We start from the raw sequence: 288358 nt of genomic DNA on the forward strand, positions 1-288358 counted from the left end.
GAGCTGAAAACACACACTCATTGCCCTCCCCACCACCACCACCAAGTAAAGGGAGAAGAAAGTGGCTGCTTCCCAAATCTGCCATGCACCAAATGCTTTCTTGACTATGTCTGTTAGAAGTCTGTTCCAATACAGGCAGAGTAGAGAGTATTAGCACAATCTGGTTTATTGTGATGAAGCCTCCAATTATTATATACACTGTCCCAAAAGATACTACTTCTAACAGTACCCATCTGGGTTCCGGCACTTACAAGGAGTCCAGATCTACTGTATGCACCAGCCACCAACTGGTTTGGTCTCTAACCCTGTGACCACATAGACCCTGACCCCTTTCATCTGACAGCCATTATTTGAAAAGCAATTATCATAGAATCCCTGAGTCGTTTCTTTTTCAGACTAAATATCAGCATTTTAACCTTTTTTCCCTCATAGACTATAATTGGAAACATCTTGCTGCTGAGTTCACTCCAGGTGTTTCCTTCCAGGGCAGAGATGAGTGGAATCACTGTTCGCTTTGTGATGGATAATAGGTATGTAAAATTGCAGCCTAGAATCTTATTAACTGGAGTACTCCAGGTCCATCCCACCTGGGATGTTCTGTCCTAGGTCTTCAACTGTGTGTTCATTTGCTGAGTGGAGGGCTTTGGTCACTAATGAAAGATCACGGTGGGCTGGGAACAGCAGGTGGGGAGAGGTGTGCACTACTGGGAGCCCTTTGCACAGTGGAGAAGTCAGGGATGGCTCAGATCATTATCAGAACTAAGGCAGAAGAAGGGAGGCGCACTCTCTAGTCTATGCAGTATGGCAGAGTTCTTACCCAGTCCTCCAACTGATTTCTTGTATAAGCTGAGAACTGATCAAGTAGGTTAGTGTAGGTGCTGGCCATTTTACACACACACACACACACACACACACACACACACACGTATATTATATATTTCTTATATATTGGAAAAATGTGGTCATAATAAAGAATATTATCAAGTTGAGGGAACTAAGGCAATTAGGAATACTGGTTTCTTCCTTCCTCCCTTTGTTCCTTCCTTCCCCCCCTTTCTTTCTTTCCTCATTCTTTTTGAGACAGGGTCTCACTATGTGGCCCTGGCTGGCATGGAATTTGCTCTGTAGATCAGGCTGCCCTTGAACTCACAGAGATCCACCTGCCTCTGCCTCCTTAGTGCTGAGATTAAAGGCATGTGCCACTACACCTGGCCTCCTCCTCCTCTTCCTCCTTCTTCTTTCATTTTTCGAGATAGGGTTTCTCTGTGTGTAGCTTTGGAGCCTGTCCTGGAACTCACTCTGTAGCCCAGGCTGGCCTCGAACTCACAGAAATCCGCCTGCCTCTGCCTCCCGAGTGCTGGGATGAAAGTGTGTCACCGCCGCCGCCGCCAGCACTCTTCTTTCATTTTTAAGAACAGCTAGTTTATTATGTATACAGTGTTCTGTCTACATGCATGCTTGCAGGCCAGAAGAGGGCACCAGATCTCATTGTGGATGGTTGTGAGCCACCATGTGGGTGCTGGGACTTGAACTCAGGACCTCTGGAAGAACAGCCAGTGCTCTTAACCACTGAGCCATCTCCCAGCCCCAAGAACAGCTAGTTTATTGAAGCAAAATTGAAAATAATTTGCATGTATTTATGTGATTTGATATGTTTAAAAGAGGTATACACCCATGAAACCACTGCCACAATCAAGATTACATGTTTAAGCCACATAGGTGTGGAAGCACAGGCCTTAGTCTCAGGACTCAGGAGACTGAGGGAAAAAGGTTAACAGTTCCAGGCCAGTCTGGGCCACATAGTGAGTTCTATGCTGGAGTACATTACACAAAACATTTGTGGGGATCTCTGCAAGCATCAGAACTGGCAGGGAAACAATCTGCATGAGGCAAAAATGAAACTCAGATCAGTACCACTTAGCCAGTGCCGGGGCAAAAACTTCTGGAGTCTCTTCAAGCACTTTATTTTTCTTACACATTTAAATACAGTAAACCTTTGGGGGAAAGTTTCCATATGACAGTTATCACAACAAAACTTTAGGTAAGGCTACATCAAAACTCTCTTATAAAGCACGTCTCTTTAGCAAAGCACCTGTGACCTTTACCACAGCCAAACAGTGCTTAGGATAAGGGCCTATGTAGGAAGGTTTTTTAATGAGCATAGAGATAGGTTCTATTGACTGAGAGACAATACTCAGAATCTGGGGGACTTGATCAAGACTGGCTTTACAGGATAGCAGATGTCACCAGGTACTAGCACTTTCGTTCACAGCCTTCTGGATGGAAAACAGGCATCCCTTCCATTGAAGATAACTCTTACAAAAGAAAACATTTAACTGGGCCCCTGCTTAAAGTTTTAGAGGTTTAGTCCATTATTATCATGGTGAGGAACATGGCAGCAGGCAGGCAAGTGTGGGGTGGAGAGCTTTAGATCCTGATCCATAGGCAGCAGGCAGAGGGAGAGAGAGAAAGAGAGAAGGAGGAAGGGGAGGGAGGGAGGGAGGGAGGGAGGGAGAGAGAGAGAGAGAGAGAGAGAGAGAGAGAGAGAGAGAGAGACTGGGCTTGGCATGGCATGGGTTTTTGGAACCTTAAAGTCCACTGCCCAGTGACACACCTCCTCCAACAAGGCCACACTTCCTAATCCTCCAAACAGTTTCACTTCCTGGTGACCAGGTATTCAAACATAAGTGCCTGTGGGGATCATTCTCATCCAAGCCACCACACACTTTTCCCCAAACCTCTCTCCTGTGCTGTAGTACAGCTTACGCCCCTAACCCCCAGGTGACAACTAATGACTCTCTGTCGCCATGGATTATGTAATTTGTGTTTTAGTCCTTTTTAAGGGGAATTACAAAGTTACTTGTTTTCTCCCTGTTTTATTTCTCTTAGCGTAGTTATGCTGAGGCGCCATCATGCTGGCTGTACCGGCAGTTTGTTCTAGGAAGTGGTTCCACTGTGTGAACGTAGCCCAGTCACTTGGTGAGCATGTGGGACAATCTCAAACACCGCAGCTCTGAATACTCATGTACCAGTCTCTGCATGGGCATATGCTTTTTCTTGGCTAAATGTCTAGACAAAGAATGACAAGATTATATGGTAGGTGGAGTGTTTAACTTTTTATGAAACTGCCAAACTGTTTCCCAGAATGTTGGCACCACTTCCATCCCTTCTAAGGAATGATTTGTTTCAACGTCGTATTTCAAATTTCAATAAATCTTCCTCATTCTTAGAGTCCTTTTCTTTCAGTAAGCCCCTCCATGCACACTTTGCCACAATGTGCCCCCTTGCTGCAGGCTATCCATGAGTGTTGGCTCACATTTACAAACCCTACACACACACACACACACACACACACACACACACACACACACACACAGGCCTGTAATAGCAGTATCTATTGCTTTGTTTGTTACCTTTTCTATTAAAAGCTAAACCAAATATGTATTTTTGGAGAAAATGGGGTTACTTGAGTAATCACTAGAAAATGACTTTTATGATTTCTCAAAATGTGTGTGTGTGTGTGTGTGTGTGTGTGTGTGTGTGTGTGTGTGGTCTGTATGTCTGTGTCTGTGCGTTCCTGTGTATGAATGCAGTCATACATATACCACAGTGCGTGTGGAGGTTATAGGGCAAACTCTGGTGTCAAACTTGACTTTGACTTGAGACAGGGTCTCTTATTATTTGCCACTGAGTATGTCAGGCTAGCCCACCCCAAAGCATCTGGTGACTCTCCTGTCTGTACCTCCCATTTCACTGTGGGGGCACTGGGATAGGTGCTACTGTATCTGACTTTTTGTGGATTCTGGAGATTTGAACTCAGGTCCATACCTTACATAGCAATCATTTTACCCACTGAACTATCTCCCTAGCCCCCAACTGTCATTTTTAAAATAAGATTCTGCAGCACTTCTTAAATTTAGTGAGCATTTTCATGAAGTGAAAGCTTACCACAGTTATTAAAAATAAATTTTGCTTAAGTGTCTCACAATTCACTTCCAAGTCATAGCACATAATTTAAAATTCTGAAATTGCATGTCTGTGTTTTATTTCCATAACACTGTGACAAAAATGTCACATGGCCAACTAGGAAGGAGAGGGAGTTGAGAGGGGGAAGGAGAGAGAAGAGAAGGAAAGGAGGGAGGAGAAAGAGAGAGAGGTGGGCACGGATATACACAGCCAAGAATCATGCCCTGGTAACTGACAGCTTGGTTCCCCTTTTCCAAGTTTCCACAAAGTACCCCTATCTGGGTACCAAATATTCAAATCCTGATTTATAGAGGCTACTCCAACCATAAGACTGTGTAAATTGAGTCTTTGAGGCCTTAGGAAGTGCCACAGTCCTGTAATAGGTTGTTTTCCCTTGAAATAAAAGGCATTAGTTTACATGTCAGGAGAGCAGAGTGTGGGCACATCAGCCACACTCCAGGGCAGGGTCCATGCCCAGGAGGAGAAGCTGGCCAGCACATGAACAAACTTCATGTTTTTTCTGTGATTCCACTTTCCCTCTGGGTTTTGTTTTATCTTACTTTTGTTTTATTTTGATTCCTTTCTTTTCTTCCTTCCTTCCTTTTTTCTTTTCTTTTTCTTTCTTTTTTTGCAAGAGAGGCAGAGCAAGAACATGAAGTTTGGGGTTGGGGATTTAGCTCAGTGGTAAAGCACTTGCCTAGCAAGCTCAAGGTCCTGGGTTCGGTCCTCAGCTCCAGAAAAAAAAAAAAAAAAAAAAAGAACATGTCTTTGGTGAGCAGGAAAGAGGGGGAGGATATGTGCACTGATGTTTTGCCTACATGTATATGTGAGGGTGCCAGATCCCCTGGAACGGGAGTTACAGATAGTTGTAAGCTGCCATGAGAATTGAACCTGGATCCTCTGGAAGATCAGCCAGTGCTCTTAACTGATGTGCCATCTCTCCAGGCCCTTCTTTATTACAATTTCAACAACTATTTTATCTGATTGTTGTACAGTATCCACATTAAAGCTTAATAAATACTAATGTGAAGGGTCCATGGTATCCTGGGCTTTTATAATTCATTCAGTCTTTTAGCAAAACTATATTGAGGGTTGGAGAGATTCAAGACTTGCCATTCAAGCCTGACAACCTGAGTCTGGATCCCTGGAAGTCATGTAAAAGCCAGATGATGTGGCACATGTCTATAATCCAGCAAACAGCAAGAGAGACACTGCCTCCGACAAGGTAGAAATTGAGGACCATCACTCCAGGTTGTTCTCTGAACACACACACACAGGCATGTATGTGCTGCGTGATACAAACATGTATGCCTATGTAGGCACAAAAACAAATATTAAAAGACACTGAGCATGTAATTGTTAATGACTTAAAAATTATGAGTGTGTGTGTGTGTGTGTGTGTGTGTGTGTGTGTGCCTGGAAGTTTATACATGTGTGAGGACAGGTCCCTGTGGAGTCCAGAAGAGGGCATTAGATCCCCTCCAGCTAGAATTACAGGAGGTTGTGAGTTGCTTGATGTAGGTGCTGGGAACTAATCTCCAGTCTTTTCACAAGAGCAGTAAATGTTCTTAACTGCTGAGCCAGCTCTCCAATCCCCAAATATCTATTTTCATATAAAGAATAATGGTTCACATTTGTGTTGGATACAAACAATAAGTGCTTCTTGCTTTCTATGACCTTCATGAAGAGAGACCCACACATGGTAGTTACATAAACCAAAGAGAATGAATGACTGTTCCATAATAACAGATAATTTTTTCTCATCTAACAATTTATTTTAGGCAAAGAATTCAATTTCCTTTCTATACATATGCTCTTGGGGGCTTCTAAAAGTTGCTTCTTGCATACTGTGTGATAGATGGCTACTTTTACTGTGGGTGACATATTTATATTATTTTTAAAGGTTGATGGTACATTTTTTTTGGCCTTTCAGTGAAAATCATTATATAAATGTCACTTGTCATTATCATAGAAACATTCAGCTGTGGGAAAAATCTTTAAATATCCTGCTTAGAACAAGATAATGTACTTTGTTATGAATAAGAACATTTAGCTGCTGGATCCTATATCCTACTAAGCATGTGTTTCTTGATCACTTTGTGTTAAATTGGTCTAGAAGTTCTGTTCATGCTTCCATGCTCACAGGATAGACCATGCTGGGCTATTATTCTCTCAGAAAGCTGCAGTGTAGAGGCCATGGTTGTGGCTTAGTGTCACACTAGCAAACCAAAGGACAGACAGACAGACAAACCAACCTGCAGTGTTCTGCTCTTCAGTTATCCAACAGCAATCACTTCCTTGAACCATGAGAACATTGTAACCAAGATTATACAGGAATAACACTATGTTTACAGCGGAACAGGAGGAGCAGTGTGGGTGGTCCTTCTGTCTGCATGAATGGCTTGGAAGGCAGAACGGAAGGAGTGGAGGGTAGCAAGTAACTTTCTGAGCTAGCTCATCTTTCTTTGGTAGAGCCTGTGTGATGCCATTACAACTATACTGGGCTGGAAGAGAGACTATCACTTTAAACTGCGTGTGATGTCCAAATCCATCATCCCGTCATTCAGGAAGCTGAGGCAGGAGGATTGAGCATTTGAGACCAGCCTGGGTTGATGAGTGGGTTCTAGGCTGCTTTTAAATACACAGCTCAACCCTACTTCAAAACAAAACAGAAAACTAACTGAAAAAAAAAAACCTTACCATTTAATCTAAATTAATAAAATAATTCTAGAATGTCCCATGCTTGGTTTTGGTTATTACTGCGCTGTCCATAGAAGAAGACAATTCTTGGCAAAAACCCTTCCTAGAAGGGAAGAAGTAATTATTCTAATTTAATTTTTCTGTTTTCTTTTCCTGATCTTTACCTCCACACAGCATTAATTCTTGGGTACTAGGTTACCAGGCAGCACTGCCACACATGAGAAATTATTACTGCTCTCTTTCTACCAGTTCCACCTGAATAACCTTTAGAAGCATGTCTGAATACTACAATGGCATTTATGTTGTTTGTGTACTGTAGAATAAAGTGTACATTAATTGTGGTGGCTAGTCTTGATTGCCAACCTGACTGGGTCAGGAATCAACTAAGAGAAGAGAAACACTTTTGGATGTGTCTGTGAGGGCGTTTCCAAAAAGAATAATCCAGTGGGGAAAGACATTCCTTTAGAAGATGCAGCCCCTTTGAAAAGATGATCCAGATATGAAGAGGTCTAAGAACAAAGTGTTGTTTGTCTGCTTGCCCATCTTCCTGACTGAGTGCGCCTGTCTCTACTGTGACCACCCTCAGCATCAGCCTCCAGTGTCTCTGGGCTTTCAGTGTGGACTAAATACCAGTGACTCTCTAGGAACTTTTCAGGCTTTTGGCAGCAGGGTGGGACTGCCGAGGCCTCTAGCTTTGTGAGCTGAGCAGCTACTAGCTTCTCAGCTTCTACAGTGCATAGGCAGCAGTTGTTGGACTATCCAGCTCCTATCATAGTGAATCCTCTGTAGCTCAAATGTTAAATAGTCTTTTAATAATAAAAAAAACCCACAGACCAGATATTGGGGTGAATGCTGAAAGATCAGAGAGACCAAGTTAAGACCTCTTAACTCTAGGACTCCTCAGCCTTATATACTTTTCTCTGCCCAGCCATATCATTTCCTGTCAATCTCATGTAGTCCTGGGTGGCTTTGAACTCAAAGAGATCTAGACAAATCTCTGCCTCCAGAGTGCTAAGATTAAAGGTGTGTGCCACTACTGCCTGGCCTCTACGTTTAATCTAGTGGCTTGTTCTGGTCTCTGATATTCAGACAAATTTTATTAAAGTACACAATATATCACCACAATTCTCTTTAATTATCTCTCTGTCTGTCTATATACGTACCTATTTTCTATCTATCTATCTATCTATCTATCTATCTATCTATCAATCATCTATCTGTCCATCGATCCACAGATAGATATATACATATGCATCAATCTGTTCTGCTGTTCTAGAGAACCTTGACTAACATACTATTTATATGTGGCTTTTTCATTTAATAAAATTAAATAAAACTAAGTTCCTTTTTTTTTTTTTCATTTGTTCCAGCTACATTTCAAGTGTTCATTCACCAATGGCTCCTGGCTACTATGTGGCTACAAGTACAGACTATTTTCATTGTTGTAGATAATTCTTTTGGTTGTCTCTGCTCAAAGGAAACCCCTATGAAGTATGCTGAGAGGAAAAGTTCTTGGAAGAATTTGAAGGTTGTGCGTGTTGGGATGGATGTCTAAAGAGTTCCTTGTAAGTCACCATTTAAACCTTTTCTATCCAGCAGCTTCTTTCTGGCTGCTCTCTTCTTTCTTAGAGTTCAGCAAGACGGGTCACACGGATCTTATACAGAGTGAATATGAAATGTCTCCCACAGGCTTGTATGTTACATGTTTAGTGCCCAGCTGGGTGGGACTATCCTGGGATGTTCTGAGAACTTCAGGTAGTGAAAACTAGTTGGAGGAAGTAGGTAACTGGAGACAGGTCCTTAATGGTATTTTGTCCTTGGTCCCTTCTTGTTTGTGTGTCTGCTTCTTGTGTGTCACAAGTGGAGAACCTCTTCAGCATGAAGTTTTGTGACCAAGTAACTACTGGTTGAAACCTCTGAATTCTTGAGCCAAACTAAAACTATATTCTCTTGTTTCTATCAGATATTTTGGTCATGATGATTTTAAAAAGTGCCTAATACAGGTATAACATCTTCTGCCCTCACCCTTCCATGACCATGGGGGACTGCTCTGGAACATGAAATATTTAATAGGGCAGCCCACTTAAGTTGAAATAATGACTCCCCCCTTACTTAGAGGAATTTATGGTCTTGGGACTCAGAAAGTTGGCTAAACTTACTTGTGGTAAATCTTTCAATACCTCTTTTTCAGCCACAGAGAAGCAGTTAGTGTGGTGATCAATCAACATGAGGCCGACATGTAGACAGAAATCAAGATTAGAGGTGTGAAGTCCTAATAATAATATCATCCAGGCTTCCAAGTCTAGCTAATATGAGGCTCAGCCATATTTATGTACTTACATATTTAAAGTTAACTTTCTATTTTCTTTAAGCTTGTTAAAGTAGAGCTATTCTCATTTACAACCAACACAATAGCACATATTCCAGAATTAATTCATGACAGAGCATTCTGTTAAAGCATATGATTTCAGAGTGGCAAATAAATGTCAAGTTTGTAACATAAATATAATCAAAATAATCTGGACATATTGATAAAGCTCTGATAATTATTTTCATTTATAAGAATGGATTTTAAAATTAATATAAAGTGGTAACATTACTTTGTAAAGGTGAGTTTGCTGTTTTTTTACCTTATGAAGCATTGGAAAAAAAGACAATGTTATTAGGATTAGTAACCAGAATTGTAACTGTTTCCATGGTATTGTGATCCAAGAAGCAAAGGAGTTAGTTTTTACTTGGCTTTACATTAGGCTCTTCCACAACAGACAGCTGCAACTAAAAAAGCTCAGTTTAAAAATGTCTCCCTCGCTGGTTGTGGTGGCACACACCAGTAGGATTTGCTGAAGGAGGCAGAGGCAGGAGGATCTCTGTGAGTTTGAGGCCAGCATGGTCTACAGAGCTAGTCCAGGACAGGCTCCAAAGCTTCAGAGAAACCCTGTTTCGAAAAACCAAAAAAAAAAAAAAAGTCTCCTTCAGGGATGGAGAGAAGGCTTAGCTGCTAAGAGCACTTGCTGCCCTTCCAGAGGATCAGAGTTTGGTTCCCAGCACCCATATCAGGTGGCTCATAACTGCCTGTTACTCCAGCTCCAGAGGCTCATGGTGTCTCTGGCCTCAGAGGCCACCTGCATTCACATGCACAAACTCACACACAGACACACATACCTAGGCAAGATTAAAAATAAAATTAAATCTTTAAAAAGTCTCCCTCATGCAAATGTAGCCTCAAAAGCACTGAATAGTGACAGGAATTACATCCTTCCAAATATGTCTGTATGTTATTACATGTAGCCTCTATATGTGTTATTTACAATTTTTTACTTCAGTTAAATAATTTATATAAACAAAGATTCCAGGAGTTGTTTTTTAAAAGTTTGTGGGGAACTTTGTATTTGGAGTATATTTTTCCACCAAGGTTATATACTGCTGTGAACAGTGGTTATTTAGTTGAGCACATGGAACTTCCTTTAATATTGGTTGGGTCGTTTTTTACTTCCATTTGATTTGGCCTTCCCACATGTTTCATCTTTAATGTTTAATTTTTCCACCAATATTTCAGTCACACTGCTGAGTGATGAAGCTTTATGGTGTTACTGGAAACTTAAACTATTATCTTAAATATTTTTATGGAAAGACTGTTTAAAAATTATAATACCAAAACATCTCTGCTTTAGAGTAATAAGAAAAGAAATTGCTTTGGCTTCTTTTAATTTTCTTTTTGATCTTAGTTTCTATTTCCACAGCACGTGATGAAAAACTGCTTGAGTGATATGTTATAAACTATTTTACAAATAATTCATTATAGAAGCAAAGAATTAAAAATAAAGAATTGAGCCAGCCAGTGGTAGTACACACCTTTAATCCCAGGATTGCCATGCAGAGGCAGGTGGACATCAGAATTTCAGGCCAGACTGATCTATAGAGACAGTTTCAGGACAGCCAGGGCTAAGAGAAACCCAGTCTTGAAAAGCAAAGAAAAACAAAAACAAAAATAAAAATAGTAAACATTATAATAAAAGTAAAGAAGCTCATGAGAAGCCCAGGTGTATTAAAGTGGATAGTCTAAATATTTTGGAGGTACACAGTCAAGATTAAAAATAACTATTGTCTTTAGGCAAGATCTATAATAAAATGTAAAACTTTTAATTAAAAAAAGATACTTCTTGAAATTAGAACTGTTGATCCATCACATACTTTATATATATAAAGTGTATAAAGAAGCTAAATTAAGCCACTAATCCTAAGTGGTTGTGTCTTAGTTCATAGTCTGTGCTATAGTCAAACACTTGAGACTGAGTAATTTATAAGGAAAGTGGTTTAATTTGGCTCATGGGTTCTGAGGATTGGGGTGTGTAAGCTTTAGTAGTCACATCTGGCAAGGACCTTATGTTCTGTCACATGGTGGGACAGTGTATGAGAGCAGTCAGCTGGTGCATTGGAACAGAATAAAGGAACAAACGAATCAACTCAATTTGTAAGAGCATGTCCTTAAGAATAACTGATGACTAACCAGAGTCCAGAAGAACTATACTGATCCCATTATGGAGGCTCCACCCTTCTGGTCATACACCTTTGAAAGTCTCAGCCTCACAATAACATTATGTTGGTAATTACATTTTCAATTATGTTTGGTGGGGACAAAGCACTTCCAAACAATCACGACTCTTAACTCAGAAGCTAATGAAACATTCATTGGGCAGAAATTGAGGTAATACTTCTTATTTTAAGATTTAAAGATTCCTTTCTTTTCTTTTTCTTTTTTTTTATTTTATTTTATTTTTTTATTTTAGACAGGCTTTCTTTTTGTAGCCCCGGCTGTCCTGGAACTCATTCTGTAGACCAGGCTGGCCTCAAACTTGGAAATCAGCCTGCCTCTTTTTCCCAAGTGCTGGGATTAAAGGCATGCATCACCGCTGCCCGGCTAGTATTTTCTATTATCTATCTCAGAAAGTTATTTTTTTAGAAAGGGTCTTTTTAAAAATTAATTTTTAAAAGTTTTATGTGTGTTGGTGTTTTGCCTCCATGTATGAATGAGGGTGTCAGATCTTGGAATTACAGATAGTTGTGAGCTGCCCTGTGGGTGCTGGGAACTGAACCTTGGTCCTTTGAGCCATCTCTTCAGGCCCCTATCTCAGAAGTTTTGCAACAAGTGTCTGGAGAACATAGTGGTTTTAAAAAAAATCAAAAGGTAATGTTGGTAGAGGGAATTATTAATTTTGTTTGTTTGTTTGTTTATATTTCAAGACAGGATTTCTCTATGTAACAGCCCTGGCTGTCTTGAAACTCACTTTGTAGACCAGGCTGGCCTCAAACTCATAGACATTCACCTGCCTCTGCCTCCTGAGTTCTAGATTTAAAGGCATGCGCCACCATGCCTGTCTTGGGAATTATGAATTTTAACTGAGGGAAAAATGTTAGTAATAAGTGGCTTTGGTCAAGTTTAACACACACACACACACACACACACACACACACACACACATCCATACAACACACACTTTCTGAGAAAACTATGGTGAGATAATGTGATTTATGCAGATTCACAAAACATGGTTATATATGCCGATACCTGTGTAATTGGTGATAAAGTGATGACTAAAATTTTTGACTTTTAACATGAAATTCTTGAAAAGGCTAAACAATTAGAGCCAGCCAGAAACCACAAACCAAGAGCTGTGGTCTCAAGTTTAATGTACTGAAGTCCAAGTCTGTTTTAAGTACGGTTTCCTGGAGAAAATATCATTAATTAAAGCTATTTTATTTGGACCCCAAGGAAATTTATGGTTCACTTCTGAGAGAGAGAGAGAGAGAGAGAGAGAGAGAGAGAAAGAGGAGAGAGCTCCTAGATTAACCTATAGGTATTTTAGCAGAACAGTTTTTTAGTTTAATACTTCAATAACAATTCTTGTTTATAGACAGATACTTTTGGTGTGCGTGTGTGTGTTTCTGTGCATGTGTCCTCATGCATGTGTAGGAGCATGTATAGATGTATGTAAGATAGACACGTTGAGTGTTTTCTTCAATTACTCTCCACCTTACTTACCTATTTATTTTATGTATATGAATGTTTTGCTCAAATGTGTCAATACACACACACACACACACACACACACACACACACACACACACACACATAATGTACTGCATGCATGCCTGGTGTCTATGGAGGCTGGAAGAGGACATCAGATCCTCTGGAACTAGAATTACAGACAGTTGTAAGCTTCCACCCATCTTAGTTTTTGAAATAGGCTCTCCAATGGAACTTGGAGCTCATCAACTAGTCTACACTGGCTTGCCAATGAACTCTAAGGATCAAGAGCTAAAATAACAGGCATATTACTTTGAGTGTGTGTGTGTGTGTGTGTGTGTGTGTGTGTGTGTGTGTGTGTTTTGGGGATTGAATTCAAGTTCTCTTGCTTCTAACGAACCCTTAACCAATGGATCCATCTGTCCAACCCTTGCAGCCAGTTCCCAGCACAATGCCTAGATCAGTATTCACTGAACTAGTCAAAACACTAAAAAATTGGGCCAGGGAAATGTCTCAGAGGATAAAGGTGTTTGCCACCAATCCTGCCTGACAATCTGAGTTTGATCCCTGGAGCCTGTATGGTGGTGAGAACACATTTCTGCAAGCTGTCCTCTGGCCTTTGCATGCTTGTCCTGCCCCAGTAAATAAGCAATGTAAAAAATGTTAAAGGATGATGTCTATTGAGCATAAACTGACTGAGGGAGAGGTTATATAAAAGCAGTGAAAGACAGTTTCTGCTCTAGATTACAGTCCAACCTCACTTACATAATAAGCGGGAAATATCTTCTTCTTTGTGTCAGTCCTTAATATAGCCACCTGCTCCAGAGTGAACATTTTCTCCACAAGGGAGAACCACCGAGCCCCGATCCCTTATTGTGGCTTTGTTGTCCGTGCCTTTAAAGTACCAGATAAGTGGGAAGTCCTGCAAAGAAGAGGGGCTGAAGTGAAAATTGGGTAGCTAGCTATGGTTGTTCGGGCTTGGCCTTTGCCTGTTCACATGCTCATGGGCTTGCAAACTTAAAATGTGTGTGTGACAAGTTTATCAGGCCCTTTGTCACGATGTCTGTCCAACACCTACATTTGTGTGGCTTCAAATGTGTGCTTGCCATGTATGGACAAATGCCAACCTGTACTTCCAAGGGGGCACCAAGGAATGAGGCTAGAGAGAGGAAGGAAGGGAGAGACAGAGGCCGACTTCAGGACCCTCTTTCCGTTTTTTTGTGCTAAGAAGTCGTCTCTACTCCAGAGCGGAGATCAGAGGTGAGTTTTCAGGCAAAACAAAACAAAATCCAATAGACTTTCACTGGGCGGGAATCCCGCGCATCTCCCATGCCGAGACCTGTCCGTGGTCCTGACCGCCTGTTCTGCGGCTCTCGCCAAGCGATGCTGGGTGGAGGTTGGTTGCAGAGGTGGCCGGCCGCTCTTCGAAGCTCAGCTCCTGCACCTATTTGGAATCCCGGCGGAGACCCTGCTAGGTTGGGGGCGGGCCAGGGCCAGGGCTGGAGGCGTGGCCTGTGCGAGGTGGGAGGGGTCGGGTAAGGGAAGTGGGCGGGGTTGTGGGGGGTACCTCGGGGGCGGGGCCTGAGGAGGTAGGTGGTAGTGGGTAAAGTCCCGGCTGTGGGCCAAGCTAAGGTTATCGAGAGGGGCGGGGCCTGGAGTGCCCGGGGGCGGGGCGGTGTCACGTGCTGACGGTGCGCCTCTGTGGAAGGTTCCGCTTCCTGCGCTGCCTGCTCCGGAGCTCCGACCCCACCCCGCTGCCCCGCCCCGGCTCCCCGAGGCCCAGCAGCCTGGCCCCGGGGCGGTCCCGCCCCTCTCGGCCGAGGCCTAGGCGCCTCCTCCCGCACCCCTCACTCCCCCGTGCTCTCCGTGCTGTTGGTGCGGTCCATGGCGAGCGCATCATGGCGATCGAAGGTAAGTGGCGGCCAAGCGACGCGCGGAGAAGACGCCCGGCGGGCGAGCGCAGGGCCTGGGAGGCCGAGGCGCGGGTTGTGGGTCCGGACCGTGAGGTAGGCGGCGGATGCGGGACACCGGCCTAGGCGCGGCGCGCGGTCCCCGCGGGCACTGGCCTACGCGATAGAGGCTCTGAGGTGCTGAGGAGACCCAGGTGCTACGGCGCTGAGGTGCTGAGGTACTGAGGTACTGAGGGAGACTCAGGTACTGAGGTGCTGAGGTACTGAGGTGCTGAGGAGACCCAGGTGCTACGGCGCTGAGGTGCTGAGGTACTGAGGTACTGAGGGAGACTCAGGTACTGAGGTGCTGAGATGCTGAGGTGCTGAGGAGACCCAGGTGCTACGGCGCTGAGGTGCTGAGGTACTGAGGTACTGAGGTGCTGAGGTACTGAGGTGCTGAGGTACTGAGGCGCTGAGGTGCTGAGGTACTGAGGTACTGAGGTGCTGAGGTGCTGAGGTGCTGAGGTACTGAGGTGCTGAGGTGCTGAGGTACTGAGGCGCTGAGGTGCTGAGGTACTGAGGCGCTGAGGTGCTGAGGTACTCAGGTACTGAGGCGCTGAGGTACTGAGATGCTGAGGTACTGAGGCGCTGAGGTACTGAGACGCTGAGGTACTGAGGTACTGAGGCGCTGAGGTACTGAGGTGCTGAGGTGCTGAGGCGCTGAGGTACTGAGGTGCTGAGGTACTGAGGTGCTGAGGTGCTGAGGCGCTGAGGCGGCGTTGGGACCCACCGGAGGCTGCCATTGACAGTGGGACAGGCGGACCCGCTCAGGGTGCTGCTCTCGCCTGTACGGAGCGGGCGTTCTGGGCTGGTGATATCCGCGCTATCCTCTTCTGTTGAGGATGTAGGGGAGCAGGACATCTGCGGGAGGTTAACCCTCTCATCTGACCCTCAAAATTGCTCGTCTCTGGGGAGAAGTAAATGCCTCTTTATGACAGACGCACTCAGAAGACGCCAACAGAAATATTTCACAAGTAGCTTGATTCCAATTAAGTTCCTGGATAAAGTAGGTGGTACTAATGTGTGCTTTCCCTTTCTTCTGAGAACATGGGGCTGGAGTGGCGTGTAATTTGCCTTGCTTTTAAAGAGAATATTGTGCAATTAGTATCATACAGAGCACCCACAGAATTTTGTTTCCCATGTAAGATGAACTCAGTGCAGAAAGATTTCCAGAACTTGCCTCTGGGACGTGTACATTCATGTGCAGGGTACCAATAGCCTAATCATCACTTGTCAACATTTCATGTGTTCCTCCTGGGTAAAACTTGGCACAGTAATTCCAATAGGTGACTGGTCCCTGTTAGTATACATACCTGGGACACAGCCATTAAACTATAGAATTGATTTAGCTGTGTGTTGCATGTTTTCTTCATTTTAGAGATTAAGTGCAGGACACATTGACATTATCTCAAGTACCTGCATTTGCTAAGATGATGGAGAATAAAATCTATTTGTAATCTTTGCTATTCCTGTTATTCAGGACAGCATATTCAACCCATTTTCTTCCCAGTACAGTTTACTAGAGCTGGAAAGCCAGGGAGCAGAATACACTGATTGATGTAGAATGCTTTGTTTTTCCAACAACTTTGTGGAAGAATTTCTTGTCAAGTCATAAAAATAAAATTTTATGCAGAAAATGAAGTATTGACCCAGACAGGATTCTAATATGATCTCATAACTTGTAACTTCATATTCTCCAGTTTTTCTTCAATCATGCATACCTTCCTCTGGCAGTTAAATGTTACAGCATTTTGCTCTGTCTTTTGTATCTTTAAATAATAAGATTTTCTAAAGATTCTCTATGTTTTTTGGTGCTGGGCTATACTCCCAGCCTATTTTTATACCTATGCATTTGTTTAACGTTTCCATGATATAAATATCAACACTTAGGCCTTCTCTAATTTGGCAAGGAAACTGTAGTTAATACATTTCAAGTAAAGGTGTCAGGTTAAGCCAGTCTTACTATGCTTTCTAGTACTTACTAAAATAGGTTCTATTTATACATACCATCCTTAATTTTTTTCACCTCTAAGTAGAATCTTATTTGCTTTGTATGATAATACCATAAGCCAGTGTTTCTTTTAAAGACCTGCTTGGTAGTCATACCTCTAAATGATAAAAGGATGACATAGTTACTTAGAAATTTACTGTAAGATAAAAGTTTTATACAAAGGAGGAAATCAGTAATTTAGTATTAGACTCAGAGGTAGTGAAACCGCTGAACACAGCTACTAAGAGCATGCCTAAGTACTACAAACACCAGTTCTTCAGAGCACAACAAGGCTTAGCAAAGGAATGCAGACAAAGCTAGAGATAAAGACTGTATTGTGGTTGTATTAGAAGTTTAGGAGTCCCGAGAGTATTTCATTCAACAATCTTCCTCATGAAATGGTTCTTAAAACATCCATTTCATTCACCTGTGAATTCAATGAACTTTTATTGAATACCAGGTATTCACAATGTTCTGAAGTTGACTTTGTGGGATCTTCCCTGTTACAATTTATGTTCTGATGGGACAGATAATTTTAAGCATATGGTTACAAAATAGTGTGTATACTAAGAGACTATGCATGCTTCCTTTGTATAAAAACATTCAATGGTGATAACTTCAAAACTGATTTTGAGGTAATAAATGTCATATTTTTAAGGTCTTTTATATTTGGCCTGAAGTTTTGTATTGCCAAGTCTGCTATTCAGCAACTTTGGTCTAACCCACCCTAGTTTTGCTTTCTTAAGCAATACTTAGAATACACTCTTTTGTGTGTGTGTGTGTGTGTGTGTGTGTGTGTGTGTGTGTGTGACCTCTTCCATTTGCAGACAACTGTATGCTCCTTGTTTCAAAATTTGAAATGTAGTGATGGAAAATTCCATTCCTCTTGTGTATTGAAGCTATTATAACTTTACTTTGCTTGTACTTAATTCCATGAATGTAGCTTAATATTAGAATAACCTTTTGTGAAACTTCTTGTTGGCTCAAATGAGATTGTATTCAACCAAAACTATAGACTGTTTTACTTGGATTACTCACTCTATTTGTGTATTCAGTCCTTTGTATAACCAAATTGTGTTGTGAATTGACAATAGGTGTTGTAGCAGTTAGGCATGCTTTTAGTAGCTCTATTCAGTGGTTTAACCTTGTGTTTAGTACCAACAGTTATTTTGATTTTTTTCTTCTGTACAAAACTCTTTACCTTATAATCCCAAATTATTTCTAGTAACCATCTCCTCCTTTACCAGTCAGAGGTATGACTACTAAGCAGGTCTTCATAGAAAGTTAGGTTGATGGTAATACTGTACTGAGCAAAGAAAATTCTACTGGGAGGTGAAGAAGTTCCCTCTAAGTGGAAGTACACTTAAAGGTATTTTCTTTAGTATTATTTTATGTGTATAGGTGTTTTGCCTGCATGTGTGTTTGCATACCATATGAGAGGGGCTGGTGCCCATAAAGTCAGAAGTGGGCATCAGATTCCCTGGAACTAAAGTTATAGATGATCATTAGTAATCATGTAGCTTCTGGGAATCACACCTGGGTTTTTTGGAAGAGAGGCCGATGCTCTTAATTGCTGAGCTTCAGTCCTACAAGTACACTTTCTAAAAGGCATTTCCAAAAATGGGCAGCTTATAAGTCCTAGCTATCTAGTGGTTCCAGATTGGAATCATTGTTTTACTTAAGCTGTCTTGACATGCCATTGGCTATCCAGGACATAGACTTCTTTATCAATCCAACTTTGTCGACTATTCTCTCTCTCTCTCTCTCTCTCTCTCTCTCTCTCTCTCTCTCTCTCTCTCTCCTTCCCAGTCTCTCTCTTCCTCTCTCCCTTTCTCCTCTCCTTTCTTTCAAATTATTTATTTTTATTTTATGTGAATTGGTGTTTTGCCTGCATGTATGTCTGTGTGAAGATGTCAGATCCTCTGAAGATAGAGTTATAGGCAATTGTAAGTTGCCATGTGGGTACTGGAAATTGAACCCAGGTCCTCTGGAAGAACAGCCAGTATTAACTGCTGAGCCATCTCTTGTTGACTATTTTCTAATTTTGAAGTTTTCTCCTGACTGCTTAGTTTTCTCTACTTATCTAAACCAATGTTCTTTGTGTTTCTGTTTTCAACTCTGTTGCTATTATCTAGTCTATTCATACTTCTCATATTGAACAGTTTTCTAACACTTGTAGTCCAACTATAAATTCATAGAGGATGAAGTCTTTTTCAAGTAGCACCTGAGCATTTTATACCCTCAATCCACATTTCTTGAATTATTTCATGGAATTCTGTACATAGTCTTCATAGATTACACCCATTGTCTTGATGCCTGTCTCTAGCAGAATTTTTCTGTAGTGGATAGATAGCTTCACTTACATTTTAAAGTAGTAGCTAGAGATCCTCACTTGGATGTACCAAAGCAATCCAAAATGTCCACCTTACAACATTCAGAATGGCCTTAAGTTGTCACCTGTCCCTCAGATCTATCCTTCATACTTCCCACACCTCCTTATTTTGTGCAGATTCACTGGCTGAGTGGCATTTAACATTAGCTGGACATTCAGGTTAGAAACCTGGATATCAATTCCATCATATAGTTCCCTAAATCCTTTAATGTCTGCATCTTAAACAAATTTATTTTGCTTAGTGTTTACACTTCTGCTCATACACTTATTAAAAAAATGATTTGTCAGCACTTGGGAGGCAGAGGCAGGTGGATCTCTGTGAGTTCAAGGCCAGCCTGGTCTATAGAGCTAGTTCCAGAACAGCCAGGACTGTTACACAGTGAAATCCTGTCTCAACAACAACAACAACACACATCCAAAACCACAAAAAACTAACCCCTCCCCTCCAAAAGGAATGATTTGTTTAGTTTCTTAACAGTTTTACCTCCCTAGTTCACATTTTTGAGATTATATGCACCCCCCCACACCCTTAGTAATACCTTACTTGAATCTAATAAGTTATAACCTTTGATTTATTATTTTTTAAGAAGGAAGAAGTAATGATAATTTAGCAAGGTGTTATTCATTAACAAACTCCTAAGAGCCATACATATATTCAGAACAATTCCTTATTTTCATGCTTTTAGGACCATGGTAGACTTAATCTTCAAAATAGTATTTTTAGCTCATCATGAAATAGAGATTAATAGAATGTTAAATTATTTTCATTGTACCTTACTATACAGTAATGCATATTTATAGTTTTAAAAATTTTTGATCTGGTGTAGTCAACTCAGAAGGATTTTGTTTTGTTTTCAGTTAACTAGAAAATTCATTTACTAGACCATACTTTTTGTGCACACACACTTATTAGGGATTTCCTGTTTTGTGTTAGTAGCTTTCTAATAGTCGAAAACACTAAAAACTAAAATTTAAAGAGTAGTTCAGTGGCTGGAAAATTAGATTGATTTGTCAGTAAATTTAATTTTATAAGGAAAATTTATATTTAGAAAAATTATTAATTAAATGCAGAAGGATTTATGTGGGTCAAATGAGATACTATGTTGAACAAACGTTTGCTTCTCCATTTTTTAAATTTAGCATGTGGGTATTCGGGAGAGAGGAAAGGAGGGAGAGGGAGAGCAGACGAACACACCTGTGGGGCAAAGGACACGTGGGTATAGTTCATCCCTGCTACCGTAGGCTCTGGTGACTAGACTCAGCTAGTCAGGCTTGTACTGCAAGTGCTTTTGTTCACTGAGCTGTCATGTTGGCCTGACAAGCTATTGCTATAAAAGTAGACTTGGCTATTCTGTGTGATGCTCTGGTAGTGGTTGGTATGCTTCCCAAAGTTTAGGCTAGGAGTTAAGTGTAGAAAGGACTTGACTTGTTCAGATTGTCTTAATTCTACTGTAATTATATAGCAGCAATGCCAATTTAGGAGGGTAATTTTTAGAAGTTTGGAGACCTAATGGTTTTACTTTTTTTCATTAAGAAAAAAATGTAAAGAACAGCATGTGTGAGGAGGCTACCATTTATTTTGGAATATTTACACAAGCAGGTTTTTGAAATTCAGTGAAAACAGGTGCTGAAACCATTCAGGAGTCTTCTCTGTTTCCTAGGCCTAAACTCTGACATCCTTTTTGAACTTCATGTTTCTGGTATTCACTGTGGACAGCTCATCATAATATTAAACTTCTGTCATAGATACCCACTTCTCCCTCTTATGACTGTCACAGACAAACCTGCTGTGCTATGGTGTCATTTTTCCTATTAGTTGTGGATTTGGTTTTGGAAATTTTTAGAATTGCCATTGATCTACCTCCAGCAGCTATTCCAACTTAGCAGAGTGCGTATGCAACATGAAAGCTAATTTTTTTTTTTTGTTTTGGGATGATTATTATTACCACTTTACAATAACTACATTTTCTCACCTACTCTTCCATATAAACAAACACAGGCGTGTAAAGACAGTACTAGATAGATGATACTGACTTAGAATGATTCTTTATAACACTGTGCTTTTAAGATCAGAGACCCAAACTAGTATGAGTGGATGGCTTAAATTGGGGACTAGTCTAAAAATACATCTCAAAGTCAGAGGTCTAAATAGGTTAAGGTAATTTGGGGCAGTTGGCAGCATAAACTGGAAAAGTTTAAAGTTTTTCCTTATGTACAGGAAGTAGAAGAACTTACAGAACTTAATGGTTGTGACTACTTTCTTGGATGAATTTAGGAAAAAATCTTTAGATAAGATGTAATGTAAAAGACACTAAGTTTTCAGTGTCTGACCATGAAAAGAAATCAGTGAAGCTTGTAGGTGGAGGTGATTTAGGCTAGTGATCAGAACCCAATAAAGTGAATTTTAAAGAGAACTCTTACAAGAAATAAATTTCAGGTTAGTTCCATCCTTGACACCTGCATGTACTTGATGGTGCATTTTCCCTTCTGTAAACATGTAGGAAAATAAGTAGGTAACCTGTAATGATTTTCACCCGCCTCTCAAAAATAACCTAGTTACCTACTAGGCACATTCACAGTTGTATGCCCATTCATATACAAACATATGAAAGTACACAATCAACACATATGTGCCCCTGACACACCTGTTCTCTTATCTCCCTTATCTTTGCCACTGTAGAGGACTGTACCCTATTTTTCTTGTTCCTACTTGGATTTGCCTGAGGACTGAAGTGTCATCCAGTGTGTCTTAATTTCATGTTGCTAAGATGATTATTTCAAGACCAGTGTTCTGTTCATATTACCTCCAAAGACAATTTTCATGAAATACACTTTACTTAAATTACCTTGCAGCACTCAAAAGCAATTCCATAATTTCCTATTTTTGTACAAATGAAAAAAGTTCATTTTAACTTTTCTTTTTTTTTTTTTCCTTTTTTTGTTTTTTGGTTTTTTGAGACAGGGTTTCTTCTCTGTGTAGCCTTGGAGCCTGTCCTGGAACTCACTCTGTAGTCCAGGCTGGCCTTGAACTCACAGAGATCCACTTGCCTCTGCCTCCTGAGTGCTGGGGTTAAAGGCATGCACCACCACCACCCAGCCATTTTAACTTCTTAATTAACTTCATTCATTATTAACTACAATATTTGAATTTTTTAAAACACTAATTAGCACTCTTGGAAACTTTAGCCATTAGAGTTTGTACTATAAAATAATGAGCTAGCTAAGTTTATTTCCAAATTCCAGTCTCTTATGTTAGTTGTGTGATTTTTTAAAAATAAGTATTTTGACAGATTTGACAGTTGTCAGTTAACTAAGGCTTTCACGTGTGTCCTGTGGTAAAAATGCATGCTTATGGGTACACATACACACACAATAAATAAATGTAAAAAAGATATATATGTAAAGGTAGTTTTTCATGTCATTCCACAGGGTTTTTGTTTTGTTGTTATTATTAATACTAAGCATTGTAAAAACTACTGTTTTATACTTAGGACTAGGTGCATGAAATAAAATAACCAATTTATATTAAGTATGTGGAGAGTTTAGTTTTAAGGATTTATTTTTACTTATTTATTTTGAAATAAAATGTAGAATGTGTGGGTGCGTGTGCGTGTGTGTGTGTGTGAAAGAGAGAGAGAGAGAGAGAGAGAGAGAGAGAGAGAGAGAGAGAGAGAGTGTGTGTGTGTGTGTGTGTGTGTGTGTGTGTGTGTGTGTGTGTGTGTGTGAATTTGAATGTAGATGCCCACAAAGGCCAGAAGAGGGCATCAGATCCCTGGAACTGTTAAAGGTAATTATGAGATACCAGACATGAGTACCAGGAACTAAATTTTGGTCCTCTGCAAGAGCAGTATGTATTTTTACCTGCTGAGCCATCTCTTCAGCCCAAGAGAATCTTGCTTTAATAATAGATGTTAAAAAGGTGCAATCTGGTTCCATGAGTAAAGTATGTAACTCAAATTTAAGTTACAAATGTTGACATTTAGAGGATGTGACTTAATTATTGTATAGAAGAAATACTTCAAGTAACCTGTGAAAACATCATAGACCTCAATATAAATTATGGTTCTTGTTATCATGTGGTTTTTCTAGTATCTTGAAAACAACCCATTAAAATTGAGTGAATACCTACTTGTTTGACTAATGTCAGTTTTAAAAAATGCATTCATAGGTATATTTCATTCTAGCTCTTCAGCAAGTTTTCTGTTGTAGTTCATTGATAATATTACAAGTAATACTGTATTTGACAATGGAGTTTTATTGCATAATAATAATTCTTCTTTAGTTTTAGCTTTGTGCTTAGTGTTTCTTCCTTGCTAAGACTGTGTTCCTGATGCTTAGTATTATTGTTATTGATCAAGGAAGAAGGAACATTTTTACAACCAAATTAGACTATAGATTTAACCTACTTTGGTGATAGAAATACTGTTTTCTAGTTTTTTTTTTTTTTTGCTTGTTTCTTAGATGACCCACTTTTTTTTTTTTTAAATCAATAATCACTTTTTATTTCTCACATAATTGCTGTAGGAATTCTGTCTCTTGTAACTGAACTGTTCATAATAAGCTTCTATAATGAACTAAAATGATTACACAATTTAATATTATTATGTAAAATTTAGGTAATTCATACCATAGCTGATAAGGTTAAACATATTGAGCTTACATTAGAGTAGTGGCATTATGTTTTTGAGTGAAATAAATACATACTTATAGTGATTAATAAAATTACTCTTAAGTAAGAGTAATCAGTATATTTATGAGCTATAATGTTGTGTTTTTATATATACACATATTGTACCAAGACGTATCTGCCACTTTTCCTCCTTTTTTTTTTTTTTTTTTGGTGGAGCTGAGGATCGAACCCAGGGCCTTGCGCTTGCTAGGCAAGCACTCTACCACTGAGCTAAATCCCCAACCTCCTACTTATTTTTTTGTGGTGAGAACATTTAAAATCTGCTGTCTCATTAGTTTTTAAGACTGTAATAAATGATCATAAAACCATCATATATTGTGCAGGAGATCACTGAAACACATTCCTCCAGTTGGGTTTAATTTGTCTTCTGTGTCTGGTTTTTTTTTTTTTTTTTATCACTCAGATTAGTGTTTTTTCTACTTATTGATACTCGTCCAAATATCAAAGTAGTTTTTGTAGAGACTCTATAGCATTCCATTGTGTATGCATATCATAAAGTTCCATCACTTGCTATTATCTTACCAGATATACCCATCAATTCTTCTGGGTATATAACCAGGAGAAAGACATGCATATGCATAGACGAATTTCTAAACAGTCTTATTAAATAAGAAACAGAGCCAAATACAGGGGTAATAGCAAAAGAGATCAGAGAAATAGTGAATAGCCACAACTAGCCTTAACTTACCACCATGCCATAGCTTCCCTAGAGAGAGCTTCTTCCTGTCTAACCTGTGCTTTATTACCTTCCTGTTCTGCCTTCTCATTGGCTCAAAGCCCAGCCAATTCACTTCCTCGTCACTGCCTGTCTGTACAGACTTTCGGGTCTCTGTGGTTGTTGGTACTGGGATTAAAGGCATGTGTCACCATGCTTGGCTGTGTCCTTGACCACACGCTGCCTGTCATGTGATTGAATTAAGGGCATGTGCTACCACCACTTCTGTTTTATGGCTCACTATGACCTCTGATCTCCAGGCAAACTTTATTTTAAATAAAATATCACATTTCAGCACAAATAAAATATCACCACACATATGTGTATTAAAGAGACATACTTTAAAAGACTTATAGCAAAATTAATACATACTCAAACTCAAGCCAGTCCAAATGCTTATGAACTCAAGTTTATGTATATATAACTATATACAGGCTTGTATACATATTTATGTATATTTAAACACAGTGGAATTTTGTATAGCAATGAAAATGAATAAATCACAAGTAATACATTGGGTTGATTTCACAAATGTACTGAAAATAGTAAGACTAAAAAATGTCTACTCAGCAACCCCATTTGTATAAATTTTGTAAGCAGATGTAACAGCTTTTAAAAACTCAGGAGAGTAGTTCTTTGTGTAGATTTGTGAAGATGAGTAGACTTCGGAGTTGGTGGCTGCCTGCTGCGTCTGGCCTTAGTTTGCTGTAACTCAGGTGCATGCTTTGTGATAACTGTTTGCATGGGGCTTTATCAATGTTTGTAATTTCCTGTATTTGTGTTAGGAAAAAAAAATGTCTTCCAAAGAAGTAACAGGTTTTTTGTGAGTGTGGGGCTATATTATTATTATTTTTTTTTTATCATGTAATCTATTAAGTTTGTCTTCTTACAAATTTATAAGAGGGGGTAGCTGAGAATGGGGCAAGGGCCACACTTATAGCTTATGTGGTAATATAACTGGAGCTTCTATAGGGTTGACATTTAGAGTAACTGACCTGTGTGTGCTAGGGCTTGGGTACAAAGTGGGTCCTCCCCTGCTGTGCTTCTTTCCAGATGATAGGAAGGGGGCACATAGGAAATGGTGATATAGTCTCCCCCTTCCAGAAGCCTTTCAACTGGAATAGCCTACCAAATAAAGGAAGAGTCATCATTCCAAAAATTATAAAGCCCTAATTTCTGGATTATTTAGAAAAATTAAAGCTGTTATATTTAGTTTCATTAACCTTGAAGAAAATAATTAGGGAACTTTTTCCTAAGATCATTTTCAGGTGCTTATTTAGCATGATTTTTTTGTTTTGTTTTGTTTTTGTTTTTTTTTAGAGACAGGGTTTCTCTGTGTAGCTTTGCGCCTTTCCTGGAACTCATTTGATAGCCCAGGCTGGCCTTGAACTCACAGAGATCCGTCTGGCTCTGCCTCCGAGTGCTGGGACTAAAGGTGTGTGCCGCCACTGGCCGGCAATATGAGTCTTTGTAACAGTAAAATTTAGGCCATTGTCTGCATTTTTAGTTGCTAATAAACTTTTTTTTTTTTTTATAGGTGGAGAGAGAACCTGTGGAGTACATGAACTTATCTGTATTAGAAAAGGTAGGCCAACTCTCTGCATGGATATTTAAATACTAAATGAATACTTACTAGGATATAGTATGATAATTTAAATATATAAGACATATAATTTAATAGATTTTAGCACTTATTATCTATATTATGGACTCGAGCACACTGGAGTCCATGTTGTTTACTATGTGGCTACTGAGGGTTGCATATTTCATTTTGATGGATTAATAAAGTCAAGTCTGGTTTTTATCTTTTTTCTGTTCTTTTTCTTTTTCTTTTTTTTTTTTTTTTTTTTTTTTTGGTGTGAGTAGGCAGAGAACAGAGGGCTTGATTTTTGTCCTCTTCCGGAATCTGGGTGCATATTGGCCTCTAACTGGCTTCTGTTATGTTACTGTGCCCTATCAGAGTAATGTAAGCAGTTGGTTGAAATTCAGATTGGGAACATATACAAAGACCACACAACCACATGACACCAACAACTGCCTGTGCTTCCCTAGAAGGAGCCAGCTGGCAACTAGGTAGCTCAACAAAGTAGCCCAGGAAAGGTAATTCAGATATTAGGTGGAAGGCAAGGAACCTGGTATTCTCTAGGTTTTAAGAAACGTGGAGAGATTCCAGTTCATTAGGAGTGTTCATGGCTCTGAAGTGCTGTGAAGAAAGAAGCAGGGCCGGAGGGAGTGAGAAGAGAACCTTCATTCCCTGGTCACTCCTGCCTGTGTCTCAGCAAGGAGCCTTTCTTTCTTTTCTCTCTTCAGCTGAGCTGGCACTCCTGAGTTTGGCCAGAAACCCAAAACCTACCCTGACCTTTCACCTTGAGGAGGTTGGAGCAGTGTTTGTGACTTATGGTATGATTGACATGCCAGCAAAATGTCAGTTATTTTCAGTCTTGATAGCTCTGGAAAATTTTTAGCTGCTCTGGAATTGAAAAAAAAAGGTTTTTTAAACCTTCTTAGGTGAATTCATGTGACTATCACTGATGTGCTTATGCTAATTAGTTTATGGGTAACTGCCTGTAGTGCTGTCATTTAAAGACGATCTACTTTCTTCATTAACATGTAGGTTATTGTGTCTTTCCTTTGGTACTAGAAAGGGAGAAATTGAAGTCAGTTTTCTTGATTTGTATATCTTATCAAAAATAATGACTATCAAATTTGTATATTTTTATGTAAATATTTTCTCTTATTGTATTTTATTTATTTTTATGCATTACATTATTTTAATCCTATTGAGAGTTTTAAATAATTGTATAGTTATCTTGTCTCACTAAAATTTTTGAAAAATTTTTACTTGATGAGACAGCAGAAATTGCTATACAGATCATTTGGAATCACACTTCATCATAGCTCAAAGGCTGAGAAGCAATTCAGTTGGAATCAAAAGCAACTGAAGCAGTACTCCGGTGAAGAAGGATTCAAGACAAGACTAGAGACAGCTAGAAGGAAACTGAGTGGGAACACTGGGGAAAGGCAATCAGGATAGCTGGTGATCTTAATAGACCACTTAATTTGGCTGAATGGTTTTCTTCTTAGCTAGAGTCCTGTGCAGAGTCTTGCTCACATTACTTTGTATTTAACTAGCCTTTCCACTTTTTTTTTTTTGTGCTGTGGAATCTTCATTCTGTGATTATTTATTTACTTTTCAGATAAGGTCTTAGATGGCTCAGGGTTGCCTTGAATTTTCTGTGTAGCAGAGAAAGATTTTTGAACTCCTGATCTTTTACCTCTACTGGCCAAGTGTTAGGATTACAGGTGTGTGCTGGTGCCATGCCTGCATGCCTGCTTTTACGCATTGCTGAGGATTGAGCCTAGGACTTCCTGTGTGTGCTAATCAAATACTCAACTACTGAGCCTATTCACACTATAGTCACTTCACGAAAAAAAAAATATTTAGATCTCTATTTCCTCAGCATTTAATAGTATCCTATTCTAAATGTTTCATAAATGTTTAAACATTTAAGACTGAAGGCTAACATTTCTACATTTTAAGCTAGACTCACATAGACCAGAACATATGAAGGTTATATAAACTAGAATCATGGTAATTAGTGTCAGTTATTCTGATAAAATGATACCAAGTCAACCCCCCCCCCCCACACACACACACACTTTTAAAGGTAGGCTTTCCTATATCCCATGCTGGCATTCAACTTACTAGGTGTCTGCGGCTGGCATTAAATTTCTGAAATTTCTACCTCCACCTCCCAGTGCTGGGATTTCAAGAGTGTCTACCATGCCCTGCTTAATGGTGAATTTCTTTTTACTTGTGTATTCTGTCTTTTGCTGGCTGTTCTATCTGTAACACAGAATATATGAGAGAGTAGCACCTGACTAATTTCACTTACCATTTTTCCTTTATATTGGTTTTTATTTAGTTTTGCATGTTCCTTGGTTAAAGCTCATGTGGATGGCCTTTAAGTCCTTGCTCTTTTATCGAACTTCTTGATATTTTTATTTGGATGTCAATAGAATAGCAGATGGACTCATCTAAAAGACATGTCTTAATTTCCTAAGTGAGCCTTCACCTTCTAATGAGCCCTTCTCATCTCAGCTAATAAGTAGCACTACCTTCTTGCATAGGTCCTAACTTAAGACTCTTCTATATTTCAGTCTTTTGTCTCCCACTTATAATGTGTAGTTGTCAGATTCACTTGTGGTGTGTTTTGAATCCGTCTTCCCCTGCCCTGTTCTGTTGTTGGCATTGTAGTCTTGAACCACTAGAGTAGTTTTCTGGTTTTTTCTTACATGCTGTCCTTCTTATAGTAAGCATCAGTGATTTTTAAAATTGTAAATTAGACTATATCACTTTGATGGTTGGAATTGTTCTGTGGATTTCCATTGTACCTGGAATAAAATCAAAGTGCTTCACTTAATCCACAGAGCAGTAACTTTGAGTCCAGAATGTCATCTACATATCATCAGCTTTGAGGTATAAACCATTCTATAAAAATGTGTATGAGAACTTACTACTGGAGACCTGTGGGTAGGGAGACTCTGAAGAGGAATATTGCTTCTAAGATTAAAAGGTCATGATTATGTACCTGTTAGAAATAGTAAAATTACTTACCTTCTACATATTTGTCTTAGTTATTTTTTGTTATGGTGATAAAATACTCTTGGCAAAAGCAACTTAAGAGAAAAATGCTTTGTTCTGGTTCACAGTTCCATGTATAGTCCATCATGACTGGGCAGTCATGGTGGCAGGAGCTTGAAACAGCTGGTCACATTGCATCTTCAGTCAGAAACTAGATGAATGATGTAGCAGCTGGCTTGCTCCTTTTTATGCAGGTCAAGACCCAAGCTTAAGGAATGGTGTTGCCTATGACTAGGGTAGGCCTTCCTAAATCTGTTAACCCAGTCAAGATTATCTTTCACAGATCTGTCCAGAGGCTAACCCTGCCTCTGGGGTCCATTCCTGCTGTATAGGAGCTCTGCTTGCTTGCTTTCTCTTAAGATCCCACTTATTAACCTATAATAAATTATTTTCAACCTCAAAATAAACTAAAATAAATAATCTTCACAAGTGTGTATGTTTGGAGTCTTACATCCTAGCTGATTCTATATTCTGTCAAGTTGATAATGAACAATAGCTATATTGTTCTCAATACCCTTTTGCATTCCTACCAGAAATAAATGAACTCCCTGCTCTGTCAGCAGTGTCTTTTGGATATTTTTGTTGTTTTTGCATGTGTCTGAGCTGTTTGTAGAGTATACCAATGATCTGAAAGATACCTTAAGAACCTGCTGCTTCAGAAATGTCTGCCTACTCATCCTTTAATATTTGCTAAATTAGGGTCCATTTAATCTTTGAAATTCATGTCAGATATATTAAAATGAAAGAGAAAGATGTTCCAGCATTGTCATCTAAACATATCACTACAGTATATCAGATTATTTTGCTTCCATCATGGGAAACAAGAATTATGGACCTGAATTATGAGACTCAGGACGAAAGGTGTTTTGTAGACAAGGAAGGGAGGTTGGTGAAAAGCTGACATAGGACAATCTAGGACAGTGTCCAGAATAGGCAGATCTGAGTTGTCAAGGGCAGGCTATTTATAGAATACTGTATCTATTTTATAGTATAGCTGTGAGCTATGTGGTGTTCAGTTTTCTCCCAAGTATAGAGAAGACTCCATCCCCACCCTATTCTTCTTCTGAGGTGGGATAAACAAAGGAGGCTGAGATATGAAGAGAAAGGCTATTTAGTAATACAGTCTGCTGTATGTGCAGAATGTAAACCCTTCCATCTCTTAGTATAAGACCTTGTAATTGTAAGTTGGGTCTCTGTCTCTCTTTCTCTCGTGTGTGAGTGTGTGTGGTGTGTGTGTGTGTGTGTGTGTGTGTGTGCACGCGTGCGCGCATTATCAGTGTGTGTGTGTATATGTACTTGTGTGTGCAGGTGTATGTGAAGGACAGAAGTCCATGTTGGCTATCTTCTTGTGTTGCTCTATTTTTTGAGACAAGATCTCTCACTGAACATGGAGCTTGCTGATTTGTTCAAGATATCTGGACATCAAGCCCTGGAGATTTTGCCTGTCTCTACCTCCTTCCTACCATTTCTAGTTTCCACATGGGCACTGGGGATCTGAATCTATGTCCTTGTGCCTGACATGGTAGGAACTTTACTAGCTTAGCGATCTCCCCCACCCCCCCCCCCCTTTTTTTAAATTGGCTTGTATGTCCACTTTATTGTTTCGTCTTCATTCTGATAGCCATTTACTCTTTGGTGAAAGAGACAGTGGAATTGGATTCCAGTGCCCTATGAAAGGCAACAGTGGCAGACAGCCAGTTTTAGAAGCTTGCTGTATATATCCAGCAATTTCCTTCTGTAGTAGATAAAAACCAAGAGTGTGCTGAATGCCTGAAGGTTATGAAGTAGAGGATGGGTTTCTTGTGTTACTGGTCTTGAATGTGTTGATACATATTTAATATTTTAGCATTTGTCTAATTGTGGGCACTGTTCTAAGTGCTGGGAATTTTGTGGTTAATAAATGACAAATGAGGGCTAGAGAGGTGGCTCAGAGGTGAAGAGCACTGACTGCTCTTCAGAGGTCCTGAGTTCAATTCCCAGCGACCACATAGTGGCTCACAACCATCTCTAATGAGATCTGGTGCCCTCTTCTGTACACATAATAAATAAATAAATAAATCTTTAAAAAAATGATAAATGTTATGATCTCTTGTGGCTTATAATGTTTGGGATAACAGGATATAGACAATAAACAAATCAAATTATTCAAAATATCTGTAATTGCTGTAAAAACAGTAGAATACAATGGGGTGTGTGTGTGTGTGTGTGAGAGAGAGAGAGAGAGAGAGAGAGAGAGAGAGAGAGACCCTCTGACTTCAGATAGAACAGTTCAGTCAGGTGATTATAATTTTATTTTATAAGAAAATGTTTTGCTGTGTATATGTTGTATACAGTGTGCATGTCTGGTGCCCATGATGTCAGTAGAAGACATCAGTTCCTTTGGAAATGGAGTTAGAGGTGGTTGTTAGTCACCACATGAATGCTGTGAATCACACCCAGGTTCTCTACAAGATCAACAAGTGCTCTTACTCCCTGAGCCATTTCTCCAGCCCCTGAGAAGATAACATTTAAGCTGAGGAACAGGTCTGCCTGCTGAGGAAGAAACACACAGACAGGAGAAAGTCACAGTTCCTGAGCAGGAAAGTACAAATGCTCTGAGGCAAGAACTGGGCTGTGACTCTTTAAGGGCCTGAAAGAAGTATGGTTAATGGCTAAGTAGTGAGTGAGCACAGGAAGGTTATTGAAATAAAGTGGGGGAGGTCTGTGATGGCTGTATTGTGTAAGACTTTTTGACCTATGCTAAAGATTTGATAAGATAAAAAGGTAGATTATTCAATCTACATTTAAAAGGCAACTACTAATAGTAAATACTTTACATTGAATTGGATTTTTGTATAATGTATACAAATTATGTATATTGCTACAAATTTGAGATTGATTTATATAGATATGATAAGATAAAAAGGTTAATGAATCTACTTTTAGAAGGCAACTACTAGTTTTAAATATTTTACATTGGATTGGATTTTTGTGTATTGTATACAAATTTTGTATATTGATACAAATTTGGGATTGATTTTGTTTGAAAATAATGTACATATATTTCTAATCTTGTTCAAGGCATTGTACCTATACAGTTCATTTAACAATGTAATGCAATTTGCTAATCCTTAAGTTATTACCAGCTATTTAGGATATAAAGAAATGTAAGTTAATAGTTAGCCATTACAATCGAACTTGTATTAGGTATGTTTTCAAGGTCAAGCAGAAATATATTTTAGATAGACAGGTCATCTTGAAACACTTCAGAGACCTGCAGAATATGGCATTTAAGATGTTTTAATAACGGATTTTTTTTCTTTTCTTTTTTTTTATGACAATGAGACATGTCTGTTCCTAGCAGCACCAATCTACTTCAGAGAAGATGATGAGCATTGAAGAAACTCCATATGGAGTTTACTTTCACTGTGGCAAAAGTTAGCCACTGGGCAAGAAATTGTCCTTGCCTTGACTGCTGACAGTATGCTGTCCAAAATGGACAAGCAGGACACAAAACAAAGACAAGATAGGAAGGCTCTTTAGAAATTCCTGCTTCACAGATGCTTCTGTCAGATATGCTAGGCCTGTAGGCCAAAGAACGGATGCTCCAATGTTGCAAAGAAACATTGGGTGACTGTCCAGGCAGCTGGCTGTTTCTGTCATAACTCACTTTGTTTTGGAAGTTGCTTCTTTGCACTTCCTGTTTTACTAGGTAATATTATTTCCTTCTCTGGTCTCTGAGGAGGTTGAAGATTAGATAGCTATAGTTATTGTTTTCCTTGTTACAAAATGCAGAAAAGAAACTCACTTAGAGGTGTAAAGTGAGTAAGTTTGAAAGACCTCAAAAGATAGTTATTGGTTGGTAATACAAGTTAGAATAGAAAGTGAATTGGGTACATTTTGGATTCACCAAAATAGGATAAATAATGGAATATTTTCACTGAACTTGTCAAATGCAAATGGACTAGACATTGTTGATGTATTTATTGCCTGTATATATTATATATAGTTATTGTACTTATTATATATAGTTTTTCTTATACTAGTTACAATTTTAGACAAAAAAGGGAAATGTGGTAATATTTTATTTGTGCACCCTAGTGACGTTTATCTGAGGATCAGAGGAAAAAACCAGCTCCTATATTAAACATAGAGTTCAGGCAGTGGTAGCACAGGCCTTTAATCCTAGCATTCGGGAGGCAGAGATTTATCTGCAGCTCTGTGAGTTCAAGGCTGCACTGGGAACACAGCCAGGCCTGGTGGCACATGCCTTTAATCCCAGCACATGCCTTTAATCCCAGTAGTAGTTAACCATGGAGGTCTGGAGGTCTGTACAGACAGACAGGAAGTGACAGAGCTGGTCAGAAAGAGGAAGTGATGTAGCTGAGTGGAGAGAGGAAGTGAGATACAGAACAGAAAGGCATATAGACATGGGTATATGGGAAGTAGTTCTCTCTTTGGCTGAGGATTTCAAAGTGGTAAGAACATGGCTGGCTTCTTTCTGCTTCTCTGATCTCTCAGTTTTTACCCCAATATCTGGCTCCAGGTTTTTAAAAATTTTTTTTAATTTTTATTTTTTATTCATAAGACCATTTAGCAATTTGTCTTACAAAGGTTTGTATTTAACTGCACACAGTGAGGTGCAAAATGGGGAATTAGGCAGGGAATTGAAGTGATTTACTCTAGATAGTTATTTTTTTAATTGTGTGTGTGTGTGCACGTGTGTGCGTGCACGCTGCAAACATATACCACAATCAGTTTCTGTAGAGGCCAGAGGCTTTGACCTAGAGTTACAAGAGGTTATGAACTGCCCCACATGGATCCTCTACAAGAGCAGTATCTGCTGTTAACTACTAAGCCATTCTTCCAGTACCATGATTTACTCTTAATACATGGCCAGTAAGGGGATGAAAGTCAATATTGGAAGACCATTGGGAAGCTCTTGATTCCAGGCAAGAAATGATGAGGCTTGGATTCCTATGGTAACTGTACAGGTGCTGAGAAATGCTTGGTTCAGGGTGGGTTTTAAAGGTAGAATCCACAAAACTTGAACATGGATTCATGTTGGAATATGTAAGAAGTGACTAAGACCTGTGTTTTGGGAGCACTCTGAATAGTGATGCTGCTGACTAAAATGGGGCAGGCTGAGGGAAGAAGAAGTGGGCTACATGGGCTACACAGAAGTCACTTGTTCCATTTTGGACATGTTGAGTTCTAGGTGCTCACTAAACATTGATTGATGATGTCTCAAGAAAGCATTTGGATATCAAAATCTGGAAATTAGAATAGGAAATGGGAAATTGGGGGGGATATGGTATTGAGAGCCAGTTGAGGTCATGCTGAAATTGAGTTATGTAGAAAGGTGAAGATCAAGTGCATACATGACTATTGATTTATCTAAAAAGGAAAACACATTATTGTGTAGTCCAACTCTGAAGACAATAGTTAATTGTCTTAGTGAACCTAATTTAAAAAGACAATTAATGGTTGCATTAGGGATAATTATTAGAGGTAGTTATTTGGTTTTTCTTTTTCTTTCTTTCTTTCTTTTTTTTTTTTTTTTTTTCTGAGACAGGGTCTGTCTCTCTGTGTAGCTTTGCGCCTTTCCTGGAACTCACTTGGTAGACCAGGCTGGCCTTGAACTCACAGAGATCCACCTGGCTCTGCCTCTCGAGTGCTGGGACTAAAGGCGTGTACCACGACCCGCCTGGCCAATTATTTGGTTTTTCAATGACTTAACCAAAAGTATATTTTCTTTTCTTTTCTTCCTTCCTTCCTTCCTTCCTTCCTTCCTTCCTTCCTTTTTTAACTTTTGTTGATTTTATGGATTGTGGATTTTATGTCATGCATTTTGATCCTATTTATCTCCCAGTCTCCTCGAATCTGCCCTCTGCCCTTACAACTACCCCCTGAAATCAAAACTAAATTTAAAAGAAAAACCAAACCAAACAAAAAAACAAAAACAAAAAGAGAAGAATTTTGTAGAAGCTATAGTGTGGCCTGTTGAGACACAGTTTACCCTTTAGTCCATTCATTTTTATTTGCAACTGTTCATTGCCATGAGTCATTTGGTCTGGCTCAAGGCCTCTGGTTTCTGATACACCACCAATAATGTGCTCTCACTGGGCCTCCTCTTGGATATCCTGTTATCCTGTGTCATGGAGATCCTGCTGCTTTGGATCTGTAGGTTCATCCCCTTCACATGGTTCATAGATTGGTGGATTTTGGGGTGGGCCAATTCATAGCCCTAGTTCTGGGCCTTGGTGGTAGCTTGGTTGATCAGCTTGCACTGCCTTGGCTAGATAACCCAATGCAGCCTACAGTAAGGAGCAGGGGCCAGTTCTTCTGCTCTTGGACCCTCAGACCCTCTGATCCGGTTTCCCCCTCACTCTTACTGCCAGGGCTAGCTCTACTGTTTTGCCCAGGCAAGGTGTAGAGGTGTAGGGACCTTTCTCCTGATTGCTCTGTGTGTGTGTGTGTGTGTGTGTGTGTGTGTGTGTGTGTGTGTTTGTGTGTGTGTGTGTGGGCATTCAAGGGTGGGGTCAGCTCTCCTGCTCCCACACCCTATGGGCTGGCTCACCTGCTCCCCCATTCCCACAACAGGCCAGCCCTAGTGTACGACACAGGCAGGATGCATGTAGCAAAGGGTAGAGGGGGGGAAAGGCATCTTTCCCTAATCCATGCTACTGCATAGCGAATGAGGGAGTGGGGTGGGAGATCAGCTCTGTTGCTTTTACTACCTCAGGGCTGGCTCACCTGCATCTGGACAACAGAGTCAGCTCTAGTGTGCTGCCCAGACAAGATGCAGAGGCAGCTTTCTCACATGCTACAGCCGGTGAGGGTCAGAGCTAGCTTTCCTGTTTTTGTGATCTGAGAGCCAGCTCTCTCACTTGCTGCAGGTGGTAGTGGGTGAGGTGAGGAGGACATCTTTCCCTCACCTGTGCCACCATGTGGCAGACAGTGGTGGGACAGGGTCTGCTCACCTGTGCCCTGACCACAGGGTCAGCTCTAGTGTGCTTCCCAGGTGAGGTACATGCCTAGGGTAAGGGGTGAGGCCATCTTTCCAGGGTGTGTGTTTAGGGAGAGGGGCTGCTGCCGATGGCTGTCCCCTGAGGGGTTAGAGCCAGTTCTCCTGCTGCAGTATCCAGAGAAGGGCAGGACCAGCCATCCCAGAGACAATTAATGGTTGCATTAGGGATAATTATTTGATTTTTCAATGACTTAACCAAAAGGATATTTTCTTATAAAATATATCTTCTCAATTGTTTCTAATAAAAGGTGGTGTTTTTGTTGTTTTTTGTTTGTTTGTTTTGTTTTTTCTGGGTTGGGAGTTGAGGTTTCAACAGAGTAACCAAGGTATATTATGTACTCTGAGCTGTAGCAGAAGTGGTAGTTTCATTTCATCTGAAAGTGTTCTTTTAGTCAGGAGCCTTATGAGGGTTGGTTTGTGTTAGACACACTTTCAAATGAGAGCTAGACTGAGAAAATTAAGTCTGTTAGCTGTCTCTTTTTTTCTGCCTGCCTTTATATTCTAAGGTATATTCTAAGGTTTCTCTCCTGTTCCTTTGGTTTTTAAAATGTTTAGACATAATTTTCTTGGCTGCAGAAGGTGATTTCATGAGTGGCTTTGGAGGGGGTGCCCATCATGCTCCTTGCTGCTTCCTAGACTAGGTGACCTCACAAGGTTGCTTGGCCCTTTGTACCTCACAGTTTGCATCTGGTTGTAGAATGGATGACAATGTTGTCTTTCTCATCTGGTTTGTGAGTGTAAACTAGTTAATATATATGAATGCATAAATTAGCTAATGCCTATGCCTAAAAAAGTACAAATCAGAAAATTATTAACAAGGTTATAATAACAATTTAGTAACAATAAAATAATAAAGCATTGTTTTATCCTCCACAAATTTCTTTGTCCTAGTATACTTGCATCTAAGTTTTGGTTGAGTTTCAGAGATTACATTTTTGTGATTAATAGTTTTTGTAACAAAGCTGTTTACACTTCAATTATATTTTTGTATAACTTCACTTCTCTTAAGGTACTTTTTCTTTTCTATCCACATCCAGGTTCTAGCTCAAATCCGTTTTCACCAGAGCTTAGAATCCATGTTACTTTTTGTCATTCAGATTTTTTTTCTTCTCTTGCCACCCTACTCCTCTTCAGTAATATGTGTCCTTAGGCTGTTTCGCTTCCCTGGGTGTTTTGGTTGCTGTGATAAAATACTACTATGACCATAGGCACCTAAGGAAGAGTTTATTTTGGCTTATGGTTTCAGAGGGCAAGATGTCCATAATGGTGGGAAAGGCATGACCACAGGAACAGGAACTTAAGAGAGCACATCTCAGCTGTATACAAGAAGCAGAGAAAGGGAAACGGAAGTATGGTGTGTTATTTATTAAGTGGCGCAATGTTATTCATTAAGCAGCGCTGTTTACTGTGCTTAATGAAAAGCGAGGTATAACAAAACCCACTGTAAAAGTTTATTAAGGGAAGGGAACAGAAGGAATGTGCATAGATAGGCCTATGGAATGACTGTGTAGGAAGAGGGAGGAGGAATGGTGAAACTCACTTTTATAGGTTCCCCCCATACATGTGCATATGGGCTTACATAGCTACACCTCACATGCACATAGATTACATGATCATGCTGCGCACAAATTACATGATCACGCAGCACATGGATTAAGTAGGTCATAAGGCCCTTGGATAACTAAGCATCTTGCCAGCAAACGCTTGTGGTCATGTAGCTGGAGCGTGGCTAGGAATTCTAACAGGGTGGAGTTTTAAATTTTCAGGTCCTGTTCCCAGTGACTCACTTCCTCCAGCAAGGCTCCATGTCCCCTAAAAGTTCTATAACATCTCTAAACAGAGCTACCAAGTGGGGACCAAGTGTTCAACTCTGTGAGTCTTGGAAGAGACATTTCTCATTTAAACAAGAACACTAGGAACTAGTCAGCTTATTATATTATTTAATGTATAGTTAGCTGGTATACTTAGCAAACCCCAGAGACTCAAGCAGGAGAGAGGATTATTCTGAGAAAGTCAAGCCAGCTGTTTGTAGTGACTATAGGATACTGCTTTCATGGTAGTGCAGGTCTAGGTTCTTGGCATCTGTGGCTCTGGCATCTCCAGCATGTGGCTTTGAAGGCTACTGTGTTCCTCATCAAGCAGGGAATGTGAAGGAAAGAAAGGGAAAGAGTTGTTTCTCAGAGGCTTTTATGGACCCTGGAGGCAGTGTACATTCCTTAATATTCTTTTGTCCTCAGTAATTCAGTTGCATGGCTACAGGCTCCTTCATAGCAGGCTGAGAATGTTAGGAAGCCAGTAAGCCTGGGAAGTACACCAGGTTGTATTCTACTATTTACATCAGTCCACCTTAACATGAAAGTCCTATTGGTTATTGTCTTATGTGCTGTGTATCTGTTAATGATAACTCAATGGACAAGTTCTCCGTACTAGTAGTCAAATAATTTAAAGACATGACTTCAGCATAAATTTAAGGGCTTGTAAAAATACATAATAGGGATTTTGATATGTTTTGGTTTTGTGGGGGAGGGGTTGGAAATATTCTGACTTTTTTTATTCATACTGCAGGATTCTACCCCATTTTGTTTCTTTCTCTTTTTGCTACCTAAACTATGAACAATCTTGTTTTCCTCTTCACAAGCTATGATTTACAAAAACTGTCAATATTCTTGACAATCCAGTGATTCTCAACCTTCCTAATGCTGCAACTCTTTAATATAGTTCCTCATGTTGTGGTGACCCCCAAACATAAAATTATTTTTTGCTAGTTATGAATCATAATGTAAATGTCTTTGGAGATAGTGGGTTGTGACCCACAGGTTGAGAATCAGTACTTAAGCTATCTTTTAATTTCAAATTCTTTCCCTGTGCTTTGTGGCTTGATCAACTATTTTAAGTGTGTGTGTGTGTGTGTGTGTGTGTGTGTGTGTGTGTGTGTGTGTGTATGTATGGACTGATTTTTTTTCTTTGTTTGGATTGGTTTTTTTTGACAACAGTTTTAGATCTACCTGAGGACCCTTGGTATTGTTTTTTTTTCCCTTAGTTTCTTCTTTTGCTTATAGCAAAGCCTTTTCATCCAGGTGGGTGTAGGATTGAGTTATTTTATACCACATATCATAAGGGGAGAGGAAGTGTTTTCCTCCAGAGAAAAGAGTGGATTTTGGAATACAAAACAGGTCTTTTTCTCCCAGATGAGATCATTGATATTTTCTGAGGTGTGATCTCATACCAAAGATGTTCTTACATTCATTACAAGCATCTCTCCTGTGAGTTCCTTGACACTTGCTGAGGTTTGACTTCTGTTAAAGGCTTTCTAATAGTTATTACACACTCATAGAGTTTCTTTTCTGTGTGAATTATCTGATTTATAGCAGGGTGTCCTTAAGACAGATTTTAAACATTGGTAGGCTTTTCCCTTGTGCTAGTACTTTTGATAGGTAGTACAGCCTGACATACAGCTGAAAAATTCCTTATATTAGTTGTGTTCATAGTTATCCCCCACTTGTATGTATCATTTCATGTGTTATGAGTTCTGCACACATGTGCACATTCTAACATACACACATGCATTTTGAAAAATGCTTTTTATGTAGTATCATTTTTGTCTTGTAGGTTCCTCTCTTTATTCAAGAGTATCCCATCACCTTGAATTCTGTTTCTTTGATGTTTAGATATTTTGTGAACCCCAAATTAAAATAATAGACTTCAGGTAAGTTACTATAGGTTAATAAGTGTTAATACTTTTGAGTCTTACTCTAGTGTTTTTGTCATAGGATTCCTGCCCTGTTAGTTTCTTCTGTGTACCAAATCCATCTTTATGTAGTTCATCATTTACCTGGTGTATATGCATAGTAGCAGCATGTGTTTCAGTGTGAATGAGAATCCTTTAGAAACTCTAGAAGACAAAAGATCTTTGTAATAGTTAGAGAATAGAAGATATGGTGGTTTGAGTAAGAATGGTCTCCATGGACCCATATATTTAAATGACTAGCCATCAGGGAATGACATTATTTGAGAAGGATTAGGAGGTGTGACCTTGGTGGAGGAAGTATGTCACTGGGGGTGAGCTTTGAGGTTCCAAAAGCCTATGTCAGGCCTAGTCTCTCTTTGCCTGCTGCCGGTGGATCAGTGTGTAGCTCTCAGCTACTGCTCCAGCATCTGCCTTCATGTCCTCATGCTCCCCACCATGATGATAATGTGCTAAACCTCTGAAACTATAAGCAAACCTCCAACTAAATGCTTTCTTTTCTAAGAGTTGCTGTGGTCATGGTGTCTCTTCACATCAATAGAACAGTGACTAAGACAGAAGATATCAGTGGAGAACTTTGAAAAAATACTCTAAAAATAAAAATGGGAATTGAGCTAGGTATGGTAATACACACCTTTAGTCCTAGCACTTGGGAGGCTGAGGCAGGTAGAGCTCTTAAGTTTCAGACCAGCCTGTTCTACAGAGCAAGTTCCACGACAGCTAGGGCTATACAAAGAAACCCTATCTCAAAACATATTTCTCCCCACCCCACCCCCACAAAAAAATGGGGAGTGAGAGTTTAGCTCAGTGTTAGAGCATTTGTCTAGCATGAGTGAGGTCATGGCTTTGATTGCTATTACCACAAAAAGAAATGAATTAAAAAAAAAAAAAATGGAGCTCAGGGCGTGACTCAATGGAAAAAGCCAGCACTTATAGATATTTAAAAAAATTGATTCTACTTGCTGGTGTCATGGTTCATGCCTGTAATTTCTCCACTTGGAGGGCTAGAGCAGGAAGAGTTTTACAAATTTGAGGGCAGCCTAAGCTACACTGTGATACCCTGTCAAATACAAAAGAAAGAAAGCCCAAAGACTTAGCACTTTTCTGTTGCTGTGATAAAAATACCATGATGAGAGGCAACTTAAAGAAGAGAGAGAGAGAGAGAGAGAGAGAGAGAGAGAGAGAGAGAGAGAGAGTTTATTTTGTCTTACGGTTCCAGAGGGATAAGAGTCCAGGCTGGTGGAGTGGAGACGTAGTAGCAAGTAGCAGGCATGAAGGCAGGAACAGGAAGCTGAGAGCTTACATGCTTTGCTACCAATATAAAGAAGAGAGCAGACTGAGTGTAGGACAAGGCCTTGAACTTTCAAAGCTCTCCTCCAGTGACATACAACCTCTAGCAATGCTGAACCTCCTAAACCTCTTAAACAGTGCCACCAGTTGAGGATCAAGTGTTCAAACGTCTGAGATTGTGGGGGACATTTCTCATTCAAACCACTACACTGTCTTAATTAAAATCTATAGATTATCTGTTATAGTTTTTCTTCATTAGAGAGAAGTCATTTATTTAAGTCACTGAATATTATCTTTTGGGCATGCTTGGAAATGATGATACACTTCTATTTGGACCAAGATGTTATGGAACTTAGATTGATCACCTGGGTTTTTTTAATATATATTTTTTCATACGGATATTTGTGTTTTAATTTTACATATCAGCTATGGGTTCCCCTGTCCTCTCCTGTCCTGCCCCCGCGTTCCCCCCAGGCCCCCCTCCCCATTCCCATCTCAGCCAGGGCAAAGACTCCCCTGGGGATTCAGCTCAACCTGGTAGATTCAGTACAGGCAGGTCTAGTCCCCTCCTTCCAGACCGAGCAAAGTATCCCTGCATAAGCCCTAGGTTCCAAACAGCCAGCTCATGCACTAAGGGCAGGTCCGGGTCCCACTGCCTGGGTGCCTCCCAAACAATTCAAACTATTCAATTGTCTCACTTATCCAGAGGGCCTGATCCAGTTGGGTGCTCCACAGCTTTTGGTTCATAATTCATGTGTTTCCAATAGTTTGGCTATTTGTCCCTGTGCTTTTTCCAATCTTGGTCTCAACAATTCACACTCTTACAATCCCTCTTTCTCAACAATTGGACTGCTGGAGCTCCACTTGGGGCCTGGCCAAGGATCTCTGCATCCACTTCCATCAGTTATTGGATGAGAGTTCTAGCACAACAGTTAGGGTGTTTGACCATCCTATCACCAGACTAGGTCAGATCAGGCTTTCCTTCGACCATTGCCAGTAGTCTACAGTGGAGGTATCATTGTGGATTTCTGGGGACCTCTCTAGCACTTTGCTTCTTCCTGTTATCATGTGGTCTTCATTTATCATGGTCTGTTATTCCTTATTCTCCCTTTCTGTTCTTGATCCAGCTGGGATCTCCTGCTCCCCTTAGCTCACTTTCCCTTGAACCTTGCTCTTCATTACCCCCACTCACATCCAGGTTGTTCATGTAGATCTCATCCATTTCTCTGTCATTGGGCGATCCTTGTGTCTTTCTTAGGGTCTTGTTTTCTATGTAGCCTCCCTAGAGTTGTGAGTAGCAGTCTAGTCATCTTTATTTTACATCTAGTATCCTCCTATGAATGAGTACATACCATGTTTGTCCTTCTGAGTCTGGGTTACCTCACTCATGATGATTTTTTCTAGATCCGTCCATTTGCCTGCAAACCTCATGATGTCATTGTTTTTCTCTGCTGAGTAGTACTCCATTGTGTATATGTACCCCATTTTCTTAATCCATTCTTAAGTTGAAGGGCAACTAGGTTGTTTCCAGGTTCTGGCTATTATAAACAGTGCTGATATGAACATAGCTGAGCAAATGCCCTTGAGGTATGATTGAGTATTCCTTGGGTATATGCCCAAGAGTGCTACAGCTGGGTCTTGGGGGAGATGGATTCACAGTTTTCTAAGGAAGCGCCATATTGATTTCCAAAGTGGCTGTACAAACTTGCATTCCCACCAGCAGTGGAAGAGAGTTCCCCTTGCTCCACATCCTCTCCAGCATAATCTGTGTTCAGTATTTTTGATCTTAGACATTCTGACAGGTGAAAGGTGGTATCTCAGAGTCATTTTGATTTGCATTTCCAGGATAATCAGGGATGTTGAGCAATTCCTTAAATGTCTTTCATCCATTTGAGCTTCCTCTATTGAGAATTTTCTGCTTAGTTCTATACCCCACTTCTTAATTGGACTGTTGGGAATTTTGATGTCTAATTTCTTGAGTTCTTTATATATTCTGGATATCAGCCCTCTGTCAGATGTGGAGTTGGTGAAGACCCTTTCGATCACCTGGGTTTTTATCACTGTTGTTGTGTTATAGGGATAGAACAAGCTTTGTGTACTAGTCAAGTGCTCTGTACTTTATTACTTCACAGTACCATTTGTGGTGATTCTTTGCATGTGATTCTTAACTTCTCTAGGTGGTCTTTCTCAACAAATTTTTTCAATTTTGTTGAAACAGTATTTCTCTATATAGCACCGACTGGCCTAGAACTCACTATGTAAACCAGGCTGGCCTCAAACTTATGGCAGTCCTGCCTTAGTCTCTGAAATGTTGGGAATAGAAACATGAGCCACCATTCTTGTCTTACTCTTAAGTATAAGTAATATTTACAGTTTCTTTTAAATGTGCACATAAATAACTAAAAATCTCATCAGTTAACACTTTATTATGAGTATGTTGTCTACCCGAGAGCAACCATTGATAAAGAATTGAACATGGGAGTGGAAGGTTTTTAAGTTGTTTGTTGGATTAGATATTACATCCGTCCAGATCTTTTACATTTTATGCTTATACACAACTGTATTGGGATAAGCAGCTATAAGAGAGGAGTAGGCATAGAGGAGAAGAGAGTTTGGAGACAGTAGCTGGAATGGTTGTCCTTATTAGAGAGCTCCAGAAGAGGCTCAACCAAGTGTTGCTTGTCCAGGTTTATATCCACAAAAGACATTTCTGTGCATTGGCCTTTTTTTACAATAAGCTGATGGTTGCATGAATCTTAAAGAGTCTTATTAATAAAAGCAAACCTGGAGCCAGGTAGTAGAGTGAATGCTGGACGATCAGAGAAGCAGAACAAGCCATCGCTACCTCCCCTCGTCAATTCCTTAGCTGATCCTGTTTCCTCAGACTGGATGCCTCTCAGCTGAACTGTGCTGCTCAAAAGTCTAAAAGCTTGTCCTGGTCTTCACGCCTTAAATACCTTTCTGCCTCCTGCTATCACTTCCTGGGATTAAAGGTGTGAGTCACCATGCCTGGCTGTTTCCAGTGTGGCTTTAAACTCACGAGATCCAGATGGATTTCTGCCTCTGGAATGCTAGGATTAAAGGTGTGAGTGTCACCATTTTCTAGCCTCTGTATCTAGTTGCTGTTATGTTCTCTGATCCCAGATAAGTTTATTAGGGTGCACAATATTTGGGGGAACACAATACCACAACAGCTGATGGCTATTGCCTTATAAATAGTGTTTTAGTTAGGGTTTTCTATTGCTGTGAAGAGACATCATGACCACGGCAACCTTTATAAAGAAAACATTTAATTGGAGTGGCTTATTTAAAGTTTCAGACCATTCTCATCATGGCAGGGAGCATGGCAGCATGCAGGCAGATGTGTTGCTGGCTACATCTTGGCTTGCATGCAAGAGGAAGTCAACTCACTTACTGGGTAGTATCCTTAGCATATGAAACCTCAAAGCCTGTCCCCACAGTGACACACTTCCTCCAACAAGGCCATACCCACTCCAACAAAGCCACACCTCCTAATCGTGTCACTCCCTTTGGGGGCCATTTTCTTTCAAACCACCACAAATAGGAATCCAGTTTTCATGTTTTACCATCTCTATTTTGTTGAAAATGAAGTTTTCATCTTTTACCATCTCTATCCTCAGATTCTCTTCTCAGCTAAGTAGACAGATTCTGTCTTTCTTCTGCCCCTCAGGTGGATCCTGTGTCCTTTCTTCTTTTGGTGCTATTCTTAGCTGTCTCTTTTTTGGGGGGAATTAGGTAAGTATCTGAAAATATATAAATTTTCATAGCCAGTTTTAAAATTATACATTGATATTATTTTTTCAAAGCATTTTTTATTATTTTTGTGTGTGAGAAAGTAAGTATGAAAGAGTGTGTGTGTGCCATAGCATATGTGTGGAGGTCAGAAGACAACAGATGATTGGTTTTCTCTTGCCACTGTAGGTTCTGGAGATTAACCTCGGGTTGTCAGGCTTGCTGTACATGTGCTTTTTATCTGCTGAGCTACCTTGCTAGCCCTGTGCAGCTCTATTATAATTTTGTGCTTAGTGATTGAACTTGACTTTTGCTATTGTCTCAGTTATCCAGAGAAAAGAGTAAGAAACAGCTTTTCTTTCTTTCTATTATTTACTAGGAAGCAAATTATGGAAACTAGAATTCAGGGTATATGGATTAAGTGTCCAATGTGCTTCATCCAAGCTAGGCAACTGAACAAGCCAGTACTGGAATCATGTAGTTTTGGTGCCTGTCCTGGATCTCGATTTGTAGACCTGGCTGGCCTCAAACTCACAGAGATCTGTCTGGCTCTGCCTCCTGAGTGCTGGGATTAAAGGTGTGCACCACTACCACCTGGCTCAACTAATTTTCAAAGGCAAAAGCTTTAGCTAGTTCAGGAGGTTCAAAGTCCAGGGTCAGACTGACCCATTGGCCTTTGGCTAGAGAGTACTTTGCAGTGTGTGGTCACCCATCTAATAAGAGCAGAAAGAAAGAACAGACAGACAGGCCCCATAGTCCTATGTAAGGCAAGCTCCTCCCCAGTGATGTAAGGACCTCAAATTCAAAGTCTTTGACACTTTCCAGAGGGCTCTTCTAAGTATCAAATCTTTAACTCATAGGACTTTTGTAGATCGTTAGCATCCAAACCATAGTACTATTAATGCCATCTATACCAATTTCACAGACTTCTGTGACAACCAAATAAAATAAAGTAGCTGGTAGGTTAGTATGTATGTTTCTTTCTTCATTGTGAGTCCCTATAAAATCAGAAAAAGTTGCACCTTCCAACATTCAGTGGCCCAAAATAAACAATCCCATTTTAAGAGAGGAGAACAGTGGGATAGCAAGGAAAGACTGGACTAATGCAAGACTAAAACCCAGCATGGTAAACATTAACTCCTTTAGCACCATGTCTGGCATATATTGTATAAAATGGAGTGCTCTGACCTCCAACATACTAGGAAGCCCTGGCCTCTATGGCACTTCCATTTGTGGCACACCTGGCCCCTTTCTTGGGCCACCTGTACTTAGTGCCTGCAGCTTTTCTCAGCAAATGTGCCATACTTTTAGCATTATAAATATCTTGGCTCTATTACAACTTAGGTTTCACCTTCACAGCTTCATTCATTGCCCTGTCAACTACACTTTTTAGGTCTACTCATGTACCACACTGACTGGACTCAGACATTTCCCTGGATCCTTGGTGCATGCCTCAGTTGACCCTTTCATTCTTACATCTGCCTAACTGCAAAAGTGGACTATGCTACGTTCTGTTGGTAACTTGAAATGTAACAGGAACCTCTTTGACCATTGCTACAGCAATCTCTGAGAGCTTTTGCAGCTTAACCCTAGTTTCTTTGGATGGCTCTTTTTATGAAGGGAACCCCTTAGCTTTCTCAGGCAACTCTTCTTCGGAATAAAAGTTTTTTTTTTCAGATCACTCAATTTTTATGCCTTTGGAGTCTTTAGGGAGTAGCTGGGGGCTTTCCCTTGGGTCATCTTTCTTTTGTTCTAGAACAAAGTGTTTGGTTTCTCTAATGATGATAATCTCCTTAGTAACCACCACCTCTTTGTCCACAACTTTAAATGCTTTCTAGCTCTTTTGTTTACCAGAGTGCATATTTTTTCAAATTGCTGTTGTAGAATATTATTTTAAGGTGTGTTACTTTTGTTTATGTTGCATTTTTTTTAACTCTTTGAAGCTGTGTTACTGGGTGCCTTGTAAAACACCTGATATTCTAATAAAGAATTGAACAGTCAATAGCAAGTCAGGAGAAAGGATAGGCAGGGCTGGCAGGCAGAGAGAATAAATAGGAGAAATCTGGGTAGAGGGATTGAAAAAGGAGCAGCCAAAGGAGGAGGACTCTAGGGGCCAGGCACCTAGCTATACAGTAAGCCATGTAGTCAGAGTGAGATTTATGTAAGTAAGAGAATGGAAAAAGCCCCAGAGGAAAAAACTAGACGGGATAAGTTAAGGAAAGCTGGCAAGAAACTAAACCAAGCTGAGGCTAGGCATTTATAATTAAGAACAAGCCTCTGTGTGTGATTTATTTAGGAGCTGGGTGGTGGGCCCCCCCATAAGAGAGTAAAAACCTCTAACAACTGTGGTGATGTTGTGTTCCCCAAAATATTGTGTACCCTAATAAACTTATCTGGGGTCAGACAACAGGACAGCCACTAAATATAGAGGCCAGAAAATGGTGGCACACACACCTTTAATCCTATCACTTGGGAGGCAGAGATCCATTTGGATGTTTGTGAGTTTAAAGCCACACTGGAAACAGCCAGACATGGTGACTTCACCTTTAATCCCAGAAAGTGAGCCTTTAATCCCAGGAAGTGATGGCAGAAAGCAGAAAGATATATAAGGTGTGAGGACCAGGAACTAGAATCTGGTTAAGCTTTTAGACTTTTGAGCAGCACAGTTCAGCTGAGAGGCATCCAGTCTGAGGAAACAGGATCAACTGAGGAATTGACAGGTGATGTAGCTGCGGCTTGTTCTGCTTCTCTGATCTTCCAGCGTTCACCCAAATACCAGGCCCTGAGTTTTTTATTAATAAGACCAGTTAAGATTCGTGCTACATCTGGTGCCCAACGTTCATTTGTGGTACGAATTTGAGATAAAGCTACTTGCCTGTGGCCTTGCGGGGCCCCAGCTCAGACCCGAGCTCAGACCCGAGCTACGCATTGCCAGTTGTGGTGACGCACACTGGTAGGATTTGCTGAAGGAGGGAGAGGCAGGAAGATCCCGAGTTTGAGGCCAGCCTGGGAGGCTTGCTAAAAAGAAGGTGTGGCAGTGGCTGAGCCACAAACGGTGGCAGTGGGACCATTGAGGCATCGGCTGCTGCTTTGAATTGCTGGATCCTTCTCATTGTGTTGGTGACTGCGGTGATGCTGCTGCCTGGGACAAAGGGCTTACTGCTGCTTGTTCAGAGAAGAATTGCCAGGACCATCATGTTACAAGAAAGCATTGGCAAAGGTCAGTTTGGAAAAGTTTGGCAAGACAAATAGTGGGGAGAAATTGCTGAGATTTTCTCTTCTAGGGAAGAATGTTCATGGTCCAAGAGACAGACATTTATCAGACTGATTGCTCCAAACCACAGAGGAGGCACACAAAAAAAAAAAATTCTGCGAGGAACCATGACCACGCCTAACAGTAACTTTGAAATCTTCAAAAGGATGATGGGACCCCATAAAGATGATTCCACATGGACTATGGTAAAGCCATTAAGCTGGTTAACACCACAGAAAGATCGGTTTGGGACTACAAACTGCTCAGGACAATTTTGAGATGGCTAGCTGAGATGATCCAGCCTGACAGACTACTTGAACAAGGACTTGTGACAAGCCCTACACTTTCTCATTATGCAAAGACTGGACAAATGATACAGGACTTGACAACTAACCCAAAACTTTTCAGGATTCCCTAAAGATGTCTTCACCCCCAGAAAGCAGGAAGTAATTTTTAAAAAATGATGCCCACATTCCCAAGAGGTGGGGTGGGTGTTTTTTGGTCATTCAATGGTTTATGGATAATTGCCATTGTTTGTGATGGTTGGCTATAAGTTGTTAATTGTTAATGGTCAGGAAAAAAGCTGAACAAGGAGATTAGATTCAGAGTTTTTGTTAAAAAAAATAAAAGAAAGAAGAGAATATAGATTTGAGGTAGATCATTGAATCTACTCCGAGAAAAAAGATGAAGAGATAATAGGATAAATGGGTAGATTGAATCTATTCTGAAAACGAAAAGGGGGAAGATATAAAAATGACAAAAGGTAGATTATTGACTCTATTATGAAAAGAAAAAAGAGAGACTGGATATGATAAGATAAAAAGGGAGATTATTGAATCTACTTTTAAAAAGGAACTACTTGTTTTACATAGGATAAGTAATGAAAATTTTTTGTCTGAGTTTATCAAATGTTACTGGACTGGACATTGTTATGTATTAATGCAATTTTTGTCTGAATCTGTCAAATGTTAATGGACTAGACATCGTTAATGTAATTCTTGACTGTATATATTGTATATACTTATTGGATATAGTTTTTCTTGTATTATAAGTTTTTTTAAAAATTTTAGACAAAAAAGGGGAAATGTGATGATGTTGTATTCCCCAAAATATTGTGCACCCTAATAAACTTATCTAGGGTCAGAGAACAGAACAGCTACTAGATATAGAGGCCAGAAAATGGTGGCACACACGCCTTTAATCCTATCACTTGGGAGGCAGAGATCCATTCGGATGTCTGTGAGTTTAAAGCCACACTGGAAACAGCCAGACATGGTGACTCACACCTTTAATCCCAGAAAGTGAGCCCTTAATCCCAGCAAGTGATGGCAGAAAGCAGAAAGGTATTTAAGGCACAAGGACCAGGAACTAGATCTGGTTAAGCTTTTAGGCTTTTGAGAAGCAGTTCAGCTGAGATCCAGTCAGATGAGGACTCAGGGGCTTCCAGTCTGAGGAAACAGGATCAGCTGAGGAACTGGCGAGGTGAGGTAGCTGTGGCTTGTTCTGCTTCTCTGATCTTCCAGCATTCACCCCAATACCAGTCTCTGAGTTTGTTTTTATTAATAAGACCATTTAAGATTCATGCTACAAACAGCAAATTGCTTCTGCTCTACTTTTTGCTTTCTGCAGCTCTTCACATAAATCTAGCGAACAGCAGCCAACATTAACCATGCTTCAGACTGATACTAGGCTGTATTGAAATTTCCTCCATCAGCTATATTAGTTCATTATTTTAAAATTAAGTCTTACTCACAATTCCAGAACATGAGCCAAACAGAGCCACATTCTTTGCTGGACTGTGACATGAATGGCCTCTAGTCCCATTCCCGACAGATTTGTCCCCATTTGAAATCCCCTAAATATAGTTTTTGCTGTCCCTGTAACTATTGGCATTCTGAACTTCCAGATTCAGCAGAATCACCTACTAAACTCTGTAACAGCACTCTGGGGCTTGTCTAGCCAGCCTGTGTTCCAGAGGCATATAAATCACATGGCTAGGGTTAATCACAGTGACAACCCTACGTTAGCATCAGTTTTCTTTATTAGTAACTTTTCTCATTGCTATAAACAAAACATAACAGTTTGAGTGAGGAAAAATTCATTTTAGTTCATGGTTTCAGAGGCTTTCTTTTCCCATATTGGAGAAGGCTGAGCAGAGCTTCTTAGTCTGTGGTTGTGGGAACATTCATCAGCAGCTTGTTCATACAGCCATAGAGTAGTGAATGGGTGGAGATGATGGGTCTTAAACAGAAGAAAGATTAACTTTTAAAGGCTTACCCTCTGGGTCCCACTCCTTCGAATCAAGCCCATTTCTCCAGAGCTCCACAGCTTTCAGCAGTGCCACAAGCTAAAGAACAAGAACTTGAAGCATGTGCCTATGCGGGAAACTTCAAATCCAAGCATTCCAGTGCATCTTTCTTATGTTAGCATTCTTATGGGAGATGATAGGGAGTTACAGACTCCTAGACATGAGATGCATGCAGTCTATGTACACTAGTTCTAGAAGATATACTGATTGTTTCTATTATTCACCAGTAATGTGAGAGCTACAAGTTTGAATGTATGAGAACTAAGTTGGTAACATGAGCCTTCTAACCTGCAGTCATTCATTTAAGTGATAGTGTATGTTTATGGGAAGCCTCTTACAGACCTTTGAACAGATGACATCTAGTAGGAGAAAAATCTGATCATTAATCTTTGTATATTGGCAAAGAAATCAACCTCTATGTTCACTTTATGTGCAATCCAGTGAAAGCCTTCCATTTAAGATCAATATTTAATGTAAAATACTGTAGTCCTTTATTTTCAGCTTTGCTTTCTGCAGTTTCCATTAAAAGATCGGAAAATATTAAATGGCAAATTCTACAAGTAAACAGTTAATAAATGTATTTATAAGAAAATTATAAATTGTGCACCAATAAGAGTAGTGATATGAAACCTAATGTTTTCCCACTGAGCTCTATTTAAACATGACTATTGGTTTGACAAATACTTCAGCCAACCATTCAAATAAACTTTTGACCTTTTTTTTAAAGACTGTTTGAGCTTTCATATTAAAACTAGAATCTCTACTCAGAGGGCCCATATCAATAAACTCAGCCTGATCCAGTTTTATGTTCCTTCCACCATTATCCCGCAGTCTTAAAATCCATTCATACACATATTCCCCAGACTTCTGCTTGAATGAATTAGCAAACTCTTTAAGCTCTTTAGTAGTGTAGCACACATTGTCATGGACTTCACTTTCTACCTCCCCTTTAGGAGCCAGCTTTTCTTTAAGTCTGATTAGATGTCTAGAGGAAACTATTGTTGGGTCCTGAGGAACATCAATATTGTCTTGCCTGGCATTTCCTTCAGAGGTCACTGCTGGTTTAGTAGACAATGCAGGGTTAATTTCCTCCATCAAAGGTGAAAAAGAATATTTCAGGGGGTGGAGGTGTGAGTGCATTTTCTGCTGAAGGTGGCCAAGAGAATCTGAGTGTTCAAAGTTCTCAGCTTCTATAGGATCCTCCCACAGATCCACATCTCAGATTATAGGATCCCATTCTTTACCAATTAATGCCCTTTACTTTAACCACCAGCACCCTGAGGCATAGACTTGGATTTTCTCTGTAATTCAGCCAACTTTATAATGAGGGCTTCAGTTTGATTTTCCACAACTGTGGCTTCTGGAGAGATCTCTTCCAGGGCACCCTTAGAAACCTTTAGACTGTTTATGTGCATCTGGAGCTGGTCAGTTTTATCACTGAGTTCAAGATGCTAGAAGTTGGCTAATTTTATCATTGAGCCCATTCCTATCCTTTGTCAATCTATCCAGAGATGCTAAGAGCAACCAACTATCATCATCATTTCCCTATTTTTCCCAAACTGTCAAAAGTTTTATTACAGACTCACCAAATCCATTACCACCTACAGTTGGTGAATCAAACTACAGGGTAATCAAAAGCATTTATATCCTTAAGTTTGTAAAACAGTTCTAATCATGGGTTTTTAGTGTTCCCTGAGCTCGCAGGAGAGGCTTCAGTAACTGGAGAAAGTTTGGTATCGGTAGGTTCTGGTAAATTGGAAAACTTATTCCAGACACTTAGAAGATTATTCTTATGCTTCGGTTGCTCTAGAACCACTTCTGGTACCAAAATCTTTATTTGTCAGGGTCCTCTAGAGAAACAGAACTTATAGAATGAATATATCTCTCTCCCTCATAAGTATATATATGTATATATACATATATATATATATATATATATATATATACACACACACACTCATAGATATATTACTATTATATCTATATGAGTGTGTATACATATACATACACACACACACACACACACACACACACACATATATATATATACACATATATGTATATATATATAATTGGAATAACTTACAGGGTGTGATCCAGTTCAACAATAGCTGGCTATGAATAGAAAGTTTAAGAATCCAGAAGTTGCTCAGTTTGGATGTCCCAGTTGGTCTTCAGTAGATGCTGGATCTAGAAGTAGGCTCTAATGCCAGTGAAGGAATGGACTTGCTAGCAAGGCGAGAACAACCAGGCAAAGAGCAAAAGCTTCCTTCTTCTATGTTCTTATATAGGCTTCCAGCAGAAGGTGTGACCCAAATTAAATGTGTGTCTTTGTACCTCAGGGTCCAGATTAAAAGACCTGTGTCTTCCCACTTCAAGATCTGGATCAAAGGCTTGTGTCTTCCTCCCTCACAGGTCTAGACTAGAAGTGGATTCACCTACTTAAAACCAAGCTCCCCCTCCCCCCCAAAAATCTCATAAGTGTGCCCTCCATTTCTGGATTGTAGTTCATTCTGGATATAATCAAGTTGACAACCAAGAATAGCTGTCACATCCAAGGTGTCCGTGCTGTATGCTGTCCAGTCAGTAGTCTCGATTTCAGATTGGTTTCAGTTTTGCAGTGTCTGCCCTGTTCTACTCAACAGTGGCCCCAGTGTTCAAGAGAATGATGCTACAGTCTTACTATAATATACTATAGTTGTGTTTATTGCTAGATATTGCTCATCTCTTACTGTGCTTCCTCTTAGCATGTGTAGGAAAGAACATAGTATGTACAAGTTTGGGTATTGTCTGTGCTTCTAGGCATCCTTTGGGTCTTATAATATGTTCTTAAGTTTTACCAAAATTATGTAAAAGTTACTTTATTGTATTATCCTCCTTTCCTTCTTGTGGCTAAGCAGTATGTAATGAAGAAAGTGTTTACTTTTTAAAAATATTTAAGCCAGTAGTGGTGGTGTACACCTGTAGTTCTAGCTATGTGAGAGGCTGAAGTAAAACTATGGTTTAAGCCTGGAAAATTGAGGCAGTCTCAAGACAGATGCCTCCTGATTTCACTTGTGTGGGGAAATTTATAGAGCTAAATAGTGAGTACCAGAAGTGAGGGACAAAGAGTAGCATTTCCTAATAATCACAGTGACTTGGAGGACTGGTGTTGGAGGACTTCCATCTGTGACATGGAAGATGATTGTAGTTATAGCTACTGTGCTAGAGTCCAAAGTAGCAAGAAGAGGATTTTCTTGGAAAGAAATGACATGTTTTTGAGAAAGTTGATAATGTAAAGCTCCAGAGTCAATGAATATAGTGTGTCAATATGCCACTTCACACTGTCTCTGTGAAGAAGCCTGGCTTTCTGTCAAAATGCAAAATCTAGAGTTTTAGTATACCTTCCCTATTTATACTTCCCTATTTCGAAATTTCTGGGTCTTAGGGCTGATATCTTTCTGTCAGTATGTCTTGGTGACTTCTAGACAGAGCTAATAACAGATACTGAGTGACTAGCAGATTTTTTCTAACTGCTCTGTTAAAATGTAAATTTTTGTGGTTTTCCTTCCTTCCTTCCTTCCTCCCTCCCTCCCTCCCTCCCTCCCTCCCTTCTTTCTTTCTCCTTCCCCCCTCTCTCTTTTCCTTTCCCTCTTTTTCCCTCCCTTTACTTCCTCCCCCCTCCCCTTCTCTCTTTCTCTCTTTCTTTCTTTCTTTCAAGACAGAGTCTCATTGTGTAGCCCTGGCTCACTTGGCACTCACTATGTAAGCCAGGTTGATATCCGCCTGCTCTGCCTTCTGAGTGCTGGCATTAAAGGCATGCACCACCACTGCCCGGCCAAGCCAGGTTGATTTCTAATTCACAGAGCTCCACCTGCCTCTCAAATACTAGGAGTAAAGGCATGTACACAATGCCCAGCTGTTGAAATGTATTTTAAGCTTTTTTTTTTTTTTTTTTTTGTAAACCCCTGGTTCAAGGAATTTTGATTAGGTTGTGAATTTATAGAGATCTGATATTAGCAAAGAAAAAGGCTTTGCTCCTATAATTAAATTGGCACTTCCATTTACAGTATATATATGTGTGTGTGTGTGTGTGTGTGTGTGTGTGTGTGTATGTATATGTATATGTATATATGTATGTAATTTTGCATATTTTGGGTTTTGGGGGTCTTATTCTATGGGATAGACTGGCCTAGAAATTATGACCTTCACATCCCAGCCTTCCCTGGGCTGGGATTACAAGCATGCAGCACTACTCTTGGCTTTTATTGGAAAAAAATAATATATTTTTGAGACAGTGATTAGCATAAACCTCCTGAGTTGACAAATACAATGTGTAATGTGTCACAGTTTTTACAATCTCTCTGTGAAGAAGCTCAGTTTTCTGTCAGGATATAAAATCCGGAGTTACAATATAGCTTTCCTCATTTATACTGTTCAGATCTTCTGGTCTTAGGACTGATATCTTTCTAGGTGGCCTTTTTTCTAGACAACCTTTGCAATAATTCTGCCAAGCATCCCTTTGTGCAATTTATGTCCTCTTCCCTGACTCCAAGAGGATCTTGTCTGAATGAGTTAAATTGCCAAGTGTATTTGTTTCTCATTCAGAACATTAGTTCTTTGTTTTCTATTATGTGCTGATAACATTTCACAGCTTTACACATTTTTTTATTAAATATGTTTATTTATTAAATTTTTTTCCATTTTACATACAACCCCAAGTTCCCCCTCCCTCCCTTTCTCCCGCCTCCTCACCTCCCTCCCACTCTGCCCCTATCCACTCCTCAGAGTGAGTAAGGCCTCCCATGGTAGTCAACAAAGCCTGGCATACCAAGTTGAAGGAGAGCCTAGCCCCTCTCCATTGTATCAAGGCTGACCAAGGTATCCCACCACAGGGAATGGGCTCCAAAAAGCCAATTCATACACCTGGGATAAGTCCTGGTCCTGCTGCCAGGGACCCCACAAATAGATCGAGCCACATAGTTGTCACCCACATTCAGGGGGCCTAGTTCAGTCCCATGTGGGTTCCCGAGCTGTCAGTCTAGAGTCAGGGAGCTCCAACTAGTACCGGTCAGCTGTCTCTGTGGGTTTCCCCATCATGTTCTTGACCCCCTCTTCTTTTTTTTTTTTTTAATGTTGAATGCCATTTATTGAAGGAGGGAGGAGGTCTTAAATACAGCACAGTGGGGGAACCCCGGAGGGCAGAAGTTCGCTTCTGATGTTTTTTTGTTTGTTTGTTTATTTTTTGAGCTGAGGATCGAATCCCGGGCCTTGCGCTTGCTATGCAAGTGCTCTACCATTGAGCTAAATCCCCACCCCCGCTCCTGATGTTTTACAGTCTTTCATCTAAGCAGTTAATGCCCAATATGCTGGATACACAGACAAGGAGCTTCCCTTAAGCATTCAGGAGGGTAGAAACTCGCAGGGAATTAGCATAGGGAGGATATCAAGGTCAAGGTCAGCAAGCAATGCAACAGTTACCCAAAACGGGGGCCAGGGACCTACAGGTCCCCCCCTTTTACTAAAAAACGAGCTTCTGACTTAGGTTGCATGGGACGTCAGCAGGTCATCTTACCCGTCATGGAGACACCTGTCCAGGCCGCACAGGTGTTCTGTCTTAGGTTGGTGAGTACCCCCCAGGCATTCCCCTTCTCTGAATACTCATCATACAGGCTCAATTGAGCTTTACACATTTTTACTAAGTTATTCCCATTACATGTTATCATTGCTGTGGTGAATGGGGCTTTAAAATCCTATTATTTTTGCATATATAAAGTTCATCTTTAAACTTATTTTGAGTAATTTGGTACATGAATTACAGTCCACTTTTTTTGTCTATGGCTAGTGATGACTTCATTATCACTGTTGAAAAGGCTATCCTGACTATATTAAGATGTCTTTCTCTGTAAAAAACCAGCAGGTCATGTGCTTCATTGCAGGCTGTTTCTCACTAGACAGGTGTGATTGACATTTCAGATGATGGTACTGAACTTTTTCCTACTGCTTACAGTGCTGTACCATTTGAAACCTAGGAATTGTTTATTTCTTGGATGTTTCCTTTGATGCTGCAGATTGCTGACCATAGTTACTTGAAAGCATCGAAAGTGAAATATTCATACAGTCTGCTATAGTTTGATTGGAACTGTCCTTTAAGAGTTTCCATATTAAAGGCTTATTGCCCAGCCTGTAGGCCTATGGGTTGAGGCTGGTGGGAAAAAAGTTAGATCATCGTAAACATGCCCATAATGGAGACAGTGAAACCCTGATCCCTACCTGAGTCTGTGTTTGATCCCAGGCTGCCATGAGGTGAGCATAGCTCCGTTGCCATGTACTCTGGCATGCTGTGTTTGCCATTCAAGGCCTAGAGCAGCATGGTCAAGTAACTGTGGACTGAGGCCTCTGAAACAGAGCCAAAGTAAACCTGTCTTCCTTTTAATTGATTATTTCAGATAATTTGCCACATTGATGGGATGTTTACTAACACATAGCCTAACTTTCTGAGGCAGGATGCTTTTAAACACTGGTCATAAGATCTAGAGATTGCATACAATTCTGAATCAGGGGTGTAGTCACTGTTTCTTGTGTGCTAGATTTGGTTGGTAGTTCTTCTCTCTACTTAATCAGTTATTTTCCCAGCCTGTTTATGTTTCTTTATATAGTATGTACTAAGAGACACTGTACTATATATTATCTGTGACTCAGTTCACACATCTAGATAGCATTTTGTTTCTTTAAAAAAGAAGATTTATTTTTATTTATGTTATATGCATTTGCCTGTGTGAATATATAAAATATGTGTGGGTGTACATGGGTTCTAGAAAAATGATGTTGGACTCAATGGAGTTAGAGTTGCAGTCAGTGTAAGCTGCCTAACATGATTGTTGGAATTGAGTGAAGATCCTTGCTTTTAACTAATGAGCTGAATATCCACCCCCTTGTAATTTGCTGTTGTTGGTTTGGATTGGTTTTTGTTTGAGACAGGGTTTCATATTTCTCAGGCTGCTCTTCTTGCTTCATCTCCTTAGTTCTGGGTTTACAGGCATGAACCACTATGTCCAATTTATGTGGAAATGAACTCGGGGCTTTATGCACACTAGGCAAACACACTACTAACTGAATTATATCTTCATCTTGTTTTTGAGACAAGGCCTTGCTATGTAGTCTATGCTGGCATTGAATGTGTGATCTTCCTGCTTCTGCCTCCTGAGAGTTGGACTTACTGGCACCATGCCCTGTTGTGCAGAGTTTTGTGTCTGGGTTTTTTGTTTTGTTTTGTTTTTGTTTTTCAAGACAGGGTTTCCCTGTGTAGCTTTGTGCCTTTCCTGGAACTCACTTGGTAGCCTAGGTTGGCCTCTAACTCACAGAGATCCGCCTGGCTCTGCCTCCCGAGTGCTGGGATTAAAGGCATGTGCCACCACCACCTGGCTTTTTTTTTTTTGTTTTTTTTAAGGCAGGGTTTCTCTGTGTAGCTTTGTGCCTTTCCTGGAACTCACTTTGGAGACCAGGCTGGCCTCGAACTCACAGAGATCTGCCTGGCTCTGCCTCCCGAGTGCTGGTGTTAAAGGCATGTGCCACCACCACCTGGCTCTGATGTGCAGTTTTTTGCTGACCATTCTCAGATATGTGTACTTCAGCCTCCTTTGATCTCCTCAGCTCAGAAAAGTCAATGTGTTCTTGGGTTACTCCACTCTGTGCACTACAATACTGTCCTCGCTCCAGACAGGAAGCGTGCTGAATCACAGCATACTGTTCATCTCAGTTGAGTGGTCACTGCCCTTATTGCCTGTGTTGAGTGTTCTTAGGAGTGTCGTATTTTCTCTGCCGTTACAACATTATTGGGTACCAGGCTGCATCTTATCTTTAGGACTCTTAATTGGACATGGGGAAAGTAATGACCAGAATGGGGTCATCTGGAGCAGAAATTTTAGAATAGAGATTGGAAAACTATCCAGGAAATGACAGTCCTGCATTAAAGTAGGGGATTTGGTAAAATTTAGCTAAAGAGAAAAGACAGAGAAACCTGAGAATTAAAAATTAGAAGTCAGTGTAGGCTTATGAGTAATAAATGTATTCATATGGAAAGTTTTGCCTTAGGTTTACTTTAGGAAAGGTATCTGCTGGATAGGTGACATTTACCTTCTGAAATGATAATTGAAATGTAGTTACTTATATTTAAAACAAATCCTAACACTAATAAAAGATGTATATTATATTTACTTAAAGGTTAAACATACTATATATTTTATTTCATTCTAAGCATATGGGAAAATTAGCCAAGTCCTGTTGACTACAAGGTACATGGTGCCATCTAATGGCTAAGGTGAAGACTGTTCAGTGTTCTGCATACTGCTTTCCAAAATCTGCTGTTTTGAATGTCTGAAGTACAGCTTTTATTAAACACTAAGATTTGCTTATGTTTTCACTTTAATTTACAGTGTTTTTTCATATTCAGTGATACCAGTGTTTTTTGTCACATCTCAAAACATGTATATTTAGCTTGCTTACTTGGAGGCATATTTGATACAAATTTTGCTTATAAAGCAGTTTTAGTAAATGGGTCATTTTCCACATCTATTGTCTCTTTAAGTTTATGTTCCCCAATCCTAATCCCAATAAGTAGTCGTGAATGAGTATATCTGTAGACTCTCAGTTCTGTGTGTATGTGCAGATACAGGTGAGTGCCCATGCATGTGGAGGCCAGAAGTAAACCATGGATGTCATTCCTTAGAAGCCCTTTGCTTTGCTTTTAAAACAGTATCTCATTGGCCTGGAGCTGAACAAATAGGCTAATATGGGTAGCCAGCAAGTGTAAAAAGAAAATGCAAAGCAATGCCAAAGTGAGGCTTGAGGCATTTTCTTTTTGAGCACTGAGAAATTCTTAATTTTTTTGACCAAAAAAAAAAAAAAAATTGATAGCTAGGCCAGCAAGATAATTCAGCAGGTACTTGTTACCAGGCTTGATGAATTGAGGGTTGAAATGTCATTTTCCTCTTTATACTAGTATTGATGGCTGCAAGTGCTATCCTTATTCATCTGAGAGTCTACTATAATCTGCAGTAACTGTCACGATGCAAGTGACATCCCTGGCTGGTCCCCTCTGCCACTTCCATCTGTTGTGGTTCTTCATACCTAGATACCCTATCCTGAGTTAGCTCTGGCCAGATGCTTGCTTTATGGGAACCCCTCCTCTATTACATTGTTCCTTATCTTGGGTCAGCCTTGACCCTGTCCCTGGATCTGAATCTAGCTTCTGCCCTGAGGTTTGGAGCTCTCTAGGCCTCTGGGCCTTATCTTGGGTTGGCCATGATATCCTGAGTTAGATCCTTGTGGCACACATACAGTGGAAGGAGAAAATCAACTTCCTTCAGTTGTCCTCTGACCTCCACATGTCCACTGTAGTAGGTGTGCCTCATCCCCTGCCCCAAATAAACAAACAAACATACAACAAAATACAACAAAAAACCAAAACCCTTTAATGAATATAAAAATATTATTCTCAAAAGAAATGGCACATAATTCTATCTCCCATAGTTGATAGCTATTATATTTTAGATTATCAGTAGGTAGTCTCTTTGTGTGGGCAGAAAGGAGCTCACAATCTGTAGATAATTCCTTGTCTGAAATGTACATACCTAATATCTCCCTGTTGAGAGTATTTTGTTGTTATGAAGCATCCTTTAAAAAGTTATCTGATGATGTTAAGGATGCTTAATGACAGTGTGGTTTTTGAACTGTTTTATGTACTTAAAAAAAAAAAAAAAACTTCTTTAAATTGAATGGTTCATAGTTACCGTAAGCCCCTCAAGCCACAGGAGTGGCCAGGCCCCTCCTCCAAGGATCTCTAACTGCTAGGTTCCACCCACAGAATACTTTAATTGCACTAACTGCTGGACTCTGTCCCCACCCTACAGAGTAAAAAGCCCAATCTCTGGACATGGAATCTCACCAATCTCCACCCTGAAAAGTTCCACCCCTTCCCCCAGAAACTCTTTATAATCTCTCTGTCCTATTCAGTTTGCTGCTGTTTCTTGCCCAAGCAGAGGTAGCCACCCTCCTAGGTTTTTCCCTCCCAATAAATCTTTTGTGTGAAGTTTGTTGTGTGGTGTGACTTTGTGATATTCCATGGCTCCTGGCTGCCAGGATACCTTTCCAACCAAGGTGTAATGCTTACAGTTATAATCTTCTTAATATTTTTATTAATTAAAATTTTACCTTGGCCATTTCATACATGTATATAATACATTCTGATTACTCCTACCCTCTATTATCCCCCTTCTACCCCTGTCTTTAACCACAGTAAGTTATTTTACTACATTCATATCTTTTTGTTTCATTTTGTGACTCACTCATTTTGTTTTATTTTAAATAAATTTTAAAGCTGCAGTTTCCCCTCCCTCCTCTTCTCCCAGTCCCCAATCTGTTCCCTCCACCCAATATACTCCTGTTTCTGTTTAGCAAAGGGCAGGCCTCCCATGAGTATCAACAAAACATGGCATATCAAGTTGGAGTAAGACTAAGGACCTCCCCATATATTAAGGTGGGCAAGGTGACCCAGTATGAGAAGTAGTGTCCCAAAAGCCATTAAAAGAGTCAGAGATAGACCCTGTTCTCACTGTTAGGCGTCCCACAAGTAGACCAAGCTACACAACTTTAACATATTTGCAGAGTACTTAGTTCAGTCCCGTTGTTCAAATCTTAAACGGTCTTATAATAAAAAACCAAGAGCCAGATATCAGGTGAAAGCTGAAAGATCAGAGAAGCAGAGCAACTAGACACTGGTTCTTACCTCTAGGAAATCCTCAGCCTAAAGAAACTTCCTGTTTCCTCATGCCTTATAGACCTTTTTCCTCCCAGACATCACTTCCTGGGATTAAAGGTGTGTGTGCTTCCCAGCACTGGGGTTAAAGGTGTGTGCTACCACTTCCTGGCTGTTTCCAGTGTGGCCTTGAACTCATAGAGATCCAGACAGATCTCTGCCTCTCGAGTTATAGGATTAAGGGTATGTACCACCACTGCCTGACCTCTATGTCTAATCTAGCTCTGTCCTCTGATCCCCAGGCAAATTTATTAGGGTACACAATATATCACTACACAGTCCCAGTGACTCTGTGTGACATTGGTTTGGAATTGCCTTTATGTGAAATTTGGGAGTGTAGATTATAGTGTGTGTGTTTGTGTGTGTGTGCATGTGTGTGGTGCTTGTGCAGATATGTACATGAAGACCAGAGATAAATCTCAGATTGCTCCTCAGGAACCATCTACCTTGATTATTGAGATTGGGTCTCACCTATTAGGATAGGCTGTCTGCCAAACAAGCGGCAGGGATTTTCCTGCTTTTGCTTTCTTAGTACTGAACACTATGACAGCACATAGTGGAGAACCTTAAAATCCCAGAAGTCCACACCTGAGCAGTCTTCAAAGGTAAAGACTGTCAAGGTCAAGGACAGTGAAGGTTGGGGAGACAGCTTAGCGAGTAAAGTGCTTTTGTGTAAGCATGAGAACCTGAGTTTGGGTCTCCAGCAAAATTTAAAAACTAGCACCTGTAACCCTAGCACTGAGGGAGCAGAAATCGGCATATTCTTGGGGTCCTCTGGTCAGCCAGTCTAGTTCAAGTCACAAGCTTTAGGTTCAGTGAGAGAGCCTGTAAGTATTCTGACCCACCCCTTAGGGACCCGCCCTGTGTCCTGAAGTAAATCCTTTTAAAGGAAAAACCCCTCCCTCCCTTCTTCTCTGTCTTCCACCCTTCCTCCCTTCCCCACTATGAGGTGTGCACCCTGCCCCCTTTTCTTTCTGTTGCTCTTTTTCCTTATCTTTCTATTATAATAAACTCGTTTCCATGTGGATGCAGTGCCTGGGGTGTGAGTGACTTTCTACACACTGCAACTGGCCACCACATCTACACAGCATGTTTCAGTCACCCTCGGCCCAGCCAGGGCCTCCCTTGCTATATCATTACAAAAAATAAGATAAAGAACAATAGAGGAGGACTAATACACCTTACATCAACCTCTGGCCACCAACATGTACACATGAACAAGTACAACTACACACACACCGGATAGCAGGGAGGCAGAGAAAAGTGGGTCAGTGAAGCACATACCAAGACCTGGAGGGGTGCATGTTAGGGCTGTTTGTCCACTACATTTGTCACCCCATTGATCTTCTGTGGTAGTTCAGCTGATCTGACTAGCTAGGCAGTGTGCCCTTCCTGCCTCACCACTTCATGTATTTTTCTTCCAAAGCTGTCTGCCTTGCCTGGTAGCAGTGGACCATTTTTCCATCAAGGGTACATGAGTAGCTGCACTGCCCTCCTAGAACCTATAAATAGCTCTCAAGAAAACTTGAAGTGAATGAAGAGTTGAGACAGAAAGGGGTTAGCACTTGGTAGACATTATCACTCCTATATGTAGAGGATGTGTGTATCTTCTCTTGGACAGAAATGAAAGCCATTTCTAGTTAGTTATGAGTTTTAGGAGCACTGATTCCCTCCCTCTAATTGTAAAAGTCTTTGCATATTAAACTTCCCACAGAATTCCCATCCTATTGTGTTCTTCAATCTATCTCTCTGATAGCTCAATTCTAAAAAGTCTAGGGGGACAGTGTGGCCAACTCCATTAACAACTGCTTTAGTCACCTGTTGAAGTTAAACAAAAATAAAGCCAAATCTCCAGTAAAACAACTTCTATTGGGGGGGGGGGGGACGACAAGATTGCAACCAGAGCTGTGCATGTGGCATGTTTGTAGTGGCTTTACTGTCTCTGTAAAACACAGACATCATTGGGGAGTCATTAGGGCAGAATTTTAGTTGGTGAATAATATGAGTGCTAAGCTAAAGGAATTTTTCTAAGGGCCTACCCTGAGAAAATCCCTCCTAAGGTCCTGGGGAAGACACTACATCCAGCAGGGGAGTTATCTGAGGGAAAAGAATCTATGTACACTGTGCCCTTTCATCCATTAACTTTATTTATCTAAGACAAATTATGTCTATACAGCTTCAGTTCCATCCTGACACTCAGTTCCTCTTTGTCCCTTCTTTTTCTGTCTCTTCATAGCCCTAGTAATAATTAAGCTCCTATGCTTTTGATCTCATCTTTGTCCCCTATTCCTTCATCTTCCATCTTTCTTTCCTTGCTCCTTACTCCTGGCTCTGAGAAAACTCTACAAAAGATCTGCCTTACGATCTATAGAATCTCTACCTTTTTCTCTTCTCTTGGGCCATGTGGCTCTGTCTACCACATACAGAAACTGCCTTGTTCTTTCTCTCCAGGCCAAGCAACTGTGCTCTGGCCAGGAATCCCGCTCAGTCTTTACTGCACCTGGTTATGCAAAAAGCCCTATTGTCCTGAGTCAGTAGCTCTGCAATGCTACTAGGCCTGAAGGCAAGGGATGGTCTGAGCTTCATTTGCACAAGAAACAAAACTATGCATCTATAGCCTGTCTGTCTCCTAAGCCCTGCAGGAGTGTTACCTAGTGGATCAGCAACAGATCTGAGAAGCTTACACTGTTTGCCATATGGCCTAGTAGTATATAGCTGTGCAAAAATTTCATAGCAGAGGACAGTTGATATATATTAATAAGCTAAATAACACCAAATATTTCTTGATAGATGGCTTCCTCTTGAAGGGCTCCTTGGTCAGTCAAGGTATAGCTTATTATATACAGCTGAATCTCTATAATAAATTCTTGCGGCTCACTGCACAAAGCTGCATTAGAGTCATAACTTGCAGTTCTATTCACAGTTGCCTAGAAGAAAAAGTAGTTGTAACTATAAGACAGGCTATTTGTAACTATTCTTGCCTAACATTTCCTCCCCATGACATCTCAGCACTTTTGTTGTTTGTTTTAGAAGGTCGATGTAGCCCAATTTGTCTGTGAATTGTTTTGTAGTCAAGCATGACCTTGAACTCCAGATCATTCTTTCTCCATCTCTTAGTGCCAAGATTACAGGCTTTGTCACCACACTTGGCAGCGATTTCTGTGTTTTTGTTTTTTGAAATAGGGTCTCTTATAGCCCAGGCTGGCCTTGGATGTGCTATATATATATATACAACAAAGGCTGACTGAGTGAATGTTTTCATTTGTATGCTCAATCTCAGAAGGAAAAATTCGGCATATTCTCCCTCATAACTGAAATCTAGCTAACATATGTATATATGTAAGAAAATACACTTGTGAGTACAGTGTAACATAGAAAAGAGAGCAAGAAAGACTAAATATTAGGGGACAAGGAAGGACTGAATGCAAATAGTAACCATGAGTTATGAAAGAGAATATAAAGCTAATTGTTTTTCTAGCTGTATCTCTGTCATGGATGTTTCATTTTTGGTGGTGGGTAGGTACATAAAAATCTAGTCAGTAGTGTGAGTATAAGATCCAGTGTGAAGCTCCACAACTTTAGAATGGCTATTCCAACTATATAGAAATTCTTTGAGATATGTAGACTGTCAGTCTGGCTAATTTCTAGTACTTTTTTTTTTTTTTATCAACTCAGTCCATCAACAAGTGTCTTTTCTCTATGTCTTCTGCTGTCTGATTTGTTCCTCATTATATTATTCGCCTCTATCCCTTGTTTTTTAATTTTTGTAACTTACTGAGTCTAGAGGTTTTGTGTAGTTATGATTGTGTTTTCCAGTTTTAAAAATGCTCAAAATTTCTTTGTAAATTTGAATTTTTAATGTACTCATTACAATTATTTAGCTTTTGGGGATTTGCTTGAAATTGGATCTTCACCTTTCCCTTTTATGTTCATGTTTTACTTTTTGTGGTTGTTTTGAGACAGGGTTTCTCTGTGTAGCCCTGGCTGTCCTGGAACTCTGTAGACCAGGCTGTCCTTGAAGTCACAGAGATCTGCCTGCCTCTGCCTCCTAAGTGCTGCAGTTATGTGTGGACCACCACCGACTAGCCATGTTTTACTTTTTAATCACTACAGTTAAATATTGCTGTAATCAAGATTTTGGTGACAGATAATTTTCTGTCTTTTCTAATCTGAACATTTTACACTAAGAACCTTACTGATTGATACAAACTAAAATTGAATGCTTTCGCCATTTCTTCTTGAGTGTAAATTCATCTTTAGTTCGGTGCCTTTTGTGTGTGTTCTGATTGTTGCTCACTGGACATTTTTATTTTCTCAGTTTTATTTTGAAATATAATTCCATTAATGCTCTAATTTGAATTTTCATTACTTATTAGAAACAGAACACTTCTGATACCTATTTATTTTAAGGTTTGTTCAGATACATTTTATTGAGCCATTAATAAATTTCATTAATATTTACCAGTGTTTGGGTCCTGGTCAGGTAGTATAAACTCACAGTGATCACATTGATGGTTGTTTCGTTTTTGTGTATTATGTTTTTAATGCATTACAACTAGAGTATCTTTCTTTCAGTCAGTGAATTAGCTGTAGTGCCCAACCTGGTATTCATTTGACTTTCTACAGAATTAATGAGAACATTCTCAGTTCCTTTGTTCAGGTTCTTGGTATAGGTATTAAATAACGTAACTCTGTAGAGTTGCTTTCTTTAAACGTAAGTGGGAGCCATTGAATTTGGGGTACAACCTTACATTCTTTGTCTATTTTAACTCATTTAGGTATCCAACTATTGCTATTTCCTGACTTCAAGATGCAGAGCCAAAAGAACAGTATCTGCCTAGAGAAAGAGAATAATTCTATAGCTTCTGGCTTAGATCTGAGCATGTATCTAACATCTTATCTTAGATAAGAGCAAATATGATCCAGAGATGCTGGCACAAGGCGGAATGCACTGATGCTGGTACATGACATGCCAGGAGCCTTGAGTCATGAGTCCTGGTGCTATGCTTGGCTTCCAGGTCTTCATTTCCAACCTAGTTCCTACCTCCAACTTAACTGATGAAAGGGAAGTTTGAGGACATTGTAAACTTTATTTAAGACAGTTAGACATAGTATATGTTTTCTTGTTTAGATAACTGGTCATTTCAAAGAGAAAAATTTGTTATCTTTACTTTATGAGACATAAAGATTGTTCTTTGAAGGCAAATCTTTTTGTATATAGTTGGAAGGTGGTGTTTGATAACCTATACTAATATTTTCCCACACAGCTGCCATGCTTTTGTTTTGTATGTGGCTGTTTTGCCTGTGTGTATGTCTGTTCTACACATGTATGCCTGGTGCCTGAGGAGGGCAGAAGAGGTTGTTAGATACCTCAAAACTGGAGTTACATATGTTTGTTAGCTACCATTTGGGTGCTGGGACTTAAACTTAAGTCTTCTGGAAAAACAGCCAATGTTACTAACTGCTAAGTCATTTCTCCAGTGCCCCCCTACACATGCTTTTTTTAAAAAAGCATCTATGTAACATCTCACAGTTGATATTTCATTTACTTGCATGTCAGCATGACTCTGTGGGAAGATCATTTGGTAAAGTATTGCATACATGGCAGCCTTTTTATGTATTTATAGAATAAATAACATATGTTTTGTTAAATAATTGTGATAAAATGCCACTGATTGGAAGTTGTAGTTTTACCATTGGAAACAGAAGCACTAGTGAAACACATGAAGAAAGAGCATTTAAAGATCAGTGTGACAGTAATATGCCTGGCAGTGGAGGCGCACGCTTGTATCCAAGCACTCCGGAGGCAGAGGCAGGTGGATCTCTGTGAGTTCGAGGCCAGCCTGGACGGCAGAGCTAGTCCAGGACAGGCTCCAAAGCTACAGAGAAACCCTGTCTCGAAAAACTAGAAAAAAAAAATCAGTGTGGGCTGGGTTGTGGTGGCACATGCCTTTAATCCCAGCACTCAGAAGGCAGAGCCAGGCAGATCTCTGTGAGTTTGGGGCCAGCCTGGTCTACAGAGCGAGATCCAGGACAGGTTCCAAAACTACACAGACCAACCCTATCTCAAAAAACAAAAACAAAACAAAACAAAACAAAAAAAGATCAGTGTGGGACACTGTGCATTCAGCAGTTGATATGTGAAGGAGCCTGGAAGGTGGGCTCCCGAAAGAACCTCTTGCTTCCATCATCATTTCCTGCTCAGTTTCTGCAGTGGCTTTCACACTGCCTCTCAGCAGCTTCCATCCACTCCTGGTCTGTTCACACCACCGAGATCTTACCACTTCCATTTGTCCCCAGTGCCCTCTGCTTTGTCCTTTTTACTTCCCACTCTTTATTTATTCCTCCCTCTTAGTGAGTCACTATTACTTCTTTACTGTAAACATCTTTGCACTTTCTTGCTCTCTTACTCTTTCTTATTCTAAGTTCTTCATATTTTTAGATTCTATATCCTTCATAGTTTAGCAGTTACTTCTTCCAAGTAGTCAGGATTAGTTATCTAGTCCTTTATTAAATCTCTATTCAGGATCAAATCCATTGTCTCTAGTTTTCTATTGTTGTGGATATTTTGAATAAATTAGTATACAGTTAGCACTTCTCAGAGATTCAAATCAACAGAAAACACCTATCCCCATGGAAGCAGGAAGGTACCTACTCATAACATTAAAGTGCCTTATAATTCTTATGTTTCAAATTCAGTAGTTTCTCACTTAATTTTGATGTCAGGGATCCAACTCAGGGCCTTGTGCATACTAAACATGTGCTTCACCACTGGGCTATACCCCACCCCCATTTTATTTTAATTAAAAATACTTAAAAGCTCCCTTGATGATAGTTAAATTATGTAATGTTTCTCTGAATCACAGTTACACTGGTTACCAGTGAGATCTGTCATAGTGTTCTACCAAATTCTCTCTTTCTCAACTCCACTGAGTCATTGCTTGTCTTTTCTCCTTAGGCATGTGGTTAATGCTGATTTGGTTGCAGGTTATCCTGAATGTGCAGCATTGCTCTGGTAAAGCTCTTAGTGCTTTAGTGACATATTTGTAGCCTCTAGGACCAGGGCACAGTGCTTTGCACTGACCATTCATCTTAACATGCTTGTCAGTGTTTGCTGGGCAGCTGTCTGCTTCTGAATTGGAAGATTACATCTCTTTTGGAAAAACTTTTAGAGTAATATTTCTTTAAAATTAAATACTTTTGCCTTTAGTGTGTTTGGTATAGATATTATACCAATGGAAAAGGGATAAAGATATTTCCCAAACTGAGCACCACAGTTTCTATCCTGTGTGCCCTGGGAATACAAGGAAACAATGTTTACATTTAATTTGCTGCATTTAAGAGGAAGCATCGTGGAATGCTGAGCCTGTGTCTTAGCAAACTAAAGCTTACCAGGTTAGAAAGCTTGGTGTAATATCAGGTGTGTCTTGAATGAGAATGGCCCCATAGGCTCATATGCTTGAATACTTGGTCCACAGTTGGTGGAGATGTTTGGGAAGAATTAAGAGGTGTAGCATTGTTGGAGAAGGTGAGTCATTGGGGGTAAATCAATCAATCAAAAGCACACTCTCTCTCTTTCTCTCTTTTTCTCTCTTCCCCCTTCCCTCCCTGCTTCTCTCCCTCCTTCTCTCCATCCTTCTTGTGGATAAGGTGGTAAGCTCTCAGCTACTGTTCCAAAGGCAAGCCTATCTACCCTACTGCTTTCCTTCCTGCTATGATGGTCATGGATTTACCCTCTGAAACTGAAAGCCCCCAGTAAACTCATCCTTCTATCAGTTGCCTTGGTTATGGTGTCTTATTACAGCCATGGAAAAGTAACTAAGACAGCTGCCTTTCTTCAAAACACATCAACTTGTGGAAAATACACTTTCAGATAAGCAGAGATGCTTTGATCACTCGAGGAAGAGAACACTGGCATAGCATTCACTTTTAACAAGATGGCATTTCTCTATGAGACTTGAAAGAAACTACCTACTGTTTACCATAATTTAGTGGTTTTAAACTAAATCCTGAAATAAGCCTATCTGAAACTGTGAGTGACATTAGGAATTGTCTAAGTAGAAGATTCTCCTGCAATTGATATTGAATTTTCAAAACCGTATTTTAGAGGATCAGCTATGGAGATCTAATTGTAAACACTGAGCAACTACAGCAGGAAAAAAGAGAGGTGAGGCCTTAGCTGGTGCCCTGTCCTTTAGATAACCTATCACTAGACAGTGAAGAAAATTGGGACAGTTAGCCCTAATTTGTTCATAAGAGAGATGCAGTTGTTAGGAAGGTAGGTTGTTGTAGTATAAATTTGATTGGCATCACTTTTGATGATCCTTGGAAGAAATTTTTTTCCAAAGAATGTTGGACAGAGTTTGTATATTAATTGTTTTGCTTACATATGTTGTTATTAGTGCATTGTATAGTATTAAATCTGAATCTTAGGTATCTTGCCATAATTAATGTTTGAGTTTCTGTTTTTTTCCAAGATATTTGAGTATTTTGTTGTTATAAAATTTTAAAGATGAAATTGAGTAGTTTGTTGAATTGGAATTTCAATTTATTTTACTGTACTTGTAGGAAATATAGCTCAGTCTTCTGACAGTTCGACATATGAAATGTATTGAGTGGCTTCTGTTGATCTACTATCCAGGCAGCTGTTTTGGCAGAGGGCATTTTTGTTTCCCTGAAGTTTTAGAGTTCACAGGGATGCTCTCTGGATCTTTCTTGTCCTTAGTTGTTTACAATGGATTAAATAATTAATAATATTCTTTTTAGTGCTTACAGTTTTTGAAAAAAACAAAGTGCAGAGTTTTGCCTATATATTATATTCATTTTGTAGACTTATATACCACCGTTCCTGTCTGGCATCATTTATATCATAAGCATTTCAAGGGATGTATTATTTTTTGTAATTGAGATGTTACAAAGGTAATTTAAACACATTAATTTTTTTTCTAGCCCTAAATTATTTCTTGATGTTCCAGTAATTGTCTATTTTATGCCCAAAGTAGGAAGAAATGGTTAAAATATGGTAAAAGATTTTAGACTTAAATAAATAGAAAACAGTTATTTTTTTAAAGTGAAAATTGGCTTCTTAACCAGTTGACATTTTGGTCAGGAGATAGAATGGCATCTATGAAATGAATTATTAAAGCATACACGATGGTGCAGAGTTGAGCTCGGATTCCATGCTCAGTGGGTAACTCACCGAATACCCTGTCATGCAGATTGTAAGTTGTGCTCTTATCTCTTCTGTTTTTAATTTATTTAAGAATCATAAATCATAGTTACTGTTTGTCTAATTTTGTACTGCAAATACAATGAATAAGCAGAATAGTGTTGTAAAATGTGTAAAGTTAGAGTTTGTTGCTTTGATATAAACAAATTTTATTTAGAGCAGAGAATGATGGTGGTGACAGGTAAATGAAAACTGAAAACATTTGTGTAGCAGCTACTTTCCTCATACTTAATTATTTGTATGCCAATTTTAGTTTTTTTTTTTCTCAGAAACTACCTAGAAAATGTCCATTTGTGGCATAGTGTAGTACAGAAATTAAGTATTCTTAAATCGGAATAGATTTACCTTTGCTTTGTCTGTCATAGACAATCTTTATCTTTTTTGAATGACCAATTTATCTCTATAATTTACATGACTTTTGTTGTTGGTGGTGGTTTTTCGAGACAGGGTTTCTCTGTGTAGCTTTGGTGCTTTTCCTGGAACTCACTCTGTAGCCAAGGCTGGCCTCAAACTCATGGAGATCCTCCTGCCTCTGCCTCGCAAGTGCTGGGATTAAAGGCGTGTGCCACCACCGCCCGCCTAACATGACTTTTAATCACTATTATTGGAACTTAAAATGGGCAAAAGTGGCATCTATTTAAAGTTTGCTTTTTCTAAGTATATGTTTATTTCTAAATATAATAATAATTGTCCAAAGGAGTTTAGTACATGTAATGTAAACTTGGACGAAGCCAATTCTCTGGGTTTTCCTCATGCAGAATCAGTTTACTTTGTAATATTTATTTTGCATTGTGGGTTTTAGAAATTCATAGGGGCAAATAGCTCAGTGAGTTTAGTTATAGTCTTTGCTAAAGTGCCATGATGATAAGCTTCCTTTTTGATAGAATATTTTTAGTTTAAATTTTTTTAAATCAATCAATCAATTAATCATATATCAATCAGCCAATTTCAGGGTTTCACTCTGCAGGAAGGCTGCTTTGACCTCATGATCCTCTTGCCTCAGCCTGAAAGCTGAGATATGTGTCATCAATTCTTATTTATTTTATTAATGTGTGGTATATGACATAAACACACATGGTTGATAAGCATAGTCCTAAAGTTAATTTTTAAATATTTTAAAATGTATCTTAATTTTGGTTTTATAATTTGCATGTTTATTTTGAAAAAGCTGAGCTTCTTTCATATTTTTTAACCTTCATAAAAACTAAACTATACATATATGTAGTTAGCTTTGTAGTTTCAGGCAATAGCTTTCCCTTACTTTTATATGCAGATTGGCATTTAGGGAACAGTACTGTATGGTGCTTAAGATAAGAGATTCAAGTCAGAATGTCTGTGTTTAAACCCCAGTTCTACCACTTCATGGATTTTGTGACATTGGCAAGCCCTGTACCTCAGCTGTCTAATCTGAGACTAAAATGATTGTTTTGTAGTAAATTATCGTTAAAATTATTCTAATCATTTTAAAATGAAAGCGATTTTCATCATGTTTGGTAAATGTCAAGCAAAGAGACTTCTAGTTAATAGTAGTTCTCAACCTTCCTAATGCTGCGACCCTTTAATACAGTTCTTCATGCTGTGGTGACCACCAACTATAAAATTATTTTCATTGCTACTTCATAACTGTGATTTTGCTAGTTATGAATTGTAATGTAAATATCTGTGTTTTCTGATGGTCTCAGGCGACCTCTGTGAAAGGGGTCGTGACTCAAAGGTTGAGAACTGCTGGGTTAAGAGTTTAGATTCTCAGTGCCTGACCAAATTCAAACCCAGGTCTGTTACTGACCAATAATATTGAGACCTCAAAAACTTAAGATTATTTTGGGGTCCCAATAGTGATACCTATCAAATGTGTTGTTTATTGAACATCAAAGGAGATAATACTAGTGAAAGTCTCTACTAAAAGTGTTGAGTAATTGCTAACATTGTTCATCATGTATCTTGGGCTTATTGTTTGACATATTAAAATACTGAAAGTTTGAATTATGGGAAAACAGTGCGCTTATGAGTTTTTATTCATTGACTACAGTCAGTAAATTTATTTCCTTAAATATATAATACCAACGTGCATGAGTTGTTGACTATGTACTTTAGAGATTTTGAAGGTTTTCCTTATGAGAGAACAGTCAGCCTCTGGTGTCATTTGTTCTCTAGGAGCCATCCACCTGGTTCTTTGAGCAGGGTCTATCAATAAACCTGGGCCTCCCTGATTTGGTTAGGTGTAGCAACTAGCAAGTCCCAGGGATTCTCCTATCTCTACCTCACCAACACTGCGATTACAAATTTGTACCACATGTCTAGCCTTTTATGTGGTGTTGGGGATTGAACTCAGACCTTCATGCTTGCATAGCAGGCTTACTGACAACATTCTCTCCAGCGCTGCAGCAGGAATTTAAAATATTCGTATTTATGTGTTTTATGTTTATAGGAGTTTTACCTGTATGTGTGTCTGTGCACTATGTGCATGATTTTATCCATGCAGTGTTCATGGATGCCATAAAAAGGTATTGTGTCCTCTGGAACTGGAGTTACAAACAGTTGTGAGCCACTATATGGGTGCTAGGAACTGAACCTGGGTCTTCTGGAAGAGCAGCCTGTGCTTTTAACTGCTGAGCCATCTATCCAGCTCCCAACAGGCATTTTTAATAGGTTTACTTGCCTTTGATGGATGATCTAGAAGCCTTGAAAAGGATATATCTATACATACATTAATTAACCATATTCTCAGAAATATGCAGAATGTCTACATGCAGATTCATAAATAAGATTTTAGGGGGAAATTCCAGTTTTATATTAAATGAAAATATTATCATTAGCAAGATCTTCATTAGTGAGATCTAAGTATAATTTTTTATTGATTACCTACAATGTTCATGTTTGTAGTCTGATTTTAGTGCATCTTCTATTGCAGTTTTATGCTTAGGTGAGATTTAGCAAATGTTAATACATTCAGAGCTAGTATTTTTCATTTGAAATAATAAATATTTTGGCCTTGATATAATGACAAAAATAGGAATCAGGATATTTATAGTATTTGCTATTAGAAAATGTTACTTGTTTTTTCTACAACTACATTAATATTTAAAATTATAACTAAGTATTTTCTGTGTAGGAAAAAGGGCGTTTAATAAAGTAATGGATAAAATTAGAGTTGTATGAGTAGCATTATTTTTACTTTTCTCATTGGAGAAAAGTATTATTTTCTAATTTGTCCAAATTTATCAATAAATTTGTAATGAATAGATTAACTATTAAGAAAGCCTCACATCTGAGTTTGTTGGCTTAGTTTTTCTTTGTGATTGAAGGTTTTAGTATGGTATAAGAGGAACAAATGGGGGAATCCCAGGTCTTTTATAACTAACCTTACCTTCACAAAAATAGCATGCACATATTCTCCTCTGAAGTATTCTGCTGAGATTTCTATCATGTCAAAACAATACCCAGCATTTTCCTTAAAATTTCTTCTTCTACATGCCTCTTTACCCCATGTTGTTAAACCAAATGCCTTTCCTCATATTTTTCATTTTGGTTAATGGCACTACTGTCTACCTGACCATTCAGTTTGGAATTAGAATTATCCTCAGCTCTTCTTCATCTTCTATATTCTGTTGATTGGGTCATTACTTATTTTCTTCAAACAAAAATTAGAATTCATCTCTTTTCTCTGCCACCACTGCTCCTGCTTCATTAAGAGCTCATCGTAATCATGCAACTATTCAGTCCCTACTTTATCCCATTTTTTTTTCATTACCAGTGTAATTTTCCAAGGCATGCCTGTTATAACCCTGTTGCTCTCCAAGTTCAAAATCTTTAGGGTGATACCCAAGGCTCTTTGACGATCTAAATCTTGCTTTCTTCTTTACTTTTGATTCTCATAATATATTTCTGATCATTCCAAAGCACATATTCTCTTACTTGTTCATCCATCCATCCATTTACTCATTCATCCATTCTACATCCCTTCCCCCTTCTCTCTCCCTCTCTCTCCCTCTCTCTCCCTCTCTCTCTCTCTCTCTCTCTCTCTCTCTCTCTCTCTCTCTCTCTCTCGTACATGAGGACAGAGAGGTCAATACAACAGCCAAAACTGTTATTCTTCAGTGGTCATCTGCCATTTTCCATTTATAGAGTTTTTATTAGTCTTTTCATCAAATGCATCTTTTTTTCTCTGACTTTCACAGGTCTACCCCAGCAGTTTATATTCCTGTCTTTACGATAGAGCTCACTGCTTTTCATTATGCTTAGTTGTTTAGACTTGAATTTCCCACGAGGTTTAATTTCACAGAATGGAAGGAGGAAGATAAAAGAGCAATACAGGAGTAAGTTGGGGGCAGGGGATAGGAAAGGACTGAAGAGGAGTTGAGACAGGAGAGACAGTGTGGTAGAAAGCACAGTTTCTAGCACCTTTAAATTCTTGCTGCATGTGTGGTTCATGTCTCTACAGATCAGTTTATGCTGGGGATGGTCAATGGATCTTTGTGAAAAGTGAGTTAGTCACAAGATATATACTGTATGTACTTGCTGCCAGCCCCTCCATTTTCATTGCCCCTCCTTTACAATGTCATGTCTGCAACACTCTGACCCAGCTTTGAGTAGACTGTAATGTCATACTCTGTTCTACTTATGGTATGCCTGACTTTCATGAATAATGAAAAGCTAACAGATAAAAGCACTAATCACTCATCTGTCTGTGACCTCATTTTAAACAAATTAGCTCTGCTTAAAGAATCTTGGGGGAGATTGCATGGTAGATCCTACTTTGAGCAGTGGAGGGGAAGTAGGTCATTCTTCACAGGTAATGTTTGAGATTTAAGATCCATCTATTCATCCTTGTAAGATACTAGGCATGCAAACACATAGTTCTTGTTTAACTCCAGATGACTGGTTCTGTGCCAGGCAATGGAGATGTTTAAAGGACAGTGAGATTGCTGGAGGTGGGAGTCCAAGTCTCCATGGGTGGTGACGTATATTCTCTTGATACTAAATTCTGTTTAGTCTGACAGCTCATTGTAACAAAATCTCATGCTCCTTAACTTGTCTAAGTCCTCTTAGTTCATAAGATAGGGTCACAGAAGCCATACCTTCCAGAAAAGCACATTTGACCCTTCAGTGCTAGATATTGGTGTTGCTAAGTGGAGACCCTGTTCTTTTCCAGTCATAGTCTGTATGGTGTGGGTTCTAACTGTCTCCATCATATGTGTGAAAAAACAGGAGCTATGTGTAGAACAGTGCTTGGTGTATGGCATATGGTTCAGGAATTCCATTGTAAAGTGGAATGATATGAGAGACAGGATGGGCATTCCAGGCAAGAGGGAGAGGACAAGCCAAACCCCAAACTGTATGTTCAGCATGAGACAGCAGACTAGACCCATTTGACTGAGGTATGTATTGGAAGGAGAGTCTGGAATGTAAATGCCAGATAGGGAATCCAGTGTTTAATAAGAAAGGTTCAGCAAAGCTATGAGAAATAATAATCATCCATGCTCTCATGAATTTAATAATTTTTATACATGAGAAATATTTTTTAATTCGGTACTAAAATTTTTATAACATTCTTCATGGTCTTAAAATTTGTTAACTACCTATGTTTTAGACTTTTTTCTTTTAAAATTCTTTCAATATATTTATTTAGAAACATTTTAAAAATTTTTGAATGAATGCTGTTGAATATATTGAAAAATTATTTCTAAATTTTGTGGGCTTTCTTACAAACTATCTTAAACTATGACAGTTTAAAAGTAATTGGAATTAGATAGCAATCTGTTTAGTGTATATTGGGGATTTCCTTGTTTGAAGCTTAGAGAAAACAGATGCTGACGGCTGTGACTTTCTTTTCTCTAGTCTCTCCAGAGGCAGTTGGATTTTTGTCAGCGGTTGGGGTGTTTATTGTCTTGATGCTGCTCCTTTTTCTCTATATTAATAAGAAGTTCTGTTTTGAAAATGTTGGAGGGTTTCCAGATCTTGGTTCAGGATACAACACACAGAAGAATTCACAAGATAAAATGTGTAAGTATTACATTGTCGCTTCTTTATCTGTACTGTTTCTTGTTTTAATAGGTTCTGTGAGAAGGTTGACTTTGGTACATGATAAACATAACATTTGAACCTCTACTTTGTAAGAATGAAATATCTGTTAAGTAATTATGTTCAGGTCTTCTGTTGCCTACAGATTGTTAAGCTCCTATGTAAAGGTGGTTGTCTATTATGCAAAATAATATTTTTAGTTTTCATTGATAAGGCATGGTCTTGAGCTTATCCTTTGAGTAGATGATGCTTTCAGAAAAAAAAAAAAGAAAAGAAAAAAAAAAGCCTGGTCCTCAGGAGAGCTTTCACAATGTCCTCCTCAGGCTTTGGATGCCACAAACCCTTTCTTTGTCTTACCTGTCTGTACATTCTCAGCTGAGGAATGATGTTGTTACTAGGAGGAGGTATTTTTCCATACCATGCTCTGTCCCAGAACCACATAGGGATTGTGCTCTAGTGTTACTAGATCCTAGGAAACTTGAGGATTCTAATACTGTATTTTCCCATTTTAGAGAAGCTTTTAAAAATATTATTGTAAGAGCTTTTTATTTGTTGTTTCAAATATTGGCTGATATAAATGGAGGAAGTTGAGAATGATAAAACCAAGGTGTTAATTTTGGAGAGTTTTAAAGAATGAGAGCAGAGGAGCCAGGCTTTTCTATGCACAGGTGCCAGAGAATGCTTTCTTTTTCTGATAACTTAGATTACATTTTGGTTTCTGTGTTAGAAACTGTGGTGCCTTATATGGTTCTGACTTGGTTTTGTGTTTCTCACATTCCACTCTAGCACTGTATGTCACTCATTTGTGTGAATGAACTGCTTAAAAATCTCTCAATCTCTCTCTCTCTCTCTCTCTCTCTCTCTCTCTCTCTCTCTCTCTCTCTCTCTCTCTCTGTGTGTGTGTATGTGTGTTTCTGTCTGTCTGTCTGTCTCTGTCTGATTTTCTCTCATCTGCCTGCTATCTCTCTCTGTCTCTCCCTCATATTCTCCTTCTCTCCCTTTTTCCTCTGTTCCTTCCTCCCTCCCTCTCCACCAAGCCCCCATCAGCTTTCTGTAATTCTCTGGTTCAGCTCTCCTGGATTTTCTTTTATGTCTTCAAATTCCAAAGAGCTTTTTTTGGTATGAGTTACATCTATTAATACGTACCGGATTAGATAGTAAACTGAGAAAATTAAATTATCTATTACCAACTTACTTTTCTTTTTGTTTTGAGTGGAAAGGTTTTTGCTGAGGATTGAACCCAGGCCTTTACATATGTTATACATGTACTCTGTTGGTGAGCTACATTTTCAGACTCTATGAATTAAAAAAAAAAGTACTAGCAATAAGATTATTATTTGTGAATATAGGTAACATTTTAAAGTTTTTTAAAGAATTTTTCAAGCCAAAAGAAAAATTTGTAGAGAAGAGCGACATTGCCATATACACTTCATATAGGTGTGTTAGGACTGGCACAATAGGAAGAAACTTGATTCTGGTGTCTGCTTCCCTATTAGGTTTGTCTCTCACAAGGAGAGTAAAAATGTTAAACAACCCCTCACTGTCAATGTGTTTTCCTTGGGATCTCAGAAATATCCTATTATTTTTCTTTGACTTGTTAAAGTAAAGATAGCATTCATCTTATAAAGCTACCATACATTAAATAAGATTAAATATGTCCATTACAGTGTCTTGGAAATGCCGTTCAGCAGATGCTCTCACCTGTTCTCCCCCGTTTTTACCACCTTGCAAAACTGTTTAGTTATTGTCCTCTAAATACAGTTCTTAATTTGAAATATCGATAGTCTGTTAACAGGGTTATTCCCTTATGCTGACTCTTAGTAAGTAAACTAAAGTACATAATAAAAATCCTTTTTATACTTCTTCTTTCAGGTATAGACTAAATACCCAATAGTATTTGAGGGAAAAATAATGTCTTGCTGCTGTTTTGATAGCTATGGAGTGGGAAAAGATGTCATTACACTTAAGCCAAGTGATTTGATTTTTATTTTTTCCGGAGGAGTCTTTACTTCAACGTATTTCTTCCAATGCATATTGCATTTACAGAAAGATTAAAAGATGCAGTGTGAAATACTATCATGCTAATGATAGCAACATTTACATAAATGTTAAACTCACATTCCAAAGTAGTTGATATTTTAAGAAGAGAAAATTCCATTATTGCACCTTTTAGGAACAAGGAACTGGAAAATGGCATTTTTCAAAAGTTTTCAGCAGAATCTACCTTCAGTGTCCTCCCTGGTAGACACAATCAGTAGTGCTGTAGAAGATTTGAGCACTGCAGTTGGGGAAGTCAGCTATGCATTAACTGACTCAGTTGCTGGGCAGGTAGCCAGTATGATGCATGGCTTGTGCCCAGAGGAGGAAAGCTGCACAGCAGAAGAGACTGCAGGGTCTTCTAGAGCCAAAAGTGCAGTATTGTGGGATACCTCCAAAAACAGTGCTTGTCATAAAACACAGTCTGATATAGAGCACAAGGCAAAGCAAATATCCTGTTGTGACACTTCAGCTCCACCAAAGCAAGACCAAGAAATGCGTGAACAGGGATATTATGTGCGTGGTGGGCAGTGGACACCCTCAGAATACACAGATACTGGAGAGACTGGTGGCTCTGCTTTGCAAGGCTTCATGAATGATGGGATGTCAGCTGTCAAGCAGAAAGTGGGGGATGCACCCATAGGTCATGAACTGGAACATCCTGACAAAGGTGAGACAGCTGGCATAGGAAGCTCCAGGAATGATCAGAATGCTTTAAAGGAGGTAAGTTATCTAGAAGTGAAAGGACATCTGAACACCAGTGGACAAAATGTTGTGTCTGAGCAGAAGTACGTGGCTACAGGTGACTCTAAAGGCAGACTGCAGCACGTGCCTGTGGGAAGAGAGCAAGAGAAAATGGGGACTGTTACTAAAAGTAAACATCTTCCTAATGTCGAACATTCTGATCACTTACAAAAAGTGAAAAAACATAGTAAACATGATGGAGTCAAAGGGTATGAATGTTCAGGAAATGAATGTTCTCCAGAAGATAACACAAGAAGCCACAGACACAGGGCACAGAAATCCATTGTGAAGGAAAACACACGTTCAGCTCCATCAACAAATTGTAAAATTAAGTTTCCTGGGAAAATCAAAGAAAAAGTAAATCCAACCAAATTCTACAAAGTGAAAGGAGACATAAAAACAAAGAAAAATGAAGCTAATTCTGCTAAGAGAGGAACAGCCAAGAGTAAAGTTGGCAAATATTCTAAGATATTACCAGAAAAAGGTGAGGTCTCCTAATGTTGGTTTGAGTGATTAAATATTCTCTTGATTTTTTTTTTAACTAGAAAAACATTCAAATTTCTCAACTTTCCCTTTCATGTCTATATATCTAATTTAATTTTTTCCTTGATCTTCTTGCTTGGAGATATTTTTAGAGACATTTAGATTTTTCAGTCATTTTTAGATAATTCATGTTATTTTATACCACCAGATATTGCCTGTGATCCCTACACTATCTGAGCAATTTCCAGCAGTCCTGATGTTTCTGTTTTGTGTTCTTATGAGCAGAGTTTCACTGTGCAGCTCCAGGTGGCCTGAAACTCACTATATAACCCAGGCTGGCCTTGAGCCTGAGGTACTCCTGCCTGAGCCTCCACTTACTGAGATTACAGGTGTGAACTACCACACCCATTTCCTAATTTTAATTACAATTTATTTTAATACTAGAAAATTTATGCAGATTTTTATTAGAACTTATTTGATATGATACTCATATATTTAAAATTTTGTTTTACTTTTATAACCAAGTCTTGAGTTGGTTATATATCCCAATAAGGATCTATGTAAAATATTTTATATGTTTCTTGAAACTAGTAGCTCCTATATTGTTAAATAACATGCTTCTGAATATGTCTTTATTTATTTAGCTTTACCTTATAACTTTCATGAGACTTCTCTAGTTCATAATGACTGTACATGAGCAGTATATTATTATTCATGAGTTCTTTATATAGAATTAAGATTCTGAGTAAGTATTTACAGTGTTCAGCTACAATATTTGTGACAGTTTTCAAAACATCTTTGCGGTGCATACTTCTGATAATTGCTTCTAGCACTCCTTCATCACTTCTTTATTGCTGATCTGATCAGAAGCCCCACCCCCAAATACTGGCTTTTGTTTATAAAATGTTCACCTGTAGTTTTTCTATAAATTTAGATTCTCATAAGATAGCAAACCTGAGTAGCCAGGAAAATAATGGAAGACTTTTCAATTCTGCTATATGACTCATCTGTTAAGGGGTCTGCTGTATATTGAACAGTAGGTTTTAAATGGCATAGGAGAAGCTGATCCTAGACTCATAGGCTATTTAAAAAGAAATACAGTTTGTGAAGATGTGTTCATTGTAGAGTCCATTCTCACAGCAGCTGTGATTCATTGGGCTTTGGTGGCCTTGTTTAATTCTGGCAGCCTCATTCCTTAGGAAGAAATGAAGTAACAGGTGATTTAGAAAGTGACAATAGGATGGCTCCCAGGTATAAATATGTTACAATAGCACTAATCACTTTTCTGTTTCGATTGCTTTGTTTTTATTGAGGAGCACTCTGGCATCTTAAGAAACCAAAGGCTCCCAAATATCCCAAAGTAGAGTAAAATATTGACCTTAACTGTCCCTTGAATTGCAGGTGTTTGGGCCCGTAGGTTAACTTGTTGTATTCCTAGAAGCAGTGTAGTAGGCTCTCACATGGAAGATTCAGGCTAAGAAAGAAGAATTTTTCTTAGCTTCATGGAAGGCATTCTGGAATAGAGGAAGTTTGACTGCAAAGGGTTTGCATGAGGTTGCATCCATGAGGGGCTCACAGCACTCCTTTGCCTTTAGGCCTCACTCTGGCATTTCACAAGACATCATGCTGTGAGCTAGTGTCAGAAGGGCTTGGTCTAGTTATCATAGCACTGTCTAGTCAGATTCTTGATGATGGTGAAGTTGGAATGTCCAGCTATATATAGCTCTACACACTGTAAGTGTGTCTGGCAGATTAGAGAGGTTTGGTGATATCTATTCAGACATCATGAGTAATGAACTCTTAACTGCTCTACTGTTCGTTAGAGAATATAAATGTTATACCTCTTAAAATTTAGGTATGATTAAGTAAAATTGTCCTAGTAATTTAACTTTTCACTGGTATTATTATAAATTTGGTGTATCTCTCTGTCTCTCTCTCCTCTCTGTCTCTCTCTCTCTCTCTGTCTCTCTCTCTCTCTCTCTCTCTCTCTCTCTCTCTATATATATATATATATATATATACACTTATATATATAACATAGACTGCATGTTGAAGTATGTATAGTATCTATTAAATAAAAATATAACTGTATCTTCTTTCCTCGTGAACCATAAGCTTACCCACTTACATTAAAAGGGCTGCATAATCCTAGAATGTATGTTGAATAGATGTGTCATCACTTGTCTAATCAAGGCCCATTGATAGGCATGTTGATTATATATTTTGTTTTCTTTTGCTATAACATAACGTCACAAACATATATCTATGTTCACCTAATTAGAAATGGACTTGGCAAGTTCCTAGAAATGGAATTTTCAAAGCCCATAGAGTTTGACGTTGGATTTGTTTTGTGAGTTTGCTCTGTATAAAACTTGTACCAGTTGCAATTCCTATGTGTCTGTGTCTGCCCATTTCTCTGCTTCTTGTTAGCATGGAGCATTGCTAGTTCTAAAAAAATAGGCCAAATGAAAATCAGAAATTTGTCTTATGACATTATTTGTCTTACTCATTGACAGCACTTATAATTTCATTTATATATAATAGATCCTTTACAAAATTGTACAATATGGCAACTATACTTTGCTTTGTACTTAAAAAGGTTACAAACCCCTATGACTAAGATTATTTATATAATTAGAATATACAATGTGATATTTCCTATAAACACATAAAAATCTAACTGTTGGTATTCTTACGTGACAAATATATTTTCTAAAGCTGAAATTTTGTGTCATTTTATATATATATATATATATATATATATATATATATATATATATATAAACACACACATGAATGTTATAATATACTTTAAATTCAGTGTAAGGGATGATCAATCATTTCAGTAATTTTTAGGATTGTTCTAATTAGTTTCACCCTGTGTGTATGCCCATACAAACACACACATTTGCATTTGTGCTTGTGTTTGTGTGTCTATATGCATATATGTTTAAATAAATTTGCCATATATAAGTATATTAAAATTATAATTTCCTCTCACTGTTATCCAAATAGATAATTCCTACATGGACAGAGATGAGCCTGGTTCATCCTCTGAAAGTGAAGATGAAGCGCTGGGTAAATATCATGAGGCCTTATCCAGAACACACACTTCCAGGTGGCCATTGGTGGATTCTAGACAAAAGAACTATGCCTGGGAAACAAGGCAAAAATACAGCCCTTTGTCTGCAGAGTATGATGGGTACAGCAGTGAAGCATCCATAGAGGATGGTAAGAAAGTTAGTTTTTTTTTTTTAAATGAAACACTATTATGTTAGATGATATGTGCATGAAATTCTAGGCATCTGTGGTTGCACACTGAGAGATACAGTGTAGGGTTCTGTATCTGAGCGTAATCCAAATAGAAAATTGGACTGACCATTAAAACCAGCTCTAAAACACACAAAAGCAAAATGCCAAACAATCACCTTTTTTTCTGGATCGGTAACTGGTGTTCTTACCCACAGTGCACAATGCTGACACAAATGAGATTCGCGTGAGAACGTGCTGTTCCTCAGGTGCAGGCGGTTTTCATACACCTGTTTCAGAAACAAGGAGGGTCTGAGTGTGACTGTTGCTGTGACTCTGAGCTGGTCTCCAACAAAATCCTGGTGCTTTAGGGACACACAAGAATGATGTGGTGGTCTCTCTGTGCAATGTACTTTCGGAGAATGGCTATTATACTGTGTTTTAAAAGCAATTCAAAGGATTTTTCAAGGGTTTCAGTAATTTCAATATTTTGTTATTAATTGGTTTCGCTTTATCTGCTGATGTTGACTTCAGAACAAAATCTGGGCAGAAGTTATAAGTTCATTCATATCTTTCCATAACAGAAAGACAAAAGATTTTGCCATTACTTAAAACATATTTATTTTTACATTTAAACACATTGTTTATTTGCTTGATAGAATGGCTTCTCAGTAGGTCCTTATAGCCAGAAGAGAACTATCTTATAGACATCAGTTTCATTACCAATAAACATCCAACTATCTTTGATTTTGTAGTTGGGATTTGTCTTCTAGGGCCTTTTCCTATTGATGATTTAAATATTATCCCGATTTATAAGTAGCAAAGGAGAAAATGATGTATATTTGTGTTTGGCTTCATGCTAACTAAAGATCTCTGTCAATTTTTGTTAGTATACAGATGTAACAATGAATGAACCAAATACTGCTTTTTTTTTTTTTTTTTTACAATATAGAAGGCTCATTATAGGTATAAAGAGAGAAATATTAGATATGGACTCCACTCAAAAACAGTGCCTTTGTAGTAGTACACACAAGATATGTGCCTACAGAGGTAACTAAATAATGCAAACCAGTAAAGCCAGCCTGCAATTTATATGCACCTCTGGCACATGAACAAAGAGCCAAAGAAGAATGGTTGTGAATCTGATCCTGGCTGACATTCTCCCCACATCTTGTCATCTATTAGCCATGAAAACCTGAGGAGTATACTTCATTGTGTCTAAAATGTGGATAGTATCAACCTGGTCGAGTTGTCATAAATATCAGTTGATAGACAATACATGGCCAGTCAGCATTGCTGAAGGTGAGATGTCATGAAAATCATGATGGTTATGGGCATGAATAGCCTTGAGCAAGCCTGAGTTTGAGTCTGTGACCCTGGATACTTCCATTCTTCTGATGGAATTTAGGATCTGTTTCTTTATTTTCTTTTCCTTTCTTATACTTGATTGCCTTCTATGGTCTTTTTATTTTAGAATGCCCACTAGCCTCCTCCTAATGAGGAGCAAGGCTTTGGTTGCTCTTACACTTGCCATCACCTTAACAACTGCTATAAGTTTGGAGACAGGGCAATGATAGGGCAGACTTTGTAGTTATACACAAGCTGTAAGATACATAATGGAGGGAATATTTCAGGAACAAAGAGAAGGCTCTTTGTCTCAAATACTGGTGTGTGTGTAGTATATAAGGGAATAGGAGGCACCAGTGGGAAGGGAGATGAGGACTGAACCTGCCAAATTGGTAGCCAGAGAGAACTCACTGAAGGCTTTGCTTTGAGACAGCATCTCATCTGTAGAAAGATTAACAGCAGAGAGACTACAGGAAAAAGCAGTGAAGAGAGACTTGAGACTTAAGAGATGTCTGCAGAAAATGGAGAAAACCTGAATCACTGTAGTGGCAATAGGGATTTGGAGGACAGGAGCATAGAAGTGGGACTTTTCTGGATTTTGGACCACAGTATATTTTGAACATCAGGAAAAGAGAAGAAAGCATTAAAAAACACTGTGGTTTTTATCATATGAGAGAGAATAGTGGGGTCATTGCTGTGAATGTAGAATCCAGGGAGGGATCTACTTTTTGTTGGAAGTAGGGAGTAGGGATAGCAACGTCTGGTGTTTATACCTGTAACAAGGCAGGATGTTAGAGCAACTGAAAAAGGTTATTGAACTTGCAGTTGTGAGTAGATTTAGATCAAGAGGTTTTCAGAATATGTATGCTTAGAAATCCTGAGAGTGAATTAAGCTAATAGAGGCTGTATGGAGAGAAAAATGTCACATAAAGAGGCAGAGAAAAGATGGTAGAAAAGATGATAGAAATCAACATAGTGAGAATTCAAATAAACCCTTTGTCCAATACAAATTTCACTTTCAGTTGAAGTACTAATAGGCCTGCATAATAAGTCAGATGTGTGTTAGTAAGAGGAGGGTGCATAGTAGAAAGTCTGCATCTCTGCCTGCCTGTCATTACCACTCACTGGCTTGAAAGAGAAAAAGGTGGACGGTTTGTAGTGTACTGTGTACCTTCTCCCTCCAGTCCGTATCTGTCTAGTTCTCCTCTGTTGTATGTATTGGAAGGAAGAGCTTGTTGTAAAACACACTGCACTGCTCAAAGCACTCTTCAGGGTCTGGAGGTTCCATGGGACAGTGCTAGGGATGTACGCTGGAAACGATGCAGCTCACAAGGAAGGTATGAACAGTGGGTTGTTCTTGCCTGCTCTCAGCCCTGACCCTTTTATTCTGTATGTTGCTATTCCACACATTTATGAAGGCTGGGCTTTGACTAGTGTGGGTGGAAGTAATAACAAAAAAGAATGGCAAGGAAAAAGGGAAAAAATTTAACATACACATTTTTTGTGACATAGTATTATTATTCAATAGTGTTTAACATTTACCACAACTTAGTAGTAGTAGCTAAGATTATTCCAGTTTTATAGATGTAACTGATTTTTAACCTAAAATTAAACAGTAAGTTACTGAAAATTGATCCAGTTAGATCTACTTCCAAATTAATCTCTTGTTCTAGAGTTATGATCCCCTTCAAGATGGAAAAACTGCAAGACAGATACTGTAAAAAATACCAAATGAAATTCCAATGGTACATTTGTTGATCAAGCTTTTTTTCTCTAGATGGCTATATTAATCTTTTTTTTTTTTTTTTCCCCGTTGTTTGAGATAGGGTTTCACTGTGTAGCTTTGGTGTCTTTCCTGGATCTCACTCTGTAGACCAGGCTGTCTTCAAACTCACAGGGATCCGCCTGCCTCTGCCTCCTGAGTGCTGGGATTAAAGGTGTGCACCACCACCGCCTGACTAATCTTTTATTTTTAACAAAAGAGAAGTGATATCTTTAAGAAAATTTTCTAGGAAAAAAAATATTAAAATCATTTATCAAATTCCTTTTGTTCCCAATTTTACTTTTACTATGTTCTTCAAGCTAAAAGCATTTTGTAAGTATCTGGCTTATTTTTAAAAAGATCAGATTCAAATCCAGTTTTTGGATGTGTTATTTATTTAGTGATGTGAACCAACACCTGGAGTTCTACTCAAACTAAATTAATACTTTCCACTTTTATATTGAATAGTAGAATTCTATTTTAAAAGATTTATTTATGCTTTTCATTCTTATTTCACCATTGAGTTTACCAAGATATACCTATATAATATAAAAAGCTCTATTATTAAGTTCTATTATATTATCTTGGGGGCAGATTAACTTAAAACACTGTTAAAGACAATTCCCAGCCTGAGTGTGTGTTAGGTTTATAAACAAACACAGATTTGCCATTCTTTTCCTTTATTGCTATGTCAGAAGCTTCATGCAGTTAAATGTAATGTTTTAAAGTTAGGTACACTAAAGCACAGCTATTTTGTTCTTCTTAAACCTTTATTTCAGGGATTGGCAAGATGACTCAGTGGGTAGTGGTGCCTTGCTACCCTGAGTTCAACCCCTGGGCCCCTCATAGTAGAGAGAACTCACCCTTGCCACTTGTCCTCTGACCACCATGGGCATACTGCACACACACTCCACCACACTCAATAAATACAAATGTAATCATTTAGTAACATTTATGTTTGAAATAGTTTAAAACTTAAGTGAAATAACCTCATATTTTCTGCATGCATTTGAACAGTTTCTTAAAAATTATTTTATTAATTTTTGCAATTTCTTTGTGAAGAAGATAAGTAAAAAATATATATGTGTATTTTCAAGAAATCTTTAAAGTAAAATATTTTTAGAGGGATGGGGATATAGCTCAGTGGTAGAGTGCCCTGGTTAGTACCTAGCACTGTCCCCAGCAAAGTAAATGATTAAAAATAAATACATTTATAACTTAGAATAGTGAAAGGGGCATGTATTACAATGTTTTCTTAGATTTCTGGTAAAAAATTTGATTTCAAGTTTTTGTTCATGAATATTTTTCTTCTGAAGAATACTTTATTGTATCTATATATTTAAAAACATGACTAATTTAGCCAGACATGGTGGTACATGCGTTTAATTCCAGTTCTTGGTGGGCAGAGATAGGCAGATCTCTGAATTCTAAGTCAGCCTAGTCTACGTAGTGAGTTCTAGGACAGTCAAGATTATACAGGGAAACTCTGTCTCAGGGTGTGTGGAGGGAACCGACCAGTTTTAAAGTCTTTAAAAGTTTTTACTGCATTGTTACTGTTTTGGAGATCTTCTTATGTAATGAGATTGATTGTTCCCAATAGCGTAGGATTCTTTGTAAAGCTTTTCTTATGTGATAAACTTACATAATCTAAAACTTACACTTTAGCCTTTTGGGAAAGAAGATTTTATTTTATACAAATAAAATATTTGCCCACATGTATATACACCACATGTGTGCAGTGCCCTTGGAGGCCAGAAGAAAGTGTCAGATCTGTGGAACTGGAGTTTCAGATGGTTGTGAGCTGCTGGGGAAAAAACCCAGGTCCTCTTCCTAAGATAAATGTGCTTTTAACCACTGAGCAGTCTCTCCAGCTCTTTGTTTTCAAGTGTACAGTTCAACAACCATCATCTCTTTGCCTCTCCAGGACCTTTTCATCTTCAGAAAGTGAAAATCTGCATCATTAAAACATAGCTCTCCCTTCTCCTTTTCCAGCCCTGATGACCAATCAGTATTCCACTCTTTGTGTCTTGGAGTTTGAGTGCTATAGCTGGCATATTTCACTCAGGATGGTGTCTTCCCGGTTCATCCACGTTGTAGCATACATCAAAATTTCTTTCCTTCCCAATCTCCAATTTGTGTATTGTAGCATAAACTTTATTTTCCTAATCATCTTTGCTGTTCAGTCAGTTCAGTGGTTAAGTTCACACTGTTCTCATCAGCATTCCTCCCTAGAACTCTTGTTATGTAACATTTCAGCCACTCTCCATTGACCCTTTCCTTATTTCCTAGAAACCACCATTCTACTGTCCCAAGTGTCTCATACAAATGGAAATATACATAGTTTCATTTTTTGTGACTAGTTTATTTCCCTTGCAGAATTTTTCTGACTCAGTAACATTCTATTGTATGTGTGTACCACATTTTGCTGATCCCATTCATCTGTGGGTAGATACTTCAGTTGTGTCTACATTTAGTGGTTATGACTAACAGTGCTATGAAAATAAGAAAATAAATATCTATTAAGAGACTGGCTTTCCATTATTTTGAGTATACCCAAAACGGAAATTGGTAGATAATACAGTAGTTCTACTTTTTAAAATTTTGAGTAACTACTATGTTGTTTTCTATGGTGGCCTAGCCACTTTACATTTCCTCCAACAATGTGCAAAAGATTCCAGTTTCTCTATAACCTCACCAGTAATTTTCATTTCCATTTGTATGGTGTCTTAGTCAGGGTTCTATTGCTATGAAAAGACAGCATGACCACAGCAACTCTTATAAAGGAAACCATTTAATTGGAGTGGCTTGCTTATAGTTCAGAGGTTCATTCCATTATCATCATGGTGGGTCATGGCAATGTGCAGGCAGCTATGGTGCTGGAGAAGGAGCTGAGAATCCTACATCTTGCAGGCAGCGGGAAATGGTCTGAGTAGTTCACTGAGCGAAGCTTAAGCACATAAGAGACCTCAAAGCCTGCCTCCACAGTGGCATACTTCCTCCAACAAGGCCACACTTACTCCAACAAAGCCATACCTCCCAATAGTGCCACTCCCTTTAGGGGGCATTTTCTTTCAAACTACCACATATGTTAGTAGCTATCCTGGTGGGTGTGGGGTGGTATGTCATTGAGATTTGATTTGCATTTTCCTAAAGGTGAGTGAAGTTGAACATCTTTCCATATGCATATTGATTACTCATATGTCTTCTTTGGAGATATGTCTATTCATGTTCTTTACCCTTTTGAGTTATTAGGATGTCTCACTATATTCTGAGTATTGATTCTATAGTAAAAATGTGGAAATATATTATTGTAGCATGAATCTTAAATGGCCTTATTAATAAAATCAAACCTGAGGCCAGTTATTGGGGTGAATGCTTGAAGATCAGAGAAGCAGAACAAGCCACAGCTTCCTTACCTCACCAATTCCTCAGGTGATCCTGTTTCCTCAGTATTCCCTTGCAGAATTTCTTTCTGACCCAGTAACATTCTATTGTATGTGTGTGCCACATTTTGCTGATCCATTCATCTGTGGGTAGATACTTCAGTTACATCTACATTTAGTGGTTATTTCGGGGGTTGGTAAGATGGCACGTTGCTACCCTGAGTTCAACCCTGGGACCCTCATAGTAGAGAGAACTCACTGTTGCCACTGAGGTGCCTCTCAGCTGAACTGTGTTGCTCAAAGCCTAAAAGCTTAACTAGCTCTAGTTCCTGGTCCTCATGCCTTATATACCTTTCTGCTTTCTGACATCACTTCCTGCGATTAAAGGCATGAGTCACCATGCCTCCAGAAGGCTAGGATTAAAGGTGTGAGTGCCACCATTTTCTAGCCTCTGTATCTAGTGGCTGTTCTGTTCTTTGAACCCAGATAAGTTTATTAGGGTGCACAATATTTTGGGCAACACAATACCACCACATCTTATCCAGTAGGTTGCATTTCTAATTGGGCATCTTTTGATTTTGATGTTATCTGGTGTGTCTCTTTTTTCCCTTCTGTTGCCTTTGCCTTTGCTGTAATATGCTGTGGTATGTATTTATGTATGCTATGAATATGAGTTGCTCTGATTTGTCGATAATTAAAGCCATTTGGCCTATGGCAAGTCAGATTACAGCTAAATAGGAAATTGAAGAAATAGTCAGTAAGAAGAAAGGCAGGAAGAGGAGATGCCAGCCTGCCGCCCAAGGAACAACATGCCAGCAGACTGGTAAGCTATGGAACCTGTGGCAAAACATAGATTAATAGAAACGGGATAATTTAAGTTATAAGAGCTAGCTAGCAAGAAGCCTGCCATATGCCATGCAATTGTCAATTAATATAAGCCTCTGAGTAATTATTTTATAAGTGGCTGTGGGACTGCAGGTTGGGCAGGACCAGAGAAACCTTCTGACTACAGTAATATTTAAGAGACATGTCAAATCCAGAATTGTCAATGTTTACCCCTCTTTTTGTCTAATAATTTAATAGTTTTAGGTCTTACATTTAGGACATAATTTACTTTCAGTTAGTTTTTACATATAGTATTACATGACATGGTGTTCTAGCACCATGTGTTGAAAATACTCATTTCCCCATTAAATGATATTGGTACATGTGTCAAAAATCATTTGGCCGTATATATCAGGGCTGATTTCTGAACCCATCATTTTATTCCATTAGTATTTATGGTTGTCTTTACTCCAGCACCATACTATTTGATTTCTATAGCTTTGTAGTGTGTTTTGAAACCAGGAAGCAGAAATCCTTCAGTTTTGCTTTTATTTTTTCAGAAATGAAGGTCATTTGGAATTTGATGCAAAGTTTAGGATTGTGGGTATGTCTCTCTGTGTGTGTGTGTATGTCTCTTTGTGTGTGTGTGTGTGTGTGTGTGTGTGTGTGTGTGTGTGTGAATGAAAGCCATCATTTGCAGTTTGTGGAAATGGTATTATCTGCAGATTGCTTTGGGTTTATCAGCATCTTAACAATATTAAATCCTCTAAATATGGTGTGTCTTCCCATTTACTTATTTTCATTTGGGAAATTTTTATAGTTTTTACTATAAGATTTTTACCTCTTTACTTAAATTAATTCCTGAATATTTTATTCTTCCTTATACTATTGTAAATAGAATTGTTTTCTTAATTTCCTTTCCTAGGTGCTCATCATTAGTGTATAGAGTTGCAATTTTTTTGAGTGTTGGTCTTATACTCTGTTTTATTACTGAATTTATTCATTCTAATTGTATTTTCTAATGTGTGGAACCTACAGGGTTTTTACATAGACTATAGTACCATTTGCAAAGAAAGCATTTTACTTCTTCCTTTCCTTTGTAGATGTTCTGTACTTACTTTTTTCTTGCTTAATAGCTTTAGTTAGCCCTTCCAGATTGAGTAGATGCTTGGAGCTTATAGTCTCTGTTACTGAGTGTGATGTTTGGTGTGGGCATTTCCTGCTTGACTTTACTATGTTGAGATAGTTTTTACTGTTTCTAGTTTGTTGAGTGTTTTTATCATGAAAAGGTGCTGAATTTTGTCAAATGCTTTTTCTGAATCAATTGAGATAATCTTTTGTGAGATGTAGTTGTGTTATCCTTCCACTGCTGTAATAAAATACCTATAAAACAACTTTAAGAAGGGAAGATTCATTTTGCCTCTCACATCACTTGGCTGTATCTCTGGTTTTGTCTTGAGGTAGAGCAACATGAGGGAGAAGGCATGGCCTCATCACAACACTGGTGACAAGATACACCCTTCTAAGGCACACCCCAGTGACTCACTTCTAGTATTGAACCCCTACTATCTATATCTGGATCCATAGGCAGAAGAAAAGAGAGCCACTGGGTCTGGCTTGGGCTTTTGAAACTTTAAAACTCACCCCTAGTGGTACACTTACCCCAATAAGGCCACACCTCCTAATCCTTCTCATGATGGCCTCAAATTATAAACTGACTGATGAGGTTACAGCACTTATGAGCCAATCGCTGTCCCAAAGTCCATCATATGGCACCCAATCATAGTATCCCTTACACAAATCATAACTTCTGTTAGTGTTGTTCAAATCTTAGATGGTCTTTTAATAAAAAACCCAGAGCCAAGTATCAGGGTGAAAGCTGAAAGACCAGAGAAGCAGAACAGCCAGCTACTAGTTCTTACCTCTAGGAAATCCTCAGCCTAAAGAGAGAGACTTCCTGTTTCCTTTTTTTTTATATACCTTTCTCTGCCCTGCCATGTCACTTCCTGGGATTAAAGGTGTGTGTGCTTCCCAGTACTGGGATTAAAGGTGTGTGCCACCACTGCCTGGCTCTGTTTCTAATTTGGCCTTGAACTCATAGAGATCCAGATGGATCTCTGCCTCCTGAGTACTAGGATTAAAGGTGTGTGCCACCACTGTCTGGCCTCTATGTCTAATCTAGTGGCTGGCTCTGTACTCTGATCCACAGGCAAGTTTATTAGGGTACACAACATATCACTACATGTTAGTATGGATTATTAAATTAATTGAACTGTCTTTGCATTCTAAGAACTTGCTTGTTAAGTTAAATTTCTTTAATATATTGCTGAATTCCATTGGCTGGTTTTGATGAAGATTTTGATACCATTGTTCACAAAGGGTACTAGCCTACAAGGTTGTAGTGTATGTGTCCTTTTCTGGCTTGATCTAAAATAATGATTACATAACAGAATGATGGATTGTTCTTACCTCTTCAATTTTCTGGAAAAGTTTGACAATGATTAATGTTAAATCTTCTTTAAATGTCTGCCAGAAATTCATTAATGAAGGTTCTGTACAACAAGCAGAAAATGTCTGCCTAGAAGTCCACCCAGAGGGTGATGCTGGCCTAGGAGGAAGGGAGTGATCACCATGGCAGAGTAAAGTTTTGCCCACTCTGCTATACTTTCTGTAAATTCTTTGTGTTTGTATGTGGGAGTGGTACTATATGTGCATATGTTGGGGGAGTGCATGTCCCCTTGCACATTGTGGAGGTCAGAAGAGAACCTTTACTAAGACACCAAGGTATCTTGCTCTTATCACTCTCCACTATATTTCCTTGGGATAGGCTCTTTCACTGAATGGCAAGCCATGCTGATAGTCAGCATTCCCAAGCAATTCTCTCTGCCCTCAAAGCACTGGAGTTGCAAGTGCACATTTAACTACACCTATCCTTTTATGTGCATGATGGAAATTTGAACTTACTATCATATGTTAGCACATTTAAGTGCTCTTACCAAGCCATCTCTGCAACCCCATTTAAATATATTTATTCCTGTGTGTGTGAGAGAGAGAGAGAGTGTATGTGGGTATATATGAGTACATGTATGTATGAGTGAGTGCATGTGTGTATGTATGTGAGTGTATGTGTGCTCATGTGTGTGCATGAGTGTGTGTGTGTGTGTGTGTGTGTGTGTGTGTGTGTGTGTGTGTCATGAGGATGTATTTGGATAGATGTACAAGAGAAACACACAAATTGCCAAAATGAAAAGGAAGGGGAACTTGGCTCTGTTGTTATGTTGCCTGGGTCAGAGTCGAGCTCTGTTGCTTTAATGCTCAAGTTTTTTCACATGGTAAGTAGATACAATGATTATGTGATTCCCCAAGCACACTGATACTATTTTGCCAGTCATTGAAAAATGTTCAATAAAATCCCTCATTTTTATAAGTTAGATTAATATTCTTTTCTGGTGTTGGCTAAGCATTCAAAGAGTATGAAACTCAGAGCTTCAAATAGGAAGGAGTTCCCTGTTCAGGGCATGTTCCCAACACCCAATCTCTATGCTCCATGCATGATCTCCCTTTTTATGGGAGTACCTGCTGGTACCTGGCAGAGCTTTGGGAGCCTCCACCTCATCTTCTTTCTTTTACTTAGTTCTGTTCTGGCTGCAGTGGACCAAGGAGCTACTGGAGGGTTAGGGTTAGGAAGCAGCCAGTGACCACATCTGTGGGAGGCCTGAGCATGAAGGCAGCCCCTCCCCAAGGCACCTGCAGGAGCTAGTGAGAAGGCCAACTCTTGAGTCTTTGTAGTATAGAAGAATGGGATTTGTTGTAGCTCCTTGCTTAGCTCCCACTCAGCCCCAAAGAGGGTTTAGGTTTAGAAACAATGAAAGTAAAGCCATGCTTGCTGGCTCAGCCCCTTAGCTAATCACTGATTTTGGGTTGCTTGTTAGAAAAACAAGGGAGTCCTATAAATTATGTGGCAGTTTGAGTGAAAAAGTTCCCTGTCAACTCATATATTTCAACATTTGATCCCTAGTTGGTAGCAATATTTGGGGAGTTTAGAAGGTGTGGCCTGACTAGAGGAAGGACGTACCTAAAGGTGGAATTTGAGAGTTTAATGACACGAGCCACTTTTAGTTTGCTCCCTGTTTTGTGTTTGTGGTTCAGGATGTGAACTCTTAGTATCCTGTTCCAGCCCCATGCCTGCTGCTGCCTCCACTTTGCCATTATGGACTCCAATTCTATGTCTGTCAGCCTTCTATAAGTTGCCTTGATCATAGTGTTTTATCACAGCAACAGAAAGTAACTAACACAAATACAATCGTCTTTCCCTAGAGGGAATGTGAGTGTAGAACAGGAGGCGACAGTGTGTAGTACATGAATGATTTAATGACTACACTGCATTGAAAGTTGCCTGGTATATGTTAGGTGAGAAAATCAAGGTGTAGAATAGGTCTACTGTGTCACTCTTAATCAAGAAAGGAGAAGGAAGTGCATTTGTATTGCTCATATTGAGAAGCTACAAAATCTCTTTAGAAGATAGTGACCTGTGAGGGAGGGGAGAGGGTAGAAGCTATCCACAGCACTCTATCTCCAGCACTCTGTGCCTGCTAAGCTAGAGCACTGATCAGGGAGGTAGAGAAACTTACAAGTGGCTAAGTAAAAACTCTAGGGTCCAGTGGTCATCAAGCTTACAGGGTTCAGGTCTTTGCCTAGTGTAGAGACAGTCAGCTTAGCACTGTGGTACATTATACCTTAGCTAAGGTCTTCTAGGAAGCATACTCTCTAAGTTTTATACCGTTGTGCTAGAGGTATTACTGAATCAGAGCACTATAGATCACACTGTTTTAAAGCAATGATAACATAGCCCAGATTGTTCTCAACAGTTCTCTTTAGAGGGTGCAACATTCTGCTATGCATATTTTCTAGATAGTCGAGAGTCGTGGACTCGACATAATAGTACACACCTTTAATCCCAGGACTTGGGAGGCAAAGGCAGGCCAATCTCTGTTAGTTAAAGGCCAGCCTGCTCTATATAGTGAGTTCTAGGCCAAACAAGGCTATATAGTCAGACTCTGTCTCAAAATAAATAAATTGGAGAGATGGCTCAGTGGTTAAGAGCACATACTGCTCTTGAGGATCTCAGTTCAGTTCCCAGCACCCAACTGAACCTCTATAACTGGTGGTTCATAACCTCCATAACTCCAATTTCTGGTGATCTGATATCCTTGTCTGGCCACAGCATGCATATTGTGCACATACATATATACAAGCAAATACATGTACACATAAGAGTAAAACCCATAACAAATCAGGGATCTGTTCCCTTTTGTAGAGACTAGGATGGAAGCTGTACTTATGGTAAATCTTGTTTTATGTAATAATAAAACTGAAGTAAATGTTGAACATATGTTCCCTGAAACAGAAATATGCAGTAAAACAATTAAACTCTATCTAGGTACTGAGATCCGTAATCATTCAGAGATGTTTCATTTGAGAAAATGAAGTGGAAGTTAAGCTAGTCAGAAAATGCTGTTGAGTAATTGAAGGTATCAGTGTTTTGCCTGCATGTGTATATATATACTATGTTACACCTAGTGTCTGTGGAGGGCATTGGATATGCTGGAACTGGAGTTATGGATGATTATAAGCTACTATGTACTATGTCGGTACCTGGGTCCTCTGCAAGAGCAACAAGTGCTCTTAAGCACTGAGCCATCTCTCCAACCTGTCTTTTATAGTCATTATGAATGGGATAAGATGAAATCTCAAAGTAGTTTTAATTTGCATTCCCCAGGTGGCTAACAATAGGAGCATGTTTAAAAATAGTACTTAACCATTTGTATTTCTTCTTTTGAGAACTCTCTGTTGAATCCCATAGCCCACTTTTTAAATGGGTTGTTGGCCCCATATCCACAAGTATATGGATGTACAAATTGAAGTAAGTGGGCTGTTAAATTTAAAGACCTTTTAAAAAGAGGACACAAATTTAAAGACCTTTTAAAAAGAGTTGGGGAGTGGTAAGAAGGTGAGAGTGGATCCAGGAAGAGTTAAGGGGAGGGATTAGGGTAAATATGATAAAAAAAATATATTAAATCCTCTAAGAATTAATAAAATTTTTTAAAAGATAAAAACACATACAAATATCTATTATGGTGAAATTTTGGAATTTAATTTTGACAGTATAAATTAGTCAAGAGACTATGTTCCCTAATGAATTGTAAAGACCTTGTCAAACCAAAATTTGTTCAGAACAGTTGTAAATGCAAAGTAAATGCTTTATCTAAATTAATTAAATTTCTGTAAAAAATATGTATATATAAATAAAAAAGTATATATATGATACTTTGTAATTAATTGGGAATTCATTTATTTTGGTTCCTCTTTACTTTGAAGTTAACATATTACATTTTTATAAGTTTAGTGTACTTGAAAGAAAGACATATTTTTCCTTGTTCTTGTTTATTTCCATTCTCCCCCTTTCAGATTAAATGAAATTTAAAACCAGAGTAATACTACCAACACTCCTGAAGGAATGTTTTTTCCTGTGAAGTGAAGGCTTTGAAAAAACTTCCTTTTGATCATTGTCTGTCTGTGAAGTGGCAGTAAATTTACACTGACAAACAAGGAGTCTGAGCAACACCTATGTCAGCAGATCATACTGAACCTCATTAATGTGTACATCAATACATGTTCATTACAGTGAAATAATTTAAATTTTGTTTGTTTGTTTGTTTGTGTGTGTGTGTGTGTGTGTGTGTGTGTCTGTGTATGCCACAATATGTGTGTGGCATTTAGAGGGCAACTTTTGATAGTGAATTTTCTTCCTCTACTGTAGTTCCAAGTATCAAAGTCAAGTAAGAATTGCAAGGCCAAGTACTTTTGTCTGCTGAGCCACTTTACTGGTTTGTAAATACCAATAAGCGAAGATATATCCTAATGGAAAATGAAAAAAGGCATATCATATATCTACTCTTATAGTTAATTTATGAAGATACTTGTTTTCAAAAATAAAAATGTTTTTGTATTGCACATAAAAATCACATTAACTGGAACAAAAAAAAAGTTGAAATGAAATGCAGATTCTCATCTTTTAGTGTTGTGGTTAAAGTACCATTTGGAGTCCACTAACTACCTGGTTACCTGGAGGTAGTATTTGGATATAGAATGTGGAAGTCCATGCAGAGTTGCATGTGGAGTTATCCTATTTTTAATTCCTATTTGAGGTAGTCCATTTTCTATGTGACTTTAGAATTTCTAAATCTTTAGAACATTCTGTCTTCATTAATTATCACATATTTGGAAAATTTTATGTTTGTTTTTTCCTGATAAACTTATTTTATCTTTATTATAGTTGATAATTAAATTGTATACTACAAAGAAATTTATCTAGTTTGATTTAAAATTACTTAATTTATGTTTATTGGCCAAGGTACTCATGAATGCTAGGTAAATACTCTACCACTGATCTACCCCAGTCCCTTATTGCTAACTTGTCATAAACACATTTTTCACAAAGTATTTTTAAATACAACTTAACTGCTTTATATATATAAAGCATATAAAATGTGTCCATTTCAAGTGTATGATTCAGAATAACTTTACTGTGTTACAGCATCATTCTGGTTTTGCAGCATGTTACTAATCAGGACTCTCACACCCATGAATACTTATTTCCTGTTCTTATCTTTAACATTTGGAGCCATAAACCTACTGTTCATAAGTTTGCTAGTTGGAGACATTTCATGTAATGATAGCTATATGCTATGAATCCTGTCATGTCTGGCTACATTTACTTAGTATAATGTTTTTGAGAGCCAGCTTTTAATGTTATTTCTTATTCAATTAGTATTTCATTTAATGCAATTACATATTGTCTATCTATTCACCTGTTGGTACTTCTAGTTTTTTACTGTTACAAATGATGCCACGAACTCGTACATGAAAGTCTTTATGTATCCTAAGGTAAGTATTCTAATGAGATGTTTGTGTTTAGTGGGATATATATAATCCTCACACCCTTTTATGTCATGTCCATTCTTCACATGAGGAAACCAAAACAATATACCCAAGATTCAAACCAGGCAGTCTGATGTAAATAATTCCTGTTTCATATGAATGTGTCTTAATCATATGGATCTGCATATATAAGGGGTGATTCCCACTAATTTAGATCCACCTCCAATACTATATAATCTTCTACACCAAAATTTAGTACATGCTACTTTGTTATTGAGCTTATTGTGCTTAAAGTTTTTTTGCGAGAAGAATGAAGATGGCAGATACTTTGCCTTATTTATCTTTGTTTTCCTAGAGTTGATCCAAGAAAGTGGCACATGGAAAGGTATCCAGTAATTGTCTCTTGAATTAATAGAGCCAGTTTTCTTTTATTTTAATTTGGGTGGCTTAGGGAGAACCTGCTCCAAGACGACACCTAGAATATGCAAAAAAATCCACAAATGTGGTGAGAGCTAGACTTTTTCTATATGAGGGATATTAGGAAGAAAGTACACATATTCTGATGGTAACTTTTTTTTAAATTACTGCATCTTTAAGAAAAAAAAAATCAGTCTCCACACAGCTACATCTCTCTTCTATACAGGCCACACATCTACACAGCTACACATCTCTATACACAGTTATATCTCTTTTCCTACATAGCTACAAATTTTCTACACACATCTCTTTCACACATCTCTCTTCTACATATCTCTTCCTACACACATCTTTATACAGCTACTATTCCATCTCTCTACACATCTCTTCTACATAGCTACTCATCTTCTCTACACAACTCTCTCTGTACACATGTCTCTGCATGCATCTCCCTCAACAGCAAAACTCTGGACAAATAAGTTACATCTTCAGGGTCACATAGCATTTCTTGAGTAAACAATAAGTGACAATTAGAAGCACTGGCTGTTCTTCCAGAGTTATAAGTTTGATTACTAGCACCTGCATAGCAGCTAACAAACTCCAGTTCCAAGATACCTAACATCCTCTTTTGGTCTCCATGGGCACTGCACACATGTGGTCCACATTGTACATATAAGCAAAATACTCATCATATAAAGTAAAGATAAATCTTTTAAAAATGTAATTGCCTAAATTAGAGCCAAGTGTGCTGTTAAAATCTCAGCACTAAAGCAGCAGAAGCAGGAGGAACACAACTTCAAGGCCAGCCTGGGTTACCGACTTGAGATGGTTCCTCTTTTTCTTTCTTTTTTCCTTAAAAGCTACCTAAATAATGTTTTCTTTCATTGTGTTTTGTTGCATTTGATATAAATAGAGTTAAATTTATGCCTTTGTTATAGTCCTGTTGGGTTTGTTTTCTATCTTTATCAACAGTCCTGTATTTCAATATAAAACATTAGTATAGTTTAAAAATAAAAGCTAAGTAAAAAATACATAATTAGAAATGGCCCATGTTTTTGTTGTTGTTGTTTTAACTAATTCCACTAAATTTTATTCAGCAGTGCTGATGTCTACTTGTGTTAGTTTCTGGTTAATCCTTCCTTACAAAAGTCATGTGTGTGTTTTGTTACTTCCCTTCTCTATTACATATAAGATAGCAAAGTTATATATGGTGTTTATGTATATGTATGTACACATATGTGTTTTCTTGTGCATTTTGCTTTCCTTGTTTGTTATATCTTGGAACCCACTCCATGTCTAGAGATCTTCCTTCTTTTCTATGTTTACAGGGTTAACTCTTGAATAAGTACATAATTGCACTTTATTGTGAATTTCCAGTATCTTGCACATTGCTTTTCAATCCCAAATTTAATAAATTGGTAAATTTTACATTTAATTGAAACAATTATGCATCTGGTTTTTCTGATTAAAAACTCTCTGATTTCTTGTTTTAGAATTTCTTGAGTTTGAGTCTTTAATGTGCTTTGTGCATTCCTTAATTTTCTGTTCATCCTGATTTATCAACAAAAGGAATAATCAATTATCTCTACTTGACAGTTGTGTTCCTACTTCCCTGTAGCCTAAAACCAGAATCTGTCACACATGCCATTTGTGTGTGTGTGTGTGTGTGTGTGTGTGTGTGTGTGTGTGAGTGAGAGAGAGAGAGAGAGAGAGAGAGAGAGAGAGAGAGAGAGAGAGAGACTGTGAATATAGAATCATCCTTCAGAACATATAGAACACATAGATGTTCTGATATGTCTGTTTCTGTGTGGGCATTTGATTTGGAGTATTTATCAAGATCTGTACCTATAGCAGATTACAGTAATGTCTTGGGAAGATGAGTTATCCCTATATTACTGTATTTTTACTGAGATGTCAAATGGGAGTTTTTGGAGGCTTTTGTTATTCTGGATTTGGTGACTCTGGACTATGAAAGACATGCCTCTCCCTCTCCTCCTCTGTCTAAAATGTTGAGCTACCAGGCACAGTCTAGATCTAACCTATGTCTGGGTATATATTATGAGATAGCCTACTTGGTTTCTTTTCCTGTGGCTGTTAGAAAATACTCTGGCGGCAGGCGGTGGTGGCACACACCTTTAATCCCAGCGCCCGGGAGGCAGAGGCAGGTGGATCTTTGTGAGTTCAAGGCCAGCCTGGTCTACCAAGTGAGTTCCAGGAAAGGTGCAAAGCTACACAGAGAAACCCTGTCTCGAAAAACCAAACAAACAAACAAACAAACTCTGGCAAAAGTAACTTAATGGAGAAAGGTTTTATTTTGACTCACAGTTCCAAGGTGCAGGCCTCATAATGGGGAAGTCGCAGCAGTAGGAGCTTGAGAGAGCTAGTCACATTTATGCCCACAGTCAAGAATCAGAGCAGTGAAGGCATGCTTGCTATTGCTCAATTCTCTTTCTCTACTTACATAGTCTAGGATCTCTGCCTACCCACCTTGGGCTGGTCTTACCACTTCTGTTAGCCCAGCTATGATAATCTCCCAGAGGCATGTCTTGCAGGTGATTTTAGGTCTGTCAGGCAGACAGCACTAATCATCACAGATCCTGAACTGCTTCTAATGTTCTTAAGTATTCACTATACTGCCACCCATGTCCATAAAGCAAGGCAGGAGGCTGGAACCTTAGTTTACCCATCCTATTTCTTGGTAAGTGTTTGGAACTCCTGGAGGGCAGAAGAATGTTTCTGAGTCTCTTTCTAGAGGTACATTGTAGTGGATAGCCATCCCAGCATTGGCCTGGAAGTTCCATTGAGGCTTCAGTAATGATCACGCCCACAAGGCGGGGCAGAGGAGGGAGCGGAAGACCGAGGAGCAGGAGGAGGTGGCTCTCTTGGTTCCGGGACGCTGGACGCTGGAAGTAGACCGAGCAGAGTTCTCCAGAGAACACTGCCGGACTGCCCTATACCTTTGCCAGACCCTGCAACCTATCCCTTCATTTGTAAGTTACCCCACAAAATAAACCTCCCTTTTAACTACGTGGAGTGGCCTTAATAATTTCACCAATAGTACATACAAAGGTAGAGGCCTGGAAGCATGGGCTGCTGGCCATAGGATGAGAGGTCTTATTCTGAAAAGTTTGGTAACTAGAGAGCTTGAGATGACACTGATTTTAAGACATTTTAAAGATTTTAAGACATTCTAAAGAAACCACTATAAATAGTGGCAAAGGCTGCCAAAGCCAACCTGACTAGAGTATTTATAATTAATAAGGACCAGTGTGAAGTTCCATAGGCTTTGTACTGCTTATTGATTGTCAAAATGATATGGAATCCAAGAATTCATAAAATCACCCTTGCTAACCTAAGACAAATGAATATGCATGCTAGCAGTAAAGAATGTGCATATGTCTGATTGCGACCCATTTGGGGGGTCAAATGACCTTTTCACAGGGGTTATCTAAGACCATTGGAAAACACAGGTATTTACATTCTGACTCATAACAGCAACAAAATTACAGTTATGAAATAGCAGTGAAAATAATTTTATTATTGTTGGTCACCACAATACAAAGAATTGTGTTAAAGGGTCACAACATTAGGAAGATTGAGAACCACTGATCGAGAGAGAGAAAGAGAGAGAGAGAGAGAGAGAGAGAGAGAGAGAGAGAGAGACACACACACACACACACATACAACATAGATATTGCCATGTTTCTTCTTATGGACAAAAATAGAATCATGTAAATGTTGATTCCCAGTTTAAAAGTATCAGTAATTATTTAAATTTTTATTATTAAATTAAAGATATGTATGAGTACAGTATAATAATTTGATATATGAATACAGTGTTTGTGATGGTTTGAAAAAAATGTCCCCTGAAGTCTCAGGCATTTGAACTCTTGGTCCCAAGTTGGTGGGGCTGTTTGGGGAAACTTAGGAGATATGGCCTTGTTCTGGAGATGAGCTTTGAGAGTTTAGTTCAGAATGTGATCACTTAGCTTTCTGCTCCTGAAATGCTTGGCCTTGCTGTCATGTCCCCCTAACATAATGGACTGCTGTCCTTTGGAAGGGTGGTCCAAATAAATTCCTGCTGTAAGCTGTCTTGGTTGTGGTGCTTTATTACAGCAACAGAAAAGTAACTAATACAGAGTTCAAACCAAGGTAGTTGAAATTTCTATCTCCAAGATTTAAAATTTTTTGTTAATATGAAAAAATAGAGCATTTTGGAATGCACCATGATGTGTTAATACATGTGCCCAGTATGTATTGATGAGAGTAGTTAGCAGTCTTATTTCTCTGTTATTGTTTTAGGTTTGTAGCCTTTGATCTGCTCTTTGTACTTATTGAAAAAATAGAGTAGGTTATTATGAATATGGTCTCTGACAATGCCATGGAACATACAAATTACCCCTTTTCTCATGATCTTTGAGTGCCTGTTTCCAGGTAATCTTGATGGTGTAAATAATGCTCACATAGACTCTAGTCTGCCTTCCAGTCCTGTTGATGTCAAAGAGACTCAAGAATAACTAGTTTGTCTCTCCAATCAGGTCAGAGCACTGCTCTTTGTGAGGCTTTTGTTCCCAGTTGTTCTCTGTCTGGTTCTGCCAACCAGGTTGTGTTGTCAGCCTCCTTCTGAACTGTACTGATTGGCAGTTATTGCAGTGGCATAACACTTACTTCTGCAAGAGAAAGAACGAATTCTGGGTTTGTATCACACCTTGTTTGGGGATTCCTCTCAGAGTTTTAATCTCTGAAGTGTTGACAATTCTACGAGCATGTTCTTTCAACTCGTGTGCAGCATGGTTTTTGAGGAGGAGAAAATACCTTGCCAGCATAGTTTCTGGGATAGATTTTTTTTTTCCCATCTGCATGCACCAGTTTACCACTTTTCTCTGACCTCAACTCCTGTGCCCTGGAATGCCTTCCTTCTGTTGTAAAATTAGCGCTCAGATAGTTTTGCAAATGGTTTTAGCTTACAGTGCTTTCACTGGGGGCTTCTCACTCTACCATATATAGTAATGGGTACAAGTAGATCCAGTTCAGGATGGAGAAGAGGGAGTTGGTAACTGAGAGGTAGGAAGTAGAGTGATGGGGATGCTATCCAGTTACATGTGTGTCTTAGGGTTTTTATTGCTGTGAAAAGACACCATGACCATGGAAACTCCTACATAGAAAACAGTTCATTGAGGTGATGGCTTACAGTTTCAGAGGTTCAGTCCATTTATCATTATAACAGGGAACATGGCAGCATGCAGGCAGATGTGGTGCTGGCTACATCTGGACCAGAAGACAGCAGGAAGTTCACTGACTATCACACTGAGCTTAAGAAAATAGACCTCAAAGCCTGCCTCTATGGTGACACACTTCTTCTAACGAGGCCACACCTCCTAATAGTGCCACTCCCTTTAGGGGTCATTTCTTTTCAAGCCACCACAGTGTGGGAGATGGATCTGAAGCTCTGCTTGAGCCTAGCTTTGACTCCTGCTGTACTTGAATCACCATGGAAACTTTGTAAACATCTTCCTCTTTTTTTTTTTTTTTTAAACACAGGTGAGTGGCTAGACCTCCTGTGTACAGTTGTGCTGCTCTACACTGAGCAGTCTGTTTGGCAGACTTGACTTCTAATCTTAGCACCAACTGTTATTTTTAATGTGGCACAGGCTGTCTGTTATTTTTTGCAGGTCAGATTAGGCAGTGTGATCTAAGGTTCACTCCAGTTCTCATGTTCTGAGATGCTATGTTCCTAAGTAGAATGTTTAAAGTTTCATTTTATTGCTATTATAACTTCTGACATAATGTATGAAGTTAGTTGCACAAAATCTAGTTGGGACATAATGGAAAAAGTATGTGCTTAGCTTGTACAAGGTTTGATCCTTAGTACTACAAAAAAAAAAAAAAAAGCTCATATTTACTATGAGCATAGTAATACATACTTTTAATAACACATCCAAGGCTGGGACCAAGGTTATCACCAGTTCAAGACTAGAACGAGTTATAAAGTGAGCAAATCTCTGTCTAAAATAATTAAATAGACTAGGTGTGTAATTTATATTCTGTGATTTTTTTTTTTAGTTTTAATTTTTCTAAAACAAAATTTTTCTATCAAAATTGACTTGAAAATAACTATTCTTTTTTTAACTTTGGTGCTATACCACAAATATACATAAGCAAAATAAGACAACTTTTAGCTAATAATTATTTTTATAGAGTTTTAGAGTGTTATCTGTTTGTAATTGTAAGCAAGAAGTATGGAAATTTTGGGTTTGAGAAAATAGTTTAATGGATAAATTGCTTGAAAACTTACATTTGATTTTGGAATTACATTTAAGAAGTCAGGCATGGCGGCACATACTTGTAATTGTAGCACTGGGAGGCAGAAACAGGTGAATCCCTAGGGCTTGCTGGCTAGCCAGTCTAGCCTATTTGATGAGTCCCAGACCAGTGGGGGAACATGTTTTAGGAAGGGAGGGAGAGAGAAAGAGATGGAGGGAGGAAGAAGAGAGGGAGGGAGGCAGACAGGCAGGTAGACAGGCTGGCAGGCTGGCAGGCATGTAGACAGGCTGGCAGGCAGGCAGGCAGGCAAGCCAACCATACCTGAGGAATGACATCCAAGATTGTTCTCTGGTCTCCATTTGTGCACACATATACAGACAGTGTGGAAATTTAAACAAGTCATCTTAAGAAAGGGAAATATGCATTCTATGCAACTGAACGTGTTAGAGCCATTACCCTATAAGCCTGGCTTCTGGGCAGTTTTCATCTTGCTACTGCTAGCATGACTTTAAATGTCTCTGTGTTATTTTTTCTAACTTTATTTGGTGGTTGTTTCCCTGCTATTTTCTTATACAATACTTACTAACACTTTTGTCTAACAGTGCTTTTTATAAGTTCCTAGTTCAATAAAGGTCTCAGTTGATGAAGATATATATCGTTTATCTATTCTGCCATTTGAATATTTAAGTTTTCTTTTTCCTCAAAAGCCAGAAGGAATCTTTTCTGTGTCCCTGAATTCATTTCTTTCTTCACAAAATGGCCTTCATGTCTTCACATAATCTTCCAGAAACCTGCTAAATGAATCTTTTTCATTATCTCAGATACTGTTGAAACCTCTACCTCATTAATTTCTCCATTTATATTACTGCATCTTCATGTTAATGAATGTTCCTGTAATCATTGAAGATTTGGTGTGCCGAGCCATTCTGATACAGAAATTTCATGATTGAGTAGTTTGGCCATGTGAGCACTGACGTTGCTCATATCTAGAGTGTTTCATTAAGTAAGTGGTTCAAAACTTCTTCAGTGAAGAATAACAGAATATACAGTTAACCTTGCTTCTGAGAGTTTTAACCAGAGGCTCATCAATGTGTATCACGTTGCAAACCATTGATAAACATGTATGTTTTTAGTTGCCTCAGGATAGACCTTGATGGACTGACCCATTGTCTTCCTGATTTCTTTAAAAATAAACATCCACCTAAAGCAGACAGATATCTAGGTGGATTCACACCTTTATAAACCTGGGCCATTTTCTAGAATGAGTATCCGTTTTAGAAATTTAGCTGTATAAAACCATAATCTAAATTCAATCTTAAACAAACAAAAAAATCTCAGTTCTCAGTGTAACACACAGCTTGGATTTGTAATTTTATGTTCACTTGGTTGTTGGCAAAATGTCATAGAATCTAGTGTTATCTATGAACTTTGCTATTTGAACCTCATTCTGCTTTGTCTCTTTAACTGTTTAGAGTTTGTTTTCTCAGACTACTTTTGCCTCATTTGTTTCTTCCTTTTCAGCAGTATAAAGATCTGTACTATAATAGCTTTATATTTTTGGCAAAATGTGGCAGAAAATATCAACCTGTTACTTGGAAAGAAAAATGAGATATACTCTATTTGTGTTCAGGTCTCACCCTGGCATTTTAGTGGCAACTCTGACTTAGAGCTATAGCTTGAGGACACTGGTTTGAATGATACATGCCTATGTGTTTGTGCTGTGTTAGCCTGTGGGTAGGGAATTTGAGTGTTTTGAATGTTAATTATCTGTCAGTGTATGAGTAGCAGGTTAAAGACAGAAGCAATAACCAACTGCTTATAAGGAGATTTGATGTCTACAATGTGAAACAGCACAAGGGTGATCTCTGCACATGGTTGGCTGCCAGTGTAATAAGCTGTTTTGTACTCCATAAAACTAAAAGATGCTTTCTGGTAGGTGTACCAGGTCAATAATAGTTTTTCTCATTTTATGAACTTCTGGGAGAAAAACAAAAATGTAACAGTGTGCAAGTAGATAAGGACTGCCTTTCACAGGCTGTAGCTGATTGCTTAGGCATTTTCTAACCCATGTTTAAAATCACCTTTATTCTAGAATTGCAGTGTTTCAAATGATATTTGACATTCTGGTCTCATAAAATTCTGTATCTTTCTCATTTTAAGTGGGGAAAACCAAACAATTCTATGTACAGTTCTTATCTTTGAGATATTTTATATAATTCTAGCTATACATTGTCTTTAAAACTGTAATAGCTGTTTGATTGTGAAATAATAGCTAGTTCTAGAGTTTGGTACTGGGTGTTGTAGTTTTTATAGTTTATGGGCTGATAAGTAGTATGTGTATATTTATGTTTATTTGTGATTTAGCAAATTTGATCAATTTTTCTTTGAATTCATAGTAATTTTATTGATTCATAAGAGATCATGGATACTAAAAATATTAGTTTTTATTATGTATAATAGATATTTTATTTTGAATTTTTAAAGAAAGAGTCCCAGCATCTTTTGGAGAATGGCCTAGAAATTAAGTGTACATCTAGCCTAGCCTCGCCTGAAACTCATGCATCTCCTCCCTTCACCTCCCAAATACTAGGCTCACAGACTGTGCTACCACAGCTGACTTTAGCATTTTCATGATTCCAACTTTTGAAACTTTACTTAAATTTTTTTATTTTTCTTCCTTTTCTGCCACTTATACTTGGTTTTCTTTTTACTATACTTTATTTCATTGATTTTAAAAAATGTTTTTATTAATTCTTTGAGAATTTTAGACAATGTGTTTTGAGCAGATTACCCCCAACTTCAGCCCTTAATGCTTCCCAGATCCTCTACTACCTCCCTGCTGCCTCCAACTTCATGTTTTCTTTGTTTTAATAACCCATTGTCTCCATGGATTCCATTTTGTCTATGTGCTTCTAGAGGTGGGAACATCCTTTGGAGTGGGGTCAGCCTACAAAGAGCTAGAAAACTGACTCTCCCTCTCTTTCCACTAGAAGCCATCAACTATCCATAGCTCCTCAGATTGTGGGTGGGAAGCCATGAGCCCCTTCCCACTCCCTGCTAGAATGTTGACTGGCTTGAAAATGTGTAGGTCTTGTGCAAGTAACCACAGCTGCTGTGGATTCATGAATGTAGCAGTTCTGTAATATCCTGAAGAAACTGTTTTGCTCTGTCCTCTCTGACCTCTGTCTCTTAGACACTGTTTTGCTCTGTCCTCTCTGACCTCTGTCTCTTAGACACTGTTTTGCTCTGTCCTCTCTGACCTCTGTCTCTTAGACACTGTTTTGCTCTGTCCTCTCTGACCTCTGTCTCTTACAATCTGTCTGCCTCCTCTTCCAAGGTGGTCACTAAACTTTCTGAAGTGGGTGTGTTATAGATGTCAGATTTGTAGCTGAGTACTTTGTCATAACTTATTCTACGCACTTTGAGCAATTGTCAGTTTTTGCATTAACCACCATCATTTTCACACAAAGAAACTTTTCAATAAAATCTGAGAACTATACTAATTCATGGTAGGGAGATGACAGATAATGTGTTCATTTAGCAAAATAATAGTAGTAGGTATACCTCTAGGGGCTGTAAGCTCTCCCATTATGGGTTCTTGGCCAGATTAGAAATACCAGGAATGTGTTTCCTCCTATGAAGTGGACCTAAAATTGAACTAAAAAGTGGTTGGCTACCCACATAGCATTTGTCTCACTTTTGCTCCCACTGACATATATTGCCATATTGGTCCTTATTGCAGTTCATGGGATTCACAGCTGTTGATGACCACATAGTACCATCTAGTCCTATAAAAGCTAGCCAGAGAGAGGAATCTTCCTGGTCAGTACTAACTTGGTTTCTCCATGTCCTGTGATCAGTATATGTGATGCCATTGGCAATAGGGTCTTACCATAAATTTCTGATGAGCAAACAAGAACAATGGCAATAGTCTGGGTTGTTTAGAAGGTCTCCAAGATGCCTCTGATCAGCAACTAGAAGAGAGAGATACAATACTTTTCATTGTGCTTTTTATTTAGCAACTTAAACCTTCTGGGATGAACAACTCCAATTAAATGCTTGCTTGAATATGTGTATATGTGCACACACAGACAGATAGATAGACAGACAGACACACACACACACACACACACACACACACACACAGAGAGAGAGAGAGAGAGAGAGAGAGAGAGAGAGAGAGAGAGAGAGCTTCTAAAGTGGTAGAGTTCCATATAGCTTTTTCAAAATCTTTAGATTAGTTCTCCCCACTCTACCCTCCTCTGCCATACCCTTCCATTTCTCTTCCATTAGTCTACCTTTTCCCTTCATGCTATATCTGTGTTCTATTATCCCATCTCCCTCACAGTCTTTCTTTTCCCTCCCTACCAATGGCCATCTTCTAGTTTCCTGGATTCTACAGTACTCCAATTAAAAATACTAATCTAAAAATTTGACCTTAAGAATTTTAAACTTCCTGACAGTTCATCTTTGATCTAGCTCTGATTGGTTTCACATTCAGGATATACCTGGATATTTAGCTATATTTTCCAAATTGTTTGCCATTTGTACTATATTATTTGCTGAACATTCTCTCTCTCTCTCTCTCTCTCTCTCTCTCTCTCTCTCTCTCTCTCTCTCTCTCTCTTTTCCCGAGACAGGGTTTCTCTGTGTAGCTTTGCACCTTTCCTGGAACTCACTTTGGAGACCAGGCTGGCTTCGAACTCACAGAGATCTGCCTGCCTCTGCCTCCCAAGTGCTGGGATTTAAGGTGTGCGCCACCACCGCCCAGCTCCATTCTCATTTTTAAATGCTGATTTAAATACTATTTTTTGTATTTTGCTAAGTTCCCATTTGAGATTATTTCTATTTTTTAACTTGGTTCTAATTTATTTCCCAGTTGCACTGTCTAATATTGTAGAATTTTTCAGATTTGTGATGGTTCTTCCTTCTTTCTTCCTTCCTTCCTTCCTTCCTTCCTTCCTTTCTTCCTTCCTTTCTTTCTTCCTTTCTTTCTTTCTTTCTTTCTTTCTTTCTATGTGGTGTATTTTATTTGTACTGAAATGTGATTTTTTTTTTTTTTTTTTTTTTTTGCCTTGGGGTCAGAGCAAGCCATAGCAGAAGCTGGGCGGTGGTGGTGCATGCCTTTAATCCCAGCACTTGGGAGGCAGAGCTAGGCGGATCTCTGTGTGTTCAAGGATACACCAATCCTTAGAGATGAGTTTTAAAGAAGTGCTCATGCTATTTTTGTTGAGATCTCAGTAACCTTTCATGGACTGTTTCCTAACTACCTTTTAGTGCTGGATCTTGATCCAGGTGGTTTCACAGTACTTCTTCCCATTTCAGAACAGCTTTGGTTTTTATCCATCTCCTCTCCTTTGTGTCATGACAGTCCTGTAACTTTCCTGTATTTTTTGCTTGTTCATTTGACCTCAGCTGGTATTAGCCAGAGTGGCTATGTATGAAACCCACTTTCTGGGTTTTTGTTGTTGTTTTTTAAGGAAAAACATTTAATTGGGGTTGGCTTACAGTTTCAGAGCCTTAGTTCATTATCATCATGGTAGGAAGCATGGCAGTGCTCTGTCTTTCCTCTCCGCAAGAGACCTACTTCTGTGTGTTTTTTCTTTATTATTATTATTATTATTATTATTATTATTATTATTATTATGTGTTTTAAATTTTATACATCAGCCATGGGTTCCCCTGTCCTCCCCCTCCCACCCCCACCTCCACCTTCCCCCCAGCCCCTCCCCTCCATTCCCATCTCCTCCAGGATCAAGGCACCCCTGGGGATTCATTTAAACCTGGTGGATTCAGTACAGGCAGGTCCAGTCCCCTCCTTCCAGGCTGAGCATGTGTCCCTGTGTAAGCCCAAGGTTTCAAACAGCCAGCTCATGCACTAGACAGATCCTGGTCCCACAGACTGGGTGTCTCCCAAGCAGATCAAGCTATTCAATTGTCTCACTTATCCAGAGGGCCTGATCCAGCTGGGGGCTCCACAGCCTTTGGTTCATAATTCATGTGCTTCCATTTGTTTGGCTATTTGTCCCTGTGCTTTTTGCAATCTTATTTTTTCTTTTTTATAGATTTTTGGTTCTGCTTTCTCATTGGTTTTAAACCCAACCACATGACCTCCTCATCCCTGCCTGTCTGTACAGACCTCCAGGTCTTCTATGGTTGGTATTGAGATTAAAGGTGTGTGTCGCCACACTGCGTGTGGCTTGCGAGTATATGAGACCTCAAAGCTTGCCTCCATAGTGACACACTTCCTCCAATAAGACCACACCTGCTCCAACAAGACCACATCTCCACTCCCTTTGGAGGCCATTTTCTTTCAAACCACCATATTCCACTCCCTGGTCCCCAAAGGCTTGTAGCCATATCATAATGCAAAAATGCATTCAGTCCAACTTCAAAAGTCCCCATAGTCTGTAATGGTCTCAAACTTAATTAAGTCTAAAGTTCAAAGTCTCTTCTGGGATTCATATGGAATCTCTTAACTGTAATCCCCTGTAAAATTAAAATTAAAAAAGTAGATCACATTCTTCCAACATATAATGGCACAGGATATACATTACCATTCCAAAACATAGGAAAGGGAGCATAGTGAGGAAATGCTTGATCAAAGTCAAGACTGAAAACCAGCTGGGCTAACTCCAAACTCTGCATCTCCAAGTCAGATGTTAAAACACACTCTTCAGGTCTCCAACTCCTTTCACCTTTGTTGACTGCAACACACTTCTCTCTCTTGGGCTGGTTCCATTCCCTGTTAGTAGCTCTCCTCAGCAGGTATCCCATGACTCTGGAATCGCTACATCTTGGGGTCTCCAAAGCAATGCAGGCTTCAACTTCACAGCTTCACACAATGGCCTCTATGGGTCTCCATTCAGGGACACCCCTGACACAAGCTTGGTCTCAGCAGCTGTCTTTAGTCACAGAAGAAGGTTCCATAACCCCTTTCTCCTATCCTTGACTCTAAAGCCAGAACCACGTAGCCAAAGCTGCCAAGTTCTTCTGCTTACTGGGGCTGGAACATGGACCCCTGTTTAATTACATCTTCACCAGCTTTCTGTCCTTCACTGCCTAATCTTGGCTGTCCTGAAACTGGATCTGTAGGCCAGGCTGGCCTCAAACTCAGAGATCTGCCAGCCCCTACTTTGTGTTTTTATCATGCGACTTCATGTCTTCTTCTCTATGAGGAGGGAATTCCTTCTCCAAACAGTTCCCTCCATAAACAGTACCCTGCCTCTAATCCTCGACTTTTTAAAAAATATGTTTTTTTATTTCTACCTATTTGAGATATAATGTTTTCCTAATACTCAGTTTCTCTGAATTAGCATCTCCCTTCACTCCTGTACAAGTTCTGTTTAAAGGCTAGTTTGGCAGATGTCTCCATTTTCCTACCAAATCTCTTGAAAGCTGGATTTTAAGTCTTTCTAGTGAGAAGGTCTTATTTTGATTTTTCATCATGGTAAAATGCACGTAACATTTAATAGGCCCTCGTGGGAGTAGAATTATCTACTGTTTATCCTTTTGTGTCTTCGTATCTAAGTGAAATAGAATGGTTTTTCAAGGTTTACACAAGTTGCAGCATGTATGAGAATTGAATTATTTTCTAATTAGTTATTTGTTTCTTATAATTGTGGTATAGTATTCAAAATATAGAAATTTGTCATTGTAACCCTGAGTGCCTTTACATTGTTGTACAACTATTACCATCATCTATTTCCAGAACTTTCTAATAAATAAATTAATTAATTAATTAATAACTCCTTGTGTTCCCCTTGTCTCAGTTACTGGTAACTACTATGCTACTTTCTGTCTCAATGAATTTGCATAGAATAAAGAGTATATATAATATGTGTTCTATTGCATCTATTTTATTTCATTTAACATAATGTCTTCAAGGTTTACCCATGTTGTGGCATGTATCAGAACTTTATTTCCTTTTACACCTAGTTAATAGTTCATTGTACATACCACATTTTGCTTGTTATTCATTCCTCTACCTGAGCTGTGTTTCCCTCTTTGCTGTCATGAGCTGTGGACATTGGCCTACAATGATCTAGTTAAGTTTCTGCTTTCTCCCAAGGCATGGCTGGCCATGTGGTGAGTCTGTGTTTAATATTTTGTAGAACTTTCTACATTAGTTGAACAACTTTCCGCTCCTACTATCAGTGAGGGCCACATATTCTGCATGGCTCATTGTTTTCTGTTTTATGACATTGTCTTGTTTTTAGTAGTAGCTATTGTAATGGTATGAAGTAGAATCTTTCTGGGTTTGATTGTGTTTTTCTAACAATTAATATTAATGAGTATTTTTTGTAGCATGAATCTTAACAGGTCTTATTAATAAAAACAAACCTGGAGCTGGGTATTGGGGTGAATGCTGGAAGATCAGAGAAGCAGAACAAGCCACAGCTACCTCACCTTCCCAATTCTGATCCTGTTTCCTCAGACTGGAAGCTTCTGAGTCCTCATCCAGAATGAATCTCAGCTGAACTGTGCTGCTCAAAAGCCTAAAAGCTAAACCAGGCCAAAAACTTCTAGTTTCTGGTCTTCACACCTTATATACCTTTCTGCTTTCTGACATCACTTCCTGGGATTAAAGGCATGAGTCATCCTGCCTGGCTATTTCCAGTGTGGTCTTGAACTCACAGAGATCCATGCCTCCAGAAGGCTAGGATTAAAGGTGTGAGTGCCACCATTTTCTAGCCTCTGTATCTAGTGGCTGCTCTGTTCTCTGACCCCAGATAAGTTTATTAGGGTGTACAATATTTTGGGGAACATAATATCTCCACAATTTTTTCATGTGCTTATTGACCAGTTGGGTTCTTTTTGAGTTATTTGATATCCCCCCACACCCTTTTTTTGGTCTGATGCCTAAAATTGTTTAATTGTGATAAGTTCAGTTTTATCTCTTTTTCCTTCTGCTGTCTATGCTGTGTGTGTGTTAAACCCAACATGTAACACCCAAAATCAGGGTGTGAAGCTTTCCCTGTATTTTCTTTGTTTTGTAATTTAGGCTATTATGGTTAGGCCTTTGGTTTGTATTGTAATTTCCTCATGTGGTGTAAGAGTACTTAGTCTCCAGCTCCACTGTTTTCCAACACCACAGGTAGTGATTGCTGTTTCCTTGTTGGCATGTCTTGGCACCCTTGTCTACCAACTGGCTGCACACTCAGAGTCTTTTTCTGAACTTTCATTGGTCTGAATGTCTGCCATGCCAGTACCATACTGTCTTCATGAAAATTTGTGAAGTTGAGTCTTTCTATTTTTGTCTTCATTCTCATGTTTGTTTTAGCTTATCCTAGTTGTCACAAAAAAATAACATGTGGCTTTTAGGATCAGCTTGACAATTTTTCCAAAGAGTTCATGTTAAATTACTATGGCATTTATGTTCATTCTGTACATTGGCTTGGAGAAATACAGCCATTTTAATAGTGCTAAAACTGTTTGATCTATGAATACAAAATGTTTGTCCAGTCATTTAGATACTTAATTTCTTCCTAGCTGTGCCTTAGTTTTTAGATGTTTTAATTCATTTATTTTTTAATCATATGTCAAAATTTTCTTATTATGACATTGATCCATCCTATAGAAAATATTGCATTTCATTTATCTGTTGATGAACATTTAGGTGATTTCTACCATTTATTGTGGCTGATGCTTCTATGGATGTTGCTGTGGACCTTTTGATGCTCTTGCTTTCAGATCTTCTGGGTGTTCTTAGAAGAGAGGTTCCTCGATTATGGCTGTTTTTCTTTGTGACTCTTGATGCATTATCACTAGGTGCATGTATATGAATGTCATATCATTTCAAATGGAGTGGCCCTTTATGTTTGACAGCTCTTCTTATTATGCATGGTTCATTTTAAAAATTATTTATATGTATGTGTATATCTATATATGAGTGGCCATGGAGGCCAAAAGAGGACATCAGATCAGAGAGCTGAAATTACAGGTTGTAAGCTACCCAGTGTTGTGCTGAGAACCAAACTCCATTGCTCTGGAAGAGCAGCAAGCACTATTAACTCGAGCCATCTCTTCATACCTGTAGTTAATTTTTTAAATCCACTTTTCTGATACTGGTATAGTCACTCCTGTTTTCTTCTTGTTGCTATTTGATAAATCTGCCTTCTTGAACCTGTTACTTTCTGTTTTTAGGTACACTATGGATGTCTTATAGGTGTGGATCCAGGCCACTGAAGTAAAGCAAAGCAAACATTGCAATAAAGTAAATTAGAATACTTTCTCATTTTTTCCATTGAGAATAAAATTAACACCTAAAGTAGTATTGTCTAAATAACAAACAAAATAAACATAGTCCAACTACATCTGCTCACAGCAGATACATTTTAGATTATATGACAAATGCAGACAGACCATTTCCCTGTGCTTCACCTCACTACTCTTTAACAGTATTGCTCTTCCACCCACCCAAAGGTTTGTGGCAAGTCTGTGCTGAGAATGAGTGTGTGTATGTTGTGGTTTGAATGAGAAATGTGCTTCATAGGTGCATGTATTTGAACACTCAGTCCCAGCTGGTAATGTTCTTTGAGAAGGCTATGTTTAGTGTTAGGAGTTCATGGTAGTTAAAATTACTCAGTGTTTTGTCTTTTGTCTTTATTTTATAAACAAGGGCCCAGGATGCTTAAAGGTACATTTAGCTTCAGAGCTGACTGTGGGTGGGTTCCTTTGGGTTCTTCGTGTTGTTTTGTTTTTATGTTTTTTTGAGACAGGCTTTCTCTGTGTAGTTTTGGAGCCTATCCTGGAACTCACTCTATAGACCAGGCTGGCCTTGAACTCCCATAGATTTACCTGCCTCTACCTCCTGAGTGCTGGGATTAAAGGCATGCACCACCACCACCCGGTCTCCTCTGGGTTTTTTATTGGTTCTTATCACCCTAGAAAATCTTTACAAATGGTTTCTCTTCTGAAGTGGAGTTTGAATGACTTGTATAATGCCTAGTATAAAAGTAAATGCCTTTTTAAAGAAACAATAGGAGGAAAAGGCAGGGAACAATGAGATTGTTCAGTTTACATGGATTGTACAACTTAATATGGGGCACAGCCTAGGCCACTGAAGTCATGTGGGGCTGGTTAGCACAGGTCCCTTCACGGCCTTCCAAGTACTCTTCCCAGTGCCTGGTTTGTGTATGTGGCTGGGTCTCCAGGAGTAATCATGAGAGAACTGACTTTGCTAGATTGCCTCTGCTTGTCAGTTCAGTAAGAATAGTTGGATTTATTTATTTTTTCAGACTTGCTCTATACAGTTTTCTGTAATGGAAAGTAGTGCATATTAACCATTGTTTGTGGGTCCTGATAAGAATATAGGATATACATTATTTTTTGCTGAACTAATTCTCATTCAGGTTGGGTGATCTGATATCATTATTACAGTTTCTCTTTAGTAATGTGATAGATCCCTTGATGAAGATGTTCTCCCCATCAGAGAAACTGAGGCATTAATAGGCTTGACTTAGAACCTCTGTGGAATACATAGTGTCAGACTGAATCTTTGTATCCTTTTCTTGTGTATGTGAGTGTATAGTGTTTTTATGTGTGTGCATAGAGGGTAGTTGCATGCATGTGTGTATATATGTATGTGTTGAAGACAGAAATTAGTATTGGATGCCTTCCTCGATTGTTCTTCACCTTATTATTTGAGATAAGGTCTCTTCCTAAACCTGGAACTTCTTACAGATTGGGCTAGACTAGCTGGCCAGGAATCCTCAAGGATCCTCCTGACTTTGCCTTCCCTGCACATGGTTGCTATACTTAACTTTTAAGTGGGTGCTGAGGACCTGTACTCAGGACCTCAGGCTTTTATAGGCAAGCAAAACACTTTACCTTAGCCACTATTCCCTCCCAACTCTTGGATTTATGTATTCTTATGTACTGCTTATGAATGAAGAGCTCTCCTGTTCATACACAGGGTAGCAAGAACATTCCCGTCTACCCTGTCTGTATTACCGTTAGTCACATATCCTTGTATAGAGAATGATATATGTAATACTATGCTGATGGTTTTGTTTCTTTGTTATTTTGGTGACTCTTGATGTGTTGAAATTGTAAATGTTAGGTCACATGGGAGTTTAAACTATGACTTAAATGTGTTCATTTATCTTCAAAAGTAAATTTTTGCTTTTCACCTTACCTTTCCATGCCATCGTATTGACATTTTAAAAAGACTTTCAGACACATTTATTCCATTTTGCAGTGATATTTTGTTTGTTTTTGTTTTCTCAAGACAGGGTTTCTTTGTGTAACAGCCCTGGCTGTTCTGGAACTCATTTTGTAGACCAGGCTAGCCTCAAACTCACAGCGGTCTACCTGCCTCTGCCTCCAGAGTGCTGGAATTAAAAGTGTGAGCCACCATGCCCAGATGCAGTGAAATTTTTGTTGTAAGCCAGTTACCTAGCCCTGAGAAACTGTCCATTCATACGGGAGCTCTCTTGATGTGTGGCCTGGCCATGTCACTCTCCTGTGGGATGTTGACTTTAGCAGAGTTAGAAGTTTTCGCCACTGTAATTTATTGACTTTCAGATTTCATTTTGGATATAGAATGTTTTTTTTTTTTTAAGATTTATCTATTTATTTATTAGGTATACAGTATTTTATTTGCATGTGTCCTTGAAGGCCAGAAGAGAGCACCAGATCTCATTATAGGTGGTTGTGAGCCACCATGTGGTTGCTGGGAATTGAACTCAGGACCTCTGGAAGAACAGCCAGTGCTCTTAACCACTGAGCCATCTCTCCAGCCCATAGAATGTTGTTTTAATGCTTATATTTTAAAGCCTTACTAATGACAACTCATATTTCCTACTCTTATTTGATGCCTGTTCAGATTAAAAAATAATTTACTAGTGCTGATTTAGTTAATTTAAAAGATGTATATAGTATATTATTTTAAAGCATGAGTAGTGAGAGAATTAAAAATTCATGGTGGCTGGATGACTTAGTACCACGTCAGTTTCCTTGTGTCTGATGAGACACAGAAAGCAGTTGGGGAGAATGCTTGTCACTGGTATCCATGGTAACTTCCAATCTACTCTGGAATTCAGAGGCTGGAATAAGCCACAGTAATAGGTCTCATTAAAAGGGCAAAGGACATAAAAGGTTCAAGCATATATTTTTAATTAGTTGCCAAAGCCAGCTAGAACTAGAGAATGTACAATGAAATAATACTTAACACTGTTAGAAATAGGCTTTTGAACTCTCAAGATGGAGAGGAGAGGAGTAGGGAACACTCACAGAGGAGTAGTTTCTTAATCACACTTTGGACATAAGGGTGCCACTGACATAAGGGAGGCCTAGCCTCTTAATCTTGAAAATATAGAGTTTGCTTGCCATTTCTGATGTCTCCACAGTACCATTGTTTATTCACCTTTAGCCTTTCCTGGAAGGGATTGATTGTGGAGGAAATGCACCATCATAAGGTCCAGCAGTGGTTGCATGTGGTTTTGCTTTAAATGAGACAGTCGCCCAAATTATTAACTGTTGAGGTATATTATATTTTCAATCAATTTTGGAGCATATTAAATTTGAATGAGTTAAAACAATTTAGGAAAATAAACAGGAATGATTATTTTCTGTTAGAAAATTATGGTGAATAAAAGATTAATAACTTTTAAGACAAAATTCTTCAAAGCTTTTCTTTTGAGTTGCAATCTATAAAGAATCATCTTGTGTTTCATCACAATTCAACACATTATTTCTTCCTGTTGCTATAGAAACTAATTCTGGTGCAGCTGTGATTGCTAATCAAAATTCTAACATTATCCAACCTTTTCTCCCCTAGTGCTTCATTTTATTTTTATTTACAAAATAATAAATTTCAATGCTGAGTTCAGTGGTCAAAATATTAATGCAAAGATCTTCTAAAATTTGGTCCCTTTTATTTGAAAATACAGAAATATTCTTGTTGTATAGTTTTTCTTTGAGTAACAAGGAAACAAAGCATTTGCTGAATTTCAAAGATCTATAATTGCTATATTACATCAACATTGTGAGGCACTTAGCTGCTTCATAACCCTAAATTGCTATTTCAACATCTATTTTTGAGATGTCTGGTTATTTGGTGTTATAAAAATGAAGAAATAAAAGGTCCTCAGAATGTCTGAAGTTTTTTCATATAAAATGTAAATGGAACTTCATTGTTTTAATCCTCTCAGTATTGAGATTACATCCTTAGTTAATGTAGTGAGCAGAAGCTAATTTGTTGTTCTCATTCTTGTCTTTATTAAAGTGTACCCTTCAACAGGCCACACTGTTGATTTCATCCCATGTAAATCGAAGTGTATTTCACAGGGCAGAGCAATTATGTTTTTTGTCTAAGAACATTGTTTTTCATTTTATGTAATAACAAGCATAAAGTCTTATAACTAATTTATTTATAGCAAAAACATTCTGTCTTTGAACATACATTCACCCAAACACAGCTCAGTCAGGCTTAAGCTGATTCTATATTTAGTCTTTGGTATGTTTTATAATATCAGTTACAGTGTGAACTTGCATATTCTGTTATTTACTAAATTTTATTTTCTGATTTAGATCAAGTAAAATTGAACTTTATTATAGCAAAATATTGATTGACTTTATTGGGAACTCCGATATGAAAAAATAGTTTTATTTCAGTAAAAAAAAACACATGATAAAAGAAGTACATATAATTTAATAATAATATTATATTAATTCTTTTACCTTTCATTTATCTGTATGCCTCAAATGTACTGGGTATTCATTCCTTAAGCCTGAGAATAATAATATAATAATGATGATGATAATAATTACTATTACTAGTCCCATTATTATTATTATTATATAGAAATCTTTGTGATTTGCTATTTTATACTTAACCTTTAATGATAATCCTGAGTCATGATGAATATTGATTATGAAGTAGAGCCGTAGTAAAAGTTGCAATTTAAGATGCTCTGATAGATCCAGTGCGATGGCTCAGCAGATAAAAGTGCTGTCCAAGCAAGCCTGGCAACCCTAGTTCAATCCCCAGAACCCAGGGTTGAAGGAGAGAACTGACTCTCAAAAGTTATCCTCTGACCTTTACATGAGTGCCATGGCATGCACACATGCACAAGCACACACACACACACGCACACACAATAATAAATTTTAAAAAAACAGGTAGTGTGAGTGCATGGTTGACAACTTTTTATCAGCTTTTACCTTGTTTGGGTCCTATCTTACATTGTTGTTAATGTTGAACAAAATGTATGTCACAGTTTTAAAGATTTGAACTAGGTTGCTCATGGATGACTGTGGTCCAAGTTCTAGAAGATCTATCAGAAGAAATCACCCTCTAGGAAACAATCCATTTCTAACTCTCCTTGGTGCCTTCTTTATATAGACTTATGGTACCAAAGTTTGTTTTTCATGTTTATATGGGATTTGAATCTGTATGTAAGTAGTACCCACATGATGGATTTATTTTTCAATACTGTATAATGTCATGTTTTATATAATTTCCATTCAGTTGCCCCCCCCCCACCTTGGTTGAACAATTTTTCAGCTTTGTGATAGTAAGATTCTGTCTTACATTATATTGCCTGAAACTAGCACGTTTCATAATTTATCTGTTGAGACTCTATTGTGAGACTATTGCATTGTTTTCATTCTTCAGACCCTAATACAAATAGACATATATATTCTAAGAGATTTTTGAGGTGCAGTCTTCATGTCATGAGATTCACTCATTTACCTTAATATTCTTAGAGAATGGTACAATCTTCAGGACATTCTTAATGACCACTAGTAGTCATTCAAACAAAAGTACAATTCTAGCAAAAGCCATGTTTGGTGTCAGATCCACTACCCAGACCTGATAACCAGCAGTCTGCTTTCTGTCTTTGTATGAGTTCCCATTCCTCACCTTACATGTAGATGGAATAACACAGCAAGCAGCTTCTTGTGACACCTTCTGTCACTTAGCATAATGTACCAGCTCTTGCCTTCATTTTTCTGTTTTGCTGAGTGGGATTCTGTTGTGTAGATGCCCTGCCTTCTGTTGATTAGCTCATCATTTGGTAGACACTTCAGTTCCTTCTACTGTTTGGTCATGTTGAATAAGCTGCTGGAATATCTGTATATAGAACCTTATTCAGGTGTATATTTCCATATGTCATGAAAATGAAAGTGCTGGGTCATGTGTCTTTAAAATATTGACAAGTTGTGCCACTGTGCATTCTTATCAGTATGAGAGATTCTAGTTTATACACACCCTATCAACACTCTTGTATTTGTTATTATGGACAACCATGAGTGTGAATGGTGCCTTTCCAAAATTTGGAAAAATTGCTTTTAAAAATAATTACATAGTGTGCTAAGTACTAGGGAACTAGGTGCAAAATGTTGACACAAAGGAAGGAATTGTTAATAGACTAGAGAGGTTTTATGTTAGGGCTGGGGCAGTAGAAACAAAAGTATAATTCTAGTAAATACCATATATGGTGTCAGTGAGGTATTGAAAGTACACATCTATTTCAGAGAGCAATAAACTCTCTGAAAAGGATGGTATGGCAGTTCAGATGCATGTGATCATGGAATCAGTACCTGAGGCAGGAGGACTCCTTGGATATCAGCCTACCTGGGTTACATAGTAGGCTACAGTATGCGATTTTCATAAAGATTTCTTTCTACACTGGGCAGTGATGGCGCACACCTTTAATCCCAGCATTCAGGAGACAGAGGCAAGTGAATCTCTTGAGTTTGAGGCCAGCTTGGTCTGCAGAGTAAGTTCCAGGACATGCTCCACAGCTACACAGAGAAACCCTGTCTCAAACAAACAAACAAATTCTTCTTCCTAATCAGTAAGGAGAAGTCATCAACTTGTCTCTAAGATGTGCAGGATTCGAACAGATGCATCACCAGAGAAGACTTGTGAATGGACAGTCAGCACAGAGAAGATGCTCAAGCCATTAGTCACCCAGGGAAGTGTATAGTCAAGCACTGGGTTCCATTAAACAAGCTGGAAGGAGCAAAACTGAGCATATTGCCAGTGCCAGTATTAAAGAAGAAAGGAAATGGGTGGCCCTTTCACATGTGGCTGGTTTGAAGACAATAGTACAGCCACTTGGGAAATTTTTAAGTAGATGAACTGTGGTCTTCCTACAGTGGAATACTACTCAATTAAAATTTATAAACTGGACAAATGTAACAATGTAGTTGAATTACAGAAGCAGCGTTTATGAAAAGGAAAGAAGTCAGATACAGTTATTCAGAGTGGTTCTGATTCTGTGATATTCTAGAAACGGTGTAGAAATAGTGAAAAAAAAGCAGAAATTGGTCTGGGGATGGATTTGTTGGAGACAAAGGAATGAACAGGAGCAGTCAGGGACATGGGCTTATTCTTTTATCTCCAATGAGGTGGTTACCCAACTGAAGGCATTTATCAAAACTCACTGAAGGAAGTGGATTTTATTTCCCATAGGTTCTCAGGAAAACATATTGTCTTGGTGAAGATTTCTGTCACTCTGATTAAATATCATGACCAAAAGCAACTTGGGAAGGAAAGGGTTCATTTCAGCTCATAACTTTCAGGCCATACTCCTTCACCGAGGAAAGTCAGAGCAAGAACTCAAGGCAGAAACCTGGAAGCAGAATTTGAAACAGTGGCCATGAAGAAATGCTTCTTTCTGTCTTGCTCTCCATGACTCAGCCTGATTTCTTATACCATCCAGAACACCTGCCCAGGTGTAGCACCACCCACAGTGAGCTGGACCTTTCCACATCCAATCATCAATCAAGAAAATGCCCTACAGACTTGCCTATGGGCCAATTTTATGGAGGCATTTTTTCCAGTTGAGGTTCACTCTCTCTGATGACTCTAGCTTGTATCATTAACAAAAAACAAAACAACAACAACAACAACAAACTAGTCAGCATGCACATTTTAGACCCTAACTTATTGACATGCTTAGCTAGCAGTTACTGGAAGAAACTCTGAAGCCTGCAGGACTTATTGGCTCTTATTCTCTCTACATGTATAACACTCGCTCCTTAGTGAGCCTTGAGTGCTGCTTCATGTACATTCTGTGGTAGGGCATAGACTTTTGGTCATCCTCATAGATTGCTAAGGTCCGCTTAAGTGTCCTGCCCATTAGCTCCAGCCCTTCTCTGGCCCAGAGCCCTGTCTCCTGAGCACAGCAATACTGTTGCCCTCCGGATTTCATGTATTAGGATGCCCAAAACAAAGCTTTGGCTTATTCCCAGCTTGCTGCATGCTGTTTCTTGACTTAAAATAGTTGCGTTAGCCAGGCGGCAGTGGTGCACATGCCTTTAATCCCAGCACTCAGGAGGCAGAGCCAGGCAGATCTCTGTGAGTTCAAGGCCAGCCTGGTCTACAGATTGAGATCTAAGACAGGCACCAAAACTACACAGAGAAACCATGTCTCAAAAAAAAAAAAAAAAAAAAGTTGCTTTATACATTTTATCCAGTTTTTTATATTACATGCATGGGCGTTTTTGCCTGCATGTGTGCCTGTGCACTCACATGCCTGATGCCTGCAGAGGCCAGGAGAGAACATTGAATCATCTGGAAATGGAGTTAGAGACAGTTGTGAGCAACCATGTGAATGCTGAGACTCAAGGCTGGGTTCTCAGCTTTTTAACCACTGATCCATCTCCACAGTCCCCATTTAATCCAGTTTTGTGGTTGTATATAGCTGGAAGGTAAATCCAGTACCACTTTCTTCTTCTTGAACAAAACCAGAAATCCCTTGATGTTATTAATCATTTATTATATGTTCTTCCAGGATGAATTTGAGTTTTGAACATAAAGCTAAAATGATAAACAGATATATATTAGTGTATTGATAAAAATGGAATGAAATTCACAGATGTGATTTTCCAGCAGTCCTCCCTTAAATTTAAGGAAGAATTGTCAGTTTCATTCTAGTTGAATAAAATAGAGAAATGATTGCCACCATTGATACTGAGTTGTCTTTGTATTATTTGAAGACATTAAAATGTAGTTTTTAGTTTTACCCTAGATGTGTATGTATGTGTGCATGTTTATATGAGGGCAGGTGCATGTATGTGTTCCTGTGGACCCCTCAGGTGCAATCTACTTTGTTTTTTGAGACAAGGTTTCTCACTGGTTTGGTCTTGTCAGTTTGGCTGACCAACAAGGAACTCCAAGGTCTCCAGTTTCCATCTCTTCAACACTGGGATTATAAGCATGTATCATAATGCCAGACCTTTCTCATTGTGAATTTTAACAGTCAAACTCAGATCCTCATTGCTTGCACAGAAAACACTCTACTGACTGAGATGTCTCTTCAACCCATCCCTAGATTTTTTAGCTCAAAGATTTCTTTTAGCTTGATTTTGGGAAGGTTTCTGAGTGATTACAATGACCTCAATAAGATGAGACATCTTCCAGGCATATACTTAAGGATGTGTTTCTTAAAATGTCATAGAATGTAATAAATATATGGCCTTAGCCAAATATATTAACCTGCACTTAGTCACAGGATAACTTCTTCAAAATGCTTTTTATGGAACACAGTGAACAATCATTCTTATAAATACTATAATCATGATGCTGTAGCATATAGGGAGTTTGAATTAGATCCTGAGGGGTACATGATAATGATCCCTAGGAAATGCTCATGGCTGAGGAATAGCATGACCAGGTTATATATTGGAGTGGGAGAAGGGTCATGTTGAACTCAGATGTTAAAATCCTTAGATATTTCTATTTCTGAAATCAATAGAAAACTCAACAATAAAACATTTATTATAAATCAAAGCAGAGAAATAGAGGTGTTACAAAATTTAGAAACTTTCTATTTGTCTTGCTGTGTAAGGGTCAGTTTTAGAAGTGTTCCTATTTGGTGCACACTTCTGATGTGACTTGTTGAGTTTGTAATGTTTTCAGGAGATGGTCCAGTCTTAACCTTACCCTGTCCTAGTCCTTATGCTCAGTCAGATCCTTGGCAGATACTCAGGAAATGAAAACCATTCTTACTCTGATCAAAGTTGAAAATCACATGGATGGTTACAAATTCTACAACTAAGATTTAAATTTAAATTCCTCTGTTATCTTTGAGGATCACCTCTGAAAAGGGCTGTAATACCAGAGCATTCTACTTTCATTGATGTTGACATCATGTATAGATAGATAGATAGATAGATAGATAGATAGATAGATAGATAGATAGATAGATATATCTCATTACCTTTATTGATTTCTTACCTTCAGTTGGCTAGTCACAGTTATTCCTGCTGAGACTGTGAGTGCAAAAGTGTCACTCCAGCACCCACCTGTATCTGCTCTTAGTGAACAAGATCAGCTGACACTCCCATCTCATATGTGAGTGAGCACATGTTGTCTGCCTTGTACTAGACACATTAGGTCACTTTGCTGCCTGGTTGGCCTGTCTGATTCTAATTCTACAACCTGTGTTCTTCCTCAGTAAAAGAAGCATTTTCTATTGTACTTGCTGAGGGCAAGGACTATTTGTCTTGTTTCAAAGAAGTGAGGCAGCGAATTGAATCTTTTTTCCACTCAAAGAGATGTCTTGTTGAGTAAGGATAAATTAGCTGCTGCTGCTGCTGCTGCTACTACTACTTCCTCATCATCATCTTCCTCCTCCTCCTCCTCCTCCTCTTCCTCCTTCTCCTCTTCCTCCCTTCTCCCTTCTTCTCCTTTCTTTTTCTTTTCCAAGACATATTCTCACCATATATCCCTGGCTGGCCTGTAACTCACTATGTAGACCAGGCTGGCCTCAATTTCGTGGAAATCCACCTGCCTCTGACTCCAGAGTCCTGAGATTAAAGGTGTATGCCACCATGTCTGGTTATTAGCTTTTTTATGTATAGAGGATGGTCTGAGGGATTATAACAGACCATCAAGAAAATAAGCTAAACAAAGAATTAGAGTTTTAAGATGTAGTACAAAAATAATCCAAAATATATTCTAGTAAAATTTATTGAAAAAAGTAAAAAGATCATTTAAACCCATAGTTTTTACTGCAGTTTTGCCATCAGGGTTCTCTAGTGATACTTGCTGTACTGTGGCGTACTGGTTGTCTAGGTTGCAAAGGTCAAATATAGACTTATTCCACTCTTCCCTCAGCCATCTGGACAGATTTTCCTGCTTTGGACACAATTCAAAGCCAACAGCTTTTTAGTTTCTTTTATGACCATGCCAGAGTTGTATGTTCAAATATATATCACTCCACTTTCAAAATGGATGGTGACTGGATGCTTGGTTGTCCTCTGAAGAAACAGACAAGCTTGTGGAGGACCAGCCCCTACACTTATTTACGCCAGGGACTCTTGAGGAATGAGGGATAAGAGACTTAGTTAGAAATAGAGGGGAGAGAAACCAAGAAAAAAACACAGAATAGATTCCTTATTCAAAAGGGCCCAGAACTGTATTCCAAAGATCTATTTATAATAATGCCAAGAAGTGGGGCAAAAGACCTCTCCCTTATAGCTGGAGAGTTTCTCTCCAGCTCCTGCTAAGCCCTTGCAGTCCTGTAGCCCACTTATAAAATAAACACAGAGATGCTTATATTCTTTAAACTGATTGGCTTAATGGCTCAGGCTTCTAGCTATCTAGTTCTTACATCTTAAATTAACCCATTTCTATAAATCTACACCTTGCCACGTGGCTTGTGGCTTACCAGTATCTTACATGTTGGTATTCATGGCAGCGGCTGGCAGCATCTCCCTGCCTCAGCCTTCCACTTCCCAGAATTCTCCTCTCTCCTTGTCCTGCCTATACTTCCTGCCTGGCTACTGGCCAATCAGCATTTTATTTATACAAAGCGATATCCATAGTGCCACCTTGCTAATTACAGTCAAGTGTAGACCCTTACAAACAACTGGTACCCAGGCCCGTGGTCCAATCAACCTCTTATACAGTCCTACTGGGTACAGCCACTAGAAAAGCTAGTGGGCTACAACACAAGCTACAGTGAATCTTCTAAGACTGTGGGAGAAATACTCCATTGCATCACTTTGATCTTGTGAACTTAACTGGTAAGCCCATTGTTTCTTAAGATTTGGTGCTGAAGCCAAACTGGTGGAAACCCATGAACTGTGAACCAATAGCTGTGGAGCCCCCATGGAACTGAACTAGGCCCTCTGGATATGCGAGACAGTTGTTTAGCTTGAACTGTTTAGGGGCTCCCAGACAGGGGGATCGGGATCCATTCCTGGTGCATGAGTGGGCTTTGGGGAGCCTAGTACCTAAGGTGTGACACCTTATACAGCCTTGGTGCAGGGGGAGGGGCTTGGACCTGCCTCAACAGAATGTATCAGGCTCTGCTAACTCCCCATGAGAGATCTTGCCTTGAAGGAGGTGGGAATTGGGGAAGGCTTGTGGGGGGAGGCTATGGGGGAAAAAGGGAGGAGGAGGGATCTTGTGGCTGGTATATAAAATGAATAGAAAATTTCTTAATAATAAAAAAAAAAAAAATTTGGTGCTGAATTCTGCCAAGCACAGGCATTTAAGGCACTCCATTGGTGGCTCTTCTGCTTCTTATCTAATGCTTTGTTGTCTGTATGATGAGTGTTCATGCATTCAGAATCGCTGTGCAGTGGACGGTGCATGAAGTAAGAATATTCTAACTGAAGTGGGACAGTAGAGGTGTTGCTGGTCTTGCCAAGTGGAACAACCTGTTAATTTTTGTTATCTCTGTGTTGTTGTGAAAGAAAAGCACTTGCTAACTAGTGCAGCACATCAAATGCCAGGACTGTCTTAATTTTCTCAAGAAGGAGCTTCCATCTGGAGTGGCAACTGTAGTTGAAATCATCTTCTAATTAAGTTTATGATAATCTGCCATGGCTCTTCTTTCCTTTTTTATTTTATTTATTTATTTATTGCCATTTTCAAATCTATTAGTTTTTGCAGTGGCAAAACTAGTGAAAGCATTTACTAAACATGTAATTCTCAAGTCTCTGTTTTCTTTTGGGATGCCTTGCTGAAGAAATGAAGCTTTGCTTATTTGTAACTAGCCCCTCCTAAATCAGTTTAGCCTCTGCTGAGAGATTTGAAGCTTGGAGTCCACCAGTTGTTGAAAGAACACATTCTAATTATAAACTCAATGATTGGAAAAATAACACCAATGCAATTTCTTTGTTTTAGACAATTGATGTTTTCTGGTACTATTAAATATGGGATTGCTTTAAATTTTTACTTTCCAATTGTCCTTTGCATGTTTGTAGAAATCCAAATGCTTTCTCATTTACTGATCTCTTATTCTGAGACCTTGTTAAATTTACTTAGTAAAATAAATCCTCTCTTCCCCTGTCTTTTGTTTTGTTTTTTGTTTTATGTCATGATAGTTACCTGAAAGTACTGACAGTTTTATTTCTTTCTATTTTCTACCTGCCTTATTGCATTGGTTAGGAAGGACCTTCAGTGCATTGTTGAATAGAAGTAGTGATAACAAGTACCTTTGTGTCATTCCTGAGCTAGGAAGTAAAAGCCAAGATCTGGGTACTGAGTTCACTGACACTCTCAAACCTCAAGAGAAAACCTTAAAATGTTTATTGCATGGCTGTGCATGTAAGCATGTACACACACATACATCTATACTGTGTTAACTGAGTACATATCTTATTAGGCTTTCTAGTGCTGTGATAAAATACCATGTCCAGGCATGGAGAGATGATGGTTCAACACTTAAGAACACTGGCTGCTCTTCCAAAAGTCTTGAGTTCAATTTCCAGCAACCACATGGTGGCTAACAACCATCCATAATGAAATCTGGTGCCTTCTTCTGGCTTGCAGGCATACATGCAGGCAGAACACTGTATACATAATAAATAAATAAATCTTTTTTAAAAAAATACCATGTCCAAAAGCAGCTTGGGGAGGAAAGGGTTATTCCATCTTACAACTGGGTAATGTAGTCCATTATCCAGAGAAGTCAGGGCAGGAACTCAAGCCAGGCAGGAACCTGGACATGAACTGATGCAGAGGCCATGAAGGAGTTCTACTACCTGGCTTGCTCAGCCTGCTTTCTTATAGCACCCAGGACCACCAGCACATGTGTAGCTGGAAAGTTTCTCTTCAGGTCCCACCAAGCCCCAGTAGTTCTGCAGCCCACTTATAAAATAATTACTCAGAAGCTTAAATTAATTAAAACTGCTTGGCCATTAGCTTAGGCTAACTACTGACTAGCTCTTACACTTAAACTCGGCCTGTTTCTGTTAATTTATATGCTGCCACATGTTCCATGGTTTTACCTGTGTCCCATTACATGTTGCTCCTTTGGCAGCTCCCTGGCGGCTCTCCTGACTCAGCCTTCCTGTTCCCAGAATTCTCCTCTCTGCTTATCCCACCTCTATTTCCAGCCTGGTTACTGGCCAATCAGTGTTTTATTATCAACCAATCAGAGCAACACATTCACAGCATACAGAACATCCCACAGCACCTGCAGGACTGAGAAAACTTCTAGCTACAAGCATTTTTAATTAATATAAGCCTCTGTGTGTTTATTTGGGTCTGAGCAGGACTGTGGGGCAGGACCAGGAAAACCTCAGCTACACACATGTTTACTATGAACTGGGCCCTCCCACATCAATACTTAATAAAGAAAATACACAACAGGCTTGCCCACAGACCAGTCTAATTGGGATATTTTTCTCAATTGAAGCGTCCTTCTCTCAAATGACTCTAGCTTATGTCAAGTTAACATAAAACTAGCCAGCACAGTATCTATGCATTTTCTCTTTAATTCTTATCCAACTCATAAGAGTTATCTCTAGTCTTTTTCCTTTCCATATTGTAACTCCTTTATCTTACAGTACGAGATGTGACTACATTAACCTGGGCTGTACTCAGGCTTTCTCCTCTGGCTTCATGCATCTGTTTGTTTTACTTCCCCCTTAGAGGTGGACCCCAACATGGATTTCAGTGGATGCTAGCTTCCTTCTGCACTTCAGCACCACGGTCAGGGCTCTTTCTCAGCTAAGCTGCCTTGTGTGCACCACTCTCCTGGGCACTCTCCCCATAGTACTCTAGCCTCTGGTCATCTATCAGTGCAGTACACACTTTGTCCTGCTCATGTGATTGCCTGTAGAAATGGAAATTCTAGACTCTTTCATTCCTGACATTAATAGCTTACATTACCAGTTTTTCTAACTAGTCTGTTCTAACAATTTATCAATTTCATTTGTTTTTAATGAATCGTATTTTCATTTGCTAAAGCTTTCTGATCTATACATGTTTTTAAGTTTATTTTTGTTTTTTATTATTTTATCCCATCTATTTTTCAGTTTTTATTTTATTTTCTTGAAGTTCCCACACATTCTAGAATATGCACTTAAACCTGGGGAATTCTTGATCCACTACGTACCAGTGGGTATATAGTTACTATCTAATTTAACTCATTGGCAGATGAAGTACAATGAAGAGGAGAGAGGAAAGTTATTTAATGAATTAAACTATGTCAGTTGAGGTTGCATTTGCAGCTATATGCAGAAAATGAAGCTATCGTGTTTCCTTTGGTGTTTTAATTTGTCTTCCTTGATCATCAAAGTTGGGAATAATATTTCTGATATTCAGACTCTCTTGATGTTTTATTATTATTATTATTATTGTTGTTGTTGTTGTTGTTTGGTTTGGGGGTTTTTGCTGCCATTGTTTGTTTATTTTTGGTGTTTGCTTTGCTTCTCCATCCTCAGATTTCATTCTCATGCTTGTCACTTCTCAGACCCAAGCTGGCTACTGAACCTCAAGCAGAAAGAAGAAAGGAGGAGATGCTAATTGAGTATCCCTGCTTTTATCAGGAAAACCGAAGCGTTTCTGGCACCCTGGCTGAAACCTTCCACTTGAACCTGTTGGCAGGGGTAGCTGGGTCACTGCTGGGAGGTCAAGGCTCCCCTGTGTGGACTGTGCCATGCACTTGTCTTAGTTTCTTGGCTGCCACATGGCTGTTATTAATACATCCTCTCTAGCTTAACTTCAACTGCATTGTTTTGATGACTTTTTAAAGTTTGTACTAGACTCATAGGAAAGACACTATTTAAAATTAAGGTCTTTGATCAGCTTTGTAAATTCAAAATTAAGGCATTAATTTTTTTTATTTGAATGACGGATTTGATATTTTTTAAATGAGTGCTTTAATTTTTATGATTTTTTTTTTTCGAGACAGGGTTTCTCTGTGTAGTTTTGCACCTTTCCTGGAACTCACTTTGTAGCCCAGGCTGGCCTCGAACTCACAGAGATCCACCTGGCTCTGCCTCCCAAGTGCTGGGATTAAAGGCGTGCGCCACCACAGCCCAGCTTGCATTCTTATGTTTTATCCACCATGCTTTCATGCCCTTTTGAGAGGTTACAAGGGAATTGTATACATGGCACTGGGAATATTTGGGGAGAGAGGATCCAGTAAACAAAGTTTGGATCAGATGTGTTTGTATGGTTCATAACAATCAATGGCTTTTTTTTTTTTTTTTTTCATGATCTTACTGGGTCAGAGGAGAGTGGGGAGCTGGTGATTTTATTTCTGTGCCTGAACTGAGGAAAGAGGAAACTCATTTAGGAATTTTAACAGTTATGCTGTTGAGCTTTTATTTTACTTTTTAAAGTTATTTGCAGTTACTTTGGACTGATGCTGATTGGAAACAGTGACCACACTCTTCTCCTTGTCAGGAAACTGCATTCAGAGAATGAGAAGGACACCTCCATTGGATGAGCTGCAGCCACCACCTTACCAAGACGACAGTGGTTCTCCTCACCTCTCATGCACACCCTCTGAAATAGGGGATGGGAAGTGTGAGATTTCCCACTGCAGCAACAGCCCACGGTGTTCTTTCAACAAGTGCCCCAGTGAAGGAAGCACAGGACACGAGGCAGAGAGTTTTCACAATAAAGGATATGAAGATGATGTCCCTAGTGACAGCACCGCAGTCCTCAGCCCTGAAGTAAGCAGAAGCAGCCTGCGGTTGCCAGTAAGAGTTTTCTGTAGGTTACTTTCCTCTTGATGACATTGGTCTATGGTGTCTCAGCCCCTGTATCTTTTCATATGGAAACAAACTCACTGAGGCTGATGCATCCTATATCCCACACCCTTCCCACAACAAAGAGATGGAAGCTAAGGATGGTTGTTTCTTAAATACTTTATATAGAACCTTCTGCAATGATTTGCCTTTTTGCTCATGTTTCATGCTTTTTATTATCATTTTATTTTGGATTTTTTATTATCTAATTTTTTGTTATTTTTGTTATTTTATTTGTTAAGATTTTATTCAGTGTTTCACAAGCCTTTCACATCTTACTGTATTTTCATTTCACAGAGTATGAAAGGAACAAATGCTGGTTAGCTTTACTGGTGAAATTTCACAATTTCCTAAATTTAGTGTGGCTAGCTGCTTTTGTTTGTTACTTTTCTGATGTGAAAATGGCAGCAAAATAGTTGTAGTTTCAAAGCCTTTTTGTAATATAAGAATTTGTCTCATTCATTCTTAGGATGTAGACTAAGGTAACCCAAGCCTCACATGCAGCAACTATCTGTAGGATTTGCTTTCTTTACAAGTTTTACATTGCAAGCTTCTACAGCTTCCCCCTCCCTCCTCCCACCAATGCTATCACTCTGACATGGTCTGTGCAGATAGCTTTGTATCTGCTGTCTAAATAATGAAGGTAGTTTTCTGATACACAGTGTGATTAAGCTGTGGACAGAATTTCTCAGTTTGAGGTTTTCTCCTATAATTTAAAAAACACTATAACTACTTTTCTAGTAGTTTTAGTATCGTTGTATAGTATCTGACCTAGAAGAAAATGTTGAATTGATACTTTAAACCTAATGTGTCATGATGCCACCAGTTTTCTTGTGTGCTCTCACCTTGGCACATTTGAGAACTTGTGTGTTTGAAAATCATATAGGTAGCCACTGACTTAACAATGACTGTGGATTATAACAGTGACCACAATAGTATCTGTCACCTAGTCATCTTATTCATTGTTCACAGTTACTTCTTCAGGAAGTTTTTTAAAAAAGCTAGTTTCAGAGAGAAGCAGGTAGCTCTGTTCCAACCTAGGTCCCTGTGAGTGCAGAAAAGGAGTTAGTAACAGCCACATTACTCTGTACATTCTTGTTGAACTGAGTTGTTGTTTAAGGATTTCTTTGTTGTAGTAGTGCCATCTGGACATACTACAAGACAAACTGTCCCAGAAGCCTTAATCACCAAAGTAAAATGTTCATAAGACAACCAGATGCCTAAGTGTGTGTGTGTGTGTGTGTGTGTGTGTGTGTGTGTGTGTGTGTGTGTGTTTATCTACTTCAGATACAAAACAGAAGTTAAGCAAATTAAGATAAGGTAGATTAACACAACATGGCATAGGATGTCAGAACAGATAGGTGGCAAACCCACACTGATTTGTATGGACCTGTGCATCTTTCTCACAGTCTACTTATCAGCAGTTCTGTTTATCACCTGATAGCCAAGACCAGCATTGAGATTTGAAAAGTGGTACCCACAGCTGGCAGTAAACTCTTGTTTGTGGGAGAGATAAAGGGAAAATATACCTGTCCTCCACTGGAACTTGCCAATCAGAGAAACTTGCTACCAGAGAAACAATTAGGAATTTCCCCTGTATTTCCTAAGTAGAACCTGTAGATGATACGGGGCAGAGCATGGGCTTTCCATCTCTGTGAGCCTAGTACTCATTTACTCCATCACATAGTCTTTGTAGTCCATGGATCTTTGGCATATCTTATAGGTTGCTACCTTAGGACTCATGCCTGTATCTCTCAAGCTGCTTGCTTATCTGTAGGTAACCACAGCTGTGTGTATTTCAGAAGCTATGTACATGCTGTGTTAACACTATGCAGTTTTTTCCCCCTCTTGTGTCTTTAATAGCACCCTCAAATGCATTCATATAGTACATCAAGTATACGTTACATGAATGTTTTTAGTTGTGGAATTTTTGATAGCCTAGGCTACTATAAAATTTGTATTTTTCCAAGTTTGTTTCATATCCCTGTAATATCTATCATGCATCAGAGGATTCATATAACAGGTCATCAGCTAGCTCTATTGAAGGGTTCCTGCAACTAATAGAGCCCCAACACCCCAAAAGGGAAGGATTGTTTTCTTAGTGCCTCTTTGAAAAATGTGAATAGTAGCTGTATCCACCTGTGTTTCTAAGAATTCTTAGACTGTGTCAGAAAAAAATCCAGAAATAGCTGTTTAGGACAATATACAGTTTTTATTTTTCTAAAAACCCTTGTTACCATGATACTATTTTTAAAACATTAACTTGAAATACAAAAGATACATTGGTAATCTATAATTAACAATTATGAAATGGATTTATATTTCTAGCACCCATTTAAAGCTATATATGGCCACGTGTGCCTGCAACCACATTGCTGAGGACAGAGAAAGGAAGCTTGCTGAGGTTTGCTGGCCAGCAAGCCTAATCAAAAAGTGACAAGCTCTGGGCTTGGTGGAGGACCCTGTCTCAAAGGGATAAAGTAGAACAGGGATAATGGTAGAACAGGCCTCTATTTAACATTCTCCTCTGGCCTCTGTATTTGTGTGTACTGGAGGTCATCCCAGCATGCACGTGCATACACCAGATACATGTAACCTAAGACAAACATGTTTAGCATACAAAAAATTTATATAGCATACACCAAACACATACAGCAGTCATCAAACACATACAACATATACCAAACACATACAGGATTTAGCTCAGTGGTAGAGTGCTTGCCTAGCAAGCGCAAGGCCCTGGGTTCAATCCTCAGCTTAAAAAAAGAAGAAGAAGAGCCTTCTACCCCAAGCTAACAGGGGGCTTAGAACATAGTGCTAAGTGCCTGAAAAACTCAGAAGCTTCTTTCTCTTTCACTCAATCAGAGAAGCAAGGCTTTGCATAATGGCCTCATTCAGGGCCAGCTTCTTATGTGAATTTACCATTCCCTAAAGCCCTGTTCTTGTTCTTTTGGTTCAAACTGATTCCACAGAGTACCTGAGTGGCTGCTTGTGGAGAGAGAATGGAAAGCAAGCACTTCCATTTCAAGGTTGAGATAGATGTTCATAGGAGGTCTGTGTGCTTCCATCTGCCCACACTGTACCATAAGCACATCCAAGAGAGCTTCTGGGATGCAGCGTGCTTCTGGGAAGGGTGTCCTTTGAGCTAATAGGAGAAGGAAGACCAAGGTCAGCATTGTTCAGTGCCACAATAGTTCTGAATCCAAAGTCACTTATATCTTATTCAATACTTGAAGGGTCAAAGTGTGTGGCTCAAAAGTCAGAAACCTGGTTTAGGCATTGTCAGTAACTGGATAAGATCCTCAGACATCTCAGGTAGTTCGACTAGCAGGAATTTGAGACAGTTGCTGTTAAAATAGTCTCAGTTTCTGACCAGGTCATAAGTAACATGTGTAGTTTTAGCCTTTCTTCAATTTTTGAAATGTGTATTTAGCCATGTTATTGGCAATTAATGTGGAAAAAAGTATAGTTGTTTTGAATTCTGGTTGACAATTGAGATAAACATGGTCTATGGTATGGAGAGTGACTATTTGGATGCACAATGTCTTAAGCCCTTTGCATTTCTATTCAGGATTCCCATTTCTTTTCTTTTTTTTTAAAGATTTATTTATTTATTATGTATTCATTGTTCTGTCTGCACGTATCCCTGCAGGCCAAAAGAAGGCACCAGATCTCATTACAGATGGTTGTGAGCCACCATATGGTTGCTGGGAATTGAACTCAGGACCTTTGGAAGAGTAAGCAGTGCTCTTAACCTCTGAGCCGTCTCTCCAGCCCAAATTTTCCTGTTTCTACTGACTTAAGTTTTACTGTATATATTCTATTTTAGATGGAATCATTTTAGACATCCTTGAAAACAGAGCCACATTTTTCTGTAGCATTGAACTTCACTCTTCTCTAAAGACTCCTCCATCAGGAACAAAGACATTAATATGTACATTAAACTCTAGTTTGTACAAATATACATCCAATTTCCTCAAAACTGTGATAGTGACTATTCCACTCAAAAGATGTCTTCATTGTAAAGTCTTTTACCACTTAAATTATGCTGCCCAGTAAGGTAACTTTGGCCTGTAGTTGACTGATACTTATGCTTTCTCCATGACAGCAAATGAAAATTGTTTTTATATCATACTCTAAAAGAAATGGGCATTTATTTACATGCTAGTTTAAGTCATAGGGTTAAAAACTAAAAACATTTAAATTTCCTTTTCTTAGGACATGTCAGCTCAAGGATCCTCCTCACAGCTTCCTAAACCTTTTGATCCAGAGCCAGAAGCTAAATATGGCACACTGGATGTGACTTTTGACTATGACTCACAAAGACAGAAGCTTCTGGTAACAGTGACAGCTGTCACGGACATTCCAACATATAACAGGACAGGTGGCAACTCATGGCAGGTACATCTGGTTCTTCTACCTATAAAGAAACAGAGAGCCAAAACCAGCATCCAGAGAGGACCATGCCCTGTCTTCACAGAAACATTCAAATTTAACCACGTTGAATCGGAGATGATCGGAAACTATGCAGTTAGGTTTCGACTGTATGGTGTCCATCGTATGAAGAAAGAAAAGATTGTGGGGGAAAAGATTTTTTATTTAACTAAATTGAATCTTCAAGGGAAAATGTCATTACCGGTGATACTGGAACCTTCTTACAATCCTTCTGTGAGTATCTCATCAAATGACCTGGATATAGTTTCTGTTTATGGCATGTAGCACATGCCACAGGAGAAGTCTATAACCAACCCCATTGCTTCCATACTGTGTCATTTGCATAGCACCCAGACACATCTAGCTGAGCCCTTCTGTTTTGTGTCAATTTACTCTATGTGCTTCATTTTCTCCTTCTATGCTCTCATGCAGGTCTTTGCATTCATTCCTGTTGACTGCATTAAATGGTTGATTGTGCATTGTCCAGACTCACTACAGAAGTTACCCTTTTCCTTCCAGGTTAAACTAGATGGCACAGGAGGAGCTGCCTAGCCCATCTTAAAAAGAGTATATACTGCTGCCTAAGACAGAATTATTTTTCTAGAACTACCACAACTTATTTTAAAAGTAAAAAAAAAAAGTCCTTGTTACACTTTTCATCCTTTTTGAGAAAAGACTGAAGTATTTTTCAGTGAAAAATTATGACCTCAAGCTTTTTAATTTTTTGCAGCTTATATTCATACACTATATATATCTCTCTATATATTTTTAACAAAATTCCCTCAAGGCATTGCAGATTACAGGAGAGTAATGATTGCGTTGTTTATTTAAACCAGAGAGATGCATTATGTCACATAGTTATTTCAGTATGAGAAAATCTGTGACTTGGGTAAGTGTAAATTATAACTTATATTTATTCCTTTCTGTGTTATATTGGAAAAGAAACATTTTATAATGTAAATATGCAGACTTTAGAATATATTTAAATTTTAAATTAGAGGTCTGATGTTTCACGGTTGTTTCTAAGCTTTGACCATGTGAGCCAGAAGCCTGGGCTCTGGCCCGTTGCATCATACATACCAGGTAATATCTGAACCTGCCAGCTTCCATTCACCATGCAGCCAAGCTACTTCAACCAGATCCTTGCAAGATCTTTATAAGGCAAAGATTATGGTAGGTTTAATATTTCAGTTTTATTGACAGAATTAGCACATCATTTAAAATTTTAGAATAAGCAATTTGGGGGAAATGCCTTTTAAAACATTATTTGTTCTTGAGAATTCCATACATTTATACAATAAAGTATGATCATATTTCCCCAATTTCCTTCCTTGTCTCCCTCAACATATCCTCATCCCAACTGCATGTCTTCTTTTGAATAACCCACTAATTCCAGTTAGTGCTGCTCATATGTGCATATGGATGCGGGGCCATCAATGGAGCACAGGACTCCTACCAGTGGCCTGCATATTTAATAATTTCATTTTTCAATTTTCATTTACACAGTTGAGTTGTATTTCACTGTGTAAATGCCTTTTTAAATCAGAGTGCTTTATAAGAAGAAACAAAGGAGGACCATGCAGACAATATTTTAGGGGTATACATTTTTATAAACATGAAATATTCTGCTATTACTAATCCAGTTTTTAAAATTTTTTACTATGTAGTATGGATAAGTAGTAGTTTTCTATGGAGAACAGGCTCTTATATAATAATAACTGAGTTAAATTAGAATAAAAAGACTGGCACCAAAAACTATGTATTCATATTGCTTTGGTGACTTCATCTGTTCCCAGTTCTATATGAATTGTATTCTTTGCCATAAACAATAGTACAGTTTTATCTCTGCTCAAACTACATGTCTCCTTCATTGCATGTATTTACTCTGTAGTCATGGATTCTATAATATTTTTGGCCAGGCAATACAGTAAGTTCCTAAGGGCTACTTACAAGAAAGTGGTAGGTAAGTAGCTTCTAAAACATACAATGTACATCTATAGAAAGGTGTCTGTCTTCTGCTCTTAGAAATTCCCCCTAGGTACCAGTGTGCCTGTCACATTTAGTAGCTGCATCTCATTTCTCTTTAGCCTTGCTTTGCCCTTCCCACCCTTTCAAAATCTTAGAACTGGGCACATTTCAGGTTTTAGGCCAACTTATAACACTATTATACTGAATGTAAAAATATAGTATCAATAGAACTCAGGTATTTTCTGTATGTGCCATAGTACTAGTGTTCTCTTTCCTTACTTTTAATATAAGCTAAATGGAGAATTCTTGTTATTGTAATTTACTTGAGAGAGCTCTTTGACTCTGTAAGACATGTTTATGAGGTACATTTATGGGGAAAAAAGATTACTTCCATATTTAGTCATTCATTCTGGTAGCTTTTTAGTGATTGTTTATTGTTATTATTATAAGAATTTTAACCTTTCACCAAGGAAGTTTTAATCCAGCACCCGAAATTACAAATTACTTTTAAAATGTGCTTAAAGTTTACAGTTTATTTCATAGATTAACATAATGCAAACATAGTATTTAGTTTCATAAATAGTTTTTCAGAACTTGAGTCAGGACACACAAAAATGACTTTTTAATAACTCTGTGATAGTTTTTGCTACTGGAAAGATTAAAACAGCATTGAAATGTGGCTATAAGCTTGAGTTTGCCTCCTTGACCAGTGCACATAGAAAATATGTTGAAAGTTGAAAGATGTGACTTCCTTTTCAACCAGCTAAATAAGCTTTCTAAAGTATTTTGAACATCAAGTTTCTGATGACTAAAATGAAAGGATTTAGACCAGTGACCTTTAGGCTGTGTTTGTCTCTGATATTCTGATTCTACTAACATTATGAAAGAAGTTAGATAAGAACAGAAATGGGATAAACTTTATTACATTTGTTTATTTAATGGTGTGTATTTTCAAGTGAGTGGGTAGGTGAGGTGGATGCATATGTGCCACAATGCTTGTGTGGTAGTCAAGAGGACGGTTTCCAGGACTTGATTCTCTCCTTGAGAATCACCATTAACCTTGGTGGCAAGTGCCCTTATCCATTGAGTGAGAAATGGGATCAATTTTAAGTGTTTACACTATCATTTTTTGCAGTGGACATGTACAGTTTTCTAGCTTTTCCATACCTTTTCAACTTTCTGAAGCCTGAGGGGGTCCACCGCCTTTAGACACTCTGTAATACTCACTATCCCAGGCTTATTTGTGTTTAGAGCAAGGCATTGAGGTCTAGATTTACATTTGATGTTTGTTTTGTAATACAATATGAGCCAGAAGAGTACAAAGTGAATCTCATTTTTAAAGGTTAGAAGTAAAGAAAAAAATTTAGTAGATGTTCACTTTGTCGTCTTCATGCTATAGACTCCATTAGACTTGTAATAATCTGGGGAAATGCCTGTTGCCTATTCTAGGTAAAGAATAATCATGTTCATAAGAATATTGTAGATAATAAATTAGTCTTTACATTTCCTGTTTGTTTCAAGAAGATTTAAATTTCTATCACTTGGCATGCACATGTTCCTGCAAGTCCTCCCATGTCTTTATTCCATTCTTGGGTCTATTGAAGGAAAATGCACATTCACGGGTGTTAGTTGTGCAGTGTTCCTCCGGTGGAAAGGCTAGTCACCCTTGCCTCCTTGTTAGCAGTCAGGGTGGGCATGCTTGTAGTAGGAATCTTAAAAGTTCTTATTAATAAAAACAAACCTGGGACAGGTATTGGAGTGAATGCTGGAAGATCAGACACACAGAACAAGCCACAGCTACCTCACTTTGCAGTTCCTCAACTGATCCTGTTTCCTCAGATTGGAAGCTTCTGAATCCTTATCCAAATGACTCTCAGCTGAACTGCTGCTCAAAAGCCTGAATGCTTAACCAGCCAAATGCTTCTAGTTTCTGGTCTTCATGCCTTATATATCTTTCTGTTTTTGCCATCACTCCCTGGGATTAAAGGCTCACTTCTTGGGATTAAAGGTGTGTGTCACCATGCCTGGCTGTTTCCAATATGGCCTTGAATTCACAGAAATCCAGAGGGAATTTTGTCTCTGAAATGCTAGGATTAAAGGCATGAGTGCCACCATTTTCTAGCCTCTGTATCTAGTGGCTGTCTGTTCTCTGACCCCAGATAAATTTATTAGGGTGCACAATATTTTGGGCAACACAATACCACCACACACGCTACCCATTCTAGGTACTTTGTAAGGTTGTGATGATGCTGAGTGTGACAGACAGTGAGTGTGGAACCTTTGTAGTTACTGTAAATAGGAGTTGCTATCCTGTGATTAAACAGTATCCCTACTTAGTTTGAATAATTCTAACATTTTTATGCAGATATATTATACCTAATATTTTCTGGTGTTGCTAACCATTGCAGATATAATGGTTATTTTATTTTCTTTCTTAGGCCCAGAATTTTGGTTTTATTCTATTATAAAATTACCTGATATCATATAATCAAATATATAATTTGTTTAGGTAAGCTGTATCTTCATATTTCTATATTTGTTTACTTTACTTTAAATGATCAATGTTACCTATAGGTTAATGTTCCATGTCACTTGCTCATCAGGAGTTCTTAAGTAGATTTAGGCTTTTATAACATGAAAATTTACTCTCTTGGGACATTCTCTTTTAAATCTTATATAAATACTGTTTTATAACCAAGCCTTTCCTGAATAACCCAGCTCTAGCCTGTTATCACAGTTTGTGTGAATGTCAGTGAACTTGAGATGGTTAACATGAGAAGTCTTGATACAAATAAGGCAAGTTGACCAAAACAAGAATGAAAGTAATAGTTTGTTTACTATGACAGCTAAGTAGTGATATTTCTTCTTCCTTTACTTGTCATTGAAATGATAGTATCATGATTTACCAAAGTGTACACATATTCTCTTCATTTTTATACAATTAAGACCAAAGATATCTTGAAAGGGAGATTTCTACCAGGGCCTGAAGGTTAAAAAAAAAAAAAAATCCTAGAATCCTAGGTTGTTCATGTAGATCTCATCCATTTCTCTGTCATTGGGTGATCCCTGTGTCTTTCCTAGGGTCCCGTTTTCTAGGTAGCCTCCCTGGAGTTGTGTAGCAGTCTAGACATCTTTGTTTTACATCTAGTATCCTACTGAATGAGTACATACCATGTTCATCCTTCTGAGTCTGGGTTACCTCACTCAGGATGATTTTTTTTTCTAGATCCATCCATTTGCCTGCAAACCTCATGATGTCATTGTTTTTCTCTGCTGAGTAGTACTCCATTGTGTATATGTACCATATTTTCTTTATCCATTCTTCAGTTGAAGGGCATCTAGGTTGTTTCCAGGTTCTGGCTATTACAAACAATGCTGATATGAACATAGCTGAGCAAATGCCCTTGTGGTATGATTGAGCATTCCTTGGGTATATGCCCAAGAGTGCTACAGCTGGACGACAGTGGGAGTAATGAAGGTCAAGGTTCGAGGGAAAGAAAGCTTAGGGGAGCAGGAGATTCCAGCTGGATCAAGAACAGAAAGGGAGAACAAGGAATAACAGACCATGATAAATGATGACCACATGAGAACAGGAATAGGCAGAGCGCTGGAGAGGTTCCCAGAAATCCACAATGATAGACTGCTGGCAATGGTCAAGAGAAAGCCTGATCTGACCTAGTCTGATGATCAGATGGCCAAACACCCTAAGGTCGTGCTGGAACTCTCATCCAATAACTGATGGAAGTGGATGCAGAGATCCTCGGCCAGGCCCCAGGTGGAGCTCTAGGAGTCCAATTGGCGAGAAAGAGGAGGGACTGTAAGAGTGTGAATTGTTGAGACCAAGATTGGAAAAGCACAGGGACAAATAGCCAAACAAATGGAAGCACAGGAATTATGAACCAAAGGCTGTGGAGCCCCCAGCTGGAGCTGGCCCTCTGGATAAGTGAGACAATTGAATAGCTTTGAACTGTTTGGGAGGCACCCAGGCAGTGGGACCCGGACCTGTCCTTAGTGCATGAGCTGGCTGTTTAGAACCTTGGGCTTACACAGGGACACTTTGCTCAGCCTGGAAGGAGGGGACTGGAACTGCCTGTACTGAATCCACCAGGTTTAAATGAATCACCAGGGGAGTCTGGGCCCTGGAGGACATGGGAATGGAGGGGCGGGGCTGAGGGGAAGGTGGGGGCTGGGAGCGGAAGGAGGGAGGACAGGGGAACCCATGCTGATGTGTAAAATTAAAACACAAATATAATAAATTTTTTAAAAGGAGAGGAAAAAAAAGAACGTAAAAAAAAAAATCCTAAAAGATCACAGGTGGCAAAACAAATGAGGGCCAGAAGGGTATCAGACTTCCCATACTAAAACCAAGGCTTCAAAATTGCAAAGGAAACTTGTTTCTCTATTACGTCTTTTATATGTCCTCAGCACAACCCTTTGTTAGGTCTATTCCATTTCTTTTATGGTGACAGTGTCTGAGAAGACAACTGAAGAACTTATGTTGAATAATGGTTTCAGATATTTCAACCCAGAGTCATCTGGCTCCATTGAGGTATGAGGCAAGAGCATATTGCAGAGGTTGCTCACCTCAGCTTCCAGCGTGAAGAGGTAAAAGGTCAGGGAACATCTTTCCTTTGCCCACTTCCAGTGACCTGCTTCCTCCAACTAGAGCCTGCCGTCTTTTTTACCACCTCTCAGTAAAGCCATCATAAAAATCCATCAAGGAACTGATTCATTCATTAGGTCAGAGTCTTCATGATCCAGTTGCTTGCTTGCCCAAAGCCCCTAATACAAAGCCTATAAAGGACATTACATATTCAAAGCATTTATACCCATTTTGCAGATGGCAAAGTAGACAAGTATAACTGTGATTCTCCCAAAGTCACAGTCACATTAGATTGCTTGGCAGTGGGCAAATCTTCCTAGCTCTTTCTAGTTTATTTCCTACACTTGGGAGGAGGCTTATTGGTGAAATTAGTAAGGCCACTCCACGTAGTTAAAAGGGAGGTTTATTTTGTGGGGTAACTTACAAATGAAGGGATAGGTAGGTTGTAGGGTCTGGCAAAGGTATGGCGCAGTCCGGCAGTGTTCTCTGGAGAACTCTGCTTGGTCTACCTCCAGCGTCCAGGGGCCAGGCACCAAAGAGCTCCCTCACATCAAGATCCTGAGTCTTCAGCGTCCTCTCTCAGCCCTGCCTTGTAGGCCTGACAGTTACCTAAGCCTCAATGGGGGTTGGAACTTCCAGGCCAAGGCTGGAATGGCTACCCACTACAGTGGCTCATGTCTGAGATTCCCTAGAGTTCTCGATGCTAATCAGCTTCTGCAGCTAAACCATATATCTGTGCATGGTTGGCAAAGGAAAAGTAAGGCAGGTGCTCTCTTCTCACTCCTCCAGCAAATCCAAGGAAAGTTGTCTTCTTCCCATATATATACTAGTAGCTGGTCTTGAGCTTCAGTGGTAGCAGCAGGGGTGATGACTGCTCTAGTGTGTGTTCAGTTCATGGTAGCACCTACTTGGGAAGCAGAGCAACATGGTTCTGTTTCTCCATGTTCTGGGGCCATTCTTACAGGACCATCTAGAGCTAATCCCTCCACTTTTCCAATAATGCTGTAAGTTCCTGGTTTCTCTGTTAAATATATCTTTTTAAAATACTCAAACAGGTTGTTTCCCTCACTAAACCTTTTCAGCACAGTTCACAGTTCAAGGTAGAGGCATCTTAGGCAGTTCATGCTATACTAAGACATTGTCAGTCAAAACTAGGGTTTGGTTGTTGTAGATTTTTTTCTTAAATACCACTTCTGAAAATTATAGTAGTAGAAAAAGACTAAAAAAGGCAAATTCTTTAATTGTCTTTAACCCAAATAGTGTTCTACATGCTGGATACAATTTTAAGTATGTATATATTAGCTTATTTACTCTCTGATATGGATGCTGTGGTCTCAGTTTACCCAGAGTATGCACTTGCCTTGATAGTCTGTCTTCAGCATGTTGTGTATTGTCATTCTATCTAAATTTGGCCTAAAGGAGATTTGAGTTATCAAGAAATGTTAATGGAAACAACTTTGGTGTATGAACCTTTTTTTTTCCTCTCAAGTAATTTATTTCATGTAGTTAAAAATATTTCCCAAAATCCCTAAAATTCAAAATCATGAGCAGAATTTATAAACACATGAATGAAATTATAGAAAAGATGTGAAGATGTCTTTCATTTTTAGGAAAATCCTTCAGCATTAGTTGACATTACTCATGAAGAGCCAGAGGTTGTATGGAATGGCATTTACATCTGTTCAAAGTCTAATTTCAAGTGAATATTCAGCAAGGAACACCCTAAATGTAATGAAAGACCCACAGAGCATGCTTTTCTTCAGAAATAATATAATGTCAGCACAGTACTGCTTTCTCCTTCTGCTGCTCACCCTACCCTGCAGCCTTGAAACACCTGTCTCACTAGGCTTCTGGCCCTGTGCATAACCAGACGTTGTGGCTACAGAGACAATGATATTAATTCAGGCTCAGGAGCTGGGGGGGGGGGGTGGAGGGGGGGGTAGGGTCACCTCCCGGTCATATCAGGTAAGCATTGGAAAGGTAAATTTAAGATACCAGCACTAGAAAAAATAACACCCGGGAGCCCAGAAGACACCAGCTAATGGCATGATGTAGTATTTATTTAAATCTGTTGAAAATAAAGATAGTCAGGACCTCACACCAGTTGTGTCGGGACCTAAATGCCTGTCTTTTTAACACCCTGAGTCTAAAGGCTAGATAGCTATAGTTTGTTCTTGTTTCACAGGATCCACCTTTCCTCATATCACGGTTTTTCACTGTTATTTCTTGGTTATCCAAGACTACAGTGTGTCATACAAGTCCTAAAACATTGGTTGTATCTGATCATAATATTTAATATGAAACAAATGACATCATTAAGAAAACTTTAATGATTCACTAACAGAGTAAAGTATCTTTCCAGAATTACCTTCTCAAATTACAACCAATTAAACTATTAAAAATCACCTTTACTAAAAATAATTTTACCTAAAATACTTGTAGTAAAATTCACTCTTGACTATTTTGAGATGGGTATGAATGGAAAGTGGTTACATGTACTTTAAAAAAAGTGTAAACTGTTTCATTACCTTTGGCAACTTTTACATTTTTACATTTTAGATTTACTTTAAATATTAAAATTATGGCATTAGTTAGAAGCTGAGAATATTTTGAGAAGAGTAAAATAAAAACATGTTAAGAGGGGTTGATGTCATTGTGGCAATGAAAAAAATTTTTAACCAGTGTTCAGTAGATTAGGTTTTCTTTTGATTTGGTTTATTTAAACAGATTGTGACACCAAAGACATAAGAACTAAATTTTCACCAGGTGGTGGCGGCGCACACCTTTAATCCCAGCACTGGGGAGGCAGAGCCAGGCGGATGTTTGTGAGTTCAATGCCAGCCTGGTCTACAGAGTGAGATCCAGGAAAGGTGCAAAGCTACACAGAGAAACCCTGTCTCGGAAAAAACAAAAACAAAAACAAAAACAAAAAACAACAACAACAACAAAGAACTAAATTTTCAGAAACTGACAAATAATATCTCCAATTTCCTTGGTCCTTTAGGAACAGATATTTAGGAAAATATACCAAGTGGCTTATTACCTGTGTTCAAGGATGTGTTTATCTCATAGTCCCACTTGACTGTCCTGGAGCTTACACTGTGAAATGACATGAAGTGAGAAGAAATATTAACAGATTTGTCCAGAACAGCACTTCATGAACTAAAAAGCTTCTGTAGGTAGTTGCTTTTCATTTCCTTGCAGCTTCTTTTAGTGCTCTAGGAAGACTTGTTTAAATTACATCTTATGAAATAATTGAGGGAGCTGGAGGATTCCCTATGAAGCTTCATTAAGATTCTCAGAAATATCCTTCTTTATTCATGTTTTAATAGATGTATGAATCATATTTTGCCATTTTATTTGTCAGTAACATATATAACAAAATTTGAATCAGAACTAATTTTCAAATAGTCTGTTTTGTGCCTGTCTTGGTTAGAGTTTCTATTGCTGTGATAAAATACCATGACTAAAAGCAACTTAGGGAGGAAAGGGTTTATCTTAACACTTCCATGTAATGGTCCATAGTGAAAGGAACTCAGGGCAGGAACTCAAGACAAGAACCTGGAGGCAGGAACAGATGAGAAGGCCATGAAAGAATGCTGTGTATTGACTTGCTCCACCTGGCGTGTTTTGAAAGAGACAAGGGAAGGCCATGAAAGAATGCTGTGTATTGACTTGCTCCACCTGGCGTGTTTTGAAAGAGACAAGGGAAAGCCTCTTCACTCCCAGAGTTCCCTTTGAACAAGGTTAAACAGCACCTAAATTTATCAATATAATGTTTCTTATACTCCCCTTTTGAGATAGTCTTGAATAAAATAAGGTCTTCCATACTCTTTTAACAATTACCAGACTCTCTATTTTTTTTCATGGTGTCCCAAATTTCTTGGACGTTTTGTATTATGACTTTTTTGGCTTTACTGTTTTCTTTGACTGATGAATCTATTTTCTCTATTGTGTCTTCAACGTCAGAGATTCTCTGTTCCATCTCTTGCATTCAGTTGGTTATGCTTGCATCTGTAGTTCCTGTTTGTTTAATCAGAATTTCTATTTCCAGCATTCCCTCAGTTTGTGTCTTCTTTATTGTCTTAATTTCAATTTTCAAATCTTGAACTGCTTCATCTGTTTAATTACTTTTTCTTGGCTTTCCTTCATTTCTTCCAATTTTTGTTTGTTTTTTTCTTCCATTTCTTTAAGGGAATTTTTATCTCCTCTTTAAGGGAGTTTTTCATTTCCTCTTTAAGGGCCTCTATCATCTTCTTGAAGTCATTTTTAGGATTAATCTCTTCTGCTTCTTCTGCCTTGGTATGTTCAAGTCTTGCAGATGTAGAATCACTAGGTTCTGATGTTGTCATATAAGTCTTTATGTTGTTGCCTGTATTTTTGCACTGGTGTCGTATACTCATCGCTTCCTCTACTTGGTACAGGCAGTATCTGTGTCTGAAGGTGCTTCTCTTTTCTAATTGATAGTCTTGGTCCAGTAGGAGTTCTTGGTCAAATTGGTGCTATTGGACTCTGTTTCTCCGGAGCAGCTTAGTCCAGTCATTGTTATAGTGGGTTCTGTCTCAGGGAGCAGCTGTTCCCAATTGGTGCAGGGTGTGCTTATGGCTCCAGTGGTTGTTGGGTTCACAGGGGCTGGGTTGTTGTTGTTGTTTTGGTTTGGGTTGGGTTGGGTTGGGTTGGGTTGGGTTGGTTTGTTTGTGGGGGTGAGGGAGCAGGGAAAGGTAGCTGCCTGGTCCCTGGGGCTCTGATGGCTGGGGCCTAGGGGATAGAGACCTGATCTGCCAGTCTGGAGATGGAGCCTTACCTGTTCCCAATCGGTGTATGGTAGGCTTATGATTCTGGTGATCTGGTTCGGTGGCTCCTTCTCTTGCATTCTCAGGTCACGTTTTGTGCACTCGCCAACTTCTCAGCTGATCTTATTTCCTCAGACTGAAGGCTGCCAGTTTCTGAAACCTCTCCTGAATGGGTCTCAGCTAAACAGGTTGATCAGTAGAGCAATCTCACCAACCCTTCCAAGTTGTTGGGCTTCACAAGATTAGCAGCTGGGCCCCAAGTTGGCCTCGGACAGAATCTCTCTATTTTTTTTCTCAACCTTCTGTCTTCTTTTCATATTCAGTGCCTTGACTAGTCTTACAGTACAGTGCTAAATAGAAGTAGTAAAAGCAGATGTCCCTGTCTTGTTCCTGATCTTAGAGGGGAACCATTCACTTTTTAAGACTAAGAATATTAGCTGTGAGGTTTTCATATGTGCCCATTACGAGTTGAGGAAGGTCCCTTCGGTTCCTGATTGCTGTTGTTACAGCATTTTGTCATAAGCATTGTCTGTATCTATTGAGATACAGATTTTGTCCTTTGTTCTGATGTGGTGGTGTATTAAATCTACTGAGTGTTTGTATGGGGGAGTGCACATGTGAGTGTAGGTGCATGTGTATGTGATGATCATGTGGACAACTGGTGTTGGTACTCAAGTGCTACCCACTGTTTATTTGAAAGTTTGCTCTATAGCTGGATCTCAAGCTATGAGAGATTTGCCTATCTCCACCTATCTTACCATCACTGGGATCATAGGCACATACTACTATGACTGGCTTTTTATGTAGGTTCTGGTGATCAAAATGAGATCATAACATTTGTAAGGCAAGTACTTTACCAACTGAGCTGTCTCCCAGCCTATTGCTGTTTTCTATTTGTTAGCTTCACCTTATATTCCTGAATAAATCCTTTTTTGTCGTGACAGCTTGCTAGTATTTTAAGGATTTTTTGTGGTACTCATAAAAGATACAAGTGTTTAGTATGCTTTTCTTCTGATGCCTTTGCCATGTTCTGGTATTTTACTCTCAAGGAATGAACTAGAAAATGTTTTCTCCTCTTGTGTTTTGTTTTTTAATATTTTTAAGTGTTTGCTGATATATTAGTCCAGCTGTTACAGAAGACCAAAATGCAGTCAGCTTACAGCAACAACCTTTTTCTTTCTAGAAGTTTGAAATTGGTGCTGGTTCTGTCAGAAGTCAGCTGGCAATGGCTGCATCCCTGGTGTCCACTAGCCTGTAGACGTGTCATCGCAGTCTTTATTGTGTCTTCAAATGGCACTCTCCCTGTATGCCTTTGTATATGTTTTGTCTTCCAAAAAGAGTGCTAGTCATATTGGATCAGGATCCTAACTTCTCTAATGTTGATCTTTGGAAACACATCTTCATAAGTCTGCAAATACCTTATTTTTAGATAAGTTCACACCAGCTATAGCAGTGTTACAATTTGAATGTTTCTTTGTGGGAAATGCCTTTACTCTGCAATGGATAGAGCTATCTGTGATGTCATCTAGAATGGGAGTTTACTTCTTGGGAAATTTGAGTTTTCTCTGGTATGGTTTAGTAATTCAGTTTTGTTATTCATGTATTCAGATTTTTCCATTCCCTTTTAAGCCACTTCAGAAGTTTATGTACTTATAGGAATTTCTGCAATTTAAGTCGTCTAATTCATTGAATTTCAAGTAGTAGTGTCTTCCTGACCTTTTTACTTCTAGAGGGCCATAATTATGGCCCTTTTTTTCATAGTTGATTGTAGTAGTTGGAATTTTGTCTATTTTCTTGGCCACTCCAGTTAGATGTTTTCAGTTTTCTTGGCCTTTTCATAGAATCAGCTTTTATTTTGTTTTTTTTTTTTTTTTCTCTGTTGTTCCTATAAAGTTGTTCACTCCCATCTTTGTTTAAATCCCTGTCTTATGCTTTAGGCTTAGTGTGCTCATTTTCTAAGTTGTGTTTTGTGTTCTTAAAGAGTTTTGATGATTTGAGAACTGACTTTCTTAATAAAGGCACACATGGCTATAAACCTCTGAACTAGTTTTTGGAGCATCTCATATGACATGTTTTGTTTTCGTTTTCATTTGTCTCAAAATACGAATTTATTTTTTATTTCACCTTTGAACCATTATAGTTACTTATTTGCTAGTTAATTTACATGTTTGTGAATTTCTCAAGTTTCCTTCTGTTAATGATTTCTAAGTTAACTGTCTTAGAAAATTTAACTGAGACTTGTTTTGGGGCCTAACCGATTGTCTATCCTCATTTGCCCACAGAAAACATTCACTTGAAAAGAAGTCTCTCCAGTGTTCAGCAGATAGCTGTTAGCCACAGTTAGTACATAATGAATGCTCAGGTCTTCTCATACCTTATTGCTCTTCTTGTAAGGAAAGAGGAAGCATTGTTGGCTTCAACTGTTACTATAGAATTGGCTCCAATGTTTTTTTCAGTTTTTCAGTGGTTGCTTTTTTTGGAGGTTACATCATTGAGTGACATTTTTATCATTAATAATAATAAGATGTTTCATATTAAATTTTCTTAGTATATATTTGGGCTGATACTGACATAGCCACTTTAGTTCTCCTTTTTTGTTTATGCTTGCATGATATATCTTTCTTTTCAATCATTTTTTACTGTCACCTCATTTGTGTCCTTTAAATCTAATGAAGAGCTCTTATAGATATAATGTTATTGTGACTTGTTGTTTGAACTATATTCTGCCAATCCTTGATTTGGGCTTGGGATGTTTAGTTCATCTACAGTCAATGTGGTTACGTTGACCAAAGTGCCATATTACCATTTGTTTTCTGTGTCTTGCTCCTTGTCTCTCTGCTTCTCCATTACAGATTTATTTTGTATTAGGTATTTTCTAATATGCTGTCTTATTTACCTTTCTACTACTCTGTTTTTCAAGTTATTTTCTTAGTGAATTTTCTGGGAATTATAATTAACATCTTAATTTAAAATAATCTAATTCAAGTGAGCACCAACCTAATTTCAGTAGTATATAAAATGGCTTCATGTGTGCCCCATCAATTTTCCTTCTCCATTTTTGCTGTTATTATCACACAAATTACACCTGTATATATTAGAAGTTTATTAACAAATGTCTAGATTTATTGCTTTATTCAATGTCTTTTAAATTGGATAGTAAAGAGTTATATATTGTTTTCCCATTCCTACCTTAACAAATTATGAAAAACATAAAATTTCTTACCTTGTAAGTTTGAAGAACATTAGTCCCAAATTGTGAGCCAAGAAGAGATTCCTTCTGGAAATGGCAAGAAAGGACCTTACTTTGTGTTTCCTTTTCTGTCTTCTAAAAACCACCTGTTTCTTGGCTCATGCTCCCTTTCTCCATCTTCCAAGCCAATAGCGATGGCATTTTGACCTCACTCTCTCATTGCCTCTATTTCCTGACTCTCTCTTACAAAGGGGAAGGAAGAAAAGCAGTGTGCCTCATACAAAGATGCTATGATGACCCACTCTAATAGTGAAAACATTCTCCCATTGAAGATCTCTCATCAGGTCTATAAAATTGTTTTTCCATATAAGATAACATTTATAGGTTCTGAGACTTTTGAAGCCTCCAGGCCTGCCCCTGTGACACAACTCATCCAACAAGGCCACAGCTCCTAATCCTTCCCAAACAGTTCTGCCAACTGGGGACCAAATATTCAAATATGTGAGCCTATGGGGCCATTCTCATTCAAACCAACTCATCCCACTCCCTAGCCCCCATAGATTTGTAGCCATATCATAATGCAAAATACATTTAGTCAAACTTCTAAAGTCCCCATATTTTTTTCACAGTCTCAATACAATTTAAAAGTTTAAAGTCTCTTCAGAGGCTCAAGGTAATCTCTTAATTGTAACCCCCATAAAAGCAAATTACAGATTTCCAACATAAAATGACACAGAATATACGTTACCACTCCCAAAAGGGAGGAAAGGAGGCACAATGAGGAAATGCTGGACTAAAACAAGACCAGAACCCAGTAAAGCAAACTCCAAGTCCTGTAGTTCTATGTCCGATATTGAAGGGCTTAGATGGCTCCAACCTTCCAGATTTGCTGAATACAATTCACTTCTCTCTTGTGGGCTAGTTCTACTCTATATCTGCAGCTCTACTTGGCAGATATCTCAAGATTCTGGCACCTTTAACATCTTGGAGTCTCCAACACAAACCAGACTTTGCTTTCACAGCTTCATGCAGTGACCTCTTAGGACCTCCATTCAGGGACTCTTCTGCCACATGCCCAGCCTTAGCTGCTTTTCCTAACCACAGAGGAAGATCCCATAACCCCTTTCCTTTATCCTTTTTGAGTCTAAAGCCAGAACCACATGTCCAATGCTGCCAATTTGGGCTGACTGCTTGTAATAGAGGCTGGCCCCTCCTTAAATCACATTTATATAAACTTCAACTTGTTAGTATTTTTTAGTTGCAGAAAATTCCTCAGGCATTTCCTTTTTACAAATTGGAAGCTTAGCTTGGTGGAGTCTTGCCCTGAGGGTGCCACTCTCTTAATTCCATTTCACATCAGGCCTTGGCCCCATCATTAAATTTCTTGATGCTCCTTTTCCTTATCACTGTACATTTTTTATGTTCTTTTTGCCCTGCTTGTTCTTTTGCATTGTAGACCTGCATAAGAGTGACTTCTAATAACCATGCAACAGAGTCTATATAGACTATCTTGAAATCACCTCTACCAACAAATTAGTCCAAAATGCTTCATTTTAGCTTCAAGCATATGTATTCTTATGACAAGGGCAAAAAAAAAAGCAGCCACATTCTTTGCCAAAATATTGTAAGAATGGTAGCCCAGTTGCTAATATTGTTCCCTCTGAAACCTCTTAAGTTGGGCCTCCAGAGTCCACATTTCTCCTAACAGTAGTGACTTCCAAGTGCCTACTAGGATGTCCCATTAAGCCCCTGCTAACAGCATTCAACTACTTTTCTAGTCAAAATCCCAAAGTTGTCCATATTCCTCCAAAAACACCATTATCAGGCCTGTCGTAGTCCCCACTCCTGGCACCAACTTCTGTCTTAGTTACTTTTCTGTTGCTGTGATTAAGTCACCATGACCAAGGGAGAAAAAGTTTATTTTAAGCTTATAGTTTCAGGGTTAGAGTTCATGACCATAATGTTGGGGAGCATGGCAGCAGGCAGACAGGCTAGTGCTGGAGCTAAGAGCTTGATCCATAAGCATAAAGTAAAGAGATAGAGACACTGAGAATGGTAGGAATCTTTTGAAGCCCCCAAGCCTGCTCTGTGACACAGTCCTCCAACAAGGCCATAACTCCTAATCCTTCCCAAACAGTTCTGCCAACTAGGGTCCAAGTACTCAAATATATGAGGAGCCTATGAGACCATTATCATTCAAACCATCACAGATGTGTTTCATCAAATTGGGATGTTTTCAATCATATATTTTGAGATGTCTTCTGTACCTTCTTTTTCTTCCTTCCAGAATTCTGATATGTTATGCTTGATGATGTTTCTCACAGGCCTTTAAAGTAGTAGTCTCTTGTTTTTTCTCAGTCTTAGGCTGGAAATTCTCAATTACTTAACCTTCCAATCCAATGCTGTTGATCTCTTTATTGAATTCCTCATCTCAGTTACACTTTTCAAATCCAGAGTTTTCATTTGGCTCTTTTTTAAAGTCATTTACATCTCTTTATAAATGTTCTGTATTTATGTGGTTTCCGTTAGCTTTTTTTAAAAAAAAACATGATTTAAAGATCTGATTTAGGAGCTGGAGAGATGGCTTAGAAGATAAACGTGTGGGCTGTGCTTGTAGAGGATGCAATGCAAGTTCAGTTCCTAGCACCTACACAGGGTGGCTAACAATCACCTGTTACTAAAGCTCAAGGGGATCCTGTACCCTCCATGGGCACTGTACTCATGTACACAAACCCACAAATATGTACATAATTTAATTTTTTTATTTACAAAAGAAAAATAAAATTTCTGATGTATACTCCTCTCCTGAAGCCTATTTCTGGCCTTCCACAGTTTCTGCTGAGGTTTTGGTGTTTTGTTTTGTTTTTATGTCTTGTAACCTTTTTCTTGTTTAAAAAAGTGGAAATCTAAGTGTTATAAAAAGACTACATCTATAAATAAGCCCCATCTCCCAGTTTATTGTTGCTTTTTTCCACCCTCATTATTGCTACTTTTTGCTTGAAGACAGATTAATTCTGTAAAGTCATTTGTTTATCATGTGCAGTTGTTGGATTCTGGTTACATTGGTAGTCAGCTAATGATTGGACTGATATTTCCTAAGAGCCTTGAATCATTAATTCTCCCAGCATTTTATGGGGCTATGTATGTTTTAATATACCTTTAATGTTCCTAAGGCCAGTTTATAACTGCCTTAGCTTTCACTTCCTGAATGCACAGAGCCTCAGGTCAGCTGGAAGTGAGGATTAGGACCTTTCCTAGGTCTGGGCATGTGTACAGCCTTACCTGTATACATTGACTTCTGGATCCCTAAGAAGGTGTTGAAGATTTTAGAGCTTGTTAAAATAAAATAGTTCATTCCACAAATTTTCCTCTCATTTTCATTAGCTTCAGCTGGAAATACCCCTTTGGTAGTTAGAGCTTTAAACAGTCCCAGGAATTATAACCAGCCTTTGCCCTAAGGATACAGCTGTTGAATCATACAGCTCAAACTCAAACCAAGTAAGATGGAGACCAAACCTTGAGCACAGAACCTTTCTGGGAACTGTGAAGCAAGTTGAGTCAGGACAGTTGTCTGAGAAGGCTGCTGGTCATTCCAACCCATCTCTCCTGCTCAGTGTCTTCCCAGCTTGGGAGGCTCCCATTTTTAAGATGGCAAACTAGGGAACTAAATTTTAAGTGCTGTGAAGCTTATTGTTCTTATGATAATCAGTTATTTTCCTTGTGAAAACACTTCTCAGACTGCTAGTTTTTTGTTAGATTGCTGAAAAAGTTTATTTCACAGTTTTTTGCTGATGCTTAAGATGCTTGTGCAGAGCAGATTACTTTGAGAAGTGCTTACTTTACTGTTCTAGCATCAAGTATTTTGAGTAGAGATGTGTCACTATCAAGGCCAGTTTACTCATGTCTAGTCTTTTCACTTTGGCATGGGGATTGGCAAGTAGGATGTGATAATCTGATCCTCCCAGTTATCCAGTTAAGGAAGACCTGAGATGATCAAAGGAGCCAACCAAAGCAAAAAATTCAGAGAATCAGAAATAACAAATGGCATGGCCGTGGAAGAAGCCTGACTGAGCATAGAAGAAAGAATTCTGTCATGCCTGCTTTCTAAATACCTCCCCCTACTTCCTCCATACACACCCATGGGGAGGATGCAGAGTATGGTACACAATAAGCATAGAATGAGGCAAAGATAGCTATGATGCCAATATATTATGAAAATAAAATCATATAGTGATATATTTTGAAATCACAATATGTTACCTCATATAATCTCACAACTGGACAAGATAGGAACAAGGATTCCAAGTTAGGATGGCAGGCAGCTAGACCCTCAGTAGGCAAGTGCTTTCAGGACTCCCTAGTAGGCAAATGTTCAGTAGGACTTCATAACAGATAGAACTTCTATGAAGCTATTCTCATCTCTCACTAGCAGGTGAAGCCTGCCAAATATTTTGTGATACTTTCCCTCCTTTGTGTTTGCTTCTTGGGACAGTGTCACTGTGACCTCAACTACATAGTCTTGCTTCCTCAGCCTCCCAAATGCTGGGATTGCAGGTATATGTCATCACACCTGGCTTTAAAATACTTTCTAGACTCTTTCCACCTTCTTAGAGCATGTATAGGCCTGCTGAAAATAGAACTTCTAGAAAGTTGGTATGCCTAGAAGGCTGTGGTGCATGGCAGTGGAAACAAAGAAAGCACACAGCTCTTCTTAAAATGTAAAAGTTATGCTGGAGATGAAACCCAATTCTATGTGGGCAAAAATGTGCTGATGTAGATTTAAAAAAAAACAAAAACAAAAACAAAAACAGCACAGTGACCAAGGGTGGTAAAGCAGAAAAAGCCCAAGTGATATGGCCCCTGTAACAGATCGTGCCCAATTATGAAACAGTATTCCTACACAGACCTGTGGACACAGAATCTGTGTGATGTTGTACTCCTCATGGGTTTAACTAATGAAAAGTAAATAAATAAAAATGTGTTTGCTTTTCAAAAATGATTCCTAGAGGAAAATTTCCCCAGCTCTGGGCAGTTGGGTACAACTGAAAGAGGATGCCCAAGATTTGTGAGCTAATTCATAAAAAATACAATTTTAACACTGTCTTGGGATTTTATTGCTGTGAAAAGACACCGTGACCATGGCAACTCTTATAGAGGAAAACATTTCATTGGGGTTGGCTTACAGATTCAGCGGTTCAGTCCATTATCATCATGGTGGAACATGGTGGTGTGCAGGCAGACATGGTGCTGTAAAAAGCTGAGAGTCCTACATCTTGATCTGCAGGCAGCAGAAGTGGACTCTGTCTACACTCCCTGTAGCTTGAGCATAAGAGACCTTAAAGCCCACCCCCACAGTGACATACTTCCTCCAACAAAGCCACCCCTCCCAAAAGTGCCACTCCCTATGGGGGCCATTTTCTTTCAGACCACCACAAAGTCTTTGCAACACCAAAAATACAAATGTTCTTCTAATGTGGGGAGCTCAAGATCCATATGCCGTCAGTTACTGGAGGAATTGAGACTTGATCATTGCAGAGTTGAGCTTACCACCTGTTTTCCAGCAGGTGTCAGCATTACTTTAAACAGCGACCATGGGCTTCCATGGATGGGGCAGCTATGACTACGGCTCCTTTGTTCTCACCATCCTACTGTTTGCAGTAATACCATATGCTGTCTAGAGCTGTATTCAGGATTTTACCATCTACATTTCATTATGATGATCATCTATAGGGTTACTTACCTATAAAACTAAGGGACAAAAGTTCTTCATTCTCAGAAGACTCTACATATTTTAAAGAAACTGGGTCAACAGGGGGCAGCACAATCTTAGAATGTTTAAATTTTGATCACTTGACCATTCAGAAACAAGATATCAATTTCCTGTAGTAGGGGCATTTTCAGGTGTAAAATCCCTTTATGTCAAATGAGATATGATTTATAACCCAACTGTATAAAGCAAATAAAGTGATATTTTACTAAAAGAAATAGTATTTGATAGTATTTATGTATATTAAACACTGAAAATAATGGGCTTACTTTCAACAAACAAAAAAAATTAGAAGAAAATTTTCCAGAAAGTACTATGGCTGCCTTCCATTTACAGATGAGAAAATTGAACCTTAGTGAAATCTTACAACGTACCAAGGTCATCCAGGCACAGTGTTTTAGAGCTTGCACAAGAGCTTAGTCTCTGGGATCCACGCCTGGGAGCCTGCCATTGCACAACTATGAGTAGTGCACTTTAGTGTCATTGCACCACTGGTATTTAATCCTGTCCACTCCTTTGGTTTTCATTGTGCAACTTAGAGGAAATGCTGATTTACACTGGTGGACTAGACATGATAACTTTAACTCCTTATTCTGCAGCCTCCAAACATTTGTTAAGTCATGTCAGGAAAATGTTTATTCCATGGTATGAAGGGTAGCATATTGAATCTGATATAAATGTTCTGCTACGTTCTAATACGTTGGCAAGTATTGTAGAGACAAAGCAGTAGATACAGTTGTCCACACCTTTCAGGTGAACTGAAACATGAAGATGCTAATTACTCACCAGAGTCCCAGTGCGCAGACTTAGAAACCTGTGTCCCACATTTGCTTGTCTTACACTATGCTGCTTATCCTATTATTCACTCATGTTCCATATTGCTTGTATCTTCTATTTTAAATAACTAATGTCATATTTTAAAAATGAAATCCAGTAGAGTCCAGAAAGTACAGTTACAGGTAACAGTATCATCTAAAATATAAATAATGTTTGGGAGTAATCCAGAGACATCATAGTCTAATTGCCATTTGAATTCACTTTATAATATTAAAAACATATCACATGGATTCAGATAATCTCATTTGAAACATTCATTAATAGAAATACTCTGTGCATTTAAAATATACCACCTACAGTCTGGAGATGTGACTTAGCAACTCACAGCACACACTGCTCTTGCAGGGGACCAAAGTTTGGCTCCCAGCAACCATGTCAGGTGGCTCACAACCACCTATAGCTCCAGCTTGAGGCACTTACATTCATATATACAAACACACATAATTAAAAATAAAAATAAAATTTTTAAAAGAATATACCAACCTGTGGTATTGTGTTCCCAAAAATATTGTGCACCCTAATAAACTTATCTGGGGTCAGAGAACAGGACAGCCACAATATTAAACAAGAGGCTAGGCAGTGGTAGCACACGCCTTTAATCCTAGCATTCCAGAGACAGAAATACCTCTGGATCTCTGAGTTCAAGGCCACATTAGAAACAGCCAGACAAGATGACACACGCCTTTAATCCCAGGGAGTGATGGCAGAAAGTAGAAAGATATATAAGGTATGAAGACCAGAAACTAGAAGCATTTGGCTGGTTAAGCATTCAGGCTTTGGAGCAACACAGTTCAGCTGAGATTCATTTGGATGAGGACTCAGAAGCTTGCAGTCTGAGGAAACAAGACCAGCTGAGGAACTGGCGAGGTGAGGAAGCTGTGGCTTGTTCTGTGTCTCTGATCTTCCAGCATTCACCCCAATAACTGGCCTCGGGTTTGATTTTATTAATAAGACTTTTAAGATTCCTGCTACACCAACCTGTACAGGAATAACCAATTGTAGCCCACTGTATAAATCCAGTGCCCAGTTTAAATAAGTTCACCCTCCATTGTGTCCATGAAGTCATGTCTGGAGAACAGAGCTATACTAACTTAGTAGCCAGCCTGTGTTGCAAATCTCAGAAAGGAAGCTTTTTTCTTTAGGAATGTAATGGACTATATAGAACAGGAATTCAAGTCCAGTACCCTAACTTTAAAGCAAGACTCTTAGTTCCTGAATGTGCTAAAACTGCTAGTGACAGGAATCCTGTATGATTATTTCTGCTATACCATGTCCAGATCTTCAAGACTAATTGTAATACATTTTTTTTCTATTCTGTTTTGAGATGGGTCTCATGTAGCCCAGGGTATCCCTGAACTCAATGTGTAGCTGAAGATGACCCTGAGCTTCTGATCCTCTTACTGCCCCCTCACAAGTGCAAACCAAAGATTAAGTTTGGTTTACTACTGGATAAAAGTTGTAAGGTTTTTTTTTCCTTGAGGTGTAAAATGTATGTGAAGGTAGGCTTGGGAACCCTCTGTAGTGAAGGCATCTGTTAATAGCATAGCTAAGGACTTAGGAACCCTCTCTGGACACTCAGCCTTGCTGTGTGAACCTCCTGTTTCTCGTGACAGATCTGAGTGTTTCATGCCAAGTCAGAATGCTTCTCTTGCTCCTGCACATGCATACAGCTTTTCCTTCATGCTCTGTCCATCAGCATTCACACCCTCCAGTCTTCAGCTTAAGAAGTGCCTAGTGAGGTTCAGATGCTGTAAGTAACATGGGATCTGCCTGAGAGTCTTAGGGTGTGAAGAAGCAGTGAGAACAGCAGTTAGACTGCAGTACAGTGTCTGTCAGAAGTGCTCACCTACCTACTCTGAGGCTTAACTGTCCTTGTTTGGCATGCCTTTCTGGTGCCTTTTGATGTCCCTCTAAAGCCAACCTCAAATTCTCTGAGATATACTTTTGTAAGCCAGAGTTTCTCTCACACATTGATTTTTTTCCTGCATAAAACCTCCCACAGCATTTGGTCCTATTCTGCCTGGAAACTAGCCCATTTCCACTTTATTGTGTCATGCACAGAACAGGCTCTCCACAGGCTTCTGGCTGAGCATTTCCAAATGGCTATTTTGTTGTTACATTATTGTTTCAGCAACTTTGAGAATACAGTCACTGTTGTTGTTGGTTTTTACTCTTTTGGGGGGCCTGCTACCGAGCTCCCAAATAAATTCACACACGGAGGCTTATTCTTAATTATGAATGCCCGGCCTTAGCTTGGCTTGTTTCTAGCCTGGTTTTCTTAACTTATCCCCTCTACCTTTTGCCTCCGGGCTTTTCTGTTTCTATTCCTGTATACCTTTCTTTGTTTCTTACTCCATGGCTTGCTGTGTTGCTGAGTGGCTGGCCTCCTTCTCTGGCTTCTAGATCTCCCAGATTTCTCCCTCTATACTCTCTGCCTGCTGGCCTCACCTATCCTTTCTCTTGCCTCACTATTGGCCATTTCTTTATTAGACCATCAGGTGTTTTACACAGGCACAGTAACACAGCTTCACAGAGTTAAACAAATGCAACAAACGAAAGTAACACAGCTTAAAATAATATTCTACTACAAGTCACAAATAAAATTCATTCACAAATAAATTGGAATTATGGGATGTTTTTATTGAACAGCTGGGCATGATGGTGCACACCTCTAATCCCAGCACTGGGGAGGCAGAGAAAAGCTGGTCCTTGTGAGTTTGAGGAGCCTGACCTTTAATAGTGAGTTCCAGGCCAGCCTGAGCTATGTAGTCAAAGCAAAACAAAAACATTTACTGAACATCCTGAGAATATAAATATTGTATTAATTGCTGCAGTGTAATTGATGAATTGATTTTTATGGTGGGTACTGTCTCCGCTGCTTTTATTCCTGAGTAAAATTGTTTTTATTGCCATTAAAGAAGCCAAACCTATGATATACAAAATTCCCATAGAAGTAAGTCCATGAGAAGTGAATTTACACTTTGAAAAGTTTAAGCTTGAAGAAATGACCTACTGAATGACAGCAGCAACTCCAAAAATACAGTGTTTGGGCACTCTGTAGGTTTGGGCACCTAACTGGGGACATTTCTAGAAAACAGCAAGCCGTCAAGGAATAAAGAGATAAGAGAAGAAATGGAGAGAAGATGACAATATTGTGAAAAGAGACTCAACAAATGAGCAACTGGAACCTCTAGAATGAATAAGTCCTTAAAACCCAATCAGATGGCTCAGTGGGTAGAGTGCTGCCATGCAAGCGTGAGGACTTGAGTTCAGATCCTCAGTACTCCCACAGTGACATGGGAAGTAGAGAGGAAGAATGGCCTGGCATACAGAGCAATGAACAAGAGACCCTGACTTAAAGTGGAAGATCAGACTGACATCAGGGTTCTATGTACTCTAACCTCCATATATATACTATGGCTGTGCACTCACACAGGAACACACATGCACACATGTTAAATGAAAAGAGTACATTTTAAGGAATCTGAAGGCTTAAGAAATTTGAAGGGTAGAATAAAAATGCTGAGAAGAACTTCTGAATGAGAAATAAGATATGAAAATGGACAGATCATTAGATGGAGAAAACATGGCCCCAAGTGGGAATATTGAAATTGCTTCACATCCAGGAAAACTGCAGTCAAATAATAAAACTCCAAAGACAGAAGAGAAATAGTACAGGGAACATGTGAAGGAACAACAGTTACTACCACAGGCTTCTCAACAGCTCTGCAGAAGGCAAAGACCATGCAGGGGTGCAGAGTAACTAGAAACTCCCCTTCTCATCCATCTAAATCATCACTCAACATGGAGAGGAAAGTCCAGGTATTTCCAGGCAACTAAGAGACTTTCCACTTATAGATCATTTCTCAAATAATAACTATAGCATACGTTTGTAAGGAACACATTAAATTCAAATGAAGGAATGAATTAGAAGAGACAATGGTGAGCTAAGAGACTGTTAAATGTGTAGAAAAGTCTGTATAAGCAGAGGTGGGTTAGGCAGGAAAGCACTGGCAAGGACATATGATTTCAGCAACAGAATAGATTCAGCTTAATGTACACTTGTCCAACCTCTGTCAATAATCTAAAATATGTGTTTTCTTTAAATGACCACAGAACATTCATAAAAGCCAACCATATGCTACTCCACAGGGAATTCTCCACAAATATCATGAACCACTATCATAAAAACTTCACTCTTTGACAACATTGTAATGAAATTAGAAAATTGTTCAACAAAAACCTCTAAAGTGCCTAGCACATTTGCCAGATGTTCTAGGTTTTTGGTACACATTAATGAGAAAGGAATTTTATCCTATATGGAATGTATCTCCAGGAAAGGGAGAGGGCATGTAACAATATTGCAGTGGGTATGTGGTGTGCAAGCATTGGGAAGTACTGGGGACGGGGGGAGAGGCAATAGGAAAGGCATGTGGGACAAGGTACTGTTTAAATGGAAGGTCAAGATAAGGGTCAGGAGTGCGATTGTGCATAAAGTCCTAGAATAGGTAAAAGGGATTACCATGTTTAGCCTGGGAAGGAACACTCCATACAGCAGGAGCAGCCCACTCGGGCATGGAGCATGTGTGCTGAGTTCCAGATCAGAAAGCTAAAACACCGCAATTGCAGGGTAGAAATGAGGTTTAAAAAAAAAAAAGAAAGAGGCTGTTTCCCACCCAGACCTATGTTTCCCAACACACACAAATTAAAAGCATTTTGAGTTAACCCTGGTTCAGAAAATAAGACATGGCAGAAGTTCAGAATATTTATAATGAAAAGTAAAAGCATTGTTCATCTTGTGGAGTACTTATAACAATACTATACCCAAATGTTTGGTCTTAAATTTATTTATAGTATGTAGCATGAATCTTAAATGGTCTTATTAATAAAATCAAACCAGGTGCCAGGTATTGGGGTGAATGCTGGAAGATCAGAGAAGCAGAACAAGCTACAGCCACCTCACTTTGCCAGTTCCTCAGCTGATCCTGTTTCCTCAGACTAAAAGCCTCTGAGTCCTTATCCAAATGGATCTCAGCTGAACAGCTGCTCAAAGCCTAAAAGCTTAACCAGCCAAATGCTTCTAGTTTCTGGTCTTCATGCCTTATATATCTTTCTGCTTTCTGCCATCACTGCCTGGGATTAAAACCATGAGTCACCACGCCTGGATGTTTCCAGTATGGCCTTGAACTCACAGAGATCCAGAGGATTTCTGCCTCTGGAATGCTAGGATTAAAGGCATGAGTGCCACCATTTTCTAGCCTCTATATCTAGTGGCTGTTCTGTTCTCTGACCTTAGATAAGTTTATTAGGGTGCACAATATTTTGGGGAACACAATACCACCACATTTCCCCTTTTTGTCTAAAATTTTAAAAAAGCATAACTAATACAAGAAAAAGTGTATCTAATAAGTACAATAATTATATACAATATATACAAGCAATAAATCCCTAAACAATATCTAGTCCATTTGCAATAGTAACACTAGAAAACCAGACAAGGTGGTACACACTTTTAATCTCAGCACTGGTAAGGTAGGGGATAATGAATGCTGGGCATTAAAGGAGTGTGCCACCATTTTAGATGGGGTCTAAACTGCCCAAGCAAGCCTTGGCCCCACTTTAACTCAGGCAGTCCTTGAACTTGCTATCCCCCTCTTCAGCCTCCTGAGAAACTGGGATGACAGCCCTGAGCCACCAGGCTCTTTTCCATCTTTTCCTCTTGCTTGGCTAATAATACACACTGAGCCCAGCAAGGAGCCTAAAGTGGTCATCCCAACTGGGGCATCACCCTCCTCAGAGTATGGGTAATGGTCCCCACAAAGTGAGAGAGAAGCAGGGGCAGATGACTCAGTTGAACATGCTTTAGTGATCATGCATTCATATCTTTCTCTTATAGCCATAGTACCCAGATTTTAATTTGAGGTACCAATCTGCAACTGCATTGGTCCAGTTTTGTTACTATAATAAAATGCTCACGGCATTAGTATAGAAAAGAAATGTGTTTAGCTCATAATTTTGGAGATGGAAAGACCTATCAGCATGGTCCAAGCTCTGTGAGGGTCCCTCTTGGCTGCAGTACATCATGGTTTGAGTTTGTGTGTTTTGTGGGGAAGGGGGTGTCTTTTTCCTGTTCTTACAAAGACACTAGAATTTAGTCTTGAGGGTTTTACCAGAATGACCTATTATAATCACCCCTGAACACCACATTCGTATACCATTAATTTATAACATTGGAGTTTAAACTCCTGCATAAGTTGGGAGTGGGGATCATGTTCAACCCATAATTCATTTTCTTCCAAACTCTTGAAGTGACTTCCTGTCCATGACTATCCATCCAGTCCTGTAAGTCTCAAGCTCTCCAAAAGCTACTCACTTTTGACCAGAACTCACAGAACTGCCAGAAACCTTCTGACAACCAATAAGGAGAGTGCCTGAAAATGAAACCAAGTGTAGGGGACAAACCTGAGAAAGAGAGGAGGAGGGAAAACTGGGTCCTGTGATGGAAGTTGAAGCCTGGACCAGCTGAGTTTCTTGAGTCTAGGCATTTGGTCACTTAAAACCTGAATTACACCAATACAGCCCAGTTTTAGGCATACTGGCTTCCGGCCCCACTCAAGCTTAGACCATTTTCTGCTGCTCTCCTTTGCAGCTCCATTGGGTGTTTCCCCAGCAGGCCTGGCTGCTCAATCTTTCCTGAAATCGTCTCTGGTTGTCACAGGTGACTCTTGTCTTACTTGGCATTACCCTTGGTGCCCCCATCACCCATTTTCAGTGTAATGAAAACTTTTCATATATAAATAAAATTGGAATCTGAATGCTGTTTTCCAGCCATAGTGAGAATAAATTCAACAGAGATTATTCAGATTTACATTATTATACAGTTCAGTTTCAACTTTAAAATTTTGAGCATAAGTAGTTACAAGTAAGCTAGAATCTACTTATGTCAATGGGAAGCCCAGTATGTTTACTCTGTAGGAACTGTATTGTTCATCAAATGGCTATTCTAGATGTTTACTTGATTTAAACCTATATAAGCACCATTAAGGCCATGGGCATTGATTCTGGATAAAGTTAACACTTTATAGAGTTCACTCATCTGTCTGAAATTTTAAGATTTTTTTTTCCCTCCTCATGGAACTGATAATAATCCATCACCCTCTGGCAAAAAGACTCCAGGAAGAAAAGGAAATATTAAAAACAAAGTCTTATGCAAGATGGAGGATGTTTGGCTTTTGGGAGCCTATGGTACCATTCATGGTTTTTTGTTGTTTTGTTTTGTTTTCTTTTCTTTTTTTGGTTTGTTTTTTTGTTTTTGTTTTTGTTTTGTTTTGTTTTTGGTTTTGGTTTTTTTTTTTTGTTTTTGTGGGTTTTTTTGTTGTTTTTGTTTTAGCTGAGGATCAAACCCAGGGCCTTGTGCTTGCTAGGCAAGTGCCCTACCACCGAGCTAAATCCCCAACCTCCGGTACCATTCATTTACGCCAGCTTAGTATTGGTTAAAATTTGTGTGGCTCTGGGTTAATCACCTACAGTTACTGGCACCTAGGCAGGCCCTGTTCTAAATTCATGACAGGGTCTGTAGAGATTACCAAAAGTAGAATGAAAGAGGGGCAGTATGAAATCTGCTCTTTCCCCTCACTCTCTGTGCTGCTTCTCCATTTTTCAGTCTCAGTGGGCTCCTTGGAGACTCCCCATCTCAGATAGGCACTGACACAGAAGCCATCAACTTACCACTTTCTCTAAGGTGGAATGCAGAATGAACTCTTATAGAGTACAGCATTTTTTGTTATGTAAGTGCTGTTGTGTTACACTAAAGCTGACTCAAATAAAATGTGATCATTGGGATCTTAGCACTCATCCTGTTGGGCTCAGCAATAGGAACTTTCAAGGCAATAACATGGCCAGAGAGGTGTTTGTCTCCCTCAGAAGCATTCCTGGTGACATTGTGGTCAGGCTGACAGGCAGCTGTACTTTCACATTTCTTATTAGGTTCACATTTTGTTCTAACAGATGCTGCTGGTGTAACAGATGCAGCAAGTGTGTTCAAGCATGTTTTTTGACACCATTTTCAGAAGTGATGATATCTCCTGATTAAAACTAAAATTGTATTTTCTTCTCCAACTGTCAGAAAAACATATCCAACCATGGGGACTTTACCCATGATTTAGGAATATAAGGTATATATACCTTTTGGCTCCTACTCTGTAATTTTGAGGTATATTTTTAAAATATTATTTTATCTTCCTGAAGGCTAGACCAATTAGTTCAGATATGTGCTCATTCTTTTCTATTACTTACATAGCCAAGAGTAGATTTAAATTTGAAGATTTATCCAAAACATTAAAAAATTTAAGATTAAAAAATTTAGTGTGTGTGTGTGTGTGTGTGTGTGTGTGTGTACAGTTGTGTGTGTGTACAGTTGTGGGGGAGTGTACAGTTGTGTGTGGGTGTGTGTGTACAGTTGTGTGTGGGGGGGGTGCTGCAGTGCATGTTTGGTGACCAGTGGGCAACTGTTGTAAGTCATTCTCTCCTACCACCATATAGAATTCATGAGTCACACTCAGGTTACTGAGTTCCCATGCAGGAGTCTCTACCAGCTGAGGCATCTCTCTGGCTTAGAGAGAGATGGCTTGAAATTTAAAATTTCTGTAATGACATTGTTATATGGAGTAGCCTTCCTCTTTTCCTCCCTCTCCATCCCTTCCTTCTTTACTCCCTTCCTTCCTGTCTTCCTTTCTTTCATCTTTTTTATCCATTATTTCCTTTCTCTATTTCTGTTATTCTAACTCATGGGATTTCTTTGGGAATCTTCAAATAAAATTCTGAATATTTATTTTACCATTGTGTGTGTGTGTGTGTGTGTGTGTGTGTGTGTGTCTTTATATCAAGCAATCCTTTCTAAACCCTTTTTCTTATGAACTCAGTACACTTCAAAAAGGGTAAAAAACAGAAATGATACCACTCATTTATCACAAATATATACAGGTAAAATAAAAACAAAGCCATTGCCCTGGGATGGTCTATCACACCCCTCTAGAATTAACCACAATCTGCATGTATATTAATCACTTTCTTGCTTTTCTTTGTCCTACCACCCATTGTACTAATGAAGCACTAGGTTTAGTTTGCTAGCTGCCCTCCAGGTTGTTTGGTTTGGGCTTGTTTTTAATGCACACAAATGGAATTACGTTAACAGATGACCATCTAGGGCCCACATTTCAATTACACTTGTAACATTATAATGATTTTTACTGCTATGAAGTACACCACTGTATGAGCTTACCAAGAATCTGTCTGTTCTGCCATTTAGGTCTGGGGTGAGGAGTGTCTCTCTGGTCATTATTCCTTCTTGTCTCTTGGTGATACTGCATACATCTTCAGTGGAGATACATAATGTCATTTTCTAAGAATGTATCCATTTTATACAAATTTCAGATATATATGTATATATATATATATATATATATATATATATATATTAGGATTGCATATATATACTAGGATTGCAAAGCCAGGGGTATGTATATTTGGCATTTTTGAAAGTAGAATCTGCTTACACTCCCATCAAGGAAGGGATGGTTCCCCCTTCTCTATGTCCACACCACACTAGATATTCTTTTTGCTCATCTGTTTATTGTCATACCAGGATTTGAACTTCCATTGCCTTGATTGCTAATGAAGCCAATAAAATGCAAAGAAATCTGTTGAGATTTTCATTGGAATTACATTTAATCTATAGATGTTAAGGAGAGAATGTTGTAAAACATCCCTCTAACACATTTGCTGAGCTTACCTGGTAGACTATTTTTCATTTTCTCAGCAATGCTCATGTTTTCTGCAGATGCCTTGCAGGCTAGCATATCGTTTATTATATTTATTCTTGATATTTTATGTTTTATGCTGTAGCCAATGCTTTTGCTTGTAGTTTGTTTGTTTGTTTGTTGTCAAAAATCTCACAATGTCGCCTTGCCTAACTCACTGTGAAGACCAGGCTAATCTGAAGCTAGCAGTCTGCCTTCTTCAGTCTCCTCAGCAGTGCTGAGGTGCAGGCATGAGCCACCATACCCAAGTCTCTGCTTTTTATAAATTTCATTTTCAGGTGTGTTGCTGATATGTTTACAATGTGAATATTTTCAAAGTTTACTTTTATGCAACTGCAGTTCTGTGAATTTGTTCAAATTTCCTTTGTAGTTGATTATCTGGTGGACAGTCTTACCCACTCCTCTTCTAAATTATGATGGCTAAGTATTTTGTTGTGGTTTGCTGAGACTAGGGCTTTCGCTGGCTGTCATTTCCACCATGCTGGTGACAGTTTCAAAGGGGAAATAAGTTACAGGATTTTTTGAGGCCAGGTCTCATGTAAGCCAGGATGACCTGGAATTCACTGTGTAGCCAAGAGTAGCCTGTGTTTTGAGGTTGATAACTCTTTAGAAAATAATCTTTTAGCTTCAGGAAATACCTCATTACCATGCATAAGTTGAAGAAACTTGTTGTGATGGCTCAGTGGGTAAAGGCTCTTGCTGCCAACTCTAATGACTTGTTCAATCCCTGAACCCATATGATGGAAAGAGAGACCAGCCCTGGTAGCTGCTCTGTAACTTTCAATACATACTGGCCATGTGCATTTGTATGTGCATGTGCACAGGCACACAATAAATAGAGTTTTAAAAGAAGTGGCTCTGATTTGCCTACAAATATGCAATAATATGAAAATTTCTTCATCTATTACTTGACTAAAATATCTGCAGACTATTTTTAATTGAGTGTTTGGGAGTGTGGTGTGCACCTGAACCCTTGTCTTTTTCATGATGTGATTTCAATACATACAGCATTGCCATTTTCTTTCTTTTGTTTGTTGTAGTTATCGATGTGGTGTTTGAGACAGGGTCTCACTGAAGCTCTGGCTGGCCTGCAACTTGTGTAGAACAGAGAGATCCACCTGCCTCTGCATCCTGAGTGCTAGAAATAAAGGCACACACCACCACACCCAGCCAATGATACATTTTGTAATCTGTGTTTTGTAAAGTACTGTAACAATTTCACATTTGCTCTACAGGGCTGTGACTCACAGGTGAGCATGTCAGAGGTCTCCTGTGGTGAAAGCACATCCTCCTGTCAATCTCTGGAGCACGGCTCTGTTCCAGAGATCCTTATTGGGCTTCTTTACAATGCCACCACTGGAAGACTGTCCGCAGAAGTCATCAAAGGCAGCCACTTCAAAAACCTGGCAGCAAACAGACCACCCAGTGAGTGAAAGAAAGATTTTTATCCTAATGCTTTCTGCACTTAGGGGACTTGCATTATTTTAGTCTTAACCAATCACAATGAAACACTGAATCATCATCCAATCTACTTCATGTTTTCTGTTTCCAGTCATTTGGGAAGTACAAAATATGAAATTCAAAATATTAATTGTATGGTGACAGGAATTTTAAGTTTTCATAGTGTCTGCAGAATAATTTATCCCTATTATAGCCATTATCTTTTAATACCAGAAAAAGGTACAGGGTTTTAAAAATTAACTACTATTCACAGTATTAAAAAAAAGTATGTAGTTTTTGTTAGCTAAAGATTAATGTTGTGTTTTCTGTCTGTGTGCAGTACTCTGAACTAATGTATCTACTTCTGTATTTCCCTTCTTTTACTGTTAACACCTCATGAAGAAAGTGTTTTCTCCTTCTTTGAAATTATAGGTGTTAAGGATATAGTTGAGTGATACAGCATGTACTTAGCATGTATAGGCCTAGGTTTTGGCACTAGCACCACACAAAAACAAAAAATAAACACACACAAAAAACATCACTCTACACAGTCAGCAGGCCTTTTCCTTCCATGTACAAATGAAGTCAAGACAGTGCTTGCCCTAGGTGGACTAAGTGGGAGCAAAGGGCATCTGTCTGCTTTATGTCCTCTCCTCTGCCCTCTCTCCATCTACTGATGATAAGGGTAGGTTTGGGAATGCAAAGAAACTGTCCCTCCCCCACTCCAGAACTGTTGATGTCTGTGAGCCAGATCTAAATAGAGACAGAACAACTCCTCTAAATTTTTATATATTAAACTTGTTTGTGCCCTAGACTGAAACTCTGAAAGGAAATTGTGAACGATTAATAGCTTAAATTTGTTTACATATTTCCCACAGACATCCTTAATATACTCTAATCAGGATGCCAGGCAGAGGGGAACTTTTTAAATGCCATAAAAATTCATTGTTCAATGTAGGTGAGACATCATAAAAAGATAATTGTTTGTGCCAAGAAATGTTGGGAAACTTACTTCATATATCATAGAATACATCTGTCCCTAAATTGAGATGTCTGGAGGGCAAGGCTAAGGAGATGGCTCAGCAGTGAAGAGCCCTAGTTATTCTTCCAGAGAACTCAGGTTCAATTCCCAGTACCTGAAAGGTAGCTCACAACCATCTATAACTCTAGTTCCAGGGAATCCAGTTCATTTTTATGGCCTCTGCAGGTACCAGATTCACACATGGTACACAGACATACATGCAGGCTAAATACCCATACACATGAAATAGTAATTAAAAAATTTTAAAGAAAAATCTAAGGCGAAAAATTATAATCTCCATAGACAAATAGCCTGACGCTACAAGTCTGTTTCTTAATAGGTAAAGTTAAGTTTATGTCTCTTAACAGGATGATTGTGAGAATCAGCTCTGACAGAAGTACATAAAAGTAGAATTAGTACCATCTGCTTTCTCATTTCAAAGGGAAAACTGAGTGTGTGAAAGAACATGCTAAGAACAAGCAGGCTTGGGAGTTTGACTTGATTGTCTTCATGCAGACATACTAAGAATCTCCCCCACCAAGGGCTGGAGAGAACCTGAATGAGGTTTGCAGCTGGACATGTGAGCTTGTGAGACCATGACAACCACAGCTGTACTTATGTGACCACAAGACACAGACCCAAAGACAGTGTAACATTGCACCAGGAGACAGGCATTAGTCTGTGCCTCATGCTTAAGCTGGCAGTTCAATAAATTTTGACAAATACTTCATTGGACATGTCAAAAAGTAGCAGCATGAAATGATAGTGTGATATAGAAATAGAAAGTAAGGAGTCAGATTGAAAGGAGCGCAAGGCAAGGTGAGATAGTAAACATGTTAAGAATGCTGGGAACCTACAACATGGAGTCTGTCCTTGGGTCAAAAGGGTGACAGCAGTTGGCATTACTTTAGAATGAGATCTTCAGCCTCAGGTTGATTAGTGATGTTAGCTAAGAAGTCACTAGTAAGTAAATAAAGCCAACTTTTAAAAATAATGATATGAAGGTAAAGCATTTATAAAAGACGTGTAAATATTTGCAAAGCAAATTGAAGACAATTGCGTCATTATGTCCTAAACTGTAAGATTATAGCCCATCATTGATACTCAGGGTCTAAGCTGTGAACTGCTGTAAACCAGGTAACCTCAGATCCCCGCCCCCCAAGAAACAGGAGCAACCCACAAGAACAAGTATTCTGACAGTCATATTTCATTTTGCACAATTTAGTTCTTGACTATATTGGAAGTAATCAGACTATTTGAAATACTAAATATTGCATGGGTAAAATTAAAATGTAGCACAATAATAGTGATCCTACAATGATTATATTTGATCTTTTATAGCCTGATAATTTGCATGATTCTATATGTTCAATGTGCTTTAGACCAAGAAGATACCATTATAAATATGTCCCCCTCTTAAAACAGTGTAATTTTTGTTTAAGATTACACAATGATGTTAAATTTTTTTCATTCCATGAAATTTATAAAACAGCCCTTTGTTCAACCCTCTACTTGAATTAGAATGCTAAAGTTTTGTGTTTTTCCACTCAAGTGCAGTTTTCCTCTTTAATTCTGACCTATGACCCTCTTTCACCCAACGATTGACATCTGGTCATTATTTCTTTTACTGCTTTCCACCCCCTGTTGTCAGATGGACTGTTCTGTTGTCTAAAACACTTGATAGGTGGACAGGTTTATATAATCCGAGGTGAGTTCCTGTAGAGGCTAATTGGATGTTGTCTTTTCATGCAAAAACAAAATGCCCTAAAACTTGCCAGCAGTGAGACTGTCCACCATGTTGGTTTCCAAAACAATGCACATTTTTATCTGTGGTATTTTAAATAAAACTAACTCAGACTTTATCTCTGATTATGGATGGTGGTATTCAGAATATCAACAAATGAGCAAAACTTAAGATAAAAGTTTTTTTATTTCTTTGTATTTTGATTTATGATAGAAATAGATATCTCATGAGAACTTTGCAATTATCTTTGAAATTTTAATATGAAGTACACATGATGGATCAACATGCTGAGATCATTTGCATGAGTCTAACAGACTTGAAAAGTCTTTTAAAGAGAGACTATATCTCCCATATAAAAAGGCCTTGAAATGTTACATTTCACTTTGTACACTAAACATCATGCCAGTGTTTTTTTAATTGATGAAAACAATTAAAATATCATTCTTAAAATTTTACATTAAATTATGCCTGAAAGAAACCCAATCGTATTTAACTACCCCCCAGCCCCCCCCCCCAAAGCACATTAAATGTACTCTTGCATGAAACTGGAAGAAAGTTTTATTTGGTTTGCTAAACGTTGACCCCTTAAAGCATTTGGCTTCATTTGGGCCCATAAATGTTTTCAATATATATTTAAAACCACATCCATGCAGAGATTTTCTTGACATTTCATCTTAAGCTGTTTCGGTGTCACCTTTGCATTCTTGTCTTCCTCCTTCCTCCTCCATCTGCCTTCATTTCTATTTGTTTGTTTATTCCTACTCTCTGGAAACAGTGGAATGCTGTAGTGTTGTGGCTAATTGAGCTTGCTAAGTGTCTTTTAATGCTATGATGTCCTGCTTAGTGGAGTGAAATAGGGTGGTGATGGGCAGGGGAGGTTGTGGGAGGCCAGTGAGGGGTGGGAGGGTAAAGGAAGGATTATGAGGTATACCTTTAAATTCCATTCCTAGACATAGTGAGGCTAAGCCGTTACTACTATCCAAGTATTTTCAACCAACTTAGCATTCTCTATACTTGTTATATATTTAATAAGCATTTGCATCAAAATTGAGTTAGTTCAGTTTCCATCAAATATGGTATACACCATATCCTTATAAAGCGTAACTACCTAATGGTGGCATTTATCATAAGAAAATTGTCAGTTTATTTCAAATGATATTTGTGGTGTGTTGGTTTTCTTCCTTCAGATACATATGTTAAGTTAACACTGCTGAATTCCATGGGCCAAGAGATGTCCAAATGCAAGACATCCACCCGCAGAGGGCAGCCAAACCCGGTGTATAAGGAAACTTTTGTTTTTCAAGTGGCCTTGTTTCAACTTTCCGATGTGACTCTGATACTGTCTGTGTATAACAAGCGCAGCATGAAAAGAAAGGAGATGATAGGCTGGATTTCCTTAGGTCTGAACAGCTCTGGGGAAGAGGAGCTCAGACACTGGACTGCAATGAAGGAGTCCAAGGGACAACAAGTGTGCAGGTGGCATGCCCTGCTAGAGTCCTGAGGAAGGCAGCTGTAAGCCCGGCACTGCCGCTGTTTCCTGGTCACCATCAGAGGAGCCATCCCTGGAGAGTCCCGTCAGCACCCTGCCACAGTGCTTCCCCCTTGCAAAAGGAAGGACCATCCAGCGCTGCGCTGAGGGGAGAAGGAGGTGTCAGAAGTGCTCAGCAGTCCTCCAGAGAATGAACAACAGCTTTTGATTTGAAGTTTATTTAGTGAAAGAGCTAGGAATTTCATGGAGATTGTGATTTTAAAACCAGAATTTCCATTGCAGCAGTATGTATCATCACCCACATGCTATCCACAAAGCATTATGATGGCCAGTCCTTGGGCAGAACTCAGTGATCACAGTCATATCTCAAGGTCATTCACACTGACAACAGTTTCATTGCAGATATATTCTCTGTGCCTCAGCCTTTCTTTATAGTTCTAAACCCAAGTGCAAAATTCCCTGAAGGGAAGTGTAAGGCTGGTTTCTTTGAAGTTTATTTCTTTATTTCCTTTTTCTTTCTGATCCAAAGAGACCATGCCCCATTGGTCCCTTATAAACTTTTCTGACTGTACTGCAGAAACTTTATGTTCAAGCCCTTTGTACACTATGTGTTCTAGTGTAGAATATGGTAGAGCAAAGCTCTCATTTGGAATTGCTTTTAGTGGTCAGTCTTTACAGCTGTGTGAAGTAGCTGTTGAAAATGGAAGACATTCTAGTTAAAGGGAATTTTGACTATCTGTTCCAAGTGTCCAGTCTTCAACAGGAGTAAAGCAGGTAGCAACAAAACAGAAGCTCCTGGAGTCCTCACTCACTCCCATTTCTTTGTGGTTCGCAGCTTTAATCCAGTTAAGATCATTCTTGGATCCCTTATGCTCTAGTGATTTGTGCTGTGTTTTGTGATGTCACTCTGTGCCTTTTCATGCAAGTTGACCTTGCTTACACAGCTGGGAAGCTGTATTGGAAAATTTGGACTTCAGCACTCATAGATGTGAAGGTCCTTGGCAATGCCATGTCATTGCCCCACTCTGAAGCATGTGAGGCTGTGCACTGTGCTGGCCTACACGTGACTTGGCACTTTCCTGTCTTGTTTTCATATTTAGAAACCATAGGCCAATTGGATATAATATAAGCTATTTTCTTCTCTTTTTCTTCTAAAATTTTATGCATATACTGTACTAGAGTATGTTTGTGTACATAAAATTATTTTCTTTTTGCTCTCTCTCATTTCTAGTTAAACTAGACAAAAATGTATTATTTACCAATTAGTGAAAAGCTGTATCACAATTCCATCCCAGCTGAGCGCTCTGGACTGTTACTGTGAACTAGAACTCATCAGTACCCTACTAGCAGAGCCACACACTGATTTATTAAAATGTGGCAGTATGAAAGGCCTTAAACACACACACACACACAAGACCATGAACTTCTACATTTTTAAGCTTAAAAGAAGGCATCTCTATGCTTTCAAACACAGCATTTTAAGAGGGGAAAAAAAATACAAATAGGAAGCGTGGAGTTAGTTTAAAAGCAGAAATTTCAGAGCCCAGCATGGTGGCTCATCTCTGTAATCCTAGCACTTAGGAGGCTGAGGCGGAAGGATTGTTGTGAGTTTGAGGCTAGCCTGGGCTATGTAGTTCCAGACCATCCTGGACTACAGAGTGAAAAAGAAATGTTGCTTTCAAAAGAAAGTATCAGGGCTGGGGAGTTGACTCAGCCACTTAAAGCTAGGTTCACAACCAAAAATTTAAAAAAAAAAAAAAAGTACTTCTATCATTCTATTAGTTAGCTTCCCAGGATTGGTTTTTGGTTTAGTTGTTGTTGTTGTTGTTGTTGTTGTTGTTGTTGTTGTTGTTTCAAATAAAGTGAGTCAGGTTAGAAATTAAACCATGAACAAGAAGCAAAATAGTTCTTTTTTTAAGTTATTGAATGAAGAACATAGTAAGGCAAAATGTGAAGAAGGCTATAGGTTACACTGAAGATTGGGTATAGGCATTCCATGCTACAGGGAGCTTTTGCTGGCTTTGAAACAATCACCTGCATGGCTAACAACTGCTGTCTTCCTAATAAAGTCACTGGTATTCTTTGTAACAAAGTTCAGTTGGACACTATAAGACCAGCTTGGTGCTTTCACTGTGTGGAGAGGAAAACCTGTTATTTGTTAACCTCCTTTCTGGAGACTGCCCAGAACTGTGTGCGCTCCCAAAGATCCTCAGGGGCATTTGGTGTAAGTGTCATTTCATGTACAGTCTGGAAAGTGATTTCAGTCTTTTCTTAACATCAGGAACAGCCCTCCCTCCATCCCATTTTCCAAGTCCTCAATGATTATAAAGTGTGTGTGTGCACATAACTACACACACAACACAACATGCTGTGCACATGCAAAGGTGAAGATGCCTTGCCTTTTCACATAACTGAATAGAAAGGCATTTCTCCAGGTCATGGATTGCCTTTTTTTCTCCTCTGTAAAGTTTCTAAATGTGATAATAGGTTTGGAGCTAGATGCTGCCATTCTGCCACATATACACAAATATGCATCCTTTTTCTCCTGTGACTTAACACAAATACTTCCCCAAATTATCTGGGCCACAGTGTTGACTTGGGGACAGTCTACATTCTTACTGTTTTGCTAAAATCAAATGAAATGTCCAGACTCAACAGTTGACTGGAATATGGGGTATTCTCAGCCTCCTCAATGTGGCTGTTGATTGCTGTTCAGGAGTTCAGTATTGTCTGACCTCTCAGAAGCTTCTGTAATTTTGGAGCCTAAGTACCAGCCACCTTTGATTTGAAATACAATTTCATATTATCTCACTGCACATTGGTACTATGTGTTCACTAACAAAAGTAATTCATTAGACCATGTTTTAAGAGAAAGAAAAAAATACTGGATGACTATGCTACTGCTGTGAAGTTGGGTGTTGGTGGGGGGTCTGATCTGATCTGTGCAAAACACAGCTCTGTGTGTCACGTTACTGCTTCCTCCCTGAGCTGGGAGCATGACCAATGCTTGGGAGTCTGACTGCATAATAGGCAAGCAGAAACAGAGTCTAGGCTCTTCTTGACAATGAAGAATACAAATGATATCACAGCTTGTTGAGGGAACTAAGAAATAGGTGAGCTTTTGAAGTATAAATGGTAGAAGGCCAGTGGTCACCAACCGGTTTTCTCAAAATCCTTGTTCAAGTATCAATGAACAGGACACAAAGTTCATTTGCAGAAAGCTGCCATTTAGCTTCATAGACTGGAGAATTCATAGAAAAAAATTCTCATTGCTAGTTGTAATAAGTTTCTTTGTCTTACTTTCTTTATAATCCATTTCTTCCTCTTCATCTGGCAGTTGAAAGTGGCCATCTGTGTCATTGTCACCAGCCAGTCTGATACTGAAATAAGGTGAGGCATGCAGTAAAGCACCTAAAACATCACCTGTGCCCTCCAAAGCTGCAATACTGATGAGGGTTACAGCTGTAACTTAGTAAGGAACTGAGACAATAATTTATTGTTTTATTTGACTCTCACAACATGTAAGAGGCAAGTAACATCACCAGTGTTTTATCTGTGAAGAAGCTGCTGTCTGGAGAAGCCAAGCTGTCCCCCAAGGGTGCCCCTCTTTTAAGTAAACCACAGTGGAAATGGGATCACTACAAGCCCACTCATGCACATTGCATCTTCACCCTCTTTATCATGGGCGAAAAAAGCAGCATTGTACTGGGCAAGTCCTGCCCAGTTTATCTGAATGGCAGAGGTAAGAGTAGAGCTTAGAAAGCAAAAAGACAGTTGAGGAGGCTTGCCCTCTCAGAACACAAATGGTACTTTGGTATCATAATTGGGGTGATTTTTATTTTTAAGGACTTGAGATTTGTACAGTGTCTACATTGCACTTGATTCTGAAAATATATTAATTCAATTATTCTTCTTGACCAAGGTATTTTTATTATCTGTATACATCTTTCTACCTGTGAAATGACAGACTATCTTCTAACTCATCATATCAGAGGAGAGGAGAGACCGCTGCCTTCCTGTGCACATTCATGTTCTTTTGTTAAAGTTCGTTAATAATAGACAAAACTCACACCTAGCTTCCCTCCCCTTCGTTGTTAGTAATTGCTATGTTCTAGAGACTTTAAGAGCCCATTTGCTAATAGGAGGCACACAGCAAATGCTGGTGAATGAAATCTCTGGTAGAATCAGCACTACTGTTGTGAAAGTCTTCTTTTGTGAGCCTTGTTCACTGACTGGGTTTCCTTTTCTCTGTTTAATATATATATGTATAAGAATCCCAGCTGTGTGTCATGTGCTGTTGTAGGGGCTACAGGTTGGATGGACAAGTCTTCCTTCATGATCTTGTGTTCTCTTGAGACTGGCATTGGATGGTGTCTTTTTGTAGGATATGAGGTATAGAGAAAGGCATGTTCAGGGCACTGGGATTGAGTAGGAAAGTGAACTGTGAATTCAGCAGTACTACTAGAAGATGAGAAAACATGGGTTGGACTCCTAACAAACTCCCCAAAAACCACAGACAGTGGCTCCTAATTTGTAATGTACTTAAGATTTCTCTCTAGGTTCCTTCCGGAGATTCTGTTTCATTTGGTGTAGAGGAAAGCCCGAGAGTCTAGGTCTGAATGAGCTTCCTAGGAAATCCTACCTGGGCAGTACTGGGATATAATACTTTGTTTCTTATCTGTAATTGTTGGCAGCAGTTTCAGTACCCAGAGATTAAGTCTTAGTGTGGAAGTGGTAAGATTTGTAGTTTCCAGGCAATTGTAAGGAAGCCAGCTTCTTGGGAATGAAGAATCGTAGGCCATTGTGTCATATTCTCTCCTTCTGATCTCTCTCAAGTTGATTTCCAAAAATACAAAACTGAAGCTAATACCATAAAGTTAGAGGAAGGTCTTTTTAAAGGTGAGTATGACATTTTGGCAGTTTTGTTGGACAAATAACTGAGGATACTGATATGTCCTGTAATGCACTGACATCTTTGACAAGTATGCTGACATGGTATTGGAGTGTTATTTCAAGCACAGATAGAAATGTGTGGTGGTACTCCCAAAGAATTTGAGTTTACCAAGAGAAAAACTATAGTAGTAACATAGTGTAAAATTTTATTTATTGTGTTTCTACATAGTTTTATTACAATAACTTTCTGGTAAAAACAGTACAGCAATTCTGAGGCGCTTTAAAGCTGATACAGAAGGGACAGCTTTTGCCTTAGCTGGCAGTGACTGCCATGTCCCAGCAAGTTGGCTGGACTTGTATCTGACTTCTGAAATAAGATGGTGTATCAGAACTGTTCCCAGTGCTTGAGTTATGAATTTTAAGAGTCTGATAAGTGTCGGGACCTAGTCTTTTTTCTAAAACTCAAGAGGTTCATCACTGCTTGGTACTTCTGCCCTGGGACTTTGCTTCTCAAAATAATGTAATTTTTATAGAAAAAAACTCAATCAGTGGATCTTTTTACTCAATATCCCCTTCTCTTTCTTCCTTTCCCATCCTCTCTTCCTTTCTTTCTTTCAGTTTTTGAGGCAAGAAGCTTCCTTAGTAGTCTAGTTTCTATGGAGCTTTCTTACTTATTTTTCTAATAATAGGTGTAACTGAATGATGACCTTTAACTGCTCTGTGAGCAGAATTGTCTCAACCAACCCGAAGAAATGTGCTGCCTATTGGTGTTTCCTTTGGTCTCCACTGTCTTTGACATGTTTGCTAGTGACTCTCACCCATGAGTGAACTTTGCTCATGTACATAGTATGTCCATGTGGTCGGTCATCAACAGTGTTGTGTTGTTGTCACATATTTATATGCACTTGATCAAAAATAGAAGCTGATGACTGTGTGAGCCGTCGTTTTGTAGTGAATGGCTGAACCACCTCGTGTTGCTGGAGTTGCGCTGTGCGTCCGTTGCCTTTAACTCTCAGACCTTCTTTTGTACTCTCTACACCGACTATCGCGGTGCCTTTTTCCTTTTGTATAATTGTATTACATAAAGAAATTGCTGACTTGTGTGTAAAAATGTTAAAATTACACCAGTCCAAGGAGATTTTAATGGCAGTTCAATTTTCCAGAGAATAAATTTTTGTGTGCATTAAAAGTTACTTTTCTTCACATTTATGTAAAAAAAAAAAAGTGTTCCAGTTTTAGCACTCATGTGGAAGGATAAACATCCCACTTCTCTGATGATGATACATAAAACTCATTCCAAATTCTCACTCCCATCCAAGTGGTAACGTGACTGTTAGGCAGAATTGGCTAATGTCAGTTACATACACAAGTGGGTCTGTGTGTCCACAAGATCAGGTTTGAAAAGAATCACATATGCAATCAAATACTGTTGTCAAAATATTTGGATCATATTTTTTTCACTGTGAGTCAAATCTGACCTCCAAAGAAAAGAAGACTCCAGGCAAACATTTTAAAATGATTCCTTGAAAGTTGTTATAAATCAAGAAAGGAATAAGTGCTTTAACAGGCTGGACTCCTGAGTTGGAATGTGGCATGGATCCCATTACACAGCTTTGTCTTTCCTTGGCTGTGAGCCTGTCATTCCCTTGGATTCCTGTTAACAAGTCCTTTCTCTGAAAGCAGCAGTGTAAAGTATAATGTCTACCTTGAGTTTAGGTTCTTTTCATGTTACATTACCGTGTCTATTTTGTTTCCAGGAGGATAACAACCAGTTTAACTTACTCAATCATTTGGTGCTTCAGTCTGACAGAAATTCAAGTTGCTGCATCACCTCATTTCTGTTTGATGACCATTGAATCCTGAGTTCCATCAACTGACCAGCCTTTCCTTTTTTTTTTTCTTTTTTTTAAAGATTTATTAATTATGTATACAGCATTTATGACTACAGGCCAGAAGAGGGGATCAGATCTCATTACATGTGGTTGCTGGGAACTGAACTCAGGACCTCTGGAAGAGCAGTCAGTGCTCCAAACCTCTGAGCCATCTCTCCAGCCCCAGCCTTTCCTTTTTCTTTGGCATTCTGAGATAGTGGAACACCAATACTTACTAGGTCTGGTTTCTTTGTCTTTTCTTTTTCTTTTTTTTTTTTTGGTAAGGAGTTGTCTCTATTAAACACAATGGAAAATCATTTCTGTCCAAAACAAATGTATTCATAACATGCTCTTCAGCCACACAAAATACTTTGTATCTTTTCCTAGTATCTACTGATTAATTCTCCCACCCCAAAAATTTGCTTATCAATGTTCTCAAAAAAAAAAAAGTTTCTGAATTCTAAACAATGCCTCAATTAGGGATGATTTATTAGTTATTTGGTACTTGAAAAAATATGCATATGGGTCATGACTTCTTGTTTTCAGAGAATTACAATAGATAAAAGGTGAAATTCCAGCAAAAAATTGGCACTTCTGCAGTCTTGCTAGAAAGTCGGTAAGTTATCATTTTCTGCTATTAAAAGATACATTTATCATCATAACATGTAATTCTGAAGGTTACATTTTAATTGCAAGTTGCTTGTAACTTCTTTGACCTCCAGCATGCCACACAATATTTAAATCAACTCTTCATTCCCAAGATTATCCAAATATTCCATAATGTTTCTTATTTGAAAATAAAGTCATTGCTAACTTTAAATTATGAGACCTTAGTAAAAATGTGAAATATTTGTTTGGCTGGTATATGAGAATGAATTATAAAAAAGTATAAATCACTAAATGTGAAGTAATTAAATACCACACAATGGGGGAGAGATAACAGCCATGAATTGCTTTAACAGGTTGGGTGTCTGAGAAAGGCACTGTTGAGTGATTTTGTCATTGTGTGGAGAAATCTCCAAAGTCCTAAGAGTCTGTAGCTGTACACTCCTGGAAGCCATTGATTTTGCCAGTTTTTTTGGTTTTAGCCATTCTAATTGTTGAGTAGTAGCTCACTGTTGTTATCTGCAGTTCCTTGACAGGGAGACACAGGTGTGTGTGTGTGTGTGCACGCGCGCGCGTTCTCTGAGTGCTATGGTGCTGAATTGTAACTTCTCTGTGTACTTTGTACTCAGGACCTTCGCTAGGCACAGTACTCAGAAAGTGCCTTTGCTTGGGTGGTGGTATAGCTGCATATTCTCAACAGTGTCTTCACTAAGCAGAAGTGGTAACTTTAATCAAGTTCACTATACCCCTGTTTTTCTTTCACGAATTATACTTTTGATGCTGTATCTTAAAATTCACAGCCATATCACAGTCACATAGATTGTCTCCTGTCTTTCTGCTTTTTATGTTTATGTCTATCATCCACTTGGGAAGATAAAAGGTTTGACTGTCTCTGCCTGATTTTCTTTTTTTCAGATAGGTGTGCAGTTTTTTTCTGGTGCCATCTGTTGGAGACAGTGTCCCTCCTCCAAGAACTGCTTTCATTCCAGTGTCTTTTTGTGCTCTCCGCTGTTTCTGTGTCTGGATGCCTGTCCTCCCTGTACCTACCATGCCGTCTCCACAGTGGGCTCTCGGGAAACCTTGCTTTTCTGTCCTTTCAGAACTTTGTCCTTCAGTACTGTCTTCTCTGTTATATGGGGGGGGGGGGGTTTGTTTTGTTTTTGTTTTCCTCTTCCATATAAAATTTAGAAACAGTTTGGTGATCTCTATGAAGTAGTTTCTTGCAGTTTCCATTGGAGTTTATTGAACACGAAAGAAAATTGGTAACTTCTAGTACCAAGTTTTTGAAACTAGGAACATAAAATATATTCCCATTTATTTGTTTACAGGATTTCATTAATTGCAAGGTTATACATATGTAGAACATAATGTATCTTCCCATTCATTAAGTATTTACAGGATTCACTAGTTGCACAGTGACACATATGTGGTACCTGGCTTGCTGATGAGTTTCATTATGAATGGCTGTTGGGTTTTGACAAAGGCTGTTTCTATATCTGATGCTAATGGTCACATGGGGTTTTCTTCTTTAGCCCACAGAAGTAGTAGATTCTGTTGATAGATTTGCTGTGTTGACCTGGCCTTGCAGGCCTAGAGTAAATCTCATTTGGTTGTGGTCAACTGTTCTTGTTATACATTACCTTAGTCAGTACGCTAACATTGCTGAGGGTTTCACATCTGTGTTCTGCAGATGTGCCTGGTCGCTTTGTAATGTCTTTTTGTCTGGCTTCGGTGCTGGGCCTCAGAGACTGGATGGAGACAGCTTCCTCCACTTCTGAGAGGAAGAATGTGCGGGAGAGCTCACTGATAAGACAGCAATTTGTCTTTTTAATGTTTGGTAAAATTACCTGTGAAACCATTTTTGCTTGATGTTTTTTTCTTCTTGGAGGCTGTTACTCAGGTTTTAGTACATACAGGCCTGTTCCTGTTACCTTCCCCTTTTGTGCCAGTTTTAATCATGTGTGTCTGAAAGGAATTGATCCATTTCCTCCAAGTATCCAACTCTTGAAATCGTAACTGTTAATATTACATCATTGTTCTAACATCAGAGCCTGCTGCTTCTCTTCCATCCCCTCCTCTCCATCCTCCCTTGCCTGGCTACATATTTTTCATACAATAATTTTTTTCATTTTGTTGATTTTTACTACTGATGTCTTTATTTTAATGTCATTTATTTCAGCTTTATTTTTTCTTTCTTTGGTTTGCTGTAGACTTAAATTGTTCTTTCTCTCCCTTCCTGAGATGGGAATTTGTGACTGATGTTGGCTCTTCCCTCTCTCCTGATGCATGTGCAGCTGCAACTCTGCCTGTAAGCACTACTTCACTGCATCCCACAAACCTGCTGATTTTGATGTCTGTTTTAGTTTTCATTTAGTTCAAATACGTTTTTCCTGAGGCTTGTGTGACACATGTATTATTTATAAGTGTGTTGTTTAACTTCCAAATCAAGTAATGGTTTATTTCCATTTTGTTCAGCTTTTGTTATTGTTGTTGTTCTTTTGTGTGTATTTTTGTACATGCATGTGTGTACAGGTGCACATATACCTATGTACACATGTGTGCATATGTCTGTGGAGACCAGATGACAACCCTGGAAATTGCTCCTTTGGTGCTATCCACTCTCTTTCCTGTCCTTTGAGGGTCTCATGCCTGGAGCTAACCAAGCAGGTTAGGTGGCTGGCCAGCAGGCCCCAAGAATCTGCACATCTCCACGTAAGTCTCCATGCCTAGTTTGTTGTTCCTTTTTAAGCGTGAGTAAGAATATCCAGGTTCTGGCCATGTTGAAACAGAAGCCAGGGTGCTCGGTAAGGTTTTAAGCTTTGAGACCTGCTTTCCCCTGAGAATGCAACTGACTGAGCATGAAATTACGACACTAGCTGGGCACATTACCTAGCACTTTCCTAAAATGCATCTGTGTAGTTTTAATTCTGTCTTTTCCTGCTTGATGAACAGATGCTCATTTTCAGTGTATCCCCTTTGTATATCTACGCTGTACAGCACTAGTGCCTTCCACAAATCCTAGTGCCCAAGTTTCCCATCCTTTAGGTCCCTAAAGAAGTCTAATGTATTCAGTCTGTGATACTGGCACCTTTGCCCTCCCTCATTATGAATATTTTTCCTTTTGGTTTTTGACTGACAGGTTAAAACTTTTTGGTTCTAACCTTTGGAAGATTTTACTCATTTAAAATGTCAGTCTGTGCTGTCAATTTAAGGACATCAGCATTTTGTTTGGTTGGTTTGTGTTTATTTTTGTTTGATTGCTTGATGTTTGGTTTGTTTATTTCTATGATCTAACCCAGGGTCTTGCTTGTGCTAGACAAGTACTCTACTACTGAGCTATGTCCCTAGGTCCCTAGCCCTAGCTTTTTATCACTTCCATTTTCAATGAAATATTACTGTTTAAAACTATTTTTGTTTGAGCTTCAGTCTGTCCTACAAATAACTATTAAGCATATCCTGTGTGTAGTAACTGTTTGGGCTTGGGTATTTAAACAAAAATGAGATACATTTACTTCCAAATGAAGTGTGTGGTTTCATTTGTCTTGAAAACCAAACAAGGGAAAATATCAACAGTTCTGTGAATGGCACTCCATCCTCACAGATGTGGGGTTATTCTTTGGGAGGGGCACATGTGAGCTGTTTAGGCAAGGATCTGTAGTAAGAATGTTGCCTAGAGAGAGAGCTGTGTAATTTCTAGGGAATTTGGATGAGACAGTGTTTGAACACAGGCATGCAGATATGAGGTAGACTGACTAATGGGCACCAGAAGTCATTTATCAACCACTGAAAATGGTAGGGTGAGAAACTGTTGTAGAGATTGCCAAGAACAGCGTGTGCAGGGCTTTGTTTCACATGAGCAGTGGGCAAAGAAAAATTCCTCAAGAGTTTAGATAGCAGTGTGAGGAGACTTTTGCTGTAGTAGCTAGCCCTCCTTGTAGTTTGGAGGATGGGTCAGAGAAACACTGGAAGGGAGGAAACACTGGAAGGAAGACCTTTGAGTCACAGCATGCAAACTGTTGAGAGCTAGAACTAAGGGAGAAAGAGAAAGAATCAGAAAACCAAACTGGTGTGGGTAGCTAGTAGCATTTGAGGTACAAGGAGGGCAATATCTGAGCAAAATCTGTCCCAGGCTTGGGCAATTAGGTTCAGAGTGTCAGTTTCTCTTGATATAGTGGGCATCTTGGAGACCATGTCATCAGCTTTGGGAGACTTTGACATCTCAGGCATGATGGCAGATGGCAGACATTGAATGTCGGTCCAGAGCCCACAAGAAAAGGATAGGCCAGTGATAGGAATTTAGATTTCACCAAATTTCACATTTTCTAGAGTCTGAATGGGATTTGTTACATACCTGAAGCATATAGTTTAACTGATACATGTTACAAAAGTAGCTTTGAAAAACACATTTTAGGGATGAAGCTCAGTGGGAAAATGTCACAGTACATATCCAACTCCTATAAAATAATTAGAAGACACCAAGAGTGTGCCTCATTGTGGAGCACTTGCCTGGAATATATGAGCCCCTGAATTCAATCTCCAGTACCAAAGAAAGAATCAACTAAACTGACACCCCAGGAATTCTCTTCGAGTATAAAGACCTTCCATGATGAACACTGTGCTTATGCAAGCTGCCCCTCCCCACTGCCAACGGGATGGTTATAAGTAACTGCTTGCTATTTGTTGTCCTTATTCTTGTTTTATCCCTTTAATTTGTGCTGTTTGGTTTTTCTCTGGTGTTGAGTGTCTGGACAGTAACTAAATGTCACATACATTGGCAGGTACCAGTGTTACTTACCTGTGCTCCTTTGACAAATGAGCCCCTTGGTAATGCACAATCACACCACTCCACCTACAAGACAGTTCCTGTGTCCCTGGATTACCAGGAGGCAGCCTTGCTGTGCATGCTCACCTTGGACTGTTCTTACTTGTAGTGGAAACATATAGTCTGCGCTCTGTCTCCAGCTACTTCCACTAAACTAAGGCCTTGAAGATTCATCTTTTTTGTTGCATTTTGTCCTGCCTCACTCATTTTTGTGGCTAAGCAGTATTCTCTTGTGGCTATCATACTGTAATTTCTTTTCCATTCTCTTTTCTGGTTTTCTGTTGCTGCCTATCTAGCTGCCAGAAGCTAAGTGGCTCTAAGAGACTAACCAGTCTTCCATTTTGTGCATGGTGTAACAGGAACAGTTTCTCACTTCAGGTGGCATCACCTGGGGCTGCTCAAAGGCTGGAGGTACCTTGATGGCTAGACTGGCCTCATTTTAAGAGTATCCCATATGTCCAGTGGTTGGTGATGGCTGTAGCTGATCATATGGCTGCTTGGTCTACTCACATCTGGAAGTGGAGCTCTAGGAATAAGCATCCCAAGAGAACAAAGCAGGGGTGTGTGGCATTCCTACACCTTGTTTCAATGCAGTGTTCTCTTCATACTGTCAGCCACTACAGAGTCCTGTCCAGATCCAGAGGAACAGCACAGAGATTGCACAAGTCACCATGCTTAATGTGCTCTGCCTGTCTCCCTTGCAGCCACAACAGTTCATTTGTCCTCACAAAATGCACCTAAGCCCCTTTTCAGGACTGCTGGTCTTTGACCACAGTGGCATTTCCTGTCAGAACCAAGTATAGATAAGGCTCCATGAGAGGTGTTCTGAGGAGCTGTAATCTGGAGAGACAAATTACGTGTTTGTTGATGTACACCTCATATGCAAGAGTGGGGCAAGTAGAGAGTGACCTGGGTAAGCCTCCTCAAAAAGACTGGCTCCCAGCAAGTCCCTGCTTCCCATACCGTGCTGTCCACCTTTGTAGTGGCACAACGACATCAAGTCAGTTTCATGACTGTAGAAGTTGAGGGTTTGAGGGAGGCAGTGACCTCTTTCCATGTTATTCTGTGTTCTTCTTGGTCCAAGCTACAAACCATTTAAAGCCATGGGGAATTTGTGTGCTCGATTCCATCCTACTTTATCAGGCAAAAACCACATTCACAAATCACTCTGCAGCTTTCTGCCTGGGACTTTCAGGACACCTATGAGACATGGCTATCTGCAGGTCAAGGTGTCCTGCTATTTAATAGAAAGGGTCTTCCTTTGATCTGCTATGTCTGAAAAGGTTTAGAGTGTACCATGGTAAGACTGTGTGAGCTCTTAACAGATCTGCAGTCACACCCTCGGCCTTAGTGTGGCTGCTGCAGCCTCACAGCTCCATCTCAACTTCGTAGACCATCTGGAAAGACTATGAATGAAAAGAAGTGGAATGTTTGTGTCCAGTGAGTCTTGACCCTCATGTTTAACCAGTATGTCCCTTATTCCTAATTTTTGGTTTTGTTTTTGTTTTTTGTTTTGTTTTTGGTGGAGCTGAGGATCGAACCCTGGGCCTTGCGCTTGCTAGGCAAGGCCTCTACCATTGAGCTAAATCCCCAACCCCTTATTCCTCATCTTATGCAGAGCCATTCAGCATTCTGACTGCAGATCTCCTGGCCTGGGTTGTTGACTGCTTGAAACAATGTAATGTTGACTTTAGGGACAAATCTGCACTACTAACATGATGAAGATTTGCTGTCTCCAGTAACATGTTTCTTACCTTCTTTCCAGTTCTCACTCCTGGACTCTAAAAGGTCCTTGGGGTCCCACTAAGGCATTGCCTGCTCAGGGCCCTTCCAGCTTCTCCCAGGCCCAGTCCCAAAGTCAGAACTGTGGGCTTTAGGGTTTGTTTCAGCAGCACCCTATCTCCATATATCAAACTGCTCCAGCTCCATACTGCCGAGTACATACTCCCTAGTGCAGAGGCTTAGAAGTCCAACATTCCTCATTCTGCAGGCAGTCAATGGTAGTACTTCTGTGTGTAAACTCTTGGTGCCTGCAATTTCAAGAGAAGTTCACAGAAGAACTGCAGAAGTATGGGACATTCCTCAGCCCAGAGTTGTAAGCCTCCATATTTCTTCTGTTGTCTGCACATTGACATAGTCACAAATACAAGTTAAGGGAATATAGGTGTTCAAAACGGTGCTGTTAAGGGGAAAGTGAAGTCTCACACATTGAGTTGAGGGTTGTTATTTAGGTTTGGGGGTGTGGGGGGTTGTTGTTTGTTTGTTTGTTTTTGTTTTTGTTTTTGTTTTTCGAGACAGTTTCTCTGTGTAGCCCTGACTATCCTGGATCTTGCTCTGTAGACCAGGCTAGCCTTGAACTCATAGAGATCCCCCTGCCTCTGCCTCCCAAGTGCTGGGATCAAAGGCGTGTGCCACCGCCACCCGGCCTAATGCATGTCTTTTCACAAGCCTAGATTCCAAAAGAGATTTTTGTATTGACAATGATCTAAACCATTTCCAGGAACTGTGACTGAAATATTGGGAAAGAAGCAATAGAAACTTGCAAGTCCTTAAAGAGTTCTTCAGTGTCATTTATTTTAAATATATATGTGTGTGTGCCTACATAAGAGGGCATTGGTTCCCCAGGGCAACTGGAGTTACAAGCAGTCATAAGTTAGCTGATGTGGGTGCTGGGAACCAAACCCAGGTCCTCTGCAAGAGCAGAGAGTACTCTTAACTGCTGAGCCATCTCTCCATCCCCCTAAAGAGTTCTTTAGCAATATTTTGAACAAATCAGCTCATGAAATATTGTTTGAATCTGTATGTAATTCTAATCACCAGCCCCTTAAACATTATTATATATGTAACTGAATGCATTGTCTACTTTAAAACTATCAGTTACAATGCTTAGATTACCACAATCAAGAAGAAAATTAAAATTTGCTGGCAAGGGGTAGGAATCAGTGTTTCTCCAGCGCCCTAGCACCTGCCAGCAATCTTATAAGACCTTGGTGCTGTTAATTATTAATGCTAGCATGCTTGATTGAACATCACTGTGAAGAAAATCAACTCATACACTTCTCATGAATTAACCAGAGTATGACATTAATTATACACATGATTCTTACAAGAACTACTCTAGTAAGGATCTCTTTTGCCAAGCTCTGTATCCAAAGGTACAGACTTGATTTTTTCAAAGATTGTCTTTCTAATTTTACTTCATTGTATCTATATATGTGTGGGCATGTCCATGTGCACACATATATCCACTTGTCCGCATATGAACCATGTGTGTACAGGTGCCTGTAGAGGCCAGAAGAGCAAGACACCTGGAATGCGTGCTGGAAACTGCCCCCAGGTCTTCTGCATGTGCTCTTAACTACTTGAACCATCTCTCTAGTCTCTTGATTTTTTTTACAGAATCTCTCTGTGTAACCTAGATTGGCCTAACACTTGCAGTCCTTCAGCTGCAGCCTCCTTGGGAACTGGAATTACAGGTGTGTACTACCATGCCCAGCTTCAAATATAGACTTTTAAGAAACTGAGAAGTGCTTAATATACAATTCTATATTATTATTATTATTATTATTATTATTATTATTATTATTATTATGTCTACTTACTGAGTTTTTTCCCTTCTTGTCAGCTCCCTACCTCACAGTATAAAGGACATGAAACAATAGATAGAAATGTCAGCTAAAACCAATTTTATGGTTGAAAGCACACAGAAGAGCAGTCTCACTTGCTAAGGGAGTGAAAACCACATGAACACCAGGAGGTAAGTGGTCTGACAGCTTCAGACACCCTGGGGCATTGTACTCACTCCAAATTGGGCACTCCACTTCTAGGTAAAAGAAGAATGAGTTACAACAAAGTTGATTCATAAGCAATTACCTACATGTTACTGAAAAATTAGCATGCTTTGCTAGAATGTTTCTCCTTACATAGTTGCTATGTAGGTAAATTGCCAGTCACAGTTACAGGCTTAACTTTAAAAACATATTAAAAGAAAATTTCACATACTTACATGGCAAAGAAATACGCCTATTATGACTGCCTCCAGATGGGCCCAGAGGTTATAACCAGGGCTTCCTGTCCTCCCTGTCACCAAGTGTTTTCTCCCCTCATAACAGAAGAAAGGAAACAATCATTTGAGTGTCCAGCTTGCAAGTAGAAGCACAAGACAAAGTTCATGGGTGCATTTTAGAGGACAGGCAGGTGTCCCTTCTCTTATGCTATGTGCAATCCCTCAGCTCCTAAGCCTCCTCTCCTTGCTTTAGGCATTAACCCATTTTTCAAATTCTTATGAGATTTTGTGAATCTTTGATTGACTGTTCTGTTACTGAGAATATTGCCAAGACAAAAATCCTTTAACTTACCCCTGTTGTCAGTAGTCTGCAGGAAGCCTTACGAGGTAAAAGTGGATTTGGTCCTGCTTTACCCACAGTGTTCTGGTCTTCACTTGACTCCACATGGATGCTTCATTGTCTTCTCATTCTCACTATAAACACACTCATTTTCTTCCCAATAGAGTTATCCTGCTCCCTTGATTTTGATTTTGCTCTAAATGGGTTTCTCTTTGACAGCAACAGAGTGAAATGTCTTGAAAGGGAAATGTCTTTGTGTGATAGTTTTGAAATACAATGCCTGCCAGACTGGATTGATTGGAGCTCTGAATGCAGCAGTGTTGATATTAAGTGAAGGATTATATTCCAAAAACCTCTGAAATCATACATGACTCATAGTCTGTATTTTAGGATGTCAGGTAGGGGATCATGATAGGAAAATGAAATGCTAACCAAAATGAAAGTAACCCAGGAGGTGGTGCACACCCATAACCCAGCAATGGGCAGATGGAAGCAGGAAGACCGAGAGTTCTACTGCACGTGAGTTAAAGGCCAGCCTAGGGTACATGAGACCCTGCCTCAAAAAAAGCACCCTAAGAAGTGGAGCTATGCCTAGGGCTTAGAAGAAAAATCTTGTAGACAAACCAGTGGTTCTCAGTCTTCATTTCTCAAAGCCTATTGGTGGACAACTGTCATTGCCATTCAAGCACACTGTGTTCCTAGTAAAGTTTTTCTGATCTCTTCTTGATTTGGATTTTGCCCCTGGCAGCAGCAGAGTGTAGTGTCTTAAGCATCTGGGAGGTCAGGTGCTGAGGACCCAAGAAGACTGCAGCTTCTTGGTTCTGTGGGTGATCTCAGACTTTCATATACCTGGCAACTGCTTGGGAAAGGGCACATTGAAAACTACTATCTGTATACAGAGAGAGCAACAGGAATGTACAGTGTGGAAAGGAACCATCCCCTTCCGACTGAGAATGAGTGTGTAGGCCATGGAAGATTAGACTGTGAACTTGTCTCAAAAATCACTTCAAAATATATGCGCACAGACTTTTCAGGCCTTGGCCTCACAGATGCATCCCAAAACATTCCAAATGGCAGTTCTGATTGGATCTGTGCAAGGCTTATCTTCCACTTCTCCAGATCCCCTTGTTTAGGTCTAAAGACCCATTAAAAGCTTGCTTGCTAGTGCTACTGGGAGTTTTTGAAGCATTTAGGAAGTGGGACCTAGCAAAAAGAAGATAGGTCATTAGAGGCTGAGTTTGATATGGGACATTGGGATCCTCAGCCCTCCTTCTATCCTTATTACCTGGCTACCACCATGATGTTTTGCTTCCATGCACCCAAAGTAATGGACCTGACTGATGATGATCCAAAACCTCTGGAACTGTCCCTTCTTAAGTGGCTTCTCCCAGATGACTGTCGCAGAGATACAAATCTAGTCCTTTCCTGGCCTCTTTCAGAGGAAGAACTCCTGCTAAAATACCATGAACTGAAGGCCAGAGATGGATGTCACCAAGAAATGCATGGTAACAAATCCAGTCTAGTGTCCTCAGGCACTAAAGGACTATGTGACCTACACAGGCCTAAACATTGCCTAGCTTTCCTATTTACTGAAGATTGAAATGTTTATCAATACATTAAATATCCTCTAAAATCATTTCAATGTAAGTTTTGAGAGATGCCTTAGTCAGTAAATGCTTGCTACGTACCCACAATGGCCTGAGTTAGATCCTCAGCACTCAAACAGAAGCCAGATACAAGCACAGGCTGTAATTCCAGTGATGAGGAGGCAGAAAACAGGTGCATCCAAGGGACTTACTGCCCAGCCAGTCTAGCTAAATTGGAAAGCTCCAGATTCATTGAGGGACACTCCCAAAACATAAGGCTGACAGCAGTTAAGGAAGACATCCAACATTGGCCTCTACACAACTGAACATACTTACATCCCTTGTAGTATGTGCACACACGAACATTTAAATCCAATATTGATGTGTATTCACTGAACATAGTTGTTTATAATGGAATGTTTCGTTTGGGCAGAAGGTTCTCTTTATCACTGTTACTGCTAGAATCTTCTTCAGCTGAGCTGAAGTTCAGAGGTATGAAAGTATGGAGTTGGGCAGCTAATCTTCCATTCTGCCCCTTTGTCCCTGCTGCTCTACACGTGGGCAGAGGAGCCCCTTAGTGGGGGAAGAAGAGAGAATACACCTCTACAATCCAGTGAGGCTTAAGAATGAAGTAGCATTTCTGATGAACTTGTCTTGATCCCAGAAAACAGCACTGAGATCTCAACAGGAAAGGGGGCTGAATATTAATTATCTATTGATTAATAAACCCCAAGATGTATTGGCTTAAAAGAAAAACAACCATTTGTTTTGCTTATGTATCTGTGAGTCAGAAGTTGGGGCAGGATGAGAAAGAATAAGTTACCTGTGCTCCATGATGAAATGATCCCATTACTTCAACCATAACACCTGAGCCTTCTTTTCATCCCACTCTCCACACAAAGCTTCTCTTCACCTTAGAGAGTCTTGAGCCACCTTAGAACATGGCAGTTTTGCTGTTGTTAACAAGGCAACAGAGGGGCTCCAGGGGCAAGTGTCTCATACATTTGGTGAAAGCTGCAAAATTTGTCATGACCTAAACTCACAAGTCCAGAACATCACTTCTGCAGCATTGCAGCAGTCAGGTAAGTTAGACCAGCTCAGCTCAAACAGAAAACAAAAAACAAACAAACCAAAAAAAAAAAAAAACCAGACTCTAACTATATCAATGGGAAAGTAGCAAGAAATGTACAGCCATCTTCAACTTTCTACAGTTTGTCTTCTGCCCAAAAATTATCTACATATATTCCACATGCAAAACACATTTGCTTCCTCTCAGAGCTCCCAAAGTCTCCGCCCATTTCACCAGTGTGTGAAGCCTAGCAGCTCATCATGCAGGGCAGAGGGAGGCTCCTTGATGTAGTTCCTTGAAGACAGCTTGTCTGAAGACTGTGCTGTGAGGATAGCTCCCCACATCCAGTGGTGGCCCAGGAATAGGATTTGTATTGGACTGCTATTCCAAAGGGGGTCAGAGTCAGAGGCTCACTCTCCTCCCCAAAGTACCCTGAAAACAGTGTAGTTAATTGTTCTACCCATAAACTGGCTGCAGATCCATACAACTCCAGGAAAGCAAGTGGGCATTGTTTTAAGCCATGAAGTTTCTGGTATTTTGTCATGTAATATCTCATCTGACGAGGAGCTGTAACAAAATAGATTTGACTAAGGAACTTAGAAACAAAAGAAACAAGTGTAAGTCAGGCGGTGGTGGCACATCCCTTTAATCCCAGCACTCGGGAGGCAGAGGCAGGCGGATCTCTGTGAGTTCAAGGCCAGCCTGGTCTACAAAGTGAGTTCCAGAACAGACACCAAAACTACACAGAGAAATCCTGTCTTGAAAAACTAAAACAAAGAAAGGAAGGGAGGGAGGGAGGGAGGGAGGGAGAGAGAAAGGAAGGAAAGAAGGAAGGAAGGAAGGAAGGAAGGAAGGAAGGAAGGAAGGAAGGAAGAAAGAAAGAAACAAGTGTATCACATTCTAAATATTGAGGATCCCAAGACAATGTCACCAGAGATGTCTGTCAGGGGTAGGTCCCTAGCATAGTATATGGCAGCAGAAAGCTAATGTAGGTAGCTGATGGGTGATGTCATTCTATATGCTGTGAAAATGTGTTGCTCTGATTGGTTGATAAATAAAGCTGTTTGGCCAAATGGTGAGGCAGAATAAGGTTTGGTGGGACATTCTAAAGAGAAAGAAAGGAAGGAACAAGACAGAGCAGGGGAGACACTGCTAGCCGCCAGAAGAAGAAGCAAGATGTAAAGTTACCAGTAAGCCATGAGGCACATGGCAAAGTATAGATTTATAGAAATGGGTTAATTTAAGATATAAGAACTAGAGATAACAAGAATCCTGCCATGGCCATAGTTTAAAAATCATGGTTAATATATTATATATTAATATAATATATATTATCCTGTGTTTGTTTATTTGGGTCCATGCAGCTGCAGGACCAATGAGTGAGAGATATTTGTCCTGACTGTGGGCCAGGCAGGACAAAGGAAAACTTTCAGCTACAGGTAGCAGTGTGGTTTGTGGCATTGCACACTAAATCTTGAGCCAGAGGGTGCAATGAAGTCCCTAGTTCTTCATTTTGGTCATGACTCAGGCTGACCATGAGTTTCATAGTAATTTCTGAAGCAGAATGTTGTGCAATATTATTTTAACTGGGTGAAGATGTTTTACATTTGTTTATGCTGTGGACTATTACCTTAGCTGTGTAAAGGTGTATTATTTTTGTTTATGCTGCATTTGTTTAACGGTGTAAGATATGTATTTAGTTATGTAAAGATATGTTGCATCTGTTTCACCTTGCCTGCCTAAAGCACCTGATTGGTCTAATAAAGAGCTGAATGGTCAATAGCTAGATAGGAGAGGGATAGGTATGGCTAGCAGGCAGAGAGAATAAATAGGAAGAGAAATCTAGGTTCAGAAAGAGAAGAGAAGAGAGGAACAACAGAAGGAGGAGAGAATGACAGACATGTATGGCCAGGGCAAGAAGCCTGGCAGCTTCCATCCAGTCAGACACAGAAGCAGTGAAAGTAAGATATACAGAAAGAAAAGGTAAAAAGCCCCAAGTCAAAAGGTAAATAAATAGAAACAGGTTAATTCAAGTGTAAAGAGCTAGCCAGAAGCATGCCTAAGCTAGGCCAAGCATTCAAAACTAATAATAAGTCTCTATGTCGTGATTTGAGAGCTGGTTGGTGGCCCCAAAAGAAAAAGCCTGGTGCAGCTGAGATAGAGTCTCTTCTTTTTTCCAAGGATTCTATCTTAGTTAGGGTTTCTATGCTGGGAAGAAACACTGTGACCATGGCAACTCTTATAAAGGAAAACACTTAAATGGGGTGGCTTACAGTTCAGAGATTTAGTCCATTGTCATTGTGGTGGGACTTTGAGGCAGACATGGTACTAGAGAAGGAGCTGAGAGTTCTACATCTTGATCTGTAGTCAACAGGAAGTAAACTGTCTACCACACTGGGTGAGCTTGAGTATATATGAGACCTCAAAGCCCACCCCACAGTGACACACTTCCTCCAACAAGGCCACACCTCCTATAGGTACCACTCCCTATGGGCCAAGCATTCAAACACATGAGTCCATGGGAGCCATACCTATTCAAACCACCACATGTTCCAAAAGCAAAAATAAGTTCTGCCTTCAGCATTTGATGGGTGTGTGTGTGTGTGTGTGTGTGTGTACATATGTAAATGTAGTGTGGAAGCCAGAGGTCAATGTCAGGTGTCTCCTCTATTGATCCTACCTTTTTTTTTTTCCAGAAAGGCCTGCTTCTTTTTGAACGTGGAGCTAGACTGGCCTGTAAGCCCCATGGGACCTCCTGTCTCTACCTCCTCAGCACTGGGATGACAGGTGTGTATCACTATACCTGTGTTTTACTTGTGCTGAGATCAAACATAAGTCTTCATACTTTCAACAGCAGGCACTTTCCTGATTGAGCATCTCCTAAGCCCCACTTTTAATATTTTATGAATCTGCAAGCCATGCTGTCCACCAAGAACTATAAAGTCCAGGAGAAAGGTGGTTGGCTCCAACAGCTATAAAGGAATAATTCACCCCAACCCAATTGCCTTTGAACTTGAACCATTCTGTGGAAACTATGTATTTATGAATATGTATAAAAACATCCTTCAGAGTAGAGGCATCTTAGGTACAAGAAACAGCTGTAACATAACAAAGCAGAGCATTCTGCCACTTACCTCATGGACTACCAATGTCCCAGAGACAGTGGACATTGACAGAACTGTACTAAATTCTGCATAACCAGTGGCATCAAATGGGTCATAGATCCAAAGATAGAGGGTCCAAAAAGAGAAAGACTGACATTCTTTCTACACACAGATCAGTGAAACCAAGAGCAAATAGAAGATTATATATGCATGTGTGTGTACATGTGTATGTATGCATGTGTATATAAGTGTGTATGCATGTGTAATGTATTTATGTATGTATTCTGTTTTGTTTTATTTTGTTTTTGTTTTTAAGACAGGGTTTCTCTGTGTAGCCCTAGCTGTCCTAGAACTTACTCTGTAGACGAGGCTGGCCTCAAACTCAGAGATCTGCCTGCCTCTGCTTCCTAAGTGCTGGAATTAAAGGCATGCACCACCACTGCCCGGCAATGTATATGTTCTTAAATGTCCTCGAGAATATCTAGAAAACAGAACTCTTCTGCTTCACATACAATTTGAGTATTTCCCCGCAAAAGTTCATATATTGGATACGTGGTCCTTAGTAAGGCAATGTGGGAAGGTGGGTGGGACCTTTAAGAGTTGGAGGTTCTGGGCTGTTAAGATAGCTCAGCAGTTAAAGGCACTTGCCTGGCAACTTAAGTTCAATCTCCAGAATCTACAGTGGGAAGAGAGAACTAACTTCTGAAAGTTGTTCCCCACATGTATTGTGGCATGTGACATGCTGTGGCATGTACACACACACACACACACACACACACACACACACACACACACACTAATAAATAGAAAAGGAGCTGGAGGTCCTGCAGTCAGTGGAGGGAATCCTCGTGGGAGGGAGGGTTTGGGAAGCACAGCTTTACTGTGGCCTCACCCTCCTACATATACTCTTGCCATGACAGTGTTTCCTTCCTGAGGCCTTTACTAAAGCTCAGCTAATGCTAGTGTCCTTGAACCTCCAGAACTCTGGGCTAAATTAACCTGTTTTTTTCACAAGGAAACTTGCCTCTGTTATTTTATCACAGTAAGAGAAGCAACTAATGCAGGAACCCTTGTCAAAGACAGGGTAGTGTCAAAAATCTCAGACTGGTCAGGTGTGCTGAAATGTGATTTTATTTGTATGTTAATAGATAAAGTTTGCCTGGAGATCAGAGGTCACATAGCCATAAACAGGAATCAGGCCTTGGTAGCCCACGCCCTTAATCTGATCACATGGCAGGTAGAGTCCCTGGGTGGTCAAGAACACAGCCAAGCGTGGTGATATGAGCCTTTAATCCTAGTACCAGCTATAGAGACCTGGAGGTCTGTATGGACAGGCAGTGACAAGGAAGTCATGTGGCTGGGCTTAGAGCCAATGAAAAAGCAGAACAGCAAGGCAATAAAAACACAAGTTAGATGGGAAGAAACTCTCTGGGGAAGCTACAGAGGCAAGGTGGTAAGATAAGGCAGTCATGGCTCTTCGCTAGTTCTCTGGTCTCTTTGGCTATTACCTCTCTCTGTATTTGGCTCTGTGTTTCTTATTTAATAAGACTGTTTAGAAATTCGTCTACAGAATGTAAGTGTGGGGACCAGCATCCTCCTCACAGATGCATGTACTCACATACACCCCACTTACACACACAAAACTACCTTCAAATTGCTAAATTTTACACAGAATTCTAGTAAAAGGTGTGGTTCCTAGTCTCAGTTTCTAAATATTTAATGAGTCAAAGAGAAATGGAAAAAAGTGAAGCATTTTCACTCCTTTTGTTTTAAGATCTATGCAGTATGATCATAGGACTTGAAACATGGACATGTTTCATGTAGCAAAAGGGTGAGAGCCACTGAACAGTGTAATGGGAAACTGAAGACAACTAGAAAAAACTCAACCCCATAGAATGGTGAAGTTGATATGAATGCACACTAGACTTGAGGGATATAGATGATACATATTGGAGGTCAGTGTAGAGTCCTGTAATACAGATACGTGCTAGAGGTAGATGGAGATCTGTCCAATCCAAAAAGTCTCTCCATGCACTTAAACACAAGGTGTCAGTCAGCACAGCTCCTAGCTTAATTAACTCTCCAGAAAACCAATGAGGAAGAGCAGAAAGAGCAGAATAGCGGCAGGTCTCTGTTGTGTTAGGAATTCTGCCTGCTCCGAAGTGCTGAGGATTTTTAAGTGCTGTAATAGAAGCTCAAAGGGGTACTCAAAAATGATATTAAGACAAAGTGCAAAACCATAGGAAAGCTATAAAATTTGTCCAGTGGGATCATAGCAAATCATGGAGTTTACACAAACTATTTATATGGTAATAAACTGCTAATGCGATTATGAATAATGGGAAAGGTTTGTGTGTTTGTTTCAGGCCTAATTGGAGTCATGCATCTTAGACTATTAATAACAGAAAGCTCTTTCTTCAGCTACATGTCTGATCACTCACATGTACCACATACCTGCTCAGCCTCATAGAGAAGCCAAGCAACTTTTCAGTAGTGTGTGAATGAATAAATGAATAGTCTTCCAGTTTGCCACTTCCTAGAGCAGGTAGTTTATGTATTTGTCTCCTTTGACCAGCTGTCAGATGGTAATTCACCCTCACTGTTAGGGAGAAAGCAGGATTTTGCATAAAGACAAGAGTCATCTCACCAAACCAAAAGACCACAGTAATCCTGACAACCTAAGGCGTATGCACTAGGAGCTGAATCTGCCTCATACTCAGATGCTTTATCAGGATAAATTGGTTGGATCCAAGTGTGTAGCATTTGTTTGTTGTTTGTTTGTTTGGTTGGTTGGTTGGTTGTTTTCCTGCCATGCTGGGGGTGGAACTCAGGGCCTTGTCATGCTGGGTGATCACAGTATCCCTGCATACATTTTAAAGCTTTCTGATAAATCCTGATTCACCACCCTCCCAGTACACAGCTTGTGCCTGAAAACCTAGAACTTGAGGAGTCCCCAGGGGAGCCAGTCAGATCCTTGAAGTTCACTGGTGGACCAGCCTCACCAAATCGACAAGCTTCTGATTCAGTGAGAGATCCTGTCTCCACAACCAAAGGCAGAAACAATAGATGGAAGATATTCAACATCAGCCTCTGGCCTCCACTCACACAAACACATACACAATTGTAAACTAATGGTGGGTTAGATAACCAATCACATCACAAATCTGTCTCTAATAAAGAAACTGTTAATTGCCTAAGGTCTGACAACTTTTAAGTCAAATCTCATAATACGTTCATTAGCCTGAAATTGCTTGGTTTCTTTTGTTTGTTTGTTTGTTTGTTTGTTTTTATATCTCTGGCTTGGGCACTAGCTAGGCATCTGGTACCTTCTTGCTGCTCACAACAGTGAATGATGAGATACAACAGGAAATCTTCAGCCCATCTCACCCTAATGATCAGGTTGAGCATCTTTATCTCATTAACAGTTGACTGGAATCCCCTGACACAGAGACGACTGCTGATGTATTTGGAAGGTTATGAGATCTGACTGTGAAGCTTTCCGCTGGCAGAGACTTTTCAAAGATTTATCTTTCTCCTGGAGTAAATATCACATTTTTAATTATTCATAATGCTTCTCCTGTTTTACCAGAAGCTTCCTTGGAGGACAGAGTGCATTAGACTCTTCTGTTACTATAAGAGTTGGGGGAGTATGTGAATAGAATATACATGTATATTCAGCATTCTATTGTTATTCTGGGCAAACAAAATTTAACATGATTTGCAAAACGCTGCACTCAGGCACAACAAAAGGTGTAAAGTGAGGCAACAGAATTATATTGTATGCACACCAGAAAGCCTGAGTGAAAAGTGCTCATAGCTGAAGCAAAGACTAAGGACCTCATCTGCTTAACAGCTATATTAGAGAGGAAAAGAAATGTGAGCGTGCCTAGAAACATGGCCAAAAAGGCTGTATTTAGTTTTGTGCTGGAGGAATACAATTGTCTTCTAAGCAAGCTAAATTTGGTAAGCTGCCTTTTCTTATATTGAATACTTAATAATTAGCTAAAGAGAGATACTTTCTCCATATGTCAAGGTTACCGGAATGTGGGGTTGCTAACTGGTAAATGCTCCTACTGAGCAGAGTCCTGAGGTTATCCTTTCAGGCTATCACAGGGTGACTTAAAGGCAGTGTCCAGTTCTTTGAGGTCAGCCGATGCCCCGACTCCAGTCATTGTCCTCTGCAATCAAGATACAGGACAGCTTCTCTCAGTTTTTCCTTTGTGCCTTTTTCAACCTCTTTTCCAAGTTTCAACCCTCAGTGACCTCCAGTCTTGTATGTGTGTGTACATACATTTGTGTACATGTGCCTATGCATGTCTATACATAGACACATGAAGGCCAGAGGTTGACCTTAGATGTCATTCCTTAGGCACTGGCCTGGAGCACTCCAAGAAGGCTAGACTGGCAGGCCTGCAAGCTCCAGGGCTCTGTCTGCCTCTCCCTCTCCAGCACTCCACCAAACTTGACTCTTTTACATGGATTCTGGGTAACAAACTTGTAAATTTGTGTCCTCCTGTTTGCATAAGCTATCTCCCTAGCCCACTGGTCTTTTTTCTGTGATTTCCCTTCTTAAGAATGTCATATAGGGCTAGAAGAAGAGCCAGTGCTCTTAACTGCTGAGCCATCTCTCCAGCCCCCACCTGGCTGTTCTTCCAGAGGTTCTGAGTTCAATTCCCAGCAACCACACGTTGGCTCACAACCATCTGTAATGAGAGAGATCTGGTGCCCTCTTCTGGCCATGCAGACAAAGCCCTGTACAAATAATAATAATAATAATAATAATAATAATAATAATAATAATAATAGATAAATCTTTTTTTAAAAAAACTATTCTGAAGAATGCCATATCAATGGAATTAAACAACATATGACCTAAGTCTGGTTTCTTTTTTTTTCACATTGGGCATTTGAAATTCATCTGGGTCATACACAAAAGTTTGTTCCTTTTTGTTGTTGAGTAGTATTCACTGTAATAGGTGTACTAGAGTGTGCAGCCACTACCATTTGATAGACATTTGTTTCCTGCTTGAGAGAATTATAAATAAAATATCTATAAGCAATCACCTACAATTTTTTTTTGGGGGGGGGGGTTGAGACAGGGTTTCCCTGTGTAGCCTTGCACTTTCCTGGAACTCACTTGGTAGACCAGGCTGGCCTCAAACTCACAGAGATCCGCCTGGCTCTGCCTCCTGAGTGCTGGGATTAAAGGAGTGCACCACCACCGCCCGGCTACAGTTCTAAGGGGACATAAGTTTTCATTTCTCTTAGAGAAATAGGAATAGAATTGTTGGGTCATGTGCAAGTATATTTAACTTTATCACAAAGGCCAGATTTCCAAAGAGTATTAGTCATTTCTCCTCTGCTGTGACAAATGCTGACAAAAGCCTGGCAAGGAAGAAAGACTGTGTCTCGACTCACAGCTCTAAGTATCATGGCAGAAGGAGCATGGTGTGGCTGGTCACACTGCCTCCACAGGAAGCAGAGATGGATGCTAGTGATGATCTGCCTTCTCCTGTTCCTTTAGTCCTAGACCCTGCCAATGGAAGGAGTGCTGCCCACATTTAGGGTAGGTGTTCCCACCTCAGTTAACCCAGTCTAGGAAAGCCTTCACAGACATGCCTAGAAATTTGTTTCCCTGGTGATTCCAAGTCCCATCAAGTTGACAATCAAGATTAGCCATCAAAAGCTGTAACACTGTAAGGGGTGTCAAGTTCTTTGCCTTCCTGCAAGCACTTGATCTTGAAGGTTGTTCTCTGCTGGTTTTTAATGTTAGCCAGCCTAACATATCAGCAACACATTATGGATTTGATTTGCGTTTCTCTGATGACTTAACAGTGTTGAGCATGTTGATGTTTGGTGTACTGTATGTTCAGACCTTCTGCCCATTTTCTTTCTGGGTTATTTGTTTCCTTATAATTGTGATTTTAAGACAGTCTTTATGTATGTAATATGGTTGCTAGTCCTTTGGGGGAATGTGTGGCTTGCAAATACCTTCTTCCAGTCTGTGGCTCCTTTGTTTTCCCAACAGTGGTTTAAAGCTCTTGTTTAGAGTGGTTTAGAGAGCAGGGCTTTTCAGCTCTCTAGGGGGTGGGGGCGCTGGTGAATACAAGTGTCCAATTCTTCTAAAACCATTTCTTGAAAAGATTCCCATTAAGTTGCTTCTGCCAGAATCAAAAATTGAATGACTACATAAGAGAAGGTAGATTACTGGACTCTATTTTTCCCAGATGAGCTGCAAGCCTGCCAGATACTACACTTCCATAGTAGTAAGCCTTGAAATTACAGAGGGAGCCTTTAGCTTTGTTGACCAATGGGGAGTAACAGGAAAAGGGCCAGGTGCAAAATAATGCCTTCCTGAGTTTGTTGGCATGCAGCATCTTAAACAGGCAAATACATACACATAAACTGTAAGGATGGTCTAGGGCTGAGAGCAAGAACATGGCCACACTCACAGAGCATGTGGGAAGATGCTAAGGGTGGGTGGACCCTTCCACAAGTGGATACAGAGGTGAAGACAGAACTCATTACATTTACTAAAAGTCATCATCAAACCATATACTTCCATGGGTTGGCTCTTATATAAGTTATATTTTAATAACATTTTTCAAGTTCAGATGCCTAATTGAGGTAGGGAAATGGGCATTGAAAAGCTGCTTATGCTGAAAAGCACTGATTCCTCACTTGGACCTACAGGACCCAAAGCAGGAAGAAAGCCTGACATCTGCCTTCATTTTGTGTCTGCCTCCTTTACCCTGGCTGAAGGCAAAGAGGTAAGTCATTTTCATTCCTGAGTCACCTGGCATTCCCAGAACACCAGACCCTCCCAGGACAAACAGATAGACAGATACATGTGCGCGCACACACGTACCTGAGGTCAATTATCTGTGATTGTGAGGCTGAGCTCCTAAGTAGAGGTAATCATTGTGCAGAAACCAGAATGATCCCTGAGGAATGGCATGATTTTTTTAGACTATCTTGCAGAACCAGAGCTAAGGAACAGTCAACCAGCCCAACTTGACCAGGACTGCTTGATTCTGTAGCCCTCTGCCCCTGCCCTGATTCTTCTATTTAAAACCAAACTTCATATCAGTCCCCTGATAATTGAGTTGGCATCACTACATCCCTGTATTTGTTCCTCTTATTAATATGGCCACATTTGGTACATCTCACTCTGCATTTTGTTGTTATTGGCCTATTGGTCATGGTAGCTGAGCCCAGCCTGTTGGGTGCAGGGACCCAGGGTTTTACTCAGCACTCTGGTAACCATGATGCTATCAGCAGATGTTGGGGTTTATGAACATCTCCAGAGGTCCCCAGGCTCTTGTGTCATAGAGACAGACAACTAGATGACACCTAGAACTAGCAGAGACTGTTAGGAAGACACATGCAGGGAGAGGATGGGCTAGTGTAGTTTGGCAGTTCAAACAGCAGGTGCTATACAAAGGTTTGAGGCCTTTGGCTCATTCACATAACTTATGCTTTTCCATACATGTTCTGTTAAATGTAGTTCAACATACAACCTCATGTATCACCTATCTTTTTAGCATCTTAGGTCTCCACCCAAAGGTGTGTATTTTAGTATCAGAATGAGCCACAGGTCACCTTCAGACACACTGGAATGCCTCTGCACGTGTACAGATGGCTTCAGCTAGTCTGTCCAGGGGATTTCCAGTATTCCTTTTTGCCAACAGGTTTTTGGCATATACTAATTCTGTAGCCTTTGTGTGAAGCCTTCTCAGACCTCTGTCTCTCTCATTCCATTCTCTTGCTTTGGAAGCAGTTTAAAGTGAATGAGTTTCAAGTACACTGCAAATCTCTGAACTAGGGTAAATGGCTTGTACATAGTTTATTCTCTTCTGCTTAGGGAGCAGGTGAGGATAACAGAAAGATGGGAGAACAGAACAGAGACAACGCCTCAAGGGCGAGACAGCCTTGCAGAGGCAGAGATCTTAGCTGATCTCAACTCCTGTCCTCCTACACTCTGAACAGGTCATCAGGAGCAAGGCATTTATCTTCCTCAAATCTCCATTACCTCTCAGAAATAGTGTCTTTGCATAACACTAATGTGGAAACAGAACAAAAAGATAATCTAGGCAAGTACTTAGCATACTGCCAGGCCATAAAGAGTTTTTAAATAACCTATTATTATTTAAAACAGCAGTTTTTACATAGAAGACAAAACTGCAAGGTGCCGCTAATTTGCAAAATTTGCAAATGGGACTTCTGATTTACTGTCAGCTGGGAAGGGTTCATCTTTATCCTTCCTAACCTCAATGCAAGCCTGGATGCTAACAGAGTCTTCTTCAGCTCCTGGACTGACAGAGGAGTCCCTTTGGGGGGTCAAGTCTTGCTCCTCACTGGAATCTCCTGATACCTGCTCCATTCTAATCCAGAAGCACTATATACTTCCTCTCCAGGCAAGGGGTGTAGTTTTGTTGTGTATTAAGGCCTCCTGTCCAGAGCTCTGCATTCAGGTCACCAATGTTGGTATCACTGCTGTGATAAAACAACATGACCACAAACAATTTATGGAAGAAAGAATTTATTTTGGCTTTGGGATCTGGAAGGGATAAGAGTCCATCATGGCAGGAAGAAAGTGACAGGCACCGTGGCAGGAGGAGCAGGATGAACGCTCACATCTCAGCTACAAGCAGAAAGCAAATAGGAAGTAAGGTGAGACTGTGAACACTCAAATCCTAACCCTGGTGACATACTTCCTCCAGCAAGGCTGCACCTCCAGAAGATTCCCAGACGGTACCATCAACCAGAGACCAAGTACTCAATATTGGAGCCTACAGGAGACAGTTGTCAGTCACAGCGCCACACTTGGGTATTGGGGGAGAAGGGAATGGTAGAAAGATGACATGTTCTCTCTGGACTTTGAAGCCCACTTTTATTCAGCGTGAAAAAAAGAAAAACCATTTGGCAGAATTGAGTAGTGAGTGTTGTGTTACCTGGTATCTACATCTCTTCAAAGCAATAAAATACTGATTCAGGTGACAGAGCAGCACACTTTAATGTTGGTTTTAGTTTTCAAAATTGTTATATTTGTTGTAAGTACACAAAGAAAGGTGGGAAGGCAGCTCAGTGGTTAGCGTTCTTGCTCACAAACCTGAAAACCTGACTTAGGATCCCCAGAATTTATGTAAATGCTAGGTAGGTGAAGTGACCTTCCTGTAATTCCAGCCTTAAAAGGTGGGCATGAGATCCTGAGAGCAACCTAGCTGGTTTGATTAGGAGAGGCTGTCTCAATGAATAAAGCCAAAGAGTGATCACAGATAATTTCTGACATCAATGCCCCCCATGCATAAACATGTATACACACATGCACACATGAAAATAGGAATATGTGCAAAGAAAAAAAAAACATTGTAAATGAAAATAATGAGAGATTTAAAATTATTTTAGACTCTGGTGAGTAAGAAATTTACATACTGTAGATGGTTCAGAAACTAACTGAACAGCCAAACCTAACAGTTTAAATTGATGTCTGTTACAACCATAGTTTGTCTCTCTCCACACTTCTTTCCAGGCCTTTCTCTTTCTCTCTGAACACTACAGAAGTGACAGCTGGTGGGGATTCTCTAAACAGGGAAAGCACTGATGAATGACTTTCTCCTCCATAAATAATAGTGCATTGTAGTGGTATTGTGTTCCCCAAAATATTGTGCACCCTAATAAACTTATCTGGGGTCAGAGACAGAAAAGCCACAATATTTAACATAGAGATAGGCAGTGATAGCACACGTCTTTAATCCTAGCATTCCAGAGGCAGAAATCCATCCATTCAAGGATACAGCCAAGCATGGTGAGTCACGCCTTTAATCCCAGAAATAGAAAGATATATAAAGCGTGAAGACCAGAAACTAGAAGCATTTGGCTAGTTAAGCTTTTAGGCTTTGAGCAGAGCAGTTCAGCTGAGACCCATTCAGATGAGGACACATAAGCATCCAGTCTGAGGAAACAGGATCAGCTGAGGAACTGGCGAGGTGAGGTGGCTGTGGCTTGTTCTGCTTCTCTGATCTTCCAGCATTTACCCCAATACCTGGCCTCAGGTTTGAATTTATTAATAAGACATTTTAAGATTCATGCTACAGTGCATACTAGTATAAGTTCAATGCCCTGAGAGTCATCAAGGGCACACATAGCTTTTTCTTTCCAACTGTTACCTTTCAGGACACAGAATAATTCATCTATGTGCTCTCTTAATCCCTAAGCCACCTTGCAAGACCCCCAAAAAGATATTATAAAATATGTACATCTTTTACCTTTTGTTTTTGTTTGTCTGTTTTTTATCTATTAATTCAGTGAGTTTCTAGCTTACTACTGTTAGAATCCCATATCTTAAAAGGATATCTTGATTCAAATTTTCTGTTCTCCCAAGAGTAAGTTTTGCATATAGAAAACATTTCATTTCCATCTAGATCTACCCCACAAGCCAAGTGGGAGATTGTTTTTATCATTATTATTATTATTATTATTATTATTATTATTATTATTACATGATTCATAGGAGGAAACTTTAAGAAACAAAAGAAACTTCTGATCAAGCATGCCAGACTGAACTCATGTGTTTGCTTTCACTTTTTTGCTCATGAAAAAGTAGAGATTGCCTAAAAGACATAACCCTATAAGAGCAACAAGAAGGAGGGGAGCAGTGTAATAGAATTTATGATGTAGATACATAAGGAGAGGTTCTTACTAATAAAAGCCAAGACAACCCAGCAGTGAGGCGAAGGGACAGAAGCTTGGAGATCACTGGCATCATATCTGAGTGTGGTCCAGATGGAAGAATGGGATTAGTCTGTATAGGAGCAGTTAGGACCCCATACTCCCTTCTCCTCCATCAATAAAGAAAACCTTTCTGCAATTAGCAGAATCTCTCAGCATGTTTCAGCAACTGAGGTCAACACCAGGAAGCCAAGGATAGAGAGGCCATGATGAAAATGAAGGTCTGGGTCTGAAAGATTTATTAGTCCTTTGCATGTTCCTGGGACAGAGTACCTGAAGCAGACAAAGGAGAAAAGATTTGGGACCATGGTTTCAGAGGGCTTCCATCTGCCACGGTGTGGAAGGCAGGGCAGAGCAGTTCAGATCATGGCAGTAGGAACATGTGGAGGACACTGTGTTACCACCTGGAACTGGAATTAAGGATGGTTGTGAACCACTACATGTGTGCTGAGAACCAAACCCAGGTACTCTGCAAGAGCAACAAGTGCTCTTAACTGCTGAACCATCTCTCCAACCCCAAGTCATTGTTTTATACAATATGGAATAAGTAAAGTAGGAAATACCTTGATCTCAACATCAGTCCACCAGCTAATGCCCAACTGCTAAGCGTTTCATGGCTTCCAGAATATTTAACCAGCACATGAGAGTCAAATAACAAAGGTGAGGGCCTCACAATCCTTTTCTCTCTGGCTCCTGTGAGTGATGATGTTCTGTAGCACGAATTGTTAGAATGTCTTATTAATAAAAACAAACCCAGAGCCAGGTATTGGGGTGAATGCTGAAAGATCAGAGAAGCAGAACAAGCCACAGCCACCTCGCCTTGCCAATTCCTCAGCTGATCCTGTTTCCTCAGACTGGAAGCTTCTGTGTCCTCATCTAAATGGATCTCAGCTGAACTGCTGCTTCTAAAAAGCCTAAAAGTTTTAAAGCCTCTAGTTCCTGGTCCTCAGGACTTATATATCTTTTTGCTTCCTGTCATCACTTCCTAGGATGTAGGATGTGTGTATCTTTCCTGAGCAAGACATGAGATCTCAAATGCTGGGATTAAAGGCGTGTGCTACCACACCTGACTTTGTTCTCAGTGTGGCCTTGAACTCACAGAAATCCAGATGGATCTCTGCCTCCTGAATGCTAGGGTTAAAGGTGTATGTTACCATTGCCTAAACCTATATTTATCATAGTGGCTGTTCTGTTCTCTGACCCCTAGATAAGTTTATTGGGTTGCATAATATATCAACCACAATGTTCAGTCTGAAACCTTCCAGCAGAGTGGAAGATTCATCTCAGGAAACTGACCATTGTAGGAGAAAAGATACAGATACCTACTGTGGAGGGTACTAGGCCTGTCCTGCCCAGACTACCCTGAGATGAAGGCTACCCTCCCCAAAGCTTCACCATCTCTCAAAGGCTTTGTCTTTGTTAGGATTTATGTTGCTGTGAAGAAACACCATGACCACAGCAACTCTTATAAAGGAAAACATTTAATTGGGATGGCTTACGTTTTCAGAGATTTAGTCCGTTATCATCATGGTGAGACATGGTGGCATGCAGGCAGACATGATGCTAGCTACATCTTGATCAGAAGGCAACAGGAAGTGGACTGAGACACTGGATGTGGCTTGAGCATATATGAGACCTCGAAGCCTTTTTCCACAGTGACCCACTTACTCCAACAAGGCCACACCCACTTCAACACAAACTTACTCTAACAAAAACCACACCCCCTAATAGTGCCACTCCCTTTGGGGGCCATTTTCAATCCACCATAGATTCCAACCACCTTCTCAGTGCCTTCCTCTCCCTCACCCCCCCTCTGGTTTTTCCATGGCAGAGAGAGAGTGTGTGTGTGTGTGTGTGTGTGTGTGTGTGTGTGTGTAGCCTTGGCTGTCCTAGAACTAGCTGTGTATAGACCCCCCCGCCTCACTCTTACATACACAATAGCAAAGGATTGTGTAATAATATTAAGTTAATCTCTTAGGAGGAAAAAAAAGAAAGAGAGGAAATTTAGAAAATCAGACAACCAGTACTGGCAGCCTAATATCCATGTGCTAGGATTCCAGAAAGAGTAAGAGAGAAAATAAAAGGAGAGAGTTATTAAAGAAATGATTCAAGAGCATTCCCCCACCTTCAAGAGTGACACACATTTTTAGATGTTTCTAGGCTCAGAATCAAAGTCCTTTGGGTATGTGGTGAAATGTCAGCACCTTTGAAGAAGGGATCCAAAAGGCTTGCAGGAATTAAAAAAAAAAAAAAAAGGAATGCACAATGAATCAGAAATCAAAACAATATCAAATTTCTCAGTAACACAATGGAACTAGAAAAATGTAACAGTATTCAAATTTGGGGAGAAATTATTTTTACCCAAAAAATGTCTACCTAGCCAAGCATTCAAACAGGGAAAAGATGGAATAAGGACATTTTCAGATAGACAAAGTGTAGAAGCCAGAATGAGTATCCTGACTGACACAGAAAACACTGCCTCTCTTAGCAGAGATTCATCACTAATATGTATAAGGGAACCCTAAGGAGTATGGGAATGTTAGCTGTAGGGAGAAACTGCTTTCTCTGGAGAAGATCAAAGGAGGGAGGGAGAGAGGAGAGCAAAGGAGAGAAGAGGAGGGGAGAGAAAATGAAATCTATAAACAAGGAAGGAAGGAATTTGGAAGAGCCCCCAGCAAAGGCTGGCGTTCTGACTTCATTTCAGAGGATGTGATGCCACCGTGGACAGTAGAAGAGTTGACAAGCTGTGATGATTAGTCTAAGTGTCAACTTGACACACTAGAGTCACATGGGAAGAGAGCGTCCATGAGCAATTGTTTAAACCGCGATTGTCTGGGGAGTTTTCATGATTATGTTCATTGGAGTTGGAAGATCTTCCTACTGTGAGAGGCACCATTCCCTGGGCAGGGTGTCCCAAACGGTGTGAGAGTGGGGAACGCAAAGTGAACACAGGCAGACATTCTTTGATCTCGGTTCCTCAGTACAAATGTCATGTGACAACTCCTCAAGTTTCCCAACCTGCAACTGTGAGCTAAAATGAGCCCTTCCTCCCATGTATTCCTTTTGTCAGGGTGTTTGTCACAGCAACAGGAAAAGGAAACGGAGAAAATTGGGTACCTGGGGCCAGGGCAGGCCCACAGGAGACCACCCACTGGAGTGTGGTGATGTGGAGCCCCTCTGGATTGAGATGGAGGAACTGATGAGGAAAGTGTTACCCAGTCACCTATGAAGAGAAGCCCTTTTCCCTCCTATACTTTGCAGTGTCCTTTCAGAGCCCTTCCCTAACAAGCCTAACACTAAACCAGCTGGCAAAGGAGAATGTTCATAGGATTCAGCTCCAGTACACAAACCTGTTCTTAGAGAAGCTAGTGGAAATGGTGATCCACCAAAAGGAAGTAAACTAGGCAAGAAGAACAAACAAGATTCTAGAGATAGGATTGGAAAATAGCTCAATCCATAGGGGGCTTGCCTGGCATGGCCCTGACTTACATGTCCAGCATCACATCAAATGAATGTGGAGATAAACTCTGGTCATCTCAGTACTCAATGTGTAGAAGCAGGGGGAACAAAAGTTTAGGATCATCCTCTGCTATTTATGTAGCCTAGGCTACATAAGACTATCAAAAAAGAAAAGAAGGAAAAAAGGTAAGCTGGCTAGTTCGCTGTCAACTTGGCATATGCTAAAGTCATTTGGGAAGAGGGACCCACAATTGAGAAAATGCTCAACTAGATTAACATGTGGGCATGCCTGTGGTACATTTTCATCATTGATGATTGATTTGGAAGGGCCCAGATCACTGTGGGCAGCATCATCCCTGGGTTGGTGGTCCTGGATGCTATAAGAAAGTTGGCTGAGAAAGCCAAGAAGCAACACTCCTCCATGGTCCCTACTTCAGTTCTTGCCCTGATTTCCTTAGATGGTGGACTACAAGGTATAAGATGGAATAAACCCTTCCCTCCCCAATTTTTTTGGTCATGGTGCTTTATCACAGCAATACAAGCCCTAACTAAGACAAGAGAAAAAGTCAGAGAAGGAAAAGTAAGAGAGAAAGGAGACTAATGGCAGGAATGAGGTGAGGTGAACTCCAGAATGATGATAAAGGAAGATCCAGCAAAAGCGGGAGCAAGTAGGACTCTGGTTAGGGCAGGAACACAGAGGACTCCAGGAGGGTTCCTCAAAGTGAGGACAGCGGGACAGACAGACACTGAACCCTGTGAAGATGGAGGCAGAGGTGCCTCTATAACCCCAAGAGCACTAACAGTTGTCAGCCAGCCACCACAAGGAAGGGGTGGAGTAGCTTTTCTTCCTCACAGTCCTCGAAAGGACCCAACCTGCCTCCAGAGCCCTGAGATGACACACAGTCCTGGCACACTAACCCCGTGAAATGCATGGTTGTTATAAGTGACAAACCACTCCCCACAGAGCTTTCTTTGTTGCAAATATCCAGAGTCAAGATAGTTATAGTGCACCCCTACTGATGAAATTCTTTATAGCATCGTGCATGTGCATGCAGTTATTATGAAAAGTTATGTGGGAAGATAATATGAAGAAAATGTGTTTACTGGTTTATTTGGACTGAATACATTTGCTTATCTACTAGGGGTGAAAAGGATAAGACTCATTTAGATTGCCCAGTTGCATTCCTTGCTTAGTTTCTAACAAGCTCCAGTCTTTCCTCTTCAAATTTAGTTTGTGTGTTCATCCACGTTCTGTCACTACAACAAAATACCAAAGATGGGAAGTTTATAAAGAAAAAAGATGTAGTTAGAGTTTTCCTGCCTGGCCCACAGTCAGGACAAATCTCTCTCACCCGCCAGGCCCATAGATGCTCAGACCCAACCAAGTAAACACACAGAAACTTATATTGTTTACAAACTGTATGGCCATGGCAGGCTTCTTGTTATCTACTTCTTCTATCTTAAATTAACCCATTTTTATTAATCTATACTTTGCCACGTGGCTTGTGGCTTACCAGTGTCTTTACATGTTGCTTGTCATGGCGGTGGTTGGCGTTGTCTCCCGGCCTCAGCCTTCCTGGTCCTAGCATTCTCCTCTTCCCTGTCCCGCCTACCCTATCCTTCCTGCCTGGTTACTGACCAATCAACACTTTATTTATTTTAACCAATCAGAACAACACATTTGACATACAAAACATCCCACAGCAAAAAGATTTATCTCAGATCTGCTCACTCTGGTGAAGGCCTCCTGTGGTGGGGGAGGGCAGGTGACATAGTGGAGGAACAAATGTATATCCAAAGGAGAGACCAGATATATGGCAAGGAGTTTGAACATTTGGGAGTCCAATTTACTCTGGCCCTCACCAGAGTGAGCAGATACAGGCATCTTGCTCTAATATACAGAGCTATAAGATAAATCTTTCTTTATAAATCATCCAACTTTTCATAGGAACTAACTCCCTGCACAAGACTATCATTAATCCCTTCTTGGACAGACAGACAGAATGTATATGTGCAGACCATAGTCAAACTCAAATGTTATTCCTCAGAAGACAACTACCTTTCTTTATGAGATAGGGTCTCCTACTGGGACTGAGGCTTGCTCATTCAGCTAAGCTGACCAGTGAACTCTAGAGAGCCTCCTGGTCTCTGCCACCCCAGTGCTGGAATTCCAGCCATGCAGCACCAGACCTGGATTTACATGAGTTATAGGGGATTGAACTCAGGTCGTTATGCTGTCAGCAAACACTCTACAACTGAGGAATCTCCCCTGCTCCTCCTCCCACTTCTTAATGTTGCTATACTGAGACCAAGACAGTGCTATATGGACCCTGAAAAGAGAAAAAATAACCAAGCCATAGCAGTTTGTAAGTTTTCTTAAAAGCCCACAAAAGCCAGGCGGTGGTGGCACACGCCTTTAATCCCAGCACTCGGGAGGCAGAGCCAGGCAGATCTCTGTGAGTTCGAGGCCATCCTGGGCTACCAAGTGAGTTCCAGGAAAGGCACAAAGCTATACAGAGAAACCCTGTCTTGAAAAACAAACAAACAAACAAACAAGCCCACAAAATGCACACAACTGTGTATGGATTCCCTAGGCTCTCTGCTTCCAGGCAAAAGTAAGCCTGCCTTTGAGTCATATAAATAGTCCCTGCTGCTAGAGAGCCAGGGTTCTGAGCTAGGCAACACTGTCCTAAGACCTGTGGGTTGTGCAGAAGTACAATTGGTTTAGAGCTCAGTGGATACAAACAGAATTGAGAATATCTATGTAACACAGAAGAAATTTTAATCAGTTTGTATATCATGCACAGTAAACTAAATGTCACTCCATGATGAGTGTGTCATACACACAGTATACCACACATGTCAATCAGTAATGTGTCCTCATGCACAGTAAACCAGATGTCAATCAACAATGAGTGTGTCTCATGCACAGTAAACTACAGATATCAGTTGATGGTGTGTATGTGCTGTGCACATTAAACCACAGATGTCAATCAACAGTGACTGTGTCTTGCACTAAACAACAGATGTCAATCAATAGTGAGGTATGTCTCACCGTATGCTACACGTCTCTAGGATCTAGGGACCATTTCTGTGCACAATTGAAATGCCTACCCTGAAGACCTGAAAGAACCTCCTCCTCCTCCTCCTCCTCCTCCTCCTCCTCCTCCTCCTCCTCCTCCTCCTCCTCCTCCTTCTTCCCAGTGTTCAAAACAAAGTTGGGGATAGTGATACATCTAAACTGATAATTCAAGATGAAAGACAACTGTTCTTTGATAATCTTGGTGATGGAGGCAAAACAGGAATCTATGAGCATAAATTATTACCAATAAAATTGACTCAATTTTCCATTTCACTTTGCTCATATAAGCATGGTCAAAACCATGATAAAATAGATTTTTTAAAAAAACTCTTGCAATAAGCTGCATTTAAAAGTTTTATTAAAAGGTCATTTTTATCTAATGGCCATGCATAACATCACAACAGTGACTACATATGGAATTGGCACTGTTGGGAGAAGCCATGTGGTGGACAGCATATAGGTTAGGAGTAGGCTCAGTTCTTTCCTCAACCCCAGAGGCTTTCAGCCTGTCCTATGCTGTGAGCCTCCTCAGGAATCCACAGAAACTATGAAGTCCATATTTGAAAAGTTTTCAAATGTGTTAAAACAAAAGTATAGAAGGTTAAAGGAAGGAAGCCAATCAGATTAAAATGCAATTACTGAAATATTTTTAAATTTGTGATCCCATAGCATGTGTATCTCACTACTGACATATTAAATATCAATATGCAATGGTGAATACATCACTGTGATGTTTTGTCTCATCAACTAGACAGGATTTAGAATCACCATAGAAATAAGCCTCTGGGTATATTAGTGAGGGACTTTCTAGATTAGGTTAATTGAGGTGGGACATCCTGCCAGCCTGCAATGTCTGAATGTAGGCAGTACTGTTCAATGGGTTGGGGTCCCAAACTGCATTAGAAAAAGAGACTGAGCAAAGAGGCCAGACGATGGTGACTCAAGCTTTTAATCCCAGTATTCAGGAGGTGGAGGCAGGCAGATCTCTGTGAGTTCAAGGCCAGCCTGGTCTATAGAGCAAGTTCCAGGATAGCCTGTTCTAAACAGAGAAAGCCTATCTTGATAAAACATAAAAAGGAAAAAGAAAAAGAGACTGCAAGAAGAACGTGCGGTGTCCTCGTGCTCTTCTTCCTGACTGAGGATGCAATGCAACCAGATATCAAGCTTCTGCCACCATGGTGGACTGGAGTCAGAATTTCCTTTGGCTGCCAACCAGCTCCCAAATAAAGATATCGAGACTTATTATTAATTATGAATGCTCAGCTTTAGCTTAGGCTTGTCCCACTATCTCTTTTAACTTATTCATCTATGTTTTGCCTCAGAGCTTTTTACCTTTCTTTCCTTCTGTATGTCCTACTTTTCCTGCTTTCTCTGTGTCTGACTGGCCCCTGGTGTCTTCCTGGCTTCTCTTTTTCTTTTTCTCCACCCCCAGCCTAAATTCCTCCTCCTACCTTCTCTCCCTGCCTGAGAGAGCCACCTATACCTCCTCCCTCACTATTGGCTGATCAGCTTTTAAACACAATTAAACAAATGCAACACATCTTTACATAGTTAAACAAATATTCTGCAACAATGGACTGTCCCCTTAACTTTGTTCCATCCAAACCCTTACTTATATAATTGCTTTTGTTAAGTCTTTTGTCTCAACACAGAGAAAATTACTACAACTTCTATAATCTCAGAGTACTGATGCATGTAAACAAATCTCAAGATAATGGTGTTAGTTACTTTTCTTATTTCTGAGACAGAATACCTAACAAGAATTTATTTTGGGTTACAGTTTGAGGGTACAATCTGTCATGGCAGGGGAGGTGGGGAAGGGGTAGTGACAAGAGCAAGAAGACCAAAGCCCTGCTGTTTCAATGCCTGCCCCAGGTGCTTTATGCCCTCCGGTGAGGCTTTACCCTCCACATGGCACACCAGCTGGGGACCAGCCATTCAGTCAAACCCAGGAGCCTGTGGGAGACCTTTCGTATTCAAACTGCAGTGTCTACCAGGACATGCACCCACATGAGAGTTCTACTGGACATAGCCACTAGTGTTGCTGCACATAAAAAGTTAGGAGTGTCCCACAAATCCCAGTCCAGACAGGATGTGGCCATGAGCTAACCATTTGATCAGCTTCTAGAGCAATTCAGCACCTCTTGATGAGTTCTGAAGAATAGGACTCAGTCCTTGGCATGGCTTGAGTTTGGACTCCGGTAAAGGTGAAGGTCTGGAAGATCTGAAACCAAAGAATCCTTTGTGCATCCTAGGGCCAAGAAAGTGCTGAGTGTGCCTGATATACATTTATTCAACAAGAATTGTCTGTTGGGAATTACTTGATGCTTTCCCCTTGGTCCTGCCTCAGACTTAAAAAGCAGTCATAAAATCGCAGAGATCAACAGAAACAAAATGCTGTTGATTGAAGAAAAGCTACTGATTTTGATTGGATTGGCTTTTCATATGTTCTGTTTAGTCATACACATATGTATGTGTGTGTATGTGTGCGAGCATGTGCACACTTTTGCATGTTTTTGTGGCATCATATTTTTTAAATCTTTAACAGTTTGAGATTTACAGAAATACCAAAAAGAGAGTACAGGCAGTTTCTATTGTTGTTCACATCTTACGTTAGCATGACATATGTTCCCTGTTCCAGGGACACTGGCTGGCATTTACTCATCCTGTCTCCTTGGACTGCTCTTGACTGGCAGGCCTCCAACTCACCTGTTTTGAGGAGGACCTCCAAGTACTTTGTGGAAAGTCCTCAGCTGGGACTTGTCTAAATGGTCTTCTCAGGACTAGAATGAAGTCATGAGTTCAAGGGAGAAGGCCACAGGGATCAAAGCATGAAGCATCCATGCCGCAGTGGGAGTCACCACTGCTGACTTCGCCCATGGCCATCTCTCATGCAGCAGTCATGCTTCTCTTTGGTAAATTCATACTTTCCCCTGACAGCTCACTTCTTACACATCTTTGTATTGTGCACGAGAACCTGCTCCTTTACAGAGACACAGGTCTACCAGAGATTTAGAGAGAGTGTTTACTCCAGTCTCTTGTCCCAGTAGCCAAACCTCAGATGAGTTTCTGGCTGTCCCTTTAAAGGTCTAAAAAATAAAAAAAAAGCAAGTGGTTTGCACCATGAAAATACTCTGAACTCTTGACAACCAACGCTTTGTACTCAGTCAGCCAAGTAAAGCAAGGCAGGACACACACTAACCACTGGCATAGGTGTATAGCTCCATGGTACTGTCACATTTGAATCATTTCTGATGATGGCATACACGTAAGTAATCCACAAGGTGCAGTGAAATGCAAGGTAATGTAAGATCTAAGTTAACATTCCAGGTCCCTTGAATTAAAACATACAACTTTGGATAAGCCACTTAGTTTCCTGAACTGTAAAGGGGAAACAGCTATACCTACTGTTAAAAGTTATGCAAATCAAATAACCTAATAGGAGACTAGGGGTGTAGTTCAGTTGTTGAGTGCTTACCTAGTATACACAAAGCTCTGGATTTGATCCCTGGCACTGCATAAAGTGGGGTGGTGGCACATGCCTGTAAGCTTAGCACTCAGGGAGGGGAAACAGGAGGATAAGAAGTTTAAGGTCATCTTGAGTTATATAGCAAGTATAAAGCCAGCCTGAGCTACATGAGCCCCTGTGATAGTATCACTAGTACATAATAGGTCTTTGTACCTGGCAACTATGACTGTATACCATAGGTCTTTTGGTACATGATAGCTATCAGTTGCATACAGTAGGTCTCCAGCACACTGCAGATACTGATAGCACATAGTGGGCCTTTGGTACATGGTAGCTATTGGTGATATGCAGTAGATCTTGAGTACATAGTAATGATCAATGGCACATAGCAGATCTTCGGCTAACATTAACACATAGGGAATGGCTATGTAGTTGCACTTTCCAGTTACTGAATGGGTCTGACCAGAAGGGTCTTCCTCTGCTGACAGTTTCAGAACATGAATTTCCTAACTTTCCCACCTTCCTCCACTCCCCTTTCCCCCCATTTTTCTCCTAGATTTCATTGCTCCCTCCTGCTCTCTTAGACTGTCACCGTTGCCATGCGTTCCCTACACCAGCCCCCTGTAAGTCAGTGAGGGAGCTGCTGGGGGCTGGTGAGAACTACTCCCCAGGTAGCGGGAGAGAGGGAGCTGAGGGAGCAGAGAAAATGTGCCCCTTACATGCAGACTAGATGCCCACATTTGTTTGTTTTGTTTTAAGTGGTTGCTTTTCTGATCCTATTACTGTAAAGGGTAATGATATTTGGGAATAAAAGTCTATGAATAAGTAATGATAATAGAAGTAAAAGCCAGAACTGTGGGATAGAAAGCTTATGTTATAAATAGTCTGCCGCTTCCAACTCTGCCTACTAAGCCTTCTCCTTGACTGAGAGACACAGTCGGGGCTTCAGCGAGAGGAGCCAGCACAGGGCTGGATGGTCAGGGCACAAAGCCACCACACTTAAGTTCCTCCACTGTGTTTTTCTGATGGAGAACAACCTACTCCCATGCCAAGTAACCAGAGTCAGAATGCAATTAATAAAGAGTATTAGTTAAGAATGGAAACTGCAGCAAGGTCAATACAGAGTCCTCTGTGAGAACCTTTCCTCAGGTGCATACTCTTCCAACTGGTGCCTGTTGTTCCCCGCCTCCCCAGGCACTCACTGAGCAAGGCCAAACCCAAGGAAAGACACAAACACAAACCACAGCATCTGAGGCATCCTGACTAACCACAATGAAGCCCTGCCACCTCAGTACAGACAGCTGCCAAACCCTGAGTCTGGGAACCAAGGACTCAAGAGACAACTATGCAAGCAGGCAATAATAGCTGGTATAGGGAACACCCAGCCCTAGGCTGGGAGTCAGATCTCAGGCCTGCAAGCCAGGACCTTACAACCATGTGAGCAATGATCTGGGGTCAGCTGGGGCCTCGGATTTATTGTCTTAATGGCTAAGTTGACAGGCTCAGTCGGTCTCCAGATTCTGCTACTGAATGCAGACACCGCAGCCCCTCCTGCCCACCCCGCCACAAGCATGGAGAGTCTGTTAAGGCAGAACCGCACAAATGGGAAACACCCATCAAATGCAGCAGGATATTAACTTCTCTGGGAAGCCTTTATATGCCATTACTTCAGAAAGGATTCCTTGTTAGTCCTACCATTAAACAATTAAATTGTCAGAGATGAATCTGTGCATATGTGTGCAGAGCGCCTGTGTGTGCGGGATGTGTGATTTCCCACTCAGGTGATGTCTGCGCCAGGTTCTCTCTCCCCACCCCCGCCTTCCTCCCTCTCCATCTTTCTACCCTGATTTTATGCTTTTTTCCTTTTACATGGTGGAAATAAATATATCTTCCCAGTGGCATAAGCAGATTTTGTTTTGAACTTTGCCTGCACATTTTCGGCTCCTCATAAGCGAGGAGTACAAAGAAACTCCGAGATGAAGCTATCTCCAGGTACACCCCACCCCACCTCCACTCTCTCTCCAGTGCTAGTCGTTGGCACAGTTCAGCACATGTGTGTTATACACACACAATGTATCAAGAGCTCCAAGTCCAGGCTAATATCTGCATTGAAGAGGAAGGAGCATGAATTCGCAAGTTCCTGTATGCTTTTATTAAAATAATTTCTTTGTACATGCTTGTGAAAAGTTAGGTGTATTTCAATAAACCCCAGTAGTAATTATTTTAGTAAATAAATAACACACTACTTAAATTCAATAACAATATTTAATAAGTATAATTAGGCTCACACTTGTTTTCTGAACATTTTCATATAGCTGAAATTATTACTTCATTGGAACATATATTCTTTTAAACTACCAAAACTCTTTTCTGGGATTTTATCTCAAAAAAGAAAAAAAAAGAAAAAAACAAATATAAAGACTTCAACAATCACCTATGTTTAAGGTTATGAGTTCAAGAAAAATAGTGTTGGTATGTACAGGTCCTCTAGCTCCTGAAAGAATTGTTGGTGCAGGGTCATATAAACATACATAAACACATAAACACTGGAGCACACAGGTGCATACATATACACACAAACACACACACACACACACACACACACACACACACACACACACTCAAGCTCATGCACACACAATCTTTATCCCTGCCATTTGGGATAAGACTAAGGATTGAACACAGGGCCTCACCCACTCTGCAAAGATCTCTACACTGCTGCATTCCTAGCTACTACTGAGCTGATCTTGTTTGTTCTAAAACTAAGTCTCACTGTGTAGCCCTGGCTGGCTGGGAACTTCTTTTATAGACCAGAATGGTTTCTGTCTCACAGGTGCTGGGGATAAAGGGGTGCAAGGTTCCTTCCCATCTCCTTGGCCATCCAGCTCCCACCCAAATGACTGGTGTGGCTGATGACTCACCTTTCCCCTAAAGTCTTGGGGTGAACATTGGTGTTCCCAGTTACCACACTTAGTGTCATAGAGTATTTTTCACTAAAAAAGTTACTGAGTATGTTAGAAGAACAGCTCTCTGCAGCTAATCAGTGTATTTACTGTAAACCATTCCTGAGTAATCACTAATGTAGGTCTCCTAAAGCAACATCCTGAGCAAGGGACCATCTATGTTACAAGATTAGCATTCAGAAATAACACCTCACCAGCTTACATCTGAAATCATGTCATTAATTAATTATCAGTTGCTTTGATTAAAGTTTTTGTAATGTTATGACACTCCCATTAAAATACAAATATCCCTGAGGGAGATAACATGCAAAGCTCATTATCTACAGTTTCCATCTTTGTGGGGATTATTTCAGGATTATCTGATGAAATGAATCACTTTCTGCTTGTGAAGGTACATGAGTAAAGATGGCTTCTGAACAAGACAGTGCAGAATGACTTCTGTGTTGTGCTAACAGGACATGGAGGAGAGACTGCCGCTGCCCAGTTCTCCCACCTAACCTAAGCCAACGAGGTCTTTGTACACTTTGAGATACACATCCCTTAAGAGAGTTTACTCATTAAACTTGAATTGTCATTTTCAACTCTGAATAAATACATTTGCCAGATTCTTTAAAAAGCTGACCTAAGCCATTCTCCAATTCTCAGAAAATACCTTTAGTTGACTCATTATGTCCAATAGACAGAAAAGTGTTCATCATCCCTTTTTTGTTTGTTTTTGTTTTGTTTTTCGAGACAGGGTTTCTCTGTGTAACAGTCCTGGCTGTTCTGGAACTCACTCTGAAGACCAGGCTGGCTTTGAACTCACAGAGATCTGCCTGCCTCTGCCTCCTGAGTGCTGGGATTAAAGGCGTGTGCCACCACCACCCCACCTGGCACACATCATTCTTACCTCCTTCTCTCATAGTATCTCAGTTAGATGAACACCAGCTGTCCCTGTGTGCCTCCATCTGTCTGCTCCCTAGACAGCTCATGTCACATATCCTTTCCATCCAGTCTCTTGTCCTTCCTCGTGGCCTTGCTTTTAGCCATTGGTGACTTGACCAGTAACCTCAGCTATCTTCTGTATGTCTTGTCCTCACAATCAGTGGTGATAGACTGGGACCTCTCACACCCTTCTTCTCCTTCTGGGGCCACAGCTCTAATGCATGCCCAGTCTTCCTTGCTGTACTGTTCTAACATCACTATCCCCTGGACATAACACCTTAAGGCACTCACCGCCTGTTGAACTAACACCCACTCCATCCTCCAGTGCACAGTGTGATCTGGTTTCTGCTGCCCACTCTTATATACTCTCTAGCAAAACTTGAGCACTTTCAAGTCCTGTCACTGAACTCCCATGCATCTGCTATGCCTGAAGGACTAAATAGTTTCACCATTATATACTCCTCTTTGCTGCTGACCATACTGGCAACTCCATAAATCTGGGATGGTGTCCTGCTCATTTCTCCCACACCTCTGGCTGCTTCGAGGGCAGCTTTGCCAAGAAATGACAGAGTTCTTCAAAGCTATTTAACACACTTCTGAGGAGGAAATTTTGGACCAGCCTCTGAGCACTGGGAATCTGTGCTGGAAAGGGAAATGTGGCCCCAGCACCAGCATCTGTTGGGTGTTGTAGAAGGCAGGACACTCCCAGATTGATACTTTTACACTGAAAAACAACTACAGCTTTCAGTGACTTTGCAGCTCAAAGTATTTTAAGTTTTATACTCAAACATTTTTCTTGCAAGTTCACAGACATATGTATATGCACACATATCCCCAAATGATGACATCATAGTGCTCAGTTGACTGTTTACAAATCACATTCACTCATTCCAAACACTTCACTATTGATTTGTGGGTCTTAGACCATAGCCACAACTTACATTTTAAAAACATTTTTCACATTCCATAGAAACGACTGTCTTTTGCAGTGGTGTGTATGTTCATGCTGACAGCAGTTGGACACTGAGAGACATTAAACTTGGCATTAAAAGTGAGGCAAGAAAACTGGCAGTGAAATATGCTAACCCAGGGATCTGGACAGGACAGGATCAACTTCATGTGCAGATCCACAAGGGTGCAGGGTTTAAATGCAGGAGTTTGATTCTTAGACCAGTAAAGCCAAGAGTCTCTGCACCCCAGGGTGCTGTGGAGTTTCCCTGGAAGGCTTGTTTTTCAGAGCCAAAGCTCCAAAGAAGGAAGGGCAGCTCATGTTGGTTCCTAGTCTCATGTTATTTCTCAATTTTATGCTTAATTTGCCCCTTTTGGTTTTATGTATTTTGACACAGCTAAGTGTGTAAGTGGATTCCCCATAGTCCTTTAAATGCTATAAAACTTTAACATGGAGAGATAAAAACAATAATAAGCCATGCCTCCAAGCCCCACATTTAGTTCTTTATTTGAGCAACAGGATAAGCAGTTTTAGGTTCGTATTTAGATTCCCAAATGTTGCGTTGCTTTAAATGCAGTTCTGCCTTGCCTCCCTTCACTCAGATGGAAGGTAGGCTCTACCCTTAGCCTGGAGGTGGGACTCACACTGACTGAAGAAAAAAGTCATCTTTAAAATTCTGAAATCATCACCTAACTGTCTGTATTGGCATGAGCCAGGGCAATTTAACATGGTTTGGAATGAAGCCAAGATGGATACTCAATGCCCAGTTTCAGGTGTGCAAGCCTGGACTGTTTCAGAAAAACTGAAATAAGCCGGCCATAGCCTCCGGTTTTCAGAACTGTTCTCGGTGTCTCAGTGATGTAGTGGATAGCCATCCCAGCATTGGCCTGGAAGTTCCAACCCCCACTGAGGCTTCGGTAATGGTCACGCCCACAAGGTGGGAGGAGGATGAAGCGGAAGACCCAGGATCAAGAGGAGGGCTCTCTCTCTTGGTTCTGGGACGCTGGACACAGGAGGTAGACCGAGCAGAGTTCTCCAGAGAACACTGCCCGACTGCGCCATACCTTGCCAGACCCTGCAACCAATCCCTTCATTTGTAAGTTACCCCACAAAATAAACCTTCCTTTTAACTACGTGGGGTGGCCTTAATAATTTCACCAATATGGAGAGAAGCTCTCCAGCTACACAGTACCCTAGGAATCTTTGTGTCTGTGATGCACAAAGTTCAGTAGAAACACCTTCTAAATAGATCAGTCCTAATGGTGGTTAATATTTGCTGCTTTATTCAATAAAGCACATTTGCTTTAAAAAAAAAAAAAAAAGGAAATTTACTTAGCTGCATGTCAGTCACCCAAATTTTGAGTGTACAAATGAAATAGAAAACATTTATTACACAAATTTAATTACAATTCTAGGAAATAAACATGCAAATCAGATGGATCACAATCTGCAGGCGCTGATCCTCATCCTGGTTCCTGCCCTTCTTCCCCAGGCCTGCTGTCGGTGCACCTCCTGGATTGCAGCGACCAGGCAGTCAGAGGCCTGGCTCTTGCAGGCTAGAGGATCACGGTTTTAAAGAGGCGCATCTGGTCATACAGCAGTCTCCAGTCTTGTAACACTTCCGCAGGTGCCCTTCCAGCTTTGTTAAGTCTACCTCCTGTAAGCCTCTGTATTCCTCGCACCTCAAGTGACCTCTCCATCGTGGAGGGTCCTCAGACAGGATTTATGAATTAAATTGGTTTTGTGTTGTTGTTTTGTTTTGAAGAGAAAGGGGAGCCACTCATGGTGACGCATGTCTTTCATCTTAGCACTTGGGAGGCAGAGGCAAGCAGATCTCTATAAATTCAAGGCCAGCCTGGTCTACACAGTGAGATCCTGTTTCAAAAACAAAACAACAAAACCCCACACAAAAGCCAGCTCTAATTGAATCCAACATAAGAAGGGGGTGGGGGAATCACTATTTGCAAAATAAAGTGACTCCGGCTTCTGCCACAGCCTCTCCACCAAGGGCAAGCTTCTTTACTAGTTTTGTTTTGTTTTTCTTGGAGGTTTTCCCCGCGGGGATCCTCACCCAGGAGCTGCCAGTTCACGTGGAGGCAGGACGGAGCGCTGCCTTGTTACACCCGGGCTGCACGGGAAGGGACCTGGCGGGCGGGGGAGCGCAAAGGCTCAGTCCAGCTCCGACATCTGTTTCTCATCTCCAAGTGCTGTACGGAGGGGAAAAAAGTCTTTAGCAAAGGGTGGGAAAGGCACAGAATTTTTTTTTTAAATCACACGCAGATACAATAAGAAAACTAAACCAAAATTTAAAAAACAGACAAGACGTCTGGGCAGGTTGCAGTGAATGCTTCGCGCACTGTAGCCCCTGCCCCGGGCGGGCTGCGCGCGTGGGGTCCGGGCTGCTGGCGGCAGCAGCCCGCGCGGCCCCGAGGGCGGAGGCGGAGCGGGGGCGGAGGCAGGGCGGGCGGGGGCGCGGCGCCCTGCGAGCTGGCAGAACGGAGGGAGGCGGGGAGCGCGCTTGTCAGGTTCCCTCTCGCCCCGGGGGCATCCAGCAGAGCCGGGCTCGGAAATCCGCGGGGAAATGGCAAACAGGATTGACGGGTTTCTCGCGCTCCTCGCCAGACACAGCGGCTCATTTCCATAACCGTCTGCAGCGGCGGCGGCGGCGGGACCTGCGGGGACCTCGGCCGCCGCACACCGGGCCACGCCGACAGGGCCCGGGAGGCGCGTGGGCAGCGGCGGCCGCGTGGAGGACAGCGGCGGCTGGAGCGCGGGGCGCGCGGTAAGAGCCGCGACCCGAGGGCGCGCGAGGGCGGTGGGGGGGGGGGGCGCGTGGGGCCAGGGCGCTGCTGGACACAGCAGGGAGCGGGGGCGGCGCGCGCTCTCCAGGGCCGCGCGCCCTTCCCCGGAGCAGCGGCGTGCACGAGACGACCCGGGCGGTCGGCAGAGACCCCCATAGCGGCGAGTCGGGTGTCCCCGGGTGGCAGGAGGGTCGGCCCGGGGCCGGGAGGGTAGGGAGGAGGGCCTGCGGGTCTCAGGGGCACACGCTCCGCGGAACAAGGCGCCGCTGCTGAAGCTGACACCTTGTGTCCCCCGCCACCTCCGCGCCCGCCCCTGCTCTCGGCTGCGGGCGGCGCTGTCCTCGCCTCACCTTCCCGCGGGCTACGAGGCCCACGCCCCCGCCTCTGCCAGCCTCCTTGGCCCCGCAACTTTCCCGAGCGCCTGGCCGCAGGAGCGGGGTTCACCCTGGTCCCAGCGGCGCGCACGGCGCAGGCGGCCGCGGCTCGGCGAAGGACCCTGGCAGCTGCGGGCTGGAGTGCGGCCCCGCCAGCCGCCGTGAGTCATAGCCTTGGAATCCCACCTTGGCGAGTATTTCCCATAGAAGGAAACTTGGTTTTTAGAAGGAGAGCGAGTAATCATAGCCCTTATTCTTCAGGAGAGGCACTGGCCTCCAGTACCTTGGAAGACTACTTGCCTTTGTTCCCAGACACTTGGGCTGTTTACTTTTCCCTGCGGCCTGCGGCTGGCCGGACAGTGCCCTCTGCCCCGAAAGGGGCTTAAGGGCATGGCACCAGTCTCCAGGGTAAGACCCTGGGTAAGGGACTCGTCACACCCTAGCACCCCACCTTGGGCCTGCGCTGAGAGAGCTGACCCTAAGGCTCCCAGTGGGGAACCTCTGACCTCCCTAGTTCCCCACACCTGCATTCCCAACCCCAACACCGGACCTAGAGCTCTTAGCCTCCTGGGACCGCCGCTGGCCAGTGCACTTTCCGAATCACCACGGGGACCTGCGAAAAGCGGCACCTGTCGGGTTTGGAGCATTGAAGGGTTTTGTTCTAACCATCCAGCTCCTACATCCACCATTGGGTGAATCGGACAAACTGTTGAGATCCTGTCTGGGACGATTTGGAGTCAGTGGATGAGGAAGTCTCTTGGCTCCCCAAGACAGAGCTCTGCAGTTCTCTGGACGGCCCTGGATAGCTGCGGTACCTCCATGCTATCCAGGGTTGGACTCTGTCTTCAGCTGCCTAGGTGCTCCTTTATAAAACGGTCTGTAATTCCCAGTGTCAGGAGGAGGAGAGGTGATCCTTCTGCAGTGCCGTTTTGTTTCCCAGTAGCCTGTGAGGTGCTGGGAGGTTCCTGGCACCTCCGAACCACGGCAGCCACTCCTTTAGCGCCATAATGGCTTCTTCACCCGGAAAAACCAAACGGTGTAGAAATGCCTGTATGAGGAACATTTGATAGAAACACTGACACTTGGCTTCCAGCCTTGTGAGGGTGCTGGGGGCGGGAGGGGGGGTCATTCCACAGCTTCACCCCAGTGACTACAAACAGGGACACAGCAGCCTGAGGGCTACAAGTTAGCGCATTAACACTCAATTTTAATACTCTCATTTCTGATCTTAAAACACAATCTCTATCATATACATCATTCTGTCTGTATTTCATAGTAACAGCATGAACTTGTGAACTTGGGCTTCTGGATTCCATAGCACAAGACCCATGCTCAACTAGCACTGTACAGCCCAGTGTCTCATGCACACTACTCTTGCCTCCCTAATTGCTTAACATCAGCGTGAGTGCTAAATAGACCAGGAAGGCTCAATTGCAGACTCTCCTCCCCCCTCCCAAGTAGTCCCAGCTCATTCATGTTTTATTCCAGCTTAAATAAATCACTTGCAGAACCCAGCCTCTCCCATTTAGGATTTTGTGTATAACAGTTTCCAATTTGAAAAACAAAAACTTGCAGAAATTAGATGTTATAAACAAAAGAAACAGCCACGCCAAAAACTATTCTGCCACATTTCAAGTTCAAATGCATAAAGATGGAATTTCATATGTTGTGAACAATGCTAACAGATAGAAGCCCTGAGAGTCTTAACAAGAGAAAAGCTGCTCCCCAAGTCATTAGAATATAAACAAACTCTGACTACGGTAAAGCAGCCCAGGGCCCATTAATGTCCTATTAAGCAAAGGTAATTGCTGCCAGGAGCCTGGCAGGGCTTCTCTTTCTTTAGGGGCATGGATTTGTCAACCTGCTTTTGTTTATATATAATAAAAGTTCCACCATGGAAAGGCTTGGACCCACCCCGGGAATGAGTGTGAATTCCAAGTTGTCTGTCCCGGCTGTGGCTTCTCTGGATATAGGTGTCTTTTAGACTAGGTTAAGAAACTCGAGTGTTTTAGTGATTCTTTACTTGGCTGAAGAGTTTGAGGGGGAAGAAACCAAAGGGCTGAATTGTTTAAACTGATGAAGGCAAATTTCTTTGTTGATGACTAAAAGAATGAAATAAATGGTATCGCCCACCGTTTCTTGATAGTTATTTTACACACACACTCACATAATACAACACACGTCCTGTGCACACGTCCTCTTTCCCTAAAGTATTTCTGATCTCTCTTTGGGAAGAAAAATGGGAGGATAAAGTCCAAACCCCGAGTCAGCTATACCCTAATTCTGCCCATTGAGTAGAGACCCGGCCCTGTCTGATGATTCAGGGCTGAGGCCGAATTCGAAAACACGGGTGCCTGGTGAAAGACCTCTCCTGCCAGTAGTCGCTCTGGTAGCCAGAGGACTTGACCGTAAGACAAGGACAAGTTTACCCTTGCCCTAGCCTGAAGGCAGAGGAATGAACTGGGCTCTTGCTATAAAAGAAAATCCATCTTCAGCAAGCAAGCCTGACATCACATCAGTGGCAGATCCTTAGAACACAAGTGAGCCATGCAGGTCTGGAAGGCCTATAGCAGTGATTCTCAACCTGTGAGTCTAGATCTCTTACGTGGTAGTCAAACAGGCTTTTCATGGGGGTCACCTAGGACCATCAGAAAACATAGATATTTACATCACAATTCATAACAGTAGCAAAATTGCAGTTACGAAGTAGCAATGAAATAGTGTTATGGTTGGAGGTCACCACACCATGAGGAACTGTGTTAAAAGGTCACAGAGTGAGGAAGGTTGAAAACCACTACCCTAAAGGAATCAGAGGTGCTGGGTCTGCTCTCCTGCCTGTGGCCCCAGACTCTATTTCTCCCTGAAACATACTCTTGACCCTGTCTTGTGGGCCAACACTGAGTCCTGTGGAAGTGGCCCTGTAGCCTGGATTACACAGGGTCAGAGTCTGGGAGACTGCAGAGCATCCAAGGCTTAGGCTGGCTCCCTGCAGTTCTGAGGTCAGGGTGGGAACTAGAGAGTAGGGCGGTGATGTGTTGACTCTTGGAAAGTTCCTGCCTTGCATCTGGCTTTGCAGTTTAAAGAGTTGCTGGCTGCCTCTGCCCAGAGCCCTGGCTCCTGTTTAATATTCTGCTGCCTGGTTGATGTTGTGCTTGGCTCCTGTGGGACTGCAACTCACGGCTGGAAACTGGAGCCAATTTTCTGTCTTCATCTCGCTGTGTTTTGACTGGAGGCAGATCCAGTTCAGGCCGATCTGGGCTGTGGAAACAACTACCAGTGTCTGTCTGCTTCACCCCTGGAGGAGAAAGTGTGGCCTAGGAACTGGGAAGAGTGCTGGGAGGGCCCTAGGGACTTCTGCCCTGCCCCCACCCCCACTGATCAGCAGCTTTCATCAAAGGGGACTCCTAGGGACTTGAATAGAAAATTGATTTCACCTTATTAATAGAAGGGAGGCACGGGGGTCTGGCCCTTCCTCTTAGAGGTACATTTGCAAGGTTAGGAGGAAAATGCGTAAGGTCAGGAGGCAGAGCTGTCAGAGGGGCTGGGGGGATCTGAGAACAATAAGGAGTGGGCTCTAAAGATCCTCCCTGAGAGATGCAGGCTGCTGATTGCAGTGGCTAAGCTGATAGCAGCCAGAGTTTGCTAAGGTATCCTTGGAAAATAATCTGCTGGTTTGGGGTGAAGGGGAGGGATGGAAAGTGAAAGCCTCCCCAAGCACAGGATGATGCAGAGACTATCCTCAGGCTGACTCCTAACCAGGGCTATTTTTCTGCCCCCCCCCCCTTTTTTTCAGATCTAAGGCTGTCAGAGATGACGCTGGTTCTGTCCATGAATAGATTCTGTGAGCCCATTGTCTCAGAAGGAGCTGCTGAAATTGCCGGGTACCAAACACTATGGGAGGCTGACAGCTACAGAGGTGCAAGCCCCCCAGGGCCAGCACAGGTTCCTTTGCAGGCGGACGGGGGAGCCAGCACACAACTGGCAGGTATTGCCTTTGGCCTTTTCCTTAGGAGGTGGTGTCTAGTCAGGCCCTGGGGCTGGGCTCCTTGGGAAATCCTCCTTACTTGCTGTGCAGTCCTATGGAGGTCCTGAAACTGTTTTTTTCTTAAAGGGACTGAACCAGATACCAAAAGTTTGGGTTCGGGGTCTGTCCCGTGGAAGTGAATGGTCCTTGGGGAGGCACAGCTCACAGGCCCCACGTGCAGAGCTCTGTCCCACAAGGCATAAAGGAGTCTGCACCCCTTCCACAGCCTCAAGCTGCTCCTCTTCATGAAGCACACAGTTGACAAGAAAATAGAAATAAGTTCTTCTGGGCTTTAATTCTGATGGTCTCAAATAAGTTCCTTTGAGTTTTTTGGTTTTTTTTTTTTAAGATTTATTTGTTTATTTATTATGTATACGGTGTTCTGTCTGCATGTGTCCCTGCAGGACGGAAGAGGGCACCAGATCTCATTATAGATGGTTGTGAGCCACCTTGTGGGTGCTGGGAATTGAACTCGGGTCATCTGGAAGAGCAGCCAGTGTTCTTAACCTCGGAGCCATCTCTCCAGCCCTCCTTTGAATTTTTATGAAGTGATAGGTCTTTCCTTTTTTCTTTTAAAAAGAAACTGAAATAAAAGCCTCATGAAAGTCGAGTTTCTGAAAAAGGTTTTAAAGCCCTCAGAGGAGGCCCTGCTCTGTTCATGGTTGGTGTGTTAACATTTCCAAAATCAAATTTAATTAAAAAAAACAATTTAATTACTAAGCTTTCATCTATGATTTTGTGTTTCAAAAGAAAAACTATTATAACTCCATGTATGTGTATGTATTTGTTTATTAAGCCTGAAAGTGATTCATACACACGCCCCACCACCTCTGTGAGGTGTCTGAGTCAAGCTAGTGTTGTCTCAGATGGGTGGGTCACACCCCCACCATCCCTGGAGTCAGTCTACTGTTTGCCTGTACAGACAGTTCAGATCCCAAGCATTTAGTAAATGCTGAAAGGTGGTGACATTTCCCTCTCAGGCTGCCTGGAAATCTTTACCTTCCCGGGCGCACAGGAGTCAGTCGCTAGCAACTATGAAGACAGATGTTTGTTTTTCATCACTGCGTGTACAGACAGGGATGTAGCCAAGTTATCCACTAGAGGGAAAGGAAATGAAAGTATTTTGCTTGGCACACCTCTGGCAGGCCTGGTGTCATTTGCCTATCTGATTTATTACCGCAGGATCACATTACAGGGGAATTCCAAATCCTATAAGCACATCCAAGGTCACATACTTCAAGAGGAAGTATGCAGAAGAGGAGGATCTTCACCCACCACTCAGCAGCTGCAGCCATAAAGTACGTTTTAAATAGTAGTTATTTTATTAACAGTTACAATGCCTCATAGCACTTGCTTGAACCATTTTCAGACGTTAAATTATTCCACCTAAGCAACAGAAGAGAGCAACTTCTTTGTGAGGCGCTACATGAATCACTGTCAACTTTTGAGGGGACTTGTACTAGATAGTTTTAGGTCAATTTGTCACAAGCCAAAGTCACCTGAGAGGAAGGAGCCTCAATTAACAAATGCCTCTGTATGTACTGTGTACTGGCTGTACACAAGTCTGTAGGGCGTTTTCTTAATAGGGGAGGGCCCTGCCCATTATGGGTGGTGCCCTCCCTGAGCTGTGGCCCTGGGTTCTATAAGAAAGCAGGCGGAGCAAGCCAGTAAGCAGCACCCCTCCATGGCCTCTGAATCAGCTCCTGCCTCCAGGTTCCTGCCCTGCTTGAGTTACTGTCCAGACTTCCTTTAATGATGGACTACCGTGTGGAAGTATGAGCCGAATAAACCCTTTCTTCTCTGACCTCACCTTTGGTCACGTGTTTCATTACAGCAATAATAACCCTAACTAGGACAGGGCCTGTGTTACTTTTCACAAGTACTTGAAGAAAGAACCAGAAAGAGATTCTCTGCCCAGAAATAATAAAAGTCTATAAGGAAGCACACATCTTTTTGCTTGTGGTTTAATATTCCTGGGCTGCATCAAGGACTAGGACTGCTCTATGGTATCATGTGTTAGAAGATGCACTTGGCTTTCTTGACCCTAGTCTGAGCTCTGCCCACAAGACTATTGCTGTGTGCTGGTTAGGATGGTTGTCCAGTGGTTTTCCTGACCTCCTGATGGTCAGTGTCTCATTGCTTGGATATGTGCATAGAACAGGCATGCTGTTTGTGATATATTCTGACACATGTCAAGTTTGCTAAAATTCAGAATTAATTCCTAAGGAAGGACCACAGATAGCTATTTTTCTTTTCCATACAAAGTAAGGAAATAACACAATGGGGAAATGCATGAGAACTGGGCATCTAAGTATTGGTTCTTTTCCTTTGTGATACCTTCCCTCCAGAACTCCACTGACCTTATCAATGAGGAGTAGGTAGAGCCTGGTGGCCAGATGCTGAGCTCTTCAGTTCGACTTCTGCCAGGTCCCTAGCTCCAGCCCTCCTCAGCCTTTAGAAGTTGCTTTTGCCTGTTTGTAAGGAGGTACCCATGATGATATGTTTAGTTTCTGTGCTGTGTCTGTATCCACTTTCCAGTTGCTACTGGGATGTGCCAGATGCGTGGCACATCTGGTAATCCCAGCTCTTGAAAGGCAGAGCAAGTTCAGAAAGTTCAGAGCCTACCTGGGCTACATTGTGAGTTTTGAGGCAGCCTAGGCTACATAGCATGGCCATGTTTTAAGTTAACAATAATAACAGTTTCTAAAGGACCATCCTTCACACACTGACAGCCTCACACAACTCAGGACTACATCCCCATCCCTAGTTTCTGTCTGCATCTATCTTTCTGTCAGCTCCACAAGCCAACAGGTCATACCTAACCTAGCCTCATTAACTGCAGTTGTCCTCTGTGAAACAGGGCATGTTGCAGGTGTGAAACCCCAGAAGTGTTCCTAGCCCATTCCAGACTTTGACATGTGCCCATTAGAACCTGCATCTCAAATCTTTAAAAAACATGTACTGGGGCTGAGAAATGGCTCAGCAGTTAAGAGCACTGGCAGATGACCTGAGTTCTGTCCCTAGCATCCATTTGACAGCTCACAACTGTGTATGACTCCAAGTCCAGGGCATCCAGTGCCCTTTTCTGGCCTCTCTGGGGTGGGGGACCAGGTACTCACATGGTACCCAGACAGACATGCTAGCAAACATTCAGAACACTTAAAATTAATCCTTCAGCCAATAGGGATGGCACAGGCCTTAATCCCAGCACTCAGGTGGCAGAGGCAGGCAGGCAGATTTCTGTGAGTTCAAGACTAGCTTGGTCTACATAGTTCAGGACAGCCAAGGATATATAATAGAGAGGCCTTGTCTCAAAAAAAATAATATGTCTTATAAAAAATAGATAATAACTTTAAAACATAATGCTGTGAAATGCATGAGTGTGCCTCTGCACACAGACATGTGAAATACAGCTTGATACATTTCGACCAGAACAGTCTTTGTCACCAACAGCCAGGCTAACCTGAATCCTCCCTGTGCTGCTTCGGGTCACCTGCCCCTTACCCCACAGCAGCTGCCAGACTGACTTCTGACAGCTCTGGTTGACTGTCTCAGCATCTCCTTCACTGGACTGAGCCTTCTGGCTGGGTCCTGCTGAGGTCCACCTAGTGACTGGATCTTCTCTGACACACCAGAGAGTCAGGAGACAGGTGGGGATGGGACTTCCACAGCAGTGCAGCCAGCCTCTCACTGGGCGATGATACTTTCACCAACTTCGTTTCCTAAGCTTCCTCCTGTCTCTGGTTTTTAGACCATCTCCATTTTTGAGGAGCGAGCACACATCCTGTACATGTCTTTGGAGAAGCTCAGGTTCATTGATGACCCGGAAGTGTACCTTCGGAGATCTGTCCTTATCAACAACCTGATGAAGAGGATCCATGGGGAGATCCTCATGCAAAACAGCTGGTGCCTCCCTGCCTGCTCCCTTGGTGGCACCTCTGCCCAAGAGTGGTTCCTGGCTCAAGACTGTCCTTACCGGAAACGGCCCCGGGTGGCCAAAGAGGAGTGGGAAAAGTTCCACACTTGCTGTTTTTATCAGGAGTGTGGGGGTCACTGCCTGGATCTTCCCCTTTCTGTCAATACTGGTGTTGGGAGCGCTTCAGCTGCTGCCACAGCCACATCCCCCTCCTCCTCCCCACCTACCTCCCCATCCTCCTCCTCTTCTTCCCCACCCACCTCCTCCCCACCCTCCTCTTCCTCCTCCTCTTCCCCTCTGCCATTGGCTAGTTGCTCGCACCATGTGGACTTTGATATAGGCAGTGCACCTATTTACAAGAGTGATGGCCAGATACCTGCCAATGAGATCTTTGTCACTAACATCAGGTCCCTTGGTGTCCAGGAAAAGGCCAAATTCAATGATGGGAAAGTAAGTCATGACAGCCACAGAGACAGTGATGCCCTCAGCCGAGAACCTCTTGGGAACGACCTTGATTTTGAGTGCAAAGGCCAATTTTATGATTATTTTGAGACCGCATATAACGACAAAAACCACGTGAGTGAGTCCTGGAAAAAGTCTTTGAGGAAAAAGGAGCTTTCCCCAAGCCACAAACTGTGCTGCAGCAAAGGAAGTAAGATGTGACCGACCCTCCTCCCACTGGCATGTGGGCGCACGCATGCACAGCATGACCAAGTTTTATTTTGAATGGATTTTGTAGTTTTGTACAACTGATAAAATTACGCAGTGAACACACTGTGTTGTTTCACTGCCTGGAGAGCAGATTGCACAAAACATCTGTACAGTAGGCATCCACAAGCCACTTACTAATGTGATTTTGCCAAGGAACGCCAACTTCATGTTTGAAAGTATAGCTTAGTTTTCTTTAAAAAAACAAAAAACAAAAAACAAAACCAGTAGATTAGGTTGAGGACAACATGCCCCTGTTATATTCCCACCGCCCCTCCAAAGAGCCCACCGATAGCCAAGACAAGTTCAACTTGTTTGCCAGTTAATTAGGTAGTTACTTGGTAAACAAATCATTATAACCAGCAGAGCTGTCTGCTTCTTCAATATGATACAGTATTCTTTCTGAGTAGAAGACTGAAGACAGGGAAACAGATGAAATGGTTTCATGAGTTGTGGCATGTTTGTATTGGACAGGATGAGACGAAATGAAACACCTACCATACCCTGCGAGTTCCTAGCTTTCACATGATGGGTAATGGATGACTAGAGAGGTGGTGTACAGGGCTGTCTTTGATGGGGTGAGTAGGGAGGTGTACAGGGCTGTCTTTGATGGGGTGAGTAGGGAGGTGTACAGGACTGTCTTTGATGGGGTGAGTAGGGAGGTGTACAGGGCCATCTTTGATGGGGTGAGTAGAGATGTGAGGTGTACAGGGCCATCTTGATGGGGTGAGTAGAGAGGTGGTGCAAAGGGTGGTCTTAATGGGAGGACAAGGAAGGTGGGTGTACAGGGCCAGTTTGATGATGGGCTGATAGGGAGGTGTGGTGTACAGGGCGATCTTGGGTGCCTTACTTTATCTTAATTTTTGCTAGTGTGAAAATTAAGGATAAATCAGAGCTACAGCAGGGATTTAACACATAGGAAAAAACACACAGGGTGGATCCATGCGGTTTGGAAACTTAACTTTGAACTATTGTGTTCAACTTTTGATTCACCATCCTCTTCCTCCTTTGTTTTTGACGCCCAGTGGCTGTGGATCTGACATTTTGGGTAGAGATGGAGGAGACAGTAGGGAAGGCCATTGGGAACAGTGAAAGCTGCCTGGGCTTTTCCATGGCAACGCACTGTTGTTGGGTCTGGGCTTTCTGAGCTTTGGGTTGTTTTGTTTTCTTGTCCAGTGACGTTCACAGCCCGTGGCATGCGTTACATACGTTATACTTTGACATGTTTTGCATCATTTCATGCGTTTAGACTCTTAAGAGCATGTGGTTTCTGTATGTGACTTTCGATGTTGATTGAGAAGCACAATGTTAATAGATGACGTGGTGATCAATATGTTTTATCTTAAAGAATGTAAAGATTGTAGGTTGCGGAACGTTATTTTGGAGAAATGGGACTCGCTCGTCATTGTTACTGTGTATTTGGCCAACACACTATTCAAACAGTACCTTGAATTTGCACATTGTTGCGTGTCCTCAGTAGCACTCTGGCCCAGTCCCAGCCAGTTCCTCCTCATAAAATGTATTCCCATTTCCAAGGCCAAGGACTTGGGCCTTTTAAAACGGTTATTCACAGGAACCAAATGCCAAATGGAGGAAATAGGTAAGTTCTCCCACTTTCTCCAAGATGAAGCTTTTTTAATTATTGCTATTAATATTAAATAGGTCTCATTCATACAGTGTATGAGTAGATCATTTGGGAAATTGTCCGCAAGGACCAATTTTTAAAACATGTTCCTGTGTTATGGCTGAATAGTCTAGTAATGTTTTGTCTTTTATTTTCAATATTTGATGAACATTTTGGTGTTGAAATTTTAGGTGATAGATGCTAGTACATGACTGTGTTGTAATAAAGTGCGGTTTTCTTGATATATATTTATTAAAATGATCAAAAATCATTAAGCTTTTACAAATTTCATTTTAATGGATACTTCTCTTTTCCATGTTTCTCTCTATTTAAAACAAAACAAAAACCCCCTCAAAATGTCTAGAAACAGCGCATGGTGACCACACGGGTGTTTAAATAGAAAAGCTCATTAAGAATGAGCCCAGTCCCTAGCTTTGTGGCATGTCAGATTACGAAGACGAGTCTGTAAGTGGTTTTAGCAGCCAAGGGATTGAGAGTGGTTTCCCCTTCAATCCTGCATCCATGTTTCTTAGAAGCTAACATTTTATTTGATAAAGGAGGAGGCCTCGTTGAAGGCAAATTAATTTGTCAAACATATCAACTGTATTAAAAGTGTAGTGCTGTGCAGAGATTTAAATATGAAAGAATGGATTTACCCTTTTGCTTTTTTAACCCCAGCATTTCCAGACAGTGTGATGATCTGAGTGTGTCCATCCTGTGTTATGTGGGGTTTTAAGACAGGCTCTTCCTATGTAGCGCAGGCTGACCCAAGCCCCTCACCTCCTGCCTCTGCCTCCCAAGTGTTGGGATCTCAGATGCTGCTCACAACACCCTTTGAGTTGGCTGTGTCTGTCAGTACTCACCTGAGCAGGCTCTGCTCAGCAGAATCTCTCCTTCACAGCATCAGAATCGGTTACTATTAGTTTTCTGGGTTTTGTTTTAGGACATTTCCAGAATAGTAGGAGAAACTCCTTTTCTAAATCAAACAAACAAAACCAGAAGACCCTATACAGGCATCCAGATTACAGAAATGTTCTGTGGTCAGTTTGAGTGTATGAGCGTTTCCTGTGTGGTTCCTGGTAGTCAGCGCTGTGGAATCTACCCAAGCAGCACTAACCAAGCAGCAGATCTCCCAGGTGGCCAAGGCACTCCCCATAGTAAGTGAACCCCTTAACTGGGTTCTTTGTGGAGTTTACACTGTCTCCCACATAAATAAGCTGGATGTGGTGTGCACCCCTCCCCCCCAGACAGGGTTTCTCTGTAGCTTTGGAGCCTGTCCTGGATCTTGCTCTGTAGACCAGGCTGGCCTTGAACTCATAGAAATCCACCTGGCTCTGCCTCCCGAGTGCTGGTATTAAAGGTGTGCGCCTCCTTTTAAACCAAGAACTGAGGAGGTAGAGACAGGAAGATCCCTGGAATTTTTTTTTTTGATGAGTCTCCCTCATCTAATCAGTGAGCTTCAAGCCACTGAGAAACCCTGTCCCAAAAAACAAGGGGACAGCTCCTGAAGTACAACACAAGGTTGACCTCTGGTCTCCACATGCAGACATGCATGTGCACACACCACCATCCACCCACATGTGCATGTGTACACACGTGAACACAGGCATGAGAGCACAAAAAAGATTCATTAAAACAAAAAAACAAAAAACAAACAAACAAAAACAACCAACCAAATAACCAAAGTGGCCCTAGGCTGTTGGGTCAGAAGAGAACTCACCCAGTATGTAGACAGCTCTGGGTTCCATCCCATCATTGCACAACAGCGTGGCCCACACACCTGTAATCCCAGCTGGGGAGGCAGAGACCAGAGGGTGGCCAGTGCAACTGCTTGGCCAGCGTGAAGCCAGCCTGGGATACTTGAGACCCAGTCTAGAAACAAAAACAACCCTGCTCCCCAGCGCCACTCCTCCACTGCTCATGCTTAGTGATTGTAGCCCGGTCCTTCCTGTCCCTTCCTTTCTGACAGTGGGTAGTTGCAGAAGATGATCCCACAAAGGCACTGTCTGCCCCAACTTTTTTTTTTTTTTTTTTTTAAGGAATTCTATGCAGACAGGCTGGCCTCAAACTCACAGAGGTCCTCCTGCCTCTGCCTCCCATGTGCTGGCTTTAAAGGAGTGCACCACTCCCAGCAACTGTCCCACTCTTAAAACCCTGTTACCTGCACTACACCTTGAAACAGTCTAGGCTGCAGGCACCGGGAACATGGAGGATGTGGAAAAACTTAAAACCAGTAGAACGAACCATTTAATAACCTGTCATTATTAGCAAAACATCTTTGATGTGACCTTTCAAGCCAATAGAGACTTAGAAGGTTCTACTCACTACTTTGTCACACAAGGATTCCAGCATGCAAATGAGGATGTCCTTTTTCAGATGCAGCAGTGCGGGGTACCAGGAGCCATACAGGAAGCAGACTGCAGCAGAGCATGGCCACTCTCTCTCCAGTCAGAAACATGTAGCACCAATTGGCTGCACCAATTGCTTCCTTTCTGAGAATCAGAAAGCTTGAAGGAGACACAGGCACTAGAAGATGCCAGTGTCAGGGTTGAACAGCAGACAAGGGTGGCAGGCTTCTTCCACTGCGGTTAGGTGTCCATATCCCTCATGCAACTGAGAGCAGACAGGGAAATGAGCTGTTCAAACCCATGTCTATGACAGATTCTTAAATGAACTTGTAGTTAAGGTTACCACAGCTTTGCTGATCCAAGGGTCGGTATAATGATGGAGTCCCTGTCTCACGGAACAATCCAGCAAAGAGAACAATGAAATCAGTGTTAGGTGGAGAAGAAGCTATAATAGATGACTTTAGGTAATCCCTTTTAAGGTTGCTGTGCATGTACTGTGTGTGTGTGTGTGTGTGTGTGTGTGTGTGTGTGTACACGTGTGTGCAGGTCACATATACACAGGGAATTTACAGGGCCACCTAAGGTCTCATCCTGATCACTCTCTATTTTGTTTTTTGAGACAGGATCTGTCACTGAACTTGAAACTCACTGATTTGGTTAGACTGGCTAGCCAGTGAGCTCCAGGGTCCCTCCTGTCTCTGCCTCCCCAGTGCTGGAGTTACCAGCATGTGTTGCCATGCCTAGCTGTTACATGGGTGTCAGATCCGTATGTGTGTGCAGCAAGCACATTACTGACTGGACCATTATCCTAACTAAGATCCTCTAATTTTTGAGACGGTGTCTCTCTGAACCTGGAGCTTTCCACTCCAGCTAGATTGGCTGGCCCGGCCAGCCCTAGGGTCTCCCGTCTGCACCCTCTCCCAGCACTGGCATTGCAGGTACACACCATCACACCTGGCTTTTGATACGGAAGCCAGGTATCCCTAACCAGACCCTCATGCTCCTATGGTGAGCCTTTCCCCCTCTCCACAGCCCCACTGCTGCGATCCGATTCTGTGGTTTACAACCATTGCCTTTGGGATCTTGTGATTTACCACCAGGCGCCAACTGTTGCTTTCCTGGAGTTACAGTTGCATTGTGTGAACAAGGTGTGTTCTCCTCACATTACTAAAATCTCCTGTTTGAAGTGATGTGCTCTGTGACCCGGGGTGGGACTGTTTAGAAATTGCTTGTTTATCAGTGGGAGAACTCACTTAGGAAGAGTACTTGCAAAGATGAAGTTATGAGCACTTGAGTTTCACATCCTGCCATGAAGTGCATCAGCAAGTGAGTTTAATAAAACATGCCGTCTAAAATAGCCTGTAATTTCCTGTCTCTGCATTTCCCTTCGGTATCTGTGACGGGCCGCAGAACAATGACTAAACGAAGGAGGGACTAGCTGAGTCTGCTGCTGGTCCAAACCTCCCAAGAGCGGCTGCAGCTCCTGGAAACAGCTCTCTGCTGGGCTATGGTTTTCCCCACCCCTTAGTGTTGATCCAATTTGTTAATTTTGAAAATGCAAACTACTTATTCCAGCTTGAAACACCTGCGTTTGACCACAATGAAACTGATAAAAAAAAAAATATGAAGATGAATGAATCTTTTCTCATGTAATTTTCCTACTTCTCAGTCTTTTTTTTTTTTTTTTTTTTTAACTATTCCAATGATTTAAAGTGACAAAAATCTGATTAGATGCTTTTATCTTTGGGGGCCAGGGAGAACACACCTGGAAAAGAATTGTTACAGATGTCGGTTGCGAAGAGCACAGGCAGGTGTCTGCTTTGTGGGAAGGACCACACAAGCACACTTTGGCTTGTGCTTGCCCAGGCTAGACTAGGCTCCATCCAGGCCATTCCAGGGGAGCAGCCGAGTCCTGGCTTCAGACATGTGGTAGTTGTCACTTGAACCCTGCTTTGATGGTTGTGGGAACATGTTCAGGTGCCCTCCAAGGTGACCAAAGTGAAGTGTGTGAGCTGTTCTCTGTGTGACTCTGGTCTCCTAGCTACAGGGGTAATCAGTTTGTTCTAAAGTGTACCTGGGGCAGCATTCGAACATCTCTACAAGAAGTTGAGAAACAGGCTTCCTGTGTGCCCAGAAGGAAATGTGAAGACATCTCAGAAGACAGGGAAAAACAGCAGAGGACTAGGTTTTCTTCCTGTGCCTTCCTTTTCCAGAGCTGGGGAAGCTGCTAACGCCATTCTCCAAGTCTGCAGATGTCCCCAATTCTCTCAGTGCTGAGACGGAGGTGTCACCCCAAGACACCTTCCCACTCAGTTCAGGCACAGAGGAGAGGCAGTGGCTTTCATGTAAGGCTGGAATAGAGCAGAAGCTAGAGGTGTAAGGCAGGGTTTGGGGCCTGACCGCCTGCATGCAGACCCACATTCCAACACTGCAGCCAAAACGGGTCCCTTACAAGGGAAAAGATACAATCTCTTAATTCCTAACTTGTCACATAGTTTGCCAAAGTTCAAGTTAATTCTGTTACCACATCGAATGGTTGGTTCCTTTAGACATAGTCTTTATTCAGGAAAAAAAAAAAAATCCCACCAAAACATGGTACTAAATTAAACATTTCAGATGAGTTAAGCTCAGTCGCTCTGTGTGCCCGACCTCACAGGAGAAACCAAAGCAGCATTCTAAACAGTCAATGGTGGCACAAGAGGCCAGCCTGGTCTACAGATTGGGCTCCATGGAGAAGAAGGGAAAAAACAAAACCCTCTGGGGCCCTGTCCTGTTAGGAAGCAACTAGGATCTATTCTGCACTATCTTGTTTGTCTGTCTGTTTTGTTTTGTTTTGTTGGTGAGTTTTCTTTTTTCCTATTTGAGACAGTCTTGTATAACCCAGACTGAAACTCACTATGTGTCTGCAGATGATCCTCCTGTCTCTGAGATCACAGGCATTCACCACCACATCTGGTTTATGGTTGATGCCATGCTGAGAATCAAACCCAGGTCTTCATGCATGCTAGGCAAGCACTCTACCAACTGAGCTACACCCCCAACCCTGTGTTTTCTGCTTGTAAGAGGGAAATTTCAATATCAGATCAAGTAGGTTGGCCCCTACTTCAGACTCTCCTTTTTTACGTCACCTTTAAATTCAGCTGATGGTTTCAGAATAGTATGCTATTCACAAAACCACATTTTCACCTGTTTCTCAGCTATATAGTTTTCCCTAAGGTGGGTATACCACTTGATTGGTAGGACCTGAGAGCAACAAGGGGAGTCCTGTGATTGGAAGGTGAGAAATGCCACCAGAGTTCAATGATACACCTTGATAGCCCTGGGACTGCTCAGCAAAAAGCCAGACCTCTCCCTGCACCACTAGCCTCAGGAATGGCATGACAAATAACCTGCAATTTGTGTCCGCTGAGAGACTTTGAGGAGCCAGAACACTACTCAGTCAGTTGCAGGTCTTCCTGGAAGAGTCCTGCAGAACTGTTTCTTCATCAAAACAAGTCAAGGAAACAATGCCTCTGGGGAATGTCCAGCTGCATGAATCAATGGATTTATTGGGAGTGCTTTACTGAGCATAGGTGGCTCAGGCAGCCCTGTGACTAAATGTCCCACCCTGAACGGGTGGCTACACAACATCACTGGAGTCTCCATCCCTAGTCAACCCTAAAGGCCACGTGCAGCTAGGGGCCACAGGTGGCTGAGTCTTGGGTAAGGCTCTGCTAACAGCAGTGGAGGGTGGCAGGTAGAAGACACTCAGCCTGCCCATGGAAACCAGGATGGCCATCTCCAATCTCTGTCTTCTCATTGTTTGGAAAACCAACAACTAATGAAAAAAAAAATCCATTTTCCAATGGCTAGAACTCCAGCTAGTAAGAACCTGCAGCCAGCTTCACTGGTTTTAGTCAAGGTGGCTACACAAAATGGGGGTGGCATGGGTCGCTCTCTGAAAGTTAACTGCAGAAAGAATCCTAAAGGAACCACTGGTCATTTGTCCATCTGGGTGTTCAGTGACGGAATAAGTAGATGCACAGTGAGATGACCCTTGGCGTGAGAGTTATAAGAATTAATTCATTTACAACTCCAATTGTTATAGATCTAAGCTTAACTCATTATTCTAGTATTCCTTCTCCCTCCCTCCCTCCCTCCCTTCCTCCCTTCCTCCCTTCCTCTCTCTCGCTCTCTCTCTGTACATTGCCCATGCCCATGACTATTCTCCTATCGTAGCACTACATTCCTGCAGGCGGATGCGCTCGCCCCAGCTCAATACGTTACCTCACCCTCCCCCAGCCCATTAGCCCGGCACACCCGGAGCCAGCCAGGCACAGCGCTGCTGCTCCTGGCACAAGAGCTTCTTCGCCTCCCTGCACCAGGCAGGCGGGGGACCCTGAGCCTCTTCCTCATGTTTATGCGTAATAAAATAGCCCACGTTCCCTCTGCTGCTTTATGAAGACAGTCCTTGCAGCTGTGACTGTAACTGGATTCTTCCTTACCAGCTAAGATTATGGTCCCATAACCCAATTAGTGTCATTTGGTGGTGGTCCAAGTGCGTCTCCTGCCCGGGTTTTAATTTGGGGATCCCCGGAGGCTGCACTCCACATCTGTAGCGGGCCTGCTCCTCCTCTCCCGGTATTTGCTCGAGGTTTATGGCGGGATTAGTTGTGTGGTCTGGAGGCGGCTGTCCTCTTTCATCCTCATGGCTCCGGAGCCGCCCAGAAGCCTTTTACTTTCCATCTAGCCCTGGCACCTAGAGGGCAGGCAGCCCGGGCGGCTGGAAAGAATCAGAGCTCGCCCCGCAGGCCCGGGAGGCACGGTCTCGCTGGAGTTGGGGGGAGGTGCTGCTCGCTCCGCAGGGCTCACTCATCAGGACGCGCCCGCCCCATCTACACAGGGCGCAGGGTCCGCCCCGCCCCCACTCACGGGCTGGTGAGGACTGGCGAAGGCTGGCGGGGCTCAGGGCGCCCATTGTGCAGGCAGCTGGCACCAGCTGGGAAGGGAATTAACATAACAAAGAGCCAGAGCAAGCACCGCGCGGCCGGGCGGGGGCTCTGCGAAGCGCCCCGGGCTGGAGGAGCGTGCGGTCGCCTGCTGTCGGGTACCGGGGCAGCCAGCCACACGGGGCGCAGACAGTGGGTGCAGGCGTGTGTCCCTGACGCGTGTGCATGTACATGCATGCCGGTGCGCGCCTGGCTGTAACCGCATCCCAGGCCTGGGATGTGGATGCCTGTGCCTCAACCTCATCTGCAGACACTGGGCACTGACCCACTCGGCATCCTGGCGCCCAAGTGGGCCTTGTTGTGCCTTCCTTTCCAAACGTAGTCTTTTGACTTTCACCGCCTGTTCTCAGCGGGGTCCGCACCTAGGAACCATCTAGAGAGCTTTCCCCAGCTCCAGGCCCGGCTTTCCTCTGTACTCCAGACTATTTGGCCTGGCCCAGGTCTCCAGTGTGACTGAAGCATCCACAGCCGTTCTGGCTTTGCAGAGCTGGACACCACGGGGCGCGCCCTGGCCCAGACCCTAACCCAAAAACGAGAGGTCAGCATCAGAGCAGGGGCTCGAGCTGTCGGGTTTGAAACCTTAGAGCTTGGCCTTCGCCTCCGCTGGCTGGGTGGGGGTCGAAGACTCATTCCTGACTAGCGCTTCACAAGCTTCTGACTAGCCCGATTCACCTCGCTTATTGCTTAGAGCCTTGCTACAGTTGGTAGGAAGAAAGCTGTCAGGATGGGAAAGCTCAACCGACAGACAGACGGACAGACTGACAAACACCAAAGCACTGTTTTTAGGCTACTGCCAGGCCTCTGGGTCCCATGGAGGTCTCCTGTGGGGACTGCAGGTAGGAGTCAGGCTCAGCAGGACCCGCCACTCAAGAAGCCGATACTGCCCAGGAGCGGAAGCTGTGCTGCCACTTTCGTTCGACCTTGGTAACCCCGGGTCCTGGTCCTCTCCAAACTCCATCTCCCCGCGGGGAAAGACGAAGGGGCGAGCTGCGCTGCCCCAGGAAGGTGGGTAGGAAGCGCCGCCGCGGGAACCCGGGATGCGGGGACGGGTGTGCACCTCGGCGCCTCCGGCCCTCCCCAGGCTCGCGCTTCCTCCTGGCTCCAGAGCCAGGCGTCTGTGAACCCCACTGCCACAGGCTGACTGAGTGGCTCCCCAGAAGGGGGAGAGTGACTGAGAACAGCTGCCCGGCTCTGCCACCCCAAAGCTCTGTGTCACCCTCAGGCCCGGGTTCTGAGAATGAGCTCCAGATGCCTTAGAACGCGCAGCTTCAAGAGGGGCCTGGGCCCCCGAGGTCACCACCCAGGACCACGTCCGGCCTCACCGTAGGGATGTAAGCTCAGGGAGTCAGGAACTCAGCAGGGTTCACTGCAGTTCAAGTGGCTACCCTTGCGGGCAGAGCCCAGAGAATGCTGGGTGCTAACGTCCCCAGGACTGTTTTGCCTTATAAACTCCCAGCTTAGGGTGTCAGATAGTCCGGAAAAGGGGAGAAGGTGGAACCCCTAGCTCTCAACTTGAGGCGAACCCCGTCCGAGGTTAGCATCCAGGAAGGTGACCTGGTCGCTTTGCAAGGACTTGGTGTTGGCTACTGCTGTTGTTGAGTTCAGAATTCTCGCGGGTCCTAACCACTGTGTTTATTCTCAATAAATGGTTTCTTAATAATCGTTTTAATTAGCAAAAAGGCTGTCTTATTAAAGCTAATTAAAGGCAATTTGGGAACCTTATTTTCATACAATCATAAAATTAGAGGAACAAGAGGGTAGAGAAATGGGAAATGCCTCCCGCTACCGTGCTGAGGGTGCGTGGAGACGCTGGCAAAGGTCCCTAACCCCAAGGCAGGCCTGAGGGGCAGGGGTACCCAGTCGGTAAACTGAATCCCAAATGTCGGTGTAGCCGAGGACAGTAGAGGAGGGATCCTCTGCCCATATCTTCCTTGAGGCATCTCAGAGACCCCAACCTACCTACCCTCCCCTTCCCCTTCCCCCCTGCTCTGTTAGTTCCCTCCTGAGTTATCTTCCTGTTGAGAAAGAAGACACTTTCTTCCACCCCTACCATTGCACCAGCTGCTAGAGACTGCCAGGTCTCACCCTTGCCCAGTGGCACAACCTCCATCTGGTGTTGCCTCCCAGCCATTGTAGGGTGACTGCCCTGTCTCACGAGCTTCCCAGGTGCTTGGAACCTCTTGGACCTGGCTTTGTGTCCTCCAAACCTTAGCCCAGGTTTTTTCCCATCCAAACCTTCTGCTGGCTGTGGGAACCTGCACGCCCTCCACTGCTGACCTCAGCCTTGGCCTTCCCCTTGCTTTTCACTTAGCCTGGGATAACCTCTCCCAGCCTTCTTATCACAAACAAACAAACAAACACCACTTCCTCTCATGGTCTACATGTCCTACAGAGCTTTCTACAGTCTCTAATAGGCCTAATGCTAGTGTTTGTCTGTTTTTGCTTTAAGAGGCTGTCATTTTAGAAAAGCATTATATAACTATAACTTTGGGGATCCAGAGACCTCACTCCAGCCCTGCCTTCACATGACTTTAAAGACTGAAGCCAGGCCTCATCTTCTTCATCAGTAGAGGAGGCTCATCTCAGGAGGATCTCTGTACAGCATATCCTGTTGTTGCTGGAGTGTGGGGCCGCCATGCAGACACACCTCTCCACAGTGCAGACACTCATTATCCTAAGTGGTTTCCTGACAGTTTAGGAAGTGTGAGTCCACAGGGAAGAGCATCTGAACTGGCTCCATCCAGTCTCATCTCTAGAGATCCTCAAGGCCTGCCTTCCATCCCTTTTCTCCAATGCTCTTTCCAAATGCTGGGCAGACTCTTCAGGGGTCCAGTTTATTTGTTTATAGTGGCACACTCTGTCCACATCTCATGTCAGAACTCTGCAAAGAAGCCACAGGGCAGGGATTTGGTTCCTTGCTTTCATTTTTAAGCTTAAAAATAAAATGTGTATATGTGAGCCTTGTGTTTGTGGGTGCCTATATAGGCCAGAAGAGCCAATTCCTTGGAGCTGGAGTTACAGGCTGTTGTGAACTACCTGATGTGGGTGCAGGGAACCAAACTCAGGTTCTCCAGAAAAACAATCCTCTCCAGGCCCCCTTGCCTCCTTGTTTAGGATTTTCCATCCTCCTTCCATTGAGGACCTCCTTGTAAAGGACTCATTCTAGCAAGATGCCCCCACTTCTAAGTGCTCCCTAGAAAATCCCCTACAACCCCCAAACTTCTTGCCTATCCTTGGAAATCCAGCTTGGTGGACTTTGCAAGCCAAACCTTGTGTTTCTCCTTAGGTGTTGCTTGGGGCCCCAGGCATGAGTCAGGGAGGTCCTTTCTCTCACCCCACCCCACCCTCCAGAATTCTCTGGCTGAAACCTTAGCAGTGGCAAAGCTGTCCAGGCTAAGTGTTTAGCTGCCTATTCTCAAAGCAATTGTTAAATTAGAGGCGTTGGCTTCTATGGCAGCTGCTGTCACCAGAAAATGTTTAGTAGGGGATGCTCAATAGGGGAAAAGGCAAGCCGGTGGTATTTGGATTCTGACCTATGTATACTCTGACCCTCTCCAGGGTTGTACCTGGAGCAGAAGTGTCACAAAAATAATCAGCACATGCATGCCCCGTGCACCAAGGACAGTGGTCATTTTTCTCCATCACAGGCACAAAAGAGCCATGTTTCCTTCCCTGAGTATTACCTGCAGTGTCTTCCCACTGTAGCGCCCACTGGGGCTGGAGCTACTCTGGCTGGCATGATTAAAGCCCGAGGTACACAACAGTGGCTTCACTTTCAAGGAGCTTAGAAAAACCTGCACAGGACCCCTGGGGCAGGACACAGGCTCCTCAGAATGCTCCTTTTAACAAAGTTGTCATGAAATCCAATTAACCAGCTGGAAGGCTAGCATGGGCAGGCCTCCTCGGGGTTAATAAATAATAGAACATGCTCTCTATCTGAAAGAGCCTGTCCGTGGCAAGCTTGGAGACCAAGACAGCACTCCCTTCAGGAAAACACAGGCACCATCACCCCTGCTCTGTGAGTCTCGCAGTGAAGGTCCCTGAGAGGCACATGCCTCCCACCCCCAGGAACCACTCTCATCACTGAGCCCTAGGTATGAGAGGTTGGGGGCCCCGGAATAGGAAACAGCCTGAAGCCGGGTGTGATGGCGCACACCTTTAATCCCAGCACTCAGGAGGCAGAGGCAGGAGGATCTCTGTGAGTTTGAGGCCAGCCTGGTTTACAAAGTGAGTTCCAGGACAGCCAGGGCTGCTACACAGAGAAACTCGATCAGGATTGAGGGGATGGGGGAGAGCCTTAGGATGGATTAGCAGCCTTGGCTCAATTCTAGGTCTGACTCATTTTTCCATGAGGTGTTCAGAGACCCCTGCTCTTGCCCTTTTCATAGTGAGAAGCAGCTCTTATCTGTAGCTGACCTCCGGGTGGGCTTCCTGCTTTTGCTAGGTCAGCCAGCTCTGTTCAGTGGAAAGACAATTTGAACCACAGATATGGCAGTGGTTTGAGTGAAAATGGCTTAGTTAGGAGGCGTGGCCTTGCTGGAGGAAGTGTGTCACTGTGGGGGCGGGCTTTGAGGTTCCAGATGCTCAAGCCAGACCCAGTGAGGCACTCTCTTCCTGCTGTCTGCCAATCTCGAGATAGAACTCTCAGCTACCTCTCCAGCACCGTGTCTGCTTGTGTGCCACCATGCTTCTCCCCATGATGACAATGGACTAAACTGCTGAACTGTAAGCCAACCCCAATTAACTGCGTTCTTTTGTAAGAGCTGCTGTGGTCATGGTGTCTCTTCACAGCAATAGAAATCCTAAGACAGACATAATTTTAAGTTGTCTAGTAATTCCATTTTAAAAGAAGCTCAAAGAAGGACACCGGTGATATTAATTTTAATTATATATTTTATTTCACCCAAACATCCACCAGATATCTTCACTTAGACACAATCAATATATATAAATAAGACATTTTGTATTGTTTTCAGTTCCCAGAATCTGAAATCTGCTGTATATTTTTAAAAAACATTTTTATTTATTACTTTTATATTTTTTAATGTTTTGTTTGCATGTGTATCTGTGTACTACATATGTGTCATGCCCACAGAGGTCATAAGAGAGCGTCAGATCCCCTGGAACAGGTTGGGAGCTGACATGAAGGTGCTAGGGTACAAACCTAGGTCCTTTGGAAGAGTAATAAGTGCTCTTAACGGCTAAGCCATCTCCCCAGCTGTATGTTTTTTATTTATTTATTTTTATTTTATGTGCACTGGTGTTTTGTCTGCATGTATGTCTGTGTGAGGATGCCAGATCCCCTGGAACTGGAGCTACAGACAGTTGTGAGCTGCCATGTACGTGGTGGGAATTGAACCTGGTCCTTTAGAAAAACAACCAGTGCTCTTAAACACTGAGCCATCTCTCCAGCCCCCTGCTGTATGGTTTACAATGCATATAAATTAGAGCATGACAGTGAGGCAGTGGCTCCTACGTTGGACAAGGTCACTGTGTAGCACTGTAATCCCTGATATGGGGTCATGCAGCTCCAACTACAGTTCTCCTCCCGTCTGTCCCCTAGGTACCATCCTGAATTTGCTTCTCAGGACCCCTCAGCCTAGACCTTTAGTTTGAGGCCATGGAAGCTTAGAAAGGCATTGGAAACTGATGCTATTCCCAGTGACTGTCCCGTGTTGTCCAGGGGTCAACACATTGGGCTGGGCCAGCTCTAGCCCATGACTACCTGCATATGACAGGACTATGCTAGAGTAAGCAGAGCAGGCTTGAGACCACCGAGGGCAGGGGTGTTGGCAGCAGACTGTGGTGTTCCCTACGTGGTGAAAACCATTGTTAGGAACAGACAAGAGCTTTTAATCCTCTGTTAGCGGAGCAGGAGAATGTGGGCAGCAAGTCAAGTCTTGTCAGGGAAAACACCATCAGGAAGGGGAGCCGCCTGGCATGCCGTGTCACCAATGCCTGCCTCTACTGCTTCCCTCTGACACAGTGCTTCAGCGCCATCGAGCCTAGCTAAGCAGTGACAGATCCTGAGCCATCACTGACTGCTGTTTGACTCCTTTGATACAATTTGTCTCTGCATGTCCCACATCAGAGCATCCCAGGGGAAGGACTCCTGGGTTCACATACTCACATTTAAACATGAGCAGCCTAAGGAAGAGCATGATGACACATGACACTGCGAACACACTTGCCCTTCTTCCTGATGCTCTCTCCTACCTATTCCTATTGTGGAATTGCCCAACTGAGGGCAGGCTCTGCGGTGTAGCCTCGGGCTGTCACCTTCAGCAGAGGCTTTGGAGGAAGTGATGTCTGTAGAGAATGCTGCCCACCTGTAAGGTACAGAGGAATTGTCGTCAGGGACCCATTCCCAGGCCCATGTTTGCAGCTGGGACTCTGCCAACTCAAGCCTGCTATCACTACTACCCTAGACTTAGAAAAGAGAAATTGTGGGCTGCTCTTGCAGAATACTCAAGTTCTGCTCTCAGCACCCACATTTGGTGGCTCACAACCACTTGTACCTTCAGCTCAGGGACTCCAATGCCTCTGGCTTCCACAGACACCCACCCACACGTGTATATAGACACAAACACACAACTAAAAATAAAATACATTAGCTGGGGAGGGGAAGTCAGTGCATGCCTTTAATGCCAGCACTCAGGAGGCAGAGGCAAGCAGAGCTCTGTGAGTTTGAGGTCTACATAGTGAGACCCTGTATCCACACACAAACAATAAACCCCTCACCCACAAGAAACTCTTCAAGGCTTACACAACTCTCTCACCTGCATTAGGCGGCAACTCTCTGGACAGCCCCTGAGGTCCTTATTTCACAGGTTAGAAAACAGAAGCCCTACCAAGGGGGAAACTTGGAAAGAACAGAAACAAGCTTTCCAGCAGAGTTTCCCAGGTCATCACATGAGCACACAGCACAGACTCGCATCATTTGAAAGACACAGAGCTCATTTAAAACAAACAAAACAAATGTTTAAACCTTGCAGTTTCATAGAAAAGACCATCTTTTTGATGGGGCTAGGGACAAGGAGAAAGAACCTAATTCTTAGTGGAGCATGTGAACTCAAAATGTTGAGAATTACCTGGAAAGATGCTCAGTGGGAAAGAGATTTGTTATACAAGCATATGAACCTGAGTTTGAATCCCAGCACCCACATAAAAAGCTAGCCATGGCTATGACCAGCACTGAGCAAGTGTTATGAAGACAGGGTTGAGGGAGATCTCTGCAGGTTTTAAGGCAAGCAGGTAAGTGATCATCAAAGAGATGAGAATGAAACCTTGTTTCAGATTGACTTCATCAACCTGGATCAAACTTCTAAAGAGTCTGATGCCAGGCAGTTTGTTATAGGCACATTTAAACACAGTAGAATTTGGAAAAGGGTTTCCAAGCAACAATCATTCCAATTCCAGGTGCACAATAAAGTTTAAGGTGTGATACAGAAATTCTGCGTTGAAGACAAAGTACCATTTGTGGTGGGTATTGTGTTCCCTGAAATATTGTGTGTTCCCCGAAATAAACATATTTGGGGTCAGAGAACAGACAGCCACTAGAACAAAGCCAAAAATGGTGGCTAGAAAATGGGAAGAGTAAGCCATAACAGAAGTTGGAAGATGGTGGTACACACCTTTAATCCCAGCACTTGGGAGGCAGAGCCAGGTGGATCTCTGAGTTCAAGGCCACTTTAGAAACAGCTAAGCATGGTGAACCACGCCTTTAATCCCAGAAACCCAACCTTTAATCCCAAGGAGTGGGGGCAGAAAGAGAAAAGTATATAAGGCGTGAGGACCAGGAATTAAAGGAGAAAAAAACATTTAGTTAGTTAAGCATTTGGCTGGATAAGCATTCAGGCTTTGGAGCAACACAGTTCATCTGAGATTCATGTGGAGGAGGACTCAGAAGCCTTGCAGTCTGAAGAAACAAGACCAGCTGAGGAACTGGTGAGGTGAGAAAACTGTGGTTTGTTCTGCTTCTCTGATCTTCCAGCAATCACCCCAATAACTGGCCTTGGGTTTGAGTTTTATTAACAGGTACCTTTAAAATTCCTACTACAACCATTAACATATTTTAACTTCATTTAACTTACATTGGGGTGGGACGCGACCAGAACAGACCGAACATTCTGCTGAAGGCCAACCTGGAAAGCCCAACAACTTGGAAGGGTTGGTGAGATTGCCCTACTGATCAACCTGTTCAGCTGAGACCCATTCAGGAGAGGTTTCAGAAACCGGCAGCCTTCAGTCTAAGGAAACAAGATCAGCTGAGAAGTTGGCGAGCGAGCAAAACACGACCTGAAAATGCAAGAGAAGGAGCTGTCCAGCCACCGAACCAGATCTCCAGAGTCATAAACCCATCCTACACTGGCTGGGAATAGGTAAGGCCCCATCTCTGGACCAGCAGATCAGGTCTTTAGCCCCTAGGCCCCAGCCAGTGAAGCCCCAACGACCAAGCAGCTACCTTTCCCTGCTCCCTCACCCCCACCCCCCAAAAAAACCCCTAAAAAACAAAACACCAGCCTCTGTGAACCCAACAACCACTGGAGTCATAAGCCTACCCTGCACCAACTGGGAACAGACATTGGAGCCCCAGGGACCAGACAGTGGCCTCTTTCCCTGCCACCTCACTAAGAAAACCAGCCCCTGCAAACCCAACAACCACTGGAGTCATAAGCCTACCCTGCACCAATTGGGAACAACTGCTCCCTGAGACAGAACCCACTAATACTGATTGGATTAAGCTGCTCCTGGAGAAACAGAGTCCAACAGCGCCAATTGGACCAAGAACTCCTACTGGACCAAGACTACCAACTGGAACAAGAGAGGCACCTCCAGACACAGACACGGCCCGCCCTGAGTGGAGAAAAAGATGAGTAGATGCCAGTGCAAAAATACAGGCAACAACATGAAGACCTATATGACAACATCACAACTTAGTGATTCTACACCTTCAAGACCTGAACATGCCAACGCAGGAGAAGCAGAAGAAATCAATCCTAAAAATGACTTTAAGAAGATGATAGAGGCCCTTAAAGAAGAAATTTTTTAAAAATTCCCTTAAAGAAATGGAAGAAAAAACAAACAAAAAAATTGGAAGAAATCAAAGAAAGCCAAGAAAAAGTAATTAAACAAATGAAGGAAACTGTTCAAGATTTGAAAATTGAAATCGAGACAATAAAGAAGACACAAACTGAGGGAATGTTGGAAATAGAAATTCTGACTAAATGAACAGAAACTACAGATGCAAGCATAACCAACCGAATGCAAGAGCTCCATGCCAGAGCAGAGCTGTTACATTGGGGAAACCTTTCCCTGGAGCAGGTGACTTTTTGGTATAGAAGAGAATCTCTGACGTCAAAGACACAATAAAGAAAATAGATTTGTCAGTCAAAGGTGTGATACAGAGAGACTCCTTTACAAAGTACACGTGACTATGAAGATAGGTTCTACGGCTAAAAGACCTAGAATCTGGTGTGGTCTCTGGCCACACAGAGGTCAGTAAGCTATAAAGTACATGTAACATCTCCTAGGGATATGGGTTCTTTTGACTGGGAGCTAAAGATAAAGGTCTAAGGAGGGAGAGTCTGGGATAGACATTCCGGGATTTGGATGAGGTTTGCCCCTACAGATACCAAGAAGTGGGTGAAATCTGCCTCTACAGATAACAAAAGGTCACCAGGTCATCTATAATAACTACTCTCAGCCTTCTGAGAGGAAAACAAGTATTTCCTCCTTTGAGAAGAGGCTCCTGCATGCTTAACATTCCTGGTTTCCTTAGTGCTCTGTGGGTGCAAGGACCCTTGTGCTCACAATGTAGGGAGAAAGGGCCAGCCAAAGAAACACACCCTGGCCCTGAAACCAGAGCCAAAGAAACACACTTTGGCCCTGAAACCAGAGCCAAGAAACACACCCTGGCCCTGAAATAGGGCCAAAAGACTAAAAAGGGCTAGTGGAAAACACACACACACACACACACACACACACACACACACACACACACACACACACACACACACACACAGGTCTTGAAACCAGAATCAAAGAAACACACTCTACCCCTCACCAGCTCAGCACAGAAACCAACCAATCTCTGAGCAGGAAAACCAACCAATCCCGTAGCACAAAATCCAGCCAATCTCTGAGCTTGTCCAAACTCAGGGATTGAAATCTGACCAATTCCCCACCCTGAAAATCTTCACCCTGGAAAAACTTTGCACCTAAGAAGCCTTATATAAGCCCTGAGCCTGTTCAGTTTGCTGCTGCCCTTTTCCACCCTGGCAGAGGCAGCCAGTTTCTTGGATTCCTCTCTCCCGATAAATCTCTTGAATGAGGTTTGGGTGAGACCTTCACTGTAATGGAGCGGAGTAGAGAAGTAACATCTTTCAATTGAGCAGAGCAGAACAGAACTGTAACACTTTCGCTTGGGAAACCCTCCCCTAGCAGAGCAGAGTTGTTAAACTTTGGGGGACCTGAGCAGAACTGTAACAACTTTGCTGGGGAAACCCTCCCCTGCCAGAGCAGAGCTGTTACATTGGGGAAACCTTTCCCTGGAGCAGGTTACTTTGTGGTATTCTTTGGCTCCCTTAGCACTGCCAGGATCCCTTTCCATCTGAGCTGCAATGCTTATACCCAAACACAGGGGGAGCTCTGCGGTTGCTATTTGCTGCTTAGCTCCAGGTTCAGTGAGAGATCCTGTCTCCAAAGGACAAAGGGAGAGTAATAGAGGAGGACACCTGGCATCCTCCTCTGGCCTCCACACGTGTACACGAACACACACATGCAGATATACACATGTACGCGTGCAAATAACAAAACTCACACAAAATACTCTCACACATTAAAGAGAAAAGAATTATTGATCTGGGTTGGTGATTGTGGCTCAGCAGATAAGTGGCTGCCTCACCTTACACAAGGCCCTGTGTTTAATCCACAGCAAATAAAGTAAACAAATAGCACAAGGGATCATTAAAAAAAGACAAGCCTGGTCCAAGTCTTTCATTTGACACATGAGGATACTGAAGCCTCAGTAACAGTTGCTAAAGAGCCTAGGAGGGCTGCCCTTCGACCTCTGTGCAGCAGCCCAGACAGCTCAGGGCTCCAGGGAGTCTCTTAGGAAGCTCAAAACTGTTCATGGAGGGAGGGACAGAAGGAGGGGGAGAGGGAGGGAGCAAGGGAGGGAGAGAGAGGGAGGGGGGATGGAATGGACATGGTCCCCCAGCTCCAAAGTTAGTCATCTGCCATGGCCAGGATGCCACCTCTCAGGCATCATTTCACTAAACAATACACACAACACCCCTTCCCTGACTTCTCTGTGTCTGAGGACAGTGGAGAGGAGGACAGTGGGTGACAATGGGAAAGTCAGAGGGAATGGGTAAGCAAATGCTCAGGGTTAGAGGCCAGAGCTGCACCCTGGGAAGCTCAGAGATCTGTTTCCTGTTCTCATTTCCCCCCAGAATGTTCATAATGAGTCTTCTCAAACTCTGCACCTCTTCATTTGAATTAGCTAGGGCCTCTCTCCACAAAACCAGCCCCCTTCAGGGCTAGGCACAAAGTGACTCATTAGGCTTTGGGAGGAGTGGGAACCACTCCAGACTGAGCTGCAGAAGACTCCCAGAACCACACAGCCTATGGGCCGCGGCCTCTGCCAGCTCTGCCCACATGGCCCCTTTCTGCCACACCCTGTCCCCAGGTCACAGTCTGAGATTTGTATCACTCAACAGGCCTCAGTAGCCGGGACACTAGGAATGGAGGTGGCTTCCATGCTCACTGTAAAGGTGGCATTTATGTTCTGAAGAACTGTGACCACATTGAGGGTATGTTGAAGAGATTTGGGCCACCATGGATGTTTATGTCTATGACAGTACCCTTTGAGGTGCTGGGACCACAATCCTAGGAATTTGGTTTTGGGGTTCTCTTTTTTTCATTTGAATACACTTTTAAACCTTTAAACATTACATTTTAAATCTTTTCAAGTTTTACACACACACACACACACACACACACACACTCCTACTATGGCTCACTCATGAAGGTACAAGAACAACTTGTTGGAGTCAGTTTCAGTCCTGATGACATGTACTTTCACCTACTGAGCCATTTCACCAGCCCTGAATATGTATGTTTTTAATGTGTATGGATGTTTTGCCTGCCTGTATGTTTGTGCACCACATGTGCACAATGCTGACAAAGACCAGAAGATCCCCAGGAACTGGAATTACAGATGGTTGTTAACCATCATGTGGGTGCTGGGAACTGACCCAGCTTCTCTGCAAAAACAAGTGTTCCTAACTGCTGAGCCACCTCCTCTGCCCCTAAATACATTTTTAAAGCATTCATTGTGAACTTTGTTACACAAGCATATATGTATCTAGACATAGCTACAAATCCTCACACATACATCCATGTCTATTAAGAAGAACACATATACTACATATATACATGTTTATTTAACATACTAAAATCTTCCCCATAGGCATTATCTTAGTGAGGTTTCTAGTGCTGTGAAGAAACACCGTGACCACAGTAACTCTTATAAAGGAAAACATTTAACTAGGGCTGGCTTACAGTTCAGAGGTTTAGTCCATTACTGTCATGATGGGAAGCCTGATGGTGTACAGGCAGACATGGGGCTGAAAAGGTAGCCGAGAGTTCTACATCTGGATGGGCAAGCAGCAAGAAATGGTGCTTGGGCATTTGAAACCCCAAAGTCCAGCCCAAGTGGACACTTCTTCTAACAAGGCCACACTTCTTAATGCCACACTGTAGTAGAATATTATTTTAAGGTGTGTTATTTTTGTTTATGTTGCATTTGTTTAACTCTGTGAAGCTGTGTTACTGTGCCTGTCTAAAACACCTGATGGTCTAATAAAGAACTGGCCAATAGCAAGTCAGGAGAAAGGATAGGCAAGGCTGGCAGGCAGAGAGTATAAATTAGAAGGGAACTGTGGGAAGAGTGAGCTAAGATCTAGAAGCCAGAGGTGGAGAACATCAGGGGCCAGCCACCCAGCCACCCAGCCACCCAGCCACCCAACCACACAGCAAGCCACAGAGTAAGAGTAAGATTTACAGAAGTTAGAGAACAGGAAAAGCCCAGAGGTAAAAGGTAGTTGGGATAATAAGTTAAGGAAAGCTCGCTAGAAACTAAGCCAAGCTAAGGCCAAGAACTCATAATTAAGACTAAACCTCCATGTATGAATTTATTTGGGAGTTAGGTGGCAGGCCCCCCAGAAAAGAGCAAAAACAAATAACAACACCACTCCTTAGGCATTCAAATATGAGGGGCCATTATTACTCAACCCACCACATCCCACACCCTGGCCCCCAGAGGCTTGTAGCCATATCATAATAGAGAAATGAAATCAGTTCAATTTCAAAAGTCCCCATCTATCACAGTCTCAACATTGTTTAAAAGTTCAAAGCCTCTTCTGAGACTGATGCCAATCTCTTAACTGTAATCCCCTGCAAAATCAAAACCAAAGAGGAGATTGCATACTTCCAACATATAATGACACAGACTATAAGTTACTGTTCCAAAAGGGAGGAAAGGAGCATATTGAGGAAATACTGGACCAAAGCAAGACCAAAAACCAGAAGGGCAAACTCCAAACTTTGCATCTCCATGTCTGATGTCAAAGCACTCTTCAGATCTCCAACTCCTTTCAGCTTTGTTGACTATAACACATTTCTTTCTCTTGGGCTGTTAGCAGCTCTCCTCAGCAGGTATCCTATGGCTCTGGCATCTCCAACATCTTGGGTCTCCAAGGCAATCCTGGCTTCGCCTTTACAGCTTCATGCAATGGCCTCTCTAGGCCTCCATGCAGGAACACCCCTGGCCTCAGCAGCTTAGTCATGGAGGAAGATTCCATAATCCCTTTCTTATATTCTTGACTCTAAAGCCAGAACCATGTGGCTGAAGCTGCCAAGTTCTGCTGTGTTCTGGGGTTGGAACATAGCCCCCTCGCTCAAACACTTTCAAGTTTTTTTGTGGTTGTTCTTTGTTTATTTGTTTCATTTTTTTTGAGACAGGATTTCTTTGTGTAGCCCTGACTGTCCTGGAACTAGCTCTGTAGATCAGGCTGGCCTTGAACTCAGAGATCCGCCTGCCTCTGCCTCCAGAGTGCTGGGGTTAAAGGTGTGTGCCACCACTGCCCGTCCTAAATACATTCTTATTCAAACCACCACAGGCATCGACCAGCCCAGTCCAGTCAAAGTGAAAATCATGAAGATTTTAGGTACTGAGAGAAGACTTGTAGGCAATCCTTTGGCCTCTCCCAGGCCTCAGTTGTATGCACATCCAAGCCCCTGCAGATCTTTGGATGGAGAGTTACTAAATGTCCTGGTTTATCTGGATCAGGCCCCATTTATGCCTGTGATTAACATGACCTTTCCTGACCTGTGTCACTATTTCAATGATAAATTATATGACTATCTTATTCTCATGGGACAGATGACTGTCTCTGCCCTCGAAGATATGCTGACAGGAATGTCATTGCAGTCTGACCCTGCTGTCCCAGGGGCTGGGCTCAGATCCTGTCAAGTGGCCTGTCTTTATTTGTGGGGGAAGGGGGGCGAGCACCCAGGGTCTGCTTCATGACCCAAACTGGTACAACTGAGGCAACATGGACATGAGCTCCTAATTCCTGGCCACATAAAGAACTAAGAATATGTAAGGCACAAGAGTCCCGGACAGGGTGTTGCCTAGCCAAGCTAGAGCCATCCTGCTGTCCCAGGCTTGGTCCCCTGTTGTCACTGCAGAATGGCTTATCAGTGTCCGTTTTCAGGTCAGTTTTATATGAATTTGATGACTGTTTTGATTCTCACAGCCCTACCTCTCCCTGCAGGACCAGGAGCTATCCACTAAGGGCGAAGTTGGCTCATCCCATCAAGCGAGGATTCCCAAGAGTAGAACAATGTCCCCCAGCAGAGGGGACTCACAGGGATAGGGCTCTTGTGATCTGAAGGACGGGGATTTCTTCTGCTCTCTGTGGCCCTGTACTCCAGCCACGGCTCCAGAGCTTTAAGGGAAAGCAGAGGTATGAAGCTTGTTCTAATTAGCCCCAAGTTGGGCTGCGGGCAGCGGTGAAATTCGTCCCTGCCCCTCCCCCTCTCAAAGCAGTCCTGATGTTTCCAGGCCTCCAGGCTGCAGAGCGGGACTCAAGCTTAATGAAGCAAGCTCTCCATCTGTGGCCTGCCGTCTCTGGCAGCTCCAGCTGCCTGGGGCCTGGCTTTGGGGAAAGCAGTCAAGACAGGCCCCCCACTCCTCCACTCACCAGGGGGTCCACTCCCCCACAGCCAGCCTCACCCCACCCATGTTAAGCTAATGAATTCCAGACCCCTCACCAGTGCTGCTCATATGGTGCTGACCTATTTAATTAAAACAGCAGCTTCCAAATATGGAGGCTCTGCCCATGGCCACAGACGGGCCCTAGGCTGTCTCTGGCCAGTTTGGACTTTGGCACAGCTCCACCCTCCCTTTCTTCTCTTCCTCCCTCCTCCTCTCTCCTGAGTTTTCCAACATCTGTGTCCAGAAAGGAAGAAAAACCCTGTTTGGACTGGCCTCCTTCCACCCACCATTTTTCCCCTCCTTTCAAACATCTTGTCTAAAGTGGAGTCAGTTACATAAGCATTCCACCTCTTTCCATAACTTGTCCGCAGTCTCTTAACAATAGGGTTACTGTGCAGGGGAAGAGGAGCCCACAGCCACACCCCTCCAGTGCCAGTCCCCAGGCCAAACAGAACCAGAGACTTGTTCTTTGAAAGAAGCCAAGAGGAAACCCAGACTGTTCTGGGGAGATCTTTGCTGTTGTGCTTGGAACACTTTCTTACCAAAGCCCTGGCCCCACCCTCCCACTGCGCTCTTCCAGCTCTGAGCATCACACTATTTGAATGAATGCCCAATTTCTGTCGTTTCCTTCACTGCCTGACAGTATATGTCACTGTGTGTCCGTGTCCTGAGGGCAGACTGTGTGGCTGATGGAGCCAGTTGTGTGTTTGAGTGTCTGTTGGCCTTGAAGGCACACCCTGGAGATTTTGTTGCCTTTTTCTTTAAATAGAAGCAGTTAGACCTCACTAATTCAGACCAGTTGGAGGAAAGTCCAGAGCGGAAGAAAAGTCTGACAGCATAGTTACAAAGAGGCCTTTTACTTCTCCCAGTGTGCCCAGTTGCTGGAACTGGTCCTAATCATATGGACAGATATGGTCCTGCAGGACTCAGTCCTAGTAATAGAGATTGTTCATGGAAGTCATCTTGAATAGCTATTTAACAGGGGGGTTTCTCTGGGTATGAAAACATGTTGGTTTTGTTTTGTTTTGTTTTGTTTTCCAGTTTTCTCTCCTCCTCCTCCTCCTCCTCCTCCTCCTCCTCCTCCTCCTCCTCCTCTCCTTCTCCTTCTCCTTCTTCCTCTCCCTCTCTCCCCCCCCCTCTCTCTCTGAGACAGGGTCTCATGTAACTAGCTAGCTTAGGCTGCCTTGAACCCAGATTTTCCTATGTCCACTTCCCAAGTGCTGAGATTGCAAATGTGTGGCACTATGCAAGCTCTAAAGGCACACTTTCCTTGAGAGATTACATTTCAACACTTAGAGTACTTCTCATTTAGGTCAGTGAATTATCTTACCTGGATGGTGGTAAGGACAAGTTCTTGCCTCTCAGTGTCTAATGTATCTTCTTCTATCCTATAGTAATCATGAAAGGGTGTGTTAAAAACTAGATCGATGGATGGGTAAGTAGACAGATGGATGAGTGGGTAGATGGATGGATGAGTAGATGGATGGATGTGTAGATAGATGGGTGGATGAGTGGATGGATGGATGGATGAGTAGACGGATGGATGTGTAGATAGATGGATGGATGAGTGGGTAGATGGATGAGTTTATGGCTATGTGAACAGAGGACTGGATATATGGATGGCTGAGAGGATGGATGGATGGATGGATAGATGGATGGATGGATGGATGGATGAAACTGGAAACACTGGAAGAGAAAGGGTTGGAAAAGAGCCTTGGTTGGGAAAGTTTTAAAGAAACCTTTATTGACCCACTAAATGTGGCAAGCACATACCTGTGTCATGCTCTATCTTGGAAGTGGAATATCCCTTATGGTCTTTGGGATCAAGTCTTCACCCCCTTCTTGGCACTGCTGGGAAACAATGAGGCTTTAAGTGGCCCCTTTAGACAATGAGTTGTATACTTTGAAGAGGATGTGGGGCTGGAAACATGGGGATCCCTGCCCCTTCCTCTTCTGTTCTATGGTGTGTGTGTGTGTGTGTGTGTGTGTGTGTGTGTGTGTGTAGTGTGATGTGGTATGTGTTGTTTGTGTATGTGAGGGCATTCATTCACATGTGCTTGTGTGTAAAGGCCGGCGCTTGGTATCAGGTGTCCCCCTTATGGCTAACTTACTGTTGGGGATCAAGTCTCTCATGACACTGAAGTTTCTGATTCAGCTAGGCAGTTGACCATGTTGCCTCCAGGATCCTTTTGTCCCCATCTCCTTAGCACTGGGACTGTAAGTGCGTACCACCACACCCAGCTTTTTATATGGGTCCTTATGTGTGCTGGCTGGCACTTTACACTGAGCCACCCCCTCCCAGTCTTCCTTCTCACTCCTGGGTACAGCAGTAAGCTGAGTAGATTTGCTTTACTCCATCATACCTAAAACCCTGAGTCAGAGTAAGATGACAGCCTCGGGCGGTTTGTGATGGTACCAGAAAGCTGGCAGTGGAGTACAGGAGCACACGGAGAGCCCTGTCACCCTTCCCACCACCCATGGAGTGAACCTGAAGGCAAAGGCTAGAGCTGTGGCGTTGAGTGACAGGAGACAGCAGACCACAAAATCAAATGCTGTTGGTGAGCAAGGATCAGTACAGGGATTGAGCTGGACCTGGACACAGGCATGATTAAGCAAGGTTTAAAGGGGACTCCACTGTGGATAGTGAGGGTGCTGTAGCAGTTAATATCCTTTTGATGAGGTCAGGTACAACATGGTGTAACCCCAGCATGGCTAGGGAGGAAAGAAGCAGGCAGATATTAAATTTGAGGCAAGCCTGGGCTACACAGTAAGAACTTATCAAAACAAGCCAACCAACCAACCAACCAACCAACCAACCAACCAACCAACCAAAACAAACAAAATCACAAAAAAAAAAACAAAACCCAAAACCAAAAACACAAAGCAAACCAAAACAACAAAAATGTTGCTGGCTGAGATCTGTAACACACTGAGGCCATGGTCAGCACCTGGACAGCCACACTAAGCCTAGCACCTAGAAGTTCCCTTCTGGCCAGGTGACCATGAGGGTTGCCCTTGATGAATGTGCTTCCATATTGACTGTGGCAGGGGTACTAGAATGGGAAGGAGGACATGTGGCCCTCCAGGAGAAGTTTAAGGAGCAGGTAGAGAGGTGTCAGTGACCTGACACTTATCTAGAGCTCTAACCTACCCCCTCCCTGGCAGACAGACTTCAAACCTATGCCTGCTAATCTCCCATTGGGTGTATCAGATAATGTGACTCCCAGTGACACTGATTTTGTTGACACTTGACGGCCACAGTGAACTGGGAGTCTGGTGAACAAAGGTCTTTGAAATGAATTAGAGTCTCCAACTTCAACCCTCTCCATAAAGAAAGAATCTTTTTTTAAAATTTTAATTTTTTATTTTTTTCCATAGCAGCTTCTTTATTAACCAATGGTAGCAGCAAATATTCACAGTATGCAGAAAGACCATCCCACAGCAAACCTTGTCTTGAAAAAGTTAAATATAAAAACTTTAAATTACATTTATTTGTGCATTTATACACAGGTACATCTGAGTGCCACAGTTAGTGTATGGTAGTCAGAGGAAAATCTGAAGTAGTCAACTCTTTTTTTCTTTTTCTTTTCTTTTCTTTTTTTCCAAAAGATAAGATTTCCCTATATAACAGTCCTGGCTGTCCTGGAACTCTATCTGTAGACCAGGTTGGCCTCAAACTCAGAAATCTGCCTGCCTCTGCCTCCCGAGTGCTGGGATTAAAGGCATGTGTCACCGCCGAAGGCTGAAATAGTCGATTCTTTCCACTGTATAGACCAAAATGTGGAAGGCAGGAGAAAGATGATGAGTCTAAGAAGAGGGAGACCGGCAATGCAGACCTAACAGAGCCCTTAGAAGCCCCACAGCGTGCCTCCAAGCTGAGACATCCCTTCACTTTTTGTAAGTCTAGCAAAATGGCAGGCTAGGCCTTCCAGATTGGTGTTGATTTGGACTTCCGCCAGAAAGAAGTGTAATTCTGAGCAAGGAAATTTCCTTCTAAGGTGTTGCCTGCTAGGATTATCTTCCAACTGTACTCTTAGTAACTGGGGGAATAAGTTCTTCAATGGCATATCCCACAGCACCACAGGATCTGTGGCTTTCAGTAGAGGGACTCAGGCATCTTGTAAGGGCCAGGGAGGGAGGGGAATAAACATCCTGACCCCACTCTCCTAAGTTTTGATTTCCTCCATGACCAATGCCAGTGAACTGTTAAGACTCAATGCAGTCATGGATGGAGGATGGAGAATAAGTTTAGAGATTCTTTTTTTTTTTAATGCTGAATGCCGTTTATTGAAGGAGGGAGGAGGTCTTAAATACAGGCTTACAGCACACTGGGAGAACCTTAAGGAACCCAGTTTAGACTATCACCCTGCAGGTAACCTGATTGGATGCCACCCATTTGTAACCACATCTAATATTGTCATTCTCTCCCAGAGGATGCCAGGACCAAGGTCTTTATAGTCAAGTACAATGATACTACAGCCAGGTGCTAATCTGGTGGCCCGTAAAGGAATTTGTTGGTGACCCCCAAGTCTGTGACACCAGCGTGCATTGCTGAGAATTTTATGGCTTTCCCTTTGAGCTGAGTAGTGAGGGCATGGCCACCTCACTCAGCCACAGCAGGAGCTAAGGGTTTTCACCTCGATGAGCTGTGCCAAATGCAAGGATTACCCTCTTCATGCAGAGGTTTGAAGCTATGGTCGCCTGCGCTTCCTGTCTCAGCTGTCGTGTGAGTGTGGTGTGGCCTGTGTCACAGACACTGAGGATGTACTAGCATGATGCAGGCTAGTGTCTGGAGTTTGTTTCTCCCAGTCTTTCTTTGCTGTTCTCACCCGCCCAGGAACCCAGGAAACATCTAACCCGAGTACCCTTTTCTGACTAAAGAGGAGCTCAAGGTCTGCAGTCAAAATCATTTAGGTGGGCAGCGGTGGTGCTCACCTTTAATCCCAGTACTCAAGAGGTGGAGACAGGAGGATCTCTGAGTTCGAGGCCAGCCTGGTCTACAGAGCGAGTTCCAGGACAGCCAAGGAAGGCTACACAGAGAAACCCTGTCTCTGAAAACAAACAGACAAGCAAACAAATGAAACAAAAATCACGCCACCAAAAGCGGTGTTGGTGCTTTGGCTGTTACTATTTGGGTCAGACTTCCTTTTGTCTCAGAGAGAAAATGTTTTGTGAGGGGGAAAATCAAGAGTCAGGGAGAAAGCTGATTTCTATGTAACTAACGGAACATTTCAGCGAGTCGCCTTACACCAGCCACTGTCAGCTTAGGGCAGCCTGGTGTACTCTTTGGTGGGGCCTTTGCTTTGGTTGTTGTAATTAGGATGGAAGGCGTTCCGGAGCCGACATGTTTGGTAGAGGCCGGGGTGCTGGAATGAATCCCCAGTGCAGTGCACAGCTACCCACGTCACAGCTCCAGATGTTAGTGGAATGCTTGAGAAGACTTGAGGCTACTGGGGCACACAGTGAGCAATTTGGGGTTCACCGACTAGCTATTGGGTCACAGAGGACCGAGGCGCTCTCCTGGGTTTTGCTTTTGATGTTTATTGAGGCTTTAGCTGCTTGGGGTCACAAGACTCTACTGCTTCTCCGAGGATCTCTTCTTCAACCCACACATCCCATGCCTAGCTCTAAATCCACCCCGAGCAAGGCAGTGACTGCTAGTTAAATGGAGATCCTGCATCCCCACGTCCACACTGACCATTGGATAGAGACATTGAAATCTGAAGGATTTGATATTTGGTTAGAAAATGGTGTACTTCTGCAGAAGGGGAAGGGCCTGCTCCCAACAGATTGGCCCCTGCTTGCTGACTTTGTAGAACATACTTGTGACCTGGCCCTCCAGACTGGACCTGGCTGTTTGGTTCCTCGTGTGGAGCCAGCCCCTCAGTCCAACATCACCAGTGATAGAGCACCCCTTAAAGTGCTAGAGTCACCCACAGACATGCTTCCTGCTGACCTAGAGATCTGGGTCTTGAAGGGGAGAAATTGATTAAACTACCTCACAGTTATAGATTTTTTTTAAGGATACCCTGTGGATAGGAAGGACAGTGCATTATGAGGTCATATGAAAGGGCTCTTCCATAGGAGTTATGATGGCAGATAAGAGCCTTCCACAGGGGTGTGAGAGATGGGAGGATTCCTTGGTTAACCTGATCTGGAGAATGGACAAAATTTTACCAGATAAAAGGCAGAGGAAAAAAGAATATTTCCACAGATCAGACTAACCACCCAGCCAAAGACCATAGCAAGATTTGGAAGTTTGGCCAACGGGAGACCTCCTTGCTCTTGACATTAGTTACATGTTAAAGACTTTTGTCTTGATTTTAAAGGCAGGAAAGTCATTGAAGCACCCTAAAAAAGGCTCACTTCAAGGTGAACAGCAAAGGAGAACGGGTCAAGCCCCACCCAGAGGAACGGGGAACTACTACAAGCATGGGGGTGTCAGTGATTGGAGTATCATGGGATTGAAGAGACACTGAAGAGTAGACCAAATTTGTTGCTGGAAGAGAAGGAAGGAGTGGGGATGGCTCCTTAGTTTCTGGACTGAGTTTGGAAATGGGGCCATTCACTGAGGAAGAAAACACTGGAAACGGGTCAGGGCTGTGGGAGAATCGGTTTTAGATTTGGTAATGGTGAGATCAGTTTCTTTGAAACCAAATGGAGATGGTGAGTAGGCAGCCAGACACACAGATCAAAGCAGAAGGCTAGGCTGGAAATGTAAATCTGGGCAGTGTCAGCAACCAGATGGGACAGTACAGCAGTTGTCTCTTGCTGAGTGGTAAGTTACCTCAAGGCTTGGTGACTGAGCACAGCCTTCCTTTGTTGTGTATGGTTTGGACAAGCTGGGATGTTGGCCAGGGCTCAGAGGGGATGACTTCACTCTGCCCTACAGTGTCTGAGGTCTCAGTGGGAAGACTCAGTGGCTGGAAGCTGGAGCTGTCTGATGTTGACATTGGCTGAGAGCTTAGCGGGAGTTGCTGGCTGCAACATCTCCATGTGGTCTAGGTTTCCTCACAACAGGATAGAATGATTCTGAAAGTGAGAGTCCCAAGAGAGGGCCAAGTAGAAACTGTGTCCTGTATATGATCTAACCTTGGAAGTCAAGTACTGTCAACTCTGCCATACTTCCTTGACTGAAGAAGTCATGATCTGCCACCTGGATCGTGGAATTTAGACTCCACTTCTTGAGGGACACGTATTGGCGACATTGTAAAAACACTGCATGGGAGGGGACACACATCTAGCTGTAGTCCTCCTTGGACAGTATAATCAGCTACCAATGCAGATTAAAGGCAATGAATATACTTTCCCAAGGAGAGACTGCCCATGGTGCCTGCCTTGAGATGGCTTATGAGTCTTTGTCTTTGCAATTTGTGTTGTATGACTTTCTGGGGAGACATGAACAAATGTCTGTTCACCCCACACAGAGCACTGGAGACAGACAAAAGAAACAATTCCATTCTAGTCTAGTCTACTGACCCAGTGAGTGTACTAGGGTTCTTACAGGGGAATGGCTAAGGGGTTACTTCTGTGAGCATGGAGCATCATCCCAAAGTCCACCTCAGTATGAGTGATGATTCACCAAAGCTGCACCCCTGGGAACTCTGCACAACTTGCAGACAGCTCAGCCTTCAGGAAAGTCTCCCCTCCTGACTATTACTGCTTGTGTGACCTTGGAACAGGTCTTGAGAATCTTGTTTCAGGGACTTGTTGAGACTTGTGAGTTGTGTTCCTTCTCAGAGTCTTAAGAGAATGTTTCAAACAAAAGGGATGATCTACACAACAATGAAAAGCACGCCATACAATCCTTCTTTTTCATCTTCAAAAATCACATGATCTAGTCCACACTTATAAAATCCACTGTGTGTCAGACTACCCAGCTGTGGACCAATACAAACATTCTGAGCTCCTAAGAGCGTTGAAGGTAGGCTAGTGTAGCTCTAATGTTGGGTAGCAGAGTAGCTGAGAATTAAATGCACCTTCCTTGTACAATATGCCTAACCTAGCATGAAGTGAGCAGGGTGCAACCACATCTTAAGTCAGAGACAATCTGCATAGAGAAGAGAAGGAAAGAGCCCAGGATGGAGGAAAGAAATTGAGAATGTGGGGCTCCAGAAGCCACTGGAAGTTCATGCTTCTGACTACTGAGCATTTGTCTAGCACTTTTCATACCAGACTGTCCTAGACTCTAGGAGCATCACAGTGAAGGCTTTATCTCCTGACTTCGTAACATTACATTACAAATACAAATACAGAGACTCAGTCAGCCCAAAGAAGCTCAGTTTGCTGAAGTAACATGTAGCAGTGGTGCCAGCATCAGCAGGCTGAACGAACTTGCAAACAGGGTAGCTGAACTCACCAGCAAGACAAGAAGGCAATAAAACAAAAGGCAGAGACATTTCCATTTGGAAGTTTGTCTTCTTGGCACAAAATGGCCTACTGGGCAAAGAACTGCCCTTGCCTCAACTGCTGACAGTACAAATGCTGTCCTTTCTGGACAAGTGGGACACAAGGAAAGCAACCACTATACTTTGCCAAGACAGAGTAACATGGTCTTTCAGAATTCCTGCTTCTGAAAATGGTCTGTCAGATACTCTAGGCCTGTAGCCAATTTGAATGCACCAACGATGCTGAGAAACATTAGGTGACTGTCCAGGCTGCTAGCTGTCTCTGTCTACTCTTGCAAGACTCCCAAAAGTTGCTTGCGTCCTTCTCCCATTTTTCAGGTATTATTATATTCCTTCTCAGGTCTTTGATGAGGTTGGAGATTAGCAGTTATAGTTACAACTTAGTATATATACATATATAATATCTTAGATAGAATATATTAAGTATTAGACTCAGGTTCTTTAGGATAGGACACCTTTTGGAATGATCTTTGTAACATGCCACCTACCCATGCCCTAGACTTCCCTGGATTTTACTATGTGTTTTTTGCTTGATATTGTTTGCACTTATTGTAATTCCAACTTATCTAGGTCATTATCCCTCATTACTCCTGGACAATATTTGATAACCATCTCTTTGCATATAGTCTTATATTAGGTTACAACTTTCTTATTTAGACAAAAGGGGAAGATGTAGTGGGTAGCCATCCCAGCATTGGCCTGGAAGTTCCAACCCCCATTGAGGCTTCACACACAAGGCAGGGCAGAGGAGGAAGTGGAAGACCAAGGATCGGGAGGAGGTCGCTCTCTTGGTTCTGGGACCCTGGACGCTGGAGGTAGACCGAGCAGAGTTCTCCAGAGAACACCGCCGGACTGCACTATACCTTTGCCAGACCCTACAACCTACCCCTTCATTTGTAAGTTACCCCACAAAATAAACCTCCCTTTTAACTACGTGGAGTGGCCTTAATAATCACACCAATAGCTTTCCCTGAAAACCTCCTTTTATCCGGGCTAGGTTGCCACTGGAAAGTGGCAATCACATCTTAGGGTGGCTCTTCCCACTTCAGATAAACCGATCAAGATAGCCCCTCACAGGTGCGCCCAGTAGCTTAACTCTACACTGATTCTAGATCTGATCAAGTTGGCATCCAAGATTAGCCATCACAGTCAGTCACAGGAGGACTGAACGAGTGTGGATGTAGTGGAGAAGGTTGTATTTAGATGTGATTAGGCTGGGAGGAGGAGTAAACTGGGGTGCCAAAATAATGCATGTGCTGGGAGGTAAAGACAGCTCTGGGTTGAGGGTGGAGAGGACCCCATCTATCAGGACACTTCCTCTTCTCTGTAGCATGTCCTGCTATCAGCCTAGGGGCTGCTCTGGCTTCTCTGGCCCTGGGACTCATAACTAGAAAAGACTGAAGCCCTTTGTGGCTTGCAGAGAACCCAGATGGTGTTTTCTTGGGCTCTTTGGTGTTGTTTGGGAGGAAACTGAAATACAACTGTGGCAATTCTTCTCTGTTGTCAACTTGACAACTTTTTTGTTTGTTGGTTTGTTTTTTGAGGAAGAGTTTCTCTGTGTAGTGTTGGTGCCTGTCCTGGCCTCTAACTCACAGAGCTCCACCTGGCTCTGCCTCCCAAGTGCTGGGATTAAAGGCGTGTGCCACCACCACCTGGCTTGACAACGTTTTAGATAGGGTTCCTTGAGATGTGAAGACCCATCCTAAATGTGAGTGGCACCATTCCCAGCTGAGATCTCCGATGGACTGAAGGAGGGAAAGCCCAGCATTCACCTTCTCTGCTTCCTGAGAGGCCCAGTGTGACCAGCTGCCTGGGGCTCCAGCCACCATGACTTCCTGGCACTGACAGATTGTGTTCTCAGACTGAGCTGAGAGAAACCTTTCTGTAAGTTGCTCTGGTCAGATGTTTTTGTCACAGTAAGAAACAAACAACAACAAAAACCAGTGTGGTGATGTTCTGCCTGATGTATCTTGGGCTTCAAGATCGTAGCCCATAGCCCCGCCATCTCCTTCATCCTCACACTGCCCAGCTCTCTTAAGATTTCAGCTCGTGCTCCAGCCACACCACACACCTCACAGGCTTTGCCCCCGCTTCTCTTCCTGTTGGGTAGACTTCCCTCTCGCCCTCCATCTATCCGACCTTACTGCTGTCTCCACGAAGGAGTTCCCACCCCAGCCCTCACAGATCACCTGACCTGCCAAACACCACACCAAACTTGGCTCTGCACTGTGTGTAGTTCTGACAGACTTGTGTCCTGGTTAGTTCCCCCCCCCCACACACACACACACCTCTGCTGCTATGGGATGCTTAGAAGATCATGGCTCGTGTAGTCAACCTTGTAATTTAGGACTTTATGTATCTGTAAGATTGATTACAAATTAATATTTGTCTGTAATCCCGGCCAATATTTGCTGAGCATTGCACACCTAGGTTGGGAGTGTATATGTGTGTGTGCACTTGTGTTCGTGTTTGTGTGTGGTACATTTGTGTGTGAGGGTATGTCTGGGTGTATGGATGGTGTGTGTGTGTTTGTGTGTGTTGTGTGTCTCTGTGTGTATGTGTGTAGTATATATGTATGGACAGTATATGTGTGCTTGTGTGTGGTATGTCTGTGTGTGTGTCTGTATGTGTATAGATGGGGTGTGGGTTTGTTTATGTGTATGTGTTTGTGTGTAGTATATATCTGTGTATGCCTGTTTGTGTGCATATTTGTGTATAATGTGTCTCTGTATGCATGTTTGTGTGTGGTGTGTCTATATGTAGTGTGTATGTATGTATGGTGTGTGTTTGTGTGTATGTTTGTATGTGGTGTGTGTGTATGTCTGTGTATGTGTGTGGTGTGTTTGTGTGTGGTGTGTGTGGATGTCTGTATGTCTGTGTGGTATGTCTGTGGTGTGTGTGTGTGTGTGTGTGTGTGTGTGTATGTGTGTGGTGTGTGTGTGTGTGTGTGTATGTGTGTGGTGTGTGTGTGTGTGTGCATGTGCAGCAGAAATCTGTATCACTCGCCACACCCTCCTAACTGAGGTAAATTCAGGCAGGCCCTGCTCCTCTCAGGTCCCATGCTGTCTCCAGATGGCCTTCTCAGTCCACTAAGTGCAATATTTAACATTTTTGAGAGTTGGGGCCATGTCTGTTTAAAGTGGTCCAAGGTATCACCTGGAAATACTGCCTGTGGCTGCTTTGTGCAGGAGGGCAGTGAGGAGCCTTACAGAGGGTGACAAGGAGGCCGTTCAGTGTGAGTGACAGTGCCAGAGAGGGCTATGGAGTAGATGCCAACACACATGTGCTAAATGAGTCAGCAGCACGCATGAAGCAAGGTGTATGGGCTAAGAACATTTGACAAATGTGACCAAAGGCTCACAAGGAGCAAACATTCAGTGTGGAGTGGTCGGGCTCATAGAGACTGTAGGTAGGGTAAGGACCACTGTGCACAGCGGCTCCTGAAGCGCCCAGGCAGTGCTGGCTGATCTCAGTAAGCTTTGGGAGTAGCTCATACTCTGCCAGGAAGGTCAAAGGGCATCTCACACTGGTCCACACCACCCTCTCCTGTTAGAGGCAGCTAGAGGCAGCGGCAGCAGCAACTCTTGTAGCCTGGCTTTTGTTCTCTGTCGCTGCCCTGGCACATGAGATGCAGGCAGGGCCTGGGGACTCTAGGGACCCACTCTCCTGCTTTCCCTGTGTTTTCTACCCTTTTTTCTCTGCGTCCCAGTGGTTTGGCCTTCAGTGGCCACTCTACTTTGATCTGTGTTCTCCTGCAGTGATGGGTAGTGAGGACCCTAAGCCGATCCCCAGGTGGCTAGTAGGAAAGGCCCTCCCGGTGGGCTACTCCTGCATCCTCCAGGTGGGGTCGGGAGAAGCAAAAACAAGAATCAAGGGCAGAAGCTTTCTCCACACATGGTTCTGATTAAATGCTATTCCTGGGGCTCTGTGGCCTTGAACGCTTTCTCTACAGGAAGCCTGTGCAGGCCAGAGCTGAGGCTGGGTTTAAGGAGGCAGCCTGGGGCAGACAGAGGCCTGCACATTTGATCTTTATCAGACCTCTCTCCACCTCAGGCCTCCTGCCAGCTCCAGAGCCCCTAGCCAGAATCCTCCAGGAATTCAGAATCCAAGGATTGTGTTACTTTCTGATTCTATTAGTAGCAGGATGGGGGAGGGGATCTGGTGGGACATGCAGAGAGCTTGGTGCTTGGACCTTGTTCCTGCCTCTCCAGCTTCGACTTCCTCCCTGACCCCCTCTCTCATGCTCTCTGCAGGGAAGGATGTAGATGGTGGATATATAAACTAAAGACAGTTTTGCAGCTGTCTTTAGGGAGCAGGCCACAGCAGTAACAGTGTAAGAATGGAGGGCAGCCACTCCTTATCTAAATGTTCGGGACCAGAAATGCTTAGGATCTCAGACTTGGAAATATTTTCAAATACATAATAAGATATCTTGGGGACAGGACCTAGGTCTAAAACAATGGATTTCTGTTTCACATATCACTTTATCCTTGCAGAACTCGGTCCTCAGAGTAAAAACAGCTGCTGTCGGAATCAGATCAGCTATCTGCAAGCGTGCATCAAGATTGGCCTCCTTGACTGTTGACATACAATCCTGCCGTCATTGCACAGGGAGGTGCTGGCATGTATAGGCTGGGAGGCTAACTGAAGCTGTCCCTGCAGCTTTGGGGAAGCCACCTTCCATGTTGGGTGAACCCTTTCCAGAACAACCCCTTCGGAGTCACTGTGCTTCCTCCAGGAACCCTTCACCTGTGCTCTGTAAGTGAGGCCCCCAAACTCATCAGGCTTCCAGGTAAGCCTTGGTGAAATCATACTTTTGTTTGTTGTAAGTGAAGTTAGACATTGCTCCTGTCTCCCCAGGGAAGGAATTCTTGAGACACTCGTCCACATAGGCCAAAGGTCATGTTATGGTGCTCTGGGTGCATTGTGTCCTTGTAAGGGAGTGTTGGTGGTTTTCTAGAGGTTCACTATGTTCATTTTAGTCAAGGACAAAGGAATTGAATGTCTGGGGAAGACAGAAGACCAAGCCTCAAAGGAAAAAGTAACAGCTTTATTCATTCAGGATGGGAGAGGCCCAAAGCCTGGAGGCTGCTGAGCAGATGGGTATTTTTATGGAGCTTCTGAGTCCTCTCCTCTTTACCTTCATAGGTCCTCCCACTCTCCCCTCCCCTGTTTAGGTGCCCACCACCGTGCTTTGCTGCCCTGTCTTCTTGCGATGTGTTTCAGGAACAAGAAGTCACCATCTCAGAGTCCACTTTCTACTTCCTCCCTACCTATGTCCCTCTAAATCATCTCCATTCTGACTGTACCTGCCGTTCAAGGCTGTTGTGTGGTGCTGGAGAAGTGAAAAAATCTTAGCATTTGGAACATTTTTTATTTTCAGATCAGGGAGGCTCAACCTGGTTTGGTTTGTTTGTTTGAGACAGGGTATAGTGTATCCTAGCCTGTCCTCACACTTGCTACCTAGGGAAGGATGGCTTTGAATTTCTGATCCTCCTGTCTCCACTTCTCCGGTACTGGGGTCACAGGCCTGTGCCACCACACTCCATTTACGAAGCTTAATCTGTAATAGCAAACAAGGCTGTGCATGGTGACTCACACCTATAATCCCAACATTTGGGAAGCTGAGGCAGGAGGATTGCTGTGTACTACATAGTGAGTTCTAGGCCAGCCAAGACTATTCGAAGGCTATGTTATCACAAAAAAACAAGATGATGATGATGATGGAAACAACTGCCCATGTGTTATTACTGTTACAACCACTTAATACACAGGAGTCCGTTTTCCTCCAAACAGCTCTGCAGTGCAGGTGTTGTCTCCTCATAACCGCAGAGGGACTGAGCATTTGAAGTTTCTCTTTCTCCACTCTTTCTCCCTCAGTCTCTTTCCATAACAAGGGAGAGGAAGTGAGGAAGAGTAGGGGAATGAAAGCTTTACCTGACTTCGTAACAGCTTGTTCTGGAAAGGTCAGAGGGCAAGTACTTTATGAACTGTGATTCCTACAGTCTCCTCTGCCTCAACTGTCTAGACCCTCCTTGTAGCAAGAAGTCTGGGAGAGGGACTGTGAGCTGGTACAGGCGTGGACACAGCACCACACACCCAGCTCCCAGGCTTCATCCCTTCATCCATCCCAAGGTCTTCTAGGGTGCCGGACAGCTCTGATCTCAGAGGGGCTATTCCCCGGTCTTCTGCTGTGTTCTAGGTACCCTGTTCGGAGCCTTTTCTATGTTCTCTCATTTCATCCTCCACCCACAGGAAGTGGGATTTCTGTTTTAGTTTGCAAGTGTGGCCAAGGTGGCCCCTCCGTTCCATGACGTGGGAGGTGGAGTTGGGGGTCTTGCATGCATGCAGAGCTCTGCAGCCTCAGCTCCAGCCTGGGCTTGGATTCTCCTGAGGCCTCGCCCCTTGACTCTTCCCTCTTCTTTGTCCAAGCTCCTCTGTCTGTCAGGATCTGAGAATCTTTCTGTCTGTCCCCCCTGCCTCATCTGGTATTTGGAATCCTAACTCACAAACTGTTTCTTATGTTTATTTGTTTTTCACTGGTGACCATTTGTATTAATCTGAAGCTGTTGTGAACAAAGGTCCTGTGACATTTTTGTTGGGGAACCTGAAATTGAATTTTCCTTGTGATTGTTGTGAAGTGGATTTTCTAAAGCATTTGCACTATTTCCACCAGTAATCATCAAGTTACAGTTGTCCGAGTCCTCGCCACTGGGCCGCCAGCCCCTTTGTCAGTGGATTAGTGGGCTGTGCATCTTTCTCAGTGCAGTAGGGTAACACAAGGAACAGCCCAACTGTCCCCAGAGAAATGGATGGAAACAGGGGCTGGGGAGGTGGCTCAGACATTCAGAGCATGTGCTGGTCTTGCAGAGCGCCTGGGCTTGGTTCCCAGCATCCACATCAGGCAGCTCATAACTGCCTGCAACTCCAGTTCCAGGCACTTTCTTCTGGCCTCTGCAGGACCAGTGTGCAGATGGCACACACACAAACATGCAGCCACACAGAACATAAAAATAAATAATCATTTTAAATTAAAAATGTAAGGGTTCTAGGGAGGTGTCTCAGCAAGTGAAACCCTGGATGTGCAAGTTTGAGGTCTGGAGTTTGAGTCCATAACACCCACGTAAGGCCTGGGTGGTTTGCCAGCACATAATTCCACTGCACAGAAGCAGAGACAGGATGCCCAGAGCCAGCTGGATAACTAGACAAGCTGAAACAGAGAGTTCTGGGCTCAGCGAGAGAACTTGTCTCAATATATAAGGTGGAGAGCAATTGAAGAAGACACCCGACATTAACCTCAGGCCTTCACCCCCCCACACACACATGAATGTACACACCACACACACGCTTACAAGTGTGCCCACACACATGAATACACATACCACATGCACATCTATATGCAAAGAAAAATATTTCAGGGTTCTGAGCTGGGCTAACAGCATATTGTAAACTAACATTTGTTGAAGAAAACATGCAAATATTTGCTAAGAAAAATTACAATCTACAGTATCTGGGGTCAGGACATCTTTGTAAAGTTGACAAGCTAGTCCTAAGGCTTACACAGACTTTCAATGGACCCAGAAGAGCTACAACAATATTGAAGAAGAGAAAGTCAATGACTGAGACCTACCAAAGCCACAACAACTGAGGTTGGTGCCACTGGCCTGGAGAACACAGAAGTGAGACCTTGCGCACATCTGTGACCTTGTGAACACTGTATTCAATACTTAGCCCGCCTGAATGTGGCAGATGTGGATTACTTCTCAATGGTACTGTTAAGCTTAGTACATAACAGCTAGTGTAGGGATGTCCAGCTGCATGGGTCTGTCTCATATTGTTGCCATGACAGTGGCAAAGTTCTTCCTGGCTGAAGGTGAGAGGTCAAATAGCGGTTTCTCTGGTTCCAAATCAGGGCCACCCTCCCTCAGAGGCTCTGGAAGCTTCAGGTCCCTTCTCCACCTCCTCCAGGGAATATGTAGTGCCCCCACTTTCTCCATGCTTCCCTATCCTCCTCCTCTTCAGACAACTTGTTAAGACCAGATGCTCACACTGGACCCACCTGAATGAGCCATGGTCATCTCTCCAGCTCCAGATCCTTAACTCCATTCTCTCTGCTAAGTCATCTTTGTTCTGTAAAGTTACAGGTTCTAGAGAGTGGCATTGTTCACCCCGACACCAGTGAGAGTATGCATGGGGCAGTCAGTCACAAACCTCTCCTGTGGTGTGCCCATCAGTTTTCCTAACCAATGTCTTTGATGATCAAGCATCTTTTGGTAGAACTAGAGAAGTTGTTTCTAAAATCCCTGTGAAAATTCCAAAGCCCCAGGGTAACTGAAACCATCTCAGAGAGAAGAGGGCTTCTTTTCTCTGTCCTATGTTGCAAAACTACATTTGCTAATGCAGGATGGCAGGAAAAGGAAAAAGAAAGAACGAACAAAAGAAAAAGAGAGGGGCAGAGAAAGAGAGAAAGGAAGAAAGGAAGGGAGGAAGGAAGGAAGGAAGGGAGGGAGGGAGGGAGGGAAGAAGGAAGGAAGGGAGGAAGGAAGGAAGGCAGGAAGGGAGGAAGGAAGGAAGGAAGGAAGGAAGGAAGGAAGGAAGGAAGGAAGGAAATTTTTTTTGAGACAGTTTCTTGGTTTAACAGCCCTGACTGTCCTGGAATTCACACTATAGACCAGCCTACCTACCCTTGAACTCAGAGATCCACCTGCCTCTGCCTCCCGAGTGCTGGGATTCAAGGTTGTGCCACTACCTCCAACAGTGAGGACTTTTACAACGACGTCTATAAAAGACATTGGTCTGTAGTTTTCCCTCTTCCTCTTTCTTCCTCTCCCTCCCCTCCCCTGCTCTCCACAAAGTCTTTCTGTGTAACTGCCCGAGTTGATTTTGAACTCTCCAAGAGCCCAGGATAGCCTTAAATTTGCAGTAATTCTGCCTCAGCCTCCAAGTGCAGAGATTACAAATGTGTGAACCACCCTACCCTACTCCACCCATCTCGTTTTCCTATAATGCCATGTCCAGGGAACTCAAGAGACTGAATGGCAACAGCTTCAGGGGCGGGGCCCGTGCATGGGAGACTGAATTGAAGTGGTCTGAGCATTGGGAACCTGGGATTCTCCTGAAGGAACTACTCAGTCAGTCTGTTAGGGAGAAGCCCAGATCTTAAGCTACAGGGGGTGGGGGAGGGCTTGCAGGAAGCTTGGAGTGACACCAGCCTCCTCAGCTGAGGAAAGAGTGTTAGCATCCGGCTCTGTTCCAGTCCTTCATCACTCTCAGTGCCTTTGAATCCAACAATAACTCTACAGCATATTTTTGTCAAAGTTAAAAAAAAACTTGGCATGTCTGGTCTTTTTAAATCCCTTCTCGGAAGAGGTGAGCTGCTTAGCAAACCTCAATTGTAACAGAATCGATCAAGAGGAGGAAGTTTGTTTAATGGCTGTGTGACTTAATTAAACTCCAAAATATTTTCCCTGTGCAGAATTGGTCAACTGAAGTCATTTTCCCACCAGTGGTGGTAAAGCTGTATTATTTTATCAGTAGGCAGTAGTGGAGACTTTGTAGGAAGCTTCCAGCATCCACGTCTTGTACAGTTTGGCCTTTTGAACACTGGTCATAGATGGTATGGAATTGCCAGGTGTTTTTGGAGATCATTAGAAATGAAAGTTCTATTGGATCCACAAACACACACTAACTTGTGTAGGCAGGCTGTTGCCTCGGTGTCCACCCTCTACTATTGACTGCTCGTCTAAGAACTACTTTCTCCTGGCTGTTGCAGCTCCATGAACAAGTATCTAAGCGTTACCCCACAAGATGTGATTGGAAGTGGTCCATGCATCTTCTAGAGTGTGTCTTTAGGGAAAGCATGTGACCACTGTGGCCTTTCTTCCTTCCCACTGGCTGGAAGGCCGAGCGTTGGCTGAAGGTGGAGCAATCACCTTAGATGAGATGGCTCACAGGGCAGAAAAAACCCAGACCCTCATCAGAGTAGATCCACCCTGAACCAACTAGCCAGAATTGTTAGGTCAGAGCAATAGAGGTACCATGATTCTGGCCTTTCATACGGCAGCTCCATCTGTTCTAACTTACGTTGGTTCCAGCTATATTTCTTTATGCACCTAGTGACTTCTGCTCCCTTCCAGGCTCCATCTCACCCTCTGGCATGTGCTGTCAGTTACTGCTGTCTCTTTATCTGACCTCCTTCCCACCTACATCATGGCCTGCCTCTAGATAGTCTGTGCTCCCCAATCTCTGAAAAGAATTTGTCACAGCAGAAGTTGACAATATTTACTTAGCACTAACACTGCTGTGAGATAATTTATATCAATATGTGTGTAATCTAATTACATCTCATTTAACCCTTCAGTGACCTTTGGAATGTGTAGTTTCATTCCCTCCATGTTCGAGTGAAGAATCTGGGTTGCAGTGAGATAAAAGGAAGTTTCACCCATATGTCCTGATATGGATCCTGACTCCAGAAACTCTGCATGAGGCAAGTGAGGATGGAGAAGCCTCTAAGGTCACTGAAGAGATGAAAGCAGGCTTCTTAAAACCAAGACGGCTGTTCCATGATGACCTGAGTACTGCAGCCTCCCCTGGCCAGAGTCACAGCAGACATGAGGTAGCTAATGAGGGGGTGAATCTTCTGACCCAGACTGTTGAGTTTTTAGGACTCCCCACACTTGGAATTCCTGCCTTCCACAGTCTCTGTAACTCCTCTAGGCTAAATTTCACTTTGACCCAGCCAGTCTCTCCCCAACCTCTATTCAGCCTGTAGCCCCTGCCCGACAGTGGCCCTTCTTTTAGCAAGTAGCTGTTACCTGTTGAACACAGCCTAATCCAGGGTCTGTTCTGAGCCCACCTTGGTCGGCTGCCAGCTGTGGATCTGGCCAGCTGAGAAGCTGGGGGGCCTCGTAAGACTGCCAGCTTCTGTGGGGTCTTCTGCCATTCACACAGCCTTGTACTGTCCTCAAGCACACACTCCTCACATACACCAACGTCACAGTGTTCTCCCTGAGTAAGGCTCTCTCATGGTCCTCGGCCTATGTGCCAGCCTTCCCCATCTTTACCTATCTTTCTTTTGTCAAGTTTTATGTTTGATTAAAACACTTTACAGCAGACAGTGGCTTACCAGGGAAGAACACTCAGTATCCCCGAAAGGAGGACTGGGGTCTTTCCTCACCCTGGGGATATCCCACATGTGGACTAGCTGATGACATTTAGTGTGACCACAAACAATTAATCCAAAGCCACAGATGCCAACTTAAAATGGAGACTTCTTCCTATCATGGTGGCCTGCTCTTTTCCTGCCTAGAATATCTCTCTGTTTTTGCTTTCATCCTCTACTCGGAAAGGTAGGTGATTACATCTAAATCCACTTGTAATTCCCCTCCCTCTCAAAGTGGCTGGCTGCTGTTCATGGGGGAGTTTCATGCTCCAGGCCAGGGGTGCGGGCGAGAACTCTTCAGTCTCTGAACTGGCTGCCCAGTGGATGATGGTTATGGCCAGTAGGCACTCAGCATCACTCCATCCTGCTGAGCCTGGTTTCTTATATGATTTATGGCCAATGAATGCACAAAGGCACTGAGGATAGGCCCCTCTTCCTACTGCTTCAGCACTTGAGCACCCACTAGAGAACAGAGCAGCTAGTCAGATAGATTCCTGACTCTTAAATCTAGCTAGAGCCCTGGCCGCAGCTAGGGATCCGGTCACAAGTATTTACATTTTTTATTATTATTTTATTTTATGCGTATGGGTGTTTTGCCTGCATATAACTCTGTGTACCATGTATGTGCAATGTTCTCAGAGGCCAGAAGAGGACATTGGATTCCCCTGAAACGCTAATGGTTGTGAGTTACTGTGTGGAATTGAACTCTGGTCCCCTAGAAGAACAGTCAGTGCTTTTAACTGCTGAGCCATCTCTTCACCACACCTGCATTTTTTTAAAGACAAGGTTCTAGCTCAGACTGATCTATAACTTGCCATGTAGCTGAGGATGACCTTGAACTTCTGACCTTGCTTCAACTTCTTAAGTACTAAGATTACAGGGTTTGTGTGGATTAAAGTGAGGGCTTTATGCATGATAGAACTACATCCCCAGCCCCACAAGGATGTTTTAACCCAACTCACCTATGTGTGGGGCATCACCCAGTCCTTTCCTGTCTTGTTTTGTTCTGGGAGACATTCTAGAAGGCACAGCCTGGACACCCACCAGAGAACTACTGATAATTAATAATATTTGTGTTTAAATGTATATGATGGTTGCTGTGTCCTGCAACTGATTTTTTTTTTTTTTAAATTAGGGGACACTGAAAAGAAAGAAGAGCTGAAAACCATGGAGACTTTGGCCATAGAAAAGGGGCAATCCATGCTGCTCATGCCAAAGCAGCAATAAAAGGCTAAGGGGTTCTCTCTCTTTTGAAATGTTTTCTTTACATATGTTCCGGCATGTGTATGTATGTGTGGGGGTCTGCATGCATGCCATTGCATTCACACAGAGGTCAGAGGACAAATTCTCATCATCACAGGGATTCTAGGGATTGAACTCAGGTTATCAGCCTTGGCAGCAAGTACCCGCACCGGCCGAGCCATGCTTCAAGTCTTGGAAAGGTATGTATATTTTTATATCAATACTTACTTCAGTTGGTCAGAAAACATAGATTTAATAGTTGCCCCCAACCCCCCCACGTGCCCTGTGTTCTTCTCTCAACAAACCTTTACTTTGTTCCAGGGAGCACATACCAGGTCCTTTGAGCAAATGAAAAAGGAACCACAATGTTTACCTTGCAGGTGCCTGGGGGCAAACAGCCAGTGTAAAATTAAAGATAGCTGGAGAGGCATCGTAATCAAAGCCTGGGAAGATTAAGACTGTAAGTGACGACAGTTAAAACCACCAGACGGGGTATAGCAGTTACCCTCAAATCTTTTTGGGAACCACACAGAGCCAGGAGGTGCATCTCTGCCCCATTCACCGGAAAGCTAGCTTCCTGGCTGTCTTTCCCAGGTGCAAAGATTTCCTTAACACGAATTATCAAAGAATTATATTATCTCCTTCTAAAAGTCTGGAAATGTTTTCACCTAAGCTGGTTTGCAGTGCACCTTCCAGGGGCTGGCACAGAGCTCTCCAGCTCTGGGAGATCGGCTTGAACGCTGAGCCCTTGCCATGAGAGCCTTGGGGCTAGTTTTCTCGCAGGGATGGGCTTGGTCGGTCTTTGTTTTTGAAAAAGTCTGCATTAGTTGCTTTTTGCTGCTGTGATAAAAACACCAGCACTAAAAGTAGTAAATGGAAGAACATGAGTTTGGTCTATGGTTCCAGAGGGCTGGAGTGCATAATCATGGAGGGGAGGGTAAGGGTGGAGGATGGGAGTGGGGGTGGGAGTGGGGGGGGGGTGGTAGGGGAGCAGGAAGCTGAGAGATCACATCTTCAGCCTCATGCAGATAGCAGAGATCAAACCAGAAGTGACGCCAAGCTAAAAACCCTCAAAGCCCACCCCGCTTCAGCCGTGTGGCATACCTCCTCCATCACCTCCAAGATGGTTCATAGTCTCTTCAAACAGCAAATACATGCATATATGGGGAACATTTTTTATTCAAGCCACAGCAGGGTCCTCGAACTCCTGATCTTCCTGCCTCCACATCCCAAGGGCTGGGAATATAGTCATGAGGTTAGTTTCTGTTTTAAGATAAGATCCTCTTCCTGCCTCAGCTTCTCAGTTGCTGGGTTTGCAGATGCAAGCCACCATGCCCTGCTTGGATGACACTTTTAGAGATGACTGTAGAGGGTTAATTTATATACAAACGCTTTTCATATTATTGGCCAGTTAAATACATGCTTGCTTTGCCTGTCCAAAGCAGATTTTTTTCTTTTCTTTTTTATTTTTTTGAGACAGGGTTTCTTTGTGTAGTTTTGGTTCCTGTCCTGGATCTCGCTCTGTAGACCACGCTGACCTCGAACTCACTGAGATCCACCTGGCTCTGCCTCCCGAGTACTGGGACAAAAGGTGTGCGCCACTGCCGCCACCACCACCTGGACCAGAATTTTTTTTTTTTCTTCACTATTTGTTTCCCAGGGTTTGGGGGAAGGGGGTGGGGAGGAATCTTTTCTTCCACATTTATTTGTGGAACAGCTATGAGAAGAGACCCTAGCATGTAGCTGGCCTCAATATATATTTTTATATGTTGAATTCATTTTTTATGCAGTATTAGGAATTGAATCCAGGACTTCATATAATGTGAGGCAAGTGTTCTACCGCTGAGCCCCATCTCCAGCTCTCTTTATCTTTTTAATTGTTATTACATTTATTTATTTGTGTGCATGGATATTTGTGGGCACATGTGTGTCACAGCTTGTGTGTAGATGCTAGAGGACACCTTGCTAGAGTTAGTTCTTTCCTTCCACCATGGGAGTCTGGGTACTGAACTCAGGGCGTCAGGCTTGGCAGCTAGCACCTTTACCTGCTGAGCCATCTCACCCACTAGTCCTTTTTATTTTGAGGCAGGGTCTTATCACTATGTTGTCCAGACTGGCTTTGAACTTGCTGTGATCCTCTTGCCTCCGGAGTGTGGGGAATACAAGCGCACACTTCCACTCCCAGCCAGGATACATTTTAAAAAGAGGATTCTTTTAGCTTCATGGTAGGATGTCAGGCAGGCTGTCTGTGGCTATCCAGACAAAGTACAGTGTCTGTTCTGAGCAGAGCCCTTGGTTCAGGAACTAACCTCCTTAGCAGGGATATATGTCAGGGCTTGCCAATGGATTGTCTATGGAATGTGAGGAAAAGAATTGGTCTGAATCACCATTCGCTGTGGGAGTGGCAGGCTTCCAGTCAGTCCAGGCAGCTGTGTGGAAGGTCCGAGGTTGGCTTGTGCAAGGATGAAGGAGGCTGAGGTCAGAGAGATAGCTGGTGGCTGACCACAGGACTGGTCAGGCAAGGTAAGAACAACATACAAGCTCTGGGAGACTTTTGTGGTGTTCTAACATGATCTCATTTGCATTTGAAAAGGATCACAGGGCTGCCTGTGTGGAAAGTCAACCACAGAAAGCAAGAAACAAGCCAGGGAGGGGCTAGGACCGCAGAGGCTGGAGGTCTCAGTGGTTTGAACCAGGTGAGGGGAAGGGATGAGCAGAATAGCTGTCCCCCTCTCCTATCTGCCAGGTCATTTGTCTTCTTGATGAATGTGAGCTCTGCCACTGTCTGCTGTCTGAGTGACCCCCACAGGTCCCGACACCCTCTTGATTGTAGTACTGAGTCTCTCTCTGCATTGCCTGCTGTTCTCATATTTTACTCAATATTTTTGAAATCATTGCCACTAAGAGGGTAAGCTTCATCAGGGCTCAGCTTCCTCTGAGCTTTGTCTGGCTCCCTGCAGGCTCCTGGCCTGGCTGTACACAGCTCTTCTGCATGAATGTACTGAATACAAATGATGTTGGGTAGGTGATAGGAAGTTCTTGATCTCAGAAGAAGGCTGCAGATGTGATACACAGCACACACATAGCTAAAGGAAGCCACACACTTAGGATACCTCAGAGAACCTTTGACATTAGCAACTGTCCACTGACCTCCCATCCTCTGGGGATCGTACCCCAGGAGGATGATGCTGTAAAAGCAACCGCTTGCATCCAGACATGGGTCTAAATGAAGCAAATATTGTTTCTGTTTTTGTTTTTTTGTCTTTTGAGACAGACTCTTACACTATAGCCCAGCCTAAGCTGGAACTCACTATGTGATCTACTATGTTTGAGGCCCACTCAAAGTTATTCCCCTGTCTCAGCCTCTCAAGCACTGGGATGACAGGTATGAGCCATCACATCTCACTTTAAATAACTAATGAGAAATTCTTTGAATAAACAAACAAGACACACTTACTGCATTATTTACTTTTCTTATTGATGTGACTAGACCCCCAACCAGAAGCAACTTGGTGGAGGGCAAGTTTGTTTGGATGTGCAGTTTAAGAATATTGTCCGCTACAGCAGGAAACGCTCAGCGAGGGAGTCACTCTCAGCTGTGGCAGCAGAAGCATCAGGCGGCTTGTTCACATCCTCACAGGTCGGAACAGAAAGGGAGGAATGCTGCCCCTCAGGTTTGTTTGTTTTGTTAAATTCAGTATCAGACACCAACCCAAGGGATGGTGCCACCCAATACAAGAAGGGCCTTCCCACCCAGTTAGTTATGTCTGGGAATGCTTTCACAGACACACTCTAAGGCTTGACTCCTTGGTGTCTGTTAATTCAATCAAGTTGTCAATGAAGATTATTGCATGTTCAGCCCTGATCAGATGACACCTAATCACATCACTTTAAACCACAAGTCATGCCAGATCGCCAAAGGTCCACGGCATCTCATAACTCAAAATAAGTTCAGTCCTCTAAGAGAGCATGAAAAGCCTCACCAGTCCCAGCAGCATTCAAAAGTCTTTTCTGAGACTCAGGGCAATCTCTTGATTGACAGCCCTTATAAAATAAAATAATAAGGTTGGGGATTTAGCTCAGTGGTAGAGTGCTTGCCTAGCAAGCACAAGGCCCTGGGTTCGATCCTCAGCTCCAAAACAAACAAACAAATAAATAAAATAATAAAACAGAGCCGGAGAGATGGCTCAGAGGTTGGGAGCACAGACTCTCTTCCAGAGGTCCTGAGTTCAATTCCCAGCAACCACATGGTGGCTCACAACCATCTGTAATGAGATCTGGTGCCCTCTTCTGGCTTACCAGCATACATCCAAGCAGAACACTGTATACATAATAAATAAATCTTAAAAAAAAAGAAAGAAAGAAAGAAAGCAGGCTGAGCAAGCTAGGGGTAGCAAGCTAGTAAGCAGCACTCCTCCATGGCCTCTGCATCAGCTCCTGCCTTCAGGTTCCTGTTTTCGTGCCCTGACTTCCTTCAATGATGTATTACAATATAGAAGTGTAAGCCAAATAATCCCTTTCCTCCTCAACTTGCTTTTGGTTATGGTGTTTCATCAGAGCAATAGTGAACCTAACTAGAACACAGCCAAATGCTTTGCTAGGATTCAACACGAACAGCCACTAATGCAGCTCTCCCTAGGGTCCTTGCTCCCTTCTGAAACCTCATGAGCACAGTCTTTGCTCTCTGGATTTCTCTCGTCTCCTGGTCTTCCACCAGAATAGCCAAGTAAGCTCTGTTAACAGCACCCCGGGCTTCTCGAGTCCAAAGCTCCAGACACTTGCATATTCCTTCTGCAAATGGGTTCTAGAAGCCTGTGAGCCACGTGGTCAGGTAGTCACTGGAGTGGCCCCACTCTGCAGTTCTATTCACTGTATTAGCTGCTTTCCCATTGCTACAACTGAATACTTGATAAGAAACAGCTCAAGGGAAGAAAGGCTCATTTTCACTTGGGATTTGAGGGCATGGTCCCCCAGGGCAGATGAGCAGGCATAGAAGCAGGGGCAGCACACGCAGGGGCAGCACACGCAGGGGCAGCTCACCGCACATCTTTACGGTAGGGAGAATAAAGAGATGAACAACGATGCTCTCTCTGCTGGTATTCTCCTTTTTAGCTCTAGGACACCAGCCGGTGGTTGGTGCCACCACGTTCAGGATGGGCCTTTCCTCTGCTCAGTTAATTCTTTCTGGAAATGCCCTCACAGATACACCCAAAGTGTGACTCATTAATGTTCTGGGTGTTTGTTAATCCAGTTAAGTTGATGTGGTGGTTTGAATAGGTATGGTTCCCATAGACTCATGTGTTTGAGAGCTTGGCTACAGGAAGTGGCACTTAGGAGGTGTGGCCTTGTTGGAGACAGTATGTCACAGTAGAGGTGGGCTTTGAGGTCTTATAAGCTCAAGTCTGGCCAGTGTAACACAGTTTTTCCTTTTGCTGTCTGCAGATCAAGATCAGCGACCTCTCCAGAACCATGCCTGCCTGCATGCTACCATGCTTCCCACCATGATGATAACGGACTAAACCTCTGAACTGTAAGTCAGCACCAATTAAATGCTTGCCTTTGTAAGTGTTGCCATGGTCATGGTGCCTCTTCACAGCTATAGAAACCCAAACTAAGACAGTTGACAATGAAGATTAACCATCACATCCACTTGTGAAGATCTCTACACAATTTCATGTGTCCAGAAAATATATGTTGTCTTGTTATTTTCAGCAAGTCTTTCCCAATGTTCTTCACTCTGACCAGTACTAGTCCCATATTTTATCCACCTTAATCTATTAATAAAGACTGTTTTCTATGTTATTTCCTTGTCCTGTAATTTTCTGTATACACATTCCAGGGCAGAGGAGCAGCTTGATATTTTGCAAATATGGAACAATTTTTGCACCTTTGTTCATATCTTGCTTTTCCCATTCAGCACCTCACAGAAATTCCTCCAAGCTGTGTGTGGCATAGCTCTGTTCTTTACCCTGTTCATTGGTGCTGTGCTGTTCCAACATGAACACATGTGATTACATAGTCAGTTGTCCTTCCGGGAAGGCATCTCCTCAGCTTGCCCACCTTGCCCCCAGGAACCATGCCATCTACTGCGTGAACTGCAGCATCCAGAGCAGGAACACTGAAATGACCTTACAGTTTTGTAGTTCAGATGGATGAGGGTCAGAAAAAAGAATAATGAGGTCAGAGGGCTATTTGGTTAACATGAAGATCCTGACAGTCATTATCACTATGATCTTCACAAGCACAAACATTGTGATGTCAGCCTTCAATGTCAAGAAAGCGAAGCCAAAGAGACTTGGTTCTTCCATTTCAAGGCCGGTGAGGGCAAGCTAGGGCACAAAGCCAAGGCTTGATTCTCGGATGTAGGTGGGTGCGTGCTTGTATGAGCACACACATAGACGTGTGAGCATCTGGAGGCCCCGGGGTCCACCCTGGATGTCTTTCCTTAAGAGCCATGTTTCTGACCATGTTTCTGAGACAGGATCTCTTATTGGCCTGAAACTCACCAGGTGGCTGCTGGGTGCTGGCCAGCAAGCCCCAGGGGTAGGCCTGTCTCTCTTTCAGTACTAGGATTACAATCATACATGGCCATGGCCAGCTTCTTCTAACAGGTTCTGGGACTCAAACTCAGCAAGAGCATCATCCACACAAAATTGCACCATGGCACTTTCTGTTAATATATTTAATTGTTAACTTTATATCTTGCCCGGAAAAAAAAAGTTTGAACTTGGATTTCCCTGTAATTCACAGTACAGTTGTTAGCAGACAAAACAACATATTTGAAATCAGACTTACTTTTGAGTGTTGACTCTGCCACTAATTATGACCTTCATCAGATTACCCAGCATCACTATGGTCCAGTCTTTTCATCCACAAGTTAGGAATCCAATTATTGCACCTTATCAGATATGGTCAGGAGTATGACTCAGACAGGACAGCAGAGGGCTGGGAAGGGCAAGATCTCAACAGACATGCACTCCTATTTCATTTTATTAAAACTTCTAGTATTTTACTTTATATGTGTCTTTTGCCTGAATTTATGTATTCTCTCTCTCTCTCTCTCTCTCTCTCTCTCTCTCTCTCTCTCTCTCGTGTGTGTGTGTGTGTGTGTGTGTGTGTGTGTGTGTGTGTGTGTGTGTCTAGCTAGTGCCTATGGAGGCCAGAAGAGGACATTGGATTCCCTGGGACTGGAGTGACAGGCAGTTTTGAGCTGTTATGTAGGTACCGAGAACCAAACCTGAATCCTCAAGAACAACCAGAGCTCTTAACCACGGAGGAACTGATAACGGAATAGGTAAAGTGGAGGCACCAACATGCCTGCCTTTCCCGCCCTCCCTCTTCTTACAGGCTCCATGCATTTTCCTTTCCTTGTCGTTCTACTTTGCTGAACTATTATCTCTCCTTTCTTCCTTCTTCGTCTGAGATGGAGAAGCCTTCGGTATACACAGGCTCGGGTAGTCAGACATCCTGTCTGTACCTGGCTATTTCTTCTCAGGTACAGGATCAGGGAAGCATGGGCAGGTTGGGATTGGCACACTGGACTTAGGCGCTGGGACTCTGCCCTGAAGGGGGGCAGGGCAGGAAGCAGGGCGCCTCCTCCTGAGTGAGCCTGCCTGTGTGAGATTGGGCGAGTACAGACTCTTCTCAGCCGCATAGCTGTCGATGGGTGCGTCACAGCTACTTCAGTGCCTGCCTGCTCCTGGAGAAAAGCCACTGTCAAGTCGCTTGCTTCAATGCATCAGGTGATGAAATATGGATAACAAACTGTGCATTCATTTGGCTTTGTGCTTACTACGCCCCCAGTTCTGGAAAACATTGCACTTAGCTGCTTAATAGTCCCTCTCTCGAGAACAATTTCCAGGGTTTATCTGGTTCTTTGAGTATAAAAATGTTTTATTGTTTTTTTCTTTCCCCTTTAGTTTTGCTCCAGGTAAAATGTAAGCAGGGTTAAGGGGCCTGTCCCCAGCGACAGTGCAAAGCCTCTCATCCCTAAGTCTTGGTGGCCCTTTCCCTGAGGACTGACCTTCTCCCCAGGGCCTGATGTCCTGCTTTGCATTATTGGGACAGAGAATGTAGTAGGTCTGCAGGTGCCTGGAAAGGTGGGTGCCACACCAGGGGGGAAGTGGGACAGAGAGAGCCCAGTCACCATTGCAGACCAAACTGGGTTTCCTCTAGAATTTCACTATAATCCAAACCAGTCGAGTATTTGAGAAGAAGAAGGTCCCATGAAAAGGGGTAATGGAATTAGCTTTCATGTTTTTCCAGGACTCTAAACCGTATTTCCTGTCACAACTGTACATTATTAGTACAAGGCATCTGTTAGCCTGAAAATGGGCACCCAAAACCTCACATCTGGTTTCGATAATTCATTTCTGACATTTGTAGTTGGGGGGGGGGAGTGGCAAAAAAAGAGAGGGGGGAATTAAAACAAGATGTTGCCTTTAACCCATCAGAAGCTCCTAGATGGAGTAGAGAACCAGCCTCAGTTCTGAACCTGGTTTCTGTATTAGGTAATATAATTATATTAAATTAGCAGCAAATAGCAAGACTCCAGGCCTGGTGTGTGTGGGTCCCACTCCTTGCTTTCATCCTGCAGTAATTAGCTTCCCTTGAGCAGAGCTTAGCACCGCCACCCCCCACTTTGGGGGTAGGGCCCCGAGAGCTGTCAAGTATGTTGGTACCTATGCCTCTGCGTCACCAATCCTACCATCAGTTGCCTGCCTGCTTTGGCTGCTCCCTACCCCAGCTCACAAAGTATCCATCCCACCTCCCTCTGGGGCCCAGCATGGGTCCTACAGCCTTAATGTCTGGCATTGGTGGCCCAGCCACAGGGCCTGAGACCTGCCCCAGACAGTCCATGATCAGATTTCAGTTCTGGCTTCTGGGGACTTCCAGCCTGGTCCTTTGCAGGCGGGGCCATGGCAAACTCTGGCCTCCATCTGGGTCTACTTGGGGTTGAGCTACAGGGCTGGGTCAGACTCCAGACTCATGTGTCCCAGGAGGGGTGCCCTATCTTACTGCAGACTGCCGCTGGCCTGCCCTAAAAGACTCTTCAAAAATCCTGCCTGCTTTCTCCGGAGATCCCTGTAGGAAATGAATGGAAGGTCTGTCCTGTCCTAATGACCAGTATGTAGGCAACAGATCCCAGGTTGGTCTCATCAGCTTGGAGCTCGGCAGCTGTTTTTCCGAGCATGCTGCATGGTTCCCACCAGCAGCCCAAAGCACAGACTTTCTGTTTGTGTTTTTCCTAGCCTGCAACAGCTGTCTCCCCTTCTTCCCTGACCTCCCCCCACTCCACCCCCACCCCCATCCCGCACCAAGCCCAGGGAACTGCAAAGTAGAAAGGTTTGGGGTTGTGCTTTAGGTCACCAGGTCAAGTCTGCTGTGTTACTGGGACTAGAAGGGTCTATGGGGCCCAGCTCATGACTTTCTGCAGCTATGAGATGAGAAAAATAAACCTGGCTAGGGTGAAGGCATCCAGGCCTGGACAGCCTTGGAGAGGCTCAGTCAGGGTTTCAGAGTTTCCTGGAGCCCATCCACCGCGGTCAGGCCACATGCGTGTAATAAAGGATTGAGTGTTGTGTGATTCAGCTGGGCCCCCTTCTCCTGGCCCCCTTCCCAGCTTCACTTCCTCCTGGACTCCCTACTGACTTCAGGGTGTCCACCCTGGGTCCTGCTGGAAAGATTTCAGCTCCATTTCAGAATAAAAGGAATGAAAACCTGGGAAAGGGAGCCAAGGAGGAAAGCCACAAACTCACATCTGGTGGAGGCCGACGGCATAGCTCTGAGAATACACAGAGTTGCACAATGAGGCACTTGCAGATGCTGGGCTGCACAGCTTCAGGGCCTGCCTGGCCCCTGAGTCCTTCAAGTTTCTGCAGAGAGCAGTGGAGTCAGACAAGCTTGGCTGGGATGCATATTCCACAGCCAGGCAGCTGGGTCTTCAGCAAGTGACTTTGCCTGCCTCAGCCTGTCTCTGTACCTGCTATATGGTGAGGCCAAAATCAGGTTCCAGATTCACACAGTGTGACTAAGACGCTAAGCCTGGCTTCCTCTCTGAGGCCTGTCAGTGACTTCCCAGGCGTTTTGGCTTTGTGACTTTGAGTCCCTTCATGGAGAACAAGACCACAGCAAGGCAGGTCTGTTCACACCTGTAATCCCAGCCCTTGAGAGACTAAGGCAAGAGGATTGCAGACAGTTCTCTGAATTCCAAGACAGCTCAGGATGCAAAGTGAGACCCTATCTCAAACAAACAAAAACAAACCCAAACTGGGGATGTACCTTAGTTGATGGAGTGCTTGCCTGGCATGCACAAAGTTCTGGGTTTGGTTCCCAGCATTATATAAAACAGGCATGCAGATTGCCCCTGTAACTCAGAATTCAGGAGGCTGAGGCAAGAGAATTGCAGCAGTTTGAGATCAGCCTGGACCACATTGTGAATCTCAGGAGAGCCTGAAGCATGAGCATTCCTGTGTTCACACATACAGACATAAACACTCAATAGAAAGAAAACACTCCCTCATATGAATACAGCAAAATTATAAACATGTTATAACTGCATAATGATGACTATATTGACATTATTATTAAAGCATTTTGGATTCAAAATTTCTTT

At 41.5% G+C, this 288358-nt stretch overlaps 2 protein-coding genes across 9 annotated transcripts; both read left to right on the forward strand.

Annotated features, from left to right (window-relative positions):
* The first annotated feature begins 14390 nt into the window (after nt 1-14390).
* Nucleotides 14391-174577, forward strand: Syt14 (synaptotagmin 14). 5 transcript variants are annotated; one of them, XM_036202927.1, is made up of 9 exons: nt 14391-14602; nt 25965-26012; nt 76293-76457; nt 82755-82970; nt 131539-131810; nt 136104-136553; nt 168531-168720; nt 171408-171464; nt 172688-174577. In XM_036202927.1, the coding sequence occupies exons 1-9, from the start codon at nt 14590-14592 to the stop codon at nt 172999-173001; spliced, it is 1725 nt and encodes a 574-aa protein (XP_036058820.1). In that variant the 5' UTR covers nt 14391-14589; the 3' UTR covers nt 173002-174577. The 5 variants fall into 5 exon arrangements, with proteins under 5 accessions (XP_036058820.1, XP_036058821.1, XP_036058823.1 ...); XM_036202928.1 differs by lacking the exon at nt 171408-171464; XM_036202930.1 differs by lacking the exons at nt 14391-14602; nt 25965-26012 and adding an exon at nt 69345-69392.
* Nucleotides 174578-187895: 13318 nt separating this feature from the next.
* Sertad4 (SERTA domain containing 4) lies at nt 187896-234567 on the forward strand. Of its 4 annotated transcripts, XM_036202935.1 has the most exons (8): nt 187896-188657; nt 188807-188938; nt 194879-194969; nt 201980-202056; nt 223486-223645; nt 227832-228023; nt 229245-229360; nt 231814-234567. In XM_036202935.1, exons 3-8 carry the CDS (start codon nt 194963-194965, stop codon nt 232639-232641), a joined length of 1380 nt encoding a protein of 459 aa, XP_036058828.1. In that variant the 5' UTR covers nt 187896-188657; nt 188807-188938; nt 194879-194962; the 3' UTR covers nt 232642-234567. The 4 variants fall into 4 exon arrangements, 3 of the variants coding, with proteins under 3 accessions (XP_036058828.1, XP_036058829.1, XP_036058826.1); XM_036202936.1 differs by lacking the exons at nt 194879-194969; nt 223486-223645; XR_004946222.1 differs by lacking the exons at nt 187896-188657; nt 188807-188938; nt 194879-194969 and having other exon boundaries at nt 201851-202056; nt 231814-233240; nt 233277-234567.
* The last annotated feature ends 53791 nt before the right edge of the window (nt 234568-288358 follow it).

This window comes from Onychomys torridus, chromosome 11 (genome assembly GCF_903995425.1).
Source record: "Onychomys torridus chromosome 11, mOncTor1.1, whole genome shotgun sequence".
NCBI lineage: Eukaryota > Metazoa > Chordata > Mammalia > Rodentia > Cricetidae > Onychomys > Onychomys torridus.

Excerpts from the sequence above, each read along its gene's own strand:
- Syt14 (XM_036202927.1), top strand. Across the intron at positions 82,971-131,538 it reads TGAAGCATCCATAGAGGATG|GAAACTGCATTCAGAGAATG; the intron begins GTAAGAAAGTTA and ends TCTCCTTGTCAG. Across the intron at positions 136,554-168,530 it reads AACCTTCTTACAATCCTTCT|GGCTGTGACTCACAGGTGAG; the intron begins GTGAGTATCTCA and ends TTTGCTCTACAG.
- Sertad4 (XM_036202933.1), top strand. The coding sequence starts at position 201,922 with ATGGGCATTGAAAAGCTGCTTATGCTGAAAAGCACTGATTCCTCACTT. Across the intron at positions 223,646-227,831 it reads GCTGGAGCGCGGGGCGCGCG|ATCTAAGGCTGTCAGAGATG; the intron begins GTAAGAGCCGCG and ends CCTTTTTTTCAG. Across the intron at positions 229,361-231,813 it reads TCAGCAGCTGCAGCCATAAA|ACCATCTCCATTTTTGAGGA; the intron begins GTACGTTTTAAA and ends TCTGGTTTTTAG.